This window comes from Malaclemys terrapin, chromosome 1 (assembly GCF_027887155.1).
Source record: "Malaclemys terrapin pileata isolate rMalTer1 chromosome 1, rMalTer1.hap1, whole genome shotgun sequence".
In the NCBI taxonomy this organism is placed as follows: Eukaryota; Metazoa; Chordata; order Testudines; family Emydidae; genus Malaclemys; species Malaclemys terrapin.
Window position 1 is genome coordinate 55,411,125 of NC_071505.1, and position 288,358 is coordinate 55,699,482.

The 288,358-nt window shown below is 40.9% G+C and overlaps 1 protein-coding gene across 6 annotated transcripts; it reads right to left on the reverse strand.

Moving 5' to 3' along the window:
* Window positions 1-35,769: 35,769 nt before the first annotated feature.
* On the reverse strand, window positions 35,770-203,128 carry ADAMTS20 (ADAM metallopeptidase with thrombospondin type 1 motif 20). Of its 6 annotated transcripts, XM_054024653.1 has the most exons (40): window positions 201,227-201,315; window positions 197,906-198,017; window positions 189,708-189,747; window positions 171,513-171,678; window positions 154,654-154,916; window positions 148,696-148,779; window positions 147,411-147,535; window positions 144,102-144,142; window positions 143,662-143,767; window positions 139,662-139,808; window positions 138,473-138,614; window positions 136,158-136,262; window positions 127,770-127,915; window positions 126,507-126,688; window positions 126,274-126,410; window positions 121,998-122,115; window positions 116,729-116,824; window positions 112,745-112,911; window positions 112,509-112,638; window positions 104,517-104,643; window positions 103,359-103,569; window positions 101,509-101,673; window positions 100,632-100,796; window positions 97,736-97,858; window positions 95,508-95,609; window positions 94,174-94,338; window positions 93,638-93,937; window positions 93,122-93,283; window positions 90,638-90,814; window positions 53,000-53,167; window positions 50,385-50,558; window positions 47,187-47,357; window positions 45,951-46,151; window positions 45,699-45,828; window positions 45,437-45,531; window positions 45,259-45,353; window positions 44,714-44,847; window positions 43,009-43,100; window positions 38,919-39,023; window positions 35,770-37,501 (listed from the first exon to the last, which is right to left on the reverse strand). In XM_054024653.1, exons 4-40 carry the CDS (start codon window positions 171,676-171,678, stop codon window positions 37,412-37,414), a joined length of 5,307 nt encoding a protein of 1,768 aa, XP_053880628.1. In that variant the 5' UTR covers window positions 189,708-189,747; window positions 197,906-198,017; window positions 201,227-201,315; the 3' UTR covers window positions 35,770-37,411. The 6 variants fall into 6 exon arrangements, with proteins under 6 accessions (XP_053880628.1, XP_053880602.1, XP_053880636.1 ...); XM_054024627.1 differs by lacking the exons at window positions 189,708-189,747; window positions 197,906-198,017 and adding an exon at window positions 202,791-203,128 and having other exon boundaries at window positions 201,227-201,573; XM_054024661.1 differs by lacking the exon at window positions 189,708-189,747.
* Window positions 203,129-288,358: the final 85,230 nt, after the last annotated feature.

Genomic DNA, 288,358 nt, shown 5'->3' on the forward strand with positions numbered 1-288,358 from the left:
TGTGGAATTGCCTACAACCAGGGGAGAAATCTGGGGGTGGATCTGACACGGCCCTGGATGCCGTGCAGGGGAAAAGGAAGTCCCATCCTCCCCAGCCCAGCCGGGACTAGCAGCTGAGTTCGGTGCAGGGTAGGAGCCACCAGCTGGGTCTTCCCCAGTCCAGCCCCCTGCTGCACAGTGATTTACCATTCTGCCGGCTGCCCCAAGCACCCAAAACATACTGCTGGGGAGGGTCTCATGACCGCTCTTGTGGCTTCCCTTTGCTTCCCAGTCAGAAAGTCATTTTTCTGCGGGGAAGCAAAGAAAACTGCAGGGGACATAAATTCTGCGCATGCGCAGTGGTGCAGAATTCCCTCAGAAGTAGAAGTTGTTATTAATCCTCAAACTTATAACTAAAACCTGTTTTTAGCTATTCTTCACACAATGTTGATCTACAATGAGCCTAAATATTATACTTGCAAATGTTTAATAAGTTGGGTACTACAGTAACTTATATTAAATCCTATACTAGAACTTGTATTTGTATATACATTATGCAGTTTCATATTATGAACTACAAAACATGTAGGATATTTTAAAGTTAATGGAGCCAATATTGCTTGACAGAAAGTGTGATGTTCATGTCTAATTAGCCAGTAACAGAGAAAAAAGTAGACACTTGCATGCAGAAAACATAAAGGCATTGGTGAGTGCCAGTGTATCAAACACAATTATGGTTTTGTGCATCATGTTCAGCAACTTTAGTGAAGAACACTGTTTTGTGTAGTGAAAGAACTCCAAGGCTGTTCTGTTATTTGGTCGCTGTTCAGTGGACAATGTATTGGGTTCTTCTCTGCATCATCACCTTGGCACAGGAGTTGTGATTAACAGCCTGGTCAGGCTGGGATTGTGGGCCTCTTGATAAATTCAGTGCTTTAGAACAAAGCCATCATTCTTCTGAGTGGTTTAATGTGCCATAATGAACTGAAATAAGGCAGAATGTAAAGGAAGGGAGATACAGGCACTCTGCTGGAAAGCAAAGTCATTAAAAATAATGAGCAGTCTTTCACTTCCTTCTTTTTATTAACTTTTTGCAAAGGACAAACTGGTAGTTTATTTTTTAACACAGCCTCCCCTTTACTGGTATCCATTAGACAGATGGCTAAACATTTTCCACAATATTCAGAACAACACTGTAAGAAAATTCAAAGAATTTTCCCCTTGTATTCTTCATCTGCATATTCCTCAATCCGTTTCTCTAATAATCCTTCCAAGCTACCTAACCTGTTACCAGCCTCCTTCCTTCCCATCACATCAAAAAAGATACACAAAGGTGGCATTTTAAAGGATAATTTGGAACATGCATATAAATATATCTTTATTTCAAAAACCAGAAAATACCTGTTGTAAATTTGAATGAATTTAAGCCTTGCAAAATCTTCCCTGGCTTGACTCCTGTAGTGACTAATCCTAAAACATGTTGACAAAGTTCCAGAACAGTTTGCAGGCCTGTCCTGTCCTGATAATGCTGGGTAGGGAGGATAGACCCATCAGTGGTATTTTAAAATGTATTGCCTAGGAATAGAGTCCAGAAGGGGAACCCATAGAAGGTTATGTTTAATAGAATTTTGTTAATTGCTCCCATGTAATTCTTTCTTCCCAATAATCAAAGAAACTTTCAATCTTTGATCAGTATTCATGGGGCCCACTTCTGCATCTACGCCATATACAAAATCATCTGATAGGAGTTTTCCATGCAAATAGGCTACAGAATGAGGCACATAACCTAACACTAGAATTCAGGAGTCTGTGAGCAGTGATGAAAAGAGTGACCAGTCAGCCTTCTCAAATCAAAGTATTGTTTAATCTTAACAGTGGGAATAAAACACTTAGAGAAAGGAATCTAAGACAGCCTGTACATGTCTACCTTACCTCAAGGCTTAGCATCCCCTGATAGAAGCCTATGAAGGTCTAACTTCTTCAAATACCACAGTGGGTATCTGTATGTGTCAGTCTGAACAGCGTCCCAGCAACAACTGGCTGATGGCTGGACAGAGAGTGTCTTTTAAACTATTTAAAGAGGCAAGGTGGGTGAGGTGATGTCTTTTATTGGACCAATTTCTGTTAGTGAGAGAGAGAGACAAGCTTCTGAGCCACACAGAACTCTTCTTCAGGTTTGGGAAAGATACTCTGAGTACCTCACCCATCTTGTCTCTCTAGTATCCTGGGACCAAGATGGCTACAACTAAACTATTTATAGTCCTTTTAATCTGTTGGCCCCAAACAAGCTCTATAACTTGGCTAGAGCCTGGAACAGGATCTACACAGCTAATAGCTCAAGCATTATCTCTTAACTACCCTAAAGTATTCACCGGGGGATGGCTTAACTTGAGTCATTGCTTTCACTTCATGCTTGTTTTTACAATTCCCTGTTAAACTCAACCAACATAGTCATGCAGCAAACCTCCCAATAGTTAACCCGATGTACCATACAGCAAACATCTCAATAACCAGATCCACATTGGGTATTCCTAAATTATTACAGAGCAGCGCCACATCTGTCAGAATAATAGTTTTATTTCAGATTTTCATCAGTGTCACTGAAAAAAATTAGGTTCTAGTAAAAAACAAAAAAACAAACCATAAACCAAAACAAAACCAAAAAAGTTCACTCTGGACTGTTGTAGCTAGTATTATTTCTGTTTCTGGCCTGAATGAGTGTGGAAGCACTTCTCGCAAAAAGCCTAGTGTGTAAATTTAAAATACAGTTTCCTTGAATAATTGCAGTTTTGGAATGTATTATGCTAGCATTTTCGCCAAGAAAACTCTATCACAGGAATGATTATAGGAAGGAAAAACACCAGGTGTAAATAAGACTAAAGGAAATTCAATTAAAAATATAAATGAATATTCACTGTGTATGTGCATATGTTTGCCTTATTCATTTGTTTTTGAAATTATTTAGGGCTACGCTGATTTATACAAGCCGAGGACCTTGCTGGGTTTCTATTCCAGGAGAGATGGTTCCAAACTCAATCTCCTATTACCCAAAATAGACGTGAACTGTAAATGGGAAGCCCTTTCTGTTCGTGTGTGACACCGTTGCTTTTCATCTTTTGCCAAACCTTGTACGCCTTTCCTCTGCATATTCCCAAATGCTAAAACATTTTGCAGTTTCAGGATGGGATGAATGACAGGTGTAATGGGCACACTCCATCCCCATCCTCTGGGGCCCCAGAAACCTCTCAGACTCTGGCAGTAGATAGCAATTTCATATGAATTTATTTATATTCCCATCACCAACACCTGGGCAGTCTTGTGCAGCAAAGTATTGGCAGTGTTTCTGGCTATCAGGCTGTTTCCCACAGGGTTCTGGGAGGGACAGAAATCTCCTTTCTTTGAGATCACAGTGCATACTGGGCTCTACTAACCCAGGTCATCCACCCTGGCTTCCTTCCTATCTCTTCCTTTATACCCCTCAGCCGATGGCTAATTGGTTCATCAGCCTTCCCAGCCTGATCATCTAATTAGCTGCATACCGCAAATCAGCCTTCTCCAGGGGAACTGATTGGTGCCTAAGCTGGCTCATCTGTTAGCTTCCAGCATCTGTCACACACCATCCCGCTTTGTTGAACGTTGAGATTCCTTTTTCTTTGTGCTCTCCCTTTTTTAGAAGAGGCACCAGCTACCTGTTTCCACAATCACCCCCAGGGTGGTTATCCAGTATCCACTTACAAGCTTCATCCATCCTCCACTCACAAAAGTCACCCTTTGTGGGCAGGGATCATCCCTCCCAACTCTGTATCTGCCCACAAGTCTTCACACCAGGGGCAATTTGGGGTCTAATCTCCCCAGCCTCACCCTATTTATTTTGGGGTAGGGCATATCTTATCACCCCAGAGTGCTTTTAATCTATAGCCCTCTCGCCCCATTCTCCTAGCCTGATAAGTGTATCCCGTGGTGCCTCATCTCAAGGCCCTGGCAGCGAGAATGCTGGGGACAGCCCATCTCCTTCAGATACTCTTGGGTGTTCTTTCTCATCCAGTGTCTGCTCAGTTACTTCTTTCTTTTTCCTCTTTTCCCCTTGGGAACCTCTATTTTAATCTTTTACTCCCTGGCTTGTACTCTGTTGTCTAGGGTTCTCTGGCTCTCCTGTTTAGAGCCCTTTCTATATCTTCCCCAGTGGCTCAGTTCCCTTCTGCAGTGAATCCCAGATGCCTACTCTCTTCTTAGAGGGGAAGGGGTTCCAGGCCATCTCTAACACAACCTGTTTCTGTCTGAAGTTATTCAGGACTTCCAGGGGTATCTCAGCTATTGGGCAGAGTCTTTTCTCCCATGGATGCACTCCTTTCCCCTGGCAGGATCCAATGTGGCTTCACCACATCTTTCCTATCCAGCAAACATGATGCAGTGTCCAATAGGCCACTCTTTCGTCCCCTCCCCACCTTCACAGATATGGTTGGCATTTTTCTCCACCTCTCCCCCAGTGTCCCAGTCCAACCACAAAATCTAGACAGTTCACAATCCATACAGGGATACTATCTTATATGTCCCTGTCTCCCACACTGGTGGTAGGTAATTTCCCATCTCGCCGATGGCGTTCCTCTGTTCTCCTCCCTTTTCTTCTCTGCAGGCTTCACCTCTGCCAATTCTCCAACCTTCTTTTCCGGCTTGGGTCTGCTAAATGGAGACACACCCTTTGGGGAAAAATCTGCTTCCTCAAACTTCTCTGTGAGTCTGACCACCACCTCCAGAGCTGTGGGATGATGCCTCCTAACCCAGATACAGGTATTCTCAGGGAGATCCTGTAGAAATTGCTTCATAATTTCATCTATCCTCTGAATATCTGGCTTTGACCAACAGGTAGCCCAGTCTGTTAATCTTTGGGTGAAAACCTTGGGCCATATATCTCTAGCCCATCTAGTGACTTGAAACTTCTGTCGGTACTTCTCCATAAACGGATCCATGTGATCTAATATGTCCATTTTAACATCATCATAGTCTCAGGCCTGTTCGTCACTCAAGGCCATGTAGGCTGCTTGAACCTCCCCCTGCCAAATAAGGTGCTGACCAGAGTGCCCGTATTCCTCTGTCCCAGCTGGCTTCTGTTGCTACCCTTTCTAATGTCACTAGAAATGCACTGGGGTCATCCAATAACTCTGATCATGAAGACAGCTTTTTAAAGGTAGACATTGTCCTAGAGTGACATACTGATACCTCTTTGTAGGCCCTGCTTTGACCAGTTTAATGGGGGGGAAAAAACGTTTTTTATTGGATACCCTGATTGTTTACTAGGGAATTGCTTTTCAGTGCTGTGATGAGTGCAGTTATGTGTTTATGTATAAAAAGCAGCATCCCCTTTCCTTTGTTCTTTCCTTCCTCCCTCTTCTCATGGTCTGTAGTCATTCCTCCATATCTGCTCACCAGTATGTGATGCTCAAGCGCACTTATGGTGGTAGAGCAAGGGTCGGCAACCTTTCAGAAGCGGTGTGTCAAGTCTTCATTTATTCACTCTGATTTAAGGTTTCACGTGCCAGTAATACATGTTAACGTTTTTAGAAGGTCTCTTTCTATACGTCTATAATATATAACTAAACTATTACTGTATATAAAGTAAACAAGGTTTTTAAAATGTTTAAGAACCTTCATTTAAAATTAAATTAAAATGCAGAGCCCCTCGGACCGGTGGCCAGGACCTGGGCAGTGAGAGTGCCACTGAAAATCAGCTTGCGTGCTGCCTCTGGCACGCGTGCCATAGGTTGCCTACCCCTGTGGTAGAGTGTATAAGTGAGGAAAAATAAAATTGGCTGGTTGTGGATGCACTATTAACAGATGAGCACAGAATGGTCTAATTAGTATTAATCACCCTCACTCCTAAAAATGTGCACCTTATTTCTAGCCTGAATTTTTTCTAGCTTCAACTTTCAGCCATTGGATCTTGTTATATCTTTGTCTGCTAAGCTGAAGAACCAAATTTATGTTCCTAATGTAGGTACCTATATGTGCAAGTCTCCCCTTAACCTTTTTTTTTAAATAAACTAAACAGATTTCACTCTTTGAGTCTATCACTCAAAGAGGTGTGTTTTCTAATCCTTTAATCACACTTATAGCTCTTCTCTGACCCCTTCCCAATTTGTCAACATCCTTCTTGAGTTGTGGACACCAGAACTGGAGATGGTATTGTAGTAGTGGTTGCAGCAGTACCAAATATAGAACTAATATAATTTCTCTACTCCTGTGACATTCTATACCTTGGGGAAGCATACTGTAACCCCCATATTCCTCATTTTCATATAATCATGATCTTACATATAAAGCATGCCTTGTAAGGTACCAGAGGAAAGGTTATGATCTGCTAAAAGTCATTTCTCTATCCATATATGTGTATCATTAATGCATATGAAGTTATGAGAATTGTGTTGTATGGTGGTCACTAAAACATGCTGTAAGTTGGGGAATCAGCCAGATATTAGCTCCCCAGAGGAAACAGCAAGGAAAGTAACCAATGCCGGGCGGGGTGTCAAACAACCCATCAATAGCCATTGTCCAGGAAGGGAGCTACAATGCAACGACTCACCTACATGAGGCCACACCAGGGGAATTGCTCAACCTTGCTTGGAGAGACTCTGAAATGCCCTCCAGACATGCCTGGACTTGTGCTCCCCAAGCACATGGACTGAGGGTATAAAACAGACAGAGTGGACACATACTGGGCCCTTCTCCTGTCCCCACCTTCGCTGCAAGCAACTAAGACACTGAGAAGAAGACAAGAATCCAACAGAGTAGATTGGCCCAGGTTTAAGGAACAAACCTGTATATTAAGGACTGCAATATCCAGTGGGGTGAGAAAAACTACTTAATCTAGATGTTGCCCAGTCTAATAGGGTTGAGAGTTTAGACCACGTGCTTATACTTTATTTTATTTTGGTAACCACTCTGACTTTTTGCTTATCACTTAATATCGCTTAAAATCTATCTTTGTAGTTAATAAATGTGTTTGTTTATTCTGCCTGAAGCAGTGCATTTGGTTTGATGCGTGTCAGAGACTCCCCTTGGGATAACAAGCCTGGTACATATCAATTTCTTTGTTAAATTGACAAACTCTCATAAGCTTGCAGTGTCCAGCGAGCATAACTGGACACTGAAAGATGGAGGTTCCTAGGGTTGTGTCTAGGGCCGGAGGTATTGGCTAGTGTCATTTGGTTGCACAATCCAAGGAGCAGCTAACATGCCAGAGGCTGTGTGTGAACAGCCCAGGAGTGGGGGTTCTCACTGCAGAACAAGTTAAAGCTGGCGCCCAGAGTCAAGCAGATCACCGGTCCAGATAACACCAGGGGAACATCACAATTCCCTATTCAAAATTCCCTTGTTTATGCATCTAAGGACTGCCTTCGCCGTTTTGGCCACAACTAAATAGTCTTTCACTTTAAGGCATGTTTTCTAATCCTTTAATCATTCTCTTGGCTCTCTTCTGAACAATTTTTCAACATCCTTCTCAAAGTGTGGACAGTAGTATTGGACACAGTATTCCAGCAGTGGTCACACCAGTGCAAAAACAGAGGTAGTATAACCTCCCCACTCCTATTTGAGATTCCCCTGTTTATATATCCAAGGATCCGAATAGCTCTTTTGGCTACAGTGTCATACTGGATGCTTATGTTCAGCTGATTATCCCCCATGGCCCTTAATTTCCTTTAGACACACTGCTTCCCAGGATAGAGTCCTCCATACTGTAAGTATTGTCTGTGTTCTTTGTTCCTAGAAGTATACATTTACATTTAGCCTTTTTAAAATGCATATTGTTTGCCTATGCTCAGTTTACCAATCCATCCACATCACTCTGTATTACCAATCTGTCCTATTTATTATTTAGCACTCCTCCAATCATTGTGCTATTTGCACATTTGATCAGTAGTGACTTTAAGTTTTCTTCCATGTTGTTGATAAAAATATTAAATAGTGTAGGACCAAGAACTGATTGGTGCAGGATTCCACTAGAAACACATGATGATTCCCTATTTACAATTATATTTTGAGACCTCTCAGTTAGCTAATTTTTAATCCATTTTATGTAGACCAGGTTGATTTTGTATTGTTCTAGTTTCTTAATCAAAATGTTGTGCAGTACCAAGTCAAATGCTTCACAGAAGTCTAGGCATATTGTATCAATACAACTACCTTTATCAACCAACCTTGTAATTTCATCAAAAATGATATCAAGTTAGTTTGGTAAGATCTATTTTACATTCACCCATGTTGATTGGAATTAATTATATTACTGTCCTTTCAGTCTTTTTGAGTCACAGATAAGCTGTTCCATTATTTTTCCAGGGAGCGATGTTAGGTTAACAAGCCTATAGTTACTTGGGTCACCCCATTTACCTTTTTTAAATATTGGTACAACATTGGCTTTCTTCCAGGCCTCTGGAATGTTCCCAGCTGTCCAAGATTTATTAAAAATCAACATTAACAGTCCAGAGAGTTCCTCGGCCAGCTCATTTAAAACTGAATCTGACACTAGACAAACCCTACTGGCTTACTGGATGACTTACTGTAGATTTTCTTTCATTACTTCTTCACGTTAACCAAGATAGTGTTTCCTTCTAAATACTTTCATGTCTTAAATCCTGCATTTCTCGCAAATCCAGCTTCTGCAACCTTTAATTGTTACTTCTCTTATTTTTTAACCTTCCACAAATTTAGTTCTGCTTTACATTTTCCCCTCCCTGTGGTTCATGTTAATTCCACTATGCCTAACTCCTCTGCTCTGTCTGACTCTTCCAGACTCTGTGTGTTTTCCTCTTCTTTCCCAGCAGTTCACTCTGATTGGTTTTCCTGCACTTTACCTTGTTGTTTTCCCATAGCTACCTCAGCAGTTGGCTCAGCCTTGCTTCCTGTGTTTCTGCCTCTCTGGATCTCTTAATGAAGAAGACTGCTTAGAAACATAGCAAAAATGTGTATACTTGGGTGCCAAAGAATAAATCCCTATTTAGACATCCTCTGGGTTGGCTGAAGCTGCGGTCAACAGTATCCATTGCCACCCTAAAAAATGCTTCCTTGATTACAGGTACAGGCTGATGGGAGCTTTGTGAGATCTTAACGGCCTCTTCTGCTTCTCTCACAGGGCCTGCAGTAGTCTCTCACCTGCATATATGGCCAACAACAATTCCTTTGTAACCTTCCATAAGTCCTCTGAGTCCCTTAGTGACCCACAAAAGGATAGTCACGGGGTAACTTCATTATCTTCAGTGATGCTTAACAGGCACAAGAAGTTGCTTGTAAGGCTTCCAGGGCCTCTATCTTTCCCCACAGGAGCTTCCCTGCACAATCATCCCTCTTCTTCCAAAAAACCTTTCCCTGCTTCCCCTAACTGGGGAACCATCACAGATGATTCCCCTGATGCTTTTTAGAGATGGGTCTGCTCTCTGTTCTGCTGCACACTCCTGCCTGCTGTCAGCTCTGAGAGCTGCTTCCTCCACTGGCAGGGGCGCCTCCCTCCTTGTCCCTGGAGACACATTGCCTCAATCTTCTAGGCTCGGCTGGGAATGTCTCCTCCCTCCTTAGCTGCTTCTGTCTTCCCAATATGGTTAATGCTTTATCTGAGAGCTTTGCAACCAGTGTGGGCTAGGGTTACCATATTTTAATAAAAAAAAGGAGGACACTCCATGGGGCCCTGGACCCGCCCCAACTCTGCCTCCAGCCCCGCCCCGCTCCCATCAGCCTGTACCTGTAATTAAATGTTCGCGGGAAGCCTGAAACAGGGAGGCGGCAGGTAAGCTGGGGCTGGGGCGATGGCGGTGGCGGGGGAGGGGAGCGCGAGGAGGCTCTGGCCCCGGCATCTCCAGCCCGGCTCGGCTCGGGCCCTGGGGCACCGGCCCTAGTTCCGGCCGAGCACCCCCGGCCAAGCACCCCCGGCCCTAGCAACTCCAGCTCGGCTCGGGCCCTGGGGCACCGGCTGGCGGCCAACCACCCCCAGCCCCGGTCCCAGCGGCTCCGGCCCAGCTCGGCTCGGGCCCCGGTTCCGGCCAAGCGGCTTGGGCCCCGGTTCCGGCCGAGCAGCTCGGGCCCGGCCCCAGCCCTGGTCGAGTGGCGCCAGCCCCAGCGGTCCGGCTCTGACTCCGGCCCCAGTGGCTCCAGCCCGGACCCAAGCCCCAAGACCCCTCCCTATTTTCCCGGACATGTCCGGATTTTTGGCAATTCTCCCCGGACGGGGATTTAAGGACCAAAAAGCCGGACATGTCCGGGAAAATCCGGACGTATGGTAACCCTAGTGTGGGCACTTTCTTGTCTTCTGAAATTTTATGCAAATCACAGACTCTTTCAAAAGTAGCAAGGTATTCCTCAATACAATCTGATTCTTTGTATGCTGGCTAGCATAGCTTGAACCAACTGGGTGTTCCATGGAGCCAGGGAATGCCTGGGAGCTGTCAGATCTGTCCATGCTTTTCCCTCCAGCTCAGGTTATGCTGATTTCCCTTTTCTTTTTCTTGGTCTTCCTTCTCTTTCAGTGCCATGGTCCATTAATGGGCTGCTTGTTGTTTTTCTGCATTTGGCTCTATGGTTCTCATTTCAGCCTCCCATCTCTGGGATTCATGTTCTTTTCTTTCTGTTCAGCTGCCAATCTGGCTGTTCCTAATTTCATAGATGTTTTGCTGTTGCTTTTGTTCTATTTCCTCACTCGAAATAAACAGAAAACAACAAACGGTGACCTTTTTTGACTGTTCCCAGCTTTCTCACTCAGAATGACTTAAAAATCTAGTTTTACCAGTGCTTGAAGTGTGAACCTCTGTCAGCCAGCAAGTTGTGTGTAAATCCTGCCCTAGATTACGCAACTGTGACATTCTGCTCAGGACACCCAGAATTGTAAGCCACTGTGTTACCGCTCAGCCTCACCGAGAGCTTCGCTGCTGCTGAGTGTCTGCTCTCTGATACACCCGCCTGTCTGCCTTGCCAGCAAACTCTTACATGGTGCCAATCTAAACCTTGCCTTTCAGGTAACAATCAGTGAACCTCAGTTCCCAAGTTCCCCAGAGACATCTCCCTACAGTGCCCAGTCCCTCTCACTGTGTCACTCAGAAATTAAGTTCACCGTCTCCAAAGAGACAGAGCACACACCAGCCTGGTATGTCAACTGGAGACTCTCACTTCACAGTACTGAGATGGTTTTGTACTAAAACAAGTTGACCTTTATTAATAAAGTACAAAGATTTAAGCGATACTAAGCAAGAGAAAAAGAGATGTCTGGTTACAAACAAAACAAAACAAAACAAAACACACTTTCTAGTGACTAAAACTTAATTCTAGTGGCTTAGGTCTTTGCATACAACAGTTTCTCATTTACAGAAAATTGTGAGCAGCTCTTGCCCTTCAGATCAAGAGGCGCGAACTTTCACAGGCTCATAGGGTGCTGTTCAATAAGGGATGGAACCCTAAAATGTCTCTTTGCTCCTCTTATATTACCCAAAGTCCAGTGTCTCTCCCACAGGAGCCAGGAAGGTGTCCTGGGGTGCAGACTCTGTCCCCCAGTGAACTTACTAAGCACCTTCTAGATGGCTTTGTTTGCCTTATATATAAAGTACTTTCATTGTCCTCCGCCTGCAATCAAGTCGGTCAGGCAGCCAAATCGACATTCCTTTGTCTAGACTTTGTCAAGCTTGGTGTATGGACTGCTTCCCAAATACATTGTAAGGACATATTTCCAGCACACATATGTAACTCTTTGTACCCAACCCGTGCATTAATCATGCATGTCACCTGTTTACATGTGATACTGTACATTACTCCTTTTAGATGCATATTATGATAACAGTGTATTGGGGCTAATCAGTGTGTCAGGCCTGATAAGAGTTATAGAATGGTGGGCCCTCTGCCAGTTCACATTGAGGGGCTCCCAGGATCACAACTAGTAATTTCTGAAAATGTAGGCCTAATTCATAAGGGGGAAATGGAGAATGAGATCATCCTCCACCTTCTATTCTTCCCCATCCCCTGGAGGTGCAAAACTTCATCAGTGTATTCCTGGCCCTGCCTCTTAAAGTGCCCTATACATAGAGAGGTCTGTCTGTCTCGTTCTTTTTTTTTTTTTTAAATCCTGATTTACCAAGTAATCTTAGTACATTTGGATCTGATGGAGAAGAGTTTATGGAGCCGCAGGCTAAACAATATGCAGTAGGGAATAAACCAGCTCTGTCAGGGAAATGGACTAGAAGAAATAACTGCTCATTTCCTTCTTTGCCTTCTATGATCCTGTGACTACTTGTACTTGAGGATTCCAACTCATTATTCAGTACAGCACTTAACATAAAATACAAGCACCAAAGCAGTTAAAAAAAACTACTGCCAAATCGTGAAAGTATTAACAATCTTCGTCTTCTTTGCATTAATCCCATTAAATGGGGTCCACTGTACGAGTCTTCTTCCTCCAAAGCACTCTGTTCAATGCCATAACTTCTGTCACTTCTGTCACATGGTAACATGTCTTCCTTTATGCAGGGCCGGCTTTAGGGCGATTCAGCCGATTCCCCGGAATCGGGCCCCGCACCCCTAAGAGGGCCCTGCAACGTCCCGAAGGAGCTGCCGCCAAAGTCCCAACACTGTCGTCGTCAGCAGCTCAATCGTTGCCGCTGTCTTCAGCGGCATTTTGGCAGAGAGTCCTTCCTCCGCGGCAGCGATTGAGTCGCTGCCGAAGACAGCGGCGGGACTTCGGCGGCAGCTCCTTCGAATCGGGCCCCGTGGTGCCTAAAGCCGGCCCTGCCTTTATGACATCCCACCATTTCTTCTTGGGTTGGCCTTTCAGTTTTTTTCCTTCAGTCTTGAGCTGTTGGACTCTCCTACACACATAATTGTCAGGGCTCCGCTTTACATGACCAAACCATGAGCCTGCACTCCCTTATTTTTTTGTTTATGGGTGTTACTTTGAGTATGGCTCTAACCTACACATTCCTCACATGGTCCTTCTTGTTTACACCCCTCATCCATCTCAACATTTGCATTTCTCTGGAAGAGATCATTTGCTTATGTTTCTTCTTCATTGCCCGACACTCAGCACCAGGCATTAAAACTGGACTGACCACCATTTCATAGACTTTCCCTTTGAACCTACAATAGTTATTAAACTACTAAAAATAGACTCAAAATATGTCATGTCAGAAGAATTTAGAAGATTGTTTGGAGTCTCTGAGTCTGTCGCTAGTGGAAATGAAAATGTTCCTAGAATAATTTTGTCATCCTTGTGTGGGACATTAGAGTTACAGCTGCAATACTTCTAGAATTCAGGGTATGGTCCCAATCTGTTTTTGAAAAAAGCAGCCGTTGAGGGAGGAATTGTTTCAAATGTTAGCACCAATGGTGCTGTTTGTGACCCCACAAGGTGAGCAAATATTTGAGTGCTGGAACTAAAAGGCAACATTTTAGAATGGTTTTATTTCCACTGTGCTGCTGAGGGACCTTTCCAAACTGTGTATCAGATATTCTCTCATCTCCCAAATTTTATACAGGCTCTTACAAAATTTGGCAATAAAAAGGAAAACATTTAACATAATACTTGCATCTTTTCAGCTAATTTCCTTATTCAAACCCTTTGATTTCAAAGCTGCCCTACACCCTTATTTATTACACCAAGTTTAGAAAACTGGCCCTAGCTCTGAAGATCCTTGAGAAATTCACTCCCTGGCTATACCAGTTCAAGCAGTTGGTGTCTGATTTTAAACTTTTGCTGGGTAAATGTGAACAAGGTGTTCCTAAATACTCAGTAACTTGGGCAGCTTCATGCCATATTTCTGCACTGATGCAGTGTTAGTTATTCTTGGAGCTGCAAAGAATTAAGGGAACTGTATCAGTAAACACTCAGGTCAATGCCTCTCTAGTTTCAAGGTCTTACTTCTGTACAATTATTCTCCTCCTATGCCCATGTCCAAATGGAGACTAATTAACATGGTGCTGCTGACTTCTCTTGCTGGTCTGCCAACTTTGCTGTTGCAGATGCAGTGATCACAGTTGTCTACTGAAAAGAACCCAGTGCCCCCCAAATATTAAGTGTTTTCAGAAGCATTGTATGGTGCGCTGCACAGTAAAACAGATTTGTAATGGACAAACAGCCCCTTCTGTGTGCTTTTAACAAACGTGCCAAGTCTGCATGGATTCCTTACTATAATCTCTTTGTGTCAGCTCTGCTTATGAATGCTTAGCAGAAAGGCCTCATGCTTCAGCCAAAGGATTCATATCTCAAAGTGCTATGACAGAAAAATTTGGAGTCAGATTTTATTTCCCAACTCTGTTAATAAAATTTCCCATGGAATCAATGTAGAGAGGAGCTGGCGCCACTTGATATTATTCAAAACCACAAATTTCCTCTGCCTTAAAATCTGCCAGAATTACTAACTCTACTGCAACGTCTCAGAAATTGAAGATGTATTTCAAACTAACACCCTAATTGTTTGAAATGCACCTACTGAGCATTAGTGACGCGGATTTTAACATGCAGATGTCTTTACAGATGATACAATGAAGAGGGAGTTATGTGATGAAGCAGCACAACTGCTTTAAATGAAATAGAGTACACTATTAGTCAGGTTTCTTCTCACTAAATCACCTCTTTATAGTGTTTACTATTGTTATTAAGGCTTTAGATGGCAGAGAGCTGTAGTTATTTACAGTCATCCCAAGCCTGAGAACATGAGCACAGCCTGTACAAAAAGAGGACCAGAAGGAGTAGAATGTCAAGCTCCAAAATGAAAGGAAGGGCGAGGGCATCTGCACAGCTGGGCCTCATCTGGTTTCTTGGCCATCTAACTGACTGTCTGTGTTGGGGTTATGTACTGGCACCCATGAGCATTGCATACGAGCCATGCCAGGTTAATTAGTCTGGCACTGTGAGGTTCCCAGTGGAATTCTGGGAGTGGGTGACTATTCAGTACATATTGCTCTCCATGCCAGAACTGGGCCATGTGGAGCTGTGGGGTATGATATGTGCACCACTGTAGCCATCTGGTGCACTGGAAGACTTGACACAAAGCTCTCCTTCATAGAGCCTGAATGAGTGTGGAGACTCTCTGCTTAAATTCTCTATAGCTTGGGCCACCAGCTTACGTATCTGCTGGTTTTGGCCTTAATGCACCCACATAAGCAGGCTAAGTGTTTGGGCCTGTATAGCCTTGGTTAGGATTGATTAGGCCATATTTCACTAAATAGATTGGGCAGTTGTCACACTAGCAGATCAAGTGCAAGCTTATGCCAAGGCCCCTAGGCCTCACTGAATAGTGACAAATGCATAGCTAGTAACCAGTCCGACTCACCTGTGTGCTAGTATTGTTAAAATAGGCATTAGATTTGTAAAAAATGTATCTAGCATTTAGACTTTATGAAATGCTTGTGAGTCGCTGCATGCATTAATCCATATTATAAGGCAATAGTCAAGTGTTTGCTCTGAAACTGTGAACCCCCACAGTCAGGAGAGAAGCATTACCGAGTGTGAAAGACTAGATTTCCACAAGAGGTGTCAGCTCCAACAAAAGAAGGCCCATAGACACCAGACAAGCCATAGTGGGACATCATAGGACAACAGACTTTGTTGATTGCTCCCCCGACACCTGTGAAGAGGAGACGTGCAGGTGGACTCGTCCCATCAGCATGAACTCTGGGGACAGGGAATAAGAAGAAGGACCAGTGTATCTATGCTGCTTGAACTCTGAGGAGCGATGATTTGTAAGCATGTGCAAGGGATCACCCGCTGTTTGGCCTGGGTTAGCCTTAGTGGATTTATATACCTTGCACATTACAGCAGCTTCTATTACCTTTTGGAACCTCAGTCTGTAACTTGTGTGAGTGTGTTTACCTGCTTTAATGCTGTAAATAACTCTCATTTCTTTTTCCTAGGTAATAACTCTTTAGTTCGGTTGGCTACAGGCATTGACTTTGATATGAGATCTGAGATACAATTGACATGGAGTAAGTGACTGGTCCCTTGGGACTGGGCATAATCTGAATATTGTTGTGATGTTTAGTGTAAGGGACCATCTATCACAAAGGCAGGTTGCCCAGATGGCAGGATAGAGCGGAATACCCCTAGAGGCTCTTTATGACTCTATGTTAAGGCTGTTATAGAGGAGTTCACTCTTGATACTTGATTAGTGAAATCTAAGTATAGAACTCACAACCAGTTTGGGGTTTGTGCCCTGCGGTTGGCATTCATGTTCATGAGCCACTCCAGACAGCGTGATGGAGTCTACTTACGATTCATGGTTTTTACTGTTAGCCATATCTTACTTTTATAAATTGCCTTTCGTCCCAAAGGGAGGCAGCACGAGTCAGTAGATAGGGCACTGGACTGGGAGTCAAAGAGACACAGATTCTATTCCTAGCTCAGCCATTGAATCTGCTGTGGAAACTTGGGAAAGTCACCAGCTTGCTGGATCTCTGTTTCCACTCCCACCCTTTGTCTATCTTGACTGTTTTCTGAACAAAAACTGTCTCCAGCTAAGTGTTTGCACAGTGTTTAGCACAATGGAGCCCTGAGTGCCACTGGAACATCTATGTCCGTGGTGCACAAACTTTTCCAGTCACTCCCCCCCACTTACCATTAACAGAATCTATCTGTGCCCCTCCCCCCTCCATTACTGCACAGCCAAGACTTCCTCAGCAGTGGAGCTTGGGTTGAAGCAGAGATTGGGGGAGGCACTGGGGCTAGAGGTGGAGCTGGTCTGAGGGCAGAGAGGGAATGAAGGCAGATCTGGGTTGGAGGTGGAGTCGTGGGCAGAGTGGAGCTGGGGCTGAGGGAGGAGTGGGCATGGGGGTAGAGTGGGACTGGAGGTGGATCTGGTCTGGAGGCGGAACTGGACCTGAAGGTGGTGCAAGAGTGGGGGCTGGATGGGTTGGGGGCAGAGCTGGTCTGGGGGCAGATTGGGGTTGCAAGCATGGTGCTCCATCCCCATCCGCCATGGGAGCTGGTCCAGTACTGGAGACAGAGCAGGACTGGGAGCTAAACGGGGTGGGGGAGGAGCGAGGCTGGGGGAGGACCTGGTCTGTGGGCAGAGTGAGGCTGGAAGCATGATGCTTCCTCCCCACCCTATGTGGGGGCTGGCCCAGGCCCTGCTGCAGGCCCCCCCGAATGCTTCTCCATGTCCCCCTAGGGGGCACACCCCCAGTTTGGGACCACTAAGCTAGGTGTTACTGTAATGCTAATAATAATGGGATCCCAAAGCAGATACACAAATCATTAATCATAAATAACACTGGTCTACAATTTTTGAGAAGTCGTCTGCTTCAGAGATAAAATGTGCTATTTATTATGTATTTTGATGTGCTGAATTCAAATATGACAATTAAAACAACTGATTGGCTACTGTTTCTAAGATATTTAAGTTTTTACATTTTATGTCTATGTATATTGTGTAGATAGTAGAGTTTTAATCATAAATTGTAAACCTAGGTCTTTTCATGTGTTTATGGTTGCTTTACATGATAATATTTTACCTGTCCTGTTTATGTAACACTTTAAAAATCAGCAAAAGGGTTATATAAATAAAATTTATTATGAAACAAAAGGCAAAAAACTATTATGTACATAGTTTAGTCCTATTCAGTGTCTACTCGGCGCTTCTTGGCTTGTCTCTTGTATTCATTAAATGGAGCATCTCTTGTCACTGTCCAGCAATAGTCTGCAAGCATTGATGGGCTCCATTTGCCCTGATAGCGTTTCTCCATTGTTGCAATGTCCTGGTGAAATTGCTCGCCATGCTCGTTGCTCACTGCTTCGCAGTTCGGTGGAAAAAAATCTAGATGAGAGTGCAAAAAATGTATCTTTAGTGACATTTTGCAACCAAGGCTTTTGTATGCCTTGAGGAGGTTTTCCACCAACAACCTGTAGTTGTCTGCCTTGTTGTTTCCGAAAAAATGTATTGCCACTAACTGGAAGGCTTTCCATGCTGTCTTTTCCTTGCCACGCAGTGCATGGTCAAATGCATCATCTCGAAGAAATTCACGAATCTGAGGACCAACAAAGACACCTTCCTTTATCTTAGCTTCACTTAACTTTGGAAATTTTCCACGGAGGTACTTGAAAGCTGCTTGTGTTTTGTCAATGGTCTTGACAAAGTTCTTCATCAGACCCAGCTTGATGTGTAAGGTTGGTAAGAAAATCTTCCTTGATTCAACAAGTGGTGGCTTCTGAACACTTTTCCTCCCAGGCTCCAATGACTGTCAGAGTGGCCAATCTTTCTTGATGTAGTGGGAATCTCTTGCACGACTATCCCATTCGCAGAGAAAACAGCAGTACTTTGTGTATCCAGTCTGCAGACCAAGCAAGAGAGCAACAACCTTCAAATCGCCACAAAGCTGCCACTGATGTTGGTCATAGTTTATGCACCTCAAAAGTTGTTTCATGTTGTCATAGGTTTCCTTCATATGGACTGCATGACCAACTGGAATTGATGGCAAAACATTGCCATTATGCAGTAAAACAGCTTTAAGACTCTTGTCGTTGATGAATCAATGAACAGTCTCCACTCATCTGGATCGTGAACGATGTTGAGGGCTGCCATCACACCATCGATGTTGTTGCAGGCTACAAGATCACTTTCCATGAAGAAGAATGGGACAAGATCCTTTTGATGGTCCCGGAACATGGAAACCCTAACATCACCTGCCAGGAGATTCCACTGCTGTAGTCTGGAGCCCAACAGCTCTGCCTTACTCTTGGGTAGGTCCAAATCCCTGACAAGGTCATTCAGTTCACCTTGTGTTATGAGGTATGGTTCAGAGGAAGAGGATGGGAGAAAATGTGGGTCCTGTGACATTGATGGTTCAGGACCAGAAGTTTCATCCTCTTCCTCTTCCTCGTCTGACTCAAGTGAGAATGATTCTGGTGCATCAGGAACTGGCAGTCCTTCTCTGTGGGGTACTGGGCGTATAGCTGATGGAATGTTTGGATAATACACAGTCCACTTTTTCTTCTTTGACACACCTTTCCTAACTGGAGGCACCATGCAGAAGTAACAATTGCTAGTATGATCTGTCGGCTCTCTCCAAATCATTGGCACTGCAAAATGCATAGATTTCCTTTTCCTGTTCAACCACTGGTGAAGATTTGTTGCATAAGTGTTGCAGCATATGTGTGGGGCCCACCTCTTGTCCTGATCTCCAATTTTGCAGCCAAAATAAAGGTGATAGGCTTTCTTAACCATAGTGGTTATACTGCGCTTTTTGTGATGCAAAAGTCACTTCACCACAAACATAGCAGAAGTTATCTGAACTGTTCACACAGGTACGAGGCATCTCTGCTCACTTTGGCTAAACAGAAATGTGTCCCTTTGCAAAATCAAACACTGACAAATAAGAGAGCATGACACTGTATGATTTCTAGAGCTGATATAGGGCAATTTGTTCAGCAGAGTGATGTAAGCTTCGTTATGATTGCATCATCCATGACTTCTAAGAATAACATGATGCAATTCTTATCATGTATGACGCAATACCAGCTTCAGATTGCATCATTCATTGTTTTGCCTCAAAAGCAAGTACTGTCCAAACCCAGTCATAGATTTATTCATAGATCCAGTCAAAGATGTATTTTAGTCATTTCTGGTTTAAATTGAGATCCCTTCCCTTTATAACTCACTTATCCTCCGCCATTCCCAAGTCAAGGGTCATATATACTGACCCAATAGCATATTTTGAAAACTAGAGCCAATCAACAATTTTAAGCATCATTTTCATTCTCAGTGACCCAGAATTAGTAAAGTTTGACTACATTTATTTCAGAAGCATTTTGGCTGTAGAGCAGTGTAATCTGAGGTTTTAAAAGGCCTCTCGTGTTTCCTTTACCTTATTGTTTCTGAGCAGGCTTGAAGGCAGACAGCTCCTTCTGGGTTTCAAAAGGACCAAACGGCTGCTGTTTGCTTGGCACAATTTCACATAGCAAAACTGAATTGCTTCATGAAATGCGATTAGTTTAGCAAAATATTTTATACATGCGTGTTGCCCAGTTTAAGTGAGACTTGCAAATTTTCCATTATTGTACGTAATTATTGTAATAATTGTCATGAATTTTTGCAGTAAGTTTGGCGTTAATTAGGAAAGACTGTTTCTAATTAATGTCAAAGACCTACAGTCAGATAACCTGGACAGCTCCTTCTGGCACGAATCATTATTCTGGGAATATTGTGACTGAGACCTGGTTCTCCATGGAATGACATTGTACCATGGTGAGTAAGTACACATATAGATTCATAGATTATAAAGCCAGAAGGGATCATAGTGATCATCTGTCATTTTGTTCTGTGTTTGTACAGCACCTAGCACAATGGGGTCCTAATCCATGACAGACTTATAGGCACTACAATAATACAAACGATAAATAATAATAATCCAAATCTAGTCTGACCTCATGCATAACATATGCCAGGAGTTCTCAAACTTCATTGCACCACGACCCCCTTCTGACAACAAAAATTAATACACAACCCAGGAGGAGGGACAAAAGCCTGAGCCTGCCCAAGCTCCCATTGCCCCAGGGGCCAAAGCTGAAGCCCAAGGGCTTTAGCTCTAGGCAGGTGGGGCTGTAACCTGAGCCCTGCCACCCAGCCCTTGGTCTTTGGCCCCAGGTGGTGGGGCTTTGGCTTGAGCTCTGGGCTCCAGCAAGTCTAAGCCAGCCCTGGCAACCCCATTAAAATGGGGTCGTGACCCACTTTGGGGTCCCTACCCACAGTTTGAGAACCGCTGACATAGGCTGTTGGGCTTTCCGAAATTAATTCCTGTTTGAGCGAGAGAATAGCTTTTAGAAAAACATCCAATCTTGATTTAAAAATTTCCAGGGATGGAGAATCCACCACAACCCTTGGTAAGTTGTTCCAATGGTTAATTACGCTCACTCTTAAAAATGCGCACCTTATTTACAGTCTAAATTTGTGTACATTCAACTTCCAGCCATTGGGTCTTGTATTACATTTGTTTGCTAGATTGAAGATCCCGCTATTATGAAATTTATGTTTCCCATGTAGGTACTTATAGATTGTGCTCAAGTACCTCTTAACCTTCTTTTTGGTAAGCTAAATAGATTGAGCGCCTGAACTCTCTCATGATAAGGCATGTTTTCCAATCCTTTAATCTTTATCGTGGCTCTCCTCTGAACAATTTTTCCGCATCCTTCTTCAACTGTGGACAGTAGAACTGGACACAGTATTCCAGTAGCAGTTGCACCAGAGCCTAATACAGAGAGTATAATCTCTCTACTCCTACTTCATATTCCCATTTCTACATCCAAGGATGGCATTAGCCCTTTTAGCTACAGGGTTGCACTGGAGTGCATGTTCAGCTGATTATCCCACATGGACCTTAAGGCTTTTTCAGCGTCACTGCTTCCCAAATGAGAGTCGCTCATTCTGGGTATAAAAAGGGATACACAAAGGTGTCCATTAGTCACAAATATGCTGCTTCTCTTACATCCTTAACTGATCTAGGTATGAAAATAAAGGCAGCTGTTCTTTCATTTGATTAAACAATGAGCAGCATGGTATGCTGAATGCTACAGTTGCTTGTTTCTCAGAGACAGAGTAGTCTGTCATCAGAAATTCACATGGAATTTACACTTCAATGTGAGTTGCATCAGAGATCTAGGTAGAATTTGGTCTTCTAAATTTTCCTGTGTAAGCCCTGTGACACAGCAGCCCATTGGTGGTTCACTACTCTGTGTCAGCAACTCTTGCAGGCCTGACAAACTCACTACACCCCCCCCCCCCCCGGAGCACTGCTTTACCATTATATGGGGTCGTGTTATATTGTGGTAAAGGTGTATTTATTAAAAATATGTTTAAACCATAAAAACAAGAAGGGTTGATTAAACAGGATTTTTCCCAGACAAAGAAATATTGATTTACCTGTCTGCCTAGATCACAGATGTAAGTTAAGCAGGATAAGCCAAATACAATGGGAGTGCATTTTCATTAAGTCAACAGGAAATGCCAGGTTGACATCAGCATGGGCAAACACTGGAGTCTGAACCCCAGAAAACAAAGACACTGCGTTCTGGGGAAATATAAGGCGAAGCAAAAAGACACTCTTGTGAGCCATTTCTCTGAGGAATACTCTTGGTGGAAGGAAGTGATTCATGAAAAATCTGGAGCCTGATTTGACCAAATATCAGAAAGTTATGAACAGGACTCTGAGGGTGAGAAACTGTTTGAGAGAAAGGCGTGTAGCCTGCTAAAATTAGGTTTAGTCTCTTAAAAGCATGTTATAACTTTGTTTTATTTATAACCAATTGTTTCCACTATCTTTACTCAGTACACTGACAGACTTCTTTGTTTTATCATAAGTAGATTTCAGAGCTTTGCTGTTAAACAAAGTGTGAATTCTTAGTTGAACCAAACAATCTGGTGCACTGTTTCTTGAGAGATAGCGAACTTGATAATTTCAGTGAGTGTCCCGTCACAGGGAGAGCACTAGAGCACAATTGTTAATGTTGGGAGATGGGGAGTTTGTTGTATTATTAATGTTTTAGCATTTTTTAATTAACCTTAACCCTTTTATTCTCTAGAGCCACTCTCCCTTTGTAATAGTGTTATTTTGGAATGTGGCATTTCATTTGTTGGGGCTTGTATTAATGTATTCTATTTCTTGTGCACTGGTTTATACTCCTTGTTAAGATTAGTAGGGAGTTATTTTTTGACAGGGGACAGCACCCTTGCGTCCCATGCACAATGAGGAGTCACTTTAGGTGAAGGCACCAGGCATCACAACAGAGACCCCAGGACCAGACATGCCAAATCCGCAGACAAAATGCAGAAATAATTGGGCTTGTTTTTGGCTTAATTGGCTTATGAGTTGCTTGTTGGCTAGTTTTTGGCTTGTTGCTTGTTTGGCTTGTAGCTTGTTGTAGCTTGTTGCTTCTTCTTCTTCTTTTTTTTTTATCAGCTCCCGGCAAGCAGGGGCAAGGGGGGGAGAGAGTTAGGGGTGCACAGCCGGCCTACACAGTCCCAGACTGCACGCCGGGGAGATCTGGTCACATAGAGTGTTGAGGTTTTTAGGGACTGGCTTGTTTTGGCCTTGTTTTGAAATGAGATTAGCTTGATTTTTAGCTTATTGTGAAAGTCAGGGTGCTTATTTACCGCATGAAAGTTGGCAACTGTGCCTAGGACCCAACTTATGCAAGGAGGGAAAGAAGCCACTCCAACTAGCAAGCACCAAGGAGGAGGCTTAAGCCACACTTTGTGGGAGGGGCTACAGGCATCTCAGAAATCTCAGGCAATGAGCAAAAAGCTCAGCCTTATTAAAAAAACACTGAATTAGTATTATTTATTTATTCATTGAGCCTCAGCAGTGTGCTCTGTTCTGCATAAAACAACAGAGGAAAACACATTGCCTTATACAAACAATGTACAACCTTAGGCCTTGATCATGAAATTGGATCTGCACCTACATGAAGCTTCATTAACTGCATCAAGTTTCCATGCAGGCATCTGGGTCCACCTGTGTGGAGCCAACTGTGGGATCAGGGCCTAAAAGCCTTCTATTGCGTTAGACAGTAGTGGTTCAAATCACTATTGGCCATGCTCAGATCTAGTGTAAATGGGCACTGCGCTATTAAAGTTGTACTAAAGTTTCCACCAGCTGCAAATTTGGCCTTACATCTTACAGTATTGTGCCAAATTCTTCCCTTAAATAGGCACATGAAAATGCCATTGACTTCAGTGGGTATTGTGTGTACATGCCTGGTGCCAGAAAGTTAAAATGCTTTAGGTCATTACTGTCATGTATTTAAGAAGAAAAACTTAAAGGGTTTGAGGGATCTGCCATCTTCAAAAAAGAAAAATTATTTCAATGAGAAAAATCTTCCTTCATTTGGTAAAGCATAAGTCTCTTTTGAACGGATTATCATGGCTTGCAATGCAAGACAGCCTGCAATGCTCACACGCTCCTCTGGATGACAATTTCATTCCAAGTGCAAGATACTTGGATGGGAGTAATTTGTACACTATTGTTTTATTATGGCAATAATAACACTGCACTAATACTAAAGCTAGTTTTCTGTTTCACTGGTGCATGTCAGGTTAGGTGGGCAGGCTGGAAAGGTCTTTCCCTCACCGAGGTTAAAGTCCTCTTTTTGCCTCTGCTTAGAGAGGTGCCTGAGTTAATATTAAGCATATTAAGATTAAGAATGACAGCTATGGTTTCTTTTCCATGTTGGAAATATTCTGAAGCATGAATTTCATGTATAGCAACACTGGCAACAACTGGCCAGACAAATGCATTGGTGAAGGGAGCGGTGTTTCATAGGGACACAGAATAGCTTTTCCCTGCTTTAATTTTATGTCTGCCTCATTACATTCTCATAGATCCTTCTCCATATAATCTCTCGGAGCATTTATTCACAAATACAATCCCAAACACACAACTGATCCTAGAACAAGAAGTGCCTGTGCATTTCTAATCCTGACATGAAAGATGGAAAGTTAGTGAAAAGCAGTCGGGTTTTTTAGTCACTCTTTTTTACCCCCTTTAAAAGATAGGAAACAAAGGGTAGGAATAAATGGTCATTTTTCAGAACGGAGAGAGGTGTCCCCCAGGGACCAGTACTATTGAACATATTCATAAAGGATCTGGAAAAAGGGGTAAATAGTGAGGTGGCAAAATTTGCAGATGCTACAAAATTACTCAATATAATTAAGTCCAAAGCAGACTGCAAAGAGTTACAAAGGGATCTGGCTGAACTGGGTGACTGGGCAACAAAATGGCAGATGAAATTCAATGTTGATAAATGCAAAGTAATGCACATTCAAAAACATAATCCCAACTATACGTATAAAATGATGGGGTCTAAATTAGCTGTTACCACTCAAGAAAGAGACCTTGGAGTCATTGTAGATAGTTCTCTGAAAACATCCACTCAATGTACAGCATCAGTCAAAAAAGCTTACAGAATGTTGGGAATCACCAAGAAAGGGATGGATAATAAGACAGATAATATCATATTGCTTCTATATAAATCCATGGTATGCCCACATCTTAAATATTGCATGCAGATCTGGTCGCCCCATCTCAAAAAAGATATATTGGAATTGGAAAAGGTACAGAAAAGGGCAACAAAAATGATTAGGGGTATAATCATAAGAGGCAAGATCAATAAGACTGGGACTTTTCAGCCTGGAAGAGAGACGACTGAAAGGGAATATGATAGAGATCTATAACATCATGATTGGTGTGGAGAAAGTAAATAAGGAAGTGTTATTTACTCCTCATAACACAAGAACTAGGGGTCACCAAATGAAATTAATAGGCATAAGTATTTCTTCACACACAATGCACAGTGAACCTGTGGAACTCTTTGTCAGAGGATGTTATGAAGGCCAAGACTATAACAGGGTTCAAAAAAGAACTAGATAAATTCATGGAGGATAGGTCCATCAATGGCTATTAGCCAGAATGGGCAGGAATGATGTCCCTAGCCTCTGTTTGCCAGAAGCTGGGAATGAGCAACAAGGGATGGATCACTTGATGATTACCTGTTCTGCTCATTCCCTCTGGGGCACCTGGCATTGGCCACTGTCAGAAGACAGGATACTGGGCTAGATGGACCATTGGTCTCACCCAGTATGGCCATCCTTATGTTCTTATGTACCACCTTCCTCTCAAAGTTACCTGCCGTATAAGGCTGAACGCCTCATATTACTACTTTGAGGGGGAAACTGAAAATTGCTCTAATTTTCTTCTTTATCTCACATGTTACAAGCAGGAATTAAATTGAGGGGCAGTTGGAGTTAATGCAAATTGTTATTGCAAAAAGAATAATAAATTTAAGACAGAAGAAGAAGATGATAGAAGGAAAAAGGGCCCTGGCTAAATGCTATCAAACATTGGTTAAAGGCGATATCAATAGCAGCTTTTGATGTTCAAATAACATGGAGGCCTTCCTAGATGTTCAAAAGAACAACTGGGGCTTCTGTTTTCTTTTCATGAACTGTTAAATAGACCTTACAGAGAATCTTTTCTGCAAGGCATTTAAAAACAAAACAAAAGAAAACAATAAAAACGTTCTGCCTTGGATTTTATGGGCATAAATTCCAATTTGTGTACCAGACAGTTAGTTTTAATGATTTCTAGTTTTAGAGGCACATCAAACAATTCAAGATGATAAAATGGCCCTGAATGAGATTATCATAATCAATGAACTATGCAAGAGATGACTCAAATGCAAATATGGTTTTGTACCACCAGGCATCAATAGACACTACTATCAGGAATCACTGTAGTTTTTTGCATTGGAAAATTCACAGCCTTTCTTTGACTGTCCCTTCCTTGTGTAAATCAGACTGTAAAATTAGACCCTTTCAAAAAGAGCCTTTCAGTATTCATAAATTCAGGATTTTTTTCCAGAATAAAACAACAATGGGTTGCATGAAATAAATGGGTTGCATGAAATAAATAACTTATTTTATTTCACCCGCTCTGTAATACCCCCCTTAGTAACCTCTACAGAGTTATCCCCCCTTACAGCTGGAACTCTCCTTTGGTATTTTTTTTAATTGTACAAATAAGCTTTGAAAAAATACATATGGGCTAAAAAACTCATATTGTGGGAACAGTGATGAGCCACAAAAAAGGAACTATTTGTGTATTACAAAGAAAAAGGTTCTGGACTGCTGTGTAGAATCAAATATGAGACAGCTTGATGTATGCACAGCTGTTCATGTTTAAGGACAGAATACAGATATAAATATGGCCAGAATGTTTCGCTTTGGTGCTACAATATTTTTATAAACCAGATTCAAAGGCATATCTGTCATAACTGAACACAAGGCAAAATGTATCAGAAACAGAGCACAAATGCCTTTCTCCACAGCCAGAATAAACAAAACCAATAAGAACCTCTCAAGTCACGGACATGTAAAATAAATCTCATTGTGCAAAAGAAAGCCACCTTATTTATATGAGACGATTCAATGTCAAATATTTCACCCACATCAGATAACGTTTCTGTTGAATGAAATGCAGAAGGTGGTGCTTTCCCCCCTCCTGACTGCCATTATCACTGTCGCTTGTCTGTCTGAACCGAAGCTAATATTTCCAAGAAATAACTCTTTTTAACAGCAGTATACTACTTTTTCTATGATCAGGTTGGCTTGTGTCCAAAGCACACCAGTAAGAGAGCCTGACTAATTAAGACATGGGAAAAAATGAGTTCCTGCTTATTTAATTCACATGCACAGTGAGGTTCATCTTGAGAATCACAAAGGCTCAAGAAAATGTGGAGACATACCAGAAAAGAGCAAAGCCAGCCTACAAGTGAGGTTATGGGACAGGCAGTCAGGAAACCTGACCTTTTCCCAGGTTTGCAACTGTGTGATCTAGAACAAGTCATTTAGGACCAGATTCTGCCACCCTTACTCACAATGAGTAGTATTTTTATATGAGCCAAGTCGGTAAAGTACTGCACAACCTGAGTAAGGGTATCAGAATCTGGCTTTCAACTTCTCATGGCTCAATTCCCTCATCTATAAAATGGGAATAAGTAAACTATTATGTTGTGAGAGTAAATTTTTTTAAAAAATGCTTTGGTATCCTTTGCTGGAATGCAAGTGGAAAGTGGTGTCATTTATTTATAAAGGTCAAACAAAATTGTAGAGAAGCCTTGGGAATACTCCAAAAGTAGATTACAGCAACACCTCTACTGTGACGTTGTTTATGGCATACACATTTCCACACACAGTCCTGTTTGAAACAAACCCATTTATGAGTTAGGATTTCTCAACCCAAGTGATCTTTATTTTTCTGCTATTACTTTTTTTAAAATGTTCTCTGATGGTTGTTAACTTAAGAATTAAATTTTTAAAATATTTGAGAATCTTTCAGGTTCTGTGTGTGTGTGTGTGTTTTGTTTTGTTAACTGGACACTTTAGGGAGACAGTCTTATTTCCATGGAGAACTTTTAAATAAGACTCTAACGGACATTTGGATTTTTTTTAAAAGACATGAGATACAGAAGATGCTTGTAGGATAGTAACGCTATAAGTACCAACATGGGAACAAATATTTAATAATTGGCTCTTCAATCTAGCGGAGAAAGATATAACAGGATCCGGAGACTGGAAGTTGAAGCTAGACTAATTCAGACTGGAAAAAAGGTGTACATTGATAACAGTGTGAGTAATTAACGGGAACAATTTATCAAGAGTCCTCACTGACAATTTTAAAAACAAGATAGGATGTTTTTCTAAAATACACCTCTACCCCGATATAACGCTGTCCTCGGGAGCCAAAAAATCTTACTGCGTTATAGGTGAAACCGCATTATATCGAACTTGCTTTGATCTGCCGGAGTGCGCAGTCCCCTTCCCCACCCCCAGAGCGCTGCTTTACCGCATCATAGCCGAATTCATGTTATCTTGGATCACGTTATATCGGGGTAGAGGTGTATATTCTCTAGGAAGTAGTTTGGCCTGTGTTCTACAGGAGGTCAGACTAGATGATCACAAAATGGTCCCTTCCGGCTTTAAAATCTAGAAATGAATAAATGAAAAATACTCTTTGCTTAGATTGTAAACTTCTTGGGCCTGAGACCATCCTTGTATTCTGTGTTTGTATAGCACCTTGCCAAATGAGGTCCTGGCCTATGTCTGGGGCTCCCAGGCACTGCCGTAATACAAATAATAACTCTACACTTTATTTACAGAAGTTCTAAAGTTTAAAGAGTTTTTTGCTCAACCCAGTAAATAAAATTGAGAAGCTAGGCTAAAAACATTCAGGATCTATGGAATGAGTCTTTAAAAGCTCATCTTGGATATTATAGCCTTTAAGTTAGATAAAGCCACATAAAAAAATTAACACATATATGTGCATACTCCCACCCTCCCACCCATACATTAACATAATAAAGGTATCCTCTGCAGAACCTTAGATTTGACTTATTGTGTCCTTTACCTACATGTGGTGGGGCAGCTGCCCCACAGAGGTGGAAGAAGGGTTAAAGCAGCCTTGGGGAGGCTGGTCAGAACCCAGCCAATTAGAGGAGGGCTTATTGAGCCAGCCAATAGGGAGAAGGCTTAGTGGAGCAGCCAATCAGGGCCAGGCTGGCCCATATAAGAAGGGCTGCTGAGCAGAACAGGGGCAATCTTTCCTTGGAGGCTGACTGGTTGACCTGTAGGAGGGTTGAGAGAGACAGCACCCCGGACAGAGCAGTGCTGGTCAAGGGAACAAGAGGGAGCTCCAGCCTGATGGCTGCCAGACTGAGGCCCTGATACAAGGGTGGAAAAGGTGCTAGGGCAATGGGGAAGTGGCCCAGGGAAACAAACAGTAGAGTAGGAGGAGGGGCAGTACCTGGCTGCCAGCTATAGGATCCCTGGGCTGGGACCCAGAGTAGCGGGTGGGCCCAGGTCCTCCCCTTCTTTGTCCTCCCCCCCCCCACTTGCCACTGAGTGGAGTGGCCAGTGCATGGACTGCAGTTTGCCACTGAGGTGAGTGGCTGGACTGAGGCCTGTTGGGTCCCCCAGAAGGGGGGAGAGAACTGAGTGGGGCACAGCCAGAGGGCTGTGTCCAAAAGAGGACACTCTGGAGGCAAAAGAGACGATGGGTGAGACACCACTTGAGGAGGGTGCACTGGCATCCCCGAGCGAATCCCCAGGTTGGCCAGCAGGAGGGGCTGCGATGGTGAGTCAAACGTGACCTGTTACACTACAGTAGCCTGGATCAGATTCTCAGGTGCATTGTGATATTTTTGCATTGCTTTGGTGGCACAAAGTGGCTGGAGAGCAGACAGATCTGGACAGATGTGAATTCACCCAAGCTGAGATGCTCTCAGCTTACACATATCCAGTGAACTCAGCTCCTGTGCTACCTGTCACATATAGCTGCACTATGTGGGTGTGTGGGGAAGAAGGACCCTAAACCACAGCTATCCCCATCTGGCATACAGTCCTTGAGGACTGTTGCCAAATGGTGCTGGTTAGAGCAGTCCCCAGACAACCTACCTGCCAGATTCTAACTAATGACCTGAGTGACATTTGCTGTTGAGTGTGCAAAAGGCAAGGCTTTTCCGCTTCAGTCTACCTCCCCATATCTAACACTAAGAAATGAATGCTAATACTTCCACCAGAGCCAATATTTCATAGCTGCATAAGGAGGGGGGTTCACTACCTTGGAGGTTGTTTAGTATTATTGTCCCCATTTTTCCAATGGGTAAACTGAGACATAGGGATGTGAGACGACTTTCTCAAGGTCACACAGCAAATCAGTAGTAGAGTTGGGACTGGAACCCAGTAGTCCTGAATCCTAGCCCTTTCCATTAGCCACAAGGTCTTCTTTCCCCTAATTTTACTTGCCCTGGAAACCCAAGGAAGCAAAGAATCTGGGCCCATATTTTCAATACAAGGAGCCCAATCCTCCAGTCCTTTCTAGGTTTATGTGTGTGTATACACACACACTCCTGCATACAAATTGTTTTTGGTTTTGTTGTGGCTGTAGAAAAAGGGTTGCTCCTGTCTTTGAAGGTTTGGTATCGATCTTCTTTATTTATAATCCATTTAGAATGGGTGTGTATTAGGTATTCTCAAAGCACATTAGAACTTGCTGATCCTGGGCATTTAGGGCCAGATCCAGCTCACAATGAAGTCAATGGGATTTTTCTATTGATTTCAATGAGAGTTGGATATAACCTCTAATAAGCAATATGAAAAAAGTCTGTCTTTCTCTCAGGAAAGGCTTAATAGCCGATACTGTAATGAGGTGCCCTCTTACAAAAAGGTCATGCTTTTTACACAAATGTGGCAGCCCATTTACTGGGATAGGAGGAAGAATTATTCTAAATAATTAAACCTGAGAGAGACTTGCCAAAGTACGAACAAAGTACATGTAGTCACACAATATTCTTGCATTTTAAATTATGTCTATTCACTAGGGGTAACATGTGGCATTTAGCCATAGCCTTGTCTGAGGGCATGAAGCCACTTGACTTCACAAGCTGTGCCGGGGGAGTGCTGGAAGTAACACAGCTTTAAGAGGAGCAACTTTCTTCTCTTTTTATGTGGCCAGTCAGCTCTGCTGGGCTGCACGTGGGCAGTAGAGCTGTGACTCCCTGTAGTCCTCATCCCTTCCTGTCTCCTTTTTGGAGCATTGTTTTGGGGGCAAGAGGATAGTGCCTCAGAAATAGTCTCTGTGCTTACTAGACATCATCGAGTGTTTCATATAATATATATACACTTACACAAACACGTATATATTTTACATTTTATTTGGTGATTTAGGGGGAAAAAATGGTCAAAATACTTTCTAAACTTTACAATTTTGTATTTTTATTAGTGTTTGGAGAATTTGTATATTTTAACCTTAGCACCAAAAGAGAAATGTATAAAATAAAATGACAAATACAGGTATTGGATTGTCCAATATTTCACTTACTAGGGGTATGTTTAGACTCCAGCTGGTCACCTGCGGCTGGCCTGTGCCAGCTGACTTGGGTTCGTGGGGCTCGAGCTGTGGGGCTGTTAATCGCAGTGTAGACATTCCAGCTCTGAGCTGTGGTACCCTTTCACCTCGCAGGTTCCTAGAACCTTGTCTTTGGTCTCAGACTGAATGTTTGCATCACAATTAAAAAATGGCACAGGCCAGCTGCAGGTTTTTAATAGCAGTGTAGACATGCCCTAAGTGTAAACCAAAATCGATTAGCTTTCCAATTGACATAATGTAGTTTATCATGTGTAGCAGCCACAAGATGGCGCTCTGCACACAGCATTTTAAGAAGGTTCGTCATATGGAGCACAGATCCAGCTTCACATTGTGGTATAAATTTAGTGTGATGTCAATTAAAGGAAATGAGAACATAATACTATAGGAACGATCCATAGTTTTCATTTCAGTACATAAGACTTCAAACAGGAGCAAATAATGTCAACAATATCAAGTAGCCAAATTCATCAGCACTATTCATTAACCTGCATGTGTCCTTTAAATACCCTTTAGCTTAAAAACTAGTGAGTTTGCACAGAATGATTGATGAAAACCCTCTTCCCTCCCAAATAAATCAAAATTCTAAAGTGGGGAATTCACGAAATGCCAGAACAGTGAAGTACATGCTCCCTAACATTCGTGCTAAAACTCAGGCAGACAGAGAAGCACAAAAGTCATGCTCCATTGAAGAATTTATTATAAAAGTATTTTCAATGGAAAGAGGAAAAGGAATAAATTCAGCCCAGCTGGCATAAGTAAAGGTTGATTTTGGCCCACAGGTTTTTAATGACAAAGAGCTATTTATTCAATGTTACTATTGTAACCACATTAATACTCCGCTATTTTGTTGTGAATTTGATTTTAAAAGGCTAAACAAACACAGTTTGCTTAGTAAAAGATATAAGGATGGACTCTGTACTTAGAGATCTGAAAACTGCCCAGCACCCAGAAGGTGTTTTTTATTCCTGAAAGGGCAAGGACATCGGAGCCAGCTAACTACCTGCCATAAACTATCCCATAAACTGGCCAATAACAGGCCAGAGAGCATGGCGCAAAGCCCTGCCCCCAGAATTTGGGGAAGGAAAGGCGTGAGAGATGCATCCTAATGTTGGTGCATAGCTGGCTGCACCCAAGCACCTTTCAAAGATTCAGGGTGGCCATCAACTGCAAATCTAGTAAACTCCCCTTCCTACTGAGACAGAACATCTTCTGTTATCCCCCTTCCATAACAGTGAGGGTGCCTCACTGTCTCCTGGTGAAGCTGTTTTACGTTGGATAAAGGGGGAGGGATAGCTCAGTGGTTTGAGCCTTGGCCTGCTAATCTTAAAGTCATGAATTCAGCCCTTGATAGAGGCCACTTAGGGATCTGGGGCAAAATCAGTGCTTGGTCCTGCTAATGAAGGCAGGGGGCTGGACTCCATGACCTTTCAGGGTCCTTTCCAGCTCTATGAGATAGGTATATCTCCATATATTATTCCTGCACCAGGCACTGGAACACAAAGTTAGAGTGTGAAGGGCAAAAGAACATTTAAGCCACTTTTCTCCTCCATTTCCCCCACCTAAATTAGGAACTCTCTAATTTATGTTCTGCTGCAACAGCTATAGCAAAGTATCATGTGCTTCAGTAACATCTCTTCCCCTCTGACCTGCTCACAGAATACCTCGTACATTACAAAGTACAAGCTGAATGGTGCAGCTGTATCCAGCCTGAGGAAGTTTAACACTGTGATGGGGTCAGGGTGCAATGATGAATTTACCCCATAAATTAGAAAATATCTTGAGGTCGTGATGTTACTTGATTAAAATTTCAATCTGCACAGTAAATGTAATAGCTTTGATTTTATTTCCCATCATTAAGTACATTAGGAAACTGCAGTATCTCATACCACGGTGTGGCAACTGCAGGCAAATTGATACTTAATGGTGACCATTGTAGTGTAGTATGATGGACAACATACCTATATTGAAAAACTCTGGCGCACTAGCCAATGTTAGTATCAGCTAATGGGGCACTTTAAAAATTAAAAAAAAATCATACAGCTTTAAAAAACCTAAATTTCCTTTCCAAAATAACAATATGACTTTATTGTAGCTTATTGAAACCAGGAGCATTTTAGAAATCACATTCTACTTTATATGCCTTCTAGCATCTGGCTGTTTAGAGCGGCTATTGCCCACTCCCAGACTGGCACTGCCTAATTTCTGCTCCCACCCTACCCAGTCCCAGTCCTTCTTGTCTTGTGGATCCCTGTCCTGAGGCACAACTTCCTTGGAGTCCTGGGGAGGGGGACAGATTGCCACTGAGGGAGCTGGCTGTCTCCCTGCCTGAACTAGAAGAGTGAGGTCTGCATGTAGAGGGTCCCCGCTTCACGAAGGTCAGGAGGCAAAATCTGCCATTATTACTGGGAAACATGTCTACTTGGGTGATATTAATACACTAGCATGATTCCCCAGTGTTAAGCACTAAGGGCTAGATTCACAAAGGATCTTTGGCACCTAATTGCCACTTCAGACACCTAAATTCCAGATTTTGGCACCACTGGGATTCACAGAACCCTCACTTAGCTGCCTTCTAATCCTGTAGGTGCCTAAACTTGCTCGGAGCCTAAATGTTGGCAGTAAAAGTTCCCTTGGCGCCTGTGTTTCTGCCTCTCAGCATATGCACTGTAGCGTCTCTCTAGCATCCAGCTGTCTTAAGCCCCAGAATGATTCACAAACTGGGGGAAGATAGACACTCCTCTGCCTAACTCACATGCAGGGCCCAATAAGTAGGCACACTCAGAGGCTGCCTAACTCCACACAAAACAGGCAGCAGGAGGAGTTCCCCTATAACCTGTAGCCCAGTGGTTAGGGTACATGCCCAGGGCATGGGAGACCCCTATTCAAGTCCCGCCTCTGCCTGATGAGAAGGGATTTGAACTTAGAGCTGCCACTTCAAAGGCTAGTGCCCTAACAATCGGTCTATGGGACATTCTGATGTGAGGGTGCCTCACTGTCTCCTGGTGAAGCTGTTTTACGTTGGATAAATAAATAAATAGCCATAGCTACTGGGACTCCCACCTCTGAGGTAAGTGCCCTACCCATTAGGCTACAAAATCATTTTCCCTCTTTCCCCCCACCTAGCTTCTTGCAAGAAATGCTATAGGCACCTGACTCCAGGAGAGAGTTCACAGCTGAGAATCCCAAGCAAAGGTAGGTTTCTTCCTCCAGCCTGTACACTAAACTCCCTGAAGGGAGAGGGCTTAGGGGACATCCTCTCCTTGGCATCTCCCTGTGGCTAGCTTAGGCAGTTCCCTGCTCAGCATTTTGGCTGTTGTGACGCCCATTCTTAGATGCCCATCTCCCTCCTTTCATTGTATAAGAATCCTACATTCCTAACTCAGGCTTTGTGAATCCCAATGGTTTTCTACATGCCTAAAAGCTAGGCACTGTGACACTCAGCAACGTAACATCTACCCTTTGTGAATCTAGCCCAAACTTTCTCTGCATGACAATGAACTGGGAGGAGCTGGATTTTCTTGATCATAAAACACAGTTTTGGAATGAGAACAAGCATCATTCATTTTGTGTTTTTGTAATGGAGAATCATATATGGAAGCTGTATCCTTTATAGCTTTTGAATTATTATAATTGGCCATTTCAATCAACAGTTATTATTCCAAATGCTTTAGAAAAGGATAAATCTTACTAAGATGATCCAAAAAAGGCATTCACTAAAATGCTTTAAAAAGTTAGTTACATAGTAGCTGATGATATCTGCATCTTTTCAGTGTTTCTTTATTGAATGTAGTGGTCCATAATCTGAACAGCCACTTCCTCTGTAAAGCTGTCTAGACTAGTCCTGTGATTAATCTTAATCAACCAAAGACCTCTACATGGAGGATTCCTTAATAAAACAGCATAATATCCTGCTGCAGGATTGGGTCCTTACTTAGCATAATCCTAACACCACAATATTAGCTCTTTCTTCTACAGAACAAAGTACTGTAAAATCTTTCCAACATTAAAGTTTCCTGTAGCTCTGATACTATGTTCTTTGCATTCCCCAAACTCACCTGTGAGTTTTAAGTGCTCAAGATTTGCAGGATTAGGCCTTAAATCCATGAGACATGAATACAATTCTAGATACAAAGGAGTTTTTTAATAAAATATTTTAAAAATGAATCTCACTACACACTGATTTCTGTTTGCCGCTACAGTGAATACAACTGATTGTGTGGCAATTATTTCAAGAATTAAAATATATGTTGTATTTTGCTCAAATGATGCTAGGAGTTTTAACTATTCTGAAGGTATACAACAGCTTCATTATTTTTGAAATACTATACTATACTTCAGTGTGGAAAAAATAAACAAAAGTACTCAAGTGTCAATCACACAAGCATATTTATTATATAAATATTTTATAAATTACAACATTTTAATTATAAATGTAAACATTTCTAGGAAAATAGTGTTATATATTTCTTATACACGTTTACAACTAGTATAAGGCACATAGTGCAAAAATACTTTTCTGATACAGAGATCACAAAATAGTCATCTACATGTGTTATCTAAAAAGCAACTGCTTAAACGTATGTGGTACAATATAGCCTTTCATTAAAAAGTATTCCTAACTTGGCTAACACTTTGTGGGTAAAACTAAGCTATAGCTGCCATATGACCTACCAGTTCTCACTGGCATATAAATAGTTAGCTGATATTTGGTTTAGAGTTGAAAAATGCCTATAATTATCTAGTACATAATGTGTCCTTTTATGCACCTAGAAAATCTTATTTTGAATACCTGAGAATTTACCTGAAACAGGTTATCTTTATTCTGTACTTATTTCTGGACTTGGACTAATTCTAAACAACAAATCAAACAGCTAGATCATGTCTGAAATTTAAACATTTCCTCCTATACGTTTAATTTTTCTAGGCTGAAGCACTTTTAACAGTGCACATTACAGTTGCATTTATTGCCCTCTGAAAAATTAAACTGCACTTCTCAAAAACGTGCACTACACACACTTTGGCCTAACCCTACCTTCCCTTGTTGAACCCAGAACTTTCACTAAGGTCAATGGGAATTCTGGGTGTGAAAGTGAGACAAGATAGGGCTTTTGTTAATATGCTGTTAGCCACTTCCAACAAATAAAATGTCTGGAGTATCTGGGCAGAGGTTAAGTAAATATGTATAGTTATACAACCGCATACTAAATTGTATACTGCTTTTACAGTATACACAGTTGTGTGAGAGGTAGGGTTTTAAAACTAGATTTTCAAACTATGATGTGTTTCTTTATTTTCTTGTACCCACAACAAAACAGCATTTTGATGTTTAACATTTTTCATGGAGACTACAGAGTTTGAACCACACTTTCCAAAATTAATATTACTGTTTGAGCACCACAAAAAGAGAGAGAGAATGAATGTTTTTAATAACACAGAAATGAAAAAAAAAAACCTATAGAAACTGTATCAGGAAAAAGTATATTGATGATGCACTCTTCTGATGTAAATTGTTGACAAAATATAATTCCCAACAGGTTTCATAAAGCTGAAAGTAGTTGAAATTATGAATTGGTTTCCTTCTTTTCTACACTTTAATATAGTTGATCAACAAAATCAGCACAGTATATGCATTTTAATGTACATTGTACAATGAGGTGCACTGATTAGTTGCAGGTACAGTATTACAATTATGGTCCAGTTTAAGGTGTTACCAGCAGTAACATCAGTGCAGTTTATTTTATTTGTTTGTATATACTGTACATTGAATGTGAATACCTCTTTATTAAAACCTGAGGGTTTATGATTGTGGTTTATGCACCTGTTAGCCCATCACTAAATGATTAAACAATGATATGCACCCCTGAACACTGAAGAAAATGGGAAGGAATTCTTAGTAGTAAATTAACATTTCAGAGATGAAAGACTGAAAAAAATAATAGCACCTAGAATTTGCACCTTAAAGACAGATTTTCCTGCTTTTGCTGTTCTTACCACTTCAGGGTTTTTACTGTATTTGAAGTTGGAGACCAATACTTGTGTTAGGAATACATTTCCCACAGAACCCTCCACATCTTCCATATATTTTAGTACCATCCTGGAAATTAGAGAGGCAAAAATAGTGAGAACTCAGTCAAGAGAAACTACTAATGCCATAGTTACACACAACAGTTTAATAAAATGCTGACTCATTAGAACCTTTGACACAGCCCACTGAAGACTGGAAGACAAGATCAAATTAACTCGAACCCATAGTGAACACACTGGGTTTGTCCAGACAGTGCAGCAGCATATACCAGAGGGCTGTAAATTGTAGACAAATGCCCTCCTAAAGGTTCCTAGCATATGTTAATGTAGCACTGTTTCAGACAGGACTATGTCAATGGGCAATAGGTACCTATTAGCACAGGTGCCAGCTTCCTACTTATTCCAGGGGTGCTCAACTGCAGGCCTCAAACCCGCATCCTGCCCTGCCTCTTCCTGCTTCCACCCCAGGCCCCATCCCCATCCATGCTCCACCCCCACCCCGCCTCTTCCTGCCCCCTTCCCTGAGCGTGCCCCATCCCCACTCCTCCCCCTCCCCCCAGCACCTCCTGCATGCTGCAGAACTGCTGATCCCGATGGGCAGGAGGTGCTGGGAGGGAGGGGGAGGAGTTGATCTGCAGGGCCGCTGGCGGGCAGGAGGAGGAGCTGACTGCCAGTGGGTGCTAAGCACCTGCTAACTTTTTTCTGTGGGTGCTCCAGCCCTGGAGCACCCACGGAGTCAGCGCCTATGCCTATTAGACTGTGTCAGCAGGGTCTATGCAGGGCAGTTAGAGTGCAATCCTTTAGAGCAGTCTACAATTTATAGCCCTCTGGCCGTGCACTATCCGACAGAATAGACAAGTTCATAAATTCTTGACCCATATACACTATGTACCTTCAGAGATTGCAAGGCTAACTGTGCAATGTTAGAATGTACTGCAATATAAATAATAATAATATAGCCATGTGGCTATTTGAAATTTAATGAATTTATGAAAAACATGTATGGACTAGTGGTTAATTAACCAATGTGTGTTTTATACTATTTATACCCTAATGCTCTTTCGATTTCCTGCATGAATTCTGTAGGAGATAAAAGATCCAGGAGAATTCCACACAATAGATATAGTAAAAAAGATTAATCACCTGGATAATGCCACTGTGTCATCTTAAAATTCTACGGGAAAGCTAGTTAGGATGAAGGTACTTACCAAGGTTGGAATGTTGTTAGGAGAACAGGATTAAAACACTCTTAACTCTTATGAAAGATGACATGAGCTCTTCAGTGACCACAAGTTGTCAGACCTCAGTGTTATATCTCATCTCCTCAAACAAGTCAGTGGCCTTGAACACCATTTTGATTCAGAAATGACTGAGATCAAAGAGTGGTCCCTACTGAACCACTACCACCACTTCCTACAGCTCTGAAGTATATATGAAAGTGTCTCAGTTAAGTCGAGAATAGACAAAATATATGCAAAACTACTTACTTGGGATTTGTGTATATCAACAGTTGCATAATTGCCCTGAGCAATCCATCTAGCTGTACTGGATAGCCTCAGTCCAGTGCCTGTCAAATTAATGCTGAACTGCCCCTATCAAGAAAAAACAAATCAAAGCACAGAGCTTATGTACAAACTTTAAGACACTTAACATTAGCAAATACTACTTAGAGTATTGCATTGTAACCTTATGTTCCATACTGAACTTTGTATTTCTAAAGTCAAAAAGCCTAGAAACCTCTATGTTTACACACACAAGCCTTTTACTGTATTTAGCTTGCTCACCATCTCTTATACCTTGACAGTAAATTATTATTTTAATATTTTTCTCCCCTATTATAATAAAATTAGGTTACATCAAATACTCAGACATTTTGTGATGTTCCCAGATAGTTTTTGCAAAGGAATTAATTATGGACAAAAACATAATGATCAGGAGTTCAGTTTAGATTAGAGAAACATCCAAAATTTCTGATATTTATTTGAAACATAAACAAGCCTTTTCATCAAGAGACATTGCTGAAATTGGTACAAACAGTTTTATTGTGATCCTTGCAGTAATTTCTGGTTTACTGGCGATGGGAAATAATGCTAAATAATACCAATTATTAGATCATTGGCATAATTACAATACCATATAACATAACATCAGTTATCTTAATAATCAAATAACAATTCTGGTCAAAAGCCAGACATTTTGAGAGATCAACAACAAATTTCAAAAATACTTTACAAATTATCTGAATTTCTGAAAACCTCAAACTTTTTGGATTGGTTCATGTTTGGGTTTGAGTCACATTTTATCTGAAGTGGATTGCTTATTATTCCTAATTGAAATCTGATGACTTTATTTTAAGTTGTGTATTAAAAAATACAAGACCTGCCAGAATGAGGCCTGCTTTCTTAAAGATAGACAAAGAGGGTGAGGTAATATCTTCTTTTGGACTAAACTCTGTGGTTGAAAGAAACAAGCTTCTGAAGCTTTGAAGAAGAACTTTGTGGAGCTCAAACGCTTGTCTTTCACCAACAGATGTTGGTCCAGTAAAAGATATTACCTCACCCACCTTGTCGCTCTCATGTCCTGGGACCAAGACAGCTACAACACCCGAAACAACAATTTCTCAAAAGATAAATATTTTAAACTGTTCTGAACTTTTTGGAGCTACATAGGCAGGGACTGCCACACTCTGGCAACTACAGACAAATCCTTCTCTCCTAACTCACAGCTCTCAGCCTTTTTCAAGTGCAGTATCCGATCAAGTGCCTCACCCTATTCTGAAAGAGATAGCTCACTCTTCAATGCTTACATAATACTTAATATACCTCTTAACAAAAGCAATCAATACAGATACAAATAAATATTTAAATTAAATTCACTGCTAAATACAAAGTTGTACAATAAATACAATTTCAGAGAATTGCATAGATTCCAGAGCCCTTTTATATGCAAACCTGTATTTAAAAATAAATATCAAAGATGGACTTGAAATACACTTTAGAACAGACAACATGTTCGGAACTAGAAACTATACTACCCTTTTTCCACTAATTTTTTCCACTTTAGAAAATAAATGGTGACACAGAAGACAAGTTGCAGAAATTGAATAAACTACATTAATGCAATATTGTGGTTGATGTTTTAAACAAACATGTCAGTAAATACTCTCTCTGTGTGTATGTATATACAGACAGTGCCAAAACTTGCTCCCCTTAGTAGCCAATGAGAATTTTGCAATTAACTTTAATGAAAACTGAATCAAACCTGCACTGAATGTACTTGTTTTAAATTTTGTAAAGTGACAAAGGCTATGAGATTAGTACTATGCAATCGAAATCTCCATCAGCTCCAGTCATACAGTACTTCATGAAAGACTCTTTCCCATTTTACTGTTTTATTCTTTTGCCAAAATCCAACATGGTAAATATATATTCTACTTACTGTTGGGTGGTTTCATCTAGGCTTGGCAGAATTTCAATTTTAATTTTTTCTACAATTTTGACAGATAATATCAATGTTTATCTTTAAGCATTTTTTCAATTTTTATCTATTTAAATTTTCACAGTTGTGAAATTCTGAGGAGGTCAGACAATTATTTAATGACAGATGTTGAGATTCAAAAAGTTAAAGCTTTATAAATATTAAAACACAAATTGTCAACATCACATGTAAAAATATACAAAGTGAATACGTTAAATCAACAAATCATACCTGGTTTTCCTATTGAATCACTAGTCCATTTTTAACGAGCTTAATTCTAAAATCTAATCACTGGATTTTGACTCTAATAAAGTTTTTTAACAGCATTTTTCTTATTTTGCCTATCTGTAAATTTCAATGATCATCAATGGAAATACTTTTTTCTCAGTTTGTGGTATACAGTGAAATCAACATTTACTGACTTTTACTGAAATCTAATCCTTCCAAGCCTAGTTTAAAGGTGTAAACGTTAAGGTGTTCATGAGATACCTGTATTATGATAGTACCCAAGCTTTAGCAAAAATAAACTACATACAAAGGACTGTAGGTACTGGATGAAGAGTTTATTTTTATTTCAGGGTACTACTGATGCATATGCACCATTCAAGTGTCACACTTGTGATTCATATAGATGCTGAAAACGTCATGAAAATTCAGTCTCGTATAGTTTGGTATAACTTATTTTCTGTATATTTTCATATCTAGTTGCTCTTTTTATTTTGTAGAACTCATACCCCTAGGTGTACTGGCACATGCTGATATGTTACACAGGTGAGGTGGTTCTTTCAGTACCAAGGAAGTGGAATGTATTAATTTTATGGAATACTGCATCTGGAGAAAATGAATGTAAATGTAGTGCAGCTTATTCCATAATCATAGACCCATAGTATTTCACGAAGTAACTTCATCCACAGTGATGTCATGTTGCAGAAATAAATAAAAGTTGCATGTGTGCAATTATACTGATGGCACAGCAGTTGCCTGTCATGTATAATATTCAGGCTTGGGAACAGATTTGAAAAACTTTGAGTGTGAAGGAAGCGGTGCAATTGATCTGGACAGAGACCAGCAGCACTCCTTCAAGGCATCTCCTATAGGTGAACTCGTCAGTGCAGAGATATATCCCCAATTAGCTGAATCCATTATCATTAGTTAATAAAGGTCATGTTCATCACTGGTGTAAAGAGAGGCAGTTCAATAGAGCTGTGCCCACTTAGGTCAGTAGTGGATTTGGCCCTACGATATTTTTGTCAGTAGCCAGTGCTCTGAAGCACTTGTGAAGATTTTTGTTTATTTGTGGTTTAATTTTCTGGTTACTGTATTCTGGTGCTGGTCTTAGACCAGTGGATGACATTTGGCTGCTTGGGATGCCTTATTGTATCTGCATTTAGTAGACCTCTGCTCTTTCTCCACACAGGTATTCCGATCTGTTTCGTGATGTCCCAGGTCATTAAGGCAACTCACAACATATGGTGGGAAGTGTTCTTTTGCTGCTGAGTGGCCAACGGCTGACTTATCTTTAAGTACTGCCTTTCAGCTCCTCCACTCTTTATGTGAATGAATGTCTCATGCCATATACATCATAGGAGCAGAGAAACCAAGAGAAAATACTGACAGAAGGGGAGTTAGCTGATACTGCTGTCCCAAAAGGGATCAAAAGAAGGGGAGAAGGAAAGGGATGGAGAGGAAATGAAAAATTTGATGGGGCCTTAGCAAGGGAGGAGAGCTGGAAAGAGGGATTAGAAGGACATTGGAAAGACGTGCAAAAAATGTAAGGGGTATTTCACATCAGAAGAACACCAGAACAACTCCTGCAAAAGGCAGGAACACAAGAGATCAATAGCAGATTGGATACTTATACATGGAGCAGGAACATGAGGGACAGCAAAGGAGAGAGATGTGGGGAAAACAATTTCAGGGAGCAAATGTAAGGGATGATGGAATAGAAAAGAAGGGAGCAAGAAGCAATTATTTATTAATGTACTGTATTTTTATACAGAATATTGAGTGTACATTAGAGCTTATTGCATCTTCCTACTAAGACCTCTAGTAAAATGATCTTTTTCTTAAGTGTTAATTTCATGAAAAAATTATAAATACCTGTGGGCATCTGGCAGCACTATAGCAATCGCCAGCTGTAGCAAAAGGAACAGCTCTCCCAAATACATTCTGAGCAAAGAGAAGGTCTGTAGCTAATAAACAGATATGACAATTATTTAGCACTGGAATTGTTGCTTTAAAAACTTATCAGGAGATAAGCAATATGCAGAAAGTAGCAAAAGTATTACTTCAGTAAACTGCTTCCATGTACATTTTAAATAGCATGTTTAATTAAAACATGTAATAGTGACAATGTTGTCTCATAGATTCATAGATTCCAAGGCAAGAAGGGATCATTGTGATCATCTAGTCTGACCTCATGTATAACCCAGGTCACAGAATTTCCCCCAAATAATTTCTAGAAATAAGTGCCTAAGGCCTGGAAATTGAGAGAGAACATCTTTGATTAATGAAAATATTCCAGCTAGATTACAAAATGCAACACACTCAGAGGCACAGTAGACCCCTGTCCACTCGCCACTAAATGAAGAAAAAACTACATAAATAATTAAGAGATTGCATTAACACCTTGAGTTTATTAATTCACAGAACTGCATGTTAACAAAATAAGAACTCTTATGACTTGTTTTAACATCTAATTTTGTTGTCCATTTGTGGCATATGTTAAATTTGGTTTTATTTTTGTTGTTGTATATATTAAAGTGTATACATTTGTTCAGGGCGAGAAGGGCCCTTTAACTAGTAGATTAGGGCATAACAAGAACCAATGGCTTGAAGTTAAAACCAGACAAATTCAAATTGGAGATAAGGTGCACATTTTTAATAGTGTGGGTGATTGACCGTTGGAACAAACTAACAAGGGAAATGGTAGGTTCTCCATCTCTTGATGTCTTCAGATCGAGACTGCATGCCCTTTTGGAAGATATGCTTTAATCAAACAAGTTATTGGGCTCAATATGAAGGTAACTGGGTGAAATCGGCCTGTGATATACAGGAGAACAAACTAAATGATCGAATGGTCCCATCTGATCTTAAAATTTATGAATTGTGCTGAACATTTTTTAAAAAAGTGTTCTGTAATGGGAGGATAAATACAATTGGGTTTTGGTTTTATTTGTATTGAGTTTCTTAAATGTTTTACATTCTAAAGTCCAAGTAAATTTGGACATTCTTTTAAGTGTTGATCTCATATGAATGCATACAACCTGACACATTCATATTAACAAAAATAATAATAAACCACACATCACACTCCCTCTCCCCCATACCTCCAAATTTAGGGTTAGAGTTAATGGTTTTAATAAAAAGTACTGATTTTCAGTCAGTCAACGTCCTACTTCCCTTCTCATCCCTTTTGTTCATGATCATCATCAACTTACATAAACATAAAGCTTGGGTGCTTGAACACACCTTGAACCTAGACGGGTCCCTTGAACACATCTCTAGATTTGGAAAACAAAATCCATGTAATCTGCTATAGGAAAAGGCTTAGTTCTGCTCTTGAGAAACACAGACACATGCAGATTATACATGTGTATTAAAGTTAGGAGACACCCATGAAAGCGTAAGGTTTCAACCTGTGAAGTTCTTTGTTTCATTCATGGAAGTGCCACAGAAGTTAAGAGTTTTGTTTGTTTAGAAATGGCGCAACTGGGTCCTAAATTTGCATTTATAGTAGTCACTTTAAAATTCCAACAGAAGGATCATATTACATAGAGTTCTATAATAATATATAAACACTTACTTTTAATTTGCATAGAGATTATATCAATTCTTATTTTGCTAAAAATAGTGTGTCCAGCAGCAAGGTAGTCATTTCTGCATGCACAGTCTTGCCTTCTGCTTCCATTGAAAGGACATTCGTATGGATTTTGTAACCTGCAATGGCACATTTTGGTTTCTATTTTGATATGCTTTCTAAAGTAGTATCATACTGAATAATAATCAAATCATTGTATACTACGCACAGAATACCTCACAAAACATATTGAATAGTAGGACATTTATACACTTGGGCCAACTGCAGCACTGGTATAACCAGGTGCTATTTTCACTGAAATAATAAAAGGTCATTTGTAAGGTCAGTTACTGCAGGTACACACAAATTCAGTATGGAAATATATTTACATTAGTGATGTACATTTGCATGCCTACATCTTTGAAAATTGGGCCCAAATATATTTCTATGCATATGCTCCCACAAAGGAAAACTCTGCTTTATAGTTTCAAAGTACCAAATACATTTCATAAAGTAAGAACCGCACTGACTTAAAAACAAGCCCTTTATACCTGTATCCATATACTTCAGAAAAGTTGTCTGCTTCACCTTTAACCAATGTTAAATATTCTCTGGGATTCTCAAACTGCATCCCCGAACAATAAATCTACAACCAAAAATATAACTCTTATTACATAATACAAGTTTTATTTCACAACCCACCCCTTGTGATAGAAATGTTAATAGTACCTTTATCAATCTTCCTTTGATGTTAAGTAAATATTCACCATCCTTTCTAATCCTTTTTTTAATCTGGATTTCTTTGCAGCTGGTGAAAGCTTCACCTTAAAAATGAATGATTGAACCATATCAATATTTCATGAACTGATAATTGAATATGAACAGCTACTCATGTATATTTGTGTGAAAATATATTTATTTTACAGTTTTTACATAAATATCCCAAGAAAGCATTTAGTACAGTAGAAAATCATCACTGTCAATTACTTACATTCTTTTGCATGACAGATCTTTCTGGCTGCTGGTTTTAAACGTGACAGGCATAAGCCACTGGATAAACCATTTTCAGTCATGCATTCTACTCTTCTTTCCTTTATTCCCACTCCACAAGCTACTGAGCACTACACATATAACCAAAAGTTCAGAAGAAAATAAATCATTAACACTGTCAGCAAATAAATTTTGGTAAACTTTTTTGTGTTTGAGGCAACTGTAAAGTTTTAGCTTGCACATTTATACTCACTTTGCTCCATTTCCCCACTTTCCAAGTAGCTGCTTGTAAACATCCCCTGATATTACATTTATAAATGTGTGGGGAAGGCACTATTGGGCAATCTCGATATGCTACCGAGCGAAGACCATAGGCACGATTATTCCGAATAGTGTGGATTCCAATACAGTATGTGATCCTTTGCCAGTAATCAAGCCCACAGCTGGCTGAACACTGAAATAATAACAAAAAGCATTATTTTCGATGATATTTGCAGCAGATCAAAATATAGAGTTAGTGAGTTCTGATCCTCTCTTCAGTGGGAGTATGGGGCGTAGTAGCCATTATTCCCACATATGCTGGCCCAGCAGATCTTAGTAATGATCTGGCAGAGTACAGAAATGGAGCGCTATAATAACTATGCCTCAGGGCTTATGGAGCCTTTGGAGGTGGGAGCTTATGCCATCCCCTGTCCCAAGGTGGGAACCTGACTTTGCAGTTACCTCCACACAGTGCAGGTGAGAAAGGTCCAATGGTCCAGGAGCCCGATGTAAAGCCTACTGAACTCAACGGAAAGACTCCCACTGACTTCAGTGGGGCTTTGGATGAGGCCCCAGGAGAGGTTCTTCAGTACACAGAAAAGGAATTTGGTGGTTAGGACCAAGAGGAGCAGCTGTTCTCTAACTGAGAATCTTCAGGTGGGTCGTGAGTTGTGGCTAGTAGATCATGGCAAAATCTCTAAAACATGGGGGCTGCTGCAAACAAGGGGGAGAAAACTGATAGAAAAGAAGAAGCTCCCTTTATCTTCCTGCTGATGCCATTTCACCCCATTACAGTTCCTGCTATTCCTTTACCCCCTGTACTCTGCTCCAGAGAAGAGTCACTTAAAGATGGTGAGAAGCTGACAGTCTAGAGCCGGTGTCCTCCAGCACTCACAGTACTCAGCCCCGCCCACAGGCTCAGAGTGCAGCACAAATGCAGTGGGAGGAGGAGAAGAGCTTAAGTATTCCCCCTGTTGCCCCCACCCACAGGTACCAGAAAATACCTACCCATCAGGACTCCTCCCACCCAGAGCTGCAACAGATTGTGGAACACAACCACATAGGATTGTGGTATTGGAGCCACAATAAGAAATCATGGCTGGTGTGAATGTCCCATGCGGAAAAAGTCTAAAATATTTTTTTTTTACACAGAATGTACAATTTATATTAATATTCTCGGATATACAACATCAAAATGAAAATTTGGTTAGCAATATGATTAATTTACCTGTGACAAGTCTCCTGTAACCACAACATATTTACAGGGAGCAATCCTGCATTTTTTGATCGATGGAGGCTTTGTGGCAGGATCACAGGAACTTTCATTTACTTGGATCTTGTTTTCATCCACACACTTGACCTTCCGGCGTGTTTCCTTTTTCCTACATGATGCTGAGCACTGGGTATGACAAACAAATTACAGCTTTTCCATTTAAAATGGTTATTTATAGAACAAATCTATCTGGTGCACAAGTAAAACCTTGAAACAAAGATCTAGTGAAACCTGTTATCTATTTCAGTACAAAACACCTAGTGTGTCCAAACCTTTGTTCTCAAAGCACGGATACCAGCACTTGTAATTATACGTCCTTATTGTTTCATATAGGACTGTGTAACATGTGAGGTGAGCCAGAGGTTAAAACGAAGAAAACGTCAGGGCAGGACAAGGGGCTGGGTCAAAATGACACCTCTGTGTGAAAGGATAAGAAACAATAAGCATTCAATTAATGTACGCTGGGTAACTTGGTCTTTAGAAAGTGAACATCTTGCAAATGTTAAGTTATAAAGGAGTTTTGATAAAATGAATCCAAACTCTACATTAGTAACCATTAATATTGGATATAACTGTGAAAGAAGGGCAGGGACAATGTGAACAAAGGAATTTCACACAAAGGGTAACAAACATGAAATGAGTTAGCAAGAAGAGACAGCAAAGCAAAGTGAATTTAAGAACTGTCGCATCTGATGTGGGGGTTAGGTTCTAAAGCCAGCGTGTAAGGCGAAAGTCAAAACCCCAGACCAGCAGCGGGCTGAGCTGGTCTGGCAGCTGAAACCCCAGACTGGCTTAGCCCGCTGTTGGCCTGTGGTTCTGTCCGCCGGCTCCTGCCAGCCGGGGACGCAGCCCCGCTCAGCCCGCTGCTGGCCTGGGGTTCTGTCCATCGGGCTGAGCAGGGCCGGCAGATGGAACTCCAGCCCGTCAGCTGGCTGAGCTGCTTAGCCCACCGCCAGTCTGGGGTTCTGGCTGCCAGCCCCTTGCAAGCCAGGGTCCCGGCCGCCGGCCCCACTCAGCCCGATGGACGGAACCCTAGACCGCGCATAGTTGAATTCGTGTAAGTTAAATGCGCGCCTGATGTGACTACACTGTATGTTTCCAGTTGAGAGCTCTGCATTTCTAAATGAAAAAAAAAAGCATTTGGAGAGAAGGGAAAATCCATACTTATTGTTGAAAATGTGTTTTTCCTGTTATAAAACTCATTATCCTAAACATTTCTGAACAGTCTAGAGAATCTCTGCACCACTGGCTAGCAAATCATGTTTATGTTTGTCTTGGCTAATATTTATCCCTAGTGTGTCAGTACCACAGCACTCCCAATACTCCAATAGTGGGTACCTCAGAACCTCTTTGTCAAGTGCCTCTTCCTTTGTTTTTGGTGAGGGCAGAGAAGGAGAGGTGGCAGCACTGTACTTGTTGGGATCAGGGGGATGATGAGAGGAAGAGGCAGCCGATGAGGAGCAGACACACAGAGGGACATTGAAAGCACAATACAGGGAAGCTGAAGCATAAAGACTAGAAAATGGCAAAGGAAGACATGTGGGAGCAAATGAAGCTAGATGATGAATTTTTTTTAAAAAAAGTAATTAAAACAGACATTTCAATTCTCAGTTCAGATAAACATTTTTAAAGGATTTTTTTTTTAAAACGAAAAGGAAATAAATAATTCCCCTAAAGAAAAACAGCCTTCACCTGGATGGACCAAGAAAGGGTGCATGTGCACAACTCCCCATGAAGCCAGGGTTCAGCATTAGCATCATCAGGCGAGGTGCCCATATGCATTGTGCGCAAAACATTCTTGTGACGCTAGCACTGATGGCTAGTACCACAAGGATGTTCTGTGAGTGTAAAGTTTGGTTTCTCCCCTCTATTATGCTAACATCATAGTACTTCAATGATTACAATTACTCTCATATGATAAACCGGGGTTTCTCTAACTCTGTTACAATGTGGAGCACAGCTTAATAGAGATTGTCTCTAGGACACCTCCCCTCCCAATCTCAGTCATGTGGGCACTTCTATTCCTGATCACATAATATTCCTCTGGCAAATGCTGCAGTTGCTTACATGACAAAGTGACAGTAGGAATGTATTTATATATCTTCAACTTTCTTGTAATTGATTTAGCAGATATATATGGAAAATATGCCAGAATCATGTGACCAATACCCTGCTCTTTGCAAGCCACCAGCAAGTGATCTGTGGTTTATCTGTGGTTTATGGCATGTACAGTAATAGCAAGTCAAGAGGACTATACTTTTACAGTATAAATAGTGCACCATTTAAGTTTAAAAATCATCATACCCAAATTTGGGACTTTGTTCCCCTAGTAGCCTGATTCTAAGAGGCAGCATCCCTGAGGATCAGCTTATAAATTAACATTGCATAACAGTGAGGCTACCTGTGCATCTTCCTGGGTATGCTTCTTTTTTTAATTATCTGCAATACTTGCTTCACATTTTTACTTATTTATTTTTTACAGTTACTATAATATCAAAACCATTTACAATTCTATGCCTTTGGATTTTCTTAAACTGTTTTATTTTATTTCTTATTTTTAAAGGCAAATCCACATTGTAAAATAAATAAATAAATGGAGATATACCTATCTCATAGAACTCGAAGGTGATTGAGTCCAGCCCCCTGCCTTCACTAGCAGGACCAAGTTCTGATTTTTGCCCCCTCAAGGATTGAACTCCCAACGTGGGGTTTAGGAGGCTAATGCTCAAACCACTGAGCTATCCCCCCCTGAATTGTGGAAAGAAATGTTCCCAAAGGGATTTTATCCTTGGAGTTTCTACTGAATACTTCATCTTTCATGACATTCCCTGCAGATATTTTCTATTCTTAAAAGGTGATTATTTTATAGTTTCTGATTTTTGAAGCCTCCATTGTTAAACATATTCTACATTAGATACAGGTTACATGAGATTGAAGAAAGAGATAACTATTACATTAAAATTAGTTTTAAACTCCCCCATTAGGGACCTGCTGATACTTTCTGCACTGTTTATGCCTACAACTTTAGACAAACACGTTCTTTATTAGAAAGAAAAAGTGCCTTTGAAATTTCATGCCACAGCTTTTGAATTTTGCAGGCCTGTTCACATTTGCAGGCCAGTTACTTCACATTAATTGAAAGGCCATACTTACATCTTGCCATTCATCTGTCACCCATTGGTATGGCACACAGGCAGGCAGCCAACAGGGCTTCTGACTAGGGGGCTGGGCATCATGATTACACATTGCTTCATTCACTCGACCCCTGCCTTTCAGCCGACAGTAAACATCCCGTTGTTGAATCCCCACTCCACAGGTCACCGAGCACTAAAGAAAATACATAGACTTTAAGGTCAGAAGGGACCATTATGATCGTCTAGTCCGACTTGCACAATGCAGGGCACAGAATCTCATCTCACCCAACTGCCATTTTCTCTTCAGGTTAAACAGACTTTACATCAAGGGGCTGATGTTGGGAAGTCAAAACAATTTAAACGCAAGTTTTTCCCCCCATTCACTAGGGAGCACTGTTTTCTTCTGACTTTAGCAAAGCTGACACCTCATTGCAATACCCACTGTTCTCCTTAGACAGGAAAATTGTAAGAAAAAGCGTTGACAGATGGTTTCACCTCTACTCTGGGGAAGAGTTGGAGAAATAGAATGTTACAGCAATTAAGGAAAAAAGAAGTTAAAGAGGAGGATTGGTAAGTACCATTCATTCTCTATTTGTACCATAGACATAGGCAATCATAGATTGGGTCAGTTTTTATGCTGTTTCAGAGTAACAGCCGTGTTAGTCTGTATCCGCAAAAAGAAGAACAGGAGTACTTGTGGCACCTTAGAGACTAACAAATTTATTAGAGCATAAGCTTTCGTGGACTACAGCCCACATCCGAAGAAGTGGGCTGTAGTCCACGAAAGCTTATGCTCTAATAAATTTGTTAGTCTCTAAGGTGCCACAAGTACTCCTGTTCTTCTTTTTTCTGCTGTGTTCACTTCCTCTGGGTGTGGCAGAGAGGTGAGACTGTCAGGGTGCTGGTTATAACTTCCTGATTCTCCACCTACCATTAGGCATAGGTCAGAGCAGCCTGGTTCACTAACCTGTGCCAGCTGGTTCTGGTAACCAAAGGACCATTTGCCAGCTACTGACTGCCAGAGTACATCATGCTGCAGGAACACCCCTTTGTGTACCTCAACACTTCTCCACACCCCCCACTAGAATCTCCCTCTCTTTGCACTGCCTGAGTAGCACAATGGAGCCAGGGTAAAGAACCTCCATAATATCAGGCTCCCAACGCGAGAGAGACTCTTAAACGACAAGGAAGCATCCTGGGAGTCTTTGTAGGGGAGATGGGTGGTGCAGGAAAAGAATGGAGCTTCTACCTCCCCCCATCAAGTTCTCCAAAGTCAGAGATCCCTAAACAGATAAAAAGGGGATGGGAAGAAACCCAGCTTTTGGCCAGGCCATTTGTCTGAGTTTCTCCCCTTCAATTCCAGGGGACTAAAGAATGTGTGTGAAACACTATTCAGTTAAACAGGTAAACTGATCTGTCCCATATATGCACAGAAGAATGACATTGAATACATTATTATATATATTATGTTAATACCATAGCCTGCAAATGTTAGTGTATATTCTATTGTTTATAGATGACGGACAACAATTTCAAAAGCATGTATGTGATGTAGGACACAGTGGGCTTCAGGCTTCCTGGTGCCTAAGACACTTTTGAAAAGTTTACCCTTAAAGAGCAAGTTAAAAGCAAAGTACTGCATGTGATGAATGATGACACAATACATTATTACACACTGATAAGAAAACCTCAAGAGATTTGGAGTTCTGTTTAAAAAAAAAATCACAGAATGTAAATGTTTATCTTAACAATTTCATCTTGAATATACATATAAGGCTAGCTTCCCTTCAAGAACAGGCTGCCTTGTGAGAGGAAAGCCCCGAACTATTAATCAGCAACGGATGCATATTATCAAATAGATTTTCATTTTCACTTGCAAATTTGTCAGTCGTTTCTGTGATTTAGTTTAAAGATAAAAGTAAGACCTTAAAGTGAGCCACTTCAGTTTAAATTGTAGATATAATTAGTGTGGGGATGAAACAAGCTTCCATATGAGGAGAGATTAATAAGACTGGGACTTTTCAGTTTGGAAAAGAGATGACTAAGGGGGGATACGATAGAGGTCCATGAAATCATGACTGGTGTGGAGAAAGTAAATAAGGAAGTGTTGTTTACTCTTTCTCATAACACAAGAACTAGAGTTCACCAAATGAAATTAATAGGCCGCAGATTTAAAACAAACAAAAGGAAGTATTTCTTCATACAATGCACAGTTAACCTGTGGGACTCTTTGCCAGAGGATGTTGTGAAGGCCAAGACTATAGTTCTTAAAAAAAGAACTAGATAAGTTAATGGAGGATAAGCCCATCGATGGCTATTAGCCAGAATGGGCAGGGATGGTGATCCTAGTCTCTGTTTGCCAGAAGCTGGGAATGGGCGACAGGGGGTGGATCACTTGATGATTACCTGTTCCGTTCATTCCCACTCACGCACCTAGAATTTGCCCCTGTCAGAAGACAGGATACTGGGCTAGATGGACCTTTGGTCTGACAAAGTATGGCCGTTCTTATGTGTGTAGCACATGAAGAACAACTTCTGTCTAGCACTTTAATTGAAGCAGTATGGCATTAATATGGCCTTTTATGCTTTGCTTAGAAGGAAGAGTGGTATATAATTACAGTAAATTTTACATACATCCTTCCACCTGTTGGCCTTCCATGCAGGGCATCTGACAGCTCTACAAACTTTGTGGATTCGAGGCTTCTTTAAATGTCTACAGTTTTCTTCCTCTAATTTAATTTGGATGCTGTTCACACAATGCACATCACGATACTTTATACCCTTTCCACAGGAAACGGAACACTGGAAAAGAAGAAATAGATTTGCTTTATTCCTTTGTCTTTATTAGAATTTTAAAATAACATAAAAAAAAAAGCAACCACTTACCATATGCCATAATACAAATAAGTAATAACTGTTTTATATTGTGCATGTCTACTTTGAAGTTACCATAGAAGTTGTTTCCTAATGAACAGTACTTATTGTTCACATCCTGGCCAACAATCAGTTAATTGTTCATTCATTCAATGTCATTTTTAAATATATGAGATCAGCCGTCAACTCACAAGATCTCATAAATATGCTGATTTCACAACAATTCATTTCACAACAAATCTCTGTTTGTAAATAAATATACTGCTCATTTGTGTGTGTATCAGAAAAGATGGGTTATACAATGAATCAGAATAAATCACGAACAAAACAAAACTCCTTTAGTTTCCACAATCTGTCTGAGAATGTGTCATATAGACCCTAGAGCCTCATGGAGTTTGTACTGTTTTTAATCCTATGTTAATATATCTTACTATATCCTGCGTTACTATATTTTTACATTTACTATATATTTACATAATTTACATTTATAATTTACATTTATTATTTTTACACTTATAATTCACATTTATATTATTTACATTTATATTTCAATGGGGCCAGGATTTCACCCCAACTCTCTAGCAGCTCTCTTCATTTCTGCAGATCCTATTTAGGTCCCGATCCTGCACTATGTAGTGTGTGGGCGGAATGGGTGTATTTCATACAAGTAAAATCAGCAATATTTGATGCTGAGATTGGAAATAAATTAATGAAATTGCTGCCTTTCAATATCTGAAGAATTAATGTAGCTGATAAATTCATTTCTGGAAAAATGTTGATATACAAAAGGAAATTTTTTCTCTTTCAGTTTTCAGAAAGGGTACAGTTTAATTTATTCTAGGTTTTAGACTATGATTTATCGTAGGCCTTAGAAGTCTTGTGCAATTGCTTCCACTACAATCAGGTGGAGAACGATTACGCAATCAAAACGTCATTCATACACAGATGCAGAAAAGAAGACTTAGCCAAAGTGGGTAACCTCCCCTTTCTTCACAAATGCCAGCAGGTATTTCCTTCTTTCTCCTATCTAGTGTCCTTCATTAGGGGAATTTACATCACATCTCAATATAATCAACCTTGTAACATCATTTTCTATTTCCACGAAATAAAGTTTACAAAATACAGCCCCCTGGCTGCAAAAACGCTAAATCATCTTGCCTTAAAACTACTGGTGGCAAGCCACTCTACACAACTGTTTTGCTGAGACACACACATTTTACACAAAGGTGCTCATCACATTTAATTAAATAGGGTGTTAACTTGCTCACTCAGGCCCTGACCTGCAAAGACTTAGGCATGTGCTTTAACTTCATACATGTAAATAGTCCCATGGATTTAAATGGGACTACTTATGTGTTTAAAGTTAAGCATATGCATAAATCTTTGCAGGTTTGGGACCTGAGCTGCATTTATTAAACATCATAATTGATATCATGTCTCTTTATGTAACTTTCACTATGTTTTTAAAACAAGCCTACTGGCTTACCCCACAACTAACAGCATACAGTTCTAATTGGCAGTGACTACAACGAATGGGAATGTTTCTAAACTAAATCATTTGTCCTTCATGTGAACCTTTCAATTTGTGGCTTTAAAATGGTGTGTATATAATTTAAAGGATTTGTGTTACATTTTGAACAATCCAAAGAGAGGAAAATGTGGTAAATGCTGCATATAAAACAATTTGCTGTAACTCAGCTATTTCTTTACCTTTATCTAAGACTACGGTTGGTGAGAAAACCTGCAATTTTTACAAAGCTTATAATTATAAAAGTATTTCAAAGATAAACTCTGATTTCAAAGGATTCAGATCTCAAAGCATCACACATTGTCTACACTTAAAAATCTAAAATACTAAGAAGACCTTGATACCTGGTAGTACACTTAAAGTGTCTACAGATATTTAAAAGAAGTAATAAAATGCATGTGCAAGGAAACACAAACTCTAAAGATTGTCCCTTTTCATTCTGTTTTTAATAGAATGGAACTATAGTACAGCACAAGCTCACTTCCCCATCTGATATAATAGGAAGAGAGCACATTCACATGGCTGGATGCCCCTCCTTCCTCAATGGTCTTCATCTGCCAATCATTAGTTAATCCTCAAAAGCTACTAGACACAGCCTTTCTAGCCCCTGTGGGCACTTCTTCATTCAAGAGATAGCATTACAAGAGCCCTGTTGTCAAAGAGCTCTCTACTTACAAAGGTGCAATTCCTATAGCAGAGAACACAAAGGTAAGCTTAGTCTTTAATTCCTTGTTGCCCTTGCAATTAAAAAATCAAGACACTTTTCATATTATATTTACAAATAATTTGCTTCTAAGGTATATCCAGCAATAATTTGTTTAATAAAATGTGAATAATTTTAAATGGCTGATTGATGTCAAATAATAGTAATAAAATACACACATAAATATTTTTCCCTCTGCAGCCTTATAGAGGCGACCTTCTAAAGACATTATTTTGCATGTGCTTAACTATACACTGAATATTTATGTTTAGTACTAACAATTCAAAACTTGAACATCTTCTTTAAAATTAGTGAGCCAAATCCAACCTTGACATGCCTCCTTTAATTTCAAATTGTCTAAATTTGCATTGGCCCCTGTCTCCAAAGAAGGTTGAAGATTTAATCTATTATAATTGCAACATAAATTAATAGTAGGTAGAATGTAAGAAGATCACTCATAGAATTTACAGGATACATTATATATATTGTATGAAGATATGACCCTAGGTTCTCTTATATAACAAAGTTCTACTATTAAACTTCATAAAGTAAGATTATACAGGAAACAGAAAATAAACAGAACCAAATGTTTTGGTCATCAACAGCAGTGGAGAGGGAACAGATGAGATGGTCATTTAAAAGGAAAATACAAGACATAATGATTATAGAACTATAGGTGGTCCAGTTTCTTTTAAAGTTTGTTATCTCTAATATTGCTCATTCAAGTGAAAATGGTTAAAGCCTGCTGAAATGTATTAGATGTCTCAATGAAAATGTGAAACCACAAATGAAAGATTACCTAGCAGATATTTACAGAAGAAAACTAGGACTTAATGATTCTTAAAGTTGTTTAAATTTGTAACTAAGAACATTTAATTTAATTGTGGGAAATGGACTTTCATTTTTCAGTTATATAAATTTGTATAAATGATCCCAAATTAAAACCATCAATAAAACCTAACGAATGGTTTTTAAATGGCAGTAAATGACATGAACATTTGTCTTGGACTTTCCAGTTTGTACCAAGAAAATTTTAAATTAACTGAGAAACAATAGTTGCAACAATGATTTTATTTTTAACATAGAGGTTATTTTTTACTCCATGCTTATCTAATACCTTCTGAAATAACTAAATAAATCAGAATAGTTTGGGATTATGTTTAAAAAAATTTCAAAATGCAATTCAGACCTCATACTTTAAGAGTAACCTTTCTAGAAAACCTACAGACAGGATCTATAGATTTTGTATCCTTTTCTCTGTTACATGTATCTCAAATTAAGGACCTGATCTTGAATTCCTGCACACCCAAAACTCCCATTCATTATAGGGATCAGGACACAATTAGAAGCTTCACTGTGTGGGTTATATTATTTATGTTCCAATAGAATATTTTAATTCACCAACATTTTAGTGGCTACTCAAAACATGAAAGTCTGATTGACTTGTTTAATGTACTTTTGTTGTTTCAGTGCTCACACCATCTATGGAAGGAGGAACAATCCTTGATATACCAGTAATAAAAAAAATACTGATGATAAACATTTACTGCATTTTAAATTCTTATTCAGCATAGTTTACTGTTGTCATTCAATTTGTAAACCTCAATTTCTACAAAATTATTTAAAACCAAACAGACTAACAAATCAAAAAGAACCCCAAACAATGCAGGTACTGCTCAACATGTGTAAGAGTGGCAGAATTGGACTTTAGGGCCTGATCCAAAGTCCATTCTCATCAATGGAAAGACTCTCACTGACTTCAAGTGGGGTTTAGATCAGCTCTTTGTTAATTAGCATACAGTAGAACCTCAGAGTTACGAACACCTCAGGAATGGAGGTTGTTCACAACTTTGAAATATTCATAACTCTCCACAAAACATTATAGTGGTTCTTTCAAAAGCTTACAACTGAACATTGACTTAATACAGCTTTGAAACTTCACTATGCAGAAGAAAAATGCTGCTTTTAACCATCTTTATTTAAATGAAAAAAGCACAGAGACAGTTTCCTTCCCTTGTCAATTTTTTAAAAACTTTCCCTATATTTGTTTAGTAGTTTACTTTAATGCAGCACTGTACAGTCTGCTGCTGCCTGATTGCGTACTTCTGGTTCCAAATGAGGTGTGTGGTTGATGGGTCAGTTTGTAATTCTGGTGTTCGTAACTCTGAGGTTCTACTGTAGTAGTTACATGGCTCAGTTGTGCTATCTATGCACAGGCCTGCATTTCTATCCGGGTTCTCTGATGCATGGGAGGAGCACACCACCTCTTTGTGAGGTTTAGCTCTCTGCCAATTTTGTTCTACAGGCTGTTATGGAGGGGGCATCCCCAGAGGAGGGAGCAATCCCATTGTTCCTTTAAAAGCAAGGACTGCAATCTATACCTGGATCTCTTCTTGTTGTGCAAGGTCAAGGAGGTCCCTTGTCCTCTTCCACTCTGCACACTTCCATAGGAGCCAGGCACAATTTGGCCCATAGTGCTCAGCACAGATATAACACTTTTATTTGTATAACATATTTTAAAAGCAGGTTAGTTATTTTTGACTTATTGATTATAAACTTGAATTGACTTTGGCGTTGTATGAAGAACACATTTTCCATATATCATGGATCACATGTGTAGAAAGACTTCCACGGGAACTTTATATCTTGGAAGAAATATGAATATTTTTCTTAAAACAAATACAAGTTGAAAAATATTGCACAACTTTTTTATCCGGAAATTTTAGCATTTGTCTCAACATGGGTTCAGATAATATTTTCCATATTGCAGATCCTTTAAAAAATATTATAAAACTGCGCTGAAAAGCTGGAGTTGATTAATATCGTTCAAAGTCATTCCGTAACCCTGGTAACTAGGAGTCATTGGTTAAGTCTTTTTTCGGTATTAAAATTTTATGAGGATCAGCCTGATGCAGCTGCTGGCACTCCCCAAAGTGTACAAGTTAATTCTTATGCAGAAGGAGCATAATCAATTGCTAGCAAATTAAGGCTCTTTTGAAACAGCTTAAATAGAATTCTGAGCAGTTGCAATAAATAAAGCTTTACTGGAAGGTTTTAGATATATCCTTTTTTATAGATACTTTGAAAAAAAAACCAAGCAGTTGGATTTTTCTTGGAATTTTAGTCTACATTTATTTTAACTTCTTTTCAAAGGGAACATTTTGTGTCCGTACTCTAACCAGGCCAAATGGGATTTTCCAGACTCCACTTTGAAAACAGCTTAGCAAGTGGAAAGGCTATAAACAGCTCCACCTTGTGCTTTTATTCGCAAGTGAATGGCATAAGAGTTGTAAGGCTGTGGCCAAGAGGGGGAAAGTAGCATCTAGAATAATATATTACCACTGTGTGTATTATTAAAAAAAAAAAAAAAAAAGCCTTTTAAGTGTGATTGTGTGACTATACAGAGCCAGCATATTCAAAGATTACAAACTCATACAAACTGCAAGAAATTGGACTAGAAACTTTCAAATTCTAAGGCTCAATCCAGAACCTACTCCAGTGAGGTAACAGGCATTAGAAAAATGTTGGATTTCCTGTTGTGATCTAGGAGGAATGTTAGAGAAGGGAGGAGACAGCACTACAATGCCTTGTACTCTAATGATTTTTGGTTGGCACAGTGGCTCCTAGGGCCATAGTCAAGTAGGAGTAGTTTAAGCTGCTCTAAAACTATGCAAGGACTATAATGGTTCTTGGTTAGCTGAAGGATGGTGACTCCTTAAATGGCTTCTTAGCCCAGCTTTGCCCAGTGCAGGGGACAGCTAGGAGCTACTTCAGTCCCTGCCATTAGTTAGAGCAGGCTCTCTTCATGCCCCCTTTCAGCTGGCCCTGCCTCCCCCGTGCTGGAGGGTTAGAAGTGGTGGTGTAGAGTTGTCACACCAACTCTGCACCAAATATGCATTCCCTCTCTGCTGAAGGAATTCTCAGCTGGAGAAATTCACAGGGTTTCCCTCCCCTTTGCAGTTGTGGAGCATTGCAAAGGGGCCATATCAGACTCTAGAATTGGCCCTGTGTCACTGATTTTTAAGTTACTAACTCTTTATTAAAATAAAGTGAGTTCTTTACAGCACAAACTACTGTAATACACAAACATTATAATGTTTAACATTGTACACTAAAAGAGAGGGTGACAGACATAAAAGACCAGAGAAACCAGCAGAGCTGAGGCAGCAGAGCTTATCATAGGTATGTATATTATATAGTCATTGCAATGATTATCATTAATTTCATCCTACCTTGCCCATCTTCAGTTAGTTCATATTCCTCTTACTATTAGGGTGACCAGATAGCAACTGTGAAAAAACAGGACAGGGGGAAGGGGGACGTAATAGGCACCTATATAAGAAAAAGTCCCAAAAAACGGGACTGTCCCTATAATAACGGGACATCTGGTCACCCTACTTACTATGGTTAGAAAACAGGTTAAGAGGCTATGAAGTGCCCCTTTACTGTTTTGTGCAGGCTCACTCATTGTGTGTTGCAATGTGGGGGTGAGAAAGTGGCAACCAACAAGCTTCAACAACATGCTTCATAAGCTAGAAGCCTGGACTCCTCAAAGTCAGAATTCAGACCAGGGCACAACACAAAGATGGCTCTAATGGCAGTACAAGATGATCTCTTTGTGTCCTGGACATAGGTAAGATCTCCATGCTCAGCCTGCTGAATCTTTGACACAGTAGACTGCAAGACACTACTAACACAACTACATGTCAAAGCAGGAATAGATGGCCCAACACTACAGTGGCTCCATTCCTCTCTAGCTGAACTCACAGAGGTGTGATGTGTAACTGCTTCTCCTTCCTGAAGGCCCTCACTTATGGGCTCCTGCATAACAGTTCAGTATCTACATGAGCCTACTGGGAGATAGTAAGATACTATGGGCTCAGCTGCCAAAAGCATGGTGATGACACTCAATTATATATCCCATTCTCAACTGATGCAACCAGATTACTACACAAGAAAATATCAAAGGTTCAGTGTCAGGAAGCATGAGAGTCACGTCATGTGTGTTAAAAGTGTTCTGTTTTTTATATAAGAAATATGGTGACTACTGAATTTAATAACATTCATTCGTTCCAAATGCTCACTCTTATTTGTATATTGCTCAATTTTCTAAAACACTGATTGCACAACGGATAACATTTTTCATGAACCTTTGTACTGAAAGCAGCAAAGAAATTATACACACTAATTTCTATGCCACTGTAAAATTATATATTCCTAGATGAAAATTAACCCAGGTGGCTGTTTGAGTTTATTAAATCAGGTTCCTTGTGCTGTCAATAATAGAGTATGTTTATTTATTGACATTGAAAATAAAATCCATCTGTTTTTTTTTAAAGAAATGGCATGTTGTAGTATTTTATTAGCAAGAAATAATTTTTGTACTTTATCTATGTTACTTCATGGGGACTTCTGAGTCAGCTCTTGGAGAAGTAGGTTTTGCATTGTGGCTACAACATTTCAATTAATTCCATCAATTATAAAATCCTTTGTAACCCCTCCTTAAAACTCTCCTATGCTGTGATGCCTACAAAATACTTGACAATGGTTTGACAGCTAGTGTGTGGTGTCCACTGCTTATCATGTGAATTAGTATTGTGTCGTTGATACCTTGTGCTCCCCCAATCTGTTATATCCAACTTTTTTTTTTATACTGAGCCTGTAAGCTCTTTTGCCCAAGGACCATCTTTTATTATGTGTGTATAGTGTCTAACATAATGGGGCTCTGATTTCTGACTGGGGCCCCATGGCTCTCTGCAATACAAATAAATAATATTTAAATAGCAGTGGCATAGACACACATTGAAGGAAAAATTACACCCACCCCAAAACCAGCTATGAAACTGGTCATAGAATTTAAAAGGATGAAATTCTGCCCCATTTTATAACCAATACAGCCCCTTTGACCTCAGTCATTTTGCACGAGTTGCAAGGCAAGGCAAAATTAGACCTATGGAATTCATAGAGTAGAAAAGTATTGGTCCAGTGTATCATGTCTTCTTGTCAATAGAGAATATTCCCTTGAATACATTTTCTAGTGTTCTGTCCAGTTTAGTTTTAAATGTTTCAAGTATTGTGATGTCCACCACTTGTCATGGGAGACTATTCAAACCCTAATAAATCTTATTTTTACTTTTCTAGAATACAGTCTAAACATTCACTTAGTTATCTGATTCATTATTTCAATTTATATTACGTAACACCTTAATTTGTCTCCTCTTTTTTGTTTCCACTCTTCTGATAACATACCCCCCTTTGCTGTCTTTTAGCCAAGCTAATTATTTCATCTTTCCTCATAAAACAATCCCTGCTGTTCCTTGACATTTTTGTTGCTTTTTTCTGAACTCTCTCTAATGTATGTTTCTAGTAAGGCAGTCCTTTCAATTGAACCCAATATTTCAAATTCAGTAAGTTGAATCACAACCATTTAGGGCTGGATTCTGCCATGTTTATTCAAGCTGAGTAATACCTTACTCCATGAGTAGTGTGATGGGGCAAGGACAGATGCCTATAATAAAGTAGGGGGAGACATATATATTAGCCACAGGTTAAACAAATCACTGGTACCAGGATAAATATATGACAGCTGCTCCAGGTCAATTAAGACACCTGGGGCCAGTTAAGATCTTTCCAGAAGGCAGGGAGGAGAGCTAGGTTGATTGGGACACCTGAAGCCAATCAGGGGCTGGCTAAAACTAGTTAAAAGCCTCCCAGTTAGTCAGGAGCTGTAGGAGGAAGTTGTGCTGTTAGAGAGACTGAGTAGTATATACTGTATCAGGCACAAGGAAGGAGGCCCTGAGGTAAGGGTGAAGTGGCTCTTGAGGAAGTGGGGGCTGCTATGGGGAAGTAGCCCAGGGAATTGTACATGTCCTGTTTCTAAAAAGTCAGCTATGACAGCTGATACTATTAGGGTCCCTGGGCTGGAGCCTGGAGTAGTGGGTGGGTCTGGGCTCCTCCCTTTGCCCCCTGATTAATCACTGAGACTGGAAGACAACTGACTGCAAGGGAAGATGACTTCTCCTCACCTCCCTTGCTGGCTTATGATGAAAAAGGCTCAGTAGGCTGTAATCCTTCTCTCTAGAGAGAGAAGGGCTATGTGAAGGATCACAGTGAGCCTCTGAGGCTAGCAAAATCTCCCAGGAAATGTGGGAGCCATGGAGACAAGGACAGAACTTTGTCACAGTTTCATTGAAACAAATGAGACTACAGCATAAAGTACAAGTCAGTGTGAGTAATTATGACAAAAAGTGACCCATAGAAAGGACTGTTGAGGCAAATGGTGCCCAAATATTATACTAGTCTCTTTTGCTGCCATTTTACATTGCAATTTCATGTCCACTTTGCTGTCAATTGTCACACCTCACTCCAAGTCTCTTGATGCTACCTTTTCTGAGATTTCTACCCTCACCCCATAGAGTATATGTGCTTTGAGTTATTTTCCCCAAATATGTAAGATTGTAACTTTCAAACTTTAGTGATTGTTTTCCTCCTAATACTTGTTCCATTATTATGGAAGCACGTGTCACAGCTCCATAATTAAGGCTGATTTCAACTTTGAATGCCTATTTTTAGTGCAATCTATTTGTTGTGTATGAAGAATACAGTGCATCTGCACAATTACAGCACTTACACTTTCAATACAAAATGAATTCTGATTATTTCAGTAAATTCATTAGATTGAGTTAAAATTTATTTTTAAATGGGTCCTCTCATAAATTTAGAACCCTAAGACTTTTTTTTTGTCCCCAATGATCTCAGCTCAGTTATTACCTATTTATACTAAAATTCGCAGAGGTAAATCTTGAGTAGATCTGGTACAATGGGTAGGTTTTTAAAAAATATTTAAGGTTAAAAGTCAGTTACCCTTTTATCATTCATAACTGAAAATTACTCTTTCAGCAGAAGCTGACGTATAAAAATTTCAGAGAAACTCATGAAGAATGATCCTCTACCAAAATGACTGCCCTCTTGTACTCTTAATGGTACTAAAACAACAGGATACCTTAGTAAACATAGCTACCACCTTCAATCTCTTGCTTCTTGGAGTGTTCTGCTCTACCTCTTGAAAGCATAGGGCAATCTTCTTTCCTAGGCCAGTTTGGCTTTATTCCCATTGGCCATTTTTGCTAAGGTCAGCCTATGGCATCAGTCCCATTGACAGCAGTGGGAGATGGTGGCTATTTTGAGGCAGCCATCTTAACCATGCACAGCATATTTGCCTTACTCCCATTAAAATAATTGGGTGATGGTGGTTCTTTTTAAAAGAGGACAAGCCTCTGTGACTAATAACGCCTATTTCTTATATGCCACTTTTCATCGTAGGTCTCAAAGCATGTAATCTTTAATGTATCAATTCACCAACACCCCTATAAGGTAATGAAGAAATAATAGCTCCATTTCACATATGGGGAACTGAGGCACAGAGACACGAAGCAGCTTGCATAAGATCACACAAAGTCCATGCTGGAGCAAGAAATTGAACCCAGCTCTCCACTCTCCTCACCCAGAGTTCTAGCCCAGGGACCATTCTTCCCATTCACTGAGTTTCTTGTTGGAGTTTTTTGTCATCCCTCTGCTGAAAGAGAAACCTTCTATTATGAAGAATAATGGCAAAAATGGCTCTTACTCAAAATATTTATTTTCAAACCTACTTGTTGCATTATATCTATTTAACAGGGAGGTCATATAGGGAAAGTGTGTGTGCACACAACACATGTGAATGGGAGTCTGAAAGGCAGGAGGGAGACAACTGAGGCTCTGTGTGCAGGGAAATGTAGAGACCAGAAAAGGAAAATTGGGATGTAGAGGTCTACATTCCCTATACTATAGGCTGCTCTGGTGATGCAAAGCAGCTTTAAACCAGTCTGCTCTGGCTTTTTATGCTGCTCCGAAATGACCGAAAGCATCCAGAGTACAGCTGTAAATCTACTCCTGAAATTTAAAATAAATAAATCTCAGGTTGACAAACTATATTTCTAACAATGTGAAAATATGCAGTATAGTAGTATTTGGGTTGGGTTTCTTGTATAGTGTTCATATATGACATTTTTAGTCTTTTTTTTAAAAATCAAAGACATTTCCAGATAACAAACTAGTTTAAGATGAAGATAAGGTCAGAGCTGCTAGACCCCAGCAGGGGCAAGGCTGGCCAATAACCTGATTTCCCTGCCCTTAGGAGCAGCTGCACAGGAGGAGAGAATTAATCCAAGTCTTTATTCCATATCAGATCTCCTGGGGCAATCTGGTGCAGTAGATATATCTACATTTCCCATGGGAAAGAAGGTCTTTCTGTGATTAGAGCTCCCCTTACAGTCATACTAAAAAGCTGCAGATATTTTCAGATGAACGTATTGCAAATCAAGGAGCTGGGGGGGGAGGGGGGGGGAATTCCTGCCTAAGCAGAGCAGCAGTTTTATCTCATATAGGTGCATAAGAAGATAAGCATCTCCTTCTGCAATTTTTTGAAATAAAATGAGAACTCATTTGGAAAGTTAAACACTTAAGAGTTAAAATGCTTCTCTATAGAACTTAGCTTTTTCTGTCTAGTTGAATTTTAGAGAGATTTATAATAGGCTTCCATTTATTTGGCAGCCAAAATAATTTAAACTTAATTAAAGCAAATTTTAGGTCTTTCCATTACATAGTACCACAGTTTCTTTTGGGAGATTCAACTACATCCACAATTTTTAAGGGTACGTTCATTGTATTAAAGTGTGTCTGATATTAGAAATTAATAATATAGTACTTGGAAATATTTTCATAGTTGCTTTTTAAGCAGTATCCTCTTTTTAAATTGGACTGATAATTTTTTTGCAAATGAATGACCATCATGCATTTTATATATGCACGGTAAGTATTTTCTCCTGAAGTTCTAGACTGTTCTTTTCTTCTTACAAAATTTAAAATATAGTAATTGATCTTTTTTATTTAAAAGGAGACCTAAGACCAGTAGTTTTATTTACATTGCTCCTCTTCTGTGTGTAGAAGAACATAACTTAGCGCCTATATGAGATTTTCTTTGTAGTGCTCAAAGCACTCTCCAAAGGTGTTAGTCTCATTTTACAGATGAGAAAATAGAAGTGCAGCTGATGTCAAGTACACTTTGGACACTTTGCATGAGGGCAACAATATACAGTATGTTCCTGCTGCAGCAAATGTGAGGATGAAAAGATAATTATCTATTTGCGTCATCCAAACTGCCATTTACTTCAATAAAAAGTGATACTATTGCTGCCGTCCTTATGTATCCCTCCTTCCTCCCTGCAATACTTGAGATGACGAAGTTGCAAAAATAATTATATTTGTAATACAAAGTTGCAACAATCAAGAGATGTGTGAGAAGTGGTGTTTATACCCTTGAATTCCAATATGGGTGCAGAGCACAGGACTCTGAAGTAAGAACTTTTTACTATCTCTTATGGGCCCTGAAAGTTCTATCTGTGGCTCTGAGGAAATCTGTCAGCTTCCTGAATGAATTAGACATTCTATTTCTGCCTTGTGCTCTGAGGTAAAATGGGTGTGGTGTGGCATTCCAGGGCACCATGCTTATTGCATCTCATTTTTAAACTGATTTGCAATATTAACATGCCCATTTTACAAGTAAAAATGTGCTTTGTAACTGCTGGTCCTGCAAACCCAGCTTGGACTCTGAAAGTCAAGCTGGATTCATTCTTTCTTACACACTGTTAATTGTGATAAGGATTCTGGTTAAATTATGCCTTCAGTCATACCTGTGCAGTCATTTTGAGTCCGATTCTCCAGAATCACTCTATCAGTGTAAAGTTTTTCTGAATTCAGTTTTTGACCATTGGAAAATTCCCCCAGCAAGGGCAATCATTGGGTGGCACAGAGTGAATATCCGCTCCTAACTACCCCCCAAGAGGGGGAGCAAGGACAAGGGAAATGAGGTATGACAGGCTGCAGATACATATCAGTTAATCTCCAGCTGATGTAACTTGCATTGAGTGATGAGACAGGCACAGAATGGCCCCAGTACAAGGTGACTAATCCATTGAAGTCAATGGAAGCTTTGCCATTGACTTGAATAGGGGCAGGCATAGGCCCGTAATTCCAATAGGTCACAAATTAATTATGAGATGAAGCTACTGTGAAGCATGTTATAATGCATTTTCTTAAACCAACAGAACTTTGGTGAACCAAGTGCTTTTCAAAACAGCAAAGGCCTGACAGTGTTGTAAGTCTGAAGTCACTCCACTGAAGTCAATGGAATAACACCAAAGTAGGTGAGGGGAGAATCAAGCCCCCAAATGCCTGTGTTCTTGCTATGGATTAAGAGCATGCAAAAATGCCACTTCTGAAAACTACATAATTTGGTATTTTGAACAAGGGATAATAACCCATCTAAAACTGACAAAATAATATATTCTGTTTGCTATTCTCTTAATCAATTCATTGACTTGCATTTATTTTTTTAAATTATAAGTGTGTCCATACTGAAAACAAAGGCTGAGTTTCAGCCTTATTTATACAAGTCCCTAAAAAAGGGGCTGATGGTATCCCTGTGGTCTAACGAGCACAGAATGTCTAGCATACAGGAGTGTGAAGTACAGACCACACAAACTCAGATGCTCATTCCAAACTCCTAGGGATAGAAAGATTTGCCATGCTTACCAGTAGCTGCTTCTGGTGAAAAGATTAGGTTCCACATTCTAGATGAAGTTTTGTCTGTCGTCTTTCAGCTGAAGAGTGATGGTTCTGCCTTGGTTGGGAGTGACTATAGAGTGAAAACTGATGAGGCTGGGTAAGATCGTGTGGTTGAGAGGATAGAGGAGTAATAAAGATAAATAGTAGCCTTTCACAGAAGTCCAAGCTAAACCCCAAAGTCCTCATTATTATAATTCCCAGACGGGAAGATGGGGTATACACAACATTCAAATCCAAATTTCATATTCTGAAATTGAATTTAACTCAAATTTTGGAATTTGTCCCAAGCTGAATACAAATGAACACAACCCAGAGACAGCCATTCCCACTGTATTTCCAGTAAGCATATACTGGAAAATACCTGAAGGCAAAATGCTTTTGTGGTATTCCATGTTGTGATAGCACCATTTCATAAACATGGTGAAGCATTCATTAAGAGTTCCAGATGGAAAATTGTGTGGCAGACAATAAGAAGAAAACGACAGCAGGATACAAGATGAACACAAGACAGGCAAAGATAGAAGAAAGGGTAGAAGAGAGATTATCAGAAGAGAAAATAATGAAAATGGCGGATATATAGGACAGAATACAAAATAAGGAAAGCCTACAGAGGCAATATTCTCCTTTGTATACAGATATGAATACGGGACTCAAAATCCCAAACCAAATATGAATCTGAGACCTGTCCTCCAGAAACTACTTTCTTCCAGGTTTTTGCCTTTCTGAAGAGGTACTCAAATGGAGGCAAGAGTAATCCACTGGGGAACCAGCTAGCACTGGCAAAATTAGGGATGGCCCTATGTTATATAGGGTAGATAGTAATAGTCTCTAAGGTTCTATAATTGAAATGCCTGAACGTGGCTTGAGCTATCTAAACAGAACTGTGTGTTGGCACAAAACTCTTGACTGTGCTAGATTTTTGTGATTGCTTTTAATATTTAAAGAGAGCAGTTACTATTTCCTGAGTGAATAACAAATGATTTTTAACAGCAATGTCTGTCATGTTTGGCACCTCATTTAACATTCCTTTTTTAGATTCCATTTAATCTCCTTATTATTCCTACCTTACTCACTCTTGACTTGAATTCATGGCATCTGGTTACCAGCTGAGAATTAGACAAACATGTATTCCTTTCTTCTGCCATCACTTTGCTCGTGGACTTCTCCCTCATGTGCATCCCAAAATGCTGGGCTTAAGTGATCTGGAGGATCTTGCGTGCCACTCTGTGCTGATTTTTACCTTCAAGCTTATTTAGGCAAACTCCCACTTAAATTTATTATAGTAGATATTAAAAAATTGTAAGGGGACAATCTGTTTAATTTGCTGGAAAAATACTTTTTTAGCAGTGCTGTTAAACTATCCCTTTACCACAAGTCTAGTACATGTGCCAAACTCTCTCATTATTTAATTTGTTAATATATAACATGGAGACAGATAGCTGGAGGCAAGTAAATAATTTAGAAAATATACAACAGGTGGGATATTCAAAAACAATCACCTTTTTAAAATCAATGGCAAAAAAGGGTAAGACTTCAATGGGAAGAGTTAGTCCCATCCTGGCACTGTTGAAAGTATCAAGCTAAAAGTATAAACTTTCTGTCATTACAGTTCTATATTCAGTCCGGTGTATGGCTCCATATCCAGATAAGGCCAGGTATACACTATACTCTACATTTGGTACCTCTACTGTCACAGTGGACCTCAAATTTCTTGACTTCACTAATCATCAACAAGCCCCCCATTTCCTCTCTCTCACTCCACACATGTATAGGGCAAGATTTCACCATGGGAGAAAGGTGCCATCAGACACAAATGAGATGGAGCAGGTTTACCAGAAAAACTGGGCAAGAACCAGAACTGGAAGTTTGAGGCCTCTAACAAAGGGTAGGAGTAAAAAACATGATTTTGGTCTATTTCTGTTACCAACAAACAAATGTACTCAGGGACACCTTTCAAAAGAGGGGAAACAGGCATTCTTGCACTGTCCACCTATTGTGCTCACAACCTCCACCACCATTGTGCATGCAAAACCATGGTAAACCCAGAGAAGGCCCATTATTACCTCCTGCCCAGAAATCTGGGCACAGAGCAGTGGACTGTCAGAGCAGATTATCTTCTGCTCCAACCCCTCCTGAGGAATATGTGTTGATATATGTGCAGATGGTACCACAGAGATGATACACCACTACTGCACATGAAAAAGGCATGATCTGCACTTAAAGTGCCTTGCATATGTGGATCTCTACAATACAATCTGGACCATAATTTTAACTTGACAGAGCCCCTCTAACTGTATGAGCCAGCTGAAATTTAAGGATTTAATTTGTGCTTTCCTAAGTGTGTTTTTTTTTTTTTTTTTTTTTAAACTATATGGATCTTTCTTTTTCTTAACGGAAATAGGCTCAATTCAGTTAACCTAATGCAAAAATATATACAGACTACCCATTCACAAAATGGCAGACCAATAGAGTTTAGCTGAGTGCCTATGTGTACAAAAAATTAAATATGAACACAAAGAATTAATCCTGTCTCAGTGAAAATGAGGTAGGATCAGAGCCTAAAATAGGGAAAGAAAAGTAAAAAATTACTTAGACCAGTTAAATGTTTTCAAGTCACCATGGCCTGACAAAATACATCCTAGAATGCTCAAGGAGCTGACTGAAGAAATATGTGCCATTAGTGATTATCATGGAAGATGGGTGTGAGATTCCAGAGGACTGGAAAATGGTACTATATTTGCCCATCTATAAAAACAGGAATAAGGACAACCCTGGGAATTACAGACCAGTTAGTTTAACTTCAGTGCCCAGAAAGATAATGGAGCAAATAATTAATCAATTTTGCAGACACCTAGAAGATAAGGTGATAAGTAACAAGTCAGCATAGATTTGTCAAGAACAAATTGTGTCAAACCAACCGAATAGCTTTCTTTGACAGGGTAAGGGGGAAGCAGTAGATGTGGTGTGTATGTATGTATGTATATATAATATATATTTTTAGTAAGGCTTTTGATACTGTCTTGCATGACCTTCATATATAGAAACTAGGGTAATACAACCTTGATATAGCTAATATAAGGTGGGTGTATAACTGGTTGGAAAATTATTCTCAGAGAATAATCATCCGTTGTTCACAGTCAAGATGGAAAGGGCATATCAAGTAGGTTCCCGCAGGGATCAGTTTCGGTCCAGCTCTGTTCAATAGCTTCAAGGATTTAGATAATGGCATAAACAGTACACTTATAAAGTTTGTGGACAATACCAAGCTGGGAGGGGTTGTAAGTGCTTTGGAGGATAGGATTAAAATTCAAATAATCTGGAGAAAGTCTGAAATAAATAGGATGAAATAAGGACAAAGGCAAAGTACTCCACTTAGGAAGGAACAATCAATTGCACATGTAATGGGAAATGACTGCAGAGGAAGGAGTACTGCAAAAAGGGATCTCTGGGGGTGGATCACAAGCTAAATGTGTAACACTGCAAAAAAAGCAAATCATTCTCGGATGTAATAGCAAGAGTACTGTAAGCAAGACATAAGAAGTAATTCTTCTGCTCTACTCTGATTAGGCATCAACTGGTGTATGGTGTCCAGTTCTGGGCACTAAATTTCAGGAAAGATGTGGACAATTGGAGGAAATCCAGATAAGAGCAACAAAAATGATTAAAGGTCTAGAAAACATGACCTAGAAGGGAAGATTGAAACAATTGGGTTTGTGTAGTCTGGAGAAGACTGAGAGGAGACAAGTTTTCAAATACATAAAAGGTTGTTACAAGGAGGAGGGGGAAACATTTTCTCCTTAACCTCTGAGGCTAGGACAAGAAGCAATGGGCTTAAATTGCAGCAATGGTGGTCTAGGTTGGACATTAGGAAAAACTTCCTGTCAGAGTCGTTAAGCACTGGACTAAATTGCCTAGGGAGGTTGTGGAATCTCCATCATTGGGGATTTTTAAGAGGAAGTTAGACAAACAGCTGTCAGGGATGGTCTAGATAATACTTAGTCCTGCCTTGAGTGGAATAGAAGACCGCTCAAGGTCCCTTCCAGTCCTACAATTCTATGATTCTTACCAGCTGCAATCTAAACAGTCATTTTCAACAATGTTAGGAGAAACATAGTGATGACCCAGAAGGTAAATGCCTCCATTTCCACCTCCCCAATGTAAACTTTCATATAGTCTGTTTAAAAACTAGGTTTGTGTTTGAGGAAAGCCTCAATTCTACTATATAGAATTGTTAGTCTTCAACTACTGTATATTTATTACTTAAATCTGCAATACAAAAGCATGCAGAATAACAATAGCAGTATTTATAAAGTGCTAAAAATTTCAATGACCGCAAATATGTAATTGTACCCCAATAAAACATTGTTACCCTTTCACCCCACACCCTTTCCTCCTGTTATTTGTTATATTATTAATATAGATCTCCATCCTGCTTAACTTTAAAGCACATGAGGAGTTCCACTGGAGTCAATACCTACTCATGTGCTTAAAGTTAAGTGAATGTAGAAGTGTTTGCAAGATCAGTGCCTTAGACTGTAAGGTCTATAGTGACTGCACCCAATCCTGGCTGGGTCTTTGGGTCATATGGTAATAATAGGAATTTATTCAAATATAGTTGTAGAGAGTCTGCATAATATGACAAAGATTAAGAAATACCCAGTATGCAGTGCAATTCTTATTTTATACTTTTCTTTTCTGGTTAGGTTTGAGATCTTCACAGAGACATATTATCTAAGCATGTGGTGGGAGTGTTTTAATTATCTTGAAATGTGTAGGTTATTTTCTCATGGGGAACACTTGACTAGGGAACTAGCTTTTTTTCCACAGAACACTTCAATGTGGGCCTACTCCTGCTCCACTGTAGTCAATGGTAGTCTGTCACATGGACTTCAGTAGCATAGCATCAGGACGTCAAAAGAACAGCAACTTACCCTTCAGTAATTGTGGCTCTTTGAGACATGTTATCCACCTAGATTCCACTCTTGGTGCACATGTGCTTTAGATATGATTCTTTTGGGAGGCACCTACATCCTAGATGTCCTCCTGTCCCCCAGGGTATAAATGGCAGAGCGGGCCAACCATCCCTCAGTCCTTTTGCCAATACATTATCCCAGAGAAGTAGGAATCTGTAGTTGCCCTAGAGATTTGAGAAATAGGGATGTTCTTCAAACAGGAAACCTGAGCTCTAATGGAACAAGCTCTCACATGGGTAGGTGGCTCTAACTGGTTAGTTTATAACATGTTTATAACTGGGGGGGCATATTTAGTGAGGTCCTGCAGGAGTCTGTCTTGGCTCCCATACCATTCAATATATTCATTAATGATTTGGACAATGGAGTGGAGAGTAGGCTTATAAAATCTGTGGATGACACAAAGCTGTGAGGGGTTACTAGCAATTTAGAGGACAGGCCTAGAATTCAAAAACATCTTAAATTGGAGAATTGATCTGAAATCAACTAGATGAAATTCAATACAAACAAGTGCAAAATAGTACACATAGGAAGAAAAAATCAAATGCACAACTACAAAAGGGGGAATAACTGGCTAGGCAGTAGCGCTGCTGAAAAGGTGCTAGGTCTTACAGTGGGTCACAAACTGAATGAGTCAACAATGTGATGCAATTGCTAAAAAGGCTAATAATCTGGGGTATACTAACAGGAATGTCATATGTAAGACATGGGAGGCAATTGTTCTGCTCTAGCTGGTGTTGGTGAAGTCAGCGGGAGTACTGTAGCCAGTTTTTGGCACCATATTTTAAGAAAGATGTAGACAACTTGGAGAAAGTCCCGAGGAAAGCAATAATGCTGATAAGTTTAGAAAACCTGACCTCTGAGGAAAGGTTAAAAAAAGGGGGCATGTTTAGTTTTGAGAAAAGAACTGAAGGGGGACTTGTAACAGCTGACAAATAAGTTAAGGGCTGTTATAAAAAGGACAGTGAGTGATTGATTCTCCATGTACACTGAAGGCAGGAAAAGAAGTAATAGGCTAAATCTGCAGCAAGGGAGATTTAAGTTAGCTATTAGGAAGAAAATTTCTAGCTATAAGGTTAGTTGAGCACAGCAGTAGGCTTCCAAGGGAGGTTGTGAAATTCTGTTACTGGAGGTTTTTTAAGAACAGGCTTGACAAACACCTGTCAGGGATGGTCTAGGCATACCTGGTCCTGTCTCAGTGCAGGGTTTAGGCTGGATGACTCCTTTTAGCCCAGTGTTTCCATGATTTCTATGTTTTCATGCAGTTGGACACCCATTCTTATAAATATCTGATGACCTCCTTATGTGGACTACAGGCCCTGAGTTTGAATTCCATTTCTATTCTATATAGGTTCTTATATTGCATTCACTTCTGTAATATCTGAGCATCTCCCAGGAGTGCATTAAGCAATCTGTCACATTTGTTTCATTTTATTTTTATAAAGTCAATGGACAAAGAACTAAGGCCCAGGACTTCAAAGGTATTTAGGTTGAAAGCTGTTAAAATCAATGGAAGTTAGACCTTAAATACTTTTAAGGATCTGGGCCTAACGCCAACCTTTATGCCCTCAGATGGGGGATGTGAGGACATCTAAGGTGAAGGCATGACTGCAACAGGCACTGCTGGCGAAAAGAACCTGATCTTGTGCATATAGGGCACATATACACCAGGAGTGGACTCCATGTAGACAATCACTTGAAGAATCTAATGTCTGCTACAGTCAAAACCGCTATTTACGCATTACAACATATCAAAACAATCATGAGTTTTATTCTACTTCTGTATAATTTAGAGATGAAACCCAACTGTAGTATTTAGATCCTGGTCTGTCCTCCCCAAAGTTCAGTGGTATTCAGATCCAGAAAGTGGGTTCAGAAATACCAGCCATCTCTCAAATTTGTATCTGGATTCCAAACCTCACAACATTTCCAAATGTTCAGAGTAGGCCCATCTCTACTAATGTATAAACTGTACCCATTTATCTTGGTTCACTATGCCAAGGTATTACAATAATATCTTGCATTTAAATAGCACCATTTATATAAAGATTTTAAAATAATTTACAAACTTTCCTCTATGAAATGCCACTGAATCATAATAAAAGAGCATTTTAAATAAACACTTTTGTGTTTATACTATATTAAATCATAGATTGAAGACACTTACCCCTGCCAAGTGCTAACTCGAGGCCCCCCCAAACACACCAAACTGAATAAGAATTAAGTATTGATAAGACAGTAGTTCAGTATTCATAACTTGCAAAATAGTTTCATTTTTATACAATATTTTAAAAAATTCTATGAATTAAAGAAATAGGGAAAATAGGGTAATTTTTTATTTTAAATGTTAAATAAAAAGGAACAAAATATATTTTTGTGTAGTCTGTCATGAGAAATACAATATTTTACCCACCTCTTTATGTCATCTTCCATTTTCTTTTCAACCTATTACATTCTTCTGTATTTTTTAGTCTATATATTATTATTTAGGCCCCAATCCTGCAAACGCTTATGCACAAGTTTACACACTGAGACTACTCATATGCTTAAATGTAAGCATGCGTGTAAGTGTTTGGAGATTTGGGACTTAGGGTGTGTCAGCAGAAAAAATTCAAGAAACACAGGAACAGTCACACCAATCACACTAGTTGTCTGTACACTAGCCTGTCTCTGACAATGGCCATTACCAGAATCTTCAGAGAAAGAAGCAAGGACCCTCAGAATGGACAATTATGGATTATCCTGCCCATTTGCTAACCCCTGTAAGTCAGTGGTCATCTTATAACCTGAAGCATGAGTGTTTACATCCTTTATATATTTTAAACATAGCTAATATAACCACAGATATCTAATACTTTTTTGAATCTTGTTAAGCTTCTTGGACTCAATGATATGTTGTGGCAATGAGTTCCACAAGCTGATTGTGGCTGGATTTTCAAAGGTGCAATAGGGAGTTAGGTTCCAGCTTTGAACTCCTATTCAGATAGGGGTACCTAATTCCCTTAGGCTTCTCTCAAAATCCTAGCCCCTCTCTCTCTCTCAAAAAAAGTAATTTTTAAAATTAGTGGGTGTTTGTCTTTTCATTTTCAGTGAATATTCCATTGTTTTTGTATTATTAGGAATGGTAAACAAAAGTACCTGATTTTTGTTCTCTGACATTCCTTATTGCAATTACTTCTATTATGTCCCCTCATACTTGTCTCTTCTCTAAATGAAACAGTCCTAATCTTTTCAAACTCTTCTCATATGGAAGTCTTTCCAGTGATATAACAACTTTAATTGCCCATCTCTCTAGTTTTCTATTTCTGATGCATCTTTTTTGACATGGTGTGATAACATATAACAGTGTTGCAGTTGAAGGTGTACCATCAATTAACATAATAAATATCATTAAAATATTATCAATATTGTTTTGTATTTTTGCCACTGACGTTAGTGGAAGCAGGATCAGACTCTAAAGTTACAGCTACAGTACAAGGAGCCCTGCCGCCAATATCCTTTAATTTTATCTCCAAAAATCACACATCAACCTGGATATTTCATGCCAACCTGCCCAACTTCATTAATTGCTGCAGTTGTGTCTAAGTAAGCTTTCTGGTGGCAACAATGATTAGAGTAATTAATTTTAGGTTCAGGTATAAAAGCCATGACAAGTTCTATAATATAATAACCTTTAATATTTTACAAAAGAAATTCCTTAACATTTTTTCCCTGTGAAAATAATGCTACTGAAAAACTGTAGAAAATTCATTACAATACAGAGATAACTCAATGGTAATAAAACATTTCCCACAATAGTGGTTAATTTCAACATTTTAAAAAGAAGCCCAAATATTAGGATGCATTAATAAAGCACAAATTAAATATAAACACAGACAAAGCCACAAAACATGTGTCAAACAAATAGGGGTTAAAATGCAACTGTATTTCACACAGACACCAAGTCACCTCAACATAATAAATTATCAGACATAAATTATTTATTTTTTAAAACTACACATACAATATAGTATCAAAATGGATGAATTTATTCTAAATTTAATAAAACCAACACATATTAATCTTCTTTCTGGAATTTTGTAAATAGCTATTTTGATCCATTTTAATCAAAATTATGGTATAGTTAATAGTCTACTATTCCAGGTTCATTTTATGACATAGTCTGGATAGTGGCAGACATTACCAGTTGATCTCTGAAAAGGCATTCCTTTCTCTCAGAGTTTTAAAGAATCATCAGCATATGCTACCATTAAAGATTTCAGTCAATGGGATATTAAACATGTTGTATCAGTAATGAGGTATTCTGAAGTTTGACAATATGCAGCAGCAGTCGTAGAGGTATAAGAATGTAGCTGGTTTTGAAAACCATGATTTCTGATCCTGAGTTTCCCTTTTAATATAAAAGGTTAACTTTAAGGATATAAATACTCTTTATATATTATAGAAGTGAATGCAGGCACTTTTATGAAACGTAATAGGATCTTCGCATTAAAATGAAAGCAAATAAATATTTCTACTTATGCACCATTGGCCTGCTCCTGCTGGTAGAGAAGTCAATAGGAAATTGGCATTGACTTCCCTGGGACAGGACTGGAACCTCAGTTTTTAAAAAAATTACTTCCATTCATAAAAATAAAATAAAAATTACATTTCTTCCACTAGTGCAAAGACAGAGTTCTTCAGTGTAGTAATTCTGGAGTTAACGACTAATACTAAAGAAATCAGCGACATTTGTCTCAGAGCTTTAAAATATGTGACTGAATGATAGTAAGTGATGCCATAAAAAAATCTTTAAAACATAAAACTAACTAGAGAGAGGAGTTCATCCTCCCATTTATGCACTGGTAATACTAACGACAGTTGCATGTATCAATATTTGCCTAACAATAGAAGAAAAAACACATAATATGCCACTGGTATGTTGAATCTGCCTCTAGAAGGAGTACCTTATCTGATCTGCATAAATATCCTAACAATATACTTTATTCTAAAAACAAAACTATAATTTCGTCTGTATTTAAGGAGATAAATACCTGATTCAGCTCTGGTCTATACATGAATCCATTGATAAAGATACCTGAACACGGACTGGGTACAGATGGCTCCCAGGTATGCAGGACAGTTAGCATTCTTAAAATGAAGCTTCCTAATTCTTAGCTCCAATAGTAAATGTTGATGTATCACACTCTTTCTCATTTAAAATTATCTGAGCACTTAAATATTTAATTTAATTCTAGGGCGGATTTCTCTCAATCTGTCATGTTGGAGCTGTTCCAGTTTTTATAAATAATTAAATATTCATTGGGTCAGAGAGAGACTCTATAGTTCAATGGTGGAAACTTGGGTTCAGGTTCCTATTCCAAACCATGCAAAGCAAATATTCAAACCTGCGTTTCCTATATCCCAGGGAGTGCCTTAAACACTAGGCTATTGGGCTATTCTACACTTGCCTGAAGACCTGGATGTTGCTACTTGAAACAGAGGGCAGAGAGACATACCTGTTTCCACCCCAATGATGTATGCCATTTTTTAGTTTTCGCTTTGGTATTCCATGCTAAAGCCCTGATTCAGGAAAGCATCCGTATTCAGGCAGCACTTAAGTTCACATTTAAGTCCCATTGAAGTCAAGGTTAAGCATATAATTATGTGCTATACTGAATAGGGTTGGATTTAAACATCTAAGTGTATTCTTCAACTGGAACCTAAATTAGTAAACTTCATATTGTGATGAAATACACTTCTTGAACTTTTTATATAATTATTAAAAATACTTTGAGAAATACAGGAGCACCCACATTACTCTCTTTCAAACCCTTCCTCAAGACAAACTTGTTCCATGAAAACTTACCAGAAATGACCACTAGGTCATCTAGTCTAGCCTCCTTATATCGCAGGCCATTGACACCTGCACACTAAAAATCACCTCCTACTGACGGCCAGCCAATACACCTCCTAGTAAATTCTATTCTTAAAACAAACAAACAAAAAACATAAACTCTGGAGCAACTATGTGATGTCTGCAGACTGTGCTCACCCAGCTCTCTAAATGAAGTAACAGCCTGTCATTTGTCTTTTACAACGTAAAATCTAACACACTGTCATCCCTCAGCAAATAACCATATATTACTATTTAGTTTCACAATTTGACTATAAGAATCCTCAATGAAAAGCTAAAAATTATTGATTGATTGATAATATTTCATGTTGACTGAAAAAATATTGCAATAGATGGCAATATCCTGGACAAACCTTACTGAATTAAGTTAAATCTTACTGAATTAAGTTTAAGTATTTGAGGAGCCCATTGTATTAAAAATGCAAATATTTATATACTATTGTGGGATTGTGTGAAGATAGGATTAATGCAATATCTGGGAAGTATTGTGAACTTCAAAAGACTCTGTTGAACAAGGTAGCAAACATGACTAATCTTTTGGAACAATACACGTGAAGCGGAATTCCTGGGAAGTACTGGAACAGAAAGGATTGCAAACCCCCATCTACAGGCTCAGCCTTTGAAGCTTCACCCTGAGGGGAGGTCCTTAGGTATGCTGATCACCTATTACATGAGAACAGTTCAAAGACCAAAACTGAATTCTCAAGGAGTCAACAGACGAAGAAAGGACTTTACATAATCAGAGTTTAAACTGACTCAGGGCCTTCTTCCTGAGCTAGCAAATGGGTAGGACCTCCGATACATGGAAGGCCCCAATCCTTAGGGACGGATTGGAAGGACTTTGGCCTACAGAGGTCCCATAAGACTGTGTTCCTGTTTAGAGCAAAGAGTGCAATCAATGTGAAACTACAGGAAAACCCCTGGTTGGGAGTTGAAGGGAGAAGATGGTCTCTGGTAAGCTTATTAGTATGTCTGTTTTCTTTGTAGTGCTTTCTAGTGCTTTTACCTTAAGAAAAAATATGCTTGCTTAGAAAGAACATTGTGGTAGCTCTAGCAATTAAACTGTGTGCCATCTCTGAGGAGAGATGTGAAGGAAGTCTGCTTAGGCAGATTATCTTTTGCTGGGAATAACACAGTGAAGGCAGGAAACTGGTCAGCCTTGAAATACCCCTGTTGGGAGGTAGACAGATGTAAGAACCCAACACAGCGTAATGAAAGAAGGAAAGAATAAAATATAAATCATTAATAAAAAATGTACTCTTAGCAAACTGCTAAAACACTATGGAATTTTCTCTTGATATTTTACGATGTGGCATATGGTCTCCATATATTTTCTCTCAAGTTTTTTTAAATTCTTCCACTGAGTTTTGAATGGTTGGCTCAACCCTTTCACACCTAAAACCAGGGAAGACTTAAAGGAAAACATCCTAGACATAGGGGGCAGAATTTTTTCCTGGTGTAATTCCACTGAAATAATTAGTTATATGAAAGGTTAATTTAGACCCTGTATTATAGTGCACTGTATGTATCAAGACAGAGATATTGTACTCAAGTATGCAGCAATTAGCCTGAAAGACTGTACCTACAAATTTGACTTACAGGTTTTTTGTACACATGCCACTGCCAGAGATTTAATAGATTAATTATATTAATAATTTTACTTTAAATCAAGAATGTGACAAATGTATTATTTTGGATTGATTTGAAGAATAATTGAAATCATTCAGAATCCCTGAAAGATGTATGGATCTTGGATAGTCACCTGACCATTACCAATTGACATGCAGATGAAGCCACCCTGTTTCCTTTTTGTCCTGAAAATAAAGACTTTAAAAATAAAGACCATGATTCATCTCTTGGTAAAGAAAGTTCACTCAGAAACTTTTGTACAATTCAAAGGGTGGGGAGGCATTTATACTTTGAAAAGTGATTGTAAAATGGCCCTCCTAGGATCCCCTATTCTTTGTCACTCAGAGACTTCCATACCAAGTGTATTCAATTTATAAGTAAAGGGATGTATTTTCTAATTGCTACCCTGCAAACTCAACCTGGGACTAAAGTCTCTGGCTCTGACATCACCAATACTCAAGATTCTGCAATGGGAACTTAAGTTAATTTTATTTATAGTCATTTAAAGAATTCAACTCACTCTTTCATTCTGCAGTACTCATAGTAGTTAATAGTCATAAAACTTATATTAGGGCTTGTCTACATGGGGACACTCAGGAAAATTAATCCAGATTAACTAAAGGTGTGAATTAAAAGTGGATTCATTAAACTGCATTAAACCTCAGTGTGGTCACTCTCATTCACAATTAAAATGGCCTTAATCAGTTTATTAAATTAAACTGAATTAAGGCCTCTTTAATTTTGGAAGCACCCACACAGAGGTTTAATAGAGTTTAATGAATCCACTTTAAATCCATACCTTTAGTTAATCCAGATTAATTGTCCTGAGTGTCCCTGTCCAGACAAGCCCTACATTAATTAAAGTCAACACATCTGACCTGGGGTGTACAGGCAGAGCAGACCTGCTAAGTAAAAATGTGCACATTTTTACACTAACACTTTTTAGGACAGAACTGCATTTTAATTGAATTTCAGTAATCTTCAAGCAATTACAAATGCTGTTGAAACTGATCTAACACAGTCTCCCTATAGTGAACCCACTATTCTACACACAGCGGCACCCATCTAGTAGTGAAAGTATGACACTATCACATCTCCACATCTTAAGACCTGGCTATAGCATTCTTTCGAGCTACTTCCAGCAGTCTATTAAACATTGAGGCCAATTATATTCAATTACCAATGACAGTTACTCTGAAGAAGCCAAGAGCTTTTTGTTTTGAAATATAATTGATAAGAGCTCATTTCAAGTGCTATCTAATTCTTTTTGAACCCACTTATATTTTTGGCCTTCACAGCATCCCCTGACAGCAAGTTCCACAGGTTCACGGTGTGTTGTGTGAAGAAGTAGTTCTTTATGTTTGGTTTAAATCTGATACTATTTATTTCATTGGGTGACCTGATTCTTGTGTTATGTGAAGGGATAACAACATTTTTATTCACTTTCTCCACACCATTTATGCTTTTATAGACTTCTACACCCACTCTCCCCTTAATCCTCTCTTTGCTAAATTGAATTGTCCCAGTCATTTTAATGTCTCCTCATATGGAAGCTGTTAAATACTTCTAATCATTTTTGTTGTTCTTCTCTGTACTTTTTCCAATTCAAATACATCTTTTTTGAGATGGGGCGTCCAGAACTGCATGCAGTATCCAAGGTCTGGGCATACCATGGATTTATACAGTGGCGTTTTGATATTTTCTGTCCTACTATCTAGCCCTTTCCTAATTGTCCTTAACATTCTGTTAGCTTTTTTGACTGCCGCTGCACATTGAGCAGATGTTTTCAGAGAACTACCCACAATGAAAAACAGTTACTTACTCATAACTGTTGTTCTTTGAGGTGCGTGCAAACATGTATTCCATATAGGCGTGTGCAAAGTGCACAGGAGCCAGAGAATTTTGCCTAATAGTACCCATAGAGGCGATGCCCGCACCTTGTGTCTGTAGCCCCTCTCCTGGCTATATGAGGTGGCAGTGCCCCAGCCCACCTCAATTCCTTCGCATGGAATGCCAAGAGCATAGACTCCAATGCAGAGGGGAAGGAGGATGAGTTGTGGAATACATGTCTGCATCATATCTCAAAGAACAACAGTTACAGTACAGGTATGTAACTGGTCTTTTTCTTTGAGTAGATGCAGCTATGTATTCCACATAGGTAACTCACAAGCAGTACTTGCAAGGAGTATGGCTCAGAGTCTATTTAAAAAGGGATTGCAGAGATGCCTTCCCAAAGTTTGCATCTGCTCTGGGTGCTGCAGAAATGGCATAATGATACATTAGTGGAAGTCCTATATTTAAACATCACTTAACAATACAATCAACGTAGCCTGCACTCTCATAGAATAAGCTCACATCCTTTGAGGGGGCATAATCAGAAGTATTTCGTATTCTGTTTTGATACAGGAAGTTACCCAACTAGAGATCATCGACGAAGAGATTGCTCGTCTCTTCATTCAGTTTGAATTAGACACAAACAGATGAGGCAAAGCATGAGAGAGTTTAGTCCTGCCCAGGTAAAAGTCTAGACATCGCCTGACATCCAATGTATGAAGATGCTACTCCCCCAGGATTGAATGCAGTTTAGAAAATAACACAGGTATATATACCACCAGATTCAAATGAAGTTGAGAAACCACTTCAGATAACAACTTAGGGTTCGGCCACAAGGTCACTTTGTCTTTGGAGAATTGTGTGTAAGGAGGCTCTGCTATCAAAGTCTGCAACTCACACACTTTCCTCATAGATGTCATTGCCACCAGGAACACAGTTTTTTGATACAAAAGAGAAAAAGAAGAAGATACCAGAGGCTTGATCAGAGCTGCTAAGACCATATTTAGGACCCAGGAAGCAACAGACTCTCTCACTGGTGGGTGGAGACAAAGTATCCCTTTCAAGAACCTTGTTACCACGGTTCAACAGCCTCTGAACATCGCTCTTCCTCCTCATTTAACCAGAGATCAGCCATGTAGTGAGATGCAGAGAGCTGAGCACAGGATGCAAAGTCTGACTGTGATGTTGAGTCAGAAGGTCAGGATGAAGAGGAAGGCATATGGGAGGCCAAATCGATAACAGGAGAAGGTCAGAGAACCAACACTTCCTCAGCCATGCTGGAGTAATGAAGATGACCTTGGCACAGTCCAATTTCAGTTTGAAGATCACCTGCAGGATGATTGGAATCAGTGGGGAAAGCATACAGGAGTGCTGGTTCCCAGTCCAGGTAAAAGGTATCAGTCAGGGAGCCTAGACCAAGACTCCTTATGAGCAAAACAGATGGCATTTCTTGTTGTCTCTCATAGTGAACAGGTTGATTGTTGGGATGCCCCAAGCTGCAAAGATGGACTGCAGGATACCGGGCTTCAAGGACCACTCGTGATTAAGGGGGAAATTCCTGCTGAGGTGATCTGAGTTGATTTTGGACCCTAGGTAAATGATTGACCACCAGAGTAATGCTCTTACCAATGCAAAACTGCCAGAGCCTGATCCTGACACAGAACATTTGAGTGTGCTCCCCCTTGTCTGTTCTCATAATACATTGCAGTGGTATTGTCAGTTAGTACATGAACCACTGAGTCCTTGATGTAATTTTGGAAAGTGTGGATGATGAGAAAAAGTGTGACAGGGATGTAGGTGGCCTGAAGCTCCAGGATGTTGATATGCAGTGATGCTTCCTGTTCTGGCCACAAGCCCTGAACTTTTAGTGACCCCAGATGTGCTCCCCAAAAACAGTCCTGGTTGGTAGGGGCTGAGCAAGGAAAACCCTGGCATATGTTATCCTGAACTGTCCACCACCATAAGGAGACCAGGAATGGCGGAGAAAGTCAGACCAGTCTGTGCAAGTGATGATGGGTCAGATGAAAGACTGACTTCAGTCACATTTGGAGAAGGAGAAGACAGTCTGGCAAAATGGACCACATTTCCAGGACAGCGTCATTAATAGGGAGGCCTACTCTCCCTGGAGCAGATGGTTGGAAACTGTAGAGGAACTTATGCATATTCTTCTGTAAAAATTCTGCCTGGATGCCCCAGTAAGCAGCCATATGCTGCTAAAGGTCCTGGTATGCCTTCAAATTCTCAGGCATTGAGGGAGAAGAGGAACCTGGTACCACTGAATCATCAGGAGATGATGAAGAAGCAGCCAAGTACACAAGGGATGTATTCTGTTCCTGAATAACTGGACCCAGATGAGACAAGTCTGGAGGCCCTGAAGAAGACTCAACAGTTGTCTGAGCTTGTGGTGGATCAGCAACAACATTAGCCACCAACAGGACCTGTGATTTCGCTCTGGAGCTGGCTGAAGAATATGATCTCTGGGACTGAGGAGCACCCCAGGGATTCCAAGGAGGCCTCTGTGGGTACAGATAAGGCACTGGTGGCCAGTAGGCACCAAGCCAGGAGCCCAGGTCCCGACTACACGGACAGTGCTGATCTCAGTACCGATACTGCTCTGAGAATGGTCCCTGGTGCCAATCAAGTGATGAAGGCTGGGAGTAGGACCCTGACCTGGATACCAAGTCCCCCCATGTTTCTGGTGAAAGCATTGAAGCTAGTCCCAATGGTGTAAGCAGATGGTTAGACTCATCCACAGCCCAACAGGAAAGTGATACTGATGCTGATGAGGAATCGGCATAGTTGGTACCAATTATCTGACACCTACTCCTGGTGCCAGGGAAGGGATTGGTACCCAAAGTAGAAGGCAGAAACTGCTGACAAGACAATGTTGGTGCCGAGGAGTGCACCAGTGACGAGGAGGTCCTCAGTACCAGGCCCAACACTGGCCTCAATTCTACAGTCTGTGGCACAAAAGGACCAGCCTGCTGTGCCGACAGACTCTTTGTCTCTGCAACACGACCAAAGGGTGTTACCAAGGTGGTGGAGGCCGTAACATCCTGGATAAGTGGATAATCCTGAATAAGTGGATAATCCGGAATAGATAGGCAGAGTAACTCTGCTGCCTCCTGGTATGCCTCCTTGGAGATGGTTGGGGCTCTCAGTGTCCTCAGCACAGTACCTGGAAGTGGTTTGATGGACCTACTCCATCCTGCATGGCAGAAGTGGTACAGTGCCGGTCCATACTCTTTTTAGAGGAGGAGGAAGAGTCTCCATGAGCCCTGGGATGGTCCCATTTAACTTTATGGGACTTCAGTGATCCCGAGGAGGGTGAACGGCTCCTCCGTCTCTTGGAGGAGGTAACAGCTGATCTTAGGCCTCGGTAGAGAAACAGGTAGTGAAACAGGTCTCATGGCCTGCTCGAGAAGGTGCTGTTCCAAGTGTACGTCTCTGGCCACCTGGTTTCTTTTGGTGAATGATTTACAAACAGAGCACTGCTCCTCAGTGTGTTCCCCTAAACATAGATTCATAGATTCATAGATTCTAGGACTGGAAGGGACCTCGAGAGGTCATCGAGTCCAGTCCCCTGCCCGCATGGCAGGACCAAATACTGTCTAGCATCTCATGTGGGGATCACTATTAGGAATCACCCACCCACATGACGGGCAGTGCTTGAACCCTGGTGAAAGCATCACACAGGGCAATAAGTATCCTAACTAACTAACTAACACTATCTAGGGTACTAGTGACTATCTAAAAACTATATATATGAATGAAAAAAAACCTCAGAAAACTAGGTTTGAATGTGAGCTGATAACCACACTGAGCTCCGGCTTCAGCCATGGGCAGTGAGAATGAACTGGGGTTAGAGGATGGGAGTCAGGGCAGCGCTGCCTCATATAGCCAGGGCCACAATGTTCACTCTAATTTTTTTCAACCATGTGCGGAATGAATTTTATTATGTGCAGCACCAATATCAAGGTAATGTGCGCCACCAGTAGAAACAAAAAATCTAGATATAATATATATTTTTAAAAAGTTACCATAGGTATAGAAGAAGAAGAAAAAATATTAAAACAAGGGATAATTAACAAGGTGCACTGCTTACGACATTGATTTCATATGAAATCAAATAAAAAGAAAATTAATACTGCATAATGTTCAGTAGTCCTCTTTCCCCGCTGCAGCCCCGGGGCTGGGGGAGAGGCATCTCTCCCCACTACAGCCCCAGAGCTGAGAGAGGCATCTCTCCCCGCCACAGGCCTGGGGCTTGGAGAGAGCCCCCTCTCCTCACCGTAGCCCTGCATGCCCTAAGTTCCCCCATCAATACCACCTCACCTCCCTCCACTGCCCCCACCCACATCCTATTCCCCACCTCACCCTACACATCCTGCAGCCCACGTGTGGCTACCCCAGTGTGCGTGCCTGTGCAGCTGTACTAATCAGGTGCACAGCCCTTGATGGCTTGTTGTGCGGCCGTGCAGGCATGCAGCTTAGAGGGAACACTGGCCAGGGGTGGGATTACAGCCCAAGGCACGAGCACTGCCTCTACTGATACTGCTAAGAAAAATTCTCCAGCTCTGACATGCTGGGTGTGCACACACCTAGATGGAATATATGGCTGCATCTATTTGAAGAACTCTGAGATCTCTTTCTTGAATGGTATTCAGCTAATTTAGACCCCATCATTGTGTATGTATAGTTGGGATTATGTTTTCCAATGTGCATTACTTTGCATCTATCAACATTTAATTTCATCTGCCATGTTCTTGCCCAGTCACCCAGTTTTGTGAGATCTCTATGTAACTCTTCACAGTCTGTTTTGGATTTAATAATCTTGAATTTGTATCATCTGCAACTTCGCCACCTCACTGTTTCCCCTTTTTCCAGGTCATTTATAAATAGGTTGAACAGCACTGGCCCCAGTACTGATTCTCGCAGACCCCGCAATTTACCTCTCTCCACTGTGAAAACTGACCATTTATGCCTATCCTTTGGTTTCTATATTTTAACCAGTTATTGATCCATGAAAGCATCTTTCCTTTTATCCCATGATTCCTTACTTTGCTTAATACCCTTTGGCGTGGGACCTTGTCAAAGACTTTCTGAAAGTCCAAGTACACTGTATCTACTGGATCTTGCTGGTCCACCTTTGTCAATGCCCTCAAAGAATTCTAATAGATTGGTGTGGCTTTTACAAAAGCCGTGTTGACTATTCCCACCATATTTTGTTTATCTATGTCTCTGAAAATTCTGTTCTTTACTATAGTTTAAATCATTGTGCCTGCTACTGAAGTTAGGCTTACCCCTGTAATTGCCAGAATAGCCTCTGGAGCCTTTTTAAAAGTGGGTGTCACATTAGCTACCCTCGGAACAGAGAGTAATTTAAGTGATAGGTTACATGCCACAGTTAGTAGTCCTGCAATTTCATATCTGCAGTCCTTCAGAACTCGTGGGTGAATGACATCTGGTCCTGGTAACTTATCACTGTTTAATATATCAGTGTGTTTCAAAACCTCCTGTACTGACACCACACAACCACTGCAGTGAAGGCCAATGCAAAGAATTGATTTAGCTTCTCCACAACAGCCTCGTCTGCCTTTAGTGCATATTTAGCACCTTGATTGTCCAGTGGCCTCAGTGATTGTTTGGCAGGCTTCCTGCTTCTGATGTACTTAAAAAAAAATTCCTGTTTGTTTTTGTGTCAAATTCATTTTTGGCCTGCCTAATTATACTTTTACACTTGGCTTTCCAGAATTTATGCTCCTATTTTCGTCACTAGGTTTGACCTCCAATATTTAAAGGATGTCTTTTTGTCTCTAACTGCCTCTTTTACTCTGTTGTTTAGCCATGGTAGCATTTTTTTTGGTCCTCTTACTGTTTTTTTATTTGGGGCATGCAGTTAGTTTGAGTCCCTATTATAGTGTTTTTAAAAGTTTCCATGCAGCTTGCAGACATTTCACTCTTGTGACTGTTCCTTTTAATTTTCATTTAACTAGCTTCTTTATTTTTGGATAGTTCCTCTTTTTGAAGTTAAATGCTACTGTGTTGGGTACCTTTGGCATTTTTCTCCCTACAAGCATATTGAATTTAATTATGTTATGGTTGCTATTACCAAGCAGTTCAGCTATATTCACCTCTGGGACCAGGTCCTGTCCGCCACTTATGACTAAATGAAGAATTGCCTCTCCCCTTGTGGGTTCCACGACTAGCTGCTCCAAGAAGCAGTCATTAACGGAGTCTAGAAGTATTATCCCTGCATCCCATCCTGAGCGGACATGAATCAAGTCAATATGGGGATAGTTGAAATTATCCATTATTATTAAACATTCTATTTTTGTAGCCTCTCTAATCTCCCTGAGCATTTCACAATCACCATCTTGGTCAGGGGATTGGTAGTATATTCCTACTGCTATACTCTTTTTATTCAAGCACGGAATTTCTATCCATAGAGATTCTGTGGTACATTTTGATTCACTTCAAATTTTTACTATATACAACTTTAAGCATTCTTTCACATATAGTTCCACTCCCCCACCAGTGTGACCTATCATCGTTTCATCATGTTTCTGTGATGCCTATTATATCAATATTCTCATTTAACACCAGGCACTCAAGTTCACCCATCTTAATATTTAGACTTCTACTATTTATATAAAAGCACTCATATAATTTGTCAATATTTAGTTGTCTTCCTTCATTTGATGTAACTGAAAGGGACCCTTTTTTGTCTGACTGTTTCACTTTCAGTTCCTACCTGTACTCCATCAACTTCTATCTTCTTCTCTTTACTAGGATACAGATAACTCACAATTTTATATAAAATGTATAATGTGCTCTTATCCAGACTCACACTTGTTATCCTATAACATTTTTATTTAAGAATGTAGAACTAGATTCTACCTAGTTCCCACAGAGCCTTTAAGGGGGCAGGAGAGAGGAATGGAAGGGGCAAGGTGAAGATAAGGCAGAATCAAAGAGCTCTGGAGATTACAGGGTGGCTACCAGACACTCATCCAAGGTTGCCCTGCACTACAAAATGGCACATGGAAGGCAGAGTCCTGGCTTCTCCCAACTCTTCCATACACACTGGTCAGCAGAACCAGTGAGGTGGGAGTGAAGAAATATTCTAAGTGTATCAATTTGCAGAGAGCACACCACAATGCACCGGGGAGCTCAGAGTAGAAGCTTTCTGCTTCTGAGACAGAACTCCTCTGGTGCTCCTCCAGGGCTCTGCAACTTTGCACCACTCTAACTAAGGGTTGTGCCAAAAACACACAATCTAGCCCTTAGTGATCAATAATTCCAGACAATGTGCATTCATCTAAGCCCTACTTAAAAGGTGATTTGAAATATTTTTTTTAAATGTTCATTATAGTATTATGTGCTGAATACTCCTAATAGTAAGGTTAAGAAACATAGTCAACACATGTAGCATTTGAATATACTTTCATCTTAGGTCCCCCTACTGGTTTTGATGACCAGCTCCCTCTCGGAGTGACACCCAATATGCAACATGCTGGTGATGTCAACATCACCACAGAACCCCACTAGGGCATGGAGTCAAGAGAGGGTCAAATAAAGGTCCCTACTGGGTGCTAAAAGGTGCCATTTTAAACCATATGGCTTAGTTTTGAAAGATATAAAATGCACTTTATATCACTTGGGATATAAAATAATATGAAAATCTTTGCAAAACTACATCACATATGGTTTAATTAAAAGGGCATTTACCTGGACCCCACTTCCTCAACAGACTGGCTGTATGCTCCACCAGGTTACCATCCCACTTATGACTGTGAGGGCACCCACATATTACAGTGCAATCTGCAGCATCACTCAGAGAACAAACTGGCAGTAAGTGATTTCAGGAGATGGGAAAGGAATAAACATTGAGCTTATCGTCAGTGATAATGCTGAAAGTTCTGCTTATCCTTTCAGCATGTAATTCTACAGTTAAACAAAAAAAAACCAAAAGCATATATTAGTAAGTGTTTGCAAGTCACCAGTTAACATTTGGCAAATGGCTAAACAAGATTTGCTTAACAGACATACAGGCACCACCACAAGACTGAAACTCTGATTGCACAGTGGAAGAAAGAGATACTATTATAAATTACTAATTAAAACATCTATTTCAATTTATATTTGTACCAAATTTAGGTTATAAAATTAGATTATTTAAAAATATTTTAAAATTGAAATCTGAAGTTCACTTAATACAATATTTCCACATTCTTTGATCAAAAACACCAAATTAAATCAGCTTGTTAATATAAGTAATGTTTAACAGAATTGTGATCCTGGTCCTGCTCCCAATGAAGAGAATGGGATTTTTGCCACTGACTTCAGTGGAGCTGGATCCAGGCCCTATGGTGGTTGCCATTGATCTCTTTACAATTTTTGCACGTTGTCTAATAAATATTACTGTGGCATTCACAGCATAGGGAATACTACCTAGTCCCTTAGCATAGGGTCTACTGTGATTATTTCAGTAATGTATATTATCTGCAAGTGGGAACTGTACAGATTTTAATGGTGATCACTGTATTTGTTTTTACATAATAATAGACAGTGACATATAGATAGGAGCTCTATGATAATTACTTATACAATTATACAGACACCTTTAATTAGTCATTGTTATATTCACAAATGTAAACCTTTATACACAATTATACATAAAATGCAGAGTACAGTACTGACTGATTACAGGGAAAACAAAATATACATGTGTGTGAGATACATCTAAGTATTAAATGTATCTTTGATTAGAATGTTATGCATTAGATATCTACATGCAAATATAGATATAAATATTTAGATAATACTATAGTACAAATTACAGTATTTATTTTAAATTTAAAATCGCAAATTGATTCCTCCTCCTGTAGAACAGAATAAACTGTTAACCAGCACTATAATCCAGGATGAACAGCAACCACATTTAAAATGTTTCTTATGATTGTTTACATCCTGCTGCCAGACAAGTCAATGGAAGTTTTCCATTTAATTAAATGGGAGCATTAGCAGATGCTTAATAAAGCTACAATGGGTACATTTCACACACAGTTTTATCTCCCTGTGATCAAACAAAAATACTATATATAATTTATGAGAGAGAGAGAGAGGGAAAGGGAAAGAGAGAAAAAGGAGGAAATAGTGAATACTATCGTACCGATTTCCATGGTCCCCGTTGCCATGAAACATCTCCAGGGCAAGAATGCACATTACATTGTGCTATATTAGGTGGCTTGTCTAGAATTTCACAGCTTTGATCATTCAACATTTGGCCATTAGGAAGCTGACAAATCACTAATCTTGTCTTTATTCCATCTCCACATGTATGAGTACACTAAAAAAAATAAAAAAGATATAGTTCAGGGGTCTCATCAACAGTCTTCATATGCCAAACAGATATTTGCATAATCAGTAAACTGTTATTACTATTTAAGATTTTTATTGTGCTACTGCCTAGATGCCTCAGGCAAAAATCTTCGTTCCATTTACTAGGTACTCCACCCATACATAACGAAAAGGCAGTTTGTGCCCTAAAGAGCTTACAAAACTACATTTTTATATTTAATTAACATTTGTCTACAAAAGACAAGAAGATAGAAAACAGTCTGCTCCTTCAGGCAGAAGTGAACACTAGTGTGAGAGAAAAAAATTAAGAGAAACTAGTTAGTCTTCAGGGTTAGCACCCAGAGTCAGTGTAGCATGTACCCCTTTTTCTGTGATAAGGGCAAATGGAAATTGGGCATGAAACTAAGTTTCCTGCTTGAACAAGAGATCCCCCAGGAACACGGGGCAACAAAGTACACTACCCATCCTGATGTTCATATTCTGATTCTTAAAGGCCATTTGTTTTGTAGACATAGGTGTACATACTACATATTTATTTTTTCAAATTTAAAGTTATTGTTTTGTAGAACAGAAACAAAAAGAGAGAAATAAACTTTAGCCAGAAGTTCTGTCAAATGTTACATGTACTGCTAAAACAAATGGAAAAGCTAGTTTAGGGTTACCATATGTCCGTTTTTTCCCGGACATGTCCGGCTTTTCGGCAATCAAACCCCCGTCCGGGGGGAATTGCCAAAAAGCCGAACATGTCCGGGAAAAATACCGGCTGGATCACTTGATAAGCTGTGTGCAAGCAAATGATATGCATTTTAATATGGCCAAATGTAAAATCCTACATCTAAGCACAAAGAATGTAGGTCATTCTTACAAAATGGGGGATTCTCTCCTGGGAAGCAATGACTCTGAAAATGACCTGTGGTCAAAAGGGCTAACCCAATCCTTGGATGTATAAACAGAGAATATCAAGTAGAAGTAGGGAGGTTATATTAACTCTGTATTTGGCACTAGTGCAGCTGCTAGTGGAATACTATGTCCAGTTCTAGTGTCCACAATCCAAGAAAGATTTTGACAAATTGGAGAGGGTTTAGAGAAGAGCCACATGAATGATTAAAAGATTGGAAAACATACTTTATAGTGAATCAAAGAGCTCAATCTGTTTATCTTAACAAAGAGAAGATTAAGGGTTGACTTGATTACAGTCTATAAGTAGCTACTTGAGGAACAGAAATTTGATAATAGAGGGCTCTTTAGTTTATCAGAAAAAGGTATAACCAGATCTAATGCCTGGAAATTGAAACTAGACAAATTAAGACTAAAAACAAGGTGCACATTTTTAACAGCGAGGATAATTAACCATTGGAACAATTTACGAAGGGTCGTGATGGATTCTCCATCACTGGACATTTTTAAATGAAGATAGGATGTTTTTTCTAAAAGATATGCTCTAGTTCAAATAGGAGATAATTTAAGGAAGTCCTATGGCCCACAATATACAGTTGGCCAGACTAGATGATCACAAGGTCCCTTCTGGCTTTACAATCTATTAATCTTTTATTTCACTTTCTTGTATTTTCTTATGGTGGCTGTTAGACCAGGAGTTTTCAAACTGGGGGTAGTGACCCCTCCGGGAGTTGCGAGGTTATTATGTGGGGGTCGCGAGCCGTCCGCCTCCACCCCCAAACCCTGCTTCTCCTCCAGCATTTATAATAGAGTTAAATATAAAAAAATGTGTTTTTAATTTATAAGGGGGGGGGGTCGCACTCAGAGGCTTGCTGTGTGAAAGGGGTCACCAATGCAGAAGTTTGAGAACCACTGTGTTAGACAATGATTTTTGGAGTAAACCCTTATCCCACCCAAATCATCTTTTTAGAAAAGAAAATAATCTTAAATCTCTCCTGGTTCAAGACACTACTAGAGTGGAGCATTGAATTAAGGAAATTTTACAACTCCAAATTAGACTAATGAATAATTGCCATGTGTCAGGCAGCATGACAAAGCTATAACCACTAGCAAGTCCGCACTGGTCTACTGCTTAAAGATATGGTGACCAGAAACAACACCCCCTTTTATAGGCAATCTATATCACAAAGGCTGGATTAATCATTGAACAAATAAATGGCTTATTCATTGTGAAGACAGTGGTAGATAAAAACTGTTTGAGTTTGAAAATGTTTGATCCTTTTTAGACTAGTAAAAAAGATTTTCTCTTGCATACATACGTAAATAATTATTTTACCTTTTTTAAAAAAATGCTCAAAAGGTTCACAATTTTTTTAAAAAAATTGTGAAATAATCTTACTTCTCCCCAGTTCCCATAGTTCCATCGTGGACAGGGTCCAGAATCACAGTGCCTTGACTCTGGGGGCTTTGTTGCCTCATCACAATGATTAGCACTTATTCCATCCACATCTTGACACACTACAACACGACGTTGGAATCCACCTGCACAAGTACTAGAGCACTAGTAAAACAAAAGGCAAATATACATCTTTGTTAGTTGTGTAAGCACTGCAATGTGCAATATATTGCTTAAATGAATTTGAAAATAAGAAATTTGGAAATTGGCACTGAACTATAAATTTAAAAAACCCCAAAAAACAATGTTGTAAAGGTTCTAAACATTCTACATTTTAAAAATCAAAATAAATTGTTTTTGATTAAACATATTAAAATATTGCTTTTAAAATAAAAATGTATATTTAAGCTTACCAAATAGGTACTGTACTACAACATCATTTTCAGAAATGTTAAAAAAGAAAACTCTAATGCATGCAGAATGATGAACATAGTAAATACATTTTAGTAGTTTGCTTACTGCTCCCCATGGTCCTGTTCTCCACTGGTTTCCTCCTACAGAAGGATGGCTCCATTGATTTACATTATCTTGTGGGTGATGGCCCCTGTGTATTGGAGGGTAATCTAGTTCTGGAAAATGGCTTGGATGATCATGTATTTTAGGAATATGACGATAAACTGGCAGGCATGGAGGCATGTTACACTCTTGCTCGTTGGAAGGACGGCTTTCGGGATCACAGTAATTCTCATCAATTTGTTGATGGTAGTTGACACAGACAACTTGTCTTTTTGTTATTCCATTATCACATGTAACTGTGCACTGACCAAAAATTAACCCAACACTTGTGATACAACATAACATCAAAAAACAATAACTAAAGATATTCATATTTACTTTTGAAATTAATAAAAGTATAATTAATTTTTTCAGGGCACAGACAGTCTCTTCATACACCTCTACACAGCACTTAGCACAATGAAGACCCAATTCTAATCAGAGCCTTTGGGCACTAACTAATATAAATATGCAACAACAACAATAAAATCAATACTTACGGGTGACCAATTTCCAGCTTGCCACTCTCCACATGAACTAAAACAGTTTGAAATCTCAGGTGGTCTGGGTAAGTGTGTACAGAATGATTCATCAGCAACTCCACCATGAGCATCCCTACAACTCACATAGCGAGCACGGTTCCCTTTTCCACAAGATGCAGAGCACTATGAAGCAGAACAATATATGTTGATCATATTTTATTAGATCAAAAAATCCAAAATTAACTTGCAAACGTAAGCATATTTAGTACTAACATGATTTAATATAGGTTTTAATCCATAAATTAAACACAAAGAGCCAGATTCCAACCTCAATTATACTGATATAAATCCAGAGTAACTCTTCAAGTAACCCAAGATGTGTATTTGTCTCAGCCTGTATCACCTTTCTTGGCCTCTCTCCGTGGTGAATAGCTCCCTTTAAGGTGAAGTCTTGGGAGCAACTGCTAGTGGGGAAGCCCTGACAGTGTGGCTCTAATGGAGCTCTGCTTTCGGGGAATGAGGGGTGGAGTACTGCTGGATTGGCCTGACATGCACGGCTCACAGAATGGCTATGGGGTTTGATGTGCAACTTTACCTGTTTCACATGAGTGTACGCGTTAAGATGTAGTCTTCAAAATATATGATTGCATTATCACATAATTATTATTATTATTTTCTACAGTTTAGATGCCTATAGGTAGCATCTTCCTATACTTTTCAATTATTTTATTGAGACTAATTTTATTGACATAACGATAAAGTATATTTAGGGCCTGATTTATAACATCATTACTCTGTTTTTGACACCAGCATAAATCTATTAAGTCCTCCCTGATGTGTTCATATCCCAAAAACTGTGTCAAAGGCATTTTGAGTAGGCATTATCTCAATCCGGTCTCAATTTCAGTACACTTTGCACTACACACATAAATTAGACATGCATGCATGTCTCAGTTATACACCTTATGAACTTACACAAAATATACAGGATCAGTGCATCTTTTCAAATATTCATATCTCAGATAAATCAAAGCCAATTTTTAACAGAGTACTCAAAGACACTTCTTTTCAATGAAGTTTATTTACATGCAAAATTACAACTTTAACCCCACCACTATTCAACAGTACACCTGTTTAAACCAGAGGCATCAATAATCCTTTTATAATGGGAAAAATTTATATTTTCACTCTCCCGATGCTTAAAAACTGGTGAATCACTTTTGCACAAACAACCCCCAAAAGTTCATCTTTTCAGACCAAAAGATAAAATTTAAGTTCTAAGCACTGAAAAATGGGACAGAATGGGAACTTTCTAAACTATATAATTACGCCCACTGTAATATATTACATACTGGGGTCCATGATCCATATCTCCACTGAGTCACCTTCCCTATGACAGGAAGCGATGTTGTCCATAATTTTGTGGTTTCTGGACAAGGAGGCATTTCACAGTCCTGTGCAAAAAAGGATAATGTAAACTTTAAAACACATTTTTCAGAACTGCAAAAAGCAAAGCAAATCACCATTATATTATGGTAACACTATTTTTCAGTAATAGTGTTCTCTACTTTTCCATAGCCTTATTCAATGGTGTTTAAAAGAACAGTTTTTACCCCATACTTATTATGGTTTTTCAATATATGTTGTCCACACAGATTCCACTTTTGAGGATAGATTCATAAAGGGACTTAGGGGCCTAAGTACCAGATTTAGGCACCATTAGTATTCTCAAAACCCCCATTCAGCTGCTGCCTAAGTTTTTGCAGTACAAGTTCCCTAGGTGCCTATTTCTCTGCCTTATTGGCATCTGGGTGCCTAAGCCACAGTGTGATCCACGAACTAGGGAAAGATAGGCGCTAACTCATCCATTGGGCTTGATCTGGTAGGCATGCTCACCTAACTCCATACAAAACAGCCAGGAGAAGGAGCTTCATTATAATTTTTAGCCTAGCTGTGAGGGTAATCACACAGGATGTGGGAGACCACCAGCTCAAGTCCACACTCTGCCTGATGAGAAAAGATTTGAATAAGGAGTTGCTACCTCTCAGGTAAGTGCCCTAACCACAAGCCTATGGGATATTCTGGTGCAGGTTTCCTTCAATTCTCCTGCTGAAGCTGTTGCAATTTGGATAAATTATTAAATAGTCATTGGGCCTGAAAGAGAGAAGGAGAATAACTCCATAGCTGGTGGGTAGAGCATTCTCCTGGGAGGTGGGAGACCCAGGATCTAGTCCTCCTGCTCCAATGACTCTTGTACAGAGGGGAGGGGGAAAACCTATCTCTACGCAGTCCTTAGTCTGCAGATTTTTGTTTTGTTTATTTTGAGCCTATGGGCAAAAACAACTTATTTAAGGCTAATAATGAATTAACAATGAATTAATAATGAAGTAACTAGCAGTAACTACTCCAACCTATAGAACTGTATCAGCTAACTTGCTCAGACGAAGGAAGGCAGACACGATCTATCTCACAACCATGGGCGATAAGAAGAAACCGAGTATGAGTTGTGGCTGCCCTGTCCTTTATGCCCTCAGCTACAGGGCACAGGCATGGCCTCCGCAGACACTGCTATTCAGAAGAATCTGATCTCCTGTGTATGTAGTGCATCTGCACCAACAGTTGAATCTGTGGGGACAATCACTTGAAGCAACAGTTTTATTTTCACATTTCAATCAATTATTACATGCTTATACATTTGCAAGGCTTGTTTAAGTACTCCTCTTCTGGAGCAGCCTGATCCCCAACAGCAGTCAAATTCACTCGCTGCTTCCTCTTAAATAACTCTTTCGCCAACGTTACAACCAATGGGCCCTGTGTTCTTTGTGTTCCTTGGGCTGATGATTGGACTCTAGGTGCTTGCTGGTATTCTGGAGCTGTACTGGGTACTTAATATGTGGTTCCTCCACCCAGTAGCTGGATGTACATATGAATACACAACCCCTATGGACTCCAGAACATTTGCATTATATTATTAAAAGGAATCAAAGATCAATTGAGCATAACAAACAAACACTTTATTAGGGGAAAGGATAGGATTAAATTAAAAGAAAGGGAAGGATAGGAATCCAGAATAAAGGGAAAGGGCAGGGAACCAAGTTATACCGGCTTATACAACTAAAATATATTAACCTCAGAGATTCCTCCCTCAAGTAGTCATATCCCCCCTCTATTAACTAAACATGATCAGAATCCCACAACAGAGTCATGTGGTCAGCCTATGCATATTGCTCCAGGCACTGGAGCGTTTTAGTATTAATCAAAGGTTCTTTTGACTGTCTGCAAAACTCTGGCCAGTCCCAGGCATGTGCAGGCTAGTCAGGGAGTGGTTGGCTGTCCAGGAATGTCAGTCACACTCCTGCCCTATAATGCCTCTTCTCTTGCTCAGCCTCCACTATCCAGATTTGAAGTACACGATATGGACACTTAGTTTCAGTATAATAATCCCAGCCTCTAGGCTACTGGGAGATACTTCTCTGAAGCCCCCCACCCCCCTGGCAATGAGGCTACATTTATATAATTGGGTTTATTTGAATAAAAAAAACAAATAATTGTTTGCTTAAAATGCATTTGTTTGACTTACTTGACTGTCTCTAGGGCGGGTAGCAGCATTGCACTCTCTGTCATCCTCTAAAATAACTCCATAAGTGCCAGTCACACATTTGACTGCACGCATTTGGTATCCACGTCCACATGTCACAGCACACTGTCAAAGACAAAAATTTTAGTTGTTTTCAATAGTTTAAAACTTGGTCATCATTTTAAAATGTTGATACAATTTCTACTTTTAAACAACAACCATGTAACAAGAACAGGAACATAATAATCTAGAAATATTTTTTTTGCACAGTCCTTTTTTAAATTTAAATTTATTCTCTCTCTAAAAATATTCTAATGATAATTTAACAGGTGGAATAACTTTAATATTGAATAATAATTCTGAATAACTACTGCACATGAGCTAATTTACATGCTTAATTACCATACCAATAATTGTATTAAACATATCTACGAATGAAAAGTTATACATAACTTGCCATTTTATGCACAATTAGCATTATTTAATCTACTTTCAGGGAACTGCATGTCTAAAACTCTGAAAATCAGACCCTCATTGTACAGCAATTGGCCTGCTCACTTTACTCTGCTTATTAGCCTTCAAAAATGTTTAACAACTATGGTTAATGCAAATACAGTACATTTATTTCCCTGATAACCATCTTTATCCACAATCATGTCCCCTCCAAACATTGCTCAAGTCACAGGAAGTGCCCCTTTCATATCCCACTGGATATCAAACCTCAACCATCCAACCCCAACCTCTCTCTCTAGGACAAAAAAGAAAAACAGCTGTGTTAGAAGAATATGCAAAAACACCCTTTGTGCTTCTCTAATCCTGATAACATCCAGGCTTCAGATTGCTCCAGACATAAATCAGACCAGCCCTCAGGATGCTCCAATTTACACAGGCAGCCAACAGCTCCAGAGGCCACTACAGCACGCAGAGATTGCAAGACACAGGGATGTCTCCTGGTCATTTAAAAGCCACAATGGAGATATGCTACCCCAAGCATACCCCACAGGAATCTTCCAGGGCTGGCTATGCTGGCCTTAGGCAGAGTGACCATACATTGTGGTTTTTCATATAGTGTCCCAAGAAATTACCCCGGGATCATATCAAAACATTTGGGTTTTTATAGCTTCAAAATTTTTGTTTAAGATGCATTGTACACCAAGCAGATTAACTTTCTGTTACTAGGATCAAACAGTCCAGTGAAACAAGCTTCCAGTGTGATAAACATTGTAGGGAATTAAGTGAAAAGTCAAATCAGTGTAGATCAGTGGTGTGCAACCTGCGGCCTGCAGGCTGCACGCAGCCCGTCAGGGTAATCTGCTGGCGGGCCGTAAGACAGTTTGTTTATATTGACCGTCTGCAGGCACCGCCTTCCACAGCGCCCAGTGGCTGTGGTTCGCCGTTTCCAGCCAATGGGAGCTGTGGGAAGCGGCGCAGATTACACGTGCGGCCCGCGGGCTGCAGGATGCCCACCACTGGTGTAGATGCTATGAAAGCTGTTCTTTTGCTCAAAGTTAATGTTAATGACCCTTCTTCATTATATATGACCCTTCTTCATTTCTTACGTTATCAGAAAAAATCCTGTATTCTAAGAAATATGCACATATTGTTAAGTATCAGAGGGGTAGCCATGTTAGTCTGGATTTGTAAAAGCAGCAAAGAGTCCTGTGGCACCTTATAGACTAACAGACGTATTGGAGCATGAGCTTTCGTGGGTGAATACCCACTTCGCATCCGATGAAGTGGGTATTCACCCACAAAAGCTCATGCTCCAATATGTCTGTTAGTCTGTAAGGTGCCACAGCACATATTGTTGTTAAATCAGAAGTTGGCAGTAAAAATTGCAGTTTATGAGTAGCTGCCAATGCATGGAATTTGGAGTAATGAGGATGGAGAGTTTTGTTTTGTTGTTATTACACGGATTTCTTATTTGGTAAATTTCTTGTTGGTGTTGTATCAGAAATGCCAAGTATAGCAATTACTTACATGGAAAAGAAATATTATGAAAGTATTTAATGGATTTTTAGCTCATTTTAATGCAATTTAGCAGCTGGAAATGAAGAGAAGCCAGTACTGGTGACAGATCATTAGCAATTGTTCCGCAGACTCCCAGCACTACACTAAATTTGAGGAATTCTGCCTTCGATGGAGAGAGATTAGATAGATTAAAAGTTCTACAGAAGTGAAAAGTATAGATTAAGAATGTGCTTATAGGCCTCTTCTCTGCAAGGTCTCTGCATCTCACAGGTAAAAGAAATATTATCATATGCTGTCCAGCTCCCTAGATACAAGTTCTCATTGAATATCAGAGACTTCTTCTGAATAACCTGAAAACAATGCTGGCTTGATTATTCAGATGGGACTCCATCAAATTAAGGACCCTTCTTCTGAACTATTTTTCAACTACTTTACTAGAAATATCCCTCTTTCAAATGAATACATCCTATTTTGAAATTTTGCAGTATATCGGATGTATACCAGATATATGCCTTTAGAAACAAAGCACACACTGCTGAATTGTAAATACACTTATTTTAATTAAAATAAATAAGATGAGCATTTTTCCTAAAGATTATATGTTAGATTAAGCAGCTGGAGATTCTTAACAGTATCATTAGCTTAGCATATATAGTCTTATATTTTAAATCAAGGATGCCCCCAAAAGTGCATATTTGTCTAGAAATGACTAGCTGGACATTTACCACCAATATGACTGCTCTGGGAATTGAATCTACTTTCATTCATTTTGGGTTAGCAACACTTTTTACTCAACACACGTAAAACATGCTGAGGTGTGACAGAATCTTACAACCTTAGCAATTATATTCCAACAGAAAATATTTTAAAACTTGATCATTCAAAAGTTTGAAATAGATGAAAAAAGCAAAAATGCTTATGTACTCACTGATCCCCATGGTCCTACTTGCCAAGATGCACATTCATGAAGTTCACATGATCTTACTGATTCTGGTCTAGAGTTTGGATTACAGAAGTTCTCTCTCAGTTTTTCATCATTCAGGTGACACCATACTTGCCGATGCCTCATTCCCTTCCCACATGTCACAGGACACTACAGAGTGATAACATTACATTTGTCAGCTGATAAAAAGTATGAAATATAAATTTATAAATTCACCTTTTCCAATCATTTGTTGGACTTCAGTTAATATACAGCTAATCACAAAAACATTTTTATAGTTTAATACAACCAATTCTTTATTTTCTTGTTTTCTAACCAGTTCCCAGTTCAAGGATATACCAGTCCAATGATCTATAAACATTTCCCGAGCTATAAAAATGTGAATATAAATTAGAGTTCATTTACTCATTAATATTAAAGTATTATAAAACGTATACTTATAATAAATTATGAAAAAACATATGTCATAACTTCCAGAGTAAACATGCTTAGCCCACTCACAATTCAGAGAAAGCCAGTATAATCTACATGAAAATATAAACAATAATGTGCTTTGCTTGACTTCTTAGTTTGTATTACTTCAGAAAAATTAGTGGTAAGATATTAGATAAAATCCCTGTAAGAACCCTCACAATCTTCCAATAACATTTCTGGGAAAAACTGAATTACAAGACATCAAGCAAGCTATCTGGAGAGCTTTGCAAAATTCTAGCATTAGAATATGCTATATTTAATTTACAATGAAAATAACTAGTAATACCAAAACTGTGAACATTTAAAAAGTACTGCTTACATTTAAAGTAATTTTAAAAGTAGTATAATAATATCAAAGGAGCCTGAAGTTTTGCGTGATTAGTGTTACCTCACTCCAATCACTAGTAGCCCAGTTTGGACATAAAAACTCATTACAGTTCTGTGTTAGAATCCTTGGAAGCTCATGGCATTCTCTGTCAGCTAGCCGACGACCAAAGTTGTTCATACAAAAAGCTTCTCTCGTTCTTATGCCTCTCTCACAGCTCCTGGAACACTGTAATATAGAAAAAAGTAAAACAGAGCACAAGAAATGTACTGTAACAAAGACTAATTCAAGCTAAATTAAAAATAGATCTATTTTGCCAAATTCATCCCTGGTGTAACTCTATAGATGTCAAATAAATATCTCAGAGATAAATTTGTTACTTTGCTGTTTAGCTCTATGATATAGTTCATAAACTAACATTAAGGCTGCAATTTTATACCTTATTTTCTATAAAATACATTTAAAACATTATATTAATAGAAAGCAATTTAAATTACAAAATAAAACACTTCCAAGTTAGGAAATGCCAAATTTAGGATTGCATCCATCCTGTGTATTGAACGATGCAGGGATTCTGTGGAAAAAATAGTATATGATCATGCAATTAAAGACTGTAACATAATGCATATACACAAGGAGGTAGAATTTAGTTGATTGGACAACCTTAATTCTGGCATTTCCTAACTTTCAAGTGCATGACTTTGCCATCTAAATAATTTTCTTTAAACATAATTTTGTGTGTAATTTCCTAAGTATTTTTAAAAAGTGAAAAGTTAAAAAAAATGCTCTTATATATGAGTATAACAACACCCCTGCCACTCTACATCATCAGCAGGGTTTGCATACTGAACGTTCAGCATTGCTATATCACAAACTGTTAGCACTTGAGCTACAAAACTAATTACATTAGCTGGCAGAAGGAGAAGGCTGTTATCCCAGAGGATGAAATAAGTCACTGATGTAATGTGGTAGGTCTTTTTTCCTTCTTGTTTTCTAACCAATGCCCAATTCAAGGCTATACCAGTCCAATGATCCATTAGCATTTCTCCAGCAACAAAAATGTGAATATAAATGAGAGTTCATTTATTCATAATGTTAAGGTATCATTCATACTAAAGGAGTTATTGGAGGAGCCTAGCCCAGGGTAGGTCTAGGGAGTTCTCAGGGGAGGCTGGCCTGGTCTGGCTCTCTCTCCAGAGGAAGTGAGCAGCACCTGCCCTCGGGGATGGGGAGGATGTGTTTCTGAAGCCATGTGCTGGGTCCAGAGGGGTTACAGATGAAGATCAGCCCAACTCTTTCCCCACCCCCACTCCCACCTGCACTGGGAGCTGGAGGAGCTCTTGCCCTTTGTAATGCCTGCATAGAGGAGGATCTGATGCTGGGGCTATGTAATATGTTCATGGGGGTATGGATTAGGAAGACTCTAGCACTACAGCTGCTCTGGCAGCTCCCAGTTGTTCCCAATGTAGTTTGTGCTGGTGCTTTGATGATGTGGTCGTGTTCAGTGATTTGGCATCCTGCCAAAATTTTCCTAAAGAATGAAAGCAAGAGAAGCAAAATGGCAATTTTAAAACCATTTATAACTCAACTAAACCGGAATGGAAATGTAACTGGGACAAAGAAAACGCTCTTCTCTCTGCTGAATTTCAAAGGCCAGCATCAAACAATAGAGGTGTTAGAGCTTGTATAAAAAAAGTTTCAATAATCTTTTATAATAGAAAGTGTTAGGAAACCTAAATATAGGGTTTGCTACCAACTCCCCTATAACAACTCAGATTTTCCAAAGGAATTTTTCTTTCAGTTATTTAAATAGAGAAAATCAGAGCAAATTACTACCAGAAAAAAAAAAAATCTAGTATGAGCACTAATCAGAAGAACTGCAATTATACAATCACAAGGGTTTGAATTTGTACCTCTGACCATTCTGTGTAGTGCCAGCTTGTTAACAGACAGTCACCATGACAGGGTTCTCTGATTGGTGGTTTCTGCTGATCAGCGCAGTATTTATCATCCACTGGAACACTCAGTCCTTTTGAAACAGAGTACTTCATGCAGTGGATGTCTAAAGACCGATACCCTGGGCCACACCGTGATGTGCACTCACTTTTGCCAATATTATGCCACCTACAAGTATAAACTGTTATATAAAACTAAATATATTTTAAAAAATACAATATAAATGCATTAAACACTTAGATACTATAGTGAGAAATGCAGTATAAAATCGATTTTAGGCAATAGATTAAATAAATAGAAAGTGAACATAAGGATTGAAATTTTCAAAACTTTCATGGGGATTTAAGCGCATATAAACTGAGAGTTTGTCTACACAGCATTTTGGAGCGAGCAGGAGTCAGTCTCCCAGCCCAGTCTGACAGACTCCGGATAGCAGGGCTTGTACTAGTGCTCTCAAAATAGCTGCACAGACAGCGCTTTACACATTGCGGCTCGGGCTGGAGCTCAGGCACTGAAGCCTAGTGGGAAGGAGGGACGTCCGAGCTCGAATCCAGCCAAAGCCACAACATCAAAGTGCTCTCTATACAGTTATTTTTAGAGCACTAGTATGAGCCCTGCTAGCCCAGGTCTATTGACCCAGACTGGGAGGCTCACTCCTGCTTGCTCCAAAATGCTGCATAGACATACCCTGAAAGACTTCTAGACAGTTTTTTAAATTAACAGAACTTGTGTCTAAATCCCCTGGGTGATTTTGAAAATCTCAATGAGTGATTCTAATCCTGCATCCTTTGAATACTGCAACCTGGGCATTCCTGGTGCACCAGCAATAGAAGACTGGGCCCCAAAGGAGTTCCTAGTCAGAGTATAATTCTTGCTGAAATTCAGTAAAGATGCTGGGGAGGTGAAATTCACCCCCCTCAACTAAGAACCAAAATAAATACAATAATTCTTCTCTTAGTTTCACAAGTATAAATTCAGAGTGTGACTCCATGCAATCAACTCATTTTCTTTTATTAAAAAGCTGGAAGCTCACCTGTGTATAATACTTCGTTTAGATCTACAGCTACAAAATAGTTAAGTCTTAAAAGAGTCTTTTCATAAAAACATCTTTTTACCTTAATTCACACTCTGTATTGCACTTTTCAGAGACTGCTGGTAGAGGAGGTATATTTTCACATCTTTGGTCAGACACTACCAAGTGATCACTCTTACGTATGCATGTAACTTTTCTTTTACGAAGACCTTGAACAAAACATTTGGAAAAGTTTAAATAGCTAAGAAAAAAGTGTTTTTGATCATTTATTGCCATTTTTGTTTATTTTAAAATTAGCTACATATTTTCTGTAATAAAATATTCAGTTGTGTTTCTCAAAATAATTACACAGAATAGGAAAGCCAACATACATGAGACAAAAAACTCATCTCTCTCTACTTGCCTCCCCAGTAGGGTGACCAGACGTTTCAATTTTATAGGGACAGTCCCAATTTTTGGGTCTTTTTCTTATATTGGCTCCCACCCCCGTCCCGATTTTTCACGCTTGCTGTCTAGTCACCCTACTCCCTAGGAGTCTCACAAGTCATCTCTGGTCCAGCCGACACATCTGGTCACACCCTGAAGCTGGTGTTCAAAAGATGTTGACCAACAAACAAGAATTCCATTTTGTGAGAAAATTTGAAGTTTCAGAATTTATTTTTGTTTCTCATCAGAACCTGAATTTTTTCACAATAAAAAGGGAACAACCTCAGAGAGAAACAGAGAGAGAGAGAGAGATCCCCTTAGCCCAGAATAGCCAATACTCCAGAGGTTAGGGAACTCACCTGAGATATGGGAGACCCAGCTTCAAGACCCTGCTCTAAATCAGGCACAACAGGGACCTGAAGCTGGTTCCCAGGTACCTATCTGGGATTGCTCACTCTCTCCTTTTGACCAAAAATTCCAGCCTGGACCTGAGAAGCCTTCCCAAAGACAGTTTCATTGAAACAGCCACAGTTCCATAAGAAGCTTAGGTTTTGACAAATCTGCATTTTCTGACAAAAATGCTTAGTCAAAAAATTTCCCTATCAGTTCTTATGTTGATGTAGAGGACAACACAATCCAGCTACTGTGTCAGCATCACCTGATTAACGGAGTGGCCAGAGCAATGCTCACTTCCAGGCAACTAGAAATACCCACAATCCTGGCTGATCAACCCTATCAAATTCCAAAGCATGTTAAAAAACACAGTACTCCACCTACAGGCAAAGAGTTGACAATCCGGAGAGGTATGATAATTATAGCATGATGACAGCTATCAACACTCTGGCCCCCAAATTGCCAAAAGGCCAAGAGAACTTTTCTTGCTATCTCTGCAGAAGCTGTAAAATCTCACCCAGATGAGATTTTCAAGGTCGTAAACAGCACCATCAATTCTGACCACCTACAGCCGTGGTCTCAAAGTCCCGGCCCACGGGCCATCTGCGGCCCGAGAGCCTCCCCACTGCAGCCCATGGAAGAGAGACGCATGCAGACACGCTGCCCAATGTCTGCTGCAGGCGCTGCCCCTCCCCCGCAGCTCCCATTGGCTGGGGGAGAGGGACATAGATACCATCATTAGTCACCGGACAGAGTCAGCCATGGAGACAGCATCATTAGTTGCCGGGCAGAGTCAGCCATGGAGGCAGCATCACTTTTTTCCACAATGAATATAAACAAGTCAAAATACCGAACACAACTATCTGATGCATTATTGGCCCACTGGGAGGATTTGAGGACTGGCACTGGCCCTAATGTAAATTGAGTTTGAGACTCCGACCTGGGTTACCATATTTTGAGTGTCCAAAAAGAGGACACTCCACGGGGCCCCGGCCCCACCCCCAGCCCCGCCCACGCCCCAACTCCACCCCTTCTCCAAAGTCCCCGCCCCAACTCCGCCCCTCCCCTGCTTCCCGCAAACATTTGATACGCGGGAAGCCTGAAGCAGGCAGCAGGTAAGCTGGGATGGGTGCGGGGACGAGGCGCGGCCCAGTCTGGCCCCCCAAACTGAGCAGCTCCCTCCGGCGGCCGGCCCCGGCCCCAGCGTCTCCAGCCTGGCTCGGCTCGGGCCCTGGGGTGCCGGCCCCGGGCCAGCCCCCAGCCGAGCACCCCCGGGGCAGCACTGCCAGCCCCCGGCCCAGCAGCCCCGGCCCCAGGCCCCGGCCCAGCAGCCCCGGCCTGGCCCCGGCCCAGCAGCCCAGCACCCCCGGCCCCGCACCGCCGGGCCCGGGCCAGCCCCCGGCCGAGCACCCCCGGCCCCGCACCGCCAGGTCCGGGCCAGCCCCCGGCTGAGCACCCCCGGCCCTGCACCACCGGCCCCGGCCCGGCCCCCGGCCCAGCATCCAGCGGCTCCGGCCCCTCCCTATTTTCCTGGACTTGTTCGGCTTTTTGGGATTTCCCCCCGGACGGGGATTTGAGGCCCAAAAAGCCGGACATGTCCAGGAAAATCCGGACGTGTGGTAACCCTAACCTACAGTCCAAAGCAGAACTTAGCACCAAACACTTCACGAAAAGATCACACACATTCAGGAAGTCTTTTAGGCTTCATGTAGCTAATATCCCTTTACCAGACAGTAAACAGCACTTTTGCTCCTTAAATTCAGCCCATTCACTCCACAACTACAGAACATTTTGAAGGAGACTCAATCAAACACCTGTGAGTCTAATCCAGGCCCTTCCTGGTTGGTGAAAAAGAGTCACAAGCGATATCCCTCCTGACCGAAAAGACCAATGTCCCTTCCTCTTTCAGACATGCAACTGTTCTACCGATAATGAAGAAATCCACCTGGCGGTATATCTGAACTGACTAACTACCATGCCATATCAAAATTTCCACTCTAGATCTAGCATAATCTGGATACAGGCCAGGACATGAAACAGAAACAGCATTAATGGCACTGATGGATTATCTCTTGATGTCAACAGATGGAAGGCAGACATCCAATCTCATACTCCTGAATCTCTACAGCATTCAGTATGATCAATCATGTGAACCTGCTGTCCCACCTAAAAGAGGAAGCAGGAGTCTAGGAGAATGGAATTCCTGGAGGGAATCACCCAAAGGGAAGCAATGAGAAACTGCCTCTCCACCTGTAGAGTGCCATGATTAGGGCTCTGTGTCTGTCATGGAGGTGGAGGAAGTCACGGCGGGAGCAGCTATGGGGCGTGGGGGCACGCCCGGCAGCTGGTGCCGCTGGCCCCGGGGGGGGGGGACGGACCCGAGCAGTGGCCCCCTCAGCTAAGATTCAGTCAGAGATATTTATATTACAAGTCATGGACAGGTCATGGGCCATGAATTTTTGTTTATTGCCCATGACCTATCCATGACTTTTACTAAAAATACTTATGACTAACTCATAGCCTCAGCCATGATATACATCTACACCACAAATTAAAACCCACATTGAGGAGTCTCACAGCCCGGTCAATTGACTCAGACTCGTGCTTAACTGTGGGGTTAAAAATAGCAATGTAGACATTCCTGCTTAGGTGAAGAGCCTGGGTTCTGACACGCAGCCCTGGTCTACACTACAGGGTTAAGTCGGATTTAGCCGTGTTAGGTCGATTTTACAATGAATGCATCTACACAAGCAATCCCGTTCCGTCGACCTAAAGGGCTCTTAAAATCAATTTCTGTACTCTTCCCCGGCGAGGGGAGTAGCGTTAAAATCAACCTTGCTGGGTCGATTTTGGGATAGTGTGGACGCAAATCAACGTTAATGGCCTCCAGAAGCTATCCCAGAGTAAAGTATCTCCAATGTGACCGCTCTGGACAGCACTTTTCAACTCCAACTCCAATGTACTAGCCAGGTACACAGGAAAAGCCCCAGGAACTTTTGAATTTCATTTCCTGTTTGGTCAGCATGGCGAGCTCAGCAGCACAGGTGACCATGCAGTCCTCACAGAATCACAAACGAGCTCCAGCATGGAGCGAACGGGAGACACTGGATCTGATTGCTGTATGGGGAGAAGAATCTGTGCAGGCAGAACTCCGATCACAAAGAAGAAATGCTAATATATATGCCAAAATTGCACAGGGCATGATGGACAGAGGGTACAACAGGGACACACAGCAGTGACGCGCGAAAGTCAAGGAGCTCAGGCAAGCCTACCAAAAGACAAATGAGGCAAACGGTCGCTCTGGGTCAGAGCCTCATACATGCTGCTTCAATGATCAGCTGCATAGCTTTCTGGGGGGGAACCTACCACTATCCCACCACTGTCCATGGACACCTGCAAGGGGGGAGTCTCACACAACATGGAGGAGGGTTTTGTGGATGAGGAGGAGGAGGAGGAGGAGAAGAATGCTCAGCAGGCAAGCAGTGAATCGGTTCTCCCCGGCAGCCAGGACCTTTTCATCACCCTGGAGCCAATACCCTCCCAAGGCGGGATCCACAACCCTGAAGGCGGAGAAGGCCCCTCTGGTGAGTGCACATTTGTAACTACAGTTCAGGGTTTAAAAGCAATAGTGTTTAATGTTTGATTTGCCCTGAAGACTTGGGATGCATTTGTGGCCAGTACAGCTACTGGAAAAGTCTGTTAACGTGTCTGGCAATGGAGCGGGAATCCTCCAGGGACATCTCCATGAAGCTCTCCTAGAGGTGCTTTTGCAGAAGGTTTCTGGGGAGGGCTGCCTTATTTCATCCTCCACGGTAGGACACTTTACCACACCAAGCCAGTAGCAAGTAGTCTGGAATCATTGCAGCACAAAGCATGGCAGCGAATGGTCCTGGGTTTTGGTCGCATTCAAACAACATTCGGTCTATATCTTTCTGTGTTGACCTCAGGGAGTGATATCATTCATGGTCACCTGGTTGAAATAGGGGAATTTTTGTAAGGTAACAGTAAAAGGACCCTGTTTATGCTGGACTGTTTGCACTTGGCTAAAAGGGATCATCCCTGAGAATAGCCACGCGGCAGGGGGAGAGGTGAAGGGATCATCTCAAATAGCCACACGGACGGCTGGGGGGAGGTGTGTGCTGCACATCCACCCGAAAACCACAGCCCCTCCTTTTAAATGGCAAACCCAACTGGCATTGCTTGCTATGGGAAAGGGGGGCACTGCAGTTTGAAAACATTCCTACATGTTATCAAGGCGTTAGAAGCCAAAACCGTGTACTCTTTGGCTTACCATGGCTGCCTGGAAACCGAATTCTGTTGCCCAGCCGTGTGTGATGTGTCACCATACTGGCAGGCGCTCAATATAAAAGGCAAATGCGACCTTGTACCTAAAGCACATGTGCTGTCTGCTGTGAATTGCTTGATTCACTGTGAAAGAGTCTCCCTTTTGTTCTCACAAATGTATCATCTTAAATTTTACTCTCCCTTTTTATCCCCCCACAGGTGCAAATGTTTCTATGCTCCCCCCATCATCTCCGTCCCTGAGGTTATCGCAGATCAGAAGGCAAAAAAAAACGCACTCGTGATGACATGTTTTCTGAGCTCATGCAGTCCTCCTGCACTGATAGGGCACAGCTGAATGCATGGAGGCATTCAGTGGCAGAGTCCAGGAAAGCATTAAGTGACTGCGATGAGAAGAGGCAGGATGCAATGCTGAGGCTAATGGGGGAGCAAACGGACATGCTCAGGCATCTGGTGGAGCTGCAGGAAAGCCAACAAGAGCACAGACCGCCGCTGCATCCACTGTACAACCGCCTGCCCTCCTCCCCAAGTTCCATATCCTCCTCACCCAAATGCCCAAGAACGCGGCAGGGGGAGGCTCCGGGGACCCAGCCACTTCACTCCACAGGATGGCCCAAGCAACAGAAGGCTGTCATTCAAACAATTTTGATTTGTAGTGTGGCTACGATAAGCAATGTGGCCTTGTCCTTCACTCCTCCCCCACCCCACCCTACCCCACCTGGGATACCTTATCAGTTATCTCACTTTTTTTTAATTAATAAAGAAAGAATGCATGGTTTCAAAACAATAGTGACTTTATTTCCTTTGCCAGCTGTGATCAAAGCAGGGAGGGTGGTTGGCTTACAGGGAATTAAAAATCAACAAATGGGGCGGGTTTGCATCAAGGAGAAACACACACAACTATCACACTGTAACCTGGCTAGTCATGAAACTGGTTTTCAAAGCCTCTCTGATGCGCAGCGCACCTACCAGGGCTCTTCTAATCGCCCTGGTGTCTGGATGTTCAAAATTGGCAGCCAGGTGATTTGCCTCAACCTCCCACCCTGCCATAAATGTTTCCCCCTTACTCTCTCAGATATTATGGAGCACACAGCAAGCAGTAATAACAATGGAAATATTGGTTGTGCTGAGGTCTAACCTAATCAGCAAACAGCGCCAGCGAGCTTTTAAACATCCAAAGGCACATTCTACCACCATTCTGCACTTGCTCAGCCTAAAGTTGAACTGCTCCTTACTGCTGTCCAGGCTGCCTGTGTATGGCTTCATAAGCCACGGGAGCAAGGGATAGGCTGGGTCTCCAAGGATAACTATTGGCATTTCAACATCCCCAACAGTAATTTTCTGGTCTGGGAAGTAAATCCCTTCTTGCAGCTGCTCAAACAGCCCGGAGTTCCTAAAGATGCGAGCGTCATGCACCTTTCCCGGCCATCCCACTTTGATGTCAGTGAAACGTCCCTTGTGATCCACCAGTGCTTGCAGCACCATTGAGAAGTACCCCTTGCGGTTTATGTACTAGTTGGCAAGGTAGTCCGGTGCCAAGATAGGGATATGCGTTACGTCTATCGCCTCACCACAGTTAGGGAAACCCATTGCAGCAATGCCATCCACTATGACCTGCACATTTCCCAGAGTCACTACCTTTGATAACAGAACGTCAGTGATTGCACTGGCTACTCGAATCACAGCAGTCCCCACAGTAGATTTGCCCACTCCAAATTGATTCCCGACTGACCGGTAGCAGTCAGGTGTTGCAAGCTTCCACAGTGCTATCGCCACTCACTTCTCAGCTGTCAGGGCAGCTCTCATCTTGGTATTCCTGTGCTTCAGGGTGGGGGAAAGCAACTCACAGAGTTCTGGGAACGTGGCCTTACACATGCGAAAGTTTCGCAGGCACTGGGAATCATCCCATACCTGCAACACTATGCGGTCCCACCAGTCTGTACTTGTTTGCCGGGCCCAGAATCAGCGTTCTGCTGTATCAACCTGCCCCACTGCTGCCAGGATGTCCCAACTGCCACATCCCATGCTTTCAGGAATGTCTGTCTCCATGTCCAACATTACACACAGCAGTGAGACATCAAGGATTCAAATGCCATCCATATACAGATGAGACATAGCTTTTTGTTATCCTCTGCAATGTCTATTGTCTGAGCTTCCTGGTTATTCATAACAAGCTTGGATATAAAGCTTAATCCACTATGATAGGTTTCTTTAACTGAAAAATTTTACTGAGCTTTCTCTAACTCTTTAGGAGATTCAGCTAAGGTTTAGAAAACATACAGATGGCTCCTTTTGTTGGCGCTCTGGCTTAGTTCATGTCAAGCAAGAGCACTAGCCGTATCAATCAGATTCTTGTAGGCAAGTGGCTAGTCTTTTATGAGATTATATAATGTAACCATTTTTTGAGTCAAACTGCTTCCGTAAATATAGAAATTCAATTATTACTGCTAGAATTATTGTGAAAATGTACAAATAAATAAAAATAAAATAATAATACTTTTCTCTATATATAAAATTTTAAACTAAATAGAACTAATTAATCCTTTGATGAACCCAATCCACGTTGTCACACTTTTCTGGATGACACATATCTTAAGTGTACCTTAATTTCAAGATCACCTCATTTTAATCTCTAAATTTAAATTACCTATAGTTTCATGCAAATTTCACACTTTTACAGTTGAAAATTATTTACATTAGAAATAGAGAATCCAGAATAGAAGATACAGAACTCTATTTACACCAAGGAAATGAATCCCTCGCCATTTGAAGTTTCCTGCATTTATTGGTGTACCTCATTTTCAGGACTTTATCCCAAATTGCGTGCCACATTTGGGCATACACAGGTTGAGATGCATGATGTGACATGATGTTAAATACTTCTGAATTTACATGTAATAATATGAAATAACATCATAAACAGAATTCTGATTTCAAAAAGAATTCACAATACCTTGGCACATTTTGCTGCACTCTTGCCAGGGACCATATGGATCCCAGAGAAACAGATCACTTCTCTCTTCTATAGGAATACTGAATGAATAACGCACATCAGGATTGTATAAATTCCCTACACATAACACCTTTAAAGATATAAAAATAATACTTTATTTCACTGAATTGACCCATGACTATAAAACTATAAACACTTATTAACTTTACAAACTTATTAAAACATTGAAAATTCACCTGCAAAATTAGCTCTTCTTCTAGTCGATGGGTGCTGTTAATTCGCTCTACAGTGTTGTTTGAACCATTGTACTCAAAAATGGCTCCTTGTATACCAATTTCTTTTTTAGACATGCTTACAACAAAATTTCCGTTCAGGATAAAATTCCCATGAGTATCAGATAATGCTAAAAGTAAAAATTTGGGAATAAACATCTATCCCAATTAAAAGGTATAATAAACAGTACAAATTTGATATTTTGTTTGCATTTAGTTATTCATTATGATAGTTGCTATTTTTTTATTTATGACAAACAGTTTTGAAAACATCAGTAAGATGTGATACCATTAGTAACATACTTCTATTCAGGTGCCGTAGGTACTATCTACATCATTAAAATTTACTGTGTTGGGGGACCTCATTACTACAGGGTAATAATACCAGAAATATTTTAAAAATGTTTTGGTCCTGCCAGTATACCTGGGAACAGTTTGTATTCTGAATTGTTCTACAGTCTTGCATTCTACAGGGCTATAGTTCTATTTAGTAATATGGTTAAAATTGGGTAACTCCTAGGCCTTCATTGGCAAGACTGAAATGTGCATTCTGGCATTACATGATCAATTTTAATATTGTAAGATAAGCATAGTTTTCTAAAAGCCTCTTTTCTCCTAGTATTTTTCATCCATGGATAGAATATATGTATAATGTATGTATAGGTAACCATCTGAGCGTGTTCTCTGTGCATGTTTAACATTCTGACAAAGAGCTCTGTGTAAGCTCGAAATCTTGTCTCTTTCACCAACAGAAGTTGGTCCAATAAAAGATATTACCTCAGATACCTTGTCTCTCTAAAATTAATGAAACATTTAACTGCAAAATGTCATAACACAACTGAAAATAAATGTTTTCAGCAACAATTCTACTCTGTCCAAATCTTGTTCTTCCACTTTACATCAAAACAAATAAACTATATACTTCAGATATAACAGAGATCTCATCTTATAAATAAATGGTATGTTTTCAACAAATATGCATTTAAAAAATCCCAGTACTTGCTCTAATTCTTAGTTCACTTATAAATAACATGACCACCACAAATTCATACTGATAAAAACTTTGTAAACACATCATCCATTCTTGTTGCCTCTTTCTGACAAATAAACACAAACACACATTAAGAATAAGAAACAGACTACCAAATCACACTAGGGAACAGGATCACTGCCTCCTTATGCACCTATAATGGGTAGGGAAAATAACTGTGTGATCACAAGGGACTTCAATTTGAGTTACATATTCTGGAGGTCTCATGCTGCCAGTACAAAAACATCCCTGAAATTTCTAATCATCATAGGTGACAATTTTCCTAACTAAAAAAGCGCTGCAGCCAATGCAGGGGATTCTCTATTCAACCTTGTCCCAACAGATAAAGATCACAGAACTAAAAATTAATGGTAACATAGGTACAAGTGATCATTACTTGATCACATTTATAATGTGCCAGCATAATAATAATAAGGCCAATTTCACAAAGCTGAAAACAATGATGAGCCAAAGCAGTCGTGAGAAAAAATTTAGTAAGAAAATTTTGAAGGATAATTGGAAATAATTTAAGAACACTTTACTAGATGCCCAAAAAGTCACAGTCTCACAATTGAGGGTCCTGTGGCACCTTTAAGACTAACAGAAGTATTGGGAGCATAAGCTTTCGTGGGTAAGAACCTCACTTCTTCAGATGCAAGAAGTGAAAGTGCATCTGAAGAAGTGAGGTTCTTACCCACGAAAGCTTATGCTCCCAATACTTCTGTTAGTCTTAAAGGTACCACAGGACCCTCTGTTGCTTTTTACAGATTCAGACTAACACGGCTACCCCTCTGATACTAGTCTCACAATTGAGATAGTAGGTTGTACTGGGTAAAAAATTGATGTGGTTTAGAGGGGAAGTGCAGGCAGCTACAAAAAATTCAATATATATACATATATTACCAATGAAAGGAAGAGGAAGTTAATAGTAATTAAACATAAATCAGGAATTAGGAATTGTGGAAAACTGATAAGGGAGCAAAGGGACACAAAAGGAGAACTCTGTGGCCAGCAGAGTTAAGGACAATAAGCAGTTCTTTAAATATATTAGGAACCAAAAGCATCCTGACAATGATATTGTCCACTTGTAGATGGAAATGGTAGAATTATCAATAATAATAATGCATAAAAGGGGGAAGTGTTTATTAAATATTGCTGTTCTGTATTTGTGGTAAAAACAGATGACGTAGTCTCATTATATGGTGATAATAACACTTTTTCCATTCAAATGGTATCTCTGGAGGATGTCAGACAGAAGCTACTAAAGTTAGACATTTTTAAATCAGCAGGTCCAGTTAACTTGTATCCAAGACTTTTAAAAGAGCTGGCTGAGGAATTCACTGGACCATTAAAGTTCATTCTCAATAAGTCTTGGAGCACTGGAGAAGTTCAAAAAGACTGGAAGAAAGCTAATGTTTTGCCAAATTTAAACTAGGGTAAACAGGAGGAGCAGGCTAATTAAAGACTGTCAGTTTAATGTCAATCCTGGGCAAGATAATTGAGCGGCTGAAATTGGACTCATTTAATAAAGAATTATAGGAGGGTAATGTAATTGATGCAAATCAACATGAGTTTATGGAAAAGAGATCCTGTCAAACTAACCTGATATCTTTTTATTAAATGAGATTACAAGTTTAGCTGATAAAGGTAACAATGTTAATAAAGGTAATATACTTAGACTTCTGTACGACATTTGACTCGGTACCAAACAACATTTTGATTAAAAAAACAGAATATAAAATTAACATGGCACACATTAAATTAATTAAAACCTGTCTAACTGGTAGGTCTCAAAATGTAAGTATAAACAGGGAATTGTCATTGAGCAGGTTTGTTCCAGTGGGTACCACAGGGATCTGTTCTTGGCCCTACACTATTTAACATTTTTACCAATGACCTGGACGAAAACATAAAATAATCACTGATAAAGTCTGCAGATGACACATAAATTGGGGGAATGTTAAATAATGAAGAGGACAGGTCACTGATTCACAGCAAATTGGATCACTTGGTAAACTGGATGCAAGCAAACAATATGCATTTTAATATGTCTAACTGCAAATGCATACACCTATGAGTAAGGTATGTAGGCTATACTTATAGGATGCACGACTTTCTTCTGAAAAGCAGTGACTCTGAAAAAAGATTTGGAGGTCATAGTGGATAACTAGCTGAACGTGAGCTCCCATTGCGAAGCTGTAGTCAAAAGAGCTAATGCAATCCTGGGATACATAAACAGGAGAATCTCAAGCAGGAGTAGAGAGGTTATTTTACCTCTATTTGGTACTGGTACAACTAGTGCTGGGATACTGTATCTAGTTCTGGGGTCCACAATTCAAGAAGAAAGTTGATAAATTGGAGGGGGTTCAGAGAAGAGCCACAAGAATGACCAAAGGATTAGAAAGCTTGTCTTACAGTGATAGACTCACGGAGCTCAAACTATTTAGCTTAACAAAGAAAATGTTAATGGGTGACTTGATTACAGTGTATAAGTATCTACATGAAGAATGAGTATTTAACCACAGGAACAATTTACCGATGGTCATGATGGATTCTCCTTCACCAACAATTTTTAAATCAAAACTGTTTTCCTAAAAGATATGATCTCGGAATTATTTTGGGGAAGTTCTTTGGCCTGTGTTATTCAGATCAGACTAGATTATCACAATGGTCCCTTCCAGCCAGAGAATCTCTGAATCCCCAAAACCCATTAAAGTTCCTGTTTTTTTTTTTCCCCAGATGAAATTACACTTGTGTAACTTCTGAAGGGGGAACCAGGCAATCCAGGTGATGATAAATTATAATTACACAATTGCTCTAAGGACTTTATCAGACTTCTTATATTTTATGTCTGCAGTAGACCTTTGGGAAAGTACACACAAACCATCTATCAGGTGTTGTTTACTGGAAACCTTTACCAAGGTAGTTGTCATCTTCTGGTTTTCCTGAATAGCTGTGCTGACGAATGTCAATATTTGTTGCTCCCATGGGAATTTTTACTATGATATTATAACCTGGAATATAATTGTACATAAATTAGTTCTTTCTAAACACCACAAACATCCATATACTTGTAAAAATTAATTTTCTGAACATTCGTTTAATCAGCTTTCTTCCCATACTCTGACAACCAGTGAGGGACAGCCTGCTGTTAAATCCACTCATTTTTCTGCAGGAAGGAAAATCTAGTAGCTTCTTTTAAAACACAGAAATTAAGCTATATAAAGTCTAGTCAAACGGAACTATTATAATACTTATTGATTTCATATCAAAAAAGAAAATTATTTTTTCTGGTTTTATGAAAACTGAATGACATGTACTATAACCAATAATGTTAGTGGACTCTATTAATAAAATCCTTTCCATATACATGTCTACTGATTAGGACACTATAGTGGGATTCAGGAGGACCTGGCTTCAAACTTTCTGTGAGAGCTTGGACAAGTCACTTAATCTATCCTGTGCCCCAGCCCTCCGTCTGTAAAACAGAGATAATACTTCCCTATTTTAAAGGAGTGCTGTGAGGTGAAAATCCATTAATGATTGCTAGGTGCTCAGACAGTACAGTGTGAAGGCCAGGCAGGTAGGTAAGTTATAAACATTAGATAAATTAGTCATGTTAGATCTGCAATCTTCCAGATGTGAGTTGGGCTACTCATTAGAGTATGGGTCTGATGTGCTCCCTTCAAGAAGCAATTCATAAACGAGTCACCACATTCTACAATTACTCCAGCTAGTCCCAAATACAGTAATAGGTATTGTAGCAGCATAGTTTTGAGGTAACAAAATAATAAATAGCCAGATCCACATTTGAGAGAAACAGCCACACTCTTCTCACATGTACAGTTAAAAATGCTTATTCACAGCTGCTACCTGAACATCCAGGAGCACCACTGAATCTAAGAACCCTATATTGTGAACCTGCTTAACAAATAGTAGCACAATCAGTCAGAAGAATTAATATAATTCTTGATAACTCCTCCAATTGCTTCTCTATCCACTAACATTACCTCAGGATTATTATTAGCACTAAGCTTCAACTGCTAGCCCTCATCCATGGGTAATAAGCTAAAAATATAACTACAAGACTCTCCCCCTCAATGTCATTATCCACTAATTGTACAGTATTGTATTAATCACATAATAATCAATGTGTATAACCCAAACAGCTTAGTGTTAGCACAGATTTATTATGTCTACCACTTGGGGGCAGCACTGTAATTGCAAACTGTTACAATTTGCACATCTTTAGTCAGTAGTCCACTACCTGTCAATTACACAATATATCTTTCCAATATGTAGTAAAGGAAAAACACCCAAAAAGCCCCCTATCATTCACACCCAAGAGAAGGTAAAAAGGGGGAGAGGAAAGAGAAAGAGGTAGTTGGAGGAGAGAGGAGAGAAAACAAAATTGGGAGGAAAGAAATTTAAAAATAACAGAAACATTGCCATGTAGCATGCTGATATGAGACAAGTAACTGGAAAATTACATCAGTGACTTTTGTTGGGGAAGGGACAATTCTTTGTCAAGTACTCAGATAAGTGCAATATAACAGAAAGACAGTTAAAAATACCAAGTATGAGTAATTAAAGGTACCTGTCTCCTCAAACCAGGATGCCAGTACATTAGCATTTAGTTGCAATGAATTGCTAATGACTATTTTATTAACATTTAAATATGTAGGGCAAAATTATAATTTAACATTACATGGCACGCAGAGCACTGCTCCAGTGAGTGATCACACAGGCTGCCCCTGCAGTGGCATAAACCAAATCTCAAATTGGTCCCTTGGTGCATAAGGAGTGAGAGTGTCTACTACTGCACTACTCCCAGGGAATATCAAAGGGGCAGAGTATTGCAGCACAAGCTGGTGAAGCCTACACATACCAAACTCCCTGATAAAATCAATTTGCTTGTATAATACAGCCTTGAGAGAGCATCGTATCTCATCAGTGTGACTGGAGATGTGCTAGTGCTATCCTGGGGGTCATCTCTCTGTTTCTGGGAAGATGCTAAGGGTCAACTGAACATCACATTCTGTGAGGGCTGTTGCATTCCTGCTTGGATATGGCTGTCAAACTGTTAGAGCTGTGTGGGCAGTGCAGGCTACAATATCTGTGGCATATGTGCTACTATCTGGTTTAGCGCCCGGGCAGCGGGACTCGGGAGCAGCCGCTGCTGCAGCTCCCACTGCCGCGGGGGAGGAAGCTGCCATGGCGCTCGGCGGCTGCGGCTCTGGCGCCCCCGAACTCCCTGGGCCTGCTGCGGGGACCCAGCAGTGCGCACGCTGCGCCCAGCCCCTGGCCAGTCGCGTCTGGGCTGCTGCCCAGCTGGTGCTATCCCGCGGCGGCCCCGGAGTGGGGGCAGCAGGCCCCAGCCCCCCCATCTCGCTCGGGTCCCGCAGGGGAACGAACGGGGCTGGGCTGCCGATGCCTTCGCCCCGGGGCCGCCGCGGGATAGCACCAGCTGGGCAGCAGCCCAGACGCGACTGGCCAGGGGCTGGGCCCAGCGTGCGCACTGCTGGGTCCCCGCAGCAGGCCCCGGCTTGGGGGGTTCGGGGGCGCCAGAGCCGCAGCCGCCGAGTGCCATGGCCGCTTCCTCCCCCGCGGCAGTGGGAGCTGCAGCAGCGGCTGCTCCCGTGTCCCGCTGCCCAGGGGTGAGAACAGCCACCGCCTGGCCCCGCGGGCCGCCCCCCTCCTCTCCCTACCACCCAACTGAGTCCTGCCTGCTCGGGACCAGGCCGGACTCTTACTCACCCTGGCCCCGCGCTTCCCCTGAGTCTCCCGGGCCTCCCTCCAGCGCTTGTGGAGGGAGGAGGAACGGTGAGCCCGGGGAAGAGGCGGGGATTCGGGGAGGGAGCCAATCGGGGGAGGAGGGGTGGAGTCGGGGGGGGGGGGGTGCGAGCACTTCCGGGCTCCAGGCTCTGGCACATTTCCTTGTTTGTCCAGTGTCCCGACCGCACATCGGTCGGGACGCGGGACAAACAAGGAAATATCGGGACAGTCCCGATAAAATCGGGACGTCTGGTCACCCTATTGCCTCACTACTTGCCACCACACATATAGACTTCTGGAAAACCTAGTGTACTCACATAGGGTATATGATGATTTAGGGGCTTAATAATTACAGCACAATTTAAACGTTATGATTAATTGTAAAATAGAAGAAAATAACACAATTTTTCTTTCCCCAAAACAAGCTTTATAATCTTGCCATGTCAAATTCTGCCTCGACTAACACCCTCTGCAAGCCCAGCAAAGTCAGAGGATTAGTCAAATAAGTAAGGGTAGTAGAATTTGGCCCTAAGACTACATCATACCATGATGTGTTGCTGAGAGAAGCCTAGTGGGAGGTACAAAGCATAATGGGTCTTATTCTCATTTATAGTAAGCCCTTTTACACAGGCTCATGGAAGGGGGGTGCTGTAAACACAGGGAAAACAATCTATAGCAGTCCAAATGATTGTTCAAAGTGCACACACCCTGTGCACAGGACACTGCACCACACCTATGGATGGCAGTGAAATAAATGCCATGACCTAGTCCTTCTGGCATATGCCCAGATTTGTTTTCCTAACTGAAATGATTAGGTCTTAATTGTGTTATTTCCTCAAAATACAAAGTCCTGCAACCTGTCAGTTGAAAATGAAAAAACAGCCAAAAAAACCTTTTTTCACTTCCACTATAGAAAGAAAAAAGTGCCTGAAGCTACTAACTTCATTATTTTACATAATTTACTAATTTTCAAGACCAGACTTAAAATAAAAATGACTAAATTAACATAATTAAATTTTGAAATTTTATTAAAAAAGAAACCCTATTTTTAAATGGAAAGTTCCATGCTTGAGCATGTTTGCTTTTAATAAAGAGCAAACTGACTCAAAAATATGTAAGGTGGTAACAGATATACTAATACAGCCTTGCTAACAGTGGCATTAATGGCATTTTCATCAGAATATGAATAGATTGGTATCAGACACATTCTTAATTCAATTAATGTACTAACCCTACAGTACATGATCATTAATGGTGATAAAAAAAGCCCACCGTTCCTTTACAGTTTTATCAAACTCTTACATCCTTTCACTGTTACAATTTTAAATGTACTTTACAAATTCATATTGTTTCTGATTTAATAATAACAGGCACTTACTGTGCTTTTGATCATCCATCAGCACAGAAACAAGAGCGGATTGTGTGTATATACGTGTGGGAGAAGGGAGAGAGGAGAGACAGTGTCTGTGTGCCACCTTTATGCCTCCTGGTGTTTTTGCCTCATCCCCTGGGATGAGCACAAACCATCTGCCAGGCAAAAAATAGCCAAAGTCCAGCAGCATTTTGGACATACCCTTCCCCTTGTCCCCTGGAGAATGGGAAAGGTGTCAGAACAGAACTTTTCTGGCAGCTCTACATTGGCCAGGCATCTCGCCTTTTTGCCAAGGGTCATCTCCACCCAGTTTGCTGCCCCTTTAAACTAGTGGAGCAGCCTAAAGGGGCCATTGGACAACTGATGTCCATGGTCTCCTGACCCTCTGTCCCATGCTCTTACTACGAAGCTATGGTTCTGTATGCTATGCTTGACAAGAGTTTCTATTTATATATACACACTGGTCTCTCAAACCCTCCTACACATTGTTGTAAGAACTACAGATAGTATTAATGAAGAAACTGAGGTAATAGATTCTCTATGTGATAGGTTTTCCCACTAATTGCCATTGATCAGAAGGAGGACATACATCTTCTGGTAATCTGGGATAAGAGAGTGCATCACATTTTATGGGTCTATATTTGTCATTTTAATAAAAGAAAGAAAGTCAGCCAGGAGCTCAGACCTGGGATTCATCCCTCTCTCTCCTCATGGGGCCAGCAGGAGATGCTGGAGCCCCATGGGCTGTGTAATTTCAGCACAGACTGATCACAAAGTGCAGGAAGCAGGAAGCGCTCTTTTCCAGAGCTAGCTCTGCAACTCCTCACCACACCATTTCCCCCTCTTTTTTGCTTTGACTTTACTCAGCAACTGGCTTTTCCCTGAATAGGTCAGCATACCACAGTGTTTGTCTCTGTATCCTTGAAAGAGCTTTTGTGACTCAAAGTCATGGATATTTTCTGTTGGCAGAGGCCCTAAAGAACATACACTGAAATCGTACTTTAAACACAACTTAAATGTAAAATAAGAGAAAAACATACCATAATGAGCACTGTTGAAAGTACCTGCAAGAGTCTTACATGAAGAATTATCACCGCCACAGATTCCACACTTATCTCTCCTTGCCTTGGAATTCAACACATGATCACAGCCAGCTTGCTACAAGAAATACAATAAATCTGTGTTGCATATATTGTAATAAGTCATTCAGCTCAGTAGAAAACAGTGAAAATGGCACATTTTAAGATTTTTCCCCAAAAAGATTTTATTCACTATATATATATATATATCAATGGACTATCTACATCTTTGTTGGCAAATCATGAACAGTCTTTTATATGATCTTAGGTGCTGTGATGCAAGGACAAAGTATAATAGTTCTGTTATTCTAAGAAAGTACAATGCAAATTTATTTAACATTTCTGCATTTCTTGATGCATTAACATTTTATAAAGCTTTTCTATCTACAATATTGAATGTTCACTATAAATTTTAAAGACAATTTGTTCAAAAACCTCTGTAATGTTAAAATGAATCAATTCCTTTAGTATTATGTGCACATGAACATCAATTCTTTTAAACTCTATAATTATAAAATAAAGAATGATTTATTGACTATTTATATGTCCTTTAGCTAAGATACTAAGAAAAATAAACCCAAGATCACTATTTTAATTTTTAATTCTTTACTCAGACCATTCCCTTTCCCTCCTCCACATAAGTACAGCTGCTCTCTGTCATTCCTCCCTGTGGTTTACCCTAATGAAGGGTCAAATTTTATCTTCACTTTCACATTATGCAACCCACTGCAATCAGTAAGGTTGCATGGGGATGGAAAGCAAAATCTGTCTTGAAGTTCTGGGTTGTTTTAGCATCCCTCTCCCTATAAAAGGGCCTGTGGCATTACCAAAATTTTCATCCATCTAAGAAAACTGAAATGATCCCTTTCAGAGCTAAATTGCCTCCTGATTTTGAGAAATATGATGTAAAACCTCCTCTCCACAGAGGTAATAGCACTTTTCTCAGCTATTCACTGACTTAAATAGAGTTACCCCTAATTTATACCTGTTTAAATGAGAGAAGAATTAGGCTCTTAGGATTCAAATCTGGGTCTTCTACTTTATGAGCTCTCCCTCTAGGTCACTAAGCTGACCAGGATCAGAACTTTGTTAAAAGCAGTTCTAACAACTTTGCTTTAGTGGTTTCCAAGAGGATTTGCTTTGACGTATATTTTTATATTTTTTTAAGAGAGAGAGAGAGACTGTGTGTGTAGTGTATAGTATGTATATAATAATATGTAGTATACTATAGCATATACTATATAGTATAAGGTGTACGTACTATAGATATAATGAAAGAGCGTGACTGGGTACCACAGCAGAGGTCATCTGCACAGATGAATTTGTGTGACTGAGTCAGTAGCAGGTCGTTTGTGAACAGACTGAACAGGGTGGACGCAAGCACAGGGCGTTAGAGTTCACTTGTTCCATCTCACAAAAATGCCTGTCAGGAAATAGAAGTTCAGCAATGTCCACCACTCATGCTGGGCGAGCTCTTGACAGTTTTATCAGAAGACCAGTGTGCCATACTGTATCGTAGGCTGCTGTCAGGTCCAAGAAACAGCTCCAGTCTTCAAGTTCTGTTGAAACCTGTTTTCTATATATGTAGTGAGAGCTAGGACTTGGTCATGTGTGCTTCGACCCTTCCAATAGCCAGCTCGGTCAACGCTGAGAATTGCCACCATCTCTGGAGATATACGCTGGAGGATAAGCCACTCCAAGTCTTTGAATCCGACAGATAGCAGTGAGATCAGTTGGTAGTTTGCTGCATTGTGTGGGTCCTTTTCAGGTTTTAGAAGGGCGATTACTTTTGACATTCTCCAAATCCTGGCCGGGTTACCGAAATTGACAACCTGAGTCAGGAATTTGGATAATCATTGATAAGCGTTGGTTCCAACGTGATTCAGGAATTCTGGTGAAATTCCAGATTTGATGTTGCACAGTACAGTGTCAAGTTCAGTGTTTGTGAATGGTGCAGATTACATCATCTGAATTGCTGCCATTCATTGCAAATCTGCCATTTTACAAGCTTATTCAGGGGAACCTTTGCAACCTGAAGCAAGTGGCTAGCAACTTGATTTGGAGTGACAGGAGGATGGGGCAGCACTTGCTGTGCCAAGTCAACACAAATGTTCCAGGATTTCTGGCTGTAAAGGGTGAAATTTATAATCCTTGTTGTTTCCTCCCATCTTGCTTCTATCACAGCAGCTAAGGACTTTATTAGCTGGTCAGCAATATCTGGATCTCCAGACAATTCATACCACATCAATAGTTCTGAACATATGGTGTCAAAACAAGGAATGTAGACCAATAGCCTTGTGGAATGGACTCTCACACTGCTTTGAAGATGGCTCCATGGAAATGGTTGTAGGCTTCATTGACTGGCATGAAACATGATGGGATAGTAATGATACTTCATTCCAGGATTTTGCTAAATTTCTCCCAATTTGGTTTCCTGAAATTCCATCTTATTTTGTCTAAGTTTCTAACAATGGGCAGCTGAAGGCCAACATGGATAAGTGCTGGTCTGTGTTGACTGTGTGGAAAGTTGTCCAGGACCACATATGATGCTGGTTGGAGATGACCATCTAGTGATGTCACCCAGCTGAGGTCACATGAGCAATCACATGACCATCTGGCTGAGTGAAATGTACCCCATCGTTTTCAGTCATGGATGAGAACAAGGTTGTTGTTTGACGCCAACCTGCCCAAGATGGCAGACTACTGTAGCAGTTGGCGCCTCCAACAAAGTGTGACAAAGACAGTTTTCAGTGTCTTCCACCTCCAAAATGTAAGTTAGACATCTTCCTCACTGGATAATGAGTGAAATACAAGGCAAAACAGGTCTACCTTGGTGTCACACTAGACCACTATTTGACTTACCACAGCATCTAAAACAGACTGCTGCCAAAGTCAGGACCAGGAATAATCTAATCAGCAAATTAGCCAGTTTCACATGGGGCATAGGTGCACAGAAGACTTCGCACATCAGCTCTGGTGCTGTGCTACTCCTCAGCGGACTACTGTGCCCATTTGTCGTTGTTCACCTCACAGGTAATTGGCTGATGCTGAATTGAACTCAACCATGTGCAACCACAGGCACCCAGGGCCGGCTCCAGGTACCAGCCGACCAAGCACGTGCTTGGGGAGGCACCTTGGGGCAGGGTGGCGCTCAATTTTTTATGTATTTATTTATTTATTTGGATTCGGCGGCGCGGTGCTCGGAGGGAGGGCGGGGGCTTCGGGCGGTGCTTGGGGGGTGGGGCTTCGGGCGGCGTGGTGCTCGGAGGGGCAGGGCTTCGGGGGGACGCGGTGCTCGGAGGAGGGGCTTCAGGCGGTGCTCGGGGGCGGGGCTTCGGGCAGCGTGGTGCTCGGGGGGCGGGTCTTGGGGGGCGGGGGCTGGCGCAGTGCGGCGCTCGGAGGGGGGCGGGGGCTTCGGGCGGCACTTGAGGGGGGCCGGGCTTCGGGCGGCACAGCGCTGGGGGCGGGGCTTCGGGCGGCGTGGTGCTGGGGGGGCAGGGATTTCGGTGGCGCTCGCTGGGGGGGGTACAGCAGGGCGGCTCTCTTCTTTTTTGCCTGGGGCGGCAAAAAAGTTAGACCCGGCCCTGCAGCACTCTATGCCTGACTCCTATTCTATGGCTATCAGTTCTGAGCAACTTAGCTCCTCCACACATTCATCGCAGACAATCAATAGCCAAACTGGTGGAAAAGCTACATGCCAATCCAGGTCTACCACTGTATGCAGACTTCTTCAGTCACCACAGAGCATGATTTATGTCCATCATGGTCTCAACTACCAGATCAGAATTTTTCAGCAGCAACCCTGTGGTGCAATAAGTGGTCAGCTAAAGAGAAATGGTTTCATTGTCATTGATCTCACCATTCAACTGCCGGGATTTGACTTGCCACATCATCTTCGGACTCTGTGAACAAGTTCCGAACTGGCCAAGGAATATGCACAGCCAACCTCTACAAGAAGGATCTACGCATGACCCACTTTATCAGTGTGGTCTCTGTCAGTCAATGGCACATGTTGTCGATAACCAGACTTCATGATGGCCTTACGGCCCTTAATTATGCTGGTAAAGCTGCTGTCAGGTGGCTCATCAAGCACTGCAAACGCTAGAAGAACTGTATGTAGTATATACTATAGTATACTATATAAAGTATATAGTATACATAGATATGTGATAAATATTTATTAGTATGTTAATACATTATATATAAGTGTTATAATATCCAAGTTAAGTTTAAATACCCTGCATAAGCCTTGAACGCATATGTCATTGGTTTCAGTTCCACAGGGGGTACCATCGACAACTCTGTCTTTCAGCTGGTAGTAGGAAGTTGTTCCAGACACTCGGCAAAAAAGTTTACAGCGATCTTTCATAGAAACTGTAAAGAAAATCCAGCATGATTTTTGTCTGTTGTAAAGCTTTAAGTAAATGAACATTTTTATTTAGTTAGCAAAGAAAATCTGTATTTACTTACTGCCACTGTATTTTGGAAGCCAGCGTACAGCAGATGTAAGACCATTGATGTTGAAATGTTTACCATCAAAATTAGAGCACTGTTGCTCTCGAAAATCTTGTTTGCCCTTTGGACATGAATCAGTACTACATGATCGAAATTTCATCCTGCGACCCACACAGTATTTTCCTCCATTTCTCGGCCTAATCAAAATGATTCAAAGTAAAGTACATAGGATCAACATCACTTCCATCATTTGTTTCTAAAACAAGCAGTTGATCCTAATGGCAAGGCTTCAAAACAGTCTTTTATCATATCCATTCAGCATAGTTTTTCCCTCTTATATGTTGATATTCAGACCTCATTCTCCACTGCTATGTGCAGTGAATAGTGAATGCAAAGTGGGTGGATAATGCTACCATTTTAGAATCAGGCCTTTCAAGTCTATAATAATCTGAATAACATGAACATCTAGTAATCTGTAAGAGCCCCATTTTATTAACCTTATTTGCTGTAGTACTTTACTCTGTAAGAATTAGTAATTAGTTTTACACTGCAGTAGTGCCTAGGGGCCACAATCAGGATCAGAGCCCCATTTTACTAAGTGTTGTACAACCGTATAATGAGAGACAGTCCTTGCTCTGAGGAACCTCATTCTACTGAAGTCACTTGCAGTAAGGGAGGCAGACTCAAGTCCTAAAGCATTATTCTCCAAAGTTCTAACATTAGTTTCATTACCACTGGCAGAGGCAGTCACATTTACAGGACAGAAAGGAGATGAAAAAAAGGAAAATACTGTCAAATAGAGAGGAAATGTTTTATTAACATAAAATTATGTACTCTTCAGCATCCAAAGGCCAAGCTAGAACAGTGCTCCTTACCGCCAGTGAATATTCTTGTTGGCAACCTTGTGAAAAAGCCAAAGATGAAAGGAAGTGATTACTTAAAAGGTTAACAAAGGGAAAATATGTTATTTTGAAGTTTCTACTTCAATTAAAGCATTTCAGTGTTGACTCTAAATTCTAACAATTTATATAAAGTTAGAAGAAAAGGTCCTCTCTAAATGCAATTTTAAAATATCTGAAAAACACATAATTCACCTGAGAGAAATTATAAAATTAACTCAGAAACCTTCTGAATATCAGAGATTGTAGACTGACCTCCTCTAGCTTTAGAAATTATTTAAATGACTATTTATTTTGCTGCTACCTTGAACTACCTTGCTGGGATACAACAATATCAAAAACATATTGATATAAACAAACAAACAAACAAACAACATACTCAGGTCGATTACACAGCCTGGTTGTGCTTTTGATTCCACCTCCACAGGTTCTTGAACATGAATTATAAGGTCCCCAAGGTCCCCATTCTCCATCTACAGGACGTGTTTCCATTTCTTTGCTTACACAAATCCCATGGTAACAGTGCTGTTCAGTTGACAAACAATAACATTTAAAAGTTAGCTATGTGTGCTTAAAATCTGAAAACCAAAATGGAAATAGTAGAAAAATGATACAAAAAAGATATTGTGAAACAAAATGAATGGAAATCAACTGACAAGTTTATTATCGCAAGGTTACTGTATCACAGAAACAAAGGAGAAAAAAATCTTATTAAAAAACACACATAAAATTAAGGCTCAGCACCAACAGGTAACATTAGATTTTCCAAACGGCTTAGCTTCCATTTTAGGAATGTAAATGAAGTGCCAAAATTTCAAGAGTGTTTTTCAACCAACAGCTCTCATTGAGAACCACAGAAGCTACTGAGAACTTTTGAAAAGGTGGCCACTTCATTTAGGCACCAAAATGGGAACCAAGCTCTCTTGAAATTCTGACCCTAAATGCTTGTTGATATTTTACACACAAACTTTAGATCTAGATCTGCAGCAGTCTTCATCTTATAAGTTCTCTTCTATTTGCCTTGAAAATTCATGATGAAAAGCAAAATTAAAAATTCTACCGTATTACCAAGCCACCAAGTGTTTTAAGTATTCTACTAAAGCAAACAAAGCTAAAGGAAATATTAAGTAACATTCAGAACAATTTGATTTCATTATGATGTATACAGTGTTCTTGTAGCCATGCTGGACCCAGGATATTAGAGAGACAAGGTGGGCAACTTCTGTTGGTAAGACATACAAGCTTTCGAGCTACACAGAGATCAGAGATCTTCCTTGAGTCTGGGAAAGGTACTCAGAGAGTCACAGCTAAATTTCAAATATCATTTTGATGACACTCTATATCTGATTTGTGCATGGGCCTGAAGACTTGCAGATAGAGTGACTGGCAAAAATACTGCGAATGGAACTGGCCAAATTCAGCTATGGCATAAAGTGCAACTCTCATGTTAGCTGCAGGGGGATTCATTAAGTTAGAGATAGAGATAACACAATTACTGTATATTCTGTTAAGGCCACTGCAGTTATTGGACTCAGCACCTTATAACTGTAACTAACATATTATTGTTAATACAAACCATGAATGAGCATGGTACGTTCCAGACAAGTGAGAGACAGTATTACTACTTCTAAGAGTGTACAATCTAACCACCCGATCCTACACATGAGTAGCCCTACTGAAGTCACTAGGAATTTTCCTGAAAAAGCAATTATTAAAAACAGAGTAAAGACCTCAGGATTTAGTGTATGGGTGAGATTTTTATAAAAGCACCTAAGAGAGATAGGTGCCCTACTCCTATCGACTAACTATGGGAACTGGGGGACTAATTCCTTTAAAATCCCAGCCCACATTTGGTCTCTACATATGGACATAACATCATGCCTACACTATGACTCCCAGGGATTGCCTCATTGGACCACAAAGAATGCAACTAATGACAATACTATATATAAATTCCCAAGTCAGAGTGGTAGAGAAGGTTCCAGATTGGCTCTGGGATCTAGCAATTAAAATAAGTACTGCAATGGGCCCCGCCTTCCTCAATAGAACTGAATATATCACATCCAATACAGGTTTATGCTATGGGATTATTATCCACATATATAACACAAAATGGGTCTTGAAAATTACCCTTTTTGTTATTCAGCCAATACTGAATACATCACATGCAATACAAGGGCTTAGTAATCATTTTGCTCTGGATATAGGAACTTATTCACTAATCAGATTCTCCATATTGAATGCTGACTGATCTCTTATCTGGTTGAAATTCTCTGATTTTTTTGCCCTGGGTCACTTCAATGTCCACAGAGATGGTATTTTTTGAGTATTGGATCCTATGAATCCTAATCCTCCAGAACATGGGAGGATGGGTCTACTCAAGGTAGATTTGGGCCCACAAACAGAAGAGCGCAAGCTGGATTTTATCTTAGCTTAGGACTGGATACAGAGAATGTGGCAATTATACAGTCAGACCATCGCCTCCTTCATATTAGGGTCAAAACCTAGATTAACATTAAATTAAAAGGACTAAAGGACCTTTTCATTAGTCCAATCTCACAAAATGATGGACCTAATACATTTTCAGTACACTAAGGGATACAACTACTGAGCTGTTGGACTATGTCAATGGCCTAGAAGGACATTATGATGATGATAGCTATTGAAAAACTGGCTCTTGAGTATTCCTCCCCTCTGCATCATCCTCACAGGTCACCTTGGTATTGATATAATCATTGTAACAAATGGAACAACCACAAAAGACACTAGAGTGCCATAGGCTGTTCTATCCCAGCTACTCATAACCCTCAGTGGTAAAGAAGTAAGCCCTCATAACTCCTACTTGCAAGGATGGTGGAAAATGCCCCCTTGACACTGTTCAATGCATGGCCCTTCTAAAAAGGTTGCCATTTTCATCAGAACTCATTCATTAATGGCTTTTTGTTTCTCAGTGTGGCAGGACATCACAGCATATTTATTTCTATAGATAGCTGTACTGTGCATATCATTTTCTTCCTGTGGTGTCTATTATAGGGTCCAATTTCACCTTTTTAGCCCAGTCTTCTAGCAATACACTACAACAAATCATTAGATAAAAATATAAATAATCTCTATCTGAAACAAGTTCATATGTTTGAGGTTTGTTTTAATTGTGGCTGAAACCTTCTCTAATCATACAAAGCTTAATTAGAAAAGAAAAAGCATTCCAGGACCGCCTTACACTTTTCCCACCCCCATTCCATGTATCTTCTGGGGCTGCTGCAATACCCAAGGCGCTCCACCCCGCAGGAGATTAAACACGACAGCCGCACGTACACCCAGCTGGGAGAGACTCGTTGGTGTATGTGCTTATGAATTCCCTGTTCCTTCCCCTTTAAAGATACTTTCCCCTGCATGTATGAAGGCTACCTCAGCATTACGTAGGTATGTTTGCATGGGTGTGGAATAAAAATCTACTTATAGAAACTGAATTTATCTTCATTATTCTCCATCATAGGGTGGTTGTTGCTAACATTCACCAACAATAGGTGCATGTGCATTGTTACAGTCGGGCACACATAGCAATCATTTCAAGGTTCATAGCATGGTGCAAACAAACAATGCCAGGCTCAGCACACTATAGCAACACATATTACTGTGGCTCATTGTTAAAATGCTCCTTCAAGGCTTCCCTCCACTGAATAGCCCTTCTGTTGAGTTCTTCTTATAGCCTTGTGTTCATAATGCACAGCACAATACTGAAGAGCAGTGCAGGATCCGTGCTTTCTGACAGAGATAGCTGGCTCACAGGTTACCAGAGCTGCTGAAAAGTGGCTGGAAACCTAGTAGAATGCTCATGGAATGATGGGATTGAGAAACCTGCATCATGTGATGCTGAACCTGCCTCCATGAGGCATAGTAAACCCTTCCCAAAACACCCAGAAGGCCAGTTGCACAGTGGGATAGCTACCCACAGTGCACTGCTCTCTGTGCTGATGCAAGAGCTGCTCCTGTGGATGCATTCCGCCAACACAAGAAGCATAGTGTGGACATGCAAGAGTGGTTTCATTACAGCGGTGGCTGTACATCAGTGTAACTTAAGTCAACTTAACTTTGTAGCAGTGTCACTGAAACGCTTTTTATAGTGGCAGTGCTGAAAGCCAGCAAAACTATCTCCAAACTTTTTACCTTGCGCCCCCCCCTCGCCCCCCAGAGCTGAGGCTGGGAGCAAGGCCGTGTCTCCAGTGGGGGGGGGGCATGGACGGGGTAAGGGGGCCGAGGCTGGGGCCACGGCTGGGGGCAGGCACGGGGCCAGTAGCCAACTAGACATGGAGCCGTTGATCACTACCTGTTGAGTCCGACAATCTAGCCAGCTATCTATCTACCTTATAGTCCATTCATCCAATCCATACTTCTTTAACTTGCTGGCAAGAATACTGTGGGAGACCGTATCAAAAGCTTTGCTAAAGTCAAGATATATCATATCCATCACTTTCCCCATATCCATAGAACCAGTTATCTCATCACAGAATGCAATCAGGTTGGTCAGGCATGACTTGCCCTTGGTGAATCCATGTTGACTGTTCCTGATCACCTTCCTCTCCTCCAAATGCTTCAAAATGGATCCTTGAGGACCTGCTCTATGATTTTGCTGGGGATTGAAGTGAGGCTGACCAGTCTGTACTTCCCCAGGTTCTCTTTCTTCCCTTTTTAAAATATGGGCACTATATTTGCCTTTTTCCAATCGTCCAGGACCTCCCCACATCGCCACGAATTTTCAAAGATAATGGCCAATGGCTCCGCAATCACATCCGCCAACTCCCTCAGGACCCCTGGATGCATTAGATCTGGACCCATGGACTTATGCATGTCCAGCTTTTCTAAATAGTCCGTAACCTGTTCTTTCACCACTGAGGGCTGCTCCCCATACTGTGTTGCCCAGTGCAGCAGTCTGGGAGCTGACCTTGTCTGTGAAGACCAAGGCAAAAAAAGCATTGAGTACTTCAGCTTTTTCCACATCATCTGTCACTATGTTGCCTCCCCTATTCAGTAAGGGTCCCAGAATTTCCCTGACCTTCTTTTTGTTGCTAACATACCTGTAGAAACCCTTCTTGTTACCCTTCACATCCCTTGCTAGCTGCAACTCCTATTGTGCCTTGGCCTTCTTGATTACACCCCTGCATGCTCTAGCAATATTCTTATACTCCTCCCTAGGCCAGCAGCTGGGATCCCACGTGTGTAGCCGGGAGCGGGGCTGGCACCTGGGACCCCACATGCGGGGCCGGGAGCAGAACCCCAAGCACGGGGGCCAGCAGCTGGGACCCCATGTGCGCAACCGGGAGCCGGGACCCCCATATAAAACCTGGGGGTGCTATAGCACCCCCTGCAGCCTTACTTCCCATGCCTATGCTTTATAGTGTAGACATAGACACTGTAAGGAATCATTTAAACAACTTCTATTTCCCTTGAAACCTCCTTATAGCAATAAGGAAATTATAGTGAAATTACATTTCCAGTGGCAATTCATAGTCATTCATAATGACAATGACTAGTCAGTGTGCCAGAGAAAATGTATAAGTGACTATTGCCTGGTGATTAGAGTATTCACCTAGGTTGGGGAGACACAAGTTCAAGTACCTGCTCTAATGACACAGTGGAACAGCGCCAACAGGAGACACCGAGAGAAACTTGCCCATTCCACAGCCCTTTGGGTAAGGCACTCTCCTGCAATGTGGGAGATCCAAGCTGAAATCCCTTTTCCACATCATACAGAGGGGGAAACTGAACATGAGTCTCCCACATCCCACAGGGCTATAACTTGTAAGGAAGGCTGCTTCTTCCCCCACCACTCACAAAAATCTGTTTTGGATCGATTCTTTTTTGGATTTGGTTCTATTTGAAACGATTTACCCCCACTTTTTTCAGAACTGACAGCGATCCAAAAAAAAATCAGTTATTTGCTTAGCTTTACCAGTGAGCAGACTACTCACTGGTAAAGCTACTACAGAGTGAGCATGTGATCTGGCTCTAAATTCACATTATGTTACCATGGTAACTTACTTTGATTACTGAGGGAAGGGGGAGGAAGCACCAGCCTTATAATATTTTCCATTACTGTACTGCATAATATTTTTCTCAAATCAGCCATTAGAAGTGTTTTCAAGTATTTCAGTATTTGTTCCTCTGAGCTGTAAATTTCAGCTATTCACCATAGCAAATGCCCCTGCAAACTAGCAAATATTCACAATGGTAAGTCTAGTTTTATTTATTGTTTTTCTATAGTAAAGTCTCTGTGGAGCATTAAGTAAGCCAGGGATTCTAAAACATGTATCCTTCTCTGCTCCCTTGTGGGCCTGTGCTGGTAGGATTAGAACCCACAGATGCCTCCTCCTCCCATTGATTTTTGTGAAGCCCAGAAGGCAAACACAAAAACCACCTGGAAGGAATGGTACACAATGTGAATATCAATGTACTGACAAGTGGCTCTGGGGGAAGCAAAGCTGCTACAACTGGGCCATTGCCAGACATCAGCATTCAGAATGTAGAAGGAGAAAAGGGGTGGGGGGGGGGAAGAAATTTTCAGACATTCTGGCAGAAAGTCCAACAAGTTTATTTTGCGCCTGCTAAAATAATTAATTTTCTGTATATCCTCACATTTGTTAGGTGAAGAAAGTGCACTGTGATGAACTAGATGGACTATGCAGGAAGTTTAGAGTGAAAATGAACCAGTGTTTAAATTTTATGAAGTGATTAAAGCTGATAAGAAGTTCAAAGCCTGACATAAAGGTTCCCTTTATTCTCTGTTGAGATGCTGATTCAAACAATGCTGCATTTTACCCACTATTACTATAGGAAATGCCACCAGTAATGACTAAATTTACTATTAATATTATGTACTATTATTATTAAAATACCATTAATGTGTTCAACTCTGTAAATACCAAACATAAAAATAAAAAAGCCTCTGCTCCAAAGACCTTGCAACTGAAAAACTAACATGGAGAAAAAAGGTTGCCTTCAGCAACCCAGGAGTTCAGTAATAGCTGTCTATTCACTCACTTTAGTTTATTCTGTATTATTAACTTTAAACCTAGTTGTTACTTTTTAGGAAAGACAATTGGTTGTCAGGATTAGCCTTTATATTATAGCATAAGACTCGTACACAACAGTAGAGCAAGATATATTGATTAGATACATAATTTGTTAAAAAAAAAAAAAAAACATGCTAAATCTAATATGCATCCGAAGAAGTGGGCTGTAGCCCATGAAAGCTTATGCTCTAATAAATTTGTTAGTCTCTAAGGTGCCACAAGTACTCCTGTTCTTTAACTCTAAAAAGTGCTTTTAGGCTAAATTATTAACTCCTTAAAAAGCCATTTACATCTTTATCTACAGAGGCAGAAATGTTACAACATAATTCATAATCAAAAATGCAAAATATAGATTTATTCAACATTATGGCTCAAATAGAATGGCACCTCAATTACACTAAGCATGTCTTACTGGTTAGAGGCTAATAACTAGCGGTCATCTCCTATCCCCTTTGAAAACCATGTAAAATTTCTCACCAACTTTGATTGGCATAGAAGCAGACCCTTAAATAGGGACAAATCACACTTTATCACATTAATCATTGCGCATGTTTTGATTCTTTCAAAGTCAATACTCTAAATACTGTGATTATCTTCTCAATTACTAGAGAAAATTATTTAGTTTCACTGCAGTAATAACATAACAAAGGGGTTTTGTTAGGTTACATAGCAAAAGTACTCTGATATCAGTACATATTCACTGTAATAACTTTAAAATAATGATTACACACAAGGTTTAATACAAATGTGATGAGCTCTCATCATATTTAATGAGTAATTCAGAAAAATAGGTTAAATACTGAATACATGACGGTTCAATCAGGCCAAAGTCCCACTGGCAGCCCCACAGTAACTTTTTTTTTTCTAATTTTGCAAGATACAAGAAAATCATGATATTTCAGGAGATTAACCTTCCTTACTAATTTGTTATCAAACAAATTATCTTATCAAATTCACTATTATATATGTAGTATCAAAAACACAACAACAACAGAGAAAATCTGTAAAGATACAAAGTTATTGTACTCTGGGTGAGCAAATGAAATGTAATGGCTTATGATATACAGGAGCTCAGATCAGATTATTTGATGGTCCCTTCTGGCCTTAAACTTTATGAATCTATGAAAGCACATCAAAAATAATAAAACTAGGGCTCCACTGGGAACTGCTAGCACAGATTAATATCAAGCAGATTACTCAAAGGCGACTCTGCACAGATACATAGGTCAACACTAGCAGTTCCTTATGCAGGGTCAGGGTCTAGGTTGGCAGATCACAACACCACCACATCAGCCCAGAGAAACCTATACCCTAGGAAATTCATTTCTGGAGCACGGTTGGCAGTAGAGAACTAACTGCTTAGGAAACAAATGGTCAAAAAGGACCCTAACTTTTGGGACCCCAGAAGTGAAAAGAGAAATAGCAGCTTTCCCATAAGTCCAACACTCTGTTGTTACCATTGTGCTATCCCTAAACATTTGTATGTACTGGCCTGAGACTGCAATCTGATAATATTTATGCTACAACATTATATGAGTTAGCCAAACTTTGCATCTAAGGTCAAGTGGGTGCCGCCCATACAATCAGTTTCCGGAAGTTGCAAGGCAGAGAAACAGTGGATATTCGACTTTCTTGTCAACTACTTCCATGATTTTACTATGAGTAAATATTGAGAAATAGCAAAGGTTAAATCTTACCATTCCAAGACCACATTCTGTCCCATCAGCCAATGGCATATGCTGAGTACGACAGCCCTTGTGAATTCCTTCAGCACTTGTGCACCATAAGCGTTTGCATTGTTTCTGAAAAGAAAACAAAATTTCATTTCCTTTGCTACACCTGTAACATCATTTTGTTCAATGGCCTACATATTAATTACATTTCTCTTACCGCATGCATTTTGTAATGTTTGCAAATAGGAGAATTCTAAAAGCTATACTTAAAATATTGTTCACAAATGATACTCCTTATAAAACAAGAGAAGAGAAGAGATTCTGCATAAGGAAAAACAAATAATATGGAATATTTTGATTGAACTCACTGGATTAGCAAAAATCAGTTAACTTCACATCATAACTTGGTATTTTATAAAAAATTAGAGGTTCAGGTTATTTACTACATATCATAAGGTCTGAATATAATCACCATGTAAAGCCATTAACTACTATTTCCACATAGTGGTACCAATTTATTGACAATGGGTTAAATTTCAAAAGTACCTTAATGAGCCTAAGTCCCACTGAAAATCACGAAGGCACTTTTAAAAACTGTATTCAATATGATTTCACAGATGCAATATACAGTACTGTAATAGTTCTGTCAAAACTGCAGACTCAATTCTCAACTGTCGCCAAACTAGGGTTAGTTGTCCCCAAGTGGATGAACAGGAAAAGATGGCTTTAACAACATTTGTGACTCCTCAATCTAATTCAACTTCTGGTGTAAATGATCATCGATTACAATGGAGTTATTGCACATTTGTCATTTAGTGTTAAAAAAATATTGAGTGGTTTTCACAGTAAGAGAGTATATGAGTCACATTATACATTTGTGAATGAGAAAGCCTAAAAATTAAATGGTCATAGGGTGTTTAATTTTATAGATTAAATATAGTTAAATAGAAGTTATAAGATTTTTAAAAATTAATATCGTATACAATACTATACTGCAAAAGAGGGTTTCAAGTTTATAGATTTTCCACCTCACAGATCTGTTTGCGTACGTGGAACATAGAACCTGGTCCAAAATCCCAGGATGTCCATGGAAAGACTTCCATTGATTTCAGTAGGATTTGGATCAGGGCAATAGAAAGGAAACCAAATACCCTAATTCTGTCAGTAAAACTGACTGTTCCATGAATTAACCAATAGTGCATCTAAAAAAATATAGTAAAGGAAAGAGTCTGTCTTCCTAATTACTACTGCATAGTATAAAAGTTATATTCTCCAGCTGGATAGACAATCTAGATGGATATATCAAAATCATGACACAATCAGTGTTGAACATCACTACCTTTGGGTATACAAATCCTGACCATCTTAAATTATTCCACACTCACTATGGGCCAGATTCTGATTCCCTGCCTCACAATGAATAGCAATTTACTCGAAAAATATTCCCACTGAAGTTTGTCTAAATCTGATCCTATGTTAACTGTCATATCTAATTAGTTCCACCCGGTAATGCTAATAAAGTCTTCTTCTACAGGTGGAAGCAGAGCCTTTATGCCATATTGGCAGTGCTTACCCTTTAATTCTTAGCATTGAATGAATCCATAATGACATTTTAAAGTTTGTACAGACACCCAACAACTGAAATTCCATTTTTTATTGTATCAAGCTGTATATAGCTTTGTTTCCAGTTCACTGTTCTGCTATTAAGAAACTGTTGACCTTGACCTGTGGGTTAAGCTTATCATGAAAGCTCTTCTATGCATTACAATTCTAACAGGCATGAGTTATAACTTATAAAATAAAGCACAGGATCCCCTTCTCATTCATTTCAGCATGTATATGAATTATTTATTTAATGTAAAAATTATACCTACTTTTTAAAACCAAACTCACAATTAAGAACACTTTTTAAATTAATTAAAAATTGTGTAGTGAGTAGGTTATTGTATGGATAACATGTAAAAATGAATAATTATTGAATACATTTGTAAGACAATAAGAGAAAAATACTGAAGTCAGAATACATCTGTATAAATTCAGTTTCCTACAACAACCACCTCATGCATAAATGCACAGATCTAAATCACCATATTACACTTACTCCTTAACGCCACATAAAACTCTCCTAGCACTTAGAACTACCAAGCTTTCCACTGAAGTTTCTTGTCCTCTACCGTGCTGATTTTTTAAACTCTTCCACGTGCTCAAGGAAAAAAAACAATTGTTTAAGGATAAAGAGTGTGTGGGATTTCATTTCAATTTTGAAGAAACTGCAAATAATATTTTTCAAAATTTTTTAAATAAATGTTAAAGATGGGTTTCTGTGTTGTGTGACTTACCAGATAGGGGCATACTTGTGACCCAGGACCAAACATAAGTTCACACTGCTTGTTGACATCATACATTGATCCAGGCAGCTGTGATGAAAGATCATATATTCTTCCATTTGGTTTGTCGAGAAGGCATTCCCCATAACCAGTACTGTTATAAAATTAACAAAATGTAAATAAATTGTTTTTATTGAAATTTTACAAATATATAACTTTGGAGATAAGACCACTTTGTGATTATATTACAAAATGTAAAACACTAATTGATTGATTGTGGGGGCAGATCTTACAGTGTTTACATATGCATAACTCCCAACAAAGTAAGCTGTGGGTTTGCACATATATTTAGCTTCACAACTGCCTTTCTAAAATATCACATCAGCGCAACAACAAACATAAAACTTCAAAAAGAAACCATAAGAGATAGACAATTGTTATGATTTTAGGACAATCACCACTATAATTATGCACCACAGCAATATGCAGTTTTTGTAATATAAAATAAAATTATAGAGGTTTCTATTTATTTTCAACTGTTTCATGAAAACTGTTTACAGTAATTGATATTTTAGATGCTGATCTACAAGTCTGCGTATTAAAATGAAAATTACAGGTATGGATGAAAAATTCCCCTATTTGATTCTGCTTAAGATTATCTTACAATTAATTCATCAACAATGCTCTCTTTTGTGCATTTTTGAGAAAATGAGAATTGAAAAAATTGTCATAGCAAAGGAAAAGATCAAAAGGTCATGACTCAGGAAAAATCTAATTATAACCCGCATTTCTCATTTTAAAAAGAAGCTTTTCATAAAAAGAAGAGGGTGTGCATTTTGATCTAGATACACCATGTACTTGATTGTGTTGCCAAGGCTCTGATCCTGAAAAGACTGAAGCATGTCCTTAACTTAACACACCGTGAGTAGTTCGGTTGAAGTCATGAGACTACTCACAGTAAGTAAAGGTAAGCACCTGCATCAGTCTTTGAAGGACTGAGGACTACTTTTCTAAGAATGAATATTAAAATATTAAACTGTTCAGTAACTGAAAAGCAACTCCATGGCAATATAGCATATAACAAATACAAAGGAACACAGAGTGCTTTTAAAATAGCATACAGTTATATTTAAGCAACGTTTTTTAAATAGTTTCAAGAGACAACAATTGAAAAAACAGACTACATTATATTGATACTTACTCAAGAAACTCAGTAATATATTTTTGACTGCATTTTGACCAGGTCCATGGACTTGTGTGATAATTTAAAGTTGGGGCCATTACATGGTACTGATATTTTATTCCAGCTTCTTTACACTTAAAACTATCATCATGGGGTATATTGAATCTAAAAGACAAACAAACACACTCCAAAACAAATTCAGTAAAAATTCATTTAAGTTTACTTTATTACATCACCAAATGTTCAATTCTTAAGTTTTAAAATGCCTTTCATGTATAATGGGCCTCATCTGTAATTGTGCCTCTCTGCTAATATGGTGATAGATGCCCTAGAAATGTCTTAGATAGATTCTGTAGCATCTTTCATCCAAAAGGATAATAAAATATATTACAGACCGGGGGCTTAATTCTTACAATTGTTCGGAAAAAATGAATATCTAAAAAAGTAGGTGTATATTTTCACATTATGACCAAATTCTACCTTTAAATATTCAAATAAGGTTCCAACTGTCTTACTAAAAACACACCAATACTTACACCTTGTATTGCTCTATTTGTTTTAACATAAAAGTGTGTGCAAATCTTCTTACGAGTGGGGTTTCACTATGCATTCATCTTCCACCTATACTTTCAGTCTTTCACTTATACTTACCATCAAGAATGAGTCTATTAATTCATTTTTATCTACAATGAGAATTATTCTGAATATTCAGTCCAATGTAGTCTTCCTAGCTTTTTTTTTTTTTTTTACTATGTATTAGTTATAGAGATTAGTATTACATTATCAGAGAAAGAACCACTCTGAGCTTTTCAAGGCTAATTGGCATAAGTGCTTGAACTAGGGGTGCTGCTGCACCCCCGGCTTGAAGTGGTTTCCATTATATACAGGGTTTACAGTTCGGTTCAATGGCTCTCAGCACCCCCACTATGCAAATTGTTCCAGCACCCTTGCTAAATGGGGATTAATTTCACTATAAGCTATGTGGCTAAACACCCTACTTGGCTCTGAAAATGTCAACCTCTTTGGAACATGTAGTTTTAGACAAACAGTTTATCCAACATACTGTATACATTAATAAATAGGATACACATAATATATGCTCCTGTACACACACCTTAATTGTGACTACTAAATACACAAATTATATAAAGCCCAGCATCATTATATTTATGCAACCAGCAAATTGCAATATTTTGCTCTTTGAGTTGAAGCATTGTTACATGTGGCATGCATCTAATTGACCATGAAAGTCATATACAATTCACAAGATGGCTTCTAGGCTGTGAAATGCCATCATCACCTAAACTGTGGCATGCCTCACAGACCCAGAGCATGACATGCCTTTTACTTCACTGATAGGCATGGCACTTACCATGTGTTGTCCTTGTCTTCCTCTCATATTTTTAATAAAATATTTCTATTTGGTTGTAGAGTAGCAGCCGTGTTAGTCTGTATCCGCAAAAAGAACAGGAGTACTTGTGGCACCTTAGAGACTAACAAATTTATTAGAGCATAAGCTTTCATGGGCTACAGCCCACTTCTTCGTTCACCTGCACATCTACCAATGTGATATGTGCCATCATATGCCAGCAATGCCCCTCTGCCATGTACATTGGCCAAACTGGACAGTCTCTACGCAAAAGAATTAATGGACACAAATCTGACATCAGGAATCATAATACTCAAAAACCAGTGGGAGAACACTTTAACCTGTCTGGTCATTCAATGACAGACCTGCGGGTGGCTATTTTACAACAGAAAAACTTCAAAAACAGACTCCAACGAGAGACTGCTGAGCTGGAATTGATATGCAAACTAGATACAATCAATTTAGGATTGATTAAGGATTGGGAATGGCTGAGCCATTACAAACACTGAATCTATCTCCCCTTGTAAGTATTCTCACACTTCTTATCAAACTGTCTGTACTGGGCTATCTTGATTATCACTTCAAAAGTTTTTTTCTTCTCTTACTTAATTGGCCTCGCAGAGTTGGTAAGACAACTCCCAACTGTTCATGCTCTCTGTATGTGTGTATATATATATCTCCTCAATATATGTTCCATTCTATATGCATCCGAAGAAGTGGGCTGTAGCCCATGAAAGCTTATGCTCTAATAAATGTATTAGTCTCTAAGGTGCCACAAGTACTCTTGTTCTATTTGGTTGTGTATTCCTATGGTGCTCTAAAATGGCAAACACACTTACCCAACACTTAAGAATATTTCTAAGTTATATTAACAACTTGATATTTACTTAAACTGAGGTTATTTATTAAGGCTAGATTGTGGTTAGGGTAATAAGGCTACCCTGGGAAGTGGGTGGGTACAGGAGGTACCCATCCCAAGCTCCCTGAATGCAGTGTTCGCTCTGTTCCGATCACAGCTCTGGGCACAAGGGACGAACAGGGGCTTTTGCAGCCAATGCTCCCCACGCCCACTGTGTGCAGGTGGATGGGGAGTGACAAAGCCACAGTTTTATTCTGGAAGATGTGCTTCAGTCAAACACAAGGTATTAGGTTCAATACAGGGGTAACTGGGTTAAATTTAACAGCCAGTAACATACAGGAAGTCACACTACATGATTTAATGGTCCCCTCTGGCCTTAAACTATGAATCTATTACCCCTATCTGTTGGCCAGCAGAGGTAGGGTGACCAGACGTTCCGATTTTATCGGGACTGTCCCGATATCTGCTTGTTTGTCCCGCGTCCCGACTGATGTTCGGCCGGGACACTGGACAAACAAACAATTTTGCCCTCCGCTCCGGCGCTTGCGCCCCCTCCCCACCCTGACTCCGCCCCCTCCTTCCCCCATTGGATCCCTCCCCAAATCCCTGCCCTGACCCCGCCTCTTCCCCAAGCACTCTCTGGACACGCTGCAGCCAGCCTGGTCTGCTACCCTGGCCGCAGCTGGCTCAGCGTGTGGGGCGGGTGACTGAGGAGGGACCGGAAGCCGGAGCTTGGCCGCTGGCGCGCAGAGCCTCTTCCTCAGTGGGTGGGGGAGCCGGTCCCCTGCCCGTCCCGCCGCAGGGATGAGGCACACTGGGCTGGGTAGTGATCGGCGGCGGCGGGAGGGGCCCGGCCTGGGCTGGGGCGAGCGAGACGCGTTTGCAGCCGCCAAGCCAGGGGTTCCCGAGGCGAGGCAGGAACTCAGCCCCTCCGCGGCCGTGCGTCTTCCCAGGACCTCGCCTGCCTCTCGAGCCGCCCCGGGGCCCCTCCGCCGGCAGCCGAGCCCAGCCCAGGCCCGCAAACGCTGCGTTGTAGCGCCGCTCTCTGCACCCAGCGCTGCCCGGCCCCCTCCAGCCTGGCCCTGCACGCCAGCAACCGGAGCAGCCCCCAGCCCAGGAAGGGGTTTCTCAAACCTGCCTCCGCGGGCCACCCAGCCCGAGACACCTTCCACGCTGGGCTGCGCCGCCCTCCATCTCTGCGGGCCCAGCCACCGCTGGAAGTTGGCCCGGGGCCCCAGGGAGCCAGAAAGGAGGACTGGCTTTCCTCACGGGGTGCACAGGGGTTGGGGGTTGGGGAGCTTTGGTCTGGGGACACCAGAGCTGCTAGCTGAGAAAGGGGCTGGTCTAGTGACTAGTGGAGCTTTGCAGGGCTTTGTGTGTGTGCATGGGGCGGGGTGACCGGTGTCTGTGCAGGTGTGTGTGTGTGTGTGTGTGTGTGTGTGTGTGTGTGTTTGGGGGGGGCAAGCCGGGCGGGCACGGACCCACGGCGGCCAAGCTGCGGCAGAGTGTCTCCGAGAAGGAGCGGAGGCAAGCTGGTGGGGGGGCGGGGCGTGGAGTTCCAGCGGCTTTTTTTTTTTTGCGCCCCGCCCCCTCCCCTCTCCGCGTCCCCCCCCGCGTCCTGATATTTCACCTGGGTGATCTGGTCACCCTAAGCAGAGGTGGCAAGATGCAAGGGGGCAGAGAGAAAGTTGTGTCCTGTAAAGGACTTTAGCTTTTGTGTCCTGTAAAGGGCTTTTTTTATTTAAAAAAAAAAAGAAATCAAAATATTCCATTGGAAAATATATACTTACACATGCCCAAGTTCATGTGCTATAGTAAATGCAGCACTTAATCCATTTTCTTCACTTATAGAACAGCTGCGCAGTGGGTCACACATTGTACCTAATTCTGCTAAACCTGGAAAAATGAATTTTTATATAAAAGCCTAACAGTAAAATATTCATGTAGAAGTACTGACTATATTGGATATTAAGGGGTACATGTTCAAAGTGATGCCTAACGGATGTAGCCAGAGGCACACAAATTAAGCACCTACCTTGATCCAGAAAATCATTCCCAGAATATATATCAAACCAAGGTTACATTACCAAGGATGCAATACCATAAAGGTTCACTTTCTAAGATGCACATTGTAAACTTTACATTTACAGTATGATTTCCTCATATCTGTAATACAATTCTCTTACAAGTTCTCTTTAAAATATTATACTGATTTAACGAAGTAGCTTACCTAGAGTATCACACTTCTCTCTAGCTCTGCAGATATCTTCCCTTGAAGAAAAAGATTTTATTTGAAACTATTATAATATCCAAAAGAGAATCCAAAATTGTATTCCAAACAATAAAAAACACAGAGGACCAGATCCCAAGCTGGTATAAACTGATGTAACTGTATTGACTTCAATGGAGTCAATGGATCAGAACCTTCAATGATTTAAACCAGATGTGGATTTGATGCATAATTTTTAATATTTAAATGTATAGAACAATTTTAAATTCTTGTGAACAAGTTAACTTAAACTTAACAGACTTAGCCCACACTATCACTGTCTCTCAAACTTGCACTGAACAAAGAGCCTAAATGCTACGTCCCAGATCCCCAGATACTTAGGTACCAAGTCCTGTTTTTAGGTGCTGCTGCAACCCACAAAACTACCATTGTTTGGCTGCCACCTAACCCCATAGGCATCTAAACTCACTCAGTGCCTAAGTTTTAGTAGTAAAAGTTCCCTAGGTGCCTACATTCCTGTCTCTGAGCTTGCGCACTGCAGCCTCACTCTAGGCCTCTGGGCACCACCTCCTGCCTAAGTGCCAGAGCAATCCACGAGCTGGGGAAAGACAGGTGGTCACCTGCCTAAGTTTGCATGTGGACCCAGTCCAGTAGTCATGCTCAGAGGCCACCTAACTGCACACAAAATAACTCAGGGGATGGGGGGAGAACAGAAGGTGGATATGCCTTATAATCTTTAGCCCAGTGGCTAAAGAACTCACTAGGATTTGGGAACCCATCCAGCTGATAGGAAGGGATTTGAACAGAATCTTCTACCTCTCAAGTTAGTGTCTTAACCAATGGGCTATAAAGTCATCCCCACTCTGTCTTTGCCCTCAAATAACATTTAATTATTCAATTATTTAATTAAAGTGGAACAACTTCAGTAGGACAGATTGAGGGAAACCCACACCAGAATATTCTATGGCCTAATGATTAGGCCATTCACCTGAGAAATAAGAGACTCCTGTTCAAATCTCTTCTCCTCATCAGGCAGAGGGAGGAACTGAGCTAGTGGTCTTCCACATTCTGGGTGAGTGCACTAACCACTGGGATAAAAATTATAAGAGTTTCCTCCCAGTTGTTTTGTTTGGAATTAGGCAGCCTCTGAATATACCTACTGGACTGGGCTCCACATACAATTTAGGAAGAAGAGCGCCTATTAGGTGACCAGCTGTCCGGTTTTCGCCAGGAACCATGGCCAATGGGAGCTGCGGGAATGGTGCCTGTGGGTGAGAGCAGCGTGCAGAGCCGCCTGCTGTGCCTCCGCCTAGGAGCCGGACCTGCTGGCTGCTTCCAGGGCGCAGCGCAGTCCACGGTGCCAGTACAGGCAGGAAGCCTGCCTTAGCCCCACCTGCTGCACCGCTGACCGGGAGCCACCAGAGGTAAGTCCGTGGCCCAACCCCAAGTCCCAGCTCTGAGACCCCCCCATAAACCCGGAGCCCCCTCCTGCACTCCAAACCCCTCATCCCCAGCCCCACCCCAGAATCTGAATCCCCAGCCAAGAGCCCAGACCCCCTCCCGCACCCTAACCCCCTGCCGCAGCCCAGAGCCTCCTCCTACACCCTGAACCCCTCATCCCCAGCCTAACCCCAGAGCCCACACACACTCCCACACCCTGAACCCCTCATTTATGGCCCCATCCTGGAACCAGTGCCCCCAATTAGAGCCCTCATCCCCTCCCGCACCCCAACCCCCTGCCCCAGCCCAGTCAAAGTGAGTGAGGGTGGGGGAGAGCGAGCCACCGAGGGAAGGGGAATGTAGTGAGCGGGGGGCAGGGCCTCGGGGAAGGGGCGTGACAGGGGGCAGGGCCTCAGGGCAGGGGCGGGGCTAGGGTGTTCGGTTTTGTGGGATTAGAAAGTTCGCAACCCTAATGCCTATCTTCCCCCATTTTGTGGATCGCTAGCAGGGCTAGGCATCTCCCCCTGCAGCCCAAATTGAGACACTGAACTCCATAAGATGGGCAGGGTGAGTCTTAATACACCTCCTTCTTCTTGGGTCTCCCATTGGCTAGCTTAGGCAGTTCTCCACCTAGCATGCTGGCTTTGTGGATCACATTCTAAGGTGCCTATCCATCCCCATTCATTATATAGGAGGCTAGGGGCCTAACTCCAATTCTATGGCTCACAGTGTTGTTCCTGTAGTTTTATAGGGGGCTAAAAGTTAGGTGTCATGACACTCAGCATCACAATCCCTAAGTCCCTTTTGTGGATCTCAGCTTATGCTATTTCCCTGGACGGTTCACAATGCAGGGCAAGCATAGAAATGCTGCTAAAAATTGTGCAGTAATTTTCTGGAAATTTGAAACTGCCCTAAGCAGAGGAACCAACAACTCTGCTGAAATAAAAAAATTAAATTCAGGACAAGATCTAAATGCAGCTTTTTTTTTTTTCCAGTGGATATAAAACAATATATCAGAGCAACTGAAAGAGAGAGAACAATTAGGGAGGGTATATCTTTTATGCTTGAACACCAGAAAGACCGAGAGAAGTGGAGACAGGAGGAATATATATTAAATCTAATGCTTTCCCCCCTGTAAAGTATTAATTAATTTTGTACACTACGTTCCAAAAGTAAACCGTCATTAAGTCAGTGCAATAGATTCCATTAATGTTATTGCTTTGGTACAGCACCCTAGCACTGACTGAACTGTATTAGTACAATGGGTAGAACCTTCATTTCACCACATCACAATTTCAAGGGTGATCCTGTCCCACTGACTTTAATGGGAACTGTATCAGCTGGCCTGTTACCAACACAACATTGTCATTGTAATTTTTCATGCATTGTTTCTCTGTGGTCTCAGGATACAACTACACTTGAGCTGAAGGTATAGTTTCCAGCTCAGGTAGATATATGCATGCTAATTCTGATTGAGCTACCGTGCTAAAAATGGAAGCATAGCCACAGAGGTGCAGGCAACGGGATGGGCTAGCCATTGGAGTAAGTACTGAAAGTCTCTGGCAAGACTGTACTTGAGCAGCAAGCCAACCCTACCACCTGCGCCACCACAGATACACTTCTATTTTTAGCGTACTAGCTCCCTCAAACTAGCGTGCATACATCTACCTGAGCTGGAAACTACATCTTCAACTCAAGTGTAGATGCATCCTCGGAGTACAAAACATTTAATTTTATTCCACTATTGATTTCTTCATTTACTTTAATTAACTTTGAAATATTTCAGTGCAACAGTTAACAATAATGTCAGAAACAAACTGTTACTCGTCTGACCTAGTTCAATAAATGTGACTATTTCAGAGGCTGTACCTTGTGATGAGAACAGCAGTATCATGATGAGAAGGGTGAGCATCATCCAGAATGTTCTGTGTTTGTTGCCATAAACAAAAATTACGAAGAGTGGTAGCTGCATTAAAACTGATGGCTGGTCCTTCCTGTACAGGAAATTGCCAAGACACAACAAAGACTGTAAAACTCATTCACTTGCAATAATTCAGTCACGTGGGATCCAATTCTGCAAGCTGATCTGTGTGGGTGAACACCAGGCGGGGAGTCAATAGGGCTGTATGCAGGAGTCCACCCACACAGATTAATTTGCAGGATCAGAGCCGTAATGCGGCCAGTAATCAGACAGACAGTAATATAACCAGTCTTGTAAATCAATAAGTATAACCCTGTGTCATATACTTATTACAAAGACACTGTTAGAAAAATATTTATGACAAAATAAATCAACATAAAAACATATTTTAAAAAATTCAGATCTGTGTTATGCACACTATCTTGGACTGATACAATTTATAACATCTAATTTGTCATGTTTTTTTTTTAATTTCACTCACGTTTGGACAATAAAACTACACAGTCTTATGGTAAATATCCTTTCCTCCTTCTCATACACTGCTGCAGTGCTGCTGTAATTGAGACCAGATTATCTTGCCCTACTGACAGACCACAGATGACAACTCGGGAAGGAGGAACCATTTGTAAGATTCACTTTGTGGCATTTTCAGCAGATTGTATGAGGGGAGGGGATACTATCTCCCATGCACCCTGCAAAACAAAAGATCTCAGGGGATCCATCAGCAGTTAGGGCCTCCATGCTGCCACCTGTCGTACGACCCCTTATGGAACTCCTGAATTCCCCTGTCAATATGGTATTAATGAAGCCACGCTCAGGAGACTTATCCTGCAGGTAGCTGCCCTATAAGCCCTTCTGAGGGTCTGACTTAAAGCCCATTTTAGTCAATGGGAATTCCTAAAAGAAGGGATGGGAGTTCTACAATAAAAATAAAAGGTTCTGCAGTAAACCTCTCTTTGTGTGTAAACTAATTCCACTTGGGGCTATAGTTAACCCTGACACCTACGTTCTTTCTTTGTTTTGTTTGGGTTTGGAGGTTTTTTTGTTTGGAGGTTTGTTTGTTTTTATATCAACAAAGTGATGGTCGCAGTAAAAGTAAATGTAACTGACCTTAACATTTAAAAAACAAACTGTTTTTGTTGAAATTATTTTATTTTAAAAAATTAGCCTGCAAACAAATATTTTGTGCCTAATCTGTGGAAAATATCCTATTAATAAGTATATTTTTCTTACCTGTTCATTGTGAATTACAATTAGTTTTACAATCATTATATTTATGAGATTTCCAATACTTGAGTCTTTGTAGATTGCTGCAACCTAGAGAGAAAAAATTCGTAGGATTAGACTGCTAAAACCATATGGCAAACTTGAGATTTCTTAGTATTTTCATACTCAGTTATTTAGTTAAAATTTTATATTCAGTTATAAGCATTCAAATACCACATTGGTTACCAGAAGATGGACAGATTATACTAAATCTGTCGTTTGTGTACTATAACTGCATATACTTGTTTACTATAACTGATTAATTAACACTGAATAAGACTAAGGTCAAATGGACTCTCCACAGATATGACAGAGGCAAGATAAGTACTGGACCAACTTCTGTAGGTGGAAAGTACAAGCTTCTTTAGGTCTGGGGAAGGAAGAATAGTGTTTGAGCTAAATTTAAGTTGGAACAGACTGTTAAGCAGAAGGGCTAAAATGTTGGAGGTGGTCACTTGAAATGAAGTGGGAAATTGGGCATTAGATTATTATGAACAGAGGGTCTGAAATAGGCAATTTAGGGCACCAAGCAGTATGGTGTGTTACAAATTGTTGTAATGAACCAGAAAACCTGTGTCTCTGTTAAATTCATGGCTTTTGGTGTCTAGCAGAGTTATAAAATTCCCAAGTTTGCCTTTTGAAGGTGTTGTGCAGGTTTCCCCTGAGGACAAGTATTGCAAGATCAGATATGGAGTGATCACTTTGTGAAACGGGTTCGCCCACAGGTGATGTTTGTCTTATTTTTCTGTGTGAGTTCATTCGAGAGTGTAGTGATTGTTCCATTTCACTCACATAGTTGTTGTTGGGGCATTTGATGCACTGGATAAGGTACATCACATGTTGTGACAAGCATGTGAAGGACCCATAAATCTTGAAAAGTGTATTGTGGGGGTACTGATCATCATAGCAGTGGAGATATGTCCGCGAGTTTTGCATCTGTTGCTCTGGCAGTGTCTGGTGCTGCTTTGAGTTGGTGTGTTCTGGTCTATGGGAAGCTTGCTTTAGATGATGAGCTTGATGAGGTTGGGGGGTTATTTGAAGGCCAGAGGAGGAAGTTTGGGAAAGATTTCTTTTAGGATGTGGTCCCCTGAAAGAAATCTTTCCCAAATCCCAATATAAAAGTCAGCCTACATGGATCCCTTTGTAAAACCAGGGAATAACACAGCAGGGCCTGAGACACGCCATTGAAGTTAATGGAAGCTTTGCCACTGATTTTAGTGGGTGCAGATCCAAACTTTAAGAGACTAGTTTCACATCATGACTCAAAACTGCACCAAATATTTTGCAGGAGATATTTTTTGCACATGCAAAACCTAGATTTGCATAAGCAAACAGGCATTACTGCACATAAATCAGGTAGCTAGACCACAGCGCTCAGTGGCTAAACCCATAGACCAGGGTGAAGCCACACTGAAAGCTTACCCTTCATATAGAAAAGTAACTGTGTGTGAGGGATCGCAGGTCTCAAATGCAGACCTATAAGTCTCCAAGCAGTGCCCAGACAACAACTGCCACCAGAGAGCTCTCCAGAATCATTAGGGATAGGCGCTAGCAGAACTCTAGCCCACCAGATGCTCTGCCTATGAAGCTCCTGATTGGAGCAGACATCTCACCCTACCGATTGGCCCACACTACCTGAGCCAGAAGGAGGCACAGGAAGTTGTCTAAGCAACTGAATGAACTCCTAATCAGCTGATGTACAGGACCCAAAGCCCTGACTCTGGTTTGACCCTGGCATTGTTACCTGACTCCAGTTTGATCCTTGATACTGCTACTGATTCTTATTTTGGCTTCACCTCTGGCACTGTTCCCTGGTTCCTGACTCTGACTTGACCCTGGGCATGGCTATCTGACTCCAGTCCTGACCCTCAGCATGAGTCCTGACCCCCCCACTCTGGCCCCAACCCGTGGCATGATCCTGACCCTGTCTCTTGCTCTGACTCTGGCGTTGGTTGCTGGCTTCTGACCCTGACTCTGCCCTCTAGGCCTGAACGCCAACGCCCCTGTCCCTACACTGTGCCTCTTCAAGATGTGTTGTCTACATGTACATCCCATGTGCATTAGATTGGATTCTTTTGGCTAGAAGTGTCCATCAGCGCTGCACCTGTGCCCTAGATACCCTCACATCCTCCCTCCCCACACCACCCCAGTATAAAGGGGAGGCAGGCCCAACCATTTCTCAGTTCTTTCACCAATACCCAACCCCGATGTGGGAAGGAATATATAGTAGCAGGAAAGGAGGGCAGGTTGTCACATCCATGTGGACAAAACATCTTAAAGAATGACATTTATTCTAAGGTGCTTAAGTAATCATTCTTTTTTCTTCAAGTAATTTTCCACATGCATTCAACTCTTGATGACTAACAAGTAGTTCTCTGATTGCTTGGAGATGGGTACTAAGAGTCCTGCCTAAACAATGATTGCAGGACAGCCCTACCAAAATGGGCATCCTATTTGGAAGCTTTGACCAAAAGATTAGTCTCACAAATGTGAGGACCAAGCTTCATGTATCTGCCTTACAAATCGCAGGAATAGAGGCATTCTTCAAATACACAGAGGTTGCCTGACCTCTGGTGGAATGAGATCTAATGTGTCCAAGTGGATCCAACTTGGGCAGCTCATAACACGTCCATATGTAGTTGGACACCCATTTTGATAGATTTCTGTGAAGATACTGCCTGATACTTGACCCTATCAGCAAAGGCCACAAAGACCCAGATCTTCAAAGGTATTTAGGCTCCTAACTTCCACTGAAATCAATGGAAGTTAAAAATCTAGATACCTCTGAGGATCTAGGCCAGTCTAGGTGTGTTTCTAAATAATTTTGTCTTGGTAAGGTAGTATGACAATGTCTTTACCATGTCAAGTGTATGAAGTTTAGCTTCCGCTGGGATTGGGTGAGGCCTGGGGAAGAAAACAGGGAGATGAATAAACTGGTTCCTATGGAACTAAAACTACTTTTGGCAGGAACTTGAGGTGAGGCCTGAGAGTAACTCTAGCCTTCTGAAATACTGTATAAGGGGGATCCATCATATGGGGATGAATCTCTCCCCTCCCCACCTTTGAGCTGATGTGATCGCTACTAAAAAGGCAGTCTTCATTGATAGGTAGTAAAGGGAAGATGTTATTAAGGGTTCAAAGGGGAGACCCATCAATCTTGTTCATATCATAGAGGTCCCAAGAGGGAGGGAGCTACTGAACTGCAGAAAAAATATAACTGAGGCCCTTAAGAAATCCAGTCACTGTAGAGTGAGAAAATACAGCGTGCTCCTGGATAAGAGGGTAATGTGCAACTATTGCTGCTAGTTCCCTTATGGAACTAATAGAAAGCCCAAATTGTTGCAGGACTAGTAAATAGCACAATATCAATGAAATAGGGGTTGTCAAGGGAGACAGCTGGTGCCGAGATGTCCAAATATATAAAGCTAAGTGAGAGAGGTTTCTATCAGTCTAGTTGAGGATTTCCCGCTTTGGAACAGACTGTTCTGAATTTCAGCTTAACAGCTTCTTTTGGTGGATATCATCCAGTCAGCAGCCAAGTTGTCAGATGTAACAATGCTGGGTCAACATGTAGGATCTCACCATTGTTCTGTGAGATTGTATCAGGTAGAGGAGGTAAAGTGATCAGAGGCTGCATTAAGAGGTTCACTAGATCTGAATACCAGAACTGCCTGGGGCCCAGACCAGGACCAGCATGATCATCATCTCTGCCTCTTGACTCAGATTCTTGGTATCACCAGACCTCAGTCCCAATATCAAGGTGATGAAAAAGACAACTGCAGGGAGCCTGAACTGGAGCCCCATCTAGATCAGCAAACTTGGCATAATTGTTCTGGTCTGTGAGAAATAATTCCATTGATGGCTATCTCCATTTGCAAAGGATGCTCTTCAGCACTGGATCCTTGAACAACCATTCATGGTTGTCTGAATTGTCTGTGGTGAGCTGCTAGTGAGTCCTGTACACATGGAAGATGCAAGGCAAGTGGCATGATCCAGTAATGAATGAACAAATCTAGAGCCAAATGGCTTTCTGACAGAGTGGAGATGACCTGCTTCCTCCCTGTCCGTTGACATATAGCGTAGTTGTGGTGTTGGAATGTGTCCATCATGTCCATGTGATGGCTGCTGTGTAGATACATTGATTTCAACCGCCCTTCTCTGGTGCACAGGTGAAGTCTGGCAAACTGTATCACATAGGTGCATGAGGCCATATGTCCATGCGCCTGAGGCATATTCTCACTGATGTCCTTGGCTGAGTTTGAAGTTTGTTGAGGAGGTTCCATCTTAAGGAAGACAGGCTCTCACTGACCTGGAATCTAACACAGCTCCTATGAACTCTATGTTTTGAGTCAGAGAAAATGTGGATTTTTCAATATTGACTTTGAGGCTCAGAGTGATGAGTAGCTTTAATGTTATTTGGTCACCTATTGGGGTGATCTTCCTCAGATGAACTAGTCATCTAGGTATAGACAGAACTGAATCCCTTCTTTCCTTAAATGAGCTGGATAAAACAGCCTTTGTTGAAAATTTCCAGGACCCAGTGGCCCAATGTCATCTGAGTCTAGGCTTCCAAAAAGTAAGAGTTCGTTGATGAAGGGGAGTGAAAGGAAGTGAACCTTCAGAGGTTGTCAGGCTCTTGACACCAGTGTAAAACCTGCTTCCCAGTAGAGGATGCAGACTATGCAGCCACAAAAGAAGAGGTGGAGGGTCATTGTCAGTGGAACCTCTCTGTCTTGGCAGCTCGGAGGCTGACAATGTACTGTGCAGAGGGACACCGACTGAAGAAAGCCTGTGGTCTTACGTGCTTCCTTCTTGGGACTGGAATGGAGCTTTGCCAATTTACGCCAGCTGAGGATCTGGGTACAGTATTTAATTTTTGAACATTTGCCTATTTTTATTTAAGCCTTATCTGACACCCTGATGTCACTCACAGATCTCTTTTTATCCAATCTGAATGCTCAGCATCAGCTGGTTTTCCTTCAGTGCAAATGGGCTGAGTATGCTAAGGACCAAATTCTTTCATTAAGGGACATACTAGAGTAGGCTGTAGGAGGAATTCAATGTCTCTCAGATCTCAGTTCTATGGTGTGCAACCACTGCACTATTCCTTCAAAAGTAGCGGCATGTGCTTCTGTCTGCAGCTAACCAGAGGGTCAGTGTGCAGGAGAGGAGGAGGAGGACCAGAACCAAGCCTCCACCTCCTCCTCATCCCTTTTGTGATGACGAGCACATACAGAGACACTATCCCTAAGCCGCTCTAGCATTTGGGTCTTCTCTTCCCTCCAGATCCTCAGCTGGTGTTAATTATGTATTACTATTATTATTATTATTATTATTACTGTTGTTTATTACCATAGTGCCTCAGAACCTTAGTCAACATGAACCAGGACCCTATTGTGCTAAGCACTGTACAAACAGAGAACGAAAATCACAGTCCCTGACCCAAACAGATTACAATCGAAGTAGCTCCATTAGCTGAAGCCAACTGAGAATCTGATTATTATTTTGAAAATGCTTGTAGCACAAATATAAAATAACCTGAGCATTTTATTTCACAACAGCTACATGTTCTTACAACAGCTACAAAAACTGCACCGCTATGTAAATGTATTCATTTTACTTTAATATTACAGTGAATTATTATGTATTACTAATTCTTTGAATGTTTTATCAAATCAACGGCTAGATTTTACCACATTCACTTATGGTAAGTAGCACCTTACTGCACCGAAGTCAACAGAGCTACCAGCTAAGGTTCTGGCCCCAATCTTCTATATTTACAGAAGTTCCTTGTTTCAATACAGAATTCCATCTGCCTTGATACAGATGCTCCAGTAAATTTAAAGGGTATATAATTTTACAGGGAAAATACCAGTACAGTAATAAATTCACTTACTATTGGCAACATCATTTAGGTTTACTTACTATTGACATAAGTGTTAATATATAGTGCTGCAAGCTCCGTCCATGGTGACGAACCATTTTGGTATCAGCTGTAACCATCACCTCTACATATCTTGGATAAGAAAGAAAACGTTTTTTCCGGGAATGTGGATTGCTTCTATCAACCTCTATTGATAGATTTTTAAAAGCATACTCTAAAACTGTGGCCTTTTGTAAAATATTTAGGTCTTCATTTAAACTGCCGTAGTCTGGAAATGGTAACGTGATTTTCTTCATCTCTTTTTCTGTAAGATAAAAAAAAAAACACTTACTATAGCATGCAGTTTCTAAACTTAAAGAGAGTAAGGAGAAAGATTGCACAAAATAAAGTGAGAAAGCTGTAATATTTACAATCTGCTTCCAAAATGAATCCTTGTAAGCATAAAACATTAGATAGGGAAGCCTGAAACAGGAATGTCAAACTGGATATTTACAGTACACTATTATACAGCTGTCCCATATTTGGTGTCATTGTAAGAAATGACATTGATACTACCCTAGTGCTTAAGTGCCCTAGTCAATGTGGACCAGGACCCTATTGTGCTAGGTGCTGTACCAACACAGAGCAAAAACATCATTCTTGTCCCAAACAGGGGAAAGAGACATATTATATACCTTTTAGAATGCAATCATTTTAAAATTCAAACTGACAAGCTGGAAGGACAAGAGCAGTGTGATGTCCACCAGTTTAAGGGGGAAAATCTGATACAATGCAGTTGTAGACAAGACAACAACTCATTGTAATAGCTACACTCACCATCAAGGCTTACAACAAACAGACAAATACCACATAAAAGAAAGATCTCAGAACTGCTACCCAAATGCTGTCTCTGCCCAGACTCTGGCTGCACATGTTCAAAGGGGTTCTGCAAGGACACAGATTAATTGCATTAAATGTATGTGAAGGAGTCAAAGAAGCAAGAATTTGACACACAGAAGAGGAAGAAAGAGAGGACAAAGGAATACACAATCAAGGGCCAGGTTGTGGAGCCTTCCCGGATTGTGCTCCTCGACCACGAGGCCTGCTCCAAGCTAATGCCACTAGTCTCATCTAGGGAAGTAGGAAAGACAGAGTGAAGTTGGGGCCATTGCCCTTCCCTTTCTGCCCCCCTCAGCCAACTAAACTAAGCTAGCACAGGGAGGAGGAACTCATGATCTATACTTTCAAAGGGTCACAAAACTGTAGTGCCACTGCAGCACATAGCTAGCCACAGCCAGAATTCCTTCCGACGTGCCTGTGGCACCAATCCCCCCCACCCCCCAATGTTCTTTAGCCCACAATATGATCAGAATGATTTTGATACTATAGCACAAAACAAAAAGTTATCACTACAGTAATTGAAACGTTAAGCATAGAAAGGTTTTATGCATGCATAAGTGCTGCTTTTCACATATATTTCATAAGCTTTATTAAATGTCAAAATGAGCAATGTATTTTCATGACAGAAAGGGCATTTATCATGTACTGAACAAATAACATACACATTTAAAACATTTACAATCAATGTTTACCAAATATTCAAACAACTCAGAAGAAACTATTCTGTACAATCAAATAAATAACACAAACCAACAAAATCCAGGAAGTGTATAAACAAGGCTGACACTGAAGACTTAACTCAGGTCATTACAGGGATTTTGTTTTGTTTACACTTTTATGTCCTTACTGTCATGTAAACATAATTTTTTGTATTTAATTAATTAAGGGCCTGAATTCTTTGTGCACCCAAAACCCCTAGTCCCAATTTGAGGAGACATACCCGGGCTAGCCCTGATAGAACACAGCCTTAGCGGCACAAGCTCTAGGAGGGGTATGCCACCCGGACTATGTCTCTAGAGTCTCCAATGGGTACATGCGCAGGGACTTAGCCCTTCCATCACTTGTGCCGCCAGGTCTACCCACTATTTTTAGCATAATTCACTTGATTGTGATAACAAACGTGTCATTTTTGAGAGAATTACACTCCAGGGAAAGCAAGCTGGTGGAGGAGTATTCCACAAATAGTATGTAATTGAATAGGCATACCAGTCACTGGACAATGTCCAGTAATGTAGAGGCCTTCAGGAGGTCACTGTATCTCCACCACATGTTGCCATATGTTGTCCTGCCTCCAGAACCAGGAAGAGCTCACAAGAGGATGGGGATTGGGATACAATGAACAATATCAACAAAGACCTATTAAAATTAGAATCTGGCAGCTTTCAGAAAACTTACAATTATCAGTTTACTATGTCAATGGATCTGATCTGTGAGGGTATGCCTACACTGCAAAAAGCAGTAGTAAGTCTCAGGACCGGGTCAAATGACAGGCTATAAATAGCAACATAGACATTTCTGCTTGGGCTGAAGCCTGGGCTCTAAGACCCTCACCAGGTTTCAGAGCCTGGGTGCCAGCCCAGTAGGAATGTCTACACTACTATTTTTAGCCCTATAGCACAGGCCCCATGAGCCCGAGGCAGTTGACCTGGCCTCTGAGACTTATTGCCATGAAGGTTTTGTTGCAGTGTAGATGTATCTTGGGAGGCTTACCATGCCTATGTTTTTAATCTTTGAAAATCTAGGGCAAATTTAAGTTTTTGAGTATGAATGCTGGCAGGAGAGAGATCACTTGATCATTACCTGTTAGGTTCACTCCCTCTAGGACACCTAGCATTGGTCACTGTCTATAGACAGGATACTGGGCTCAATGGACCTTTGGTCTGACCCAAAATGGCCATTCTTATGAAAAACTTTTTTATTTTAAACTGGAGACATACAGTTATGATGTGGGATATTTATTCACAGCTGCACATTTATAAATGTTCATGAAAAAAATGTAATGAAAACAAAGGGGATCAGATTTTGATCTCATTTATGCTCATACTAATTCATATCCATTCACTAACAAAATATTGCTCTTTATGATTTCAAAGATCTCATAGTTTTCATGGGGGGGGCATTTCAAGGAATTGTTCAGTAGTGCTATGTCATACAATGCTACTGAGTTACAATTCAAGAAAAATAGTGGATATATTTGTGACAGATATGGCAATTTCCTGCAATATCTTTTGGAGAACTTACTGTATTAAGTTTATGTATCATTGGGGGCCAGGAATTAAATGTAATTCCGTGGGAGAAGGTAACCACAGTCCTCCAGGAGCTAAGAACAGTGGGGGGTGATTAGGCAACTTCACTTAGACTATAATATCTACAGAGCGGTACCACCTCCTGAGGAGGCTTGCCTGTACTAGTTCATATTGGATTTTCAAGAGGCCAACAGACAAAGAAAGAACTTTTGGATAAATAGCCTGAGTTTAAACTGACTCAGGGATTTTTTTCTGATCCAGCAAACAGTAACTTCTGTTCACTGGGAGAGCTCCAATCCTTAGATGAGGTTGGAAGGACTGACACCAACCAAAGCCCTTATGGAGATGGGGGTTCTTTTATGGTTTTTAATACATTTTCTCTGTAATACTTCTACCTTAAGAATAAATGCTCTTGCTTAGAAAAAAACTGCATGGTAACTTAAAACTGTGGGCAATTACTCTGTTTATAGCCTCTGAAGAGAAAAGCAAAACAGGCATGCTTATGTAGTCTGACCTGCTGGAGAATTCACACTGTAGGCAGGGAATAGTACAGCCTAGGGTTACCATTCATCCAGATTCTGCCGGACATGTCCGGCTTTTTTGAGTTAAAAATAGCGTCCGGAGGGAATTTGTAAATGTCCGGATTTCCCCCCCATGCAGAGCACGCGCGGCTGACAGGGCCGGATCGTGCCACTCGCACGGGGCTCTAGAGTCCCTCCTCCGCTTCCCCCTCCACTTCCCTGCAACTTGAGATCACTCCCCTCCTCTCTCTCCCTCCCCCTCCCTGCATTTGCAGATCGCCTGCCGGCCGTTCGCATCGCGCCTCCGGCAGTCTGGAGCTTCTCCCCCTGCTCCTGCTCCTGCTGCCCCTCCCCTGCTGCCCAGTGCACCGCTCTGCAGCACTCTGTTCTGAGCGGCACGGTAAGGGGGCCAGGGGGTCAGAGAAGGGGCTGGGAGGTTCTGGAGGGGGCAGTCAAGAGACAGGGAGCAGGGTTGGATGGGGCGGGAGTTCGAGGGGGGAGGCCATCTGGGGGTTGGGGGTGTAAGGTTTTGGGCAGTCAGGGTACAGGTAGGGGGTAGGGCCCTAGGGGGGCAGTTAGGGTGGGGGGGGGTCTCAGGAGGGGGCAGTTAGGGACAAGGAATAGGGAGGCTTAATGGCTCTCTTAATGGCTCTCCATGTGTCTCTGGACCCTCTCAGCTGTCGGGCTTGGACGGAAACATTGCCTGAGGGTAGTGAGAGAATGGGTTATCGGTGAGGTGGGGGTGGGCGTGAGCCCGGTCAATAGGGGCAACCCCTACCAAGATCTGAGCCTTTTCTCACACGCCCGTTAGAGCTCGACATTATGCTGTTTGGGACCCCTCTTTGAGGAAAGCCTCTGGATTGCAAGTCCAACCGCTACCTCCTCGTGGTGAGAGTCGGTAACTGGCTTGGATAGCCAGGCGGATTGCGGAGGACGAACCCACATCCCACATTCAGTGGGGTGTGGGACGGGGTTGGGCAGCCCCATATGGTGCCACATGGATGCCCCCCTGGTAAGGGTAGCCTCCCCAGGTACGGGTTGACTCCCCCTGGTAAGGTAGTTTCCCCCTGGAAAGGGTTAGTTTCCCCCAGGTACGGGTTAGTTTCCCCCTGGAAAGGGTTAGTTTCCCCCTGAGAAGGGTAAATCTTTTAGCTATGGAAAAAAGTAATTTATATTTTTATACCGGATTGGCGCTGGACCGGGTTAATAACGCCCCCGCTGTTGGCTTTGATGCCCCGGCTGACAGTGTTAAATATATTAGGGGTGTGATCAGGGTCGCTGGACCAATGGATAAAATGGTGTGGACTATAATGAAGTCTCATGAGTATGAGAGTGAGAATCAAGTCCTCCCAGTGGAGCATGTAGAGGAGGTAGAGGAGAATGTTTGTGATGATCATGGTGAGGAGATTTTATCTATCTTACCGATGGTTTTTACAAGGGACACTTTTAATGATTTAACTATGGACAGTTTTAATCCAGATTTTAAGTATTTAAGTACATTTGATGATCCATATGTTAGGGAATCGGGATATCTTAATGCTCATTTAGTTAATGGGTCTAGTTTATTAAATAGTTTTAGACCAAGTACTGATTTTAATAGGGATCGTAATAAGGATCTTAACAGTACTGGTAGTAATATAAATATATTAGAAAGTAGTTCGTGGAAGGATGGGTTTTTTTATTTAGAGTATCCCGTTGATAGTTTTAATTGTCCAATATGTCCCCAGATATTACCAACATTTGGTAAATGGGCCAAACACATTAATGTGGTTCATAAAAGTAAAGCCATACGAGTTGTATGTAGTAAATGTGGAAAATCTTCTCAATATCATAATATAGCTTGCCACTACCCCAAGTGCATACCCAAGAAGGTGGATACCCCAATGAAGAGCCATACGTGCTCGGTCTGTGGGCTTGGTTTTCATACTAGATCTGGATTGAGCCAACACTGTAGACATAGACACCCTCCTGTGAGGAATGAGCAAAGAAAAGAAGATATGGCTGCTAAAAGTAAGATCAAAAAGGGATCGACTAGATCTCGTATATGGACCAAAGATGAGGTTGCGCAGCTTATACAGTTGGAAAGGAAATATATTGGGAAATGGAATATAAATAAATGTATTGAGAGCGAGATGAGGACCAAAACGAATAAACAAATATCAGATAAAAGACGAGAATTAGCAAAGAAGAAGTTAGTGGTAACAGGAGATAGGGAGGAAGTGACTGAGGTAGAGGACATTAGAGTAAATATATTAGAAATTCCGCCCCCCAAGAGAGAGGATTTTCCCACTAAAAGGACATCCAGAAGTGGATTTAGTGGAGAAAATATGTAAACGGGGAAAACAAAGTAGGGAGGGAAGAGAAATAATAAATAGTTTAGGGGAAATTGAAGGATTATTAAAGGAGGATTTAACAAAAGCTCTCGGATGGGCAATGTTGGAAAAATTATGTTATTCATTAGTAGAGGGAAAGGACCCTAGAAATGAAAGTCAAATAGAGTTGAGGAATAAAGGAAAAGGGAAGATGAGAAAGGAGGGGAGAAGGAAGCAATTTAATGCAATTAGGAGATATGCTACAAAGAAAGCTAAGTATAAATTCTATCAACAATTATTTGATAAGGATAGAAGAAGATTGACTCGCATTATAATGGGAGAGCCAGATAAGGCTAAGTGTGCTATCCCTATGAAAGAAATTGAGGAATACTATGTAAATATTTTGGGAACAATTGGACATGGTAATATGATAGGGTGGCCATCATCCACAGAGAATGCGGATAATGATATATTAATGAGTCCGATCTCTGTGGATGAGATTAGAATAGCTTTAAGAGAAATAAGAAAAGATAGTGCTCCTGGCCCAGATAAAGTAAAAGTGAGCAATTTGTGGGATATTTTTAATTTAGACTCCTTAATACTTACAAAATTTTTTAATATATGGTTTCTAAATAGACAGGTACCAGATGAATTTAAGAAAAATAGAACGATTTTAATACCAAAGACACAAGATGAGGAGGAAATGAAGAAGTTAACATCTTGGAGACCATTGACAATTGGGTCAGTTTGGATTAGAATCTATACCAAAATATTAGCAAAAAGACTGGTGGAAATAGTTAAGATATGTAGTAGACAAAAAGGGTTTATATCCGCCCCTGGGTGTGAGGAAAATATTGCTATATTAGATAATTTGATTAATGGGGCTAAACGAAATGGGAATGAAATTGCAATAGTGTTCGTAGATCTGGCTAAAGCATTTGATTCTGTGGGACATGGACATATAATAGCCGGGTTGAGAAGATTTGGTATAGATGAACATTTTATAGATATCATTAGGGACCTTTATGATAATTGCACAACTAGGGTATGGGTGGGTGATGAAGCTACTGAGTCTATTTTAATTAGGAGGGGGGTCAAGCAGGGTGACCCGTTGTCCCCAATTTTGTTTAATATTGCTATGGATCCCCTTTTAACTAGATTAGAAGTAGAAGGAAGTGTTTTTTATGTTAAGGGTAATAGTGTCACGTCATTGGCTTTTGCCGATGATGTGGCAATTTTAAGTAGCTCATATAAAGGAATGATCAAAAATTTGGGTATTTTAGAGGAGTTTTGTAAAAATACTAATCTCTCTGTTAATGTGAAGAAAACGAAAGGCTTTCATATTTTAACTAAACATAAAACCTATGTAGTTAATCCTAAGGATAATTGGCAGATAGGGTCAGAGGAGATTGAATATGTTCAACCAGGGGATTTTGAAAAATATTTAGGGGCTAGAATAGATCCCTGGATAGGTGTAGGGGGACCGGTACTTAAAGAAAAATTGAAAGATTGGAGTGAGAATTTAATTAAGGCCCCATTAAAACCGGCCCAAAAAATATTAATTTTACAGACATACATCTTACCGAAGCTATTTTATAATCTTCTTTTAATAGAACCCCCTTTTAATCTTTTAGACGATCTTGATGTGTTAGTTAGAAAAATAGTTAAAGAGATTTTACATTTACCTCAGTGTACCACAGATGGGATATTTTATTCTAGAGGTAGGGATGGTGGTTTAGCTCTCACTAAGTTTAGTGTGCAAATCCCAAATATGTTAATTCATAAATGGAGGAGACATATTGTCTCGAGAGATGATTGGATGGACCTATCTTATCTATATGCAGGAGAAAATCTTGTGGATAAAATATTGTCATTTAGTGCAGTAACATCTCATCCCAAGAAATGGAGGGAAGAGGAATTTTTAAGATGGTCGGAACTGAGATGTCAGGGAATAAATATTTTAAAAATGATTTAATTAGTAATTCGATTTTTAGAAACTCTAGTAAAGTTAAATCGTCAGCGTATATCGCAGCATTGCAGCTTAGGGCAAATATTTATCCTACTAGGGAGACATTAGCAAGAGGAAGAGGAGGTGTGAATGCTCTTTGTAGATGGTGCGGTAAAGTGCGGGAGACTGTTCCCCATATCTCAGGACAATGTTATAAGACTAAGAATGCTAGGATAAAAAGGCATAATAGAGTAGTGTCTGCAGTTGTAGATAAGGTTGGTAAATTAGGGTGGAAGGCAATGATAGAGCCCCATTTGAGAAATAGTAAGGGTGAGTTAAGAAAGCCGGATATTATATTTATAAAAGGAGATACAGCAGTGGTGGTTGATGTTACAGTGCGATGGGAGGATAATGCCGGAAGTTTGGAACAAGCCCACAGTGAGAAGGTGGCTTATTATCTTGAGTTAGAGGAAGAAATTAAAAACTTAACGGGAGGTAAAAATATTCACTTCTTTGGTTTTGTGCTTGGGGCGCGTGGCAAGTGGAGTGAAGGTAATAATGATTTGTTACAATTATTGGGAATGGACAGAAGTAAAAATTTTAAGGAGAGTATATGTAGACTTGTTTTATATTCCACTATTGGTATGATGGCTATATTCAGTGACAGGTAAAGATCCCGGAGTTTCCATTCCGTGTATCTTGCCAAAACTAAATTTTAGCTATTTTGTTTTCCATGCTCTAAATTTTCAAATTTTTAATATTGTTTTGAACATTAATATATTTAGTGTTATTTAATATCTGTCCTTCAATAGAATGGTTTTAACTATATAATAAATACTTATTAATGGATGAAATTCCAATTTAAATTATTAGTTTTTTTTTTTTTTTTAACTACTGGATGTGGATGCGGATTGGCCGCGTATAATAACCAGGAAAGGGCAGGTAGTCACGCCTGTACATAAATAGGGGGTGGGGTTCTGGAGGGCAGTTAGGAGCAGGGGTCCCAGGAGGGGGCAGTCAGGGAACAGGGAGCAGAGGAGTTTAGATGGGTTGGGAGTTCTGGGGGGGGGCTGTCAGGAGGTGGGGAGTGGTTGGATGGGGCATGGGAATCCCTGGTGTCTGTCTGGGGGTGGGGGTGTGGATAAGGGTTGGAGCAGTTAGGGGACAGGTAGGGGATAGGGTCCTAGGGGGCCAGTTAGGATGGGGGGAAGGTCTCAGGAGGGGGCAGTCAGGGGACAAGGAACAGGGAGGCTTAGGTAGGGGGTGGAATCCTGGAGGGCAGTTAGGGGTAGGGGTCCCAGGAGGGAGCAATCAGGGGACAAGGAGTGGGGGGGAGGGTTGGAGGTTCTGAGGGGGACAGGAAGTGAGAGGAAGTGGAAAGGGCAGGGGCGGGGCTCCTCCCATCCTCTTTTTTGATTGTTGAAATATGGTAACCCTAGTACAGCCTGGAAAAAAAAACCAGTCAGGACGGGGAGAGAGACATCTCTCCACCCAAGAGATAGCAGCTGGTGAGCCAGAAGCCTCAGTGGGTGCCCTTGGTGGACCATAGAGGAGGAATACAGGAACAGTTACCCTGAACTGTGACAATATTGAATTAACAAAAGGAGATTTGACCCTTGCTCTCTACACAAACTTCTGGCACTTTAACTAAAAGGGTACTTCTGAACTGATTTAGTAAGCTGGGTGCAAGTTTGTGAATAGATATTCTTAGGTTGGTTTAAAAGTAGCTTAATTTGGTTATGCACAAATGTATACTAATTTAACTAAATAGTTTCAAAACTCACTTTGTTATACTTGTCCAAGTAGGTGTGCAGACAAGGCCCTGTAGAATCTCTGATTTAGGTGAAATAATTAGTGTGACAGGGAACTAGTCTGCTCCTATATTCTGCTCTGTCTACACAGAGAACTTCAGCCATTAAACACCCCACTTCAGTTTATTTACATTGGCTCTTTCCACCACCTTACTGATCCATACACCATAAATTATTAACAGTTTCGCCTCTTTTCTCTGCTGATGAGATAGAAGAGCTCTCTACCCATAGAATGTTCCTGGTTCTGACCCTGCTAGCCTCCCTCTCTCTCCCCTGCACTTCCTTCCTGTGCCTTCTTATTCCTCCTGTGTTAATGGGCCAATTTGCTCGTTAATCCTCTCCCAGCCCATTCTAACCCACTAATTAGGCCCCCATCAGGTCCATCCTGGGGGGACTTAATTGGTGTTTAAGTGACTAGAGTGCTGGCTCAGCTGTTGATTCCCAGTGCACTCTCACAATTACCTTTACAAAGCTAGTTTCCCAGAATCTTTCATTTTGTGGATATGACGGAAAGGGCAAAGAATGAAATGAGTTTTCTTTTTGAGAATTTTCTTTAATGAGATGTTGTACAAATCTGATCAAACAATGATTTATTTCACATGATTGTAGATGGATTCTTTTTGATAATATCGGAATAGTTCTTCATTGTTATGCAGTTTTCTTAACAGAACTATAGATAACTAACTCCTGCATGTTTCTGCAGTTTCAAGTCTACCAGGCTTACAACGTGTTGCAGCATCATAAAAAGGCATAAAGCAATACAAATATAAATAGAAACATGTTTTAACGTTAAGGGTAGTAGAGCAACTGTTTGGTTAAAAGTGGAATTGATTAGCAAAACTGCAAAATCTGACAGACCAGTGAAATGGCAATGACCATGATTTGGATAAAGGATAATGTATAGGTTTTTTTTAAAGTGCAATTATTATTAATTTTGTTTATTGCAGTAGTACCTAAAACTAACCAAGAATGGGGCCTTATGCAAACCTAGTGCAAGAGCAGACATTGAATAGAAATAAAAGACAATTTCAGATCAGCACTCAACAATTATAACTGGCAATGTAATATTTACATGATTTTGACTGAAACACTTGCTTTTTGTTTTTATACAAGGAATAATCTGAGGATTGATATTTCAAATAATGTACAAACTACCTGACAGACAATACCAATCAGTTAATATCATCATATTTTTGAAGTAACCTTAAACAAAATACATATACAGAAATATAATTTCTATGGCATGTGTAATGCACGAGATTAGATTGTATGATCATAATGGTCCATTTCTGCCCTTAAAATCTATGAATAAACAGAGTTTTTACCTTATACTTACTGCTTCCAAGTTTAAAATCCACCTAACAAGATTCTAGGAATGTCACTGTGTCACTCTGAAGCCTAAAATGTCTTCTGAGTCAGTGTGAGGTGATGGAAGCAGCTACAAGTATGAAAGAGCTCTTTTTGTTCAGAGTATAACCAACTTGAATCATTACTCAGTTTTGCAGTCTATTACCATACAATTTTTAAGTTCTCAGCCATTTTGACTTTATGAATTATACCGGTGAGGTGTACAATTATAAGGCATGTATCTATTCCATGCCAAGAGTCCTGGATCACTGTGAGATTAGAGGTAACTCAACTAATCATCACCTTTCCTCCATACCTAATCTATTTACAATTTCATTGACTGTATGAGGGAAACTGAATAGATGGTGGATTACTTGGCTCAACTGCCACACCTATGCGCCCAGCTGCCACCCACACAAATCCACACATCCCTTCCAGAACAACCCCCTAAACGTAAATCAACACAATCACCCAACCACTACACACAATAACCCCAAACACACATAGCTTCTCACTGCAGCACACACCTCTCATTTGCCACTCACACAAATCCACAACTTTCCCAGAACAACCCAACCCACACACAACACAACCAGCACACACAATAACCCCACACATAGCTCCTCACTGCAGCACACGTCCTATTCATCACCAGCACAAGTCTCCCCACACTACCACCCCAAACATAAATCAACACAACCACCCACACAACAGCAAAATCTGTGGTCTGTTACCATCCAATTTTTAAGTTTTGAGCCATTTTAGGGTTGTTGTTTTTTACAAACACCTGCTCTTACTAATTTAGGGTTACCATTTTTTAAAATAACAAAAAGAGGACACTCCAAGGGGCCCCACCCCAACTCCACCCCCTTCCCTGCCCTAGCCCCACCCCAACTCCGTCCCTTTCACAAAGTCCCCGCCCCAACTCCGCCCCCTCCCCTGAACCCTCCGCCCCCTGATCCTCCCCCTCCCCTGCTGTCCACGAATCAAATGTTCGCGGGAAGCCTGAAACAGGTAAGCTGGGGTGGGGGGGCGCAAGGAGGCGCGGCCCAGTCCGGCCCCCTGTCCGAGCGGCTCGGGCCCGGCTCGGCTCGGGCCCTGGGGCGCCAGCCCCAGTTCCAACTGAGTGCGCCAGCCCCAGCCCGCCCCGGTGGTTCCAGCTCAGCTCGGGCCCCGGGGCACTGGCCCTGGCCGAGCGGCTCTGGACCGACTCGGCTCGGGCCCCAGCCCCGGTTCCGCCGTGCCAGCCCTGGCCCGCCCCGGCCCCGGCAGTTCCAGCTCAGCTCTGGCCCCGGCGGCTCCGGCCCCGCTCCGCTCAGCTCGGGCCCTGGGGCGCCGGCCCCAGCCCACCCCAGCCCGGCGGCTCCAGCTCAAATCAGACCCCGGGACACAGGCACTGGCCCCGGCCAAGCGGCTCCGGCAGCTCCAGCCCAGCTCAGCTCAGGCCCCGGGCACCAGCCCTGGTTCCAGCCAAGCGCGCTGGCCCCGGCCGAGTGGCTCCGGCCCCAGCCAAGCAGCTCCAGCCCCGGAGCACCGGCCGAGCGGCTCCGGCCCCGGCGACTCCAGCTCGGATGGGGCCCCGGGGCACCAGCCCGTCCGGCACCGGCCCCAGCACCGGCCCCGGTTCTGGCCGAGCGACGCCGGCCGGCAGCCGAGCACCGCCAGCCCCAGTGGCTCTGGCTCCGGCCCCAGCGCGGATCCAAGCCCCACAACCCCTCCCTATTTTCCCGGACATGTCCGGCTTTTTGGAATTTCCCCCCAGACGGGGATTTGACGACCAAAAAGTCGGACATGTCCGGGAAAATCCGGACATATGGTAACCCTAACTAATTAAACCCATGTGACAGCATGGGCTTTCAGCTACTAGTATGTTATAAGTGTTTTCCAAGATTAAAATCACAAGCACAAACTACTAAAACTACACCACTAAACATATTCAGGAAATTGATATTTTCAAATATTTAATCATATATTCCTTAAGAGGAAAGGGTACAGTCTGACTTTCTTTTGACCACTATCCTCCTGAGAAAAAGACGGTAATAGTGCATTTTCAGTTTTGAATAAACATTCATGAAATGCATGTACATTCAGAATGAGCACACATTAGTTTCAATCTCATCAAAGCTAAAGAATTCATTAAACAGGATGCTTCTCAATGCCAGGTCAAACAAAACATCATAAACTACTTTCTCCAGTTTTCCACTATGAAGCTGCACACATTTGTGTTTTCTTTGAAGTCACATAAACAAAACCCTTATGCTCATATTAAAAGCCTAAGAAAGGCATCTATTATGTCAATAGGTTTAAAACACTTAGACACAATGAGGAATACTTCTAAAATGGCACTCTTATAATAGTAAATTGATATCCTACTGTTTGGAACAATAGTTGATGGACACCTAGAATCTCAAATAAATTATTTCTAAGCCCACTCCTTGGTCTAGATGTTGAACTTTGAGGGTAGCTGCAGATGTCTTTTCCCCCGTTACATCATGTTGCAGTCTTCAGTAAATCATTAAGACGCATGCAGGTCTATGCACACAACTGTTGAAAAATTTACACTACACTATACTATTATGGGATAGCCTAATTTTGGCAATTAATTATCTTTGCCTATTAGCGGTAAATATGCCCAGTGGCCTGTTAGATGGGGTGGGATCTGAGTTACTACAGAGAATTCTTTCCTGGGTGTCTGGCTGGTGAGTCTTGCCCACATGCTTAGGGTTTAGCTGATTGCCATACACCTCTACCTCGATATAACGAGGCCCAATATAACACGAATTCGGCTATAACCCGGTAAAGCAGCGCTCCAGGGGGGCGGGGCTGCGCGCTCCGGCGGATCAAAGCAAGTTCGATATATAGCGGTTTCACCTATAACGCGGTAAGATTTTTTGGCTCCCGAGGACAGCATTATATTGGAGTAAGGGTGTACTTGGGGTTGTGAAGGAATTTTCCTCTAAGGCAGATTGGCAGAGGCCCTGGGGGGGTTGGCATGGGTCACTTGCTGGAGGATTCTCTGCACCTTGAAGTCTTTAAACCATGATTTGAGGACTTCAATAGCTCAGACATAGGTTAGGGGTTTGTTGTGGGAGTGGGTGAGTGAGATTCTGCGGCCAGTGTTGTGCAGGAGGTCAAACTAGACAATCATAATGGTCCCTTCTGACCTTAAAGTCTATGACTCTATGATTCTAAAAGCACAACTCAGGGAATGACAGACCAGTCAGCTTAACTTCAGTACCCAAAAAGATAATGGAGCAAATACTTAAGCAATCAATTTGCAGACACCTAGAAAAGATAAGGTTATAAGTAGGGCCCTACTAAATTCACGGCCATGAAAACATGAAAAATGCGTCACGGACTGTGAAATCTGTGAAATCTGATTTCACAGAGGAGACCAGCATTTCTCAAATTGGGGGGCCTGACCCAAAAGGGAGTTACAGGGGGGTTGCAAGGTTATTTAAGGGGGGTTGCAGTATTGCCACCCTTACTTCTGTGCTGCCCTCAGAGCTGGATGGCTGGAGAGTGGTGGCGGTTGGCCAGGTGCCCAGCTCTGAAGGCAGCGTCCCACCAGCAGCAGCACAGAAGTAAGGGTGGCAATACCATACCATGCCACCCAGACAGCAGTCATTGCTCTCCAGCTACCCAGCTCTGAAGGCAGCACCGCTGGCAGCAGCAGTGCAGAAGTAATGGTAGAAGTACCACAACCCACCCTACAGAAACCTTGTGACCCCCCACCCCCACAACTCCTTTTTGGGTCAGGATCCCTAGAATTACAACACCGTGAAATTTCAGATTTAAATAGCTGAAATCATGAAATTAATGATTTTTAAAATCTGATGACTGTGAAACTGACCGAAATGGACCATGATTTTAGTAGGGCCTTAGTGATAAGTAACAGTCAGCATGGATTTGTCAAGAACAAATAGTGTCAAACCAACCTGATAGCTTTCTTTGGCAGGGTAGAGGGGAAGCAGTAGATGTGGTATATCTTGACTTTAGTAAGGCTTTTGATACTGTTTTGCATGACCTTCTCATAAACAAACTAGGGAAATACAACCTAGGTGGGGCTACTTTAAGGTGGGTGCATAACTGGTTGGAAAAGCATTCCTGGAGAGTAGTTATCAGTGGTTCACAGTCAAGCTGGAAAGGCATATCAAGTGGGGTCCCACAGGGATCAGTTCTGGTCCGGTTCTGCTTAATATCCTTATCAATGATTTAGATTATAGCATAAAGAGTACACTTATAAAGTTTGTGGACGATACCAAGCTGGGAGTGGTTGCAAGTGCTTTGGAGGATAGGATTGAAATTCAAAATGATCTGGACAAACTGGAGAAATGGTCTGAAGCAAACAGGATGAAATTCAATAAGTACAAAGGCAAAGTATTCCACTTAGGAAAGAACAATCAGTGGCACACATACAAAATGGGAAATGACTGCCTAGGAAGGCGTACTGCAGAAATCCAGAGGGTTCATAGTGGATCACAAGCAAAATATGAGTCAACAGTGTAACACTGTTGCAAAAAAAAATAATCAAATATTCTGGGCTGTATTAGCAGGAATGTTGTAAGCAAGACACAAGAAGTAATTCCTCTGCTCTACTCCACTCCATGCTGATTAGGCCTCAACTGGAGTGATTGTGTCCAGTTCTGGGCTCCACATTTCAGGGAATATGTGGGCAAACTGGAGCAAGTCCACAGAAGAGCAACAAAAATAATTAAAGGTCTAGAAAACATGATCTATGACAGAAGATTGAAAAAATGGGTTTGTTTAGTCTGGAGAAAAGAAGACTGGGGGGGGGGACATGATAGCAGTTTTCAAGTACATAAAAGATTGTTGCAAGGAAGAGGGAAAGAAATTGTCTTTAATCTCTGAGGATAGGATAAGAAGCAATGGGCTGAAATTGCAGCAAGGGTGGTCTAGGTTGGACATTATGAAAAACTTCCTAATTGTCAGGGAGGTTAAGTCCTGGAATAAACTGCCTAGGGAGATTGTGGAATCTCCATCATTGGGGATTTTTAAGATCAGGTTAGACAAACACCTGTCAGGATGGTGTTGATAATACTTAGTCCTGCCTTGAGTGCATGGAACTGGACTAGAAGACCTCTCAAGGTCCCTTCTAGTCTTTTGATTGTATGAAAATATAACTGTTTTAAAGCACTGTGCTACATCCATTATTTGTCCTTATGCTATTAGTAGTGCTTTTTTTCCTTTCATATTCAAGTGAATCATCTCCTAAACTGTGAAGCTTTGAAAATTACTGCCAATGTGTTGTGACATATCCTAATTCTATGCTCCTCAGGTAACCCTTTTTCTGTTTCTCAATCTTAATATATTAATGTAATACGAATATAAAATATTTTAAAAATGTATATAATGAGAACAACAATAGTACCTACACTAATAGTAAATATTAGATAATACAGTATATTATAAGACAGGAAGATTTAATGTATACTTTTTAGATTATTTGCACTAAATTTCATTTATTTTGTGAATCTACACAAAAGCTGAAAATATGTCCCTGATGCTGCAAAAATTTAATCTATGGAACAATCATTGTGAAAAATAAAACATGTGCATAAGTGTTTGAAGGACTGATGCATATTTTTGCAAGCTAATTTATTCTTACATTTAAAGTGGGCCATTCGTTTTTCACCAATGTTTGTTAGGTCTTTGTGAAACGAATAAATAAAATACATTCTAAGGTCTCAATGACAGTGATAGTCATTAATACTACTAAGGAAAAACATTTTTTAAACATACAATTTGTTAAAACACTAAAAACCATAGTGAACAGACATAGACATCGACATCAGAATTTAAAGTATAACTATACCTGAAACTTCACAAGGTTTCTGGGAGTTCTGATAAATGACATTTTTTAAATCTTCATGTCTGTATATAAGATGTGGTTTGTTATGATCATCTTCGTGTTCATCTCCATCTGCCTTCATCAAAGGTTCTAAAAAATATTCACCATCATGTACTTTAAAGGTGCCCATCTGAAAAGAAGACAGAGGCAGTCAATGTATTGTCCTCTGAAAATTATATTTTACACCAGTGATTTTATATGTGCAGTAAAATTTGTATGAAGTACTCAAAATTAATTACATGTACTATATGCTCTATTATGCTGTCATTGAAGTTTCTGGGTTTTTTTTAAATTGTGTATTATACACAAATCTATACCATCACCCTCCACCCTCAGTCTCTATAGCCCCAATCTTGCGAGTACTTCCACACATGCAGACCCTTGAGTCCACTCAGAGTCCCACTGACTTCCAGACTGGGGCTTAGTTTGGAATTTTCTGCTCCAAGGTCAGCTCAGATTTGGAGAGCAGGGCAATCTTAACTACAGGGTTTTATCAGCATGTCACATTTCTGTATTGAGCTGTTGCCCTTTGTTTTTTGCAGATATAACCATTTTCTCTTAACATTTCAATTTTACGGTACATTAAAGCGACACTTTTCTTGAAAACTAAGCTATTTCAAAAATTATTTAAAATAAGGTTTTAATACATTTTCTTATAATGGTTTTCTGTCCTTTTGCTGAATGAAAGAACCACACAAACAGAGGAAAGTGACTGAGCATATAGGGGAATCCGTGACATTGATGGTACACAGAATGCTATCACATGCACAAAAGTAAGCAAAAAAAAAAAAAAAAAGTCCCCTGAAGACCCTTCAATTGAGACACCCTATCCAGCATCTTTCCTCTTCTACCCTTCTTATAACTATAACTGTAACTTGTTGGTTATTTTATTTTATAGAAGTACATGCACATAAGGAAGAAGGTATACACCAGAAGGTAGAGCTTCTGGCAGTGGGGAAACACAAAATTCTTAGGCCTTTGGCTAAGGTTCATTTGAAATTCGGAAGGTTTAGAGCGTGACCTGAAAGTGGGGGTGCTAAACAGTATACCTGTGGAAATGCTGGTAGGCAATGATATTTTGCATATGACTAAGCCTGTTAATGTTTTAACCTGTAGTAAAAACAAGTATTGTTTTACAGGGATCCCAGTAAGAAATGGTAAAGATCCAGAAACTGCTAAGGGGGGAGGGGAAGGACCCTCCAGTTCCACTGCAGCAGAAGAAATTAGTCTGTTTCCAGGTGTGGGAGGGGCTGAAGCCAACTCCTGTATGGCAGAGAAAAAGAAGCATTAATTAAAATGCTCGTCCTGCACACAAGATGTCCCACTGAAGGCAAATGAGGCATTGTGTAGCATCCAAGGACAGAAACCTTGTTGATTGCATTCCCAACTCCCTCCAGGAAGGCGAGACCTACGCATGAACTCATCCCATCAGCTTGGATTCTGAGTTGAATGGGATAAAAATCACTGACAAAGAGAAACTCCATCTCTTTATGCTCTCTGGACTCCTGAGGGGCAGAGATTCCTAAACATAAGTAAGAGATCCCCATGTTGCTTGGCATGGATCAGCCCTAAAGAGCAGTTTATTATAGCAGTGTATATTGCCTTCTTAAATCGGAGACTAACTCATGTGTGCATGTTTTCTATTTTAACCTAGTAAATAACTCTTATTTCTTTTCTTAGTTAATAAATCTTTAGTTAATTTATTACAGGATTGGCCACAGGAGATCCGAGTAGAAATGACCTAGGGTAAGTGACTGGTCCCTTTGGGACCAAGAGCCATGGAAAACCCCAAAAGCAGTTGTTTGTGACTGCCCAGCATTGTGAGGAATCATTGTTGCTAGCATAGGATTCTCCTTTTGCTAGTCATTTGGGGGCACAGAGAACCTATGAGAGATTAAAGAAAAATTTCTATTGGCAAAGGATATAGAATGATGTGAAAAATGATTGCAGGTCTTGTGAATTATGCCAAAAGGAAAAGACCTGCAGGGCCACAGAAAGTTCTCCTACATCCTTTGCCTGTGATACAGGATAGCAGTGGACATTATGGGCCCTATGCCATTGTTCTACCCAAAGGGGGAAGAAATATATCCTGGTGGTAGTGGATTTTGCCATTCAATATCCTGAAGCACTTGCTCTAATGAACAGAGACTGATTCTATGGCAAAAGTCCTTTTCACTAATTTTAGCACAGTGGGTTTCCCTAAAGAGATTTTATCTTACAGGAAGTCAAATTTCATGTCTCAGTTTTTTAGTGAGTTATGGAAGTTGTGTGGGCTGAAACAACTAAAAGCTGTCCCGTCACCTAGAGACAAATGGTCTGGTGGAGAGATTCAATGGAACTCTAAAAATCTATGCTGGATTATGATCTATTAATTCAATTGATCTGGCTCTAGTTTTCAAGATATGCTATTGAGTCAGTATATACGACCCTTGACTTGGGAATGGCGGAGGATGAGAGAGTTATAAAGGGAAGGGATCTCAATTTAAACCAGAAATGACTAAAATACATCTCTGACTGGATCTATGAATAAATCTATGACTGGGTTTGGACAATACTTGCTTTTTAGGCAAAACAATGAATGATGCAATCTGAAGCTGGTATTGCGTCATACATGATATGAATTGCATCATGTTATTCCTCGAAGTCATGGATGATGCAATCATAACGAAGCTTACATCACTCTGCTGAACAAATTGCCCTATATCAGCTCTAGAAATCATACAGTGTCGTGCTCTCTTATTTGTCAGTGTTTGATTTTGCAAAGGGACACATTTCTGTTTAGCCAAAGTGAGCAGAGATGCCTCGTACTTGTGTGAACAGTGCAGATAACTTCTGCTATGTTTGTGGTGAAGTGACTTTTGCATCACAAAAGCGCAGTATAACCACTATGGTTAAGAAAGCCTATCACCTTTATTTTGGCTGCAAAATTGGAGATCAGGACAAGAGGTGGGCCCCACACACATGCTGCAACACTTGTGCAACAAATCTTCACCAGTGGTTGAACAGGAAAAGGAAATCTATGCCTTATGCCAATGATTTGGAGAGAGCCAACAGATCATACCAGCAATTGTTACTTCTGCATGGTGCCTCCAGTTGGGAAAGGTGTGTCAAAGAAGAAAAAGTGGACTGTGCATTATCCAAACATTCCATCAGCTATATGCCCAGTACCCCACGGAGAAGGACTGCCGGTTCCTGATGCACCAGAATCATTCTCACTTGAGTCAGACGAGGAAGAGGAAGAGGAAGAGGATGAAACTTCTGGTCCTGAACCATCAATGTCACAGGACCCACATTTTCTCCCATCCTCCTCCTCTGAACCACACCTCATAACACAAGGTGAACTGAATGACCTTGTCAGGGATTTGGAACTACCCAAGAGTAAGGCAGAGCTGTTGGGCTCCAGACTACAGCAGTGGAATCTCCTGGCAGGTGATGTTAGGGTTTCCATGTTCCGTGACCATCAAAAGGATCTTGTCCCATTCTTCTTCATGGAAGGTGATCTTGTAGCCTGCAACAACATCGATGGTGTGATGGCAGCCCTCAACATCGTTCAGGATCCAGATGAGTGGAGACTGTTCATTGATTCATCGAAGACGAGTCTTAAAGCTGTTTTACTGCATAATGGCAATGTTTTGCCATCAATTCCAGTTGGTCATGGCAGTCCATATGAAGGAAACCTATGACAACATGAAACAACTTTTGAGGTGCATAAACTATGACCAAAATCAGTGGCAGCTTTGTGGCGATTTGAAGATTGTTGCTCTCTTGCTTGGTCTGCAGACTGGATACACAAAGTACTGCTGTTTTGTCTGCGAATGGGATAGTCGTGCAAGAGATTCCCACTACATCAAGAAAGATTGGCCACTCCGACAGTCATTGGAGCCTGGGAGGAAAAGCGTTCAGCATCCACCACTTGTTGAATCAAGGAAGATTTTGTTACCACCCTTACACATCAAGCTGGGTCTGATGAAGAACTTTGTCAAGGCCATTGACAAAACACAAGCAGCTTTCAAGTACCTCCGTGGAAAATTTCCAAGGTTAAGTGAAGCTAAGATAAAGGAAGGTGTCTTTGTTGGTCCTCAGATTCGTGAACTTGACCATGCACTGCGTGGCAAGGAAAAGACGGCATGGAAAGCCTTCCAGTTAGTGGCAATAAATTTTCTCGGAAACAAGGCAGCCAACTACAGGTTATTGGTGGAAAACCTCCTCAAGGCACACAAAAGCCTTGGTTGCAACATGTCACTAAAAATAACATTTTTTGCACTCTCATCTAGATTTTTTTCCACCGAACTGCGGAGCAGTGAGCAACGAGCACGGCAAGCGATTTCACCAGGACATTGCAACAATGGAGAAACGCTATCAGGGCAAATGGAGCCCATCAATGCTTGCAGACTATTGCTGGACAGTGACAAGAGATGCTCCATTTAATGAATACAAGAGAGAAGCCAAGAAGCGCCGAGTAGACACTGAATAGGACTAAACTATGTACATAATAGTTTTTTGTCTTTTGTTTCATAATAAATTTTATTTATATAACCCTTTTGCTGATTTTTAAAGTGTTACATAAACAGGACAGGTCAAATATTATCATGTAAAGCAACCATAAACACATGAAAAGACCTAGGTTTACAATTTATGATTAAAACTCTATCTACACAATATACATAGACATAAAATGTAAAAACTTAAATATCTTAGAAACAGTAGCCAATCAGTTGTTTTGTCATATTTGAATTCAGCACATCAAAATACATAATAAATAGCACATTTTATCTCTGAAGCAGACGACTTCTCAAAAATTGTAGACCAGTGTAATTAGATTTCACCAATGCAGTAGCAAGCATGAACCCCTAGAGCACTAGAACAGGCTTACCATGCAGTCACAGCCCAGACTGGCTAGGTGTTGACAGAAGACAGGAACAAGGGATTGGCTGGCTGAGAGGGAAGACAGGTTCAAGAACAAGAAAGGGAAGCACTAGACAGCATGAAGCAGCAGCCAGGGCCAGCTCCAGGTACCAGCCTGGCAAGCAGGTGCTTGGGGCGGCCGCTCTGGAGAGTGGTGGCAGGTCCAGCTATTCGGCGGCAATTCGGCGGACGGTCCCTCACTCCCGCTCGGAGCGAAGGAGCTCCACCGAATTGCTGCCACAGATCGCGATCACGGCTTTTTTTTGGAGCCGGCCCTGGCAGCAGCATTCAGGGACTCTCTGCATAAGCCATAGGTCAGGACAGAAGAAGCAGGCAGGAGAAGAACACTTCAGAGGAAACCAAAGAGAGGGCAGCATATAACAGCTAAAAGACTCCAGTCAGCAACAGCAGCAACAGCCAGGAATGAGGCCCGAGAGGAAGCCCTCTGTGAAAGATAGCCTAGAATGGCCTGGAAAGGAGGTCCACAGGAAAGCTCCAATAAGAGCTTCACAAAGGCAGCAGAAAGGTGGGGACCATAGAAGAAAGCCCCTATATAGGAACAATATGAAGCAGTAGAACAGGGGGGCCTGGGTAAACACCATGTAGGTGTCAGCAGTGAAAGTAACTGATAGTCAGGAAGACAAGGACACTGACTTCCCCCTCCAGATCCTACCATTACTGCTCCTGGTAGTGTACAGCAATATTTCAACATTTTCAGGTTGGAAACCTCTTTATTTATTTATTTTATTAATGGAGATATCCCATCTCCTAGAACTGGAAGGGACCTTGGAAGGTCATTGAGTCCAGCCCCCTGCCTTCACTAGCAGGACCAAATACTGATTTTGCCCCAAATCCCCAAGTGGCCCCCTCAAGGATTGAACTCACAACCCTGGGTTTAACAGGCCAATGCTCAAACCACTGAGCTATCCTTCCCCCCTCTTATTCAGTGTCAAACATTTTCATGAACCCCCCTTACTTTTTTTACTCTTCTGTAGTACAGTAGAACCTCAGAGTTACAGACATCTCGGGTATGGAGGTTGTCCATAACTCTGAACAAAATGCAGTTCAGGCTCCAGGTCCATCAGCTGACAGTCCAGGCCAGGCTTCAGCAACAGCTGAGCTCCCTCAATACAGGCAGCTTCCTTGAAGGCAGCTTCTTCCCCTGGGTCGCACTGAGTTTGCAAGCTTGTCCCGCTCCTGTCTGTGTAAACAGCACATCCCCCTCCCAGCCAGAGGAAGGGCAGGTAAAAACAATCCCCCTCCCAGCAGGGTGAAAGTGGTGCAGACCTCAGTGTTGCTCCTGCTCTACTGGCTCCAGCTGCCTTGGGCTAGCAGTCCCAGCATCTTCACCTCCAAGCTATAAGTGGCTGCCCCACATGTGGGGTTGGGGATGGGAATGGGAACAAGTAGCCCAAATGTGCCTATCTTTAGATGCAATACAGTCTCAGTACAGTATTTGCCTTTTTTTTTTTTTTTTTTGTCTCTGCTGCTGCCTGATTGGTTACTTCTGGTTTCACGTGGTGTCCAGTTAACCAGTCAGTCCATAACTCTGGTGTTCATATCTTTGAGGTTCTACAGAGTATGTATCAGTGATAATAATGATAAGCCAATATGATTTATTTTTGTGTATGTTTAGAGAGGTAGACAGAATACTTGGACTTGAAGGGTAACGGTATGCAAGGAGTAAGATTTTCTTTGCTTTATATTATAATAAAATTTTCAACACGTTGCAATTCCCCTGATTGCCTTTTGTGACCCTCCTGAAGGTTGCGCCTACCTGTTGGGAAAAACAGGTGAACAGGAATTGGGTAGTATCCTTTTTAATAGTAGGTGAGCCCTCTAGTGGTGATCAGTGTACTATGTCTAGTAATCTGTAGCAGCATATCTATGGGTATGACTACACTGCAATTAAACACCCGTGTCTGGCCCATGCCAGCTGACTCAGGCTCGCAGGGCTCAGGCTGCGGGGCGGTTTAATTGCGGTGTAGCCTGAGCTCTGGGACCTTTCCTCCTCACATGACCCTAGAGCCTGGGCTCCAGTGCAAGCCCAAATGTCTATTGTGACCCACTGAGGCACAGAGACAACTGAGAACACCAAATTCAGGACAAAAGTAAACTTGCTATCCAGTATGGTGAAATAGAAGAAATCAGAAATGCAGCCTCCTTAGGTATTCCAGTCCTCGATTCAATACCCAGACACCAGATTTAATGATCAGTGGTTACTGAAAACCAATTTCATCAACCAAAAGGTTCTCCTGATCCCAAAGGACCAGCCACATACCAAGGTCAATATATAAATCAGATCTTACCCAATAATCACACTGTGCCAATCCTTTAATATCTAATATCAGAAGGTTTATTTATTAAAAAAAGAGGTGAGAGTTAGAATTGGTTAAAGGAATCAAATACATTCAATAATTGCAAAGTTCTCAGATCAGACTTAAAGCAGTGATGGCATAAACTGCTAACTGGTTAAGTCTCTGGTTGCTCTCAAATAATTGGAAAGTCCTCAGTCCATTGGTTAGAATGCTCCCATTAGTATAAGTCCTAGTCCAGAGATCATAGCAGGAAAGAGGCAAAATGGAGATGTTTCTAGGGCCTTTAATAGCATTGCCAATGTGGAGGGAAACCCATTGTCCCAAACAAAGCCCTCAGCACAGCTTGTAGAAAAATACAGGTAACAAGATACAGTTTAGAACCACATGGTCTCGTCACATGCCCTTGCGTGCTTTGATAAGTCATAGCAGAAGCCATTGCCCATATTCTAGCTAGAACGTTCAAAGGAAGGTCCATCAGGTAGGTATAAGCCTCTTCTATAGTCCATTGTGAGTTAAGTGTTCTTTGATGAGCAATTCAACTTGAATAGTCCCTTCACAATGTGCTGGCCAGACTAGAAGTAAGCTGCCTTGTGGGTGTGACCACAGGAGCGAACCCATTTGAAATACAGGTATATAGTCAATATTCATAACTTCAAATACAAAAATGATACTTGCATACGAATAGGATAATCATTCAACAAATCATAACTTTTCATACTTTGTACAAGATTTGTTGCAATTATATAACAGTAGCAGCAACAATGATCTACACATGGTCATATTTTAATCATATGAAGTAACATCTATACTGCAGTTTAAACAACCTTTTAGCCCAATCCCTGGCACAGGCCAGCTGCAGGTTTTTAATTGCAGTGTAGACCTACTCTATGTCACCACATGTAACTAGGCCTTGAATGTGGTGTAAGTAAACACAGTTACCTGAGTCCACTGTGCCTGTTTGACGCTTTCGTATTATGTATGTTGTTTAAAGAGCAAAAGACAACACCCCCCCCCCCATAATTGATACATCAATTTCCCCACTACTGCTTCCTCTCATGCCTCACTCTGCAGAGGTAGGATTTTCTTGGTGTCAGGTAGATCTAAATTCTTGGCAAGGCCTGGGCACACAGGTCTATGCGGCACAGCATACGCTCAGCTCAGCTTTTCCACACTCATTATTTTTGTGCTGTGTGGTTTTTGAGGGAATGGTGAGAACTCTATCTGCGTCCCTGTGGGGAGGCCCCCCTCAGAATCTTGGACTCCCGGCAACCAGAAGTTCTACAGCCTGTCAGAGACAGCCTTGAGTGGATATGACCTTCTGGTGCAAAGGTCCTAGGGGCAGAGGTCCTAACGTCCTGTCACTCAGACTTAAGGGAGAAAGCTTTTGTTAAGATTTATATTATTTCATTATTTGAATTACCAATACAGTCAAGCCTAAGAATGGGGTAAGATTGACTTTATGCAATGTGTACAGTCTTTCTCTATACATTAATTCATTCTGTGGCCCCCTTCTCTTCACACTCTATACCTTATCTCTGGGCAGGGAAGACAAAAATCATTATAAAAATCAACATTTAAAATTTAAACCAGCTTTTTTATTTACATGTTGCTACTATTTTTCTTTCTTCCCATTTTATAGTTTCAAATTACCAGAGTGGATATTTTGTACTTGTTTCTTTTATTAGTTTTCCAGTTGAGAATAGAATTTAAGATTTCACATAGAAATGTTTTCTACTAAGAAGTTTCACACTTAAAATGCTTCTCTATAGCAAAAAGATAAGCCCAGTCATGTGCCTCTTTAATATCTTACTGTGAGAACACAAACTCAAACATAGAATTCAGTTAATAAGCAAACAGCTTGTGATATATTTGTAACCAACATCTTGCAATATATTGAACAGCCAAAAGTCGAGAAAGCTGAAAGGCTTGGACCAGGCTACATTCCTCCATCAGAGTTTGCTTTTTGAAGTCAATAGGAGTTATGTTCTTAAGATACTTAAACAATTCTCAGGTTTCAGAGTAGCAGCCGTGTTAGTCTGTATCCGCAAAAAGAAGTGGGCTGTAGTCCACGAAAGCTTATGCTCTAATAAATTTGTTAGTCTCTAAGGTGCCACAAGTACTCCTGTTCTTTAAACAATTCTGAAAATTCCATTCCCGGGTGCATGTATAGGGTGACCAGACAGCAAATGTGAAAAATCGGGATGGGTTGGGGGGTAATAGAAATATAAGAAAAAGGCCCAAAAATCGGGACTGTCCCTATAAAATTGGGACATCTGGTCACCCTAATTTACATGGGGTCCCGTGAGGAGCCTAATATTAGGCTTATATTTTTTAAAATTTTGGCTTGTGTATAGAAAAGGTCACAATAACTTTGTTAATGTATTTAAAATCAAAATAGCATTTCATTGTTAACATTGAAGCTATTTTGTTTTGAAATTAGCAGATTTTATTAATAATAAAAATACAGTTTACCTCCTGACGCTGCAAACGCTTATGTACATGCTTAACTTTTGGTCTAAGTAGTTCTAATGAAGTCAATGAGACAAGTCGTGTGGGTAATGTTATACAACTAACGTAAATTTTTGGTATCATTGGGGCCTTCATTTTCAATATTAAGGATTTTGTCTCCTAGTTTGTAAATTTCAAAACAGATACCTTACCCCTAGTGGAGTTTAAAAACAAACCAACAAACAGCAGCATTTATAATTTAGGTCATTGTATATTTCAATTTATAGTTATTATAGCACGTTTTCAAATCAGTTTTACAAATCCTCAATCTAATTTAAATCAATTATTTTGTTTTTAAAAATCGAGTGATTTAAATACATAATTTAACTTGCCTAGATTTAAAACATTCCATCCTGTCTCTGAGTGATCTTTTCTGTAAACGTTACTTTAGCTATCAGCATTATGCTGTAGACTCACAAACCTTCCTCTCTGCTCCAGATCTGTCTTCCTCTATTCATAAGAAAATCTCAGCTTGTCTTTCTGACATTTCATTATGATGATCAGCTCTCAACTAAAATTTAACATGGGCAAAACTGAGCTTCTGATCTCTCCACCAAAGCCCTCACTTCTACTGTCTCTGTTATCAAAGTGGACAACACCACAATCCTCCATGTTGCTCAGATCCATAATCTCATTTCATCTTCATTTTTGATTTGGCCTTCTCTTTTGACCCTCACATCCAGAAAACAACTAAATCTTGCTGCTTCTTGCCACACAATATATTCAAGATCGACCTTGATGCCCATTATCTTGACTACCTGAATTCCATTCTTCTTGTCTGTTTTTTCCCCATAAACGTCTTCATGCCTTCTCCAATATAACATATCTAATATATGGGAAAAACTCTCAATCAAACCATAAAACCACCATTTTATCCTTCTTTCAATCTTTCCTTAAAACTCTACTCTGCTGTAACACACACAGAAAACTACCAATTGGTAACGGATAGAAAGGAGACAAGTAGTGACTTCTACCACTGATAGGTTAAGAATTGTATCCACAGTTAATCTATGATGAAATATCCAATTATTTTTGTTACCTACCTCATCTTCAATCTCCTCTCCACTGACTATATGTTTGTCTAATTAACCTGTTATGTCTTTTCTTTTAGACTGCAACATCTTTGGGACAGGGACTGTCATTTACTATATGTTTTTATAGTGCCTATTACAAAGGGACCTGGACCTGGCTGAGGCCTATAAGATCTACTATAACATAAATATTAAATAATAATAATATTTGGAAAAAAATTGGAATGATCCCTGCTTAGGAAGCTTTTTAAGATACAATATCTCACAAACCATCAAGGCCAGAATACTTGCAATTATACCATTGGAAAGTTAGAAATTTGTACTTTGTATATTTGCTCTGAATAGCAGACCATTTCATCACATCAATCCTATTACCAAGTTACCTCTGTTCCCTGTTTAATTTCTAACCAAATTTAATCACTGTTGTCTTGAAAACAGCTAGTACAAATGATGTATACCACCTGAAAAGGTTAGAATCTGAATTCTTAACTGCAGGAGAATATGGAACTATGGACTATTACAATTATGCCATAATTGAAGTGTGGAGGGGAAGCACACCAGGAATCAGAATAATCAATCATTTTTATTACCAAATGTTAATTATGTAAAATATAAAGTTCTCTAGTTAAATAACTAGAGACATATTTAAATAACATATTTGAGTGGCCAATGTGGTTACATCTCTTTGACACGTTTGAGTTTGATTTCATAAAACAGTTCCTTTTTCTACATTCAAGAGATGTTTCAATGACCCAAATAAGTTAAAAGGAAAGAATGCTGGATGTTATCTGCTTTTTCCCCCTCTGACAGATATTTTCTCCATTTAATAGGACTCTTTTATTTCCCATTAAATCTGGAAAAGAAACCGTCTGTGACATAAGCAACAGCATGGATTGAAATTACCTCTAACCTTTGCTGGGAAAGTAATCTGCAGTATAAAAGTCTTGTGAAATAATTAAAGCACATTCAACAACATAGCAAACGTATTGAAAAATGTATTGTAATAAAGGCTGTGACAATCATGAATTAACAAAGACCCAATATTTTGTAACGTGCCAGAGCTTGTGGTCTGAGGAGAAAGGAAGACAAGGTTTTAAGAACGCGAGAAATGTTAGTTGTAGGAACTAGTTAGTTGTAGGAATTTGGAAAAGACAGTAATTGTGACCCCTATTTCATATGCAGAAGCAAACACCACTACCTGTCTAGATGTCATGCCAAAAGGATTTCTCCATAAAAAAGAGGGATATTAGCCAAAGATTACCTCTATGAGCCCAGGAGGAATCCCAAAGTGAAAATTTCACCAATAAGGTAATTCACATAATAGAACCCCTACAGAGTCCAGAGTACAAGTTAAACAAAACCTCAATATCATGCATGAGAATCATAAAAGAGAAAGGACAAGAATAAAAACACTCTTCTAGTTTAACAGAAAGAACCTGCATTTGTCATTTAATGCCCAAGCATTAAATATCCCAGAATATCCAAATATCAATTAAAGAAATTCATAGTGTGCTGTTAACATAAAAAAGTCAAAATCCCAGCTTTAGGGGACAGGTAAGCGGATGTGTGCATAGTGTCAAGTTAATGGGTGGGAAGTTAATCTCTCAGATGCAGGTCTTAGGCTGCATCTACACCACATGGTAGGAGTTTGATTCCAAGCTCATATACACATAGCCCTCACCAAGCTAGTGTGAGTAAGGCAAATATAAATTTTAGTGTAGCTATGTTGCACAGGCAGCAGCAGCACAGCTTAGCAATGCAGAGTACAAACCCACCTGAACCCTGTAGGTATATACTTGGCACAGCTAAGCTGTGCTTCTGCTGCTGCAGCCAATGGTACCACAGTTACACTATTTATACTTGTGCTAACTCTGATCAAACTAGCGCAAGTATGTATATGCAAGCTGGGAATCACACCCTTAGCTCAGAGTGGAGACGTAACCTAAGAAAGCTTGACAAGAGTTATTGGAGTGGAAAAAAGTCTTGGATTTGAAGCCACTAGTACAGCTCATTAGTTGCAAATGGTGACATCATTTAGACCAGCAGATCTCAACCAGGGGTCCGAGGCCCACTGGGGGGCTGTGAGCAGGTTTCAGGGTTTCCTCCAAGCAGGGCTTGCATTATACTCATTGAGGACCAGGGCAGAAAGCCAAAGCCACCCTGCCCTGTGCCCCACTATCCAGTGCTAACACTGAAGCCTGAGTAGCTTAGCTTCACATGCCCCCCCTGTAGTGGCCCTCCTTGCTACCCCCTAATGCAGCCCTGGCTTTTATATGCAGAAAAACAATTCTGGTGGCACAGATGGGCTATGGAGCTTTTATAGCATGTTGGATGGGGGGTGTCTCAGAAAGAAAAAGGTTGAGAACCCCTGATTTAGACTGTTAGGTTCTTATACTTGTCAGTCCATCTAAAGAGAATTTGATCATAGGCTTTAACACTGTAGCCAGTCTTGCACTCCTTTATTCATGGAAGTAATCCTTACTCTGTAAGTAGCCCATTAATTCCAGTGGAACTACTCATATGAGTAAGGATTATTCACATAAAGCAAAAGAGCTGCAAGCTCCAGCCCTTATCAAACGGGATAACCAATCAATGGTACAGTATCACCAATGTGAAATGAGGTAGCACCAACAATCTGAAGCGTGTAGCATGCTGTAATGGGGGGAGAAAAGGAGGTTCTTGTAAACACACCCTGCACTTTTTCCATAATACATTAAAATATTGAATGAAAAAGAAACATTTACAGTTAAGCAATTCAAATAAGTATCCTAAAATTTACTGGTTTCAGAGTAGCAGCCGTGTTAGTCTGTATCCGCAAAAAGAAGAACAGGAGTACTTTTGTTAGTCTCTAAGGTGCCACAAGTACTCCTGTTCTTCTTTTTGCTAAAATTTACTAGAACAGCAGTTCTCAAATTGTGGGTCAGGACCCCAAAGTGAGTTGCGACCCCATTTTAAGGGGGTCACCAGGACTGGCGTTAGACTTGCTGGGGGCCGGGGCCCCAGGCCAAAGCCCGAGCCCCACCACCTGGGGCCAAAGCTGAAGCCTGAGGGCTTCAGCCCTGGGCCGTGGGCCTCAGGCTTTGGCTTCAGCCCTGGGCACCAGGGATTAGGTTACCGCCCCCTGCCTGGTGCTGCAATCCTTGGACTTTAGCGTTGCACACACACACGAGACCCGGTGGGGGGCTGCAGGGCTCAGACTTTGGTCACCCTTCCTGGGGTCATGTAGTAATTCTTGTTGTCAGAAGGGGGCCACGGTGCAATGAAGTCTGAAAACCGCTGAACTAGAATGTAAGCATTAAAACAGCAATGTACCATATTTACATATGAAAGTATATCAAATCTAAATTCAAATTCCAGTTCCATATCTTCTTTCATGTCTTTGGGTGACCAGTGAATTAGTAAAAAAAAATGTTCTAATTGACTGCACGCATTAACACACTTAAGTCCAACACTGAAGTTAAAATTTCTTTGTCCAATGTCTTATTGTGTATGTTTTTGCTGTTGTCAATGCTCCTTCCATAAGGTTTTCTTTGATGTCTGATTATAACAGATAAATTATTTCAGATGGAAACATCTGGGTTAAATAAACCAAAATTTTCCACCAAAAGTTGGCAGTTCTTTGTCTTTCCAGGCCATACACAACAATTAGTTCAGAGTTTCTAAATGAAGTTATATACACTATTTGTTTTTAAGCAAAATATTAATGTTAATTTTAATATTGACAATTAAATATCACCCTATTTATTGATACAAATTTAACTTGCTCATATATCAAAATCCAGTCTTCCCATACACAATCTGTATTCCCGATTCAAAAGCTGCATTCTACTTCTCAAGAGTCCTCTGAATATATCCCTCATTATCACCAACCCCTGCTCCCCCCTACCCCAGAATTTATGAGTGTGACACTGGTAAACTAGATGCCAATTCTTGCCAACACTGTTGATGTCAGCTGAGCACTGACAAATTCATAGCTGGAAACCTGACCAGCTCACCTTCATGTTAGTATAGTTCAAGATAGGTGTTAGACTTGTAAGGATATGTTTAGTGTTTTAGACTCTACAAAATACTCGTAAGTTGCTGCATGCATTAATCTTACTTGTAATGTCTGTAACCCATACTATAGGGTAACACTGGTCTACAATTTTTGAGAAGTCGTCTGCTTCAGAGATAAAATGTGCTATTTATTATGTATTTTGATGTGCTGAATTCAAATATGACAATTAAAACAACTGATTGGCTACTGTTTCTAAGATATTTAAGTTTTTACATTTGATGTCTATGTATATTGTGTAGATAGTGGAGTTTTAATCATAAATTGTGAACCTAGGTCTTTTCATGTGTTTATGGTTGCTTTACATGATAATATTTGACCTGTCCTGTTTATGTAACACTTTAAAAATCAGCAAAAGGGTTATATAAATAAAATTTATTATGAAACAAAAGGCAAAAAACTATTATGTACATAGTTTAGTCCTATTCAGTGTCGACTCGGCGCTTCTTGGCTTGTCTCTTGTATTCATTAAATGGAGCATCTCCTGTCACTGTCCAGTAATAGTCTGCAAGCATTGATGGGCTCCATTTGCCCTGATAGCGTTTCTCCATTGTTGCAATGTCCTGGTGAAATCGCTTGCCGTGCTCGTCGCTCACTGCTCCGCAGTTCGATGGAAAAAAAATCTAGATGTGAGTGCAAAAAAAAAAAAATGTATCTTTAGTGACATGTTGCAACCAAGGCTTTTGTATGCCTTGAGGAGGTTTTCCACCAACAACCTGTAGTTGTCTGCCTTGTTGTTTCCGAGAAAATTTATTGCCACTAACTGGAAGGCTTTCCATGCCGTCTTTTCCTTGCCACGCAGTGGATGGTCAAATGCATCATCTCGAAGAAGTTCACAAATCTGAGGACCAACAAAGACACCTTCCTTTATCTTAGCTTCACTTAACCTTGGAAATTTTTCACGGAGGTACTTGAAAGCTGCTTGTGTTTTGTCAATGGCCTTGACAAAGTTCTTCATCAGACCCAGCTTGATGTGTAAGGGTGGTAACAAAATCTTCCTTGATTCAACAAGTGGTGGATGCTGAACACTTTTCCTCCCAGGCTCCAATGACTGTCGGAGTGGCCAATCTTTCTTGATGTAGTGGGAATCTCTTGCACGACTATCCCATTCGCAGACAAAACAGCAGTACTTTGTGTATCCAGTCTGCAGACCAAGCAAGAGAGCAACAACCTTCAAATCACCACAAAGCTGCCACTGATTTTGGTCATAGTTTATGCACCTCAAAAGTTGTTTCATGTTGTCATAGGTTTCCTTCATATGGACTGCATGACCAACTGGAATTGATGGCAAAACATTGCCATTATGCAGTAAAACAGCTTTAAGACTCGTCTTCGATGAATCAATGAACAGTCTCCACTCATCTGGATCCTGAACGATGTTGAGGGCTGCCATCACATCATCGATGTTGTTGCAGGCTACAAGATCACCTTCCATGAAGAAGAATGGGACAAGATCCTTTTGACGGTCACGGAACATGGAAACCCTAACATCACCTGCCAGGAGATTCCACTGCTGTAGTCTGGAGCCCAACAACTCTGCCTTACTCTTGGGTAGTTCCAAATCCCTGACAAGGTCATTCAGTTCACCTTGTGTTATGAGGTGTGGTTCAGAGGAGGAGGATGGGAGAAAATGTGGGTCCTATGACATTGATGGTTCAGGACCAGAAGTTTCATCCTCTTCCTCGTCTGACTCAAGTGAGAATGATTCTGGTGCATCAGGAACCGGCAGTCCTTCTCCGTGGGGTACTGGGCGTATAGAACCATAGAACATCAGAGTTGGAAGGGACCTCAGGAGGTCATCTAGTCTAACCCCCTGCTCAAAGCAGGACCAATCCCCAGACAGATTTTTGCCCCAGATCCCTAAATAGCCCCCTCAAGGATTGAACTCACAACCCTAGGTTTAGCAGAGCAATGCTCAAACCACTGAGCGTATAGCTGATGGAATGTTTGGATAATGCACAGTCCACTTTTTCTTCTTTGACACACCTTTCCCAACTGGAGGCACCATGCAGAAGTAACAATTGCTGGTATGATCTGTTGGCTCTCTCCAAATCATTGGCATAAGGCATAGATTTCCTTTTCCTGTTCAACCACTGGCGAAGATTTGTTGCACAAGTGTTGCAGCATGTGTGTGGGGCCCACCTCTTGTCCTGATCTCCAATTTTGCAGCCAAAATAAAGGTGATAGGCTTTCTTAACCATAGTGGTTATACTGCGCTTTTGTGATGCAAAATTCACTTCACCACAAACATAGCAGAAGTTATCTGCACTGTTCACACAAGTACGAGGCATCTCTGCTCACTTTGGCTAAACAGAAATGTGTCCCTTTGCAAAATCAAACACTGACAAATAAGAGAGCACGACACTGTATGATTTCTAGAGCTGATATAGGGCAATTTGTTCAGCAGAGTGATGTAAGCTTCGTTATGATTGCATCATCCATGACTTCGAGGAATAACATGATGCAATTCATATCATGTATGACGCAATACCAGCTTCAGATTGCATCATTCATTTTTTTTCCTAAAAAGCAAGTACTGTCCAAACCCAGTCATAGATTTATTCATAGATCCAGTCAAAGATGTATTTTAGTTATTTCTGGTTTAAATTGAGATCCCTTCCCTTTATAACTCACTTATCCTCCGCCATTCCCAAGTCAAGGTTCGTATATACTGACCCAATAGCATATCTTGAAAACTAGAGCCAATCAACAATTTTAAGCATCATTTTCGTTCTCAGTGACCCAGAATTAGTAAAGTTTGACTACATTTATTTCAGAAGCATTTTGGCTGTAGAGCAGTGTTATAGAACAAGCAACCATTTGGGGACATCTGCCCTGCTTTTCAACAGTCTGCCCTAAGGTTGGCACTCACGGTCATGAACAACTCCAGACAGTGTGATAATGAGAATGAAAAATTATTTTAGATTTCAGTGGAATATTAAACATTCTGCTTTGCAAAAAAAACAAACAGACTTTTAGTTCATTTCCCAAAACTGGCAACATTAGTCAACATGCTTGAAGAATTATTATATCAGATAAATGGCAAACTCAATAATCCATAAAAACATCATATCATCCTGACATGCAAAAACTTTACTGCAAAGTTTACAATAGATTAACTATGAAATTCCAGTGCATTGCCAGACAGTAAGATTCCTCTAGAAGACATAAATGTTACAGGAGATATGATGTAATTATAGATAATGGACTAGCCCAAAGTAAAACACAGCATTTTCCAAGCACAGTAAATGAAAAAGAATTGGGGAAAACTAATAAAGCCCAAGTCACTTAGCAGATATATGCAGACAAGTTGCCAAATACATGTTGAAATAGAAGTCCAAACCTTTTCCAAGAGATGAGATGGAATTTGCTTGACTCAAATTCTGCAGATACATGTCAAATCATATAAGCAAAAATATGTCTAAAACACTTCCATAAAGAGGAATCTAATGTGGATATTAGGAGAACTGATGGAAGCCATCCATTTGGACGGTTAAAAATGAACTGCACAAAACACTAAAACTATACTACAAGGAACAATCTTTCATTTGCAAGATGGACTGGACTTCTAACATGTCCAACTTTTGTGAATCTTCAATATGAGATATTAATGCTATCTTTGGAAAGCTGCCTTGTACTGAATTGACTATTCTCTCAGGTACTGTACTGTAATTGCTGTAGAAAGTTCCCACTCAACTGGTGAAATACATTGGAAACATGTCCAAATGTTCCAATCTTACCAAAAGTACCATAACGTGTACAAAAGAATGACAAACATATCCTAACAGGAATGTCTGTTATGAAGTTGTGGAATTCAGAAACTACAGCTTAATATGCTATTTGTATCTTGTGTTGACAGAAAGTTGTGATATTTAGTTTATGAGGGAAAACAATATTCATGTGTGTTACACGGGATGATGTACTGTACACTATAGCACATTTTCATTGTAAATTTAGTCTATAAGACTTTATAGGACAGGGGAGCTTGTCTTGTTATTTGTTCTTAAATCCCAGTGAAATAAATAAAAACTAAGAATCTATATTTCTACTCCTCAGTCACTCTAATTTGGAACTGCCTATGCCCAGGTTAGTTCAACTCTGAGAAACAGGAAAAAGTTTGCTACATATATTTCTGTCCCTTGTTACTAGAGGTGGCCGAAATTTTTTGAATTTTAAGACTGATGAAATTTTGAATTTTAGAAATCAAACAGGATATTCTTCAACAAATTTTTCACTCATTTTTCCTTTTTTTGATCAACTATAAACCTGTTCAAACTGTTTCAAATTTCAATTAAATATTGAAATTTGAAAAAAAGGGGGATTTTTTTTCAAAATTTCCCCTCTCCACTTTTTGACCAGTTCTATTTGTTACTATCTGAGAATGAGCCACACACAAATATGACAATATTTAGAAGTCTAGTAAGGACCACTCAACACACAAAGATAAAAAGTTACTTGGTCACATTATGCAACATAAGGTGATCATTATTCCCATTAATGCATAAACAGTTTTAAAGTTCTATGTCGTAGATATTTTGTGCGCACGGAAATTTGTATATGATTGGACAGGAGAGGAAAATTTAATTCAATTGCCGATTAAGCACTGACTTAACTTAGTTTAAACAGCATTAAGCTTTCCTTAAATATGACCATTAAACCACTTAAATAGATAATCTCATCTACAAGTGCAATTGTCTGAACAAAGTTGTTTATATATTATGTCAACTAAATCGAAGCGGCCAACTCAAGTGTCAGCTCATATGAATTATCACAAAGATCAATATTGCTGAGCATTACAATGCACATGCTTAAACACCTTTCACATTAAATAGAAATAAGGCATGGGAAATTCACAGCAACATATACCAATACCTGAATAACCTATAAAAACTCTTTAAAATATTTAAGGAAACTGCATATTTTTCAGTCTAACCAAAATAGCATACAGTAAGTCATTTTCCTTATACTCACGCTATTCTGAACAATTTCTTTATTTTAAATGGGATTTCAACATTATTATTTATTAATTTAAAACATGATTACTATGTTTCTCAGCACTTCCCAATGGAATGGTAAAGACTATTAAATATTACATAAAAACAAAAATCATAAACTTGTTTAACACTCAAAGATAAGACTTCAATTTAATTTTGAAATAAACTGAATCTGCCAAATAGCTCTGTAGAGCAATTAACCAGACTCTATCAATGATTGCCTCAAACCCAATTACATACCATGGGGTCAAATTCTCCCCATATTTACACAAGCTTAAATCTTACTGAGTTAATTGGGAGTTGCACATGCCTGAAATAGACAAACTCCTTTTGAAATAATATATAATTAAATGAAACAATATATAAACGGAACCATGCAAATTAGGAGGCCCTTATAAGTTGGTGTATCAAGAGACAAAGAATAAACAATATAATCAAATATGTTACCACTTCACAATATAATGTTTAAACTAAGTTTGAGTTAACTCAATGTATATTAAGTTTTAAGCTAATTGATGAGGTAGTGATCAATATGCTAATTTTTAACACTTGGTTTCTTACCTTACAGATATAAAGCCACAAAGACTATCAACAAAGGGGTGCTAGTTACACAAAGAATCTATTTACACTTCAAATACAGCCAACTCAAGACAACCTAGTTACAACACTTGCAATTAGCAGTGTAGATGATAAGCATATTGCACAATCATGCTAAAGCTTGGGACATGGAACAGTTAACATAACCTTTTACATGTCTGAAGTTTTAACACATCTACAGTATAAATAGCAACCACATTGTAACTAGGTTGAAAGACAAGAGCACTGTAATCAGGTTTTGTAAATTGGTTGCATTTGCAACATAAATGGGCTCAAAGATATACCAACTACGCTGAGAGAGAGAGATTGATCTTGCATACATTTTGCTGTATCATATCATACAAACTTACAAAGAAAAGGACAGGACAGGCCTCTGAGGAAGCTATCAGCTTAGAAGCGGAGATGAAAGGTCTTATTAGCACATAAGGTTTTTATATAGCTTAACTCAGTAATTTTCAACTTTTTTTGATTTGTAGACGCCTAAAAAATTTTTAATGGAGGTGCAGACCTCTTTGGAAATCTTAGACATAGTCTAAGTTTAGTTTCACCCTAAGGGTCCACAAACCACAGGGTGAAAACCACTGGCTTAACTCGTATTTTGTATTTAAATACACAGCCTAGCTAATGAGTTCTACAATAGTATTAGTCTAGTTATTTTAATATTTTGTATGGACTTACTTATACTTATATTATTTATTATTTTGATCTTATATTTATTTTCAATTCCATGCCAAATAAAATTTGTTCTGTTTAAGATATCCGGAATGATGATAGATAACTGTTTGCTTGTAAACAAGCACCGTTAGATACAAGATGAACAAAACTCTCTTAAGATCTTAAGGAAGGCTGAGACAGAAGAGAAATAACTACTGGAGCAGTCTGTGAAAAGCAAGGAAACCCAGGGTCTCTTCCACAAAATGGTTCTGAAAGGAAGTTGGGATAGGCCAGCAAGGACACAGGGAAAGTTTAAACACCTGAAGAAGAGTGCCAGGCATGGTTAACGCCCTATGTAGCACTTCGGTGAGTACACACATATAATCACCTTCTTCCCCAAACTTTCCAAAGTACAGTATGGGACACAACTTCCCAACTCAAACCAGAACAAAAAGTTATCAAAGTAGTAAGCCTGACAGCAAATCAGCTTGTTCTTTTGCTATTTAGTGGCATTTACAAGCAAATGGAGATCAGTTTCCATTTTCAGTCTTAGTTCAGATTCACTTGTGTGTCAAATATAACAAGATACACACCATGATATTATTTTTCTCTCCCACATCAGGAGGTGGTACTGCTTCATGTGAAATGAGCCATAAACCCAAAAGAAACCTTATAAGAATAATGGATACACACTCTGATCCATTTCAACATCATGTTTTGGTGGAACTTGTATCCCTGTCTTTTGTCCTTCAAAAATATTTAACAAACTGTCACCAACTCAAATATCCCAAATACTGTTTAACAAGAACTTCCTGGATCTGTGTGGAGGCACTTCTCATTCTCACTAGAGGAAGATGGACATAGAAACACAGCCCTATCCTGATGGCCAACAGTTGGAGAGCATTCTCCTGTTCATCGTCTATGGGACTATTAAGAGAGTTAGTGAGAAGAACTGGATTCTAAAGTCTTATTATGCTGATCACAACCAGTATTATATGTTCAGTTTGTGAGACCCATAGAGTATGATTAAGTATCTCCCCCCAGTATCTGGTACAGATTGTGTCATGGAGCACAAACTGGTTGTGGCTCAAAACTAATAAAATTGAGATGATGATGATAAACTTGGCAAAGTAACTGGAAGATATGACAAAGATTATATTGATCCCTTTGCTAGGGATGTCACATAGGATGTGTATCCACCCCTTGTCACTCAAGTACATAATTCTGAGGTCCTTGTAGCTTTTCAGTTGTTTTTAGATGATCAAACAGCAGTGGTGACTAGGACTGCTTTTTTCAATATACAGTGAGTCATGAGATTGTGACCTCTTCTCACAGTTACAGACATTGCTATCAAATCCTACCTCTATCACCTTTAGGTCAGTCTGCTGCAATACACTTTACATAATGCTACATTTGAAATTGAATGGAAACTAAAATGAATGAAGTATGTGTTATAGACTGCTTAATAAGAGGCTCTCTCCCCAAGAGCAGATGAAACCAACCCTCTGTGATATCCATTGGCTACTAGTTGGTTTGCAAGTGAAACTTAAGGTGTTAGTTTAGTCCTATAAGCCTTAAAAGGTTTGGGACCTGCCTATATGAGAGCCAGCATCTCTCCTGTGTGAAAATGCTGCAGTTGAGATCACCTGCAACACTCTGGCTGAAATTCCTTTAATTTGTAAGAGAGCAAGGCTGCAGACAGGTCATTTTCTGTGAGGGACCCTCAGATATAGAATTCACCCCCCCACACACACCTCATGGTTTGAAATAATAATAGCTGCCAGAATTTGCTGACCTTTGGGAAAAAGAAGAACAGGAGTACTTGTGGCACCTTAGAGACTAACAAATTTATTAGAGCATAAGCTTTCGTGGACTACAGCCCACTTCTTCGGATGCATAGTGGGCTGTAGTCCACGAAAGCTTATGCTCTAATAAATTTGTTAGTCTCTAAGGTGCCACAAGTACTCCTGTTCTTCTTTTTGCGGATACAGACTAACACGGCTGTTACTCTGAAACCTGACCTTTGGGGCATGCTTAAAAGCCTATCTATTTGCATATTTGTCTGGGGGGAGCAGAAGGTGTGTGGAGTTTGGGGAAAACTGAAGTGGGGAAGTTTTGTTTTCTGCTGACTGGCTGATGAGGTTTGCTGCTGTTCTGCTCTTGTTGTTTTTGTTATGAACTGTTTATACAATGATTTGTCAATGCACTCAGAGCCTGTGATAGGTGTCCAAATCCAAATAAATATGTATGTCACGTAAGTGCATGATACAATATAAGATGTATGTGGAAATCCCTCTGTGTACTTTCAGAGGGGTCACATACGGAGGTGAAAGCTCAACAATACATAGTCAAGGTTGTGGTTGCATAAAACTGGTGAATAGACAGTGACAGTAGAATTCATAAGATCTCTGCAGAGAGTATGTCCAGGTTTGTCCTAGAGTGTTTGGAGTGTGACATTCCCCTCAATCAGAAGAGAGAGAATTTTCGAGAGCAATTTGCAACAATGCATCTACTTTAGGGTAAGGAGTCCACAACTTTATTTTCTAAAATGTTAGCTTATATCCATGAGGGTGAAACAAGAATTAGATGCAACCCACCTATTATCAAGTACAATTTTGTACTAAGAATTCATTGTACTAAGAATTTAGAGATATTTTGGTATAAAATAGATATATTTTGATGGGGAAAATACCTAATCTGAACAGGAGTCCTCTTCAAAGAAATCAGGTTCAGATAAATCCATATTACGTGAAGCACTTGGGAACACATGAGGTTTGTCTTAAATAACTGGGATAACAGAAGCCTAGCTTCTCTAAACTGAGTCATTGGAACTGAGACCTATGTTATTTAAGAAGAAATAGGACAGGAGTGGGAACTATTTTAGCTTTGACTAGCAAGACTGAGTTGACTTTAACAATAAATCTTTTTCTTGTTAGTGACGGAGAAGAGATAGCTCACCTGCATTCTGGGCACCAAAGGCTTGAACTATCAAAGACAACTCTGGAAGAAAAAGAGGAGAAAGTCATGCCTCCAAGGGCATGTCTCACTTTAGAGTCCCAGGTTCCTACGAGTTGTTGGTTTTTCAACTGTTCATGGTTGCTCTTCCTTGATTGCAGTTGAGGCAGATATGTTTGATCACTCAGAGCCATCATACACAATGATTGAGAGTTTTGGCAAGAAAGGCAGAGAGATCCTGTTAGACATGCTCACATGATATGGCCATAAAGAGCACTTAATAATTTTCCTTACTCTTCTATTTCACACATTTAAAAATGTCCCCTTAGGTAGAATGCCTGACTAGACTTGGGGGGGGGAAAAAGCCTAACAAAAGATCGTAAAGCAAAACTGAGAACTTAAACATTTGTGCTGTTCATTCTATGACAGACAAAGTGAGAATGAGGAGCCTTGAGACAACTATGTTGTCAATAAAATACTGTATTTCTCTTAGTTACAAATGCCTGTTCAAGTGTGACATATGCAAAACCCATTTAGTTAGAGATTGGCCTTGTCTACAAGAATGGAGGGAAAGTTAACAGGAACCAGGCCAAAGTATGTGAGAAGTAGTGTCGGTGAGAAATCATGCTGAAGAAAGGAAAAGCGAGAGCACAAAAAATAAAACCATGAGAATCAGGGAGAAAGTAGCAGAGAAAAAAAATCAGCTGAAAAATCCAAGTGAAAAAATAAAGCATACAACTCCCAGTTCTCTCTCATTGCACTGAATGTCTGGAGAGTTTGAACAGATTCCTATCCTGTCCTTTTTGCTTACATATAAACATAACAATACTTAAGTTTTACTCAGTGAGTAAATTCTTGTCTTTTATGCCAATTTGTGTTGGTGGGGGTGACAATACTAGTAGTACTGAAGTATTTCAGTGACATATTATGGAGATTTGGGGTTACAGCTTCATCTACCAGAATAGAGGATTCCTTAACCCAGAATGTTTAAGTGTATGTCAGCAGCAATTCAAATTTGTACAAAGAGTGATTGTTTGTCAATTGTTGACAGTTTGTAACATTTTTCCTATCTTTTCCCCTACTGATGCTTGTGTACGTTTTATGCTTAATTGAGCTTCTGCACACTGATCTCTTCTTCAGAGTTAGGAAGTAACTATTTTCAACAGACAGCCTAGCCTGTTAGTTAAAATTAAATGTTACCTAAAAGGAAAATTTAGCATCCAGTGACAAGCACTGTAAAAGTTTTCTTTGAAAACCCAATTTATCCTAACTCACTAGTACTGTTGTACTTTAACTACATTAAAGAGGGAAAACACAAATGCCAGTGGGCTGTTATCTGTATAATGTAATTCCAGATGAGTCTAACCACAGGCATATGTTAGTACCAGTTTCTGGCGGCCATCCAATTTTTAACCAAGTATAATTAAAAATAACACTTCAGTAAAACAAATTCCAGGACTGTTTACTTTTCTTGAAAAGAAGCTACTACACTCCTCCTTAATAGCAGATACAATTGTTTTCAGAATCCCCAGAAAGGTGATCCACTGACCCCTATTAAAACAAAACAAACAAAACCTCTTGCACTGAGGAAGTTCTGGAGATCAATGCTTAGGCCCAAATTCTCCCCACTCCCCCGAAATAAGAATAGCCAGGCTTAGTGTGAAGAAGAGGGGTGTTAGAAGAACGGGCTGAAAAAAATTCTCTGCTTAAGCCACAGAGGTGACAATTGAGCTACTCAGAAGACTATTACACTCCTGACACTGCTTTAGCCCTTACCAGTTCTGTTTTTCTGTGCTTCATGTAACAGAAGCTCCAGTGGCCTCATGCCACACCCAAACTTTGCTGAACAGAGACTATGGGATCCCTTGTCAAGCTGGGATCTGTACTACATACAAGGACTGCACCTGCAAAAAGGCTCCACGTACCTCTACACACACTCCCTCCCACACACACAACCCCACAATAGAACCATGCTAGACCTGGAGTCCTCTGTAGCAATGAAAGAAAGGGATAACATTTGGCAAAAGGTTGGCCAAGCCCTCCTTGCAGCTGGAAAACAGGGTTTATATCTCTCCAGAGTCCAACAACAGATCCCTGTGTCTGTCTCAAGAACAACACAATACTCCTCAAGGGGCTGAGCCTACTGTTTCTACAGCATTAAATAGTTTAATTTTTTTTTTTAATTCTCACTTTTTCTTTAGGTAGGGGCTACCTTGAATTGAAGACTCACTCCAGTCATGATTATTAAATAACTGTGTCATCTACTATATTGAAATATTCTTTTTCAATAATATTTCCCTGTATTTCTCAATCAACCTGTAAAATTAAATGAATGTTTTACCTCTTTTGTTTCTCCTGTCTGAATAATGTTTGAGAGGTCACTTTGGTCCACATGCAGCCAGTGACATCCACAGGAGACCTTGTTTCCCACTCTTGTAGGAAGCTAACATTGACTAATGCAGTAAAAGTAAAAACAAAAACAAAGAAATAGAACTTACGAAAATAAAGTTTGAAATTTTAGAAATCACTCAAAAGATGTAAACTGTCTGCTTGCAGGTGATCAGAAGTCCAACTGTGAGCCCACTTAACCTTCTGCCTTTGACTGCATCCCCAACTTTCCTAATTATAGGTCCCCCCCTGCAATTACTACAAGCTCCCTAATAACCTCTTAACCTCCCTCTGCCATTTGCATCCCTCAACCTAGTGAAAGCTCTGCCATGTAACACATCAAAAGTGCATACAATTTGTCAACAGTCTTTAAACAATGTTCCCTGGGTACTGTACAGCCATACATGCTCTTGGGAGCGGCTTACACTGAGGTCAGAGAGAGCAGCAGAAGCTTGAGATGGTGACTGGAGTCAGGGATGCAAACAGGAAGAGTGTAGGAACTTAGGAGGCAGTAGTGAAGGCTGTGGATGAAGTCAGCGAAGTGGAGAAAGACACCAAAGAGATTAAGTGGGTATGAATACCTGGTTTACCAACTACACTTCTGATCACTCTCGGATACACTTGTATACATCTTCAGAGCAATTTCTAAAACATTTTTAATTTTCCTGTAGCATTTTTAAATCCTATTTTTTCCCCTTAACTTTTACAGCATTGATCCATAGCAATTCCCCTGGAAGATACGAAACTGGAGAGCATAATTGTCATCACTTGGCTCAAAACAGCCTCTCAAACTTCACTCACTTCTGATTTCTTGGGAATTGCAATGAGGGAAATCCTCCCCCACTCTTCACTTCCACATGCCAGGCTCAAGTAACTGGGTTTAACAGGGAGAAAATGGGTCCCATTAAGAGACAGGATTTGCTTCAATATAATTACAATAAAGGGTTATAAAATAACTAAGAACTAGATTCTACTATCCTTACTCACAATGTGTACTACTTTCTCCATGATTAGTCCCATTTAAAACTATACATGACACAGACTGGCTGTTGAATATACAATGCAAATAAACTAAAAAATTGAGAAAAATATTTTACACTAACTTATTGGAACTGAAAGAAGCTTACATATTATATATAAATACAATAGGTACAAAAATTTCAGATAGTTGTGCCTTTCAGGTTGGTGATGTCCCTTGAAGTAGTGAAAAACTGCTTTACATGGGATGGGAGTTCCTAGATCATGAAAGCTGTAAAAGGAGAAAGATCTAGTCACTGTAACTTATTATACCAATCTAATCTGAGCACCTTTCAATAAAATGTTAAACATGATGAACATCTCGCACACGTGGCTCATTTTTTCTTTCTTATCTTCTCCCAAGGGGGAGAAATGTATGTGCAGCACAGTGTTTAGTTTTGGTAGGGTTTTGGGTTGAGGTGCTTTTTCTTTTTTTATGGTGTATATCAGTATTTATTAGGGATGCTTCAAAAGCAAGATTGGATATGGTCTGGACTGTTTACTTTTTCAGCTCAAATAGTCAATGTCTTAGGGTAGACTGAGTCTGCAGGCTCAGGTCTGAGTATAGGATAGCACATAGTTACACCATCCCAAAAGGAACACTTGGAAGGAATTGAGCAAAGACACCCCTCTGAAGTACAATTTCCTCTGGGGTTCCCCTGTTAACACTGTTGCAGAAGGGAGTATGCTATTTGTCAGCCTTTTGTAAATTGCTGCATAATCCCCCCACTCACATCCATCTAGCTCTGCTCTATTTTCTGCATTTTCCTCGCTCAAGTGCTCATAGGGAAGAGTATAGGGTATGCAGACCTTGTTCTTCCCCAATACCCAGACCTAAAAGCCTTACTCCTTTTACTTCCTCGCATGGCTGCACAGGATCAAGCCTGTACACAATCTAATCCTAAATTAACATAGCAACAATTATACAATCATATTTTTAAAGGGAAATGTTTTACAACATTTTGCTTGGATGGCAGGTCTAATGAACATAACAGCTTTCACTCTACGGCCTACTCTACACTTGGAAATTAGGTTGGTATAACTGCATCACTCAGAGGTGTAAAAAAATCCATACCCCTGAACACCTCAGTTAAACTGCCTCTTGGGGAGGTGGAATACCTATACTGATCCGAGAATCCCTCTTGTCAGCATAGGTAGTGTCTTCACTGAAGAGCAGCACACCGCTGTAGTGTTTTATGTGTAGACAAGCCCTATATCTTACTCCTTTACCACAGCTGCAATATGTTTTAAGTGGGGGGGGTTGTTTGTTTGGTTTGGTTTGCTTTAACTAAAACAAAAATATACTCTGTGTCAATACATACTTCTTGATATTAAACAACTCTGAGATACAATTTTATCATTAGAAGTTTAGAATGCTTGATCTATAAAATAACAAATGTTAGACAGGATAACGTAAATAACTGCTTTATAATGTCATCCTCGTTTTAATATAAAGCAGTATTATCAAGTGAAAAAACAAGGAATTGATAGAAGTGGCAAAAGAAGAAGCCAGTGTACATCTTCAAAGAGTGTTGCGTTGTTTGTGTTTTGTAAATAAAGAGGAAAAGGCCAGTTGTTATATTTTGTAGCCAAGGGTGGGAGTCAGAAGAGTAAATAAAACAAATGTACTTAGCTTTATGGCTCTCACTAGCTCAGTTTATACGTGGCCTAATCCTGTTCTCCCTGAAGTCAACAGGAGGTTTTTCATTTACTTCAATGGAAGCATGATCAGCCTAACATGAGTCAATGCAAAAGATTTGGATGATTGTGGCACAGGGAACACTGGGAGTTTCTCTTCTCCACCTTTTCTTCCTACAGCATTTGTGGAAGCAGAGGAAGAAATAGTACAGGCACTAGCCTTTCCCTGGCTATCCCAGGACCCTACATCACTATTTCATGACTTCTTACCCATCTGTATATATATATATAACATTTAATGCTGATTTACAGCATCACTTAATCAAAACACTAGTTTGTTGTGTTTCTGAGGCAGTTTTTTCTGTGTTAAAATGCCATACCAAACAAACAATATTCTTATATGCCAGAGGTAGATCTTATGAAAATGGTATGTCTATAGCCCGCCAAAAAGAATCATGAATACAGCACAGCTGCCAACACCTACACTTACTCCTCGCATGACCAGCTACCTCGAATAGTGCTTGAAAATTTCAGACTTAGCTCTGCTGCAAAGGAGTCTCTTTCAAACAGGGAAAGACATGAATGAAGGAGAATAGGAAGCAATAACCAACATGCTTACCAGGCCACCACAGAGGCTGAAGACAGCTGTATGTGTCTCCTGTGCATTGACATGCCCCCGGTAGAAGCAGTGGCGCAAGTCAGAGGAGGGCTGCTCCTGTGCGGACCCCACATGCATCACTTTATAATTAGCAGCAATGAATCCTGCATCAGCGCTCAAGTTCAGTTGGAAGAGCTGCCCATAAGCATTGAGCTGGTAATGTGTCCTGAAAGCAGCGTGCTCCGCGGGTGCCTCCAAGCTCCTTTTCTTCCTTCTGAAGTGATGTGTGTGAGGGAAAACTTCTCCAAATTCATTCACTCGGGTAGGTGTGACTATCTCGTAGGAAGAGAGTTGCTTCACTAAGGTCTCTGCAACAGAAAGAAGAAGACCCATCCTTACCAAATAGTGTGGAAATGAGCCATAGTTTTATCCAAAATTTGCCCACTACAGTACAGTGTAGTCTAGCATGCAGCTGCCTTACTTGAGGACACATGGGTCAGGAAGGAGACTTTGGGTCTCCAAAGGAATTCCTCCTGTGTCTCCTCTCCAGGAGACATACACTATCAGTGCATACACACTCCAAACACTCATACATACTGTAAGTACCAGCTCCCACAGCTGTACACGCGACCCGCCTCCCACACAGTCCCAAACACCCCCACACACTGTGTGCACCACCAACATGCTTAGCAGGAGACTGAAGACTGCCCTAGGTGCCTCCTTTCCATTGACATGCCCACGGTAAATGCAGAGGCACAAGTCAGAGCCATTCACATACATTATATGTGGGGGGGTATACTCCACAAGGAGCCTGCCTCTCCATCCCTACTCACATACTGTATGCCACACAGTCCCTATTCACCCACCCTGCCAACCTAAGCACCACAGCCTCCCTACAGATGCACCCCACTGACATAAGGTACTACACATTCACTCCCACTCCGTTTTGCACCACTCTCACACACACCCACACCTAACTCCAGTTACACACACGAATATGCACTCCACAGCATCGCCCCCCACACAAGCAGCGGAATCCTGGCACGTGCTGACCACCACACACACAGACCCCTCCCTCCTTCCCCCCACTTACAAACGGGGGGTGAAATCCCGGCCCTCCTGACAAGGCGCTGGGATGGTGCCGCTGATGTCAGGGGGGGGCGGATTTCATTCTCCCCCCCCCGCCCGTTTGTAAGTAGGGGGAAGGAGGGAGGGGTCTGTGTGGTGTTCAGCACGTGCCAGGGTGCCGGTGCTTGTGTAGGGGGCGATGCGTGAGTGTGGCGTGCATATTCGTGTGTGTTTGTGCGGTGTGTGTAACTGGAGTTAGGTGTGTGTGTAAGTGGTACAAAACGGAGTGGGAGTGAATGTGCAGTGCCTTATGTCAGTGGGGTGCATCTGTGGGAAGGCTGTGGTGCGTAGATTTCCCTCCGCGTGGGCGCGCGCCACGCAGGCTCCGCTCCGCGTGCGCCCCGCACCCAGGCACCGCGTTCCTCGAAAGCACCGCGCCGCGGTGTCACTTCCAGCTGCCCGGGGAAGCCCCGCCGCTCGGGGCCGAGCCCAGCCTTCTTTGTTGCCGCCTGTTTACCTTGTGAGGGGTGAAACCGGACTTCCCAGGACTTGGTGATGAGAAGGGAGAGCGGGCACAGCAGACCCGCTAGCCACTTCGCAGTCCGCATGGCTCTCTCCGGGGGCGCCCCGCCGCGGAGCCCCCCGCCGCTGCTCCAGCAGCAGCGCCCGCTTCAGCAGCCGCAGCCGCCACCCGGCTGGGCCGACCCCGCACGGCTCGGCTCTATCATGTTACTGGCGCCCACCCTTGTCCCCTGCGTTGTCTCCTCCTTTCCCGGCTTCCCCGCTACTCCTTCAGAACGCTGCCCGCTCCCAGCCCCTTCTCGGCTCCCCCCCGCCTGAACTCTGGCATTCGCTCTCTGCGCCGGGGTGGGCGAGGGCGGTTCTTCCCCTCCTCCCGCAGCCTGTGGGGAAGCGAGGAGCAGCATGCCAGCTTCACTCAGTCCGTGGCCATCCCAGGACCCCCGATCAAAGAGACTGCCCGCCCCCTTGGGGCAGGGACCTGGCCAATGAGTGGAGCCGGCTCACTGCAGCCACTCCATCACACACACACACACACTTGCTGTCTGACACAACCGGGCACCGCAAAGTGTAATGAGTAATAACAATCACTCCCCACTACAGAAACCTACACATAAGAGTTAATCTCAAAGTGCTGTCATGCCCTCGCCAACCAAATACACAATCCTCAACCAAAACTTTCTGTGACTCTAGAGGTAAGCCTGGAAATATGTGTCAATAAGAAATGCACTTAGAGCCCATTGTCCTCGTCTACAAAACACAAACGCTTGAAAAGCCTGGAAGTTCAACGTTTATGCTCAAAGGGAAAAAAGAGCTCCACTAAGCATGGAAATACACAGAAATGGTCACCTAAAAACCTTAATTCTGCCCACTTCCCACACTGACCTTCTACCCATTGCACATTAGGTGTAAAATGGAGCCATTTTGGTTAAGAATTTTGTTTGAAGGGGGTCCTGATAAGGATTTTAAGAAGTTTGTAGCCTGTGGCTGTAAACATCATGGACTTGGTTTTCTGTTACACTAGGTCACCTTTAGGTTGCTGTTTGGGAGCAGTTGTCATAAAAATCCTTAACCAACTATTCAGGAAAGCACTGGGTCAATCCCATAATGATTATGGTCCAAATTACTAGCGTTATGGAAACGTTTTTAAGGAGGTAGTTGAAGGATAGTAATCTGGCAATAAGAAGTGAAGTATTGCCAACCTCAAGAGATCAAAAATTGTGAGTTGAACCCCCTCAAGACACCCCAAAACATGACGTTTTTTTAAAAGATTATACTGGGGGGGGTCTTGATTTTTTTACCTTCCCTGCCCATCGTGTGTGTGTGTGTGAGTGAGAGAGAGAGAGAGAATTAGTGTTGCCCACTATCCAAAATTTAGTGGGTAAGGTAATTCTGGCCCCCACTGCAAAAGCTCTCATCCCCACTTCTGCCCCCCAATTATGTTTGCTCCGAACCTCCAAATCAATACTGCCTCAGCCCCACATCATGCTAGCCCCCATCCCCCATCAGTTCATCCCCTCCACCCTTACCCTTGCTCTTCCTGGGGTTCTTCACACCCTCCCTCTTCCAGGCTTGGAAGCTGTAGCAGGGTTCCCTCTTCCCTTCCAGGTTGGGGGATAGCTCCATGGGATTTTCACTCAGACACACCTGCTTTTTCCCAAGTTTGCAGGGGGAAGGAGTAGAGGAACCATGTCAACTGCTCATAGAAGGGAGTAGAAGGAGGGAGTGGGAGCTGTTCTGAGCTGCTGAGCTATTTCTGCTCCTTCCTGTGAGAACAACTTCAGGTAGCTGGGGGGAGAGGCAGGAGGGAGCTCTTCCTAGAGCAGCTCTGGTTGCTCTGCCCCAAGGGACCTGCCAGTGAGGCAGGCAGCGAATCAAAGGGGTCTTCCTCCCCCCGAAGCAGGCCTCAAATGCATTAGAGAGCTAGAGCTGCTCGCTCATGGCCAGACTCAGCTCCAGCCCAGCCAAAATCCCTTCACTCAATAAATAAATAAATAGGTAGCATTAGCAATACTGAGAAGAATGTCCACAGGCAGCCTGGAGCTAGTATACATCCACCAGCACCATACACACTCGCTGCCAGAATGGTTCCTTTAGGCTATAGGTAGTTGGGTTTAAATTGGAGCAACTTCAGGATTGCTCTAACTTATGTTGGGGATTGGTCCTGCTTTGAGCAGGGGGTTGGACTAGATGACCTCCTGAGGTCCCTTCCAACCCTGATAGTCTATGATTCTATGTTTGGGGCCAAACCAGCCACTGGTCAGCCCCAGAATCAGGGAATCAGAAAAGTGACATAAAATTACCTTTGTCCCTACTGCAGGTCTTGTGCTGAGCTCAGCTTGGCCAGATGCAAGAATCACTTTCTTTAAATCCACATTGTTTCCTTAGTTGTCAGTGGAGCTGAAGACACCTAAAGTACTTGGCTTGGTCTTGTATATGTCTATGATGTGTAAGGGTGATCCTCTTCCACTTTGCAACCTTGACATGTACACTACCTATTTTTCACTGAAATCTTTAAGATGTTTGTATCTCCTACTACAGTGTCTATATATCCCTGCTATGTGGTGCAGTAAAATAACACTTTGACAGTTGAAAACCTGTATGCATTGAGTAGCTTTTCCTGAATGATTATACTGAATTTGCTCAATTTGGGGGGTAAAAGTCTCTCTAGGATGACTGGGTACGGTCTTAAAGAAAGTGGGTATAATTCACTGTAATTTGTAAAGAGAGGTATTTTTCAATGTAAATGCTGTAACAGTGATCTATCCACAAGCATTCAGTGGTACAGTTGGATAAGTGCTCAGTATTTAGAGTAATTGATGCAATTAAGCAATAGTGGATGGTAGTTCCTGGCATTTATTTCTTCTAAAGACATTCTGATACAGGGGCAGAGTAAGATTGTTTAGGACGGTGACCCTAACTGTGCATTTCGTTACTTTCTAGTGCTTCTGTCTATTGTCCCTTAGCTTTCAGTATCCAGCTTTTGTACCCTCAACTCCAGTTTGACATTTTTTGCCTGGGATTTTTCTTAGATATTAAAAAATATTTAACCATTGCTTGGTGACAGGAGGCCCCTGGAGCTTGTGAGCTTAGTACTATACAAACATAGAGTACACCTTCCCTACCCCATTTCTAAGCAGTACAGACACACAAAAATATGAAGGTCAATTACAATTATTATGGACTACGTCCTTGTGGAAAATAAGTTTTTAATGTAGCCTTTGAAAAGAGGATAATTTGGCAGCAAGGAGAGGATCACTGTTACAAGTGTAGGAACAGCATGCAAGAAGGAATAGGGATGAGAGCTGGTGAAAAGGAGAGAGGGGGAGAAAGAGAGAAACTATTTACCAGTGACCCTTTTCTGTGTTCTCTTTTCAGTTCTCAGGAGCAAGGAGCAAGTCACCCCTTAACCTTCTCTTTAAAAAACGAAATATATTGAACACCTTGTGTCACTCACTATAAGGCATGTTTCCTAATCCTTTTATCATTCTCTTGGCTCTTCTATGAATCATCTCCAATTTTTCAACATCCTTCTTGAATTATGGACCCCAGAAATAGATACAGTATCCCAGCACTAGTTGTACCAGTACCAAATACAGAGGTAATATAACCTCTCTACTCCTACTCAGTATTCCCTTATTTATACATCCAATGATCATTTTAGCACTTGTAACCACAGGAGCATTGTGGCAATTCACTTGGAGATCTAATTGAACATTAGTGTCAAGAGTGGCACTTCAGCATTACAGAATCAAAAATGGTAGAGAATGAGACAGTGATTAGCATTGCTCAGAACAATTTCACTTTGCGCACAATGATGGTGTGGATGCCTATGCATTGTTGCAATTGCTTCTGTGTGTAGATGCATGCTGTCTTGGGTTTGCGGTGGTGCCAGCACCACCAAAATGCTCCAGTGGAGACAAGGCTACAGAGATTAACGAAAAGATATTCCCATTTTGTCAATAAAGAACAAGATCAAATGTGATTAACAAAGTGTGCTTATGGAAGGTGAAAGAATCACACAGCTAAAGAGTCATCAAATCAAGAGCAGAACTCAGTTTTGATTTTCTATACTGGGGTGACCAAACTTACTGACCCCTAACCCAACACTCTGGTGCAAGGCAGAGGTTCTGAGCTCCTCCCCCCAAGTTCTGTAGGTGGAGAATGGAGGGGCTTGGGAGAGGGGCTCTGTGAGCCGCACTTTAACTGCAAAAGAGCCAGATGTGACTCGCAAGCCACATTTTGGCCACCTCTGTTCTGTACGTTGTTTATCAATATCTGAGTTAAGGCTCTCTGTGTTTCAGTTCATAAAGTGCACTCATCGCTTCTTGCTATGCTGTCTAAGGGCTAGATTTGCACAAGCTTTATTCACATAGATGAGCCCTTGCAACAATGCATAAGCATTCACTCCACCTTGCACTTGCTCTGGGCAAGGCTAATGAATCTGACTCCAGGTTTTGAGTACGCTCCGCAAAGTGGGAGTGGGAGTGAGTTTTCACCATTGCTGTTGCTGTTTGTCTGGCAATATCTTTCTATCCATTTACACCACAGTGGCTATATCAACAAAATAGAAAAGAGAGAAACTTACTTTTTTTTCTAAAATTGAAAGCTTAGCATTTAATGAATATTGCAGAAAGCAGCAAGAACTGCAAAGCCCTTAAAATCATAGGCTCTGCCATTTTTCCATGCCTGCAGTTTCTCCCATCCCTGATGTTAAGGCAACATTTGTTTGGGGTTTTTTGGATGATTAGGCTATCTCTGTTTTATAAGACTCTCCCTCATGTAAACTACCCTATCAGTAGCCTTAGTCACATCAAACAGGGAGTCTATACAGTGATGTCATACATTGGACAGTATATTTTTAACCTCTGATAAAATCTTAGCAGATGCCCTCTGATAATGTTCTTAAGTGATGCTTCACTAGCTTATGATTTTCAAATATATGGGCCAAGCTCCAAAAGCCCAACCCCTTTACATTCCCAGGGTGACTCCACCCTCCTCAAGGCCAAAGCAGCCATTAAACAATGCTGGAAGGAGCACTCTGAGAGCCTACTAAACTGTGAATCCATGGTCTCTGAAGACACCATCAAGTCTATTCTGCAACGCCCGGCAATGGAACACCTTGCTGATCCCTCATCTTGTGAGGAAGTCCAGCATGCCATCACCCAGACAGAAAATCATAAGGCACCAGGCCCAGACAGCATCTCAGGTGAGGTTTTTAAAGCTGGTGGAACAATGCTCCAGCACAAATTTTGCCAACTCCTCAACAAAATCTGGACTTGTGAAGAAATCCCACCTGACTTTAAGAACGCCAACATTGTTACAATATTCAAGAAAGGGGAACTACAGAGGTATTGCTCTCCTCTCCACTGCAGGGAAGATCCTTGCACGGGTCCTACTAAACCACCTTCTCCCCCTTGCTGAGGAAGTCCTCTCCGAATCACAGTATGGCTTCAGGCCATCCTGAGGCACAACTGACATGATCTTCGTGGCATGACAGATTCAGGAGAAATGCAGAGAGCAACACCAGGAAGTGTTCATGGCATTAATTGATCTAACCAACGCCTTTGACTCTATCAATCATGATGCCCTATGGAGGTGCTGTATAGTTTTGACTGTCCACAGAAATTCATTTCCATCATCAGACTACTCCATGATGGGATGACTGCCAGCATTTTGTGCAACGGCTCAGAGACTGAACCATTCACCATTCGCACCAGTGTCAAGCAGGGCTGTTTCATTACTCCAACACTGTTCTCCATTTACCTTGCTGTGATTCTGATTCTCATTTGCGACCGCCTTCTTGATGGAATTGGGATAGAGTATCGTCTGCATGGCAAGCTCCTCAATCTCCAAGGTCTCCAAACAAAATCTAAGATCACGAGAATTGGCAACATTGACCTTCAGTATGCAGATGACTGCATCATTCTTGCACACACAGAGGCCGACCCTAAATCTTTTTGCAGATGCCTATCACAGCCTAGGTCTTTCTCTCAACATCGGAAAAACCAAGGTACTCTAACAGCCTTCACCTGCACAAACTACTCATTGTACTCCACAAATCACCATCAGCGGAGAACCTCTGGAAAATGTGGACCATTTTCCGTACCTTGGCAGCCACCTCTCCCAAACAGCCAGCACTGACACAGAAATTGAATACAGGATCCACTGTGCCAGCACATTTTTTGGAAGACTACTCAAACGAGTCTTCAGTGATAGGGATCTGAAAACAGGCACCAAGATCTTGGTTTACAAGGCAGTTGTCATCCCCACCCTTCTCTATGGGTGTGAGACCTGGGTAACTACAGACGACATCTCAACCAGCTGGAGTGGTTCCAGCAGTGCTGCTTCAAGAGGATTCTCAGGATCAGCTGGGAAGACCGATGCACTAACATCAGCGTTCTCTCTGCAACCAACATCAGCAGTATAGAAGTGCAGGTCATGAAATACCAACTCCGCTGGGCTGGCCACTGAGTACGTATGCCTGACACTCACCTCCCGAAGCAAGTACTCTTCTCTCAGTTAAGTCATGGAAGAAGGGCTTTTGGAGGGCAGCAGAAGCATTTCAAAGATATACTGAAAGTACACCTTAAAAAGGGAGGCATCAACCCAACAAACTGGGAGGACTTTGCGCAGAACAGAACACAGTGGCGCAACACCATACACCAAGCCACAGCTCACTTTGAGGAGAACAGGCGTACTAATGAGACAGAGAGACAACAAAGGAGGAAAGAAAGGACACAACAGTCCAGCCAATAACTAAGTCTCCTCCAAGATTACACCTATCACTTCTGTGGGAAAATCTGCGGGGCATGAATTGGGTTCCTCAGCCACTTACAAACCCACCAATGAACCCTCTTGGCAGACATCATCCTCGCATCGAGGGATAGCCGAAGAATAGATTTTCAAAAATTATTTCTTCCAAAAATGAAATAAGGGACTAGGCCTCAGTGAAAATTATGTCCATGCCAACTTTCACATTTCAAACATTTGCCATTTTTGCTGTAGCCCAGTTCAATACAAGCATAGTCAGATTTTTGTTTTGTCTTGTTTTACAGTACAAAATGTATATTGTTCCAGCAATTCAGCTTCAGAAGAAACCAAGCCTGGAAAATTTCAGCTCAAAATGTGAATGTTTCAGAAATTATGAGCATGTTAAAATGGAGTTAAGGAAACTGTTCTATAATCTTAACTTATTCAGTGTGGACTATATCTTAATAGAAAGATTCTTATGGACCACCTTGCCCCCCAGTCATGATGGCAAACACCACTTCCCCTCCTATTTGTGATTACAAACAATTCCTAAGGCAGCTACTTACATGAAAATGTAATGTTTGGCAAGTATTTAATATTTTTAGTTTCCTTTAACACAGTTTAGCAATTAGAAACATGAAGAGAATACTACTATGTGACCAGCCAGCAACATGCAGACAACCTGTCAGTGGTCCAGTGAGCTCTGTAATAAAGGGCTCTACAGGACAACCTCTACAATTGTGAGAAAAAATGAGGAGCTAAAAATGCCACTGAGGTTGCAAACCAGGGTGACAGGTAATATAGAGGAATTATCAACAGTAGTGGAAAACAATGTGAGTTTTGTAAGGAATATGAGCAATTCAGTTTTCAACATAGTGAGTTTGAGTTGACAGTGAACATCTAGATAAGTGTTGGAGGGACAGAGCTGTGAAGGAAAACAGAAGAAGAGTGACTGGGGATGAAGAGATTTGGGAGTAGTCAGCATAAAGGTGATAGGTGAAGCCCATGATGTAAAGTGGAAAAAGAGGAAGGAATCAGAAAGAGAACCCTGAGAGAAACCAAAGAGAGCAAAATAGAGGAGGAAAAGGAGTCAGCATTACAGCTACTGAAGAAACAGAGAGATAGGAAGTATCAGAGGGGTAGCCGTGTTAGTCTGGATCTGTAAAAAGCAACAGAGTTGGATCTATGCCATTACATGCATCCGACAAAGTGGGCATTCACCCACGAAAGCTTATGCTCCAATACATCTGTTAGTCTTAAAGGTGCCACAGGACTCTCTGTTGCTTTTTTAGAGAGATAGGAAGTGAACCAGGAGAACACAGGGGGTATATTTACACTTCGAGCTGGGGGTGTGATACCCGTGCTAGCTCTGATATAGTTAGTGCTAAAAACAGTATAGTGGCATGAACAGTAGGAGGAGCTAGCTGCCCCAAGTGTCTCACAAGGCCCCCTGCTGCTTGCACTGCCGTAGCTACACTCACTTTTAGCACCCTGACTCGATCAGAGCTAGTGCGGGTAAATCTTCTCAAACTGGGAATTATACTCCCAGTTCAAAGTGCACCATGAGTCATGAAATCTGAGAAAAGGAAGAGGAAGGAGTGAGGAGTAGTTGAAATAATATATTTTTAACAATTTTAGACTTTCAGGGCCATTTTCTCAGATAGTGTAAATTGGTGTCAACCCAATGAAGTCAATGGAGCTATGCTGATTTACACCTGAGAATCTGGCCCTCATTGATGTAATGCGTTCTGATTTCATGAAGTCTGCATTGATATTATTTCTTGCTAGTAAAACGCTGCCTTCAAAAAAACCAGTTTCTGAAATGAGTCCATTTATTTACATTGTTTATTCTTTTCACTCATCTCTTCTAGTGAAAATGTTAGGAATGAAATATGTATGCCAATTACTTTACAAGGTTGTAAAGTACAAGGCTATTCTCTGCCTATTGAAACTTTCTACTTTCCCTGCAGTTTCACTAAAATTGCATGGATTTCTGGGACAACTTGAATTGTAATGCTATGGTGAATATTTAAATATTTGCACATACTTTTAAAGTCATACAGTAGATAAGGCTTATTAGTTAAAAGAATAGAATTTGTAAAAGTAAACATGTTAAGCAGTTAACAATAATACAATTTCTTTCTCAGCTACAGTACAACATTTAAAATGTAGTCATTCAACTGCATGCAGATTATTTGTGTACTAGAGTCCTGTATATGGAAATCAGGAGTTAGGCGGTTTTGTCCCAGCACTACCAAAGATTGGCTGCTAAATAGCATATCCTCTCTGTGTTTTCCTTTCTGTAAAATTGAGGTTATACTTATACAACTTTGTAAAGAGCTTTTTGCTGAAAAGCACTATGTGCAAAGTAGTAGTAGTAATATAAAAAGGCAGTGGCTTAGAAAGAGATAGTTGGAGTTTAAGCAAATTAATTTATTAACAAAAATAAGATTGATGTACACATTTAATTAGAAGAATCTGGATCTATGCAATACATATTGCAATAAAATGGATGAGTATTGCTTTCTCGTCCTCATCACCGTTCCTTGACACTTTGCTGTTCTTTGGAAAACAACTTAAATCCATAAATCCTATCTTTGTTTGTTAAGACTCCTTTTTTTTGTTTATGTTTTATTTTTCTCTTCATGGTATTAAACCCATTGCACAGTTCTGTTCAGCCTGGGGTAACTTTCCTTATTTGTCAAATCACTGACTGCATGTCCATATTGAAAAGTCCTATCACATTTAATTGGGATGAAACAAATAGAGTTCTATATTAACCTGCAGGGTTTTTTGAACAATCCTATTGAAATCTATAGTTGGGATATATTTTTTTTTATCTGATTTTGTAAGATGGATTTTGAAGAAAACCTCTAGGAAAGTCATTGTTTTCTATGGTTTCATGCCTATTCAATTCTATAGGATTTTTTCATAAATATGATTTATCATGTATAAATTTAATCCCATCATGTTTATTCTTCCCTTAAACACAACATAACTAAAGCAGCTCACAAATTTCCTTTATGCAATCTCTGTCTCCCTTGATTGTTAAAGTGAGCCCAGCATTGTAGCTGAAGTTAGTAATTGCTTGTCAGACCAGCAATTTCAAAATCTGAAATACTAATCAGTTGGTAGGGGAATAGTGTTATATACAAGAATTCTAATGTATGCTACATATTCAGAGCTACGGATCTAAATTACTTCAAATTTATTTAAACAATGTATTACTCTATAAGCAAAACCAAACTCTCGAAGTCATTGTAAGTTCCATGAAGAAGCAAAGTGAAGAAGTAAATCCCAGTTACAAGGTATTATGTGCAGTACTATGCAGTCACTATGTAAGTAATAAGGCTAAATTTCACAGGATCAAAAATTGGCAAAAGACTTCTATGTTCATTCTGCCAAACCTGAAACAGCAATCCTGGGTATGAGCTTCACCCTTTTTAGGAGCTCCATCAGCACACTGCAGCTGTTGTATCAGCCACTGGGAATTTCAGCTACAAAAAAAGAGACTGAAATATAGGTCATCGCAAACTAAGAGGGGAAGAGATAGGAAGCAAAAAGCTCTAGCATAAGGACTGCCAGTGACTTCATGCAAATCATTATGTAAAAATAAGACTTACTACATTGTAGAGTCAAAAGGCCTGCACATTCGCTCTGCTGAAAAAAAATACAGATTTTTTTTTACACTTATGAGTACACTGCAGCTGTTACTTTGGCCAGAGAGAAAATATTCTTTGCAGAGAAAGAGACACAGGGCCAAATTCATCCCTAGCATAACTCCATTGAAGTCAGTGTAATTATGCCCAAGATAAATTTGGCCCACAAAGTTTTCTCCTAGCTACATAACTTTTTTCATAGGGCAGTCCTATAGATTTACTTCATTAAAGAAATATCAATTTAACAGTAAAACAGACAAATAATAATAATAGTGATTAAATCTAAGCATAAAATTCAGAAATTTCAGGGTGTCAAGCTGTCTAGAACTCATCTGACTGTATATACATAAGAGCACCCAATATTCTGAGAACGTTGGGATACTGAGCCAGGCTAGGTACTACTTTAGAAAACTAATAATTTGGACTATGTGATGTGATAATATAATTTTAAGAGAATTATTGAAGACACCTGGAGGAGTCAAACTGGATACAGTATTATATGTGTGTGTGTATGGGAGGGGCAGCACAGCAAAGCATGCAAGAAATATCTACAGAAAAGTCTGTCAGTTGTCAGAATGAATGTCACTGAGTCAGCCATTGTGTCAGGAGAGTGACCTGCTTTAAGCATACAGTTCTTAACCTTTCTATGTCTCTGTCAATTTTTTCCCCGCAGTTAGAAGATTCATCCCAGTACAAATATTAAGCTTAATACAGAGACAAAGCCTGGATTAGGGGATCAACAGAATTAACACAGTAAAGAAGTAGATATAGAAAACTACGTTCATTCACAACACCAGAGCTGTACATGCTCACTAGGATGAGTTAAACTATGGCTGGAGTAACTTTGAATTTCTTTGCCTTGGTAAGTTTCTCTTTAATAGATCTTGTTATTTTGATATGGTTTTTCATGTTGTTTTTCATCTTGTTATTTCATGTCGTCTCATGTTTCATGTTTAATTTATTTAATTCAGAGTAGTTTACTAAAATTAGGTAAATCAGGGTTAGTTTCCTTACCTGTAATTTTATCTGGTCTGAGTAGTAATCCACTGCTCAGTTAGGCTTGGGACTGCTGAGTTTGTCTACCTTTTTCATCTCTCGAAGGCAGATAAGAAGTTTCTTGCCTTGCTACCCCAGCCTACTGTCTAGTTGCTAAGTGTTCTTTACAGGCATGTACTGATATAGCTAACCAGGCCACAAATGCTAAAGTTCAGAGGAATAAGAAAACACTAGAAGAAACAGATTAGATATTGAGACATCAGGCTGAAAAATTTTCTCCAAAAGAGAGGGAGGATGGAATAAAAGCAGACTTGTCATCTCCTCTCTCTTTTCCCAGAGACTCCAAAGATAAGGATCAATTACCATCTCTGTGTGACCAGGCACTAAAAAGTGTCAAACACAATAAACCAGGATTCTGCCAGAGCAGCAGACTCCTGTTCAGAGAAGTCATAGTTGCAGCTATTTTTAGTTATTCTCTATCATGGGAATCTGCAATCAAAAAACTTCTGGGAAGTTCCCCCCCCCACCACCCGCCCCATTAAGTTGGGGGGAGAAAGTGAAAATGTCCAAAGTGGAAACATCATAAAAATCAAGCCAAATTGTACAAACAGACCAAAATGTATAACTTTTTTTTCCCCAAAAGAGACTTTTCACAGAACACAAGGGAATTCTCAAGGCAGTGTTGGACAGTAAAAAGTGCATCAGTTTTGTAGTGCTTCATGAATGAGCATACAGATGCCCAAGTAGCTGTTCAGCACCATAAGATGTTCGATGTCTTCACCCACAAAGTAGCTGTGCTCCAGGTGGAGCAAGCAATTATATCATCAGGAGGATCTCAGCTAGCTGCCCCATTAGCTTGAAAGGTAGTTGACTTAGGAAGGGGAGTAAAGCATCAAAACTAGATCCTCCATGCTCTACATAATGCCAACAGATTAGATTTCATCCACAGTTTTATGAAAGTAGAATTTTACCACCATGACCATTATTACCACGTATAATTGTTTTTCCAGAGTGTGAGAAGGTTACGACTAAAAGAAAATTGACTGGTTTAAGTGCAATTTGAACTTCTCTTGTGAAGAAAGTTAAAGACTCCTTCTACCACCTTATCTGGAAAACATTTGAAGATGCAGCTGCTTGATGGAAAGGGCTCTAAGTTTACAAAGCTTGGAAGCCTTTAGACTTTAGAGTAAAAGCACAAGGAAATTTTCTCCAATGGTTCAAAATGGTTTAGTAGGAACCTGTAAATGAAGGTTACTCACTTGTAAGTGCAGTTCTTTGAGATGGACTCTGCATATTCTCACTTATTGGTTGCACCAATCAGTGCAGGCTGGACGGTAAAACCTCTCATAGGGGTGTCAGTGAAGGTATCATGCACCCATCTTACCCTTCCCCTCAGTGTTCCTGAACATTCTGAGGGTGAGGCTATAAAAGAAGGCATCATGTCCACTATCACCTCAGTTTCTTCCACCACCTCTGCATAGTCATGTTTCATTAGGACTCTGAGGAAGGGAAGGTGAGCAGGAAATGTGAAGATGTAAAGTCCATTTTGAAGAACTGTAGTTACAAGAGAATAACCTTAATTTTTTTCTTTAAGTGTCCTCTGCATACTCCCACTCATGAGATAGTTTAACAAGTACCGTATATATTCGTTCATTAGCCTGTTCGTTTATAAGCCGACCCCTCAAGATGGTTAGGTAAAAATAGCAAAAACTGTATGACCCTTTCATAAGCCAACCCTATATTTCAGGGGTTGGCAAACTTTGGCTCCTGGCCCCTTAGGGTAAGCCCCTAGTGGGCATGGACATTTTGTTTACCTGGAGCATTCACAGGCACAGAGCCCCTCAGCTCATAGTGTCAGCGGTTTGCCATTCTCAGCCAATGGGAGTTGCTGGAAGTGCCACTTCCCGCAACTCCCATTGGCTGGGAGCAGTAAAACGCGGCCACAGAGAGCTGAGGGGCTCCGTACCTGCAGACGCTCCAGGTATGCAAAACGACAATATATTAGATATTCAATGATTCCATAGAGTTTAAAATCATCAAATTTTGGTATAGACCCGTTTATAAGCCGACCCCCGCTCTTTGATGCATCACTTTTTTACCAAAAATATTCGGTTTATGAACGAGTATATACAGTAGTACTCCATTCATGATAGGTGGGACTCAGTCTTCTAATTCAACCTTTCCAGACTACTTCTAGGAGTCTGATTTGTCTTGCATACCCCAAGTTTCAACTCACTTAAAAACTACTTGCTTACAAAATCAGATATAAAAATACAAAAAAGTACCATAGCACACTATTACTGAAAAATTACTTACTTTCTCATTTTTACCATATACGTATAAAATAAATTGATTGGAATATAAATATTGTACTACATTTCAGTGTGATACTTGAGCCTGTTTTTCACTTGTGAGCCTTGTGCAAAGCCCAAGCCCCAGGCAGCAGGGCTGAAGTGTGTAACTTAGCCTTGCGGGGGGAGGGGGGAGACCTTGTGGTGTGGAACCCTGGGCAGTTGCCCTCCTTGCCACCCCCTAATGCTGGCCCTGCACTTGCAACTCCCCTAAACCCGTCCCATGATCCTCCTGGGGGTTGCAACCCCCAGATTGAGAAACACTGACCTAGATGAGTTGAGTATCCTTGGAAGATCTCTGAGTACCCCCAGGGGTACACATACCTCTGGTTGAGAACCACTGTCCTAATTATTTGAGAAGCTATGGATTTATCCTTGTGAACAGTTACATAAGATTACTCCTGGGGGAATTCTGCACCACTGCGCATGTGCAGAATTCATGTCTCCCACAGATTTCTTTGCTTCCCTGCAGAAAAATGACTTTCTGACAGGGAAGCAAAGGGAAGCTGCAAGACAGTCACCAGGGCTGGCTCTAGGCACCAGCAAAGCAAGCAGTTGCTTGGGGAGGCATATTTGCAGGGGCTCAAGAATCCAACATGGGAGCTGAGAACCAACAGGGAGCCCTGGGAGCTGTAGTTCCTTGGTTAGCTCCCTGCCTATAGAGCAGGGAAATAACTACATTTCCCAGCATTCCCTCAGCTGTTAGTAACAGGAAAGGGAGGGGGAAGGAGTATGGAACTGAAACCTGCAGCTTGCTGTGAATGGTAGGGACAGAGCCAGCTCTAGGTTTTTTGCCACCCCTCACCCCAGCCCTGGGCTCCCCTCTCACCCCTGTGTTGCCCCAGCCCTGGACTCTCCCCCACTCACACCCCCTGCCGCCCCAGCTCTGGCCCCCACCTGCACCCCCCTACCGCCCCAGCCCTGGGCTCTCCCCTGCCCGCACTCCCTGCTGTCCCAGACCTGGGCTCTTCCCCCCCCCCGCACCTGCACCCCCTGCCGCCCCAGCTCTGGCCCCCACCCGCACCTCCTGCCACCCCAGCCCTGGGCTCTCCCCAAAGAAAGAATTGGGTGGACTAAACGAACAATGCCCCTCTCTATCTGAAGCCTAGCAAGGGAGGTACATGGATCCCACTAGAATTTAAAATTAAAAGTAAGGGAGGGGAGGCTCTACTAGACTGGGCAGCTTTAGATACAGTACCAGGCACGTAGGAGAATTTCCACTTCTGAGCCGTGGAAGCAGAAATTAACTTTTCTTTTCCAGATTTGAACACCCTCAAAATTCAGGAGTGCTCAAGCTCAATTTGGGCAGCTATTTCATTTCTCCCAAATCAAATATACTGATCCACTGTAACTTGCTGTAGAAAAAGTAGAATAAATTGAGCAAGAAATGCTTCCCAGTGGTTATTAGGACTGGAATTGCTATTTTCAACAGCCATTGCTTTTTTTTTTTTTTTTTTTAGTTTTATTTGTTTAAAAGGAAGACCGTGATATTGCATTGGCAAATTCCCCATAGAAGCAAAGAATGGAACAAAAGAATAATAAAGGCACCTCAACTTTTCCTCATTTATGTAGGACAGTCCTATAATATGCATCCAGATATCCTCCAATCACACAAGCTGAAAATTGTTCCACTTTACTGCAGTTCTGTAACCATATGGGAACCAATCCTGTCTGTGTTCTGCACACATCCAAAATTCCTGCTGAATGACCTGCCCTGGGAGCAAGTTACCAGTGACCCAGGGCTGCGGCGGAAGCAGGGTGCAGTTGGAGGGCGGAGAGAGAGCCCAGGGCTGGGGCGGGGGGCAGCCAAAAATTTTTTTGCTTGGGGCAGCAAAAAACCTAGAGCCGGCCCTGGCAGTCACGCACCACTCCCTAGCAGCACAGGTATATCATTTCAGGCACCCGGAGCAGCCGACAGTGAGGTAAATCACCACAGATTTGGGGACACCCCGTACATCCAGAACCTTCCTAGCCCTCCATACCTGAACCCCACCCCACTGACCCTCAACCCCTGTATCTGGAGCCCCCTGCACCCAGCTGTGTTGGTACTAGGACATTAGAGAGACAAGGTGGATGAGGTAATATCTTTGGAAAGCTTGTCTCTATAACCAACAGAAGTTGGTTCAATAAAAGATATTACCTCACCCATCTTGTCTCTATAAAAAAATTAGGAAACTTTCAAAAACTCTTGCTTCTATCCAGATAGGAAGCTAGAGTCGTTCTAGTATCCACTGTATGAAGTCTCACCCTTGTGACTATGAGGTGCAGGGAAAACCACTGGTAGTTTTATTTGATTAATCTGAAATTCTGACACTATCTTTAGTAAAACCTTGGCTTAGGACAAAGTATCACTTTATCTTTGTGGAATATAGTGTTTGGGTCAGCCATATGGGTGTATAACCCTTCTATCTAGTTCATAGATTATAAGGCCAGAAGGGACCACTCTGATCTTCCAGTCTGACCTCCTGCATTATTGCCACAATAAAAGCAGTTTATATAGACAAATAGATCAATGAGTACTCTGCCATGGGCTCAAAGGAAAACTTCATAATTTGTGATAACACCATATTCAGACGCCATGAGCAAAGACAGATTAGTTACCAACAAACTCATGGTGTGCTGATATAGCAGCCAAGTGGACTTTGACAGATGATATTGAGAGACTGTGACGTGGTGTATAAGCCCCACACAGGGGAACAAAAGGTTAATGAGCAGCTCTGAGCCCAGAAAGCCCTGCCCAGCCGCACCTGCTGGGCATACTCATAATGGAATCTGAGCTCAAAAGGGAGCCACCCAGTTCAGTTGGGGGTGGACAGAGCAAGGAAGCAGACAGGCCGCAGGAGCGCCACAGTGCCTGGACCAGACCCCACTGCTGAGCCATCAAAGGCCCCCTGGAGATGGTGGGCTGTGACTGAAGGAGAAGGTTCTTTGGATCATGATTAGGGAGAACCTACCCCCTGCCCAGGAGTCCCTAAGCACCCTCTGTAGTGACTTTATAGGAGCAGAGGCCCTGGGAGGAAGTGGCCCAAGGAGCAGGCTTGGTGGTAACTTCCCCCACACTGCATATCCAACCTGCCAACCACAGGGCCCTGGGCTGGAACCCAGTAGAGCAGAGAGGGCCTGGGTTCTCCTACCACCAGTCCCATTGACTGTTGCCACTGGGCTACACTGTTGGGCTCAGACACTGAATCTCACCTCCCCGACAGAGACCCAAAATCTTTGTTATGTTACTATACATTTTATAGCAGCAACAATTGGTGATATAGGCTTGTCATGCATCAATATCACAAATTTAGCCCATTTAAATCACCTTCTACTAAAAAATGTTTTCTAGAATTAAGTAAAACCTACCATATTTATAAAGCCTGAGATTTTTCTAGGTCTGTTAAAGTCCTGAACCTAAGCAGTCAGATGCAGGAATAGTGGATCTGGATGATAAATCCTGCTCTTATTATGAGACAGTAAGTCCAGTGCACTGGATAAGGTCTGTATATCCCTTTTGAAAGATGGAGAAGGTCTATATACCACTGTTGCCTCAGCCATGTCTGATGTCATTTTGCATTAAGAGAAATGGAGGGAAAGTATAGAGCAGACTCTTCCCCCAATCCATGAGAAAAGCATCTGATGTAAAGATGCTGTCCCTACCTGTTCTTGGCAAAACTGGCTATACTCTGTATTGTTTCTAGTGACAAATAGATCTATCTCTGGAAACTAACAGGCTGAAGATGCAATGTATCCTGGATCCTTTGTTTCCCACTCAAAACTCTGTGTCATGTCTTTGCTTAATTGATGTGCTAGGCCGTTGAATTTTCTGTCCAACTGGAGCACCACAGGGTGGATCTTGTTCTAAATATGCAGTCTGACTGATTTATTGCATACATGAAATGAAGGTTCCCTGACTTGTAAATGTCATACATCACCATCACATTGTCCGTAGCAACTTGACTCACCTTGTTATGAGGAAGCAAAGATCTGAAAGCTAAGTGAATTGATCTTACTTCCAGTGCATTTATATGCAGGATTTTCTCTCTTGAGTTCCAAAGAGCTCTCTCTGTTAGAGCATTGAGATAAGTACTCTGTCCATTGTTGGAGGTGTCTGATATGATCATCTCTGAAAGAGCAGGAGCGTTGAAAGACACTCCTTTTAGAACATTTGTAATCTGAGGCTATGTCTACACTAGAGACCTTACATCTGCACAGCTGTGACGATGCAGCTGCACCACGGTAAGATTGTGCATGTAGCCACTCTATGTCGATGGAAGAGAGCTCTCCCATTAACATAATTAAACTACTCCCAATGAGTCATGGTAGCTATGTCAGCAGGAGAGCGTCTCCCACTGACATAGCGCTGTCTCTGCCAGCGCTTCTGTCAGTGTAACTTATGTCACTCAGGGGTGTGTTTTTTCACACCCCTGACTGGCATAAGTTATACCGACGAAAGTGCTCATGTCAACATGGACTCAGTCTCCCATTGTAAGGAAACCAGGACCTTTTCAGAAATAGACAACCTTTTCTCCATGCCATCTCTGCTTGGCTTATAATTCAGTGCTAGCAGTACTTTAGAATTCACATTCTGAGTCTTGCATAGGATGTCACATAAATTGCTCAGGCCACTAATTCCTTTAGTACCAGGAAGAACATGACCCTTTGAATCCATTGCTAACAAAGCATCAATATAAATGACTGTATTTTCAGCAACCTGTCCCTTGGGCATTGAGGACTGTACTTACAAAGATGATCTCTCGTGTAGAAACAAACAGGAACTTCTTTATATTTATTAGAAGTCCTAGACTCTCAAATACGAAGCATATATAATGAATGTCACTGAGAAGCAACCATGTGATGTCCCTGTGATGGACCGTACCCCTGTATACACCCCTTGCACTTTATGATAAAAATCTTTGTACAAAGTATACCTTTTGAGGTATCATTTGAAAACGCATAATTTGCTGGTCATTATTGTCCTGGTAAATATGTGTGGCAACATGGTATGTAAAGTTATAAGATTCCATTTTGTGGCGTTACTAACAGATGTTCCAAGTCTGGAAAGTGGCCAAACCAGTTCCTCAGAGACAAAGGGCAAGCTGATGCCTCAGCCAGATGAAAACCTGCTAAATGGCCATTCTTTGGCAGGAAAGGGGATGTGGGCAAAAAAAGTCTATATTTTAGCAAAGAAACAGCCTGGAGTTCCTGCCTGGACTGCCTGTTGCCAAGCTAGGAGTTGGAAATGCTTCTCAAAGGGGGGAAAGGACTATAAAAAAGAAGGAGAAACACCCCAAGAGCACTCCTATTTTTCTTTCTACCCACCACATCCATGGCACCTGACCAGCAAAGGAAGTAGAGCTGGACTGGGGGAGGGTTCCTGACCTAACAGTTTGGCCAGTAATCTGCTAAAGTGTGTGGTCAGAAAACCTTCCTTTGACTTTCATGTAGTTTAAGTTAGGTCCTAGTTGCATTTTATTTACATTTTACTTGTAACCATTTCTGACTCTTATGCCTCATTACTTGTACTCGCTTACAATGAATCTCTCTGTAGTTAATAAACTTGCTTTATTGTTTTATCTAATCCAGTGCATTTGAATTGAAGTGTCTGGGAAACTCTATTTGGAATAACGAACATGTGCATATCATTTCTATGAATTAAATGACGGACTTTACATGAGTTTGTATAGCATGCAAAGTTGCACCCAGCTGATTGCTGCATGCTCTCCCAGCCACGCATGAACTACACACAGCACAACCCCTGCAAATTCTCCAGCCCCTGTCTTGTACCCCAGAGATGTGCCTCTTGTACTATCCAGCGCACTGCTAGCTCATTAATTTGTTTGTTCCTCTATATAAATCCATGATACACCCACATTTTGAATACTTTGTGCAGATATGGTCGCCCCATCTCAAAAAAGCTCTTTTGGAATTGGAAAAGGTTCAGAAAAGGGTAACAAAAATTATCAGGGGTCTGGAATAGCTTCCATATGAGGAGAGATTAATAAGACTGGGACTTCTAATCTTAGAAAAGAGATGACTAAGGGCTTATATGATAGAGGTCAATAATCATGACGGGAGTGGAGAAAGTAAATAAGGAAGTGTTATTTACTCCTTCTCATAACACGAGAACTAGGGGTCACCAAATGAAATTAATAGGCAGCAGGTTTAAAACAAACAAAAGGAAGTATTTCTTCACACAACACACAGTCAACCTGTGGAACTCCTTGCCAGAGGATGTTGTGAAGGCCAAGACTTAACAGGGTTAAAAAAAGAACTAGATAAGTTCATGGAAGGTAGGTCCACCAATGGCTATTAGCCAGGATGGGCAGGGATGCTCTGAAGTGTCCCTAGCCTCTGTTTGCCAGAAGCTGGAAATGGGCAACAGGGGCTAGATCACTTGATGATGACCTGTTCTGTTCATTCCCTCTAGGGCACCTGGCATTGGCCACTGTGGGAAGAAAGGATACTGGGCTAGATGGACCTTTGGTCTGACCCAGTATGGCCACTCAGAGTGACTTAAATGCTGGAGGCTGTTTGTGAGCAGTCCAGGAGTGGAGGCTGCAGCAGCAAAGCACTATAAAGGGTACCCATATTAGAGGGCAGGGGGGCACAGCTACTCATTAGTCTGGATTGGACACTGGGTATGTCACAGTCCCAAGTAACCAATTTTTTAGATAGGGGTTGACAAAAAACATTTTTTTTCTTGAACTGCCCCAATGGACAGACATTTTGTAAATACCCTGGGAGCCACTGAGAAGCCAAAGGGGAGGACCTTGAACTGGAAGGGTTGTTGGCCCACCATAAAACAAACTTACTTGCAGTGCCTGACCTAATAGAAATATGACAATAATAATCTTTTAGAATGAGACCTGCAAACCAATCTATGTGTTGAAAGGTGAAGGATAATGGTCACTAACATTAACATCCAGAAACGTAATTTCTGATGAAGGTATGGGTTTTTCCATAAGAACATAAGAACGGCCATACTTGGTCAGACTAATGGTCCATCAGCCCAGTATCCCGTCTTCCTTTATTTTTCTTGTAACCATTTCTGACTTTAATGTCTCATTACTTTTACTCATTTAAAATCTTTCTCTTAGTAGTTAAATAAAACTAAAACTAAAATTATTCTTTAATTAAAACTAATCCAGGGTTGTGAATTGTTTGAGTAACTCCATTTAAGGTAGCAGACTGTTGTATTGTCCCTGGGAGGGACAATAGACCTAATATAGCTGGATTGTCCAAGAGAGGGCTGGACAGAGCAGGACACGTTATTGGGGGGGGGGGGGAAATCCAGGACTGGGTGTGCGTTAGAATCACTCTGCAAGTAGTAACCAAGACTGCTGGAAGCCAGAGTGTTTGCCAACAGGCTGCTGGGGTCAGAGCTGCGGGACCAGGGCTGTGGCTATACACAGACACTCAGGGTGTGGCTATACACAGACACTGCATGCATTTTGGCTGTTGGTGAGCAACCCAGGCTGGAGCTACAACAGCAAAGCATTGTGAGGCATCCTGAGTTGTGATAACACAGCAGGCCCTCACTGGTCTGATCACTACTTTTTCCACTTTCTGAAACAAGAAGTTGTTCCTAACACTTTCCACAAACTTACTGAACATTTTATGTTTTGACTAATTGCTGTATTACTTTTCCAAAAGACCTATGGAAAGTTAAAGTCTCCTATGAAGAAGGCTAGAACTCAAATCGAAACAGTAAGCACCACAGAATATTCTTTGTGGACAAAACCAAGGGCTTTGTGCTAAATGAAATAGTGGCCTTGAGATACAGACACCTGTCTACTAAGAACTGGTGTAAAATCATCAACTCATTCTGCACGGATCACTGAGCAGCCAGGAGATGGAAACAGCTTTTGATCTCCACTAAGCTAGTCTGAATTTGAACTGGCAACCTAGAGGTGAAAGATAAACCCTACAAGATCTTTATTCACGTCCTTTTTCCTTCATCATTTTAAATTATGTAAGTTGAACAGTGTGCTATATGTACACAAATACACACTATCAATACACTCAGTATTTTTTCTAAAACAAAATATAATCTTTAGCATCTAAGTTTACCTCTCCTAAGGTTAGGGCTATGATGAAAAGGGGGTTTTATCTAAATGGAAAAACCAGTGAAAAGATACTTCAATCTGTCATCCTTATTCCCTGAAGAGAAACATTGCAAAGGGCCATCACAAGATCTATGCTCCATTTAACTACTACTCAGACTCCCAAAATGAGGGTTTAAATGGGACTTAAGTAGTAGTTCAGGGCCTCTGCAATAGGGGGAATTTTACCTTGAGAACACACACATATTTTTCTGAAAACTTCCCCTACAAAAAACTGTAGACTATGTACCTTTAAATAATCAGTCATCTGAAGACTGGCATTACTTTGAGATGTGTCAAATGAATACTGATTGTGAGAAATTAAATAATGGCTATCTTTTGTTCACATACCCTGTGAAAATATTCAGACAAACAGATAAGGCATAATCATTTTTAAAATGGTGGCTTGTATTTCTATTTCTAGTTATCTAGGATGTGCTCCGTAGCATATGTGCTAAAATCAGATACATAATAACATTGTGCCATATCCTCCACTCCCTTACAGCTTGTGCAATCATTTAAACCTCTGCAAAATGAGTGCACAGTGGGTGAAAAAATATGTTACCAAATCATGGTGACTAAGCAATTCTAAAACAAATTCCATATTTGAATTTGATGAGTTTTCTTTTTTGCAAGTTTAAATGTATAATGGCAGCATTTTGAACAAGTTGAAACCTTGCCGAGTTCTCTCAGGAAAGCCCCTAGTTTAAGCTACGGGTCACACAAAAATGGATTACAATCTTGTCAACAGTCCATAAAAGCATTGGCTGAATTCTGGCTACATTACAGACAGCAGGTGGTACAAGGAAATAGTAACTGACCTGACAGACTGATCCAAAGTTAGCAGTGCCCATGTTATCACTCAGGTTTGTAATAAAGAATAAATCAGATGGGCACCAAGAGAAAGGTTTCCAATAAATTGAAGGAAAGCCCAGTTTTTAACATTTATTCTAGTGATTTTCTTCCCCGAGATTTTTGCCAGAAATAGGTTGAAATAGATTGACTAGTTGGGATTCATCTGACTAGAGACATTTTCATATTAATTCACCATATATATTTAATTTGTTTATTCAAATTTTTAACATACAGCTATGCCTTCTCCTTTACAGTTAGCTTGAATGTCTATCTGCGGGTCAGCTTGTTAAAAGGGGGATAAAGTTCAGATTAAGTTTGTAATAAACATCCTTTCCACTCCCAAGGAGATCAAATACAATCATAAATTATTTTTTCTTGTATTAGTTTATGCTGAAAACCTTCTCTTCTCAAAACTGTGTCAGACTTGATGTCTTCTTCTGAACAGTTTTTATTCTCACAGCTGAGATTAATTTTACAACCATCTTGCATGCATATCACTTAGACTGTCTGACAATTCCAGGTATGTCTTGGTAGGTCACACACATGCAGCATGTCAAAGAACCATGGAAGTTATAGATGGAAAAGACGTACAGTATGTTACTACATGAAACCCTATAATGGACAATAGCTTTCTAAGACTGCAAATTATAGGTTGGTTTATACCCTGAAGCAAGGGTTTATAGCAGTTCTACTTTTTTCCCCCAATCCTGTCAAATTTAACTGTGGATGTTCTCATTATGTATATATACGGCTAACCTTTTTTCAAATTCTTCTGAGCTCTTGGTCTCAGTTATGTCTAGTGGTATGATTACCCCATATGTGTTGTGTAGAAAAAATCAGTCTGGCAAGAAGCAGTGCTCCTTGGTGTGGTTATTAATTCTGATAAAATTAAGTCCCTGGCCATTATTATCAAGCAGCCTTGATTACAACTAGCTCAGTATAAACCTTGTCCAAACAGGTCATTGAACAGGTGGCAACTGTCAAATACTTGAGAAGCATCATAACCAGTGATGGAGATGCCCAAAAGATGTGGACGCTTGTATAGTAGCAGCTGCCACCATGTTTTGGGCCCATCAGTGGCCTCTGTGGCAATGCTGTGACATCAAGTTTCCTACGGAGCTGCGAATCTGAAGAACCACAGTTATACCAATTTTATTATATGATCATGAAATGTGGGCACTGAGGAAGGCTGAAGAGCAGCAGATTGATGTTTTCAATTTTCATTGTCTTTTTAAGCTGCTCTATATTAAGTGCCAGGACAAGATCAGCAATGAGAATATTCGGAGCCAAACCCAGCAACCATCTCCATCAGCACTGGTTCAGATTTGGTGGTTTTCTTTGTATAGACATATTATCAGGATGGAAGAACAAAGAATTACGAAATGTGGTCACCAAGGAAAGCCACCACATGGCCAGCAATCACGTGGTCACCAAAATCTTCAGTGGCACAGTAAGACCACTAGTGACAGACACAGACTGAACATCCAGCCAGATTGTCTTAAGGATCTAGCTAGAGACTGATCTGGGTGGCAGTCAGTCTGCAAGGAGGCTACATCCCTTTGGGATTTGCCATGATGATGATGATGTGTAAAAAAATATTTCTTATGTCAGTTTTAAATGTGCTGTCTTTCAATTTAATTGAACATCTTCTTGTATTATGAGAGGGCAAATAGGAGCACCTGGTTTACATTTTCCACACTATTCATTATTTTTATACTTCTTATACCATCTTCTTAGACTCCTCTGTAAACTAAACCATGCTGATCTTTTCACTGTTTATGGGCAAGTCTTTTCATGCCTTAATACAGAACTGTTTGCCATGGTATATTTTCTGGAATTTAAGACAATCTAGTTTTAAATGTAACAAGTAATGAGGTTACTTTCCTTGAAAGACTATTTCAAAGGCCAATAGATCTCCTGATGTCCCATGGTCATGTTACTCCCATAATGCACCATGTTGGTTCAACAAGAGCGTAGACTGTAGTGCATCATGGGACGTATTGTCCAGCCAGGACGCCCAGCCCATAGAAAAGAATGGAGACATAAGGCATCATGGTAACTCAAGCAGTATAAGAACCTACATAGAAGCAGCCATCGATTTCATTTTAGACCAGTTCAACATTAAGGTTTTGATTTGGTTTGACAAACTGTATTATTTCAATTAAAAAATATTTTGTTCCTACTTTCCTGAAGGAAAATTGAAAAATTTCAGCAAAATTGAAATTTTCCTCCAGAAAATTTCAGTTTTGTAGAAATTGCATTTTTCATAGAAAAGCTCCAGAACAGCTCTATTGTAGATATTTAACTTTTTAATCTTTCTTTAACAATCATTAGGAGATTGGGAAGGATTTGATCTATATTATTCTTTTTAGAACATCCATCAATTTGTTAATATCTTGATGGTAATTCAGAATGATTGCAGTATTCCAGTTGCAGTTGAATTAAACCACATAGAAACAGTCTTACTTCCCTGCGGTCTTTATTGAGCCTTTTTTGCTGCCTGATTATTATAATCTCATGTTTAATTTGCTGTCCACTTTAATGATCATCGCTAATATAGGCCAATGGAGAAATATATCCTTGGAAAAACATAAAAAAAACGAGGAACAAGCATACCTACCATTCAACAAAAGCTCATACCTTGCCCACAGGTTTATTCTGTACATTTCTTCCACCACACCTTACCCCCTTTTCCTGTTATCTCAGTGTTTTGACTTCTGGATATCAGTTTAGATTTTAAACTGTTTGGGTCAAGTACATGCTTTTACTGACTACATAAAGTGTCATGCACCCATGATCCACTCCCTCGCTATGACTGAAATTGTTGGTGGGAGGGAATCATTAATGTAGATGTTTCACTCATTTCATCTGAGCACCATATATAACTACAGTAGCTTATATATCTAACACTATCTTAACCCTTCCTTCAGGTTGAGGTCCTCCATTACTCCACTATCCTTCACACCTTCTGATCGGGGAGCTGCCTGTGCAGATTCTCTGCCCGAAGCTCTTTCTGCTGTCATATCATCATGAATTAACTAAACACTGGTTACTCTGCTCCTCCTACAAGCAGTTCTCCTGTTGACATCAATACATACAACATTTCTGTAACATTTGTTGATTGTAAAAATCAAAATAATTTTATAGTTATGGAGTGATTTGAAAATACTATAATTTGAATGTCAAAACTTCTTCCATAACATGATACATTTGAAATGGTGTTTTAAGTTTTGCTTCTAAACTACTATATCTGTTGGCTTATTAGATGCTGTTCTCTGCACTGAAGTTTAATTACTAGTTATAGAAACTGGACATCACAAAACAAAATGGAGGGAACAGAAGACGAGAGGGCTGCTACTAGGAAAGCTTCATGTTCAAGTAAGGCAGAGGTGTCCTAAATTTAGAGAATTAGAAAATAACTTCCTTATAAAGAAGGTGTTAAAAAAAATAAAAGGGCACTATATGGCACTTATCCAGCCAGGTCCCTTGCCAGGAAAATAATCTGGCAGGAGATTACACAAAAGATAACTTGTCTTAGAGTTTACTCCAGTGACCTGACAGAATGCCAAATACGATGGAACGACATCAGGGCAGGGGTAAAAAGAGAGGCAAGGAGCAGTTCATGTTAAAGAGAAGAGGGCAGAAGTCCAAGCAGGCACTTTCTCTGCCTTTAACTAAAGAATAGAGCTCAGCAAACACAGGAAACAATTCTTTGCAAACACTTTTGCACACAAAACTGATGGGTGCACTTTCTTTGTATTTGGAATTCCTTTCCATTGATATTGGCAAATATTCTGACAAGTAAATTGCTGTTTGTGCAAAGTGAAAGAGCTGTGAATATTTGTGAAAATAAATAACTCAAAGGAGTATCTACCCTGAAAATGCTCCTACTGGCATGCAGAAACCTCTTTGTGGATTGCAATTTGGAATGAGAAGAAAGGAGTGTGGTTGCTTCGGATGAGCTGGAGGACATTTTTTAAATAAAATAAATTTGAAAAATGAGCAGCAGTAGCAAAGAGGGGTGGAGTGATGTGCAACCATCTCTACCAGAAGCAGTGGGAGAGGGCTCTGTACCATAGGGGCAGTACAGAGGCAAGGATTTGCTTATCCATCCTTCTGAATGCCTGTATTGCTACCTGGCAATGACGAGAGAGAACTCTCATGCTGGAACAGATACTCTGGTGTCACCCGGAAAACCAGCATCCAGAGGTATATCTGTGTTGCATCCTGAGACATGGGGGGAGCGTTGCAAGACTAGGCAGGCAGAAAATTTGTCCCCTCCACGTGCAGCTCTGTTGGCCTGACCAGAGCTGCCCCCATAATACAGAAGTCAAGCTATGCCTATGTCCTGAGAGGCCACCATTCAGAGAGCAGAAAGCTTCACAGGAAGGAGAGGTGCTGAACAGCACCACTAGGATCTGGCAAGACAGAGCAGTGCCTGAGGAAGAAAGGGGTGGGCACTGCAACAGTGGTGGAAGAGAATCTGCCTGCTACCTGGATGCTGGCCTCAACTGAGTGAGGAGGAAAAGTTCTTTTCCTGTTTTTATTGTATACATAATAGTAATAATGTAAAGCAATTTTAAGTCAGTTTTATTTAAGTTAGTATTAGTTAAGCATTAGTGTTACAGGAGTGCCCACAATATACTAGGTGCTGCCCATGTACAGGAAGACACAGCCCTGTCCTGAAGATCTCCCAATCATAAGAGGGGTGGAGAGTTGAAAAGATAAATAGTAGTGTTGTTTTTAAAAATATTTATCATCCCCAACTGCCCCTCTATATAGCACAATTAGTAGTCTACCCTTCTTGTAGAAGCCATGGTTGAACTGTGTCTTGAGGACAGGATGTAACAGAAGAAAGGGTAGTGCCTTTCTGGATAAGGAAGAATTCCACACATAAAGGGTGGAAGAAAGCACAGGGATGATTGTGGGAGAAGCAAGAGAGTAGTAGGATGCCATCTCTGAAAGAGTGGATAGGGCACAGGAAATTATAATTTGTACTTCTAATAATATTTGTTAAATTTTTAATCTATTTAAATGGAATATATGGGCATTATACAAGATGAGCATTGATGTTTGCTGCCTTCAACTTTTGGATATGTTAGATCTTTTTCAGAGTAAAACCTTAAAGAAATTGTTTTCAAAAGAAAGAGAAATGTGACTGCAGGACCTGTTATTATTCACCAATTTGTTGCTGAAGGACTTTGCAGTCCTTCTTTCAGGCTCATGTAAAGCAGAATTCTCAAAAGATGAGAGGAAGTTTCACTCCTCAAAATGTTTTTTATTTCCCCCCCCCCTTAAAGAGGTGAATACTGATTCTCCAACCATGATACTTCCTTACTGCTTGTGTGTGCTTTGAGCTAGTGTATCACAGAAAAACACAGGAATACTTGTGCTCTGCATAGGCAGTAAGAAGAGAAGAGTAAATATATAACCAAATCTTTTTAGGACCAAACCAGTTTTAGTCATGTCAGTTCAGATTCTCAGCTAGTGTAAATGAGTGTAGCTCCGCTGAAGTCTGAGAATATGGTCCACTATCTTTGTTTCCAGACATTTATGTTTGAAATTTGTTGTGGAAAAATTATGTTGTACAAAGACCCAGATATTCATTTTTGAACTCTGAAAGTAGCAGGAGGAGCAAATAGAAGCAGCCTAATCAACATCAGACATGCAAGGGGTCACACAGCAGCAGCATGTAGTGTGTAGGTGCTGATCATTAATAAGGCCCATTTACCAAATAATAAAACTCTTCCAGAGAAGTTAACACCAGCAACAGAGAAACATGTTACACTGGAGGCACTTTGTAGCCCAAAGGACTGAGCATAAGTTTGGGAGACAAGATGGGTGAGGTAATATCTTTTATTGGACCAACTTCTTTTGGTGAGAGAGACAAGCTTTTGACCTCTTCTTCAAGTACCTTTCCCAGACATGAAGAAGAGCTCCGTGTGAGCTCAAAAGCTTGTTTCTCTCACCAACAGAAGTTGGACCAATAAAAGATAGTACCTCACCCACCCTGTTTCTCTAATATCCTGGGACCGGCACAGCTACAACAATACTGCATTCATAAGGCTGGGAGTCAAGCAGACCTCCCAAGTGCTAATTCTGCTCTGACCATACTTTCTCCATAGCCTTAGGCAAATCACTTCAGCTCTCTGTCTCAGTTTCCTCATGTGTAAAATAGGGCTAATAATACCGATGGTTGCACATAGCTGCTTTGTTTACAAGATCACTTGCATTCAGTTATATCAGGTTCCTAAAAAAGGTGACCTAATGTATGGAACATTTAGTTGTCTTCAAATAAAACAGTGAATTCTCCCAAACCTGGATATCACAATGACGCATCTGTACTCAGATGGCATCTACAAGTTATGCATCACAGCACAATTAACAAACACATATATTTCCACAAACCACATTTTGTGTACTATTCAAAATTGGCCTCCAAATTTCCCCATGTGACACCTACATAGCTGAAAATATATTACTCTCAGTTCCATACAACAGAGACACATTAGCTACATCTCTTTCACAGGGTTTTTGAGTAGTTTCCATGTTTTACTAAGGCATTACTGTATTTTTACGGAATGCAGACATTCAATTGCCAAAGGGAGCTGCATCACATAAAAGAGAGCTGCAGGCCAGATCCTTCTCCTGCCTCTCATCCCCAGCTGAATGTTGAAACTAAATGTCTGTCTTTTTACTACTCACTTTTATCTCCTCTCCTTTTCATGTTTATCAGCAGAGGGAGGTGTATCTCAATTGCTATTGCTATGTTATTGGCTATGTGGACACGTTGGGTATTTCAAAACCTGACCTGTAGTTCTTCAAGCCCACTCCCATTAGTGGATGCCAAAAAGCATTTTAATGAGAGCAGTGGAATTATGAATGGTCAGAAGGAAGGAAGGGACTGAAAATTAAGCAAAAACTGCCCTGCGTTAAACAGTCTGAAGCAAGAATGATTATGGACCAGATTGTGACTGGCCCCTATGATGAGTGTCCAGTGGGGGAAGGGTGCACGGAGCCTTTCTCCCTACCTGTGTAAAAGCCAGGCAGGACTGCAGTCACTGAGATGTGGGGAGTGCAAGGAACATTCTCTCTCGACTCCCCTAATGGTACCCTGAACACCAAAGGAGGTGGAGAGGAGATGCAGCCACAGCTACTTCAACCTCTGCAGTGGCTCAAGGGGCAGCATGGAGAAATGGGTGTGACAGTAAGCACACTCCCCTGCAAGCCAGATAGCTCTGGAAAAAATTCTGTGCCTTCCAGCACACTGCAGAGTTTCACCACTACTCACTATGGATTATGTCTAACAAGCATGATCTAACCCTATGAAAGGAAACATAGTGGGTTTAATCTTGCTCTCACTAAAGTCAGTGGGAATTTTACTTCTAATGCCACTGACAGCAGAATTGAGTTCATTTTGAAATAAATTCTAAAAGCACTAGTGTTTTTCACTGTAACACTTTTTTATTTTAATATAAATAAGATCAGAAATCACTACTTGAATAAAGTAGTTATAGTGCCCCTGTGTTCCAATTTTACCCACAGTGTTTAAAGAATAATACTATTTCTTCTATAATGTAAAATACAATCATTATCCTAAATTTACTTCTACTAGAAAACTTATCAAATCTAGTGTTTTAGGTTTGAAAAAGGATTTCCTAAACATGAATGTGATTGAAAAGGAAAGAACTATAATCCTTTAGAAAAATAAAATTGAAAAGCAATTTAAAGGAACATAGCCATTTTAGGTACAAAGTGTAGGGGATTGTTTTTGTTGGTTACTTTGGTATTTTGGAAGAGGGGGGAGTTTTAAAAAAGATTTCTCAAAACCTAATATTAACAAAAATGTTCTCATTTTAAAAAAAGTAAACAGTACCCTGCAGTGCTGAAATCAACCTGAAACTGACTATAAAGTACAAAATATTATGTAAGGATATAACTAGAATTTAAACTAACCAGGTTAGTTTCACTGTCCAAGCTGAATAAAAGTGCAAACATGTTAAAACAAAAAAGGTGAAAAACACTTGAGAATTTTAAAATTCTTTCAGCTATTGTTTTATGGTGTTATTGGTAACACAGATGAGGTTTTTTGTTTATTTTTGTGTTTAAATTAAGGGCCTGATCATTCATCCTTTCCTCACAAGGCATCCCCACTGAGGATTGTATGTGGAAACAATGAAAAATGTAACTATCCATGAGCAGGGGCCTGAAAGATTGGCCCCTTTGTTTTGACTTGATAACAACCCTCTAATATCCCACAGCCATAAACTATACATTTGCACATTTCAGCAGTGAAATCCGGGTCCCATTTCACTCAATGGGAGTTTTGCAATTGACTTCAGTGGAGCCAGATAGTCACTCTAGATATTTTGAGTCTGATCCTGAAAGATGCTGAGCATATTCTCAGATTTTCATGCTCTCTGTATGTGTATATATATCTCCTCAATATATGTTCCATTCTATGCATCCAAAGAAGTGGGCTGTAGCCCACAAAAGCTTATGCTCAAATAAATTTGTTAGTCTCTAAGGTGCCACAAGTACTCCTGTTCTTTTTGCGGAAACAGACTAACACGGCTGCTACTCTGAAACTTGTCAGATTACATTGTCTTCATCAGGGGTTGAAGGTGCTCCGCACCCTACAGGAGGCACACAGCATGATGTAGTATTAGGTCCAATACGTGAACATTTGGTGTTGTGTTTACAGCTGTTAAAGTTAATGTAAGAGCTTAACCCAGTTTTCACATCTAATTAAACGATTTTTGGAGAGACTACAGGCTTCCACTGTATCTGTTTGCTAAAATTACATACAGATGCTACGGAGTGCTTGTACGAGCTTGTGCCTATGAACAAATTATAAGCTTTTAAGATCACAGAAAAGTTTTTGAAGTTAAAAATTAACCTCTATTACAGACACAACAACCTGTCACTTCTTTTACACTAAAATAAAGTATTGGCAAGAGGCAATTAAATGTTCTGGAGAACTGCCAGAGCATAATTTTACACTCTTTCACAAACATAACCTCCAAAGCTAAATTATGAGAAATGTCAGCAAGTGGTTTATTATTAAAATATATGACTTGTTTAAAAAGAATTATTTGTGGTCTTTTTGATTGACAATAAAGCAGGTTTATAATGCACAAGGTAACTTGCTGCACTACAATAATGGTAAAAGTATACAAGCTATTTTTAAATTTATAACCAGTAAATATAATTAAAGCACTTTTTATGAACATCTAACAGTGCTAAGCAATACACCTCTACCCCGATATAACGCGACCCAATATAACACAAATTTGGATATAACGCGGTAAAGCAGCGCTCTGGGGTGGGCGGGGCTGCGCACTCCGGCGGATCAAAGCAAGTTCGATATAACGCGGTTTCACCTATAACGCGGTAAGATTTTTTGGCTCCCAAGGACAGCATTATATCGGGGTAGAGGTGTACTATAAAAAAGATTTACACATGCACAAGAGAAAAAAAACTCGTATTACTTGTCAATGAATGAAAATTTAACTCTATATTGAAATAGAAAAACATACTGTATCCTGGATGAGCCATTTATTCTCCTAATTCCCCTAATCGGAGGTCTTAATTGTGTATTACGTTTTGTGAACCTGTATATTTAGAGTTGGCTGCAAATATGCTGCCACTGAATCAGACCCTTACATAGTAAGAGGTAGACTATGGGAGAACTGTGCTCATCTTCCACAACAATGTGTCTCTACAAAGGGACTAGACACAGTCCCATTTCTTGCACTCAGGGAGAGCAAAGACTGCTCAAAGCTCGTGCCAACAGCAGCAGTAGCCTTCAAAAGAGGAGAGGAGGGCTATGGGCCTCCTCCTGATCCCCTGCAGGCCAAGTTTCAATGAGATCATCAGGAGTGAGAGCCGCATGGGAAAATGCACATATATACACAGTATACTTTTGTATAACACAAAAAAATTAAAATATTTGTGAAAATATGTTTAAAATATTACAAAAAAGGCCAGTTTTCATGCTATTAAAGATCTATCTAAAACCAATGTAAACATATTGCCATGTATCATTTACAACATTCTGTTATTTTATCACTTGTCTTAAAGGTGTTTAATGCATTTTATTATAAAAGAAATAGAAGAGACATTGGGACCAACCTTTCTCCCATTAAAGTCAGTGGCAAAACTCCTATTAACTTCAGTGGGGAGCATGTTTGACCCCAGTGCTTATCTCCCACTATAGGGGAGGTTGGGGTAACTTAATTATCTTTGGTTATATAAACTATTTTACATGATTTTTTTGCCCATTTCCCAACCTTCCTTATTGTAATTTCATATGCTTACCTTCTCTCCAGAGCGATTACAAGATCTAGAAACAAACAACCACAGTTAACACACATAGATAGCCACTATCTTTAAGAGCAACAGCATTCGTCTAGGTTAATGGGGACAAATCAGCCTTCTCCAGAGATAACTGGATTCTTCATTGGATGAGAAAATAATTTTACCTATTCCCTCACCGCAGTCAATGTTCATTATCCGGGTTCTAAAATTGGTACTTGTATATCATATCTATCGTAATGAGCACAACCTAAAATCAACAGCAGGATGCAATTGATCCTCTTACTGCTTTTTTTCTTTTCCCCTCTGTTCTTTATTAAAGGTAGGTATGACATGGCATCCTTTCACATCTCTCATTTCACATCTTCTAATTCACTGAGGTCCTATTTTCAAAGAGTTTAATTAGTAGAAGTAAATATGTATATTATTACACACACACACACACACACACACACACACACATACTCGTTTAAAGAACTTTATTAAAGTTGCAACATCAAGCACTAAAAAGTTAGGAAATGTAGGAATTTAGGTTTCCTGTCACCAGAATATTTTTAACATGGGAAAAACAATGTATTTTCCCTTAGCCTCATTCTCAGAAATGGCTTTTGAACCCCTTTGGCTGAAATTTTACCAAACACTTCAACCTAAGGTAGACGTGCAATGTGGAAAATATCAACCCAAACAGTTAAAAGTTTGGCAAAGTTATAAGCACCTGAAAACAGTGTCTATAAAAGGAAGCATCAGGCAACCTTAAAAATAGGTGGTGCTACCAACCTTACTTATAACATGACCACCCACATTCCTGAATTGACATGGGATTCCATTGTGCTGGGCACAGTACAAACACAGAAGAGAAACAATCTCTTTCCCTAAGGGTTTACTATCTACAGAAACCTGCTGGGGTGAAGAGAGGGTCACATGGTTTTTTCCAATACCAGTGCTATGAATCACCTTCAATAATATTTTTCATAAGGAACTGTATGGACTACTCATGTGAAAATCATAGATGCTATCTGGTCGGCTATCTCTAGTTCTGATAGGATCTGATTACATTACAACATTTATCAACTTGTTAAATACATAACCCCAGTACAGAAAAAGAAGCTAATGTTGCCGTATTACCAAGCACTCTTTCCCTTTTTAACACAAGGAAATTTTTTTCTATAGCAAAAAGAGAATGATCTAAAATGCAAATTAAAGAACACATCATTAAGACATCACTCTGGGGATCTCAAAAACACACACATTTTGGAACAAAATATGCAAGTTGGTTGGTGAGCCATGACTTAGCAGTTGTTCTCAGTGTCAAACATTGATATAAAGAAACATAAAGGTTTTCAATAAGAAGCAACTAAAAAGTTGGCTGTCTCCTAATGATTGAAAAGTACAATAAGTTTAGACAAAAGTCTGAGCCACCTTTAGCCTGCTGTGTACCAGCCTGCAGAAATGAACCCATGCTTTGTCAGATGTTGGTCAGCACTTAAGTCCAGATTTTTAAATGTATTTAGGGGCCTAAAGATGAAGATAGGCACCTAGTGGGATTTCAAAACTTCCACTGAAATCAATGGAAGGTAGTTGCCTAGGAGCTTTGGAAACTCCCATTAGGTGCCTATTTCCATCTTTAGGCACCTAAATAACTTTCAAAAGTGGGCCCTTACGTTCCACATTAATGGGTGCTACATTCCATATTAATGGGTGCTAAGACAGACATATAGAGCTATCATCATTTAGATGTTTGCGTCAAAGTGACATGGCCCACTGTATAATTTTCTGATATCTTTGTAGTCTTGTTCCCCTCTGCACTGTGCAATAGAGGAGAATATTAGAGCCTGAATTCTGTCTCTGCTCCTCCCCTCAATCCAAGAGACAGTTCTTTGACCCCGCTCATAACAAACAAACTGTAAAGCAGTGTCAGGACAGAGTCTGCCTATTAATATCATTCTTCAGCTACTCATTCCTATGTACTTTAACTTAAGTTCTCTTCCACTGGCAGCCTAGGGAGAAGTGAGAACAAAGAAGGTCCATGTTAATGATCTCAGCATTAAGATCTGATATTACTGTAGTTCTTCATTTGGAGACAGCAAGTTCAGCCCATGCAAAAGAAAAAAAATATTCACAGTAAGAAAATCCTCACACATCTCAAAAAACCCATAGCCATAGAAACTAGTAAGCCTTAGCAGCAGATTTATCCATGTCTGTGCTGGATTCAACTGGGATTCAGATTTCTGTTCAAATATTATCTCCACCTGTCCCTATGTAAGCTTCTCATTTGATTTACAGCAGTAAAATTCAATAGTCCTGAGAAGTGAGCTTGTTAAATTGCTTCCCCCATGATACACTGGCAGAATACTGGGTTCCTTACAAAAATGAGTCAGGCCAGATTCTGATTTCATTTAAGCCAGTGTAAATCTGGATAAGCTAAATATAAATCTAAAAAAGTATCTATGAGTCACTAATTCAAACTTTTGAATGGATAAGATCCAAATGCTCACAGAGAAGGGGTTTTTTTTGTTTTGTTTTTTTCAAATTACTGGGCCAGATTCCCCTTGAAGTAAACTGACATAGTCCCATTCACATAAGCAGAGAAAAACTCTAGGTCAATTGTGCCCTTTAATTCATGTGTACAATTCCCAGTGACTTCAGTGAGACTGTGCATGTGCCTCCAACAGTGGTATTTGGCCCTACAGTGAGGCAAATTTTAAGCTGAGATTTTAATGACACAAAAATCAAAACATGTAATGTTACGATGTGATTCTACACCCCATATTCTTCATAGAAATATTGTTATGATATGAATATGGCATAACTAAGATATATGTTATGCAAGATGAGTTATGTGAGGAATCATTGGAAAGATTATGTTTTAATGAATATGATTATCCTATCTGTATACATGTACCATTTCTGTATCTGAAGTTAGGAATATTGACTAGGTAACAATTACAGCTGTGTGTGTACTTGGGGGAACGCTCACCAGACAGTAGGCAATCAGCCTAAATGGACCATTTAAGAAGACAATAGAACATTGAAGATACTAATCTCCCACCTTCCTGAGATGTTGTTTTGACATTGCAGGGTCATGTGATAATGTCACCTGGTACTGAGTACCACCTTGGACACTGCTGGTATTTTTCCATTGGAAACAGAGGATTCCCACCTTATGTAAACCCTGCTTAAAGCTGGGAAGTGAGTCAATCAGGGCTCTTCTCCATTGCCTCTCCGCCCAAGAAGGAAGACTGCTAAAAACACCTGAAGAAACAAAGGAACTAAGCTGGGGAAACCAAGGGCTGAGTCCAGGCTGAGACAGGGGTCTAGCCTGTAAAGAGAAATAAATGGAACTCTGAGCTGCAGAAACTCTGAAACCTGCCTAAAACAGTGTTTAGTCTGAGAAATTACATTTTGTAACATATTTCTTTAGCGAATTAAGCTTAGTTTGCATGTTTTATTTTATGTGCCAGTAATCTGCTTTGTTCTGTTTGCTTTCCCTTATAATCCCTTAAAATTTACCTTTTGTAGTTAATAAACTTATTTCTTGTTTATACCAAAATCCAGTTTGTGCAATTCATAACTGCGGGGGGGGGGGGCACAAACAGCCGTGTATATCTCCCTCCACATTGAGGGAGGGATTGAATTTCATGAGCTTATGCTATATGGATTTCTATCCAGCATAAGACAATATAATTTGTGGTTTACACTCCAGAGGGTGTATGCACAGGAGAGCTGGCCGTTCCCCTAGCTGAGTCCTCCCACAGAGAACTGACCGCAGACTCTGTGTGATTCTACAGCTGGGTGTGTCCCTACTGTGTGCTGGAAAGGGGCTTGAGAGCCAGTCACTGCAGCACAGAGTGAGGGAAACCCAGGCTGGTGATACAGGTGGGCTCAGTGGGACCCCAGCACACCCAGTAGCACCCCGAAAGGGCAGGGTCCAACCCATCATATATGGGACCAGATTCTTTGTTCCAGCTGAGCTACACTTGGCATAAGACATGGGGATGGGAGGCAAAAGTGACATTAAGCTACTTTGCAGCTTCAGTACTTGGGGACAGCCTGGGGGGAGCATTTGTCCCCTGGCACAACTTAGAACAGCCTCAGGACACTGTAAGTTATGCCAAGCTGCCTGTGACTCACATGGGGTTGTTCTGGCAGCCAGGGATTGCTCCAACCATGACTTCTTTCCACCAGCCATGCTACCTAAGCCAAGAACCTGCAGTAGGAGTGATATAGTGTCGCTACATTGGTTCTGTGGCATTCACAGATTCCTCTTGCAAGGAAAATTCTGAGGCTCTGGATCCATCAGCCTTCCAGTTGCTTTGCACGGGAAGAGTGGTGCAAAGCAGCCAGTGTAGAAGAGGACTGGGGCCACTGTTTGCCCCAGCAGCAGTAAGTTGATCTCTAGAATATACAGGATGCAGCATTTTGTATTTCTGTGTATGGTGTGTTATCTTTAATTCTTTAAACACATACCATACCATATATGTGAAGTTATAGATGCTATAGATATCAGAAGCTCACATTTACTGATTTTGTACAATTAGAATCTTGGTTCTGTTATTGCATTAATACAAAATACTGCATTTAGTTTGTGAGGAAAATAAGAAAAAGGGGGAAAAATCAAAGGTGCTAGGTGCAATCATTATATCACAGCATATTCTTTTCACAATGTGCATGCTTTGAGACAGTGTCCTGCTCTCCAAGAAAATGCAACCTCTGATATTAGGAGGGGTACCAGGGCTCAATGGACAAGGCACCAAACCTGCTGATCCTTTCTAACACTATCTTAAAACTAGAGGGCATTCAAAGCATCAGTAGTGGACAAATGGCTTTCCAGAGTGATGGGAGGGTTCAGGGAGGTTGTGAATGCTGAGTCTGGGAAACTATTCAGATGTGTGTACTTGATCATTAAATTTGGCACCCTCTTAGGTAAAGAATATAATATATTGGATATGTAAAGTAGACAAATGAACCTCTTTGTATCTTAAATTATTTTTTAAAGATTTAACAAAGCAGCATTGCATGTTGAGGATTACAGTACATATGTGCTAAAAGCCAAACAAGACTGTTTTTTAAATACCCTGAATGGATTTTCATCAAACGTAAAAAAAAATCATTTCTGGGCTAAGATAAGCATGAAAGGTAACTGACAAAAGCCATTGAAAAGAAAGACTTAAAAAGAAAATATCATCACAATTATTACCAAAGTATCCCATGATAATAAATGCAATTACTAATTAAAATAATGCTATATAAATGTAAAGTTATTTCCAGCTGCAGATTTCAAAGTGCTTTATGAACAATGATTTAATTCTCACAATATTCCGATTAGGTAGCTGGTATTATCCTGGTTTTACAGATGGAAAAAGATGAACCATATCATGATTAAGTGACTTGCAGAGGTCACTTAGGAAATCTGTGGCACAGCCATGAAAAAGATCCAGATCTCCAGTCATATGCTTAAAATACAATGTGACCCTCATAATAAAACTCTGTTACAGTTAACTGTTTCTTTCTCAACATAAGACTAATATATCTTTGTTCCGAACTACTTTAAATATATTATCAACACCTTGTTATTACAACACTTACTGTAGTATGCATGGACTTCAGAAATGGTGTTAAAGTGAAGAGAGAGTTAAGTATGCAGCCTGACATTCTTTAGAGGGCTATATTAGTTTGTACTTCCAGTCTGAGAGAGTACACTCTTACACCCTCTCTAAATGTATTAGAAGTTATTTCGGGTATGCAGTAGGAACAAGAATGTGCTTTAACAAGATTCAAAACGTTGATTTTAATGGTTATAATGTAGCAAAACATCTCTTTTAATCCCAAAGTGGTTCTGTGCCAGCTGAAAAAAGTCTAATCGAACTGGCATGTTTGTTAAACAATGAAGAATTGCAATGTCCTACTTTCTCTCTTCTGAATATCAGTTTATTTGTATCAGTGAAATAGTTTCACCTAATAATTTAATCATTTCTCAGACATCATTAGCTGAGGCAGGACATCAATTATTAAAGTGACTAAATAGATAAATAAGTGAGAAAATAACCTATGATTATTGGAGACGAATATGTACTAAACTGCAAAAGTTTCATGTGTGATCAGACATCCTCATATTTTTTCCAAGCTTTCCTATTAGACAGAGTCATTTTTTCCACTAATGCGGTAATAGAATGCTCATTAAATCAGTCTGTGCTTGAGGGAGGAATTGCAGTTTTTCATTCTCAAAATAACTCTTTTGGCCACTAAAATAGTTACTGGAGTCCATTTCTTAAGGTTAGCTGGTAATACCAACTCATCCAGCACCCTTAATATGCACAAAGCATGGAGAAGGAAAGATAGTGACACTTACAGTTTCTGAGAGAGAGAGAGCACTGAATAAAGTGTCCATATATATGCATTTTTGACAGGTATGAAGAATGTGCGAAAGATTCTCGTGTAGCTGTCTGCATCTCCCACATTCACTGTGTGTGGTCAAACTAGCCTTAAACACATGTTCTTGTGTCCAGTAGTACCTGTTTAATACCTTGTTTTGGGAGAATAGCAAAGATAAAGAACTTGAAGTATCTTTCACATTAAGCCAGATATCCTCCCAGGTTTCTGTTAGATAGTAAGGTTACATTCTTTTTCCCATTTTGGGGGAGACTGAGATTGAGAGGGTACTGCAAGGCATTAAGACACCTACAAGTAATTCCTATAAAGTGACTTTTACATATTTCTTAACATGTTCTTCTACAAATGAGAGAGTTGAAACGGACCAGTTGCCCCCTATCCTTGCATGAATCCTCGAGTATAGCTGCTGAAAGAATGAACTAATTTTGGAGGTAGGCGGTGTCATTCAGTTTCTGGTGCTAAAGGTCAACATGGTAAATATATCTGAGGTCAGTTATCAGAGCAGCTGCCTCTACAACAGGAGGGAAAACTAAAAAGATTCTGAGAAGCTAAAAACTACTGTATGTGCTAACTAGCTATTAAAAATAAAGATCAGCCATGACAAACAAGTAAGAACTCTGGAAGTCCATTTACCATTTAAGCACAGTAACAGTAAAAAATCCAGATTAGGGCCTATGTGTAGACACAGGCATTTGACAGCTATATTGCAACATTGTTTTAAATCATTGATCAGAAGATCCTTTGATATGTTTTCTCCTCTGCTGCCCCCATAATGTCATACCAATATAAAAGATCTCTCAGTGACTTAGCTGTGGCAGCAGAAAAATCAAATAGACCAGCCCAGGTGTATTGTATTGCATGAAACACAAGTTAATGACCTCAACAATCAGCATACTGAAAGAGCTCTTGTCACTTTAAGGCTCATGACAGAAAACATCAGCAGAAAGTGAACTCCGGAAGTCAGGTATTCCTCTACCAACAGCTATATAAAGCAATGATAGTTGAGAAGCCTCTGCCTGAATGCAATTCACTTTATAACATAATGTAGGGACAAGACATGCCTTCAGAAGTAACTTGGAAAGGCATCTGCTAGTACAGTAAGAAATATACCTCCAATGAACTTTGAAGTAAGAAATGTTTCTGAAAAAAGGGACCAGACAAAAGAAGCTGACATTGATGGAGTTTGCTGGACATGAAGCAGACAGATTGTCAACAACTTAAAAAAGACTGTAAGTGTTCCCATGTACAGTAAAAGCTTTGTTACCTGGCATGCTGGGGGGAATGAGGGGTGCCGGTTTGTCAAATATTCTGGTTAACTAAGAGTTATACTTACCAATGGAATACAAATTTTCAAAGAATTATAATACAATAAAATGAATAAAGTATAAAATAATGTACGGGTACTCGCCAGTCCAGTAGCAGTGCTGCACTGCAGAGTGGTTGGTTTCTTGAAGCACTTAGGTATATACAGGTGAAGTTTTCTATACAGTAAGCTATCTTATGCCACTACATATCACTATGGGTTGCGCATGGCGTACACCCAGATCACTAAAAATACACTTAATACGAAGACACATACACACATATACAAGGCCAGCTCCAGGCACCAGCCTACCAAGCATGTGCTTGGGGCAGCACCTGGAGGGGGGCGGTGCTCAGGGTTGTTTTTTTGTTTTGTTTTGTTTTTGTTTTAAAAACATACTGGGGCTGTTGGGGCGCCCGGCGGCACTCCGGCCCGAGAGCGGGGCCGCGACTGGGCTCGCCACCCTCCTCCCGGCGCTCCGGCCGGCTGGCCAGGGAGAGCGGGCCCGCGGCCGGGCTTGGCGCCCTCCCCTGCCACGCTCCCCGCCAGGGGTTTGGGGGGGGGGGCGGTGGGAGGCTTTTTTGCCTGGGGCGGCAAAAAAGCCAGAACCGGCCCTGCACATATATATCAAGTGCATATATATAGGCATGGGAAACTAAAAGAAAAAATCATCCCAAACAACTATAAACCTACAGACAAATTATTTATAAGTGTAAAGGCTTCTTGTACTCCATATAAAAACAATCCAGTTCAAAAGAAAATCTTATAAGAATTTGGGCCCAATACAGACAATAGATGAATGGTTAATACTGCTGCAACTCATAATGAAAGACTGCCATTGTAGATGGAGATGACATGTTAAAAAACAGAATTTTGTTAGGTGTCAAACTCCAAAGAGATGTAGGAAAAATTAGCTGAAGTCCTATAGAAGATACGGAAAATAGCATGAGTCCATGGGGCTTCCAAACTAAGATACTGAAAAACCCCAGTTGGGAAGTAAATGCATTACAATTGTGGCAAGAATGCATAGAATTGAGCAGCAGAGAACATAATGAGGTTGTTTCACACATTTTCCCCTATGCTGGGCATCTCTGGTTTTGAGCCCTTTGGAAATGGGAGCTCAGAAAAAGCGGGCAGACAAAAAAATTAATCGGCACACCTGCTGTAAATGTGATTGGAAGCACACGAAAATAGACATCCAAAGCACAAGAAAAATGCGTATCAAGTGTAGAAAGGGAAAACATTTTACCTCACCTTGTACCAGTTGCGTAATTTTGAGTCCTCGAAGGGAGAGATACATACACTCATGGAAAGATATGAATCAGAGACTGATGTTGAACAAGACACTAAACTGTTTCTGGTATCACGACAATCAGCAGTGACGGATATGGCTGAAGCAATCACCACATTACTGACAGGGAAAGCTAAAACACCCATAAAATTCAAAGTTGATACAGGAGCATAAATCAACTGTGTACCAGAATCAGAATAAAGAGCACACATCACCAATATATGTGACTAGAAGGTTATGCTGGATATCCACTCCTGGCATCAGGGAAGTGTACGGTGACATGTTGCAAAAATCATTCATTATACAAAAGTTGTTGCAACATTTTACATCATATAACCCCAATATTAATTGACATTTGTTAATTTTGCAGCACCAACTGCGAACATGATGTGACACTTGTTATTTCAACTAAAACAGCCAGGTAAAATGAGCTGGTATATAATGGCTGTCAGTAATGCAACATTTCATCGATAAATGACTATTAATTTTGTCCATAAACAGCTTGATATTAGTCAAGGCCAACATGTGATACACTCTTCTCACAATACTTGGACATAATGCTCATTAATATGGAGAGAAAAGAATACACTAGCTACTCTGAGGCAGTCTGTACATTATAATGACAAGAAGGAAGACAAAGATGAAGAGGAAGGCCAAGATTTTCAAAAAAAGGTCTAGTGTAGACAAGGCCATGGAATGCCGGTTTCAAAGATAACACTCTAGTTACACATGCTCTGAGGATCTCTATGCAACTTGTGCTTTCCAGGTTGCAGGCTTTGGTATTGGTACAAAGGGCATTTTCACTGAAGAGGATACTCTGAAGAATGTTGATGAAGCTTTCTCTGAGCTACGCATATGTGGTACCACTACCATTGTGGCCAACTCAAGAGTCCACTTGCACCTGACTACTTCCATGAGCATACATTGGAACTTCATTGTCAGCAGAGACAATATCCAATCACTGACATTCATTGTGTAGCTGCCTGGAGTTGGCAATTTTGGCTGCAGGCTCTCTCACAGTACCTCTTACATTTAGTGATCTCCTGGAGTGTCATTGCCTCCACATGAACCAAAGCTCGGTACCACCAAACTGGTTTACTACTGAGCCAAAGGCAATAAAGGCACTTTCAAAACCTCAGAGTCAGTGCAGATAACTCAGACCACTCAAGACAACCTGTGAAGCAGATCTACTGGACCTAGGCAGAAGCTAGATCTGTAGTGACATGGATGGCACTGATGCAGTATCTTTGCATTCAGTGGAGGGATTCAGGTTTCTGCTTAAGGATAAATCTTGTGAAGAACACTTCAGGCAGGACTAATGAGAGTTTCTGATGGGCACCTCTAGGAGGCCTCTTGGGTGTGCCCAGCAAAGTTTGATAGCCCTGGATGATAATGACATTTCTGAACAAGTTGTACACATTTTGCTCCTCTCCTAGATACAAGATAGGCATGCTATCTTGTGTGGGTCACCATCTGGTTGCACTGGCAACTTCAAAACTACTGAGCTTCTTTCTGCCTTCCAGAAAGGAAGAAAGTGAAGAGTAAAATATCCTGCATTAGAAAGAAAATCATGCAACAAACTAATTTTGACGTAGCAATGAGCACCAAAGAAGCTTGTGCAGAGACTCTTTGTATGCTTGCTGCTGCACAGTTCTTTCCCTTACCCATTATGCAATGGAACTATAAGCCTCATGTGGCCCCTGCTATTTTGGATGAAATTCCCCTAAACAAGCATAACACTTTATTGTTATGCACAATAAATGCAACTGTGGCCCTACAGAGCAGCAAACAGTAATGTTGCATGCCCTTGTGACTGACGGTTCTTGGCAGAACAAAATTATTAGCAATCTTTTTCCACAGCTGAAAAATAGCCTTTGTGTATTCATTTCTTCTGGGCCTAATGGTAATCAAAATGCAGAATTCATTTCCATGTAACTGAATGTATCGTTTAGACATCTGATTTCATTGTTGAAAAATTCAGTGACCTAAGAAGCCAGCCAAGAAGTACACACCTTCTCAGATGCTAAATATCAGTTAAGATTATTTTCAGATACCATATATATGCAGTGTTGTATGGAGCATGCATGAAATTTAAATAATTTCAAATGGAACTGGATTATTTGGGCAAAACTTGCAGGACAATATGTATGCCAGAAATATTGTGAGAAAAAATGGAGCTCAGAAAGTTCTGTGGAGGACTGGAATGTTACAGTTGGAAGATAATACTCACTGCCGTATTATTATCTAAGACCTATAACAATTTGGAATTCAAAGTGTTTGACGTAGTGGACACCACAAAGCTGCACACAAATACCCAGTGTGGAAGAAAATCCTACTACATCAGCCCCTTCACTGCCACCCAGAGATAATATATTCAATAGAACCTCAGAGTTACGAACATCTCGAAAATGGAGGTTGTTCGTAACTCTGAAATGTTCATAACTCTGACCAAAACCCTATGGTTTCAGAAATTTATGACTGAACATTGACTTAATACAGCTTTGAAACTTTACTATGCAGAAGAAAATTGCTGTTTTTAGCCATCTTAATTTAAATGAAACAAGCACACAGTTTCCTTAGCTTGTCAAATCTTTTTTAAAAAACGTTCACCTTTTTATTTAGTAGTTTATGTTTAACACAGTACAGTACTGTATTTGCTTTTCTGGGGGGAAGGGGTCTTTGTTGCTGCCTGATTGCATACTTCCAGTTCCAAATGAGGTGTGTGGTTGACTGGTCAGTTCATCACTCTGGTGTTCGTAACTCTGAGGTTCTAGCATAATATTAAAAAAAAAAGTCCAATCAAAAATAGCACCCTGCAAAGATCTTGAAGTTTTTAAAGTGTAATCAGCAAAGAATTTGTAATCAGCTGATCAATAAAATAAAAAGCATTTATGGAAAATATTCCCACTATGAAATGTCATTCTTCAATAATAAATTATTAAAAAGGGATGCCTTACAATAAAATATATATAGAAAAAAAGATGGTATGGAATCAGAGTTTATCAGCATGTATTTGGGATACGCACATTGCTCACATGCAAGGAAGCAACACAGGAGTTATGAAAGCTATCTCAAACAACTGCCAATAACATCTTCATACCATACCACACTATTTGCTATGCCTCAAATTTCCTGTGTGACCTTGTATAAATCATTTTATCTCCTGATGCCTCAGTAGTCCCATCTGTAACATCCTCTTACCAACCTCCACTTTACTGTATTTTGTAAAGCTTTCCAAAAACAAACCAGCCTAAGGCAGACATCTGACATGTAAAATTTCAGCCCAAATGGTGAAAGTTTGGCAAAGTTATAAGCAACTGAAAACAGGGTCTTATAATAGAAAGTGTCAGGCAACCTTAATAATAGATAGCATTACCACCCCAGACTATAATATGCCTCTTACTTTTTTAAACATCTCTCTTAGAAATATATGAATTGTAAAATAATATAGTATTACTGTTTTTATGACCCTTTGCCCATAACACCAAGATGGCTCAGGGTCAGTTTGCATCTAGGCCTACATGGTTGCACAGGAGAAAGGGGAAGTAAGACTTCACTATGCTTTTGGCCAGTCTCTTCTGAATCTCTATTCCAGGCATGGTGGGCAGACCAGTACTTTCCCCACCCCCATGTAGGTGGGCATGGAGTGACCAGAGAAGAGCGGGGAATGGGTGAAGACTTGGCTCCATCTTCATTGTGCCTGCCAGAGCAGCTGGGAAGTAGGAATAGTAATCTGCTATTATAAGCACAAGGAGCAAGGGGAAAATATTTAGGACCTCTCCTACTGACTCAGCAAATTGAAGATTTTTCTTCAGACACATGTTCAAGACACAGACTGTGTCCTTCAGCACCCAGTTTATGTTTGTTTCAGTTATGTAGGTTAAACACAGAATGGTACAGTTTCCTTATTATTTATTTGTCAAGTCCCATCACTGAGCTCAGGGCTCAAACATACTCCTCACCTGAAGAAGGTTAAAATATAAGGGTGAATTCACTCTAGTGCAGAGGGCCTATGCAAGATCCTATGTACTACATAATCCCTTAATATGTGGGAAGAAAGACGGTCTTGTGGTGAAGGTACCAGAAGTATGAGTCAAGATCTGGAGTAGAAGTCAGACCCAGATTTCTTGTGTGATCTTCCGCAAGACATTATATCTGCCTTTTACTTAGTTCCCCATCTATAAAATGGCACACTGATAAGACTATCCTACATCACCTAAATTGCTAGTTTAATTCACTAATGTTTGTGTAAAACTCATACTGACTTCCTGGTGCCTCCTCCAAACTCTTTCCTCCTGCAATCTGTGCTCCTCTCTCCAAGTTCTGTGGAGATTCCTCCAGATTCTTCCTGCTTTCTCAGAGGTAGGCAAGAAATTCCTGTTTTCCTTTACAATGCAGCCTGCCTGTTAGCACCCTCTAAATGGGCTATAAAAGGGCTAAAGAGATGAAGAGGGCCTTGCATACATTTTCTACATTAGAATGCATTTCATCCCTAGCATTTATCGATGTCTATGTCCTTTCCACAGGATTTTACAAACCTTGCCTGTCTTTTCAACCTCACCGTACATTACAGTATCAAACATGTTTCTCCAGGAGATGTTTCATGTGACTCACTGGATAATGAATTGCAACTGATCATGGCATAAAGATAATTTGTGACTCAAAAGAACTCCAAAACTTTAACAGACCTGTTAAAACAAACTAGTCTGTAACAGTATTACAGCTACCAAGATTACCAACATTTCTATTTAAATCTCTCTAGTTATGGTTTTATAACTTAGCTGTAAAAATGTAACTTTAAGAGGAAACTGAAGTCTTTTATTTTGAATAAGAAATTTAAAAATATAGAACATTTGGTACTTTTAAATCCTGCAAGAACAAAAGAATCTACCAGTTCAGGGCTGGCTCAATTGCAGCCTATAGATGCAGCTGTAGTGCAGACACATGCACCCCCTGCAGGAGCTCCTGGAAGCACTGTGTCACCTTTTCACAAGATGCAACATGCACTTCCTGCCCTAGCTCTGTCAACTGTGGAGGAAGGAGTAGGACAGACCATAGCCTCCCCACCTCTGAGGAAACTAACTCTGGTAGTGGCACCACACTGGGGAAGCACAAGTCCAGCCATTTTGATTGGCTCCTGCTCCTTGCATTTCACTGCTTCATGAGTCCTAGTCCCACTCCCCTGTGCTCTTAGGCAGACCTAGGCTGATCCCCTTTTGGAGCTCCTATAACCTTCTTTTTCATTAATGTTTTAAAAGTCAGTTCATAAAATGTGTTTTAGTCCCCTTTGTACATATTTTATCAAAATTAAGACTCAAATAGCCATGGACAGCAAGGGTTTTGTAAATTTGTCTTTAGCACTTGCATACCAAAAGATAGAAGACAGGCACAGCCAGGGAAGTGCTACTAAAATGGTGATTAGGGACAAAAACTGTACAGATTCATTTAGTTAGAACAACCAATTATGTATCGTACAGACTTGCTTTGAACAACATGTTTAAAATAATAATCATGTAATTATCAGGACATTTGTAATAGATACAGAAATGTTAAATTATACCAAGTTTTTAGTTCATTAACCTTGAAGTCAATGAGAATATTCCTATGAGAAAGGTATACACTCTTACATATCTGTAGGATTGGAGCCTATGAGAGTATCTCACTTTTAAATATATTGGTGTAAAGGTGTAGGGACAGTTTCAAATCACTTGCAAATATGTATCTATATACACTAGGAGGGTGGTGAAGCACTGGAATGGGTTCCCTAGGGAGGTGGTGGAATCTCCTTCCTTAGAGGTTTTTAAGGTCAGGCTTGACAAAGCCCTGGCTGGGATGATTTATTTGGGGATTGGTCCTGTTTTGAGCAGGGGGTTGGACTAGATGACCTCCTGAGGTCCCTTCCAACCCTGATATTCTGTGATTCTATGATATAATCATAATAAATAAATATCACTTATAAAATACTTTCATCTTCAAAACCCTTTACAAACATTGTTTACTTATTCATATAAACACCAAAGAAACCATTATAGTCCAGCAACAGATCCAAAATTTAAAATTATTGTTTAAATATGAGAGCTTAATATGAGTTGTCCAAAGGGAAGAGGACATTTTGTTTATCTGCTTCACTTTTCCATATGCTACTGCGGAAAAATGCTTTCTGTTGTCTTAAAACTGTGATTTAAACATATGAAAACAAATAAACCAATAATGCTGAAACTCCCATTTAAACATACCCTATTGTGCCCAACAATTTAGGCAACACTACCAAACTGTGGAAAATCTTCCATGTGTGTTACAATACCTAGGCATACAGAGGTGTGTTTAGAATTCTACACAGTTTCAAATTCCTAATATCTGCTTTTCTGAGGTTGAGTCAGAGTTTTCAGATTATCTAAAAGCAGTTTTTGGTGGTTTAATTACTTATCTTTTTCCTGGGCTAATTAATGTCAGTTCACAAAAATCCCCTGCAGGACATTGTAAAACATCACTTGTTAAAAAGATTGTGTTGTTTGTTCTTGACAAATGTGAAGTGACATCCCACCAGTGTCTTTTGTAAGAACATATAAAGGAGCTGGTTCATGTAAAAAAAAAAAATCCTACCAGGAACCAATGAAAAAGACAATGCTTATCGTAAAGAGGAGTGCAGCTAAGTAAAAGGTTCACACGTTTTGCTCACATGAGATGAAAAGGGATGATTTTGAATTCATTTTACATTTGATCACAGAAGAGGAATGTTCCAGATCGAAGGGTACCATACTAATGGAGAGTAGAAATGCAACTAGATCCAAAAATATCTGTCAAAGGTTTGCTGTCTAAAATTGGGAATCTCTTACGTTTATGTACTATTACATAACCACAAAAGAGCCAGCAGACTTTAAGCCCCTTGAAGTTTGTACTTTGTAATGTAGTGTGGTTGGGAAAACTCAGTCAAGAAAACAGAAATAAAATTTAACACGTCAAGATAAAGAGAATGTAAAGTAACCAAAGACTGAGAGTTCAAACTCTACTCTCCTTATGTATAATCAGACAATATTTCCAAAAGGCTAACACTGTCAAAGTGGTAGTGACCTGAATAAAAGCTTTAGTAATTTCAATGTATCAGCAGCATAGGAAATGAGTTTGATGGTCTTAATCCAATTCTCAGCGGACAAGGGTCCGCATCACAAAAACCTCCACTACAATTAGCACTAATTGGCAACTTTTTTTGGCAGTCTCTTTAGAGAGGCCAATGATTGAATGGGGATGGGGCTTGAACTGTCCTTTCACTCCTAGAGATATCTCCTTCAAGCCAGGCTTATTGGTGGGACAATATGGAGACGTTTGCCCTGTCACTGCCTGTGTTGTACCTGTTCTATGGATAAACAGACTTCATTCCAGGGTTGCCATTGCTATCACCTTTACAAGAAATAAATTGCAGTAAAAGAGAATATGATTTTTTGTTTACCTCTTTAGGACAAGGCAATTAAAAGGTAACAAATGATTGAAGGCACCACTATTTCAAATATAATGTGCAAAAAAATTAACTCAGCTGAAATGAACTAAAAATAGGTTTAGAATGGTTTGGAGGAGTGTTTGGGTTTGTTTGTTTTTTTTGTTTGTTTGCTTTTGTTTTAGTTCAGGGTAGTTTATTGAGTAGTCAGCATGACAAATTCTTCTGAAAACTTTGGATGAAGTTGGATACTTTTTTTGGCATTATCTGGATGCTCTGAAAAACTAATGCTGTTTGCACAGAGTATTTAAATTGTTGAATTTCAAGACAAGGTTGATCACATGGTTGGAGTCACATCACGCCACACAGTAAGAGACATGTTGGAAGCTTGTTGTGCTCTAGCTATTCCTGCTGGTATGTAGCTCCTTGGAAGCTGGACAAATTTAGAGCAGCTCCTGGCTCCACAAAGACCAGGGCTGATACTGGCACAGCACTGGCTTTAAGATGGCCCTCACATTTCTTCTGTGATGACTGGAGTGGCACAGCTGAGAACCTGGTCCATTACATCAGCATGTACAAGGCAAATCAGAAGCTAGAGCAGAGCCTTTTCTCCAGTTAGTAGACTTACCTTGTGTAGAAGCTGAAAGTAGATGACAGGGGATGGATCACTAGATGATTGCCTGTTCTGTTTATTCCCTCTGAAGCACCTGGCATTGGCCACTGTCGGAAGGCAGGATACTGGGCTAGATGGACCATTGGTCTGACCCAGTATGGCCGTTCTTATGAGTTTTCAGTGTTATTACCACCAAGGAACTAGATTATTTTTGCAGCATTGTAGATTCCTGAGCCTCACATCATTAAACTTCTAGATGTTCAAGGAAACACATACTGCCCCTTCACTAAGGAAAATCATTTCTGTTCTACCAGAAATCACACTCTAATCTCTTTACTCCTAGCCAGGCATATAACAGCCTCGTTACTGTTGCATTCCCTTAGTCTAACAGTACTAACTTCTAGAAAATGGAGTTACTACTTCCAGAAAACTGTTTCTTTTCACAGAGATGTCTGAACTTCATAGAATTAGTGACGTGCAGTTTTGCACGCTCAATCCCTTTCTTTTGCAAGATCACTAATCTGTTTTGTTGTTGCATCATAATACTATTTGTTAAGTGCCACCAATGTGCTCAGCCTGGTACAGGGCACAAAAGACAGGCTGTGCCTCACCAATACAGCTTCCAGTCTAATATAAGGCAGAAACAGAGTATATAGGAAGAACAGGTAAGACCATTGCAAAACTTCTGCTCATACCCTCATCTGATCAATTATTAGTATCACTAAGTAATTTCTTGTGGGTGTTGTGGAAGAAGTGAGGCTTTGGGGAGGGATTTAAAAGAACAGGAGTTACACGGGCTTGGTAGATCAGTATTTGGAGGGTGTTCCATGAGCTCTGAGAAATGTATCTTTGTTTCAAGCCTGAACTCTTGTATGCCACTCTTCTTTGGATATTCTATCACATCAGGTCCTTGACCATTTGATGTGGTGTGCCTGGGGCAGCCCTCCCAGGAAATGCCAACATTAGAGGCTGCAAAAGGGAGAGCAGATCCTCCCAAGACTGGTGGGTAACACTAAAGTTAAACTCCCCAATCAGTCACAAACTGTGCTTCTGATCCCTCACACGGGTTATCAAAAAGCAAAAAAGAAATCACACAGCCCCCTTTATTGCATTCCAGGTCTCTGGCTCCCAATCAGCACGTAGGTCCAGTACAGTGAGAAGTATTAACAGTATTAACTCCCCCCGCAAAAAAAAACCCAAACCCACTGCTCGCATATACAAAGTGTTCTTCTGACCCCAAAGAGTCAGCCTCACTACCAGATCAGTATAGGTTTGGATCTTACCCAAAATACCAGACTGCCAGCCAATCCTTCAGTGTCTAAAACAAAAAGTTTATTATAAAGAAAAACGAAAGAACAAGAAGAGATGTTAAATGGTAAAACAGTCACATACATACAAAGACTTCAAAGGCCATATGTCAGGTTCCTAGCAGTATTGGTGTGTTTTCTGGCTTGAAAGTCTCTCTGGAATATATCCACAGTTTGGATGGGTCATTCAGTACTTTGTTCAGATCTTCGTTTGTGGAAAGGTTACTCCAGAGATAAGACGCAGGAATGAAGACAAGAAGCAGGACTGAAGACAAAATTAAGATGATGCAGCTGCCCTTTAAGCATGTCTCTGGTACTTCCTTTGTTTCAAACACAAACTCATAGCACATGGCATTGAAAGGCCTTAGAGTTCTCTCCATAGGCATGCCCCTGTCTGCCTTGCTGAGTCATAAGGTGTAGTCCCTGGCCCTTTCAATGGGTTCAGTTGAGGACCCTTGATGGGTTATCAAGCAGACCTAGTGCTGATGCCAATCTGTCTGGAGGTATCACCCAGAAACACAGCCTAAGTTTGGAAATACAGCTATATCCTACATAGCTATAACTCATAAAACAAAGGTGATACAAACATATAAACAAGATTATCATACTTGGCTAGGGTGACCAGACATCCCGATTTTATTGGGATTGTCCCGATATTTGCTTATTTGTCCCGCGTCCCGACCTATCTTCGGTTGGGATGCGAATTGTCCCAATATTTTGCCTCCGCTCCAGGCCAGCGCACAGGCTCGCGCCCCCCTACCCCGACTCTGCCCTTTCCTTCCCCCATTGGATCCCTCCCCAAATCCCTGCCCTGGCCCCGCCCCCAGCCCCACCCCCCACTCCCTCATTGGATCCCTCCCCAAATCCCCGCCCTGGCCCCGCCTCTTCCCCACGCATGCCACATTCCTCCTCCTCCTCCCCCCTCCCTTCCTCCCAGGCTTGTGCTGATCAGCTGTATGGCAGTGCAAGCGCTGGAGGGAAGGGGGAGATAGAGATGGAGTGGAGGCAAGTTGGTGGGGGGGGGGACATGGAGCCCTGGTGGCCGTTTTTTGTTTTTTCGCTGGAGGGAGGTGGGAGGTGGAGACGGAGCGGAGGCAAGCTGGGGCGGGGGGGCAGGGCGTGGAGCTCCATTTTTTTTTTTTGCTCCGCCTTCCCCCCCTCCCCCGTGTCCCGATATTTCACCTGTGTGATCTGGTCACCCTATACTTGGCAAATTATAATATTTTTGCAGATACCTCACACGGCATATCTGGCACAACTCATTGCCATTTTACAATATTGGTATTCATAATATCCTAAAGTGTCTCCCAGATTCCATACAGTGTCACACCTGACCTGTTTCACAGTATTTGAAATTCTAATAGAGAATCACATTAGAATCACATCCAATAAGACACTAAGTGCCTTTAACTACCCTTGACTACTTATTAACATTTGCAAGGGAAAACTTGTCCCCTGAAACTCTCAATTACTGGACAAATAAATCAATTCGGAGACTGTATGAGTGAGAGAATAAAGAAGGGTAGTAACTTTCAGGAAACAGGTTTCAATAGACAGATTCTATGCAAAGTAGAAAACAACTATGATTTGTCCTTGTTAAAACTTCCCTTGTAATACTTTTTCAGACTCAACTTTTCCAATAACACCTATTCCTTTTCATAGGAAAGGTGATTTTTCCATGGAAAACGTGGGAGAAAGTGTTTTTTCCCTGTTGTCATTTTGCCAAAATTTTAAGGAGAAGGGAAATTCATGAGGCACAAAATAACCTAAGATGAAATGGCAAGAAATGTTTGCATGAAATTTAGTGAAAAGTTTTCATCTTTTCTGCACAAGTCCACTTTAAGTCCTACGTCCCTTGGCCCACATTCCGCTACCGTTGCTCACATTTGAAAGTCCCTTACTCCGTGGGTAGTCCTGTTGATTTCAAAATCAGTGAAACATGGTTACTCACAGAGTAATGGATCATTCAGCATTAGCAAGGGCATCCGAAGCCAGCCATTTAGGATTATAATCAGATGATATTTCCCAATGGGTTAATACTGTAGAAATGGTACTGAACTGAATTAAAGCTTTCCTATTTTCAACATATCAACAGCATGGGGGTGTTGAATGTACTGCAAGTATGTCCATGAAAATGAAATGAACTCAGAACAACTACTAGCTAAAAATAGCACTGGAGATAAAGATGCATGAAAGTGATGGAACAGTTCCCTGCTGTCTTTAAACACAAAGTCTGACACAAATTCCAGTTACTATAAATGGGCATGTCTATTTGTTTAGTTGTGTAAGTTACTCTGTGTGTGTGTGTTCTTTTAATTTAACAAAAAAATAGCAATTACATTTTTATTGCCATATGGATGAGTATCATATAAATTTATATTTAGGCAGAACAACAAGTTATCTTAATGAATGTGACTTTGTCTGCTAACATATGTTTCTACGCTTCTAGTATTTCAGGTTGTTCTGTTTCAGTGTTAGAAGTTCAGTAGATTTAGTGTTTTCTGTCTGTGAATTACTCATTTTTGTTATTAATAAAAGTGGCTAGCAGTGATTTCCATGTTATTTCTTGAAATCAAAATAAGCTGCCTCTTTAGACTGCCAGCTCAGTCAAAGAGCATGAGCAAAAAATATTGTCACTGTGATGGTTTTCTCCTCTACTATTTATTGTTAATAATACACACATTTAAGAACAAATCCTCACCTTAGGGGTGGCAAATTAATCCTCATTACATACTGTATCCATAGGGTAACACAAATGGTGAAATCCAAAATCCATTTATGCCAGTGGGAGTTTTGCCATTGTCTTCAGTGGGGCCAGGATTTTCCTAAAACCTCTTATGATACACAGATGACCCAGTTTTGGCAGAAGGGAGGCCAACAGTGAGGGATGATGTGGCCCTGCATATGTTGAGCTATATCCCCCGTTTGTCCTCCACATTCTGAGGAGGCACCACTATTAGTGGGGCTAGTTGTGAGTGAGAGAAAGGACACAAGTGCAACAAAGATAATGAGAGATTATGTGAGTGAGTAGAGGAGTCTGTGCTCGCTTGGGGTGAAATTTATACCCTGGCAGTGGCTGGCAAAAGACCTATGAATCATTCAGATTTAACCTAAATGGGTTTAAGTGGGGCATGGTACAGCTATTTGAAAATTTTAGCCCAAACTGGTTTTCAACAGAAAATTGGGTTTCCAATAGACAGGGCCGGCTCCAGGGTTTTGACCGCACCAAGCAGCCAAACAAAAAAAACAACCCCCTCCCCCCCCCCAAAAAAAGCCGCGATCACAATCTGCAGCGGCAATGCGACGGGAGATCCTTCACTCCGAGCAGGAGTGAGGGACCGTCTGCCGAATTGCCACCGAACAGCTGGACGTGCCGCCCCTCTCCGAAGTGGCCGCCCCAAGCACCTGCTTGGTAAGCTGGTGCCTGGAGCCAGCCCTGCCAACAGAACAAATTTATTCACAAAAAGTGTCTGTTTTCCATGGGAAATGTCAACTTTTCATCCAAAATATTAATCTCAAAAACTGAAAAGTGTTTTGTTTTCTGCCACAAATGAAAAAGTGAGATGCAGAAATGCCACTGTGGTGCATCATGGGAACTGTAGTTCTCGTGTCTCATTGCCCCATTCTTCTTTATACGTTGTGTAAAAGTGGCAATACTACAACAAAAAAACTTCAAAATCAGATTAACCAGAAACTGCTGAATTAGAATTAATTTGCAAACTAGACACCATTAAATTAGGCTTGAATAAAGACTGGGAGTGGATGGGTCATTACACTCCCCCTACTGTTACTCACACCTTCTTGTCAATTGTTGGAAATGGGCCATTCTAATTATCACTACAAAGGTTTTTTCCCCCTCCTGCTGACAATAGCCCACCTTAACTGATTACACTCGTTAGAGTTGGTATGGCAACACCCATTTTTTCATGTTCTCTGTGTATATATATCTTCCTACTGTATTTTCCACTGCATGCATCCGATGAAGTGGGTTTTAGCCCACGAAAGCTTATGCTTAAATAAATTTGTTAGTCTCTAAGGTGCCACAAGTACTCCTCATTCTTGTTCCCTAGACAACGTCTCCTGTTAGGTAGCAAGGCCAAGAAGAGGAGAATATGTGTCATAGGAGATGAAGTCTAGCCAGGAACCTGGCCTGAAGGAGGGGATAACGGGGCATCACAACAGCGGATGTGAACAGAAAATTTCAGTTTAACAAGATCACAAAACAAAAATAAGATTTACGTAACTCCAGTGCTTATCATTACTGACTGAAAAACCTAGCACAAAACTGCAATAACCTACTTTCACCAGTTTGATCCTGCTCCCACTGAATTAAAGGGGGCAAAATTCCCATTGATTTCAGTGAGCATAGGAGCAGGCCCAATCATACAAAGAAAATACACATATAGTGTTCAAATGTAATAGTGATTACAATATCTAAAAAACCACCCTGCAATACCGCAATTTGAGAGGATTTGCTTGGGCTCCATCTTGGGCCTGCCTTTTGCTGATCTTTTGGGAGATGATAGGAAGGGATCGCTGGCATCATCTTGCTGCAGCAGGACTCCCTGAGGCAAGATAGATATCAACTCTCCTAACCCCTTCTACTCTTGAAGTGTAGCCTCCTCCCTCTGGCCTCTGCTTACCTTCCCTGCTCTGCAGGTTTCCGCTCCCAATCTGTAATTCTTTATCTACTACAGTGTAGACTCAAATGCTGCCATTTCCAACTCCCCATGGAATGCTGGAGCAAAGCCTTCTCCTACAGATCAGGATCGCAAATCTCTGCTTCTAGCTAACTCTCCTTTAAGTTTCTCCTCTATAAAGGAATTTTTTAAAGATGTGATTGCCACATTCCTAGGTTGCTGCAATATTGCCAGCAGCAAAGATTCAAAAATCGTAAGTCAGACTCCGCCTAAAATTATGAGATTTGTCCCAAAACATTATTTTTTTTAAAAAAAGACTATACTGTGTTTTTTGAACTCCCCCTGCCCATGCTCAGTGTGTGAGACAATCAGCTTTGCCAACACACCCCAATTTATTTAAATGATTCGGGCCCTTGCTGCAGGAGGTCTCACTCTGCCATCTGCCCATCCCTTGCCAAGCAATTAATTCTGCCTGTCCCCCACCCCCACATCTGCCCAGCCCCCAGCTTCCCATCAGTTCTGCCCTCCCAGACCCTAGGTCAATTCTATGCCTGCATCAGTTCTGGCCCCTTACCTCCAAACTCACCTCTGCTCCTGCAGATCCAGAGGTTCTTCACCCCCTCTCCCTGACCTGGGGGTGGGGGGAAGTTGCAGTGAGGTCCCTTCTCCTAGGACAGGTGGGCAGCTCCAAGGGTTCTCTTCACCTTCTTGCCCCTTCACAGGCATTTGTTACTAGAAGGAAAGGGGAGGGGAGAGAAGCAGGTGGGCAACAGGAGCAGGGCTGGCTCTGGCTTTTTTGCCACCTCAAGCAAAAAAAAGTAAAAAACACCTGCGGGGCGGCCGGAGCGGCAAAGCACACACACACACACACACACACTCACAAAACACCTGCGGGGTGGCCGTAGCAGCAAAGCACACACACACACACACAAACCTACGGGGCGCCAGAGCAGCAAAGTAGAAAAAGAAAACCTGCAGGGGGGACTCCCTCTACTGCAGATGTGCAGGAATGCATGCCCGGTCTAGCAGGGGCGAGGGGAAGGGAGCGGGGGAGAGAGAGAAGGGGGGCGGCTAGGGCTTCAGCAGGGCACTTGCCATGCGGCCCCTCCCGCCGCGCTGCTTGCCAGGAGGGCTCCGCACCACTCTGGTCGGCTGGGAGGAAAGGACGCAGGCTGCCCTGCCGAGTTTGCTGCAGGGCACTCCCCTCCTCCACACCACCGCCCCCTACAGGGCAGCCAGAGCAACAAACCAAAAAAAGGGGCGGCCGGAATGCCACCCCTTGGAATCTGCCGCCCCAAGCACCAGCTTGCTCAGCTGGTGCCTGGAGCCGGCCTTGAAAAAGGAGGCTCCTTAGAGGGAAAGGGGAAGCGGGGCCACCCTGCACTTTCTGTTTCCTCCTCCCCTCCTGTGAGAATTGGGTTGGGTTGCTGAAGAGAGCGGGAGAGCTCAGCCTGCTTCCTACAGCAGCTTAGATTGGCTGCTCTTCTCCAGAAGGTAGGCAATTGGGGGATGCAGCCAGCCAATCAGAACAAGCTTTTCCACGGGCAGGGCTGAAATTGGCTAGGGGGCTAGAACTTCTCCCATCATGCCAGACTAGCTCCTGCCCGAGCCAAAATCCCCTCACTCATGGAAAAAGTAACGCCCATTGTTATTTACCAGGTAGCGCCGTCTCACATTAGAAGCCACAGAAATACATACTGGAGGATGTTGTAATTAATTATCAGTGAGCACAGTTAAAATGCTTTGGTTGTCTGATATCTAAATGTTAGCTCAGTACCTGCAGTATTGCTAAAGTATTCCCTGTGCTAAGCATAAGGAAATTACTTCATATATGAAGTAATAGAATATACGGTAAAATTGGAAAGCATTTTAGTGTGATCACTGTACTATTAATGTCACATATCTTGGTAGCATTCAATTTAAATTTTCCACTTCACCAGCCATGCAATTAACCTTTCTAAGTGACAACATGAAACAATAATAGGGTCTGAATAAATCAAGGAAATGACATGGGATACACTCTGTTTTAATTCAGAGTCCCATCCTATCTAAATGCCTATATAACTCCTACTCACACTAAAGAAATGTAGGTTTTGCCCTCAATATGTTTCACATTAGTCTCTAAACATTGTTGAATGGTTTTGCTCTGAAATTCAAAGAAATGAAAGATGATTTGTGACCTAGATAGGAAGTTTCTATCATGAAATATTATCTAAACAAAAAGAATCTACTTTTTTTGGCTGTGCATCTTTGGAGTCTGTTTAATTTAAGTTGATGGAAAATCTGATAATTAAACAACAGCCCTTCAATTTCCTGATATTGTTTAGGTTTGCTCTTCTACTTGGGTTCCTTGAAGGTCCTTTGATATGCACTCAGATAATAGGTTTAGACATACTGCAGATCACCTACTATCTATAAAAATGTACTTGAATTAGCAGCCAATTGTACCATTTTGTTGTCTGTTTCCTGACTTTTACAATCAAGTTATGTTTAATTAAACAGAGGTTAACCATGATTATTTCACAGCTCTTAGCAATGCTCGAACGTTCTTTTTAGACTTTAAACTTCTAGCCACAGTAAACCTTAGCAAGACGAACAAAAATGTTACTGAAAGTACTTCTCAAGAGGAAATTATCTGTATTTTAAACATTAAATAGATTCATGATATTTCACCTTAGAAGAATATAAACTCTTTCAGGTCAGACATTGCATTTATTCAGTAAAGTATCAGCAGGCCAGTGTTAATTTTACTAAAAAACTTACAAGTCTGTGTTAATCCATTAATCTTTTTATTGTTATGCATTCTTTTTGCTAGAAATGCATTAACAGATATGCACAGGGACCATGAACAGTGGCTGCTTCCCATCTGCACCTCTCTTCACTCCAACACGCAAATCATATTCCCACAGAGCCCACTTTGTGTGGAACTGCACTTAAGGAATTTCCACAGGGGAATAGGAACATATACATTGTTGGCGCTGCTCTCCTTCTTAATACTACTTTTTCTATGTGACTTGGTGGCTCATTCTCTGGCAGCCAATTTGAAAATAACCAGGACTGTTAGAAGTGGAAAATCCCACATTTGTTAGGACTTTGGGCACTTACAGAAATCCAGTGGTTATTTTCAGGGAGCTTTTCGTGCTTATTCCTGAAGTACACTGAATCCTTTTTATCACCAGTGTATAAAAGGTAACTGTGCAACACCATGGCTCTTTACTACAATGCACTACATTTCATTTAATTACTCCGTTAAAACAAACCACTAGTGCACTAAAGAGAGGAGTTCTCTCTTGATAACAACATTATTTAATGGAGCACAGTGCAATGCAAAACACATCTAAGAGCAAATCTCTGAGCTACAAAGAAGCCAAACTAGATTTCAGCTAATAATTTCTCTTTCCAATTAAATAAATCTGTTTTTAAGTTAGAAGAGTTCAATAAAAAAATCCTTTTCCGTCTGTTTTTGAAGGCTACAGCAGCTTCAGTTTGAAACTTTTTAAACTTGAGATTTTGCAGGCAATTAGCAAGATGACAAATATCTTGGTTGCATTTTTGTTTAAAAAATGACATTCTGGGTCTCAAAAATGTCTATGATGCATATAGAATACCTAGTCATATAGATTCTTATATATTTACAACCACCATCTTTAAAGGGGCTCCAAACCTGCCTCCAGTTTTAAAGGTTCAATTAATTATGAATTTAAATAGCATTCAGAGGTCTAACGGATTTGTGGGCATAATCAATTAGTTATGCTGTCCATTCTGCACTGCCTTTCCAGCTTTGTATCTACATCACTTCAAAGAATATATAAAATGCTACCATTCTGATTTGATAGAAATTCACACCCACTTTGCATAAGTGAAAGTGACTATGCTAGGTGCAAGACAATGAAGAGTCAGGCCTTACCATTATCACCTGCAAAATTGGAGGTTGTTTAAAAATAAATAAATAAATAAGTCAGGCCCTAGGTGCTCTGGGTCAGCAAACTAGATTTTGTCTTTGTGCTTTCCCTCAGTGTTGACTTAATAAAAATTAAGTACTCTTAAAATCTTGTCATTTGATCCTAGTATTTAGTAACTTACTTATACCAAACCTCAACAGCTTTTCACCTGCATAGTGGATCAAAGGTTTAATCTACATACTTTACTCTTGTCTTTATACCTTACTTGTTTTGAAGTGATCCCTTTGAAATATGATCTTTGTAATAACCTTCTCTGATTCCACTCAAGGTAATGCTCTCCCCTTAAAACAACAAATACAGGGCCTGATCCTGCAAGCATTTGCTATAATGAATAGTCCCCTGGACTTCAAGTAACTTCATAAACTCACTTGGGCTACTTATTGCAATAAGCACTGTACTCGGCTCTTTTTTTTTTTTCTTTTTTTTTCTACACACAGCTAGGACACAAGATGGTAACTTAAGTTTCTAGGAAACAGAAGCTGGAAGAGATGCTGTATCATAGTCTACTTAGATTGTAAAATCTCTGGGGCAGGGACTGTCAGGACCACAACTGTAAAAAAAGTGTATTTGTATATTTCCTAGAACTATTGATTTTGTACACTTTCAAATACCATACTGTAATTTAAACAGGTTCATGTATGAGCAAACCCAACCATTTTTAATGGTACAAGTAAAATATCGAAGGCTTTCATCTCTTTCATAGGGATGTGTTGATCCTATTTCCTCAGATGATTTCATGAGATGTGTAGCATGAGCAAATTATTATTTATTTGTGTCATTTTAGTGCATAGGAGCACCAGTCATCAATCAGGACCCCATTGTACAAGACGCCATGGGCGGCTGGTGACCTAGCTGTTGGGGGAGGCTAGCCCCTGGCATCTCCCCTTGTGCTTGAGGCCCTCCCTCCTCCTTGTGCCCCTCTCCCCCGCAGGAGCCAAAAGCACTCCTGCCAAGCCCCGAGCCCCAGCACCAGGCTGTACGGCCACAGTGCTCCCAGCCCCGGTGCGCCAGGAGGCTGGGCGGCGCGGTCCAAGCAGGTCACCCGGTGCCAGCCACTCCGAGTCCCTGCAGGAGGCAGGCCAGCCAACCCCAGCCCCAGCCAGCCTGGGCCAGGGCAGAGTGCCAGGAACTGGGGGCAAAGCATGGGCAGGGCCACACCAGGCTGTTTGGGGAGGCACACCCTCCCCGCTGCCTACGATACCCGCCGCCCATGCAAGGCGCTTGTACAAACACAGAACAAAAAAGACAGTCCCTGCCCCAGAGATTTTACAATCTAAGTAAACTATGATACAGCATCTCTTCCAGCTTCTGTTTCCTAGAAACTTAAGTTACCCATCTTGTGTCCTAGCTGTAAACAAAACAAAAAAAAACAATAAAGACCATATGTTTTCAAATATGTACAGTTTGTGGGACAGATTCTGATTTCAGTTATGGTGTTGTAAAAATGAAGTCAAAGGAGTCTAGATTTATACTGATGTAATTGAGATTAGGATCTGTGCCTGTATCTCTTGTAGGTTCTCTTTTCAGAGTTTCCAGAGCAATTACTCTGGAACCGATCCTGCATGAAGCAGAGTTCCCTCATTCCATTAACTGTGGTCAGAGTTCAGAGCTCTCAACACCTCATAGGATTTGGCTCTCAAATAAAACAATCTACTTTCACTGCCAAAATTTAAAATTTCTTGGCCATCACAGAAGTATAGGGAAGACATTGTTTGTAAGGGACCATAAGCCCTGGGGAGTTCTGTATATTCCGTGTTAACCAAGATGACTAAAAGAGACATACGTATTAAAGGGAAAAAATAATTTTGTTGTGTTCCTACCCACTAAAACCCTATCATTATGGGATACCCACAGCTGAGTAAAATTGAGCTTCTAGGACACTAACATCTCAAAAATAGATCTGAAACACTAATTTCCACAGTACATAGCCTGGCTAGGGTGTAATATGTATGGAATAGGATTTATTGGTTATTCAAATAATGGGAGGATCTAGATAAAATTTGAATATTCTGAGTTATCATATTTCATATTATAGCACCAATTTTGAGTTTAGGTTTTGTTCATCAGTGGCTCAGTATTTCTCTATAACAAAATATATTCAAATTTTCCTTTAAAAAGATTCAAACTCAAGAGAGGGTCAGGTGTATCTGGTACATTTGGTCCAAACATATTAGTCAGTGGGTGACATGGCTGTAAGTATTGTTAGCAATTGAATTTGTGCAGATGGAAAGAGGTGTATATACCCTCAAGAGACATAGGTTGGGGAAGAGCAAGCCATTTTAAATAAAATTTTAAAAATCCTCCCACCTTAGACTTTCCCTCAAAAATGACACGTGAACCAAAACCAAATCTTTTTGACATTTGAAACTCTTATTATTTTTTCATTTTTGTGTGCCTCTTTGCTTCCAGTAGGGACCAGAAGACAAGTTGTTCTCACCAATCACTCCTCACAGACCTGATCTCTGGTTTCTCTTGCCTCTGGCTTGTATCTATTTGAATAAATTGCCCATCCAGTGCCTCAGTATTGGGATCCCTCCTCTTCCCTGATTTATCTTGCCACAGGCTTAGGACTATCTGGATAAGTTCAACCCCCAGGACCTCATTATCAGGACCCTTCTCTCCCTCCTTGGTACACCTTTCATCCCAGGCCTTGCCAATGGCTTGTTCCTTTGGGCAGTTGGCCAAGCCTCTTCTCTGCTAGGTGTGTCTGATCTTTCACTCCCAGATCCACTGCCCCCCTCTCGAGAACCTCTTCCCTCCTTCCCCAAGTCCTCCAGCGTGTCGACTTCGAGCTTGTTGCAATATGTCTAGGGTCTTTAAACAGTGCACCTGGAGGATTACCTGGAGGCTCTGCTCTTGAGATTACTTAAAGCAGACCCCACCATTGGGTGTCTCTGTGTCCTCTGTTATTTTTACATAAGGGAAATGGAGCACCATAAGTTCCTGTCATCACTGCATAGGGCACAACTTTACCACACCCACTCTCCACAACTTAAACTTTCCTTCCACTTCCAATGGAATGACTGCGCCACACGGTAAGTATTCTTTCCCCTCCATGTATACAGTGGATTGTTATTGTCACCCTTTCTGTTATTACTGCCATCTAACTAAGGTACTCTGTACAAAGGAAGATATAACTGCCGAATCCACTGTGACGTTGTGCAGTCTATATGGTTTTATAAAAACATGATAATAAGTGAATATAATGTAACTGGGATAGTTTTAGAAAAATATGGTAATAAGTGAATATAATGTAACTGGGATATGCTTCATGCAAAAGGTCTCTTGTAAGGTATCATTACAAAGCTTATAATCTACTGAGTATGATCATCCGATTTGTATAAATGTACCACTCTTGTATCTAAAACTAGAAATATAAAATATAACTCTGAGGGCCTATTGTAATTATGTAAAGTGTGGGCCATTAATGATGGTTTGGAATCTTGATGACTCCCATTAACAAGGACCATTATCCGCAGATGGCTGTGTTTACCTGTGAGTCTTCCTGTATATGTGTGTGCTGGCAAGTGGGCAATGAAGTCTTGCAGTGACATGTGATCATGTCACCTGAACTGGAATCCATCTTTAACCTGGTGCTTTTCCAGTGGGGGGGGGGGTGGAAACCCAGAGGGACAAAGGGTTCCCGCCTTATGCAAAAGATATATAAAGGGGTGGAACAGAACAAAGGGGAGAGGAGCCATCATGAAGAATCCCCTAGCTATCACCTGAGCTGCAACAAGAGCTGTACCAAGGGAAAGAATTGTGCCCAGGCCTGGAAGGTGTCCAGTCTGAGAAAAAACTTACTGAAGCATCTCTGAGGGTGAGATTATCTGTATTCAGTTTGATTAGACATAGATTTGCGCATTTTATTTTATTTTACTTGGTGACTTACTTTGTTCTGTCTGTTACTACTTGGAACCACTTAAATCCTATTTTCTGTATTTAATAAAATCACTTTTTATTTAGTAATTTACTCAGAGTATGTATTAATACCTGGGGGAGCAAACAACTGTGCATATCTCTCTATCAGTGTTATAGAGGGCGAACCATTTATGAGTTTGCTCTGCATAAGCTTTATGCAGGGTAAAACGGATTTATCTGGGTTTAGACCCCATTGGGGATTGGGCATCTGAGTGCTAAAGACAAACACACTTCTGTGAGCTGTTTTCAGGTAAACTTGCAGCTTTGGGGCAAGTGATTCAGACCCTGGGTCTGTGTTGGAGCCAGACGGGAGTGTCTGGCTCAGCAAGACAGGGTGCTGGAGTCCTGAGCTGGCAGGGAAAACAGAAGCAGGGGTAGTCTTTGCACATCAGGTGGCAGCTCCCAAGGGGGTTTCTGTGATCCAACCCCTCACATCCACCATATCCCTTGTGGTTCTCCAGCCTACTTTATCCCAGGCCCACCTTTTACACCTGTTCACCCACAGAACTCCGCAAACCCACAGTCCATTTATGGGCAATCTTTCATTATATGTCCTTTGCCAGCACACTGGTAACGAATAACTGAGCAGGCACTAGGACACCCTTGTTCACCTCTTGCATCCCCTACCTGGGCTTCGATGAATGAAGTTCTTCACCTTTCTTTCCCCACTCCCTATTTGTGGGGGAAGAGCTCTTTCCATGGAAAGAGCCCTCAGGGAGATTCTGAGTAAACTGAGAATAATTGAGTCCATTAGGGCCTCTATATCCTATCTATCTGGCTTCAACTACCAATTGGCTAGTCAGATAATTTTTGCACAAAAGCCTGGAAATATATCCCACTGTTCCACCTAGCTGCTCTAAATTTTCTAAATGATATTTCTCCACTGTCAGGCTCCACCAGCCAACAGAGGATCTCCCCCATTGCACCCAGAGAGGTCACCTATGAAGCTTCGACTGAGAGAGTTAAGATCCTGGGAGTGGATTAATTTAGGGACCAGCAGGCTTGCCACAGCTCAATAGTCCCCAAAGTCCCAGGGAAGTATTGTTGGGCAATCTGAGAGCCAGCAGCCAAGTTAGTCTGCCCTTCTACTGATTCCCCCTGGGCAAACAAGGGGTAGAGGGAAGGATGGGGGACCCAGGCTTTCCCTCTCCACTGTGTCCTGGTCCAGGGCCAAGAGAAAGGGGGGGGGAAGAGCATCCCAGCCCCTCTAGCTCGTACCTTAGACCAGCCTCTCCTGGGCCACTTCCTATCTCCCAGGAGTTTGAGGTGTGGCCACAGCACTCTGCTTCCCTCCCAGGGTCCCTCCAGCAGTCTCAACAATTCAGATAATCATTTGGGGCTTTCCAGCTCCCTTCTTAGTGCCCAATGATTCTCCTCATCAAGGGGAAGGGGAGGGAAAAAGGATGCCTGGCCATACCCTAGTCAAAGAAGGCCCTTCCCCTGTGGATTTCACTGTTCCAGAAGATAACTGGCTTCTTTTCTGCAGACAGCCTCTCCTTCACACTCCCTCAGCTTGCTTTCCAGAGTCCCTTTTTAAGCCAGTCCTCCATTTGGAGTATGCTCTGCAGCTGCTAAGGAGTGGGACCTTCTTGATCCAGTACTGCTCCATCACTCCTGTAGTCTTAATAAGGGGCCTGTAAACCCCACCACAATCCCATATGTCACAGGGCACTTCTTTAGCCACCCACTGAGTAGTAATCCCCACTAGAAACAGGCTGACTGGCTCCAATTAAGCTTTCAGCCTTCTCTGTACTGCAGCAATGTCAGTGCCCAGTGACTAGGCCTCTGTCACAGACTGGAACAAATAAGAACCAAACTACAAGGTTGGATTCAACTATTAATCCAATCTGAATCAAGGATTCATTCTATCCCTGTTTGGATAAGTATTTGAACCCTTGGGTTCTTATCTAAACCAAACCTGAACCTTTTAAGGTTCTCCTATCACTATAAGTGATTTCCCCAAATAAGCCATTTCCTCAAATCTTTTAATGTCTTTTCATTAAAAAAAAAATACTGTGAGAGTCTATGTCCCTCATTCTAAAGTTTCGGAGTTCACAGGAGTGATTTCCTGCTGTGGTCTGAGGAATCAAATTATTCTATATGAATGATCCAGAGACAAAGCTGATTTTAGGCTCCCTTACAATGCTAGAGCATGATACTTCCTGACTTAAAACTTCAACAGTTAGATTTCTCAGTATTAAAGTGTTGTTCAAGGTTGGCAAGACAATAAAATCCCTTACCATGTAAGCCCCGTGTTCTAGCTCTAGTTATGCAAAATGGGAAGAAAAGGACACGTTATTTATTGTTTTATTGCACCTTGTTGTCAGAGTTGTTCTGGGGCCTAAACTCCAGGCCTAGAGAGCTCTTTACAGCCCCAGCTGCAGTTTTCTGGCAATGCTTCAGCATGCTCAGGATAAAAAGAACCCACTGACTCAGACATGTAGAAAGGAGATACACAATGTAAACCCAAAACACATCTAATTGAGCGTAGAAGGGGGCTGCCACATGATAGCAAAAGACTGCCAAATCCTGTGAATTTTTTGGCATCTAATAATAGGGGCAGTGCAATAAAAGAAAATCAAGTAAGGAATTTATTAAAGTTGTAGGAAAAAGCGTAGGACTTGTGTCACTTTTCACAGGGCAAATTCTTTATCCCACTTCATTAATACAGAGATTGTTGAGTTGATAAAGGCTTTAACACACAGTACATCTGTTGTGGGACAATAACTGCTCTCCATTTATCTCTGCTATGTGCATCAATAAAGTCTGAAGAGAAGTTCATGCTCTTCCTACACTCCAACCTCTCACCCCAGTACCAGTGTCAGGGCATTTTCTTTCCCCCTGCTTTGTTTCAGTCAGAAAAGCTGCTAAAGTATTGCCTTTGTTTAAACTACAGAAGGTCTGCAGCCTGCTGTAATCTTTAGGAAGAAAGACATTGCAGTAGATTACCCCTCAAGAAACTATGGGATGTAAAAAGGAACACAAAAGGGAATGTGAAAATCTGAGGAAGAACAGCTATTTTAATAACATTTTTAGAACATTTTAAGTGGATAAAAGCTTATTTTTGTCATAGAACAGCAGTGTAGAAGCAGTAACTGAATAAAAATCTAATTTACATAAATTACTTACAATTTGTTAAACTAATTTGTAATAATTATCTGAATTCTGATTATTTCTAGAAAGTGTTTAAATCAATTGTTTTTCATGAATAGTTTCTAAGGCTATGTCTACACTATGGACCTTACAGCAGCACAACTGTTCTGCTGCAACTGCACCGCTGTAAGGTCTCCCGGGTAGCCATGCTATGCCCATGGGAGAGAGCTCTCCCCCAAGCATAATTAAACGACCCCCAATGAGCAGCGGTAGCTATGTTGACGGGAGAGCATCTCTCACCAACATAGCACTGTCCACACCGGCGCTTTTGTCGGTGAAATTTATGTTGGTTGGGGGGTCTGTTTCTTTTTTCACACCACGATCAACAAAAGTTTTGCTGACAAACGTGCTAGTGTAGACAAAGCCCATTATTATAGGACAATAAAAGCAACAACACATAATATAGTTACGCTGAACAGACCTAATATCTTCATGGGATTAGTCCCATGCTAACATAGTTTGGTACAAGCAGTTAATACTACTGGCCTTGGCTTTTATTTCCTTTGCCAAATTCTGGTGTAAACCCAGAGTAATTCCACTGAAGTCAATTGAATTTTCTCTGTATTGAGAAATGTTACACAGAGACACATATGGAAGATTCAAAGGGCCATATTCTGAAGACAGTGTAGTCATTTCAGATTTACATTACTGTAACTGACAGCAGTCGGTATGTACAAATCAAATGTTTCACCAAATTGGATGAGATGAATCCACAAGCTGTGTAACTTCCTTTAAAACATTTGGTTTCTTTTTGGTTCTTCTGTCTTACCTGTTCTGTGAGGGACAAGATGGACGAGGTAATATCTTTGATTGGTCCAACTTCTGTTGGTGAGAGAGATGAGCTTTCAAGCTTACACAGAGCTCTTCTTTAGCTCTGAAAAACTAAGGGCTTGTCTATACTGGCACTTTACAGCACTGCAACTTTCTCGCTCAGGGGTGTGAAAAAACACACTGAGCGCTGCAAGTTTCAGCACTGTAAAGCCCCAGTATAGACAGTGCACCAACCAGATTGTTGTAATAAGCCATAAATCCAGTGTCTCTATTCAGTCTATGATTTTTAGTATCTAACAAAGTTAAGAATTTAAGCTCCCAGGCTTATCTTTTGAAAGTGTAGGGCAGGTTTCCTTTGAGGATGAGGACTGATAGGTCAGATATAGAGTGATCGCTTTGTGAAAAGTGTTCACCCACAGGTGATGTGGTGGTTTTGTCTTTTAATATTTTCATATGTGAGTTTATTCAGGAGTGTAGTGACTGTCTGGTTTCACCCACACAGTTGCTGTTGGGGCATTTAGTGCACTGGATGAGGTACACCACATGTTTTGAGAGGCATTTGTAGAACCTGTGGATCTTGAAAGGTGTGTAGTGGGGGATGGTGATCATGGTAGCAGTACCTCACCCACCTTGTCTCGCTAATATCCTGGATCCAATATGGCTACAACAACACTGCATACATTACCTGTACCACATCCCTCCCAGAGATATTGCCTCCCAAAATAGTAGTTCTACTTCAGTTATAATGTCAGGAAGCAGCCAGTTAATTTTGAGACCTTTATTAACCATTTGTTAAGAAAAGCAATCAACAATAGGAATTCACTGGCTCTCTGGAACCCAAACTAGATAATCTGGATAGCAACATATAAACTATTCAGTAACTGTGGAGCATTTAAAGATTGCAGAAGATGAGAGAAATAGAACAAATAAAGAGAAATCCATTGTAGTCAAAAGCCTAGATGAGAAAAATTAAGATGAAAACAATTTTAGGTGTTGGGGGTGGGAACCAAGACTTTCCCAATTTAATTGAAGTGTCTTTCATAGACAACTGAATCTGACCAGGAAAGAGGATCCACTATACATAGTATTTTGTAGCTTCATTCTACTAAGAAGCCCTCAGAAGCATAAGAACATTATTTGTGAGTATTCTCCCTTGAGCAAGGACTTTCCAAAACCAAGAAAATGTGGAGCTCTCTAGTTACCCTTGAAAGGTACTTACATGTAGTATGGAGTACTAGATAGGAGTGATCTGTGGCAAGATTTAGCAGAGATAGTGCAAACTCCACCAAGGGAGATAAATCATCCCTACCTTTTAAACTGTTGGGTAGAACAATTTTAACCAGGGATTCCAACAAGTCCCCTCCATTACTTCACTGGTTATGGGCCAAATTCCTGGCCTCTGTGAAGTCAATGGGAATTTTACCATTTTCCTTCAGTGGGGCCAGGATTTTACCTGTGGAGTTTAAGGCATCCACAGCTTCAGATTGTTAACTTTTAAGGGTCTCTATACAAACTCACAAGGAGTCTTGTGGAGTTTTTCAAGCTGTGCATGTATAAGCATTGTAAGTATCTTTGTGAACTACCTTTCTCAGAATGCTATTTCAGTGGAAGTCTGTGACTGATCGTTATTATTTGTATTACAGAGGGACATAATTCAGACTGTAACCCCAGTTTGCTATACAGGTGATAAGACAGAGACTTTGCCCCCAAAATTTTGCAATCTAAATAGACAAGGAAGAGAAGGAGTGGAAGAGAAGTAAAATATGGAAAACTGAGGCACAGAGAAATTTGGTGACTTGCCCAGGAACTGGGAATGGAAAACAGATTTCTAAAGTCTCAGGTCAATGCCTTAATCACAATACCATCCTGCCTTCTAACAAAATATTCTGAAATAAAAAATTATCACAGGTATACAATCTAAATGACAAGTGCCTGAAAAAGTGATTGCATGGTGGAGGGGGAAAATGAAATATTAATAACTAATGAGGAGATGAGGAATTAGAACTAATTTCTTTTTCCACGTATACCTTTTAGTTTTAGAAAGTTGTTTTCCTTCCCTCAAGTCAGCATGTGTGTTGCTGCTATTGTGGCAAACAAGCATTTTCTTTGAGTTCAGAAGATAAGTGAAAGGTCACAGAAGTATAGTTTTCTTGCACTAAATCTTCAAAGGAAAGAGGCTGCTAATCACCAGGGATGAAGTCTAGCATAGTAGAAAGGGCCTGAAACAGCTTCTTCAGAGAATGTTTTAACAATCAGAGCCTTTTCTAAGGCGAAAATAAGTACACAATTGCAACCTTTATCTAATAATCACTACCATGGGCTATAACAGTGCCACAGCCTCAGATGAGTGTCACAATAAAATCTAAAGGCAATAATCAGAGGAGGGAACATTAGCATCATTCAAGAGTGACTATGTATTCTGGCCTGAGTTCTTTGATTTCACATCCTTTATCATTTGTTTAGGCTTGCATATTTTTTTCCTATAAAACAATAGAACTCTGTGTCTTTATCCAACTTTCTATGACTTTGCATATCTGGCACATTTGGAAAAAACAGAGTTAAACTTGAAAATATTTAAACTCTTTTTTAAAAAACGAGCCAATTCCCCCAGTATTTGCTAGGCAAACTATATACGATACATCAAAGCCTCCCCCTAACTGAATGTAGTAATTGTTATCCTACAATGTACTGACTGTAGGGTGACCAGACGTACCAATTTTATAGGGGCAGTCCCAATATTCAAGGCTTTGTCTTATATAGGCGCCTATTATCCCCAACCCCCGGCCCAATTTTCCACACATGGTCACCTTAACTGACAGATACCCTGATTCAGCTAGGAATTTAAGCACATGCCTAACTTTAAGCACATCAGTGGTCCCATGGACTCATGTACTTAACATTAGGCACATTGTTAAGTACCTTGCTGAACTAGAGCATAAACATATGAACACACATGGATGAAGTTCTTAAAATTTAAGAAGGAAGCTCCCAGAGATAGAGATAAAGTACTGTAACCTACTAGCAAGGCTTAGTAACAACCAATTCCATGCAAATAGGTTTTCTAAGATTTAGCATGAACCAGAAATCACTAAGGAATGAAGAGTGTTTTTATTAGATTTACTGAAACTGAAAATATAATGCCTACAAGCTAATTTAATATAATCTCCTCAGTAAGTGCCAGCTCATACTTCAATCACCAGCACAGTCATTCACGCTAGGGGGGAAAAAACGGCATTTGGAATATATATTAGTCCTAACAGATATTATCTGTCATCAATATACGAATTGAAAAAAAATCCTACACTGATTTTGACATGTTGATAAATGTTAGCCATTTTTAAATGTAGGGCTTTCATTGCAATATTGTTTAAAAGGCAATCAGATAATAAGTGCTTTTTTTGGTGCACATATGAAATATTTTTACCAGCAGATCTATTACACATCTCTGAAAGTGTGAATGTGATCTGTCTTACATGCTATTATACTAAAACTAAAAGGGCCATCAAAAGTTTAAGACTGCTAAACTAGTTAGACTGGACAGTGGTTACAGAAAAAAACCTAATCCATTTTAAAAAGCCATGCTATATTATACGAGGGAAAATTTACAGTTGACTCAGTCAACCCGCTTCTATCTGAAAAACAAGAAATATTTCCACTTTACTTCAAGAAGAAATTTCACTGGTTTCAATGACTGTACTAGTATTGTTAGAAGGGCAATGTGCTTTTGCTGATGGCAGCTACAAGTTTATATCATTGCACTAAACTATATTAGCTAGGTTGCAGTCAACAGCAGTGCTGCATTTGGGACTATAGTTTGTGAATTCAAGTCTCCCTTAGACTGGGGACTGGATGATAGGCACAGCAAGTTTTCTCCCAGTGGGAGATTAAAGGAGCCAGGCACAGAAAAGCAGACACAGGCAAAATGTAGCCAGAGGTGGTTCACCGAAAGAAGCCTTTGGAGATGCTTTCCTGGATATACCAACGTAGTGCCTCCAGCTCTGGCTCAGACATGGAGTATATCCATCCACGGGGCACCTTTGCCCTGGGCTGGAGGTCCACTGGTCAGTCATAGTCTCTCTGTGTGGGAGTGAGTCTGCATTTTTCTTCTTGAACACATCCAGGTAGTCAGTACTTGTCAGGGAGGCTGAGGGTCTAGCCTGGAGCTATCTCTAAGAGCTCTAATGACACTGACCAAGACCCAGCACTAACCTTGTTATCGGAAGCTGGAGTCAGAGCTGGGTCACACCATTGATTGAAGGTATTCCTACAAGAATAGAGCTTGATACTGGAGCTGCAATCTCGCTGATTTGTGCATCTACCTATTACCAGACTTTGTCACAAGTCCCTCTGGAAGACACATCCATGGTTTTGAAGACTTATACCAGAGAAAAAAGTCTCAAAATGGATACTCCCGGGGAAAGTTCAACTAGATGGACAATCAGTCATTTTACCCTTGTATGTGACTGAAGCAAAATATCCACCATTATTTGGCAGATCTGGGCTTGAGAAACTCAAGCGAGATCAAGGCGAACACAGAAGCATCTCAAAATCATCAAGAAATATTGCACAAATATCCCAAAGTTTTTGACAAAGAACTTGGACAGATGAGGAAGGTATCAGTGAAGGAAAAAACAAACAGTTACCTGTGGCAGTGGAGACATCTGGGAGAGCTCAATGTCCAACAGGAGAGCAGAGAAACTTTTATTGGCAATGTTGGTGAGTTCAACGAAAACTGCAAATTATGGGTGGTGTACCTTGGATGTTTTGAGCAAATGTAGCTTGTAACATCATTCCATATGGACAAAGAGTTTCAACCATGCTGACAGTGATGGTCCAAAGGCATACAGACTGCAGAATGACCTGTTGTCTTCAACTGTCCCTGGAACTGCCACATTCACTGCAATTACTACAGTAATGCTGGAATATATTTTTCCTACTCCATCAACGATAGCAGAATGATATTGGTTCCATCAGCGACATCAGGGAAGTGGAAATTCAGTAGCACAGATCGTTGCTACTCTAAGGAAATTGTCAGAGCACTGTCAGTTCAGGTGCATTACTTAGGAATTACGAGATTCCTTCTCATTAGTTTGCCCTGTACACTACAGTGGTGTATTTGGTTGTCTGAAGTTCATTTTACCAGTCTAATGCTACTTTACCATACAATCTAAAATTCTGATTTAGTGTCTTGAGCAGCACTAGAAATTCTGTTTACCTCCTCCTTAGTGAGCAACATTGAGTGATGCTCTGCATGACCAATTTGTCTCTGGGTCAATGGTTCTCAAACTTATTTGATTGGGCTTCTCTTCTTTGTGTCTGTATCCATTTACCCCCCTCCTCCCAAGTACATATACTGCCACCCAGCTCTGAAGGCAGAGCAGAGAGCAGCGGCTGCTGGCCAGGGACCCAGCTCTGAAGGAAGCATTGCGCCAGAAGTGAGTGTGGCAATGTGAAAAGTGATTTTGCCACCCTTACTTCTGCACTGCTGCTGACACCCCGGGGCTGACAGCCAGAACCCTGCCACCTCCAGGTGAGGGACTGGGTGAGGGTGAGAAGGAGAACCCGAGCTGCCTCCTGGTGAGGGATTGAGGGAGGGAAGGAGAGCCCTAGCCCAGACTGTCTCCAGGTGAGGGATTGATGGAAGTTGGGAAGGGGAGCCTGAGCCTGGGTGGAAGGGCTCTGGCTGTGCCCTTTATCCCCGCCTCCCGGGTGTGCACGGCCCTTCTGCACAAGCCCCAGCCACCTGGGGCTGACAGCCAGAGCTCTTAAAAAACAACAACAACAAAAACCGCAGCTCACACCTCTCTTGACACATTCCCATGCCTCCCTCGGGAGGCCCACCCCATAGTTTGAGAACTGCTTCTCTGGATTATGTAATGAGCAGATCTGAAAGATATTATCAACTGTATCAGCACTTACATTCAAAAAGGCTGTTGAAATAGCTATTGTCATGCAAACTGTAGAGAAGGATTCTCTGGAATTTAGTGGGAGCTCAGAAAGTTCACCTCCTGAATCGGTGAGACAGAGGAACAGGGAACATAAAGAATTTCTATGTGACCATTGTGTACAAACTACACATGCTGAGAAGGATTGCGGGGCATGCCAGGTTATTTGCAGAAAGTACCAGAAGAAAGGACACATCGCCATCACCTTTCGCACAGCCCAACAACCAGCAACACAGATGATCCAAGAAGACACTTATGAAGACTGAACCTAAGAACGGACCAAAGTCAGGAATTCATAATGTGGAAAGAGACAGGATGCAGTATTGTTGTAGCCACGTTGGTCTCAGGATACTAGAGAGACAAGGTAGTAAGGTAATATCTTTGACTGGAGCAATTTAAGAAGAGGCTAGCAAGAGCAGACAAAGTAATGGGGCCAGCAAGGGCCCCTCAACTTTGCTTCCATCTAATTAACTATGCAATGCCAGGGTCCTTGCTTAGCAGTTTGGGACTTGTTCCACTGCTGTTAAGTATCATTTTACATATATACGTTCGGGGGCTAGAACATATGTATATACACATGGCTGATACAGACTTTAATTATCTGGGCTAGTTCTTCAGACAGTGTAAATTAACATAGCCCCAATGACTTCAATAGTTGCACTGATTTAACACCAGCTGAGAATCTGGCCCTCTAATTCTGAAGACCGGAAGAAACCGTGCTGGAATAAAATGGAGTAATGAAGATGGGCTAGCAATGATGGGAGATACAGGGGCCTGAGGTGCCCAAAATAAGTAGTCTGATCTTTAGTACCCCACTGAAGACAAATATATTCATCCCTGAGGTCATGGCAGTTGAAATTCTCCTGTGTTCCCTGTATGATTTGAAGTAGAAGAAAATACATTTTCTTTATTTTGGATTGAAGATTCCTTTTCTTCTTAGCTGCCCTTAGTATCTGTACACTATCTCTGGCATCTGACAGTTTTGCATTCTAGTACCTCTGAAACTTGTGCTACAGGTCTGTTTTCATGTTGGGATTGTTCTATTGTATCTACACTTTCCATATTTATATAATTAACTCCAAAATTATCTATAATTAACTCCAAATTTGTTGGAAGAAATTGCTATATAAATAGAATAAAATTAGGAGATTCCTTCCTCATTAGTTTGCCTTGTACATTATAGCGACGTATTTGGTTGTCTGAAGTTTATTTTAACAGTATAATGCTACTTTTCCATATAATGTAAAATTCTGATTTAGTGTCCTGAGCAGCACTAGAAATTCTGTTTACTGCCTCCTTAGTGATCAATACACAGTCCCACTTCCACATGCCCGGCTAATATGTTGCTCCTGCAGTTCACTAGCCCAAATTTCTCCTCCAGAGACATGGATGCTTATTATTGCAAGAAGCAGTCTTCTTAAAGTTTCTCCAACAATCTCTCCTTCTCCTGAGGCACTTGATGGGATGCTTAATGTTTAAGTAAAATGCAGAGAACAGCAGCATTGTGATAGTTTAAAAGAAATAGTTTTAGAATGTTAACAGTTAACAGAGTTCCATATTAAAGATAATAAAGTACTTTTCAAGAAAGTAAAAACATACAGTAATTTTGTTTATAATTTAGATTGCCAGGGAGAAAAGTACTATACTAAAAGTACAATATTGTATACCTGACAAGCACAGTTGTGAGTTTACAATCATAGGGCCAAATCTTGGATTTCAGAAAATGTGCACAGAGGTAAGCCATAAAACTCAGCTTTGCACTCCCCTGATTTTTATAGCTGTTCTGCACAGAGTTGCTCTAGTGGTGCAAGTGGGCACCATTAGGAGGGAATAAGTTAGAGAAACCCTCAGGTTGCTTTAAATTATTTCCCCCAATGGCTCCAAAGGATTGAAACCACTAACAGGAATCAATCTAGCATAGTGGGCAACACTTTCCTCAGCCACACACACTATACCCTGAGCAGAGAAGAAAATGTCAGAGGACCCTCTATGCCAACTCTTTGCCACAGAGGATTCCCTTTGGATTCAGGTGATCATCCAGGTCCAGTAATGCTGGCTCTATGGCCAGATGTCCATGACAGTATATACTGGCGCATTGATTTATTTAATGATAACAATAATAATAGGGCAGCTGTATTACTCTTGATATGATATTCCTATGATCTGATTGTGAGTTTACATGGGAATATAATGTATTGGCCTTTATTTCCTCCACATATTTATGTATTCACATTATGTAAATGCTAAAGAAAACTCATTTCTAACATCTTTTTGAACAGACAGTTTATTTTTCTTCCTGGGTTTACTTCCTGGGTTCTGTCTTACACTATTGTTGTCTGTTTCTAATCTTCTCTGATGCCAACAAGACAAATTCACACCATTTCTAACAATTCTTATCAAGTCTTGAAGTCAGTGAATAATCTTCATCCAGATACTTCCTTGTCTTCTTTCCCACACTCACAAAAATGAGACAACAGTAGCGAGTTAGTTTCTTTGGTTACTGAATACATTTTATTTCAGTCTTTGTGAATATATCTATAAACTTATACTTGCCCTCCACACAGAAAATTGTGTATGAATATTAGGTTAACTACAAAACAGTATGGAGAATCTTTCACTGCAGAAAATAAAGATGCACAGTGTAGGATTTCCATTTAGTTGCAAAATAATGAATTTTACTTCAGCTTAGGCTCTTAGATATGATCCAGTTTATATGTCTTCAGTAATTGAATAGAAGTTTCTTGTATTAAGATGCGTTTAAATGCAGGGATAGTGAGGGTTTACAATCCAGCACTGTGTTTATTTGCTCTTCAGTTATAACCCTACTGAAAAAGAATTTTCCATAGTTCATAAACAGGAAGTGCACCCAAATTAGTATTTAATTAAGCCGGGGGGATGACTTAATGGTCTAACCATCAGGTTCAAAATACCTAGCTACCGGAATGATCTGTCAAGTCCCAGTGGGGTCAACTGAGTCCTTCATTCTTTGAGCCATATAAATTAAGATGCATGCAGTTTATTAGTAAATAATTTTTAAATGACATCTTAAATAGAAGTCTGATTGCTTAACATGGTTATTATGAATCTCTTCATTGCTCTTTTGCCAAAATTTCTCCTCCTCCATTGTTTAATGTGCTGCGTGCTCTCCTCCAGCATAGAGGTAACTGCATACCCAGTGGGGTTCTGGTTCCAATAATCATAGGCTTTAAAGCTGTGGACACAAAACACTTGTTTCCTTTCCCTTTTTTCTGTCAGATCATCTAGTTCAAAAGCATATTCTGATGACAAATCAATTAAAATTCCTTTAGCATGTTGAAGACATGATGGGACACAAAATCATTTTAGAGAAAGCAGACATTTATTATTATTCCCAATTACAAATGAGAAGTTGAGGCACAGAGAAATTACACGACTTGCTAAAGGTCACAGAGGAAATATGTGGCAGTGCTGAGAAATGAACCAAGATCTCCTGAGTCCCAGTCCAGTTTGTAACCACAGGTCATAGAATCATAGACATGTAGAGCTGGAAGGGACCTTGAGAGGTCACCTAGTCATCATTTCTCTCTGTCTCTGGAGAAGAAGTCAGGGCATTCTGAGACTCTGCTGCAGGCTGTGTTACAAACTGATGTTAGTGCTGCTTAGGTTCATTCCATTGTTGTGGTTCTTTGGAATGAAAGGGCTGTATACCTTAAATTTAAGAAGCTGGTGCTATTACTAACATAATCCTGATGTAAATGAAAAACATCATGCTGTCAAAGTATATAGTTTACCTCATTTATTTTTTTTTTGTTTTTTGTTTCTGGCATTCCCTTTTCATCTGCATGAGTTTCTTTGATGTCAGTTAATACTTTTATTTGGAGATTTAAACAGCCATAGTCTACAAGACAAAAGCTTCCATTGTCTTCACAATTAGGGGTTTTTCCTCACCTGCTATTTCATATTATCTCATAGTTCAGTTAAATCAGGTGTTCTTCTTTTCATTGATCAGCTTCTGGTTGACCAAGCCAAGGTTTGGATCAAAAGAGCAAGGACAGATTGTTAACCTATAGAATTTCACATTTAGTTGCAAAGAGGAAATTGCCTCCGTCAATCACTTTCATTCAGCTATTTATCATTATTAAAACTTAAAGATTAATGACCAGTAACAGGATATGGAGACTCTAGGACCCAGATCCACAAAGAAACTTAGGCTCAGTATTGCAATACTTAACTTTTAAGTGCCTAGCCACTCAGTGGAATCCACAAACCCTGAGTTAGACAACTAGGCTCCCTATACAATACATGGGGAGAGATGATGCCTAAGAATAGGATTCACAGAAGCCAGCATGCTGGATGGGGAGCAGCCTAACCTACCCAATAGCAGATGCCAATGAAAGAGATGTGGCCTAAGCCCCATCCCTCTCAAAGATTCAGGCACCTAAGTCCAGGCAGGAGGGAGACACTTATCTGCATCCAAGAACCCTCTTCTGGAGTCTGGTGCCTAAGCCATTTCCTGCAAGAACAGTGGTGGCCTACAACAAATGGCCCAGGGGGTGGCAGAAAGGCAAAGGAAGAGGTAGCAGCAGCAATCTCCCTTATAACCTTTAGCACAGCAAAAGGGAACTCACCCAGGATGTGGGAGAGCCTAGTTCATTTCCCCCCTCTACTTGATGAGGAGAAGGGATTTAACCTCAGGTTTCTCACCTCTTAGGTCAGTGCCATAACCACTGGGCTATGGGCTATTCTGATGTGGGTCTCTCTTAAGCTCTCCCATTGAAGCTGTTCCACTGTGTTTAAATAATTTAATATGCATTGGGTCACAAAGAGAGTGAGAATGACTCTGTAGTCCAGTGGCAAATTTAAGCTGTAAGGGGAGGGAGCATGCTCAGTGCAGACCAAATTTTTGTACAAACCAGCTGTCAAACTCTACAAGTCTCTATTGAGCATGTGCAAACAGAGATTTTTTATCTTTGGAGGCTTATAATTGGGGCAAATTTGGGCAAAAATTCACAAGGATGGCAGAAGGAATATCCTTGACACCAGAGTGACCCCCCACCAAATTTCAAATCCCTGTTGCAAAGCATTGAGGTATCAGAGCTTCTCAACAAAACTGTTACAAGAATGTTTTCAACTTGGCAAAACAACATTTTTCCTAACCTTGGTCTTGGAAACAGCTGAACCATTTTTGCTGAAGCTTTTTAAAAAAAAAAAGAGAGAGAGAGAGAGACAGCCTGACAGACATATGGCATGGAAAATTTCAGCTTGAATGGTTTGGGGGGAGGGATAGCTCAGTGGTTTGGGCATAAACCCAGGGTTGTGAGTTCAATCCTTAAGGGGGCCATTTAGGGAACTGGGATAAAAATCTGTCTGGGGATTGGTCCTGCTTTGAGCAGCGGGTTGGACTAGATGACCTCCTGAGATCCCTTCCAACCCTAATATTCTATGATTCTAAGTTTGGCAAAGTTATAAGCAACTGAAAACAGGGCCTTATAATGGGAAGTGTTGACCAACCTTAAATATAGGCATTGCTACCAGTACCAGCTATAATAACCATCAATCTGGGCTACCCACAATTGTACAGAGACATGTTTTTTATGCCTCTTTGCACCTTCCTGGTCCCCTATGTTCCTAAGGAGAATTCACCCCAAGAAAGACTGGCAGTGGATCACACAGCAGGCAGGTCTCCAGAAACTGTTCAGGAAAGCTGCTGCATCTGTGCATCCTTCAGACACCTTTTTCACACTTTTTTGTTTGCACTGACCCTCTGCAAGCTATCCTGTGGAAGGGAAGTTATAGCCATTTTTTCAATTGTTGCAGCATGCCTGCACCCCAGCAGAGCCCATGCTGCTAGAGACCCCACTTGCATAGACCCTGGTGTGAATCTGAGCCCTTCTGGTTCTATGTACAGACAGGGCCGGCTCTGGCTTTTTTGCCGCCCCAGGCAAAAAAGCCTCCCGCCGCCCCCCCCCCACACACACACACCCTTCCCCCACGTGTGGCAGGGGAGGGCGCCGAGCCCGGCCTCGGGCCCGCTCTCCCGAACAGGCCAGAGTGCCGAAGGGAGGGCAGCGAGCCCGCCGCGGCTCTGCTGGCAGCCGGAGCCCCGGGAGGAGGGTGGAGAGCCCAGCCGGGGCTCCGCTCTCCCCGGTGACCAGAGTGCCGGGGGGAGGGCGGCGAGCTGGCCGGGGCTCCGCACTCCCTGGCGGCCAGAGTGCCGGGGGGAGGGCGGCGAGCCCGCTGCAGCTCTGCTCTCCCCGGCGGCGAGCCCTGCCGGGGCTCCGCTCTCCCCAGCGGCCAGAGCGCCTGGGGGAGGGCGGTGAGCCCTGCCGGGGCTCCGCTCTCCCCAGCGGCCAGAGCGCCGGGGGGAGGGCGGCGAGCCCGCCGCGGCTCCGCTCTCCCCGGCGGCGAGCCCGCTGCAGCTCTGCTCTCCCCGGCGGCCGGAGTCGGAGCGCCACGCCACCCCCCTCCAGGTGCCGTCCCAAGCACAACCTTGGTGGGCTGGTGCCTGGAGCCGGCCCCGGGTACAGATTCTACTGAAATCAATAGACGTTGGATGCAGATATCTGAGGGAAAAATTAATTATAAGGATTCAATAGAGTATCTCCATTTGTGGAAGGGTCATCCCTAAACTTAAGGGAAAATTGTAAAAATTCCAATCTTGGTAGTAGCTACAGAAAGCCTTGTTAGGCAGTCTATGCCCTCTCCCTGCTTCAGAGAGGAGTCACTAACTCCACCCAGCTTAACTGGCATGTAAGGCGCTGAGGCTCTTGTAAATGATCTCACGGAGTATCACTAAGTGTCCTGTCCTCTAGGGGATGTTAGCACTTTTCTTGATGTATAGACAACAGTTGATTGTCAGAGAAACATTAAAGAGCCATAGCCTGAAAGTTTCGACATATGATGATTCTGGGCTGACAGGTCTGTTTCTGTTGGCAGATGGGCAGAGCTTTATAGGCCAGCCGTTTGTATCTACTTCCTTTACTATTAATAGAAATCTTGACATTTCAGATTTCAAAGTCTAAATATTTGGCAGTGCTAATTTTCCCTCCATTGCAAATCTCCCTACTTACATAACTTCATCTTTATGTTTAGACATTCTCAAAGCTCATTACTTCAACTTCACCAAAGCTATCACTTCTCAGAGTACAAGCTTTTAAATTATACCATGTCTGAATCTCTTTGCAACAGATCTTTAAACATCTTCTCTCCAATCTAATTAAATTGCACCAAGATAATCCAGCAGATATTTTAAAAATGTATCCTGAGGGAACCTCATTAAAGAATTTAAAGGAAATAACTATAAAATTAAGCTGTTTGACATGCTCATTGTGAAACACACCAAATAGTATTTTGAATACAGTGTTCACTAATATGAACCCTTTTTTTACATTTAACCATATCTACAGGCCATATTTTGAAAATGGGGAATTTAGCCACAAAAATTCATAAACTGCATTAACTTATGCCAGTATTGTGGCCAGTAGAAGCCCCAGGCACAACCACCTTTCACACACAAATTATTCCTGCTCAGTGTAAGAGTGATCTGTACCAGGGCAGACACAACCACACACAAATGTCGGGACCCAATCCTAGAATGCATCGCCACTGTTCTAGTGACAAAGGGCCCATGGAGTGGCCTCCCCACGTTTTGGGCAGACCTAGAATTGGGGTTTCAGTGCTGCTCTGAATAGGTTTTCTTGTACAGCCTTTGCTATAATTTGGTCTGTTACATTTTCATTGTCTTAAACATTTATCAGATTCATAAAAGTCTGATTATTTTGTCGTAATCACCTGTACATGTAATTTTAAGAAAGGTCTCCTTGGATCCCCAGATTCTCCTTCATCTATAGTCTGCCAGTGGGCAGGGCCAGCTCCAGGCACCAGCGAAGGAAGCAGGTTCTTGGGGCGGCCAATGGAAAGGGGCAGCACGTCCGGGTTTTCGGCGGCAGGTCCCTCAGTCCCTCTCTTCCTCTTTGAACTGCCGCCGAAGAGGAAGAGAGGGAGCGAAGGACCTGCCGCCGAATTGCCACCAAAGAATGAAGCGGCGTGATTGAGCTGCCGCCGAAGTGCCGCCAATCGGCTTTATCTTTTTTTTTTTTTTTTTTTTTTCCCCACTTCGCCGCTTGGGGCGGCAAAAAAGCTGGAGCCAGCCCTGCCTGTGGGCATAGGCTTCTTTATAGTAATTACATGTTTACTGAACACCTTGTTTCACGCCACCTCTTTTCTCAGTTCTGACAGAGCCCTTGTGTTTGGAGCTTATGGCATGTGACATTAACCTTCCCCCCTTCAGCGAATTTGTCTAACTTGCCTCGCCTTGTTTCCTGATATGCTCCTATGCAGCCATGTCCTGTCACCAAGATCCTCAATACAATTTATTCAGCTACTCTTCATTCACATATGCAAAAACATGGAAATTCTGGAAATATTTTTTAAAAACTCTAAAACTTATGAAAACCTTAGGATCCAAGTCTCTTGTGATGTTTGAGGCAAAAGCAAGTGACTGTATTTCAGACAGATGATTACACTGATAAGAAACTGAGTCATGACTAGTTAATTTAATCAGCATAAATGGTTTTCTGAATGAAGAATGTGTCAAGAGACACAGCAAGCCACTTGTGTATTACCAGTGAGAAACACCCAATGAGCTCCCAAGCAGCTCCGCTTGTGAGAGGCTTGTCTCCAGGCCTCCCTTGCTCTGGTTTATGGTGCATGCATATAGGACTGAAAGGGAGGAAAGATCAGATTAGAGAACAAATATACCATTCCGTAACAGGAAAGTCTTTGATACAATATTGCTGCCATTCTTTGGTAATGCTGTGTAGTTATAGCAGTACTGGTGCCAGGATATTAGAGAGACAAGTTGGGTGACATAATATCTTTTATTGAACCAACTTCTGATGGTGAGAGAGACAAGCTTTTGAGCCACAAGGAGCTCTTCTTAAGGCCTTCTTTGTTAATGCCAGTCTGATGGTTTGATGGCCACAAAGGCCTTTCACAACTATCTGATTCTCACTTGTAAATTCATTAGAATGTTTTACATTGTCTACAGACAGAGAGACCTACTTCTTTACTTCACACTAGGAATGACATTTCTGCTGTTTGCTAATCTAAGCCTTAAAAGTATCCTTTGAAGATGACAAGTCACTTCTCAGTTCCTCAACAGAATCAGCATAAAAAAATCTCCTGAGGGGAAAATCAAGTATCAGCTGTAAGACAGCTGCTTTGCCCAAGCAAAAATACTGTAGGCCTTTTGCAGACTTCCTGTTTGTGATCATTGTCAAACTCTTTGTGTAACTCAGAGTGGGACAGATCTGTGAGGTGCTGGAAAGTGCTACAGCAATCCAATTCTCCCTGTGAAGTCCTGACTTGCTTGAAGGAATGGGATCAATGTGAGAGCAAATAAAAAGCTTTTGTGTGTCTAGATTCTTTAGCAAAAATAAACTATTGCAGTGCAATTTACTATACTTTGCATAGTTCTTTTCATAGCAGTGAAATATGAAAGCAAGTCTGGCATGAGTTACATAAGCTATATGGATGGGAGACGTAATATTTCTTATTAGATCAACTCCTGTTGGCAAGAAAGACAAACTTTCAAGGTTACACAGAGCTCTTCTTGAGGATTCTGTGTGAGCTTGAAACCTTGTCTCTCTCACCAAGAGAAGTTGGTCCAATAAAAGATATTACTTCACTCACATTGACTCTCTAATATCCTGGCACCAACACTGCAAATAAGCTATATGGGTGTCAGCAGTGTAATGCTGCATCTCGTTTTGAAATCTGAGTAGGCATTGGTGTTGAAGGAGTGAGGCAGGTTCTCTAACTGGAATGATTAGCATTAAAGGTCACGTTTTTAGCTTAGTAAGACAAGTGCTACATACTACCTCCTATACTGAAGGCACTTTAGACTGTACTAGTGGAAAGAAGGGGCTTTAAATAAAGGGAGAAAGGTTAAAATTAAAAGTTAAATATTAAATAAAACAGAAAAAGAATGTGATGGGGTGGGGAGGATTTGAAACACATTTTTTCCCAACTAGCTGCCTAACATTAAACACGCAATATGGAATGAATAGAGAAGCCATAAATTAACAATGATACACAACCATTTAAGGAAATCTGTGGCATCCCCCCACAAGAACCAACGCAAAATGAAACCTTACACCAAATGTATGGTTAGAAATGTTACAAACACACTACCTGTGCATCTGTAGTAATCTAGACCAAAACTATGCTTTCTTCTCCATGACTTTCTCCTTTATTTTAAACTCTCTTTCTCTCTAATCCCTTTAACCAGTTTGTTCCGGGAGAGCCTACGCTGGTTCCTCTGATATATCTTGGCCATCTATAGTCCCTCATGAGTACAAACTGGCACTTCATAAAATAATGATGCATATCCCTTTTTCATATTCATGACAAGATCTGGAAATCCCAGATACTTCTGAGGAATGGATGCCTCCTGGGTAGTGACATCTTAGGACTGAGTTTCCACCGACTTGTTCCTTGTGTAGTCATTTGCACCTCTGTAAAGCAAGTGTAAAGCAGCACTATTCTGACTTGGTAGCATTTCACATCCATTTTGTAAATGTTAATGTCTGCCCAAGTTGCAAGGCAGTGAAGAATCAAGCCCTCAATTTCTGTGCCTCCCTCATTTCCATAGGACCTGGCAATTCCTATTGTCTTAATACTATTAATGTCCACATAGCACTCCTTCTCTGCTAGCCCACCTTTGAGAAATATGCCTCCTTCTTTCAATCTAAGATAGCTGCAATTCTCAATGGGCCAGGCTTTCAACAGGTGCAAATCTGCATAGCTCTCTTAACTCTAATGGAGCGGTGCTAATTTACACAACCGGAGGATCTGGTCCTATATTTCCTTTACCCAAACTTGAACTCACCGACACCTTTGTCTTCCTTCTAATTTGCTTCTCCTTTCCTGTCATCAACCACACTTACAAAAACTATCTTCTCTCTAGACTGCCTCTCCTTCCCAGCATTTCTACAATCCGGCCAACCTTACTCCATATATTATCACTAATCTCTTTTCACGATACCTTCTCCAACTCCAACAAAGTCATTTCTTCACAACACCCATTCCACTACCCCAACTCACTAACAACCTTCATCCCAAAATTTCTGTTTTCCAGCCAAGTGATTGAGAAAATAGCTTTCTCTTACCTTTCTAATCCTGAAACATGCCAATCCCATGCTGTGGCAGGGAACATATTGGGTAAAATAAATGTTAGAGGCTCTGTACCTTCAATTAAAAAAATTAGTTTGTTCTTTCTTGGGAAGCATAAATAGAGATGAGTTATAAATGTATTGTTATATTACAACACCCAGAGAGGATATGTGTAATATTGTGATTTACATTTTGCTAAAAATATCTTACCTTGTTTTGCTTATGTGCAAATATGGTCAGTGAAACAAGAACTTCTGCTTACTCTGAATGTCCTGATAGGAGTAGAGAGCTACCTGTAGTGGGTACACTACTGAGAATTAGGACTTCTTAGCACTGGCATGATCGTGTGAACTTTGACTTTTGGCATATAACTTTTTGAAGAATGTGATTTAGCAACATGGTGGCCATTCTGTTGACAGCCACCATTTGCAATGTGTTAAATTAAAGAATGTGGCAATGCAAAGGGAATGTTGGTATTAAGTTACCTGGTCTGTTTGCAACCGATGAGGTGGTTGTATTTTTTCCATTAGAGACTTTTAATTATTTAGGGAGCAGGATTATGGTAAACTTCCTCCTATAAGGAGGTCTGAGTTTGGTGTACATCCTCACAGTTCTCTCCCGCTTCCCTCCTCAACTCAGACTTCAAAAACTTTGATGTCATCC

What these genes read in the sequence shown, in the direction of transcription:
- ADAMTS20 (XM_054024627.1), bottom strand. Translation starts at nt 202,881, where the DNA reads ATGCGGACTGCGAAGTGGCTAGCGGGTCTGCTGTGCCCGCTCTCCCTT. An exon ending in AAGCTGGAAATTGGTCACCC is followed by an intron (nt 93,938 to 94,173) that starts GTAAGTATTGAT and finishes ATTTTTGGTCAG; the next exon opens with TGCACAGTTACATGTGATAA. An exon ending in GAACAGGACCATGGGGAGCA is followed by an intron (nt 93,284 to 93,637) that starts GTAAGCAAACTA and finishes TTGTTTTACTAG; the next exon opens with TGCTCTAGTACTTGTGCAGG.